Below are 230,968 nucleotides of genomic sequence, written 5' to 3'. Positions count from 1 at the left end.
CAAAGTATCAGCAACACTTTATAATTTTCCTTTTCATACAAATGAGTTTAGTGATACTTATTTAAGCGGTTGTGTGTTACTTAATATCAAGTAATAGGTAACTATTCATATCACATTCTTTGGTTCTTTCGGTTAAGTCACGTCTAAAGATAAAATAATAAATTAAATTAATAACCGAAAGAACCAAAGAATAATTCCTGCAGTCACGAAAGCTCCAAAATTAAGATTATTCATATAACAATAAACAAAACCTTTTGATCAGTAAACATTTTAAAAATATTATTTTTATTAGGTCCCATGGTGTAAAGTGTAATCCGCAACTCTTATCTCTCTGGCCTCTCTATGTGTTCTGAAGAGGAAAAAGAATTTGACAAGATGTCAACTTATTCTTATTTTAGACATTGTTGCAATTGTCCCGTTAAAGCCACAGTCGTATTATTAATGAACGTGTTGAGTTATTAGATATGTTTCCTTTAGCACCACTGCCAATGCAGTATCACCAAATAATTAGATTTTTTTCATTTGTAACGGTGGTGGTGGTGAAACACCTTACCTTATTTTTACATTTTGCAAACGCGATCTCTTTGATCCACAGTTGGTTTCTTCTGCGTTAGTTCGCGTCAACATGTGTGTCGTAGAACCCTCCTCCACCCGACACAGCCAATCAATAAATATGAATCGTACGTGGCCAAAAGGTGTCACTGCTTCAGCTGCACCACCGCTGCTGTTGTTGTTGTTGCTGCTGTTGTTGTTGTTGGAGAGTAATCTCACGACACGGACCTGTTTAACGACGTTTCGCTGGGAATCGCATTCAGTAGCGTGGGTTTGTTAACAGGAGCTCAGATATTCTTGCTTCTTTCGGTGAAGTCACGTAGAAGGGAAATAATAATATAATACAAATAATATAATACAAATAATATAATACAAATAAAACAACAAAATTCTCACGACGTTTCGATTGCAACACAAGCAATAATTATTTCCCTTCTACGTGACTTTACCGAAAGAACCAAGAATATGAATCCCTGCAGTCACGAAAGCTTTAAAAGGGAGCTCAGATCTTGAGTGAAAGCGTTACTAAATCCGGCTCTTCAACCCACAAAGGTACACTTCCGTAAATGTTTATGTCGTATTTTAGTTTTTATTTACCAAGATTAAAATATGTGCAGTAGATTTAGCATGCAAAATTCTTCATTTTTTTTCCGTCCAATACATTGTTTTTAACCAAATGATCGATCCAATATTTTTCATCTACGACGCTGAAATCTCTAAAACCAAACCACAGTTGAAAAACAAACTTTCCACATTTGCTAATTTTCATACACAGATGTGCCCTTTCCATAATAAACTATGGGTTGTTTGTGTGTGTGTGTGTTTTTACACTTGCCATGATCAGGCACAAAGGCCCAACACATCTCAGCCCTCAAGCAACAAACAGACACCGGCTAAACGCGTTACTTAAATTGAACAATGTTATGGGAAGCTGAGTAAAATAGACGATGGGAGAGTGCATGTCAAAACGGAGCGGTGTGAGGAGGGAAGAAGCAGAAAGGAAAGTGAGGTGACCTGCGGTGTTGTGAGTGGGTGAGTGAGTGAATGTGTTGATGCTGGGCGTGGTGCTGGCCACCCACCCCCTCGTGTGCCGTGCCGGCCTTCATAGGTGCTACTCGCTAACAGCACTTGCCCCAATAGTCTGTTCAGGCTATACGGGGGATCTTTGTCTTTGTTTGTTTGTGGCCTGCTGTGTTGGTGGTTGAACAGAGCGTGGATGAGACGAAACAGTCGGCTCTGGTATTTTGCACTGCATTAAATTCAACAACAGCTCACCCATGGATGGCTAAGGCGAGAAGCAACGGTGAGGGTGGGTTTCCTACAAACTCGCGCACCCATACAAAACGGATTCGACGGCTGACGGTCACGGTATAACGAGACTCTTAGCCGTGTTTAACTCATTTGTAGCCATGTGCTCAACCTTCAGCAATGCGAGCTCAACACCGATGCAGCTTCGAGAGCTGAGTGGAGTTCAAAAGAACTCACACACACGATACTCTTTGGTTCTTTCGGTAAAGTCACGTAGGTATAAAATAAATCACGACGTTTTGGGCGCAACACAAGCGTCCGTCATCAGGTGGGAAAGCTTGGTCTGCTGCTGACGCCTCAAATTAGTACCTGGTCCGGTGTGTAAAACACAACACCGCTTTCATTACTGCAGGCAAACAGTCTGCCTCAGCAGCAGACCATGCTTTTCCACCTGATGACGGACGCTTGTGTTGCGCCCGAAACGTCGTGATTTATTTTATTTTCTACCCACGCGACTTTACCGAAAGAACCAAAGAGTATGGATCCCTGCAGTCACGAAAGCTTCAAATCAACCCACACACACCTTTGTGAAAGACCCAACGCAGAAGATTTCCCTGGGGGGTTTTGTGATCTTCCACGAGGCTCGTGGTCCACCCTGAACAGCACCCACTGCATAAACCGTGGCAGTGGGATGCGGGTTCCGGATGCACAAATGAAAAGTTAAAAAGTTAAAAACTCTCCAGCAGTATCTTCTTGGTTCTTCTTGGTTCTCTCGGTAAAGTCACGTAGAAGGGAAATACCGAAAGAACCAAGAAGATGAATTCCTGCAGTCACAAAAGCTTTAAATCGAAATCTCCAGCAGTAATTCTAGATTTGAAGCTTTCGTGACTGCAAGGATTCATACTCTTAGGTTTTTTCGGTAAAGTCACGTAGGTAAAAATAATAATAATAAATGAAAATAAATCAATTAAATCACGACGTTTCGGAGGCAACACAAGCTTTCTTCATCAGGTGTAAAAAGGCGCAGCAAATTAACTTTAGCGAATAACTGGCCTTTCTCCAGCAATAGTGGTGGTGGTGCGACTGTGAGTTATCCAGAACAAACCGTACAGCGTATAACGACGCAATGCCCCGATCCACAAATACGAGCAAAGAGACATCGCAGCCGACAACGCTCCGCTAACCGCTCCTGGCGCGGTTATCTGTGGCTTGACCACCTTAATGTGAAAATCGTAGTCGTTTCTCTGCGTCGACATCAGCAGCCTGTGCGACACGAAGAAGATGAAGAAGAAGGCAGCATCAGACATAGAGGACCGGAGACGCCTCGGTGCACGGTAGCCAGGGGTCACGAGTGGGTGCAGAGACGCGGCTCCCGTCCCACAGAGGGCGCGTAAATGAATCGCGGAACGTATTATTACAAGATTTACAATTATATATAACAAGTAATAATGATTGGTAGCCCCTTGTCAATTCCATCGCATGATCGCGAGTAAATTGTGGCTAGGGAGGCCTTCATCCAGCAGTGGATTGACCACGGCCGATGTTGACAATGACATGTTCATCATAGTAGTAGGTTTTTACCCTTTTAAACTGGTACAAAACTGACACCTTTATTCAAGGCATCATGTTTGCAATAACCACAACACAAGTAGTCAAAAAAGCAAACAAAAAGAAGCAACTCTGATAATGATAATAATATGTACTGTCCTTGAAGTTGATTGGTCCACACCCGAGACGGCTTTCTTTACAGCCTAGTCCCCATTGGTAAAAGAGATCTCATAATGTTCATCATATTTTTATGGATCACTTTCTGACTAAACTTGACAGCGTTAATGCATTCGTCCGGGTCCGTCTGTGACCTGACGTCACGACACCTCTCCACGATCCGATATGAACCAGCTGTCGGTGTGAAGCTGTGTTGATCTGAACGTCACCTTGACTCAGTCGCCAATCTGCCCACACTGGCACTACCATCAGCTTCGAGCGGCGTTCTTCATGGCAAGGCCACCGTGGGCTGCTGATGGCCCCTGATGGCCTTTAGTGCGGCCCCTGGCTTGCAGGCAGCCGACACTACACAACAGATGTGAAAACACCCCCGCATCATCATCATAATCGTGCTGCTGTCAAAATCCAGCAATGGTTTTAAATGTGTGGCGGCTTTCCTCAAACTGATGATGTCTTGTCGGCGAAAAGTGCCCCTCTGTCCTTCTGAAAATTAGTGAAGAACACTGCCCCCTATACGGTCTGTTGAAAACACGCAGAACAAATATACGTAACGTTGTGGTTATAATAGGGTGATGGTTGTGGTTTTAATGTGGTGATTGTGGTTATATTGTCCTTTGTAATGTGGCCATGGATGTATTATGATGTTGTTATGGTTTTATTTCGGATGTTATTATAGTGTGGTTATAACGTGGTTGTTATGGTTATAATGTGGTGGTTGTGGTGATAATGTGGTTGTCGTTGTCATTATAATGGTCGAGTTATACAGTATTGCAGCTTCAATTGTGGTTGTAAAATAGTTCTACGGCTGTTGCTAATATTTATTGTACACGTGGTGTCGATGATGTTATCATTTACATTCTTATAGTAATAGGTTTTTACCCTTTCAACTGGTACAAAAACTGACACCTTTATACAAGACATCATGTTTGCAATAACCACAACACAAGCAGTCAAAATGCAAACAAAAAGAAACAACTCTGATGATGATAATGATATGCACTGTCCTTGAAGTTGATTGGTCCACACCCGAGACAGCTTTTCTTAGAGCCTAGTCTCCATTGGTGTTGGACCAGATGACGCCAAAAGGCGTACAACTCAAAGACAGGGCACTAAAAACCTATTACTATATTTTGCCACTGGCAAAGGAGGTCTCATAGTGTATTTACATTCTTGTTGATATGTCATGTCGATTGGGATATATTTTTGTTGATGTTTGTTGATATGAACAATACTCTTAATTGTTGCGGATGTTGATATGTCATTGTTGTTGATGTAATTGTTGGTAATGCGTCAAATTGTTGTTGGTGTTGCTGATACAATCATTGATGTTGATTGAAAGTAAGGCCACCGAGTGTCATCGGGAAATGAAAAGTAAGATATCAATTTGTTCAATAATTTATTTAACTTTATTTTGAGATATTCTGTCACGTAGAGTTTAGGTTAATCTCACGAAAAAATGACATTATTATTATTATTCACAGACGACAACTCAACCAAGAAGCGAGCTTTAAATCGGTGGTATTTGTCTTAAATATGCACGCTCACGCGAGTAAGCAGTGCAAGAGATTAAATTACATGAGCAATTTAAAACATCTACAGAGACGACCAAAGGAAAATAAACAAGACATAAAGGGAGAGGAACATTGCAAGCGTCAGCAAAGGAAAAAGATCAGAAGAAAAAGAACAGGAACCAGCAAGCACACATAGTCAGCATCTGCAGATTCCTGCAGTTGGAGGTGAGTCCACGTCTGCGTTCCTATCGATGGATCCTCCACACGTGCAGATTCCTGGATATGGAGGTGAGCCCAGGTCTCCCATCCTGCTGAACAGTCCTCCGCACTTGCAGATTCCTGCAGATGGAGGTGAACCCAGGTCTCCGTTCCTATCGAGGCATCCTCCGCATGTGCAGATCCCGACAGATGGACGCTGACCTCCACTCCTGCTGACCCCTGTGTAACCTCGGATTCCCTAATTCAACCCTCCAATCCAACCCCGGTTCATGACCTGCGCTGGCTGCTCGCACCTCCCCGATCACGCACAAACGCACACAATCACACACACAATCATAAAATCACAATCGCACACAATCGCACACAATCACACACAATCGCACACAATCACACACAATCATAAAATCACACACAATCGCACACAATCACGCACACAATCACACACGATCACACAAAAGGAAAGACAAAGATTCCCCGTATAGCCCTAACAGATTGGTGGGGAAAGTGCTATTAGCGAGCACCTATAAAGGCCGGCACGACGCACGAGGGGGTGGTTGACCAGCACCACGCCCGACCGCCTTTGTCTCCCTAGTGGCCTTGTTTACACACCGCACCAGGTACGCATTTGAGGTTGAGTCGACCTAGGGAAGGTCCAGCATCGGCTCAGATAATCGTCACTGGTGTTGGCCGTGAGCGGAATCGAACTCAGGTCGCCGGGTTCGCCGCGCAGCGTAGCGCTAACCACTGAGCCACCGTTCCCCACGCAATCACATAGTCACCATGCCCTTGCAGAGCAGTGCAACCCATATGAGACTAGGCTCGAAGGAAAGCTGTCTCGGGTGTGGACCAATCAACTTTAAGGACAGTGCACATTATCAGAGTTATGTTCTTTTGTTTGTATTATGACTGCAGGTATTGCGGTCTATGCAAACATGACTCCTTGTAAAAAGGTGTCAGTTTTGTTGCCAGATAGAAGGGTAAAGAACCAATTATCATAAATTTAGTTGATGTGTAATTTTACGTCCAGTAGGAATATAACACAACATAACCCAACAGCGTCGGTGTGGAGAACGTGACTAACACAATACAAACATTGACAATATTCCTCCTACCTGCAATTGACTCTTCAAATATTCACTTATTTATTTGCATATATAGGAGATCATTGAACGCATGGTAATTATTTATAGGTATTTTATGATCCTTCCTGGAGATGTGTTCATGATTAGGTTGTCCAGATACTATAATTTAACTTCATGGCGGTACCATAGTACCCCGGCTCTCGCATAATATCCGTGATGCAGTCATTTTTAGTCTGTAGATGGTCGGCGATGCGGCAATCGACTCATCTCGACGAGCTGGGCACGATGCACCGTCACGGTGCGTACGAGCGTTCAGGGTTTCAGCGCAATCGTCCTCGCTGCGTTTCGACATCGCGGAGTGTGGCACTGATTTCAGATTGATTGGTACCCCAGTCGCGGAGTTAAATACACGCCTGGAGAAAAATGTCCCAGAAATAAAATATTTAATTGCCTCTGCCATTTTGTTTTATTTGGAACCCCGGGGTACCGCCATGAGGATAAATTATTATATTGCAGAATCATGAGAAGTGCACATTATCAGAGTTATGTTTTTTGTTTGCATTATGACTGCAGGTATTGACTCCTTGTAAAAAAAAGGTGTCAGTTTTGTTGCCAGATAGAAGGGTTAAAAACCAATTATCATATTTTTACTGGCAAATGAGGTTCCAATGGTGTAAATGCTTACCCCGAGTTCTCATACTCTGATGGTGCATTGTCTTTGAGTTGTGCGCTTTTTGGCGTCATCTGGTCCAACCCATGTGAGACTAGGCTCTAAGGAAACCTGTCTCGGGTGTGGACCAATCACCTTCAAGGACAGTGCATACATTATCAGAGTTTATGTTTTTTGTTTGCATTATGACTGCAGGTATTGTGGTCTATGTAAACATGACTCCTTGTAAAAAAGGAGTCAGTTTTGTTGCCAGATAGAAGGGTAAAAAACCAATTATCATAGCAGTGGCTTGTGGGATGCCTTTATCCAGCAGTGCATTGAACGTGAATGATGATGATGACGACGATGATGACCAGATAATCACAAATATTGGCCATTTTCACTGCGTAGTGGAAATTAATGGATATTTCATTTACACTGCATGTGTTTGTGCCAATCTTCCTCCAGTTGTATCCTTACTGCAGAATGTCCCAGCCTTCTCTGGCCATAACTAACATATATACACACACACACACACAAACAAATAACTCCATAATTTATGTCGAGGAGCATACATTCTGTACGAACGTTGAGAATTACGAGGAGAGAGGTGGCTCGCTGGATCGGGTGTCAGTCCACTGAGCTGGCACTGAAATCCCTGGTTCGAGTCCAGACAGCTGTCGTTGATTGAGCCGTGGGCTTGATGATCTCAGACCCCCATCGGCAGTGGCTACGCAGAAACCGCGTCGCTTTAAATTTGCTTCCCCGCGCTTAATTTTTCGGTATGTTTCCCGCGACGCAGTGAACATTGCCTCTTCCGTCCGTAGAAGTGCACAACATGGCAGAAGCGTTGCGACTGTTCTCTTCGTCGCGTTTCTCCGCAAGATATCCGAATGGATCTCGCGCCGCCGATATAGCAATCGGGATAGAAACTTTTGGGAGAAAGGGGGTGGGGGGGGGCATAAGAAGCGAACGCTCGAGAAATTGCCGCGTCAGCAAAGTGTTTAACATTTCTCGCGGAGTCAAAATATTAATGGGGGAAAGAAATTGAGCATTTTTCGCGCAAGTAAGGGGCGCTTACGTAACGCGCGACAGTGAGTGTTCCTTCTGCGGCACTTGGAAAACTTTTGCGCGACTCAACCCAGCTGAGCTCACGTCGCCTTCCCTGTTAGCGCTCATCAGCGAGTCGCGGCCAGCTACGCAAGAGCCAAATAGCTACATCGTGGGCCAGTACAAAAATGTGAGAATCAGTTTTCCCTTTTTTTCTGGCATCAAACAGGTGTTAAGATGTTAAAACACCAAACTGAAACCTTTCACAAGGAATCATGTCTGCATTAACCACAATACTCGTGGTCAGAATGCAAACAAAAAACATACTCTGATAATATATGCATTGTCTTTTAAACTAAATGGCCCACACCAGAGACAGCTTTCTTTTGAGCCTCGTCTCAAAACGGTGTTAGACCAGAGGACGACCGCTTGTGTTGCGATCGAAACGTCGTGAGTTTTTTGGGTGTTTTATATTTTAAAAAATAGATATTATTTTTATTTTATTTTCTACCTACGTGACTTTACCAAAAGAACCATAGCATATCAAGTAGCTTTGTCCTTGAACTAGTTCTCAGCTGTGTTCTGTTGGCCGGCCTCTGACCAGGGCGGCTGTGCGTGCGTGAGGGAGTGGTGGCGCGTTGGTTAGCACACTGCGCTTGCGAAACTCTGGCCGCGTGGGTTCGATTCCCGTCTACGGCTAAAATTCCATCGTGCGCCATTCCAAACATTCCAGCCACCATATCGGTGCTCGCTAACATCACTTGCCCCAACAGTCTATGTAGACTATACGGGGAGAGACATGTGCCTTTGCGTGTCCGTGTCTGTGTGTGCTCGCTAACATCACTCGCTGTCTTGATTTTATCGCTAGGACTACCTCCGTTTAATCTAAACTCTAAAAGTATATCGATGGCCTCTTTAGTGCGGCGGCGCGAGCTTTTTGCTAAACAAACACATTAATTTAATGAATGAGTGAACTTACCGCATGTGATATCTTTGCCACTCTCTTGCCTGCGTGCTCACTCACAGCAACTTGCCCGAACCGTCCACAGCGCTATACGGGGGACCTTTGTCTTTGAGAGAGGGTGCGCGCGAGTGGGTAGGTGTGGGCGGATGGGGTTGGCTCATGGGCAGCTATGCCACAGATCAGTAGAATTGTAAACCACAGCAGAGCCCGCAAGACCTGGCCGAGCGCTACTGCCCTGCCGGATCGAGTGTCGTCCACGCGACACCTGTTCGGATAAAAATACTGCGGCCCTGACGGACAGAGGCAGCGGGGATTCGAGGGGCGACGGTGGTGGTGGGGTGGGGTGGGAGAGACGTGAGCGGAGGGTGGACATGGAGTGGTGGGGGACGGCACGGTTGGTGTGGTGGGGCATGGTGGGGGAGGGCACGGTGGGTGGGGGGGGGGCATGGTGAGGGGGGGCACGGTGGGGGGGCATGGTGAGGGGGGGGGGCACGGTGAGGGGGCATGGTGGGGGGGGCATGGTGAGGGGGGGGCATGGTGAGGGAGGGCGCATGGTGAGGGGGGGGGCATGGTGGGGGTGGTGGCCATGGTTGAGCATGTAGTGGGGGCTCGGGGTGCGGAGGCAGTGGGGCCCCGGGGCCCACCCCCGATGTGCGGCCGTGCTGTTGAGCTCGGGGCTTTTTATGCGAGAGGCGTGCGTCTCGCACAGGACCACGCACGTGGCGTGACGTGCGCGTGTGTGTGTCTGTGCGTCATCGCCACTAGGAAGACAAAGGCGGCCTGGCGTGGTGCTGGTCACTCAACTTCGAGCGTGCCTTTCCGGCCTTCATAGGTCCTCGCAAACAGAACTTGCCCCGACAGCCTGTGAAGGCTACACGGGGTATTTGTGTATGTGTGTATGCACGGGGAGCGGTCGTAAAACGTTTAGCGCGCTGCGTAACGAACCCGGCCACCCGAGTTTGATTCCCGCTCACGGCCAACAACCCAGTGACGATTATCTGAACCCGTTCGAGGCCTCCCCTAGGTCGACTCGGCCTCAAATTAGTACCTGAGTGCCGTGTGCAAACATCACCACTGGGGAGACAAAGGCGGCCGGGCGTGGTGCTGGCCACCCATCCACCCCCTCGTGTACCGCTCCGGCCTTCACAGCTGCTCGCCAACAGCACTTGCCCCAACAGTCTGTTAAGGCTATACGGGGGGGGGGGGGGTGGGGAATCTTTGTCTTTGTGTGCGTCGATTTGCTTGACGAGTTGATGAACCTGGCTCGGCATGGGATGGCGGGGACATTGCAAGGGGCTTGGCGTCTCACATCCTCCGCCCGCCGCTTGCCAAATAACTGATGGCTGCATAGTTGTGGGGGCTTTTTTAATATAGCTAAGAGATTCATGCCGGTGGCATCATTGTTGTTAGCGAGCGTGTGCACTCGAGGTTTGTGGCGTGGCCCAGATGCGATTGTTTCATAGGGTTAGCGTGGTTTAAGTGGGCGCGCCACGGTGGCCAGGAGATGTTAACTACCTCGCCTGCCTGGTATACAGGAGGTCGTATGGTTCAATCCCGACCCTGATGCCCGCTGTACATTTGGAGTATGCGTGTTTCCCTCTCATCATCACCACCACTGTGGCTAGGATATGTTAACTACCTCGCCTGGTATACAGGAGGTCGTGGGTTCGATCCCGACCCTGATGCCCGCTGTACATTTGGAGTTTGCGTGTCACTCTCTCATCAACACCACCACTGTGGCTAGGAAATGTTAACTACCTCGCCTGGTATACAGGAGGTCGTGGGTTCGATCCCGACCCTGATGTCTGCTGTATATTTTGAGCTTGTGTATCTCCCTCTCCCCGTGGTCGCGTGGATTTTTCTCCGGGTCCTCCGGTTTTTCCCTCCACGTTTAGAATCAACATCACGCGCCTAGAGAATTTGTCTGCGATACATTTCCACACGATAAGCCACTTCGTGAAGCTATCATGTGTGGCCAGGTCGCTTCTAAAAAAATAGTTATATAGCTCAGTGGGCCTTAACTGTTAAAATAAAAATAGTTGTAGTAGTTTTAAATAGTTTACATTTGAAAATTGAAGTGCTGGGAAGCCAGAATGAGTTTCCACACTGTGGGCAGTTGCGTTCATGCAAATTATCAACCAACATCACGCGTCAGTGAAGGTACGTACTCACAATGTCACGGTTCTACGTGTCGCTAAATTCTGCTATTAATCGTAGGCCATTTTTTTTTCCAAGCGTGCTGTCTGAAAGCGGATGTGATATTCCCCGCTACATCACTTGTGAGATTATTAAGACCTCTGCATTGTTGGCGATGTCATGAACCGCAGGCCAACATTTGAGAAATTTCCGGACATTGAATTCATTGACACCGAAACATTTTGCAGCCATTATGCAAATTCGGTGTTCAGGTATTCCTCGAAAAATAGTTTACCAATATGCACGGCATCTCAAATAAATAACGTGCGCAAGTGAACGAGTCAAATGTATTAACAATGCATGCTTCAGAACAATGGTTCTTAACCTCTACTGCAGCCTTGCAACCCCTTTGGTTCTCAATCGTAAAATGTTTTTATAATGTTAATTAATACATAGAGGGCTTGATGAAGCAAATTAGTTGTACTTACGTGCCCGTACTTAATGATTTATTTTATAAAATGATCTGGCCATGTCTCGCACCCCATGTTAAGAAGAACCACTTGTTTCGAACTTAATTCTCGGCAGACTCTACGACTTCCATAACAAAGACAGAGACCACCCGTATAGCCTTAACACACCTATTAGGGCAAGTGCTATTAGTGAGCGCCTACGATGGCCTAGTATGGCACACGAAGGAGTACTGGTGGCCAGCACCACACCCGGCCACCTTTTAACCCCCAGTTGCGATTTTACACACCGCACCAGGTGCTCATTCGAGACTGATGAGGCTGAGTCGACCTAGTGGAGGTCCAGGACTGGTTCACATATTCGTCGCTGGTGTTGGCCGTGAGCGGGAATGGAACTCGGGTGGCCAGGATTTCGTAGCGCAGCGCGGCCGCTAGCCGCGACAACTGCCGCTTCCGAAACGACTTCCATAACACACGCGCGCAAACACCTCATCGCTGCTGTTCCACGGCTTCACAATTTTTTTCACATCCCATCTCACATCTCCCAACAAAACTGGTTCACAGCAACCTCTTCCCATCGCCACCACCCACCCACTCACTCTCTCGCTCACCCCACCCCATCGCTCCATCCCCACTCCCTCCTCGCAACCCCCTTCCCGCCCACTCTTAGCACCCTTATCTCTCCACCCACCAACCGGGCCAGGATCTGAGAGAGAGGGGGAGAGAGGGAGAGAGAGATCGTAAGAGAGGGTTCGCTCGTGAAGCCAGCTGGTCTGGCTTGGATTCTGCTCTGGCGTGGGGCGGCGGTGACACAAGGTGAACGCAGCACACAGAAGCTACCTTGGCTCGGCGGATTTTCCCCCCTTGTGTCCGGCATCAGGGCTGGAGGGAGGGGAGGCTGCGACTGATAAAAGTGTGGGAGGAGGAGGAGGGAGGAGCGGCAAAATCGGAGTGGGGGGGGGACCGTGAACTTGAGCTTGCGGCACACGGGAGGGGAGGTGAGTCGAGTGCGAGCGGAGAGTGTGAGCACGCACACAGGCACACACACAGGCACACAGACAGGCACATAGACAGGCACACACAGGCACACACACAGGAACACAGACACAGGCACACAGACTCAGGCACACACACAGGCACACAGACACAGGCACACACACAGACAGGCACACACAGGCACACACAGGCACACAGACAGGCACACAGACACAGGCACACAGACTCAGGCACACACACAGGCACACACACAGGAACACAGACACAGGCACACACACAGACAGGCACACACACACAGGCACACACAGGCACACAGACAGGCACACACACACAGGCACACAGGCACACACACAGGCACACAGACGCACACACAGGCACACACACAGGCACAAATACCCCCGTATAGCTGTAAGAGGCTGTTGGGGCAAGTGCTGTTAGCGAGCATCTATGAAGGCCAGCACGGCACACGAGGGGGTGGGTGGCCAGAACCACGCCCGACCGCCTTTGTTTCCCGAGTGGCGATGTGTTTTTTTTTACAATTGGTTGAGTCGACCTAGGGGAGGCCCAGGAACGGTTCAGACAATCGTCACTAGGCATTGGCCGTGAGCGGGAATCAAACTCGGGTCGCCGGGTTCGTAGCGCAGCGCGCTAACCGCTACACCACCGCTCCCCGCACACACACACACACACGACCCGTAATGCACACACACGACAAACATCCCTCGTGTAGCCTACACAGGCTGTCGGGGGAAGGGGCAGTGGTAAGCGAGCAATAAGCGACGTGCACGTGCGCAGTGTCGGATCGAATGTGGGTTGACGGGCAAGATTTCCGTTTCTCAATCAAGCTGTAGGGTTCAATGGCTCCTTGACTGGCACACGCTCGCGTCTTATCTGTGTTACACGCACACGCGCTACGGATGTCAAAACTGGGTTGCGTTCTCTTTTCTTTTTTGTCGGACGGTTCTGAATCATTCGCCTGGGAGATGTTCAGTTTTCAGTTGGGTCTGCAGCGGCTTTTGGCGAGCCATCGAACAAAGACGGCCACTGCATCGCGCGCTGTCAGATGCGCTTCTGCGGCCGTCTGGAACGCTCTTCTTATCCGATATTAGGAAGCGACTGGAGCGATTGACTTAAAAATCTAGATTGAAAGCTCGTTTCTTTAGAAATGCTTTTTGTGTTTAGTTTGTTGTCTTTCCCTCGCACCTCCGATTAGCGCGGCTGGCTACGTACGATGCGAAAGAAGTTCCACATACGTACACGTGCATACACAACATGTAACAGTGTGTTCGGAGAGTCCGTACATAAACAAATACTTGTGCTGGAGGTGGCCCGAAATCATCTCGCGGGTCAGTAGCTGTGGAAAGTATTCTACGGGTAATGCCGAAATAGCAAATCTGAATCCTGACCCAAAAATTGTCGGGATTTTGACAATTAATGCGTTTTTAATTGCATCAGAATGTATGGAGAGAGAGAAAAAGCCCCCCGAAGTGGTCTGTTCGTCTCCCCGTGTGACATTACTGCGACACAATCGCAGCCGTTAAACCTCAGTGCACAGAGGCACTGAAGTTTAACAATGCTGGCGAGGAAGCGTGCGAGTAACAATTTGTCACGATACGCGCGTGCGGTAGCGTGGCATCTGTTGTCGGTGCCTATCGCGCTAAGCCACCTGAATTCAATTCCCGGATAACATCACAGTGGTCGGTGGGATCTCAACCGAGTCTGCACCCACCCCCTCTCTCTCTCTCAACCCCCTACCCAGACCCCACGTTTCATCAGCCTTCACCGACCAGCGTGGTGAAGTATGGCCAGACAGTCCCCCCATCACGTGACCGGCCTAGCAGTAGATTGACAAAGGGACTGTAGAGATTATTGTCGTCTTACACGTGTACGTTACATGTTTTGCTTTAGGCTTTGATCGGTATTCACTTTCACACGGGGCATGCTTATCACACGGCAGTGAATCAAGTCTCAACGCAACGGCATCTCAACACTCTCTCACCTGTGTCACCGTACAGTCAGACACGTTTTTCTAACTAGACTTTGTTTTGAATTTACCAGGTAAGGTCCACTGAGTTGTGTAGCTCTGTTTCAGAGGCGACCTGGCCACAAATGATAGCTAAGCGAGGTGGATTAATCCCGTGGGAAATCTGATACGATTAAAAAGCATGTGGAGGGGAAAACCCGGGGGAAATAAAATCCACGCGACCACGGGGAGAACATGCAAACTCCAAATATGGGTTCGATCCCGTCAGGATCGGGTATGCGAACTCACGACCCTCCTGTATGCTAGGCGAAGGTAGACAGACGCTGTCTTTCCGACAGACCTGTTCTTCACCTGAGGACGGCTGCTTGCGTTGTGGCCGAAACGTCGTGAGAATTATTTTATTATATTTATTTTTATTATTTTATTATTTCCCTTCTACGTGACTTTACCGAAAGAACCAAGAAGATGAGCAGGCGAAGGTGGTTAACGCTTCGCCATGGCGGTTGTGATCATCCAGAACAGAAACCGTGACACGTGGAACGATCAACTCGAGGTCCGATTCACAGACACGAGGTTGGAGGGAGGAATTATGACAGAGCAGCGACGCACCACTCCCGACGCAAGCACGTGGCTCATTGACCACCTCGTTGTAGCAGCTGCTGCAAGAAGATCAAAATAATATGATTATTTTCAATGCATTATTTTTATTTAAATGTTTTTTAATTTTTTTTCAATGTATTACTTTGTATTTACATTTTTATTTTATTATCTTTTATATTCTTTTCAATTTATAATTTTTATTTAAAAAATATTTTATTATTTTTATATTATAAAAAAAAATTTGTTATATTCTTTTTGTATCTACGTGACTTTTCCGAAAGAACCAAGAATATGAATTCCTGCAGTCACGAAAGTTTTCAATCAAAATTTCGCCCGGTTGTGCACACGCAGGATGTCAAGTTTATTGTCCTGTGGAATGTGTGGACAGGTATTGCTCGTTTTCTGTTTGGTCATTCCTCGTCAATGTCTCGACTCATCCTTCGCGTGACGCTCATTGAGTGCCGAGCGAGTCTGTGCTGATGGGAATAGCGAGAGGTGCTTTGAGCAATACATTTGGGCCAAACTGCCGCAAGGCATCACTGTGCGCAACGTGTGTTTAGATTTGTTTATGAATGTAGATGTCTAATGTAATCGTTTACTTCTATATACACATTCATGTGGACTCTCTGGTTAACACCTGTTGATGAAAGGCGGCAGGGAGTGATGCTGGATACCCACCCCTCGTGTGCTGTACCGGCCTTCATAGGTGCTTCGCTAGCAGCACTTGCCCCAATAGTCCGTTAAAGGCTATTTCGAGAATCTTTGTCTTTGGAGAGGTTGTGTAGCGATTAGTGCGCTGCGAACCCGGCGACCCAGTTCGATTCCTGCTCACGGCCAACACCAGTGACGATTATCTATACCGGTCTTGGGTTTCCTTCCCTAGCTTGACTCAAATGAGTACTTGGTGCGGTGTGTAAACATCGCCAATAGACAAACAAAGGCGGTCCGGCGTGGTGCTGGCCACCCACCCCCTCGTGTCCCGTGCCGGCCTTCATAGGTGCTCGCTAACGGCACTTGCCCCAACAGGTTGTTAAGGCTATACGGGTCACCTTTGTCTTTTCTTGTGTCTCGCTTGTGTTCAATGCGCTGTGCGACCCTAGTTCGATTGCTGCTCACGACCAAGATGAGCGGCGAATATTTGATCTCAGCCTTAATACGGGTCGCTGGTGCCGTGTGTGAACTTCAGCACCGGGGAGACAAAGGTGGCAGGACGTGGTGCTGGCCACCCACCCCTCTCTCGTGTGCCGTGACGTATGGGACACAGGCCACCCTCCCGCCGCTGTTGACATGCAGACCATTGGTACAAAGCGAGCGTCAGTGTCTTCGCCAGGTGGAGCAGTGCTGTACTTCTATGCTCCCGTGCCCGTAAATTTGAAAAAAATAGTGAACCTGGTAAGCCGATGTCTGCTGTGGTCTCGGCCCCTTCACCAAGCTGGCGGACTGACCACCAGCTACTAACTCCCTACACGGAGCGCACCACGACACGGACAGACCCTTCCATCTGCAGTAGTACTCGGCCCTGTGATGTCAATATGCAGTGCCGGATTATCCTAGTAGTAGAAAAAGTAGCTACATATTCCGGTTCAGTGATTCTGCACTTGCTCTATCACTATACTGCTTTCAACATTTAAGGTTAGCGATTTGTCATATCTGGCTGTATAGCAAATGAAAAATACAATTACTTTACTATACAAGTAAAAAATGTATGTGTTTTAATATTTACGTGTTTTTTTTATTTAGGGTCCTTTTATAACTTATGCTACAGGACCCGCACTAGCTTAATCCGGCACTGTCTATATGGCATTGCCATCGCTGGCTCAGGACCAATATCTATCTACCTACCAGATGCCCCAACATTGTTCAGCCCATCCACATTTGCTCAAATTTATTTTGCTGGTGACCTAAGACAGCGATGGTCTTACAATGCAATTCTGCAGGAACTGCACGATGTTTTTTTTTTAAATGCACAGCGCACCCCTATACAGGAGCACATGGGTTCGATTCCTGACCCTGGTGATGACGCCTGTTGTATATTTGGGGGTTTTGCGTGTTCTCTCTCCCCGTGCTAATCGAGTGAACTTTTCACCTGGTCCCTTCGGGGTTTTCTCCCCTCCCTTCACAGTTACAAACATGCCTTTTAGATGATTCGGCTGCGATGATAAATTCTCACACGTGATGATGATGATGATGATATCAGTCACTCCACTGTGGCGAGATGTTAACTACCTCGCCTGGTATGCAGGAACCCGAGGGGTCGATCCCGACCCTGTATATTTAGAGTTTGCGGTGTCTCTCTTCCCGCGGTCGCGTTGATTTTTCTCCTAGTCCTCCGGTCTTTCATTCCACGTTTAGAATCAACAACACGCGTTTAGAGTATTTGGCTGCTATAAATTTCCACGCGATAAGCCACTTCGTTGGGCTCAAATGTGTGATATCCAGGTCGCGTCTGAAAAATAAAAAAAAGTTTAATAGTTCAGGTTTGTTTTACTTCAATCAGCCATCATGCGCGGCCAGGTCGCCTCTGATTAAACAAAACAAAAACAGCTAACAGCTCTCAGTGGGCTTTACCTGGTAAACAACAACAACGTCTAGCATTGGACCCCCATGAATTTGCGCGTGCGTCTGTGCGTGAGAGCGAGTGAGTGAGTGAGATAAACAAGCAGCGTGCAGGGGGGGTGGTGGGTAGGAGGTAGGGGGAGGGAGGTCAGTGTCTCGCAAAGGCCGACACATGGGAATGAGTCATTGCGTGTGCGTCACTCCCGTGGGGGTGGCAGAGGGGGGGGGAGCTTTTTTTGTAGGGGGGCAAGAGTTGTCTGTAAGTTCAGGGGGCGCGCGTGCGTTCGTGTGCGTGTGCATGTTATTGGCTCACGGACGCACAGCCCTTAGCCAACCGCCTGTGAGAGCCTACACGGGGGACCTTTGCCTTTGCGGGTTGTATGCATGAACTACGTTGAACGTCTTTCCCAACGTACGTAGCCGACAGTGCTATGTAATCGGAGGTTGCGGTAAAGATGCTTCGCCCACTGCGCCTAAAAACCGGAGCCCGCCCGAGTTTGATTCCCCCACCGAGGCCAACAATTGGTTACGGGTCGTATTAATTCTAGATTTGAAGCTTTCGTGATTGCAAGGATTCATACTCTTTGTTTTTTTTCGGTAAAGTCACGTAGGTAAAACAATTAAATTAAATAAATTAAAACAACTACATTATTTTGCTGTGCCTTTTTACACCTGATGAGGGAGGCTTGTGTTGCCTCCGAAACGTCGTGATTTAAAAAATACGGGTCGTATTCTCTGAGCCAGGTTTCCAGGCCTCCGCTAGGTGGACTCAGCCATAAATTAGAATCTGGTGCTGTGTGTGTGAATACCAGCACTGGGTAAGACACGCTGTAGGTGGATAGTCCGGGCGTGGTGTTCTGGCCACGCTGATGCCCGCGTGCTTTGTGTTTTCGGCCCTTAATAGGTACTCGCTAACAGCGCCTTTTCACAACACTTACGGTTATAAAGGGGATCTTCGTGGTATTTTCCTGGGTGTTTGGGTAGCAGAGGCAGACTCGAAGCCGGTTTAAGTATCGTTGATCAGTGTTCACTGTATGTATGTTGAACTTCTTTTGCACCGCACGCAGCCAACCGTGCTTATCGGAGGTGAACACCGATCAGTGTTGACCGCTCAGTGTTCACCCCATCGATCCCGATTCAATAAGATCCCCAACCACCAGCGTTCACCACCAACCTTTCACTAACCAGCGTGGTAACGTGACGGCCACACAGGGGCCCAACAACTGAGTCGGCGCGTGTTGGAGATTGACGTCACCGTAGCCATCTAACAACTCGGCGATTCGCCTTCACGCATCGTAAACAAGATGACCAAAGCAGCTGCGCGTTTATGTAGAGCAATGGGGGGGTGGGTGGCCAACCTGCTCCAGACCCAGAGCCACAAAGCACCCACATGGTCTACAAACAGCCAAATGTATGTATATATATCATATTATTATATCAAACAACTTATCGTGCCACTTTAATTCAGTATCTCTTTGCTACGACGGTGATAGTGCTGCGTTCTTCGTTATGCCCCTTCGATGGAGCCGCTTGTGGGTGGATTCAAGAGCCGTGCGCGGCTCGGGAGAGACGCCAGTTGGCCATCGCTGATGTAGAAACTAAACTTGTCACTTTCAATCTTTTCGGGGTTTTTTTTTTCGCGCACACACACAAAGTATTCTTCAAAAATCCTGATATCCTGGGAGTCTGGTTTTCACAGATGCCGTAACTTCCTCCCGGGTTATCATCGCCAGCGGCTTCAATGAGAGGCTCGTAATCGGGGGACAAGTGGCACAGCTGCACCACGAGCAGCGCGGCAAGCAAGCTATGCGCCTGGCTTCTGTTGTTCATCGCCGTGGCTCCGACAAGCCGAGAATAAGGCGGCCAAAAGGGTTCCGTTGTCAATTCGGGGATGGTCCCATAGAGCCGCACCTCACGGCTCGCCCGGGTTCGCTCCATGGCAGGGCGATCAATCGAGAAAGTCTGCGGGTGGTGCCGGTCTACGGTGACCACAGGGCCCATGCCAACCGCGTTGCGCTCACTCATCAGGGACGTGGGTACCGGGTTCGGTGTCGGTCTACGGTGACCACAGGGCCCATGCCAACCGCGTTGAGTTCACTCATCAGGGACGTGGGTACCGGGTTCGGTGTCAGGCTACGGTGACCCCAGGGCCTATGCCAACCGCGTTGTGCCCACTCATAAGGGGCGTGGGTAAATGGGTTCGGTGTCGGGCTACGGGCCCCACTGGCCTCGTCTTGCGGGAGGTTCTTTGCGCGTGAGTCTCAGGACCTATATTTAGCCAGTGCGTGAGACTTCGGCACAAGACACTGCTCGGTCTGACCGGTGTCTCATCTGACAAGCAGCTCATCGCCAAACTGTCCGGTTCTCTTGGGTTTTTCGTGAGAAAGTGGAGCGACATTCCCACCCACCCACCCGTCGAGGCACGGGTGGGAAGGAATTCGCCCGCCTTCTATCCCATGGACAAGGTGATCCATTTATAGATCTCTTCTTCTCCCGTCCTGCCACTTTTACAGAGGACGCTGGAACCATGAACTTCAGGCAGCAGTAGCAGCAGTTGCCCTCCGCTTTTTGAGAACATCATTATATGATCATCATTAGATGATGATTTGATGGTGATGAGGGCGCCACGGTGGCGAGATGTTAACTACCTCGTCTAGTATACAGGATGGTCGTGGGTTCGATCCCTGGGATCGTGTGGATTTTTCTCTGGGTCATGCGGGTTTTCCCTCCATATTTAGAAACAAAATGCGTTTAGAGTATTTGGTTGCTTTAAATTTCCATGCAATAAGCCACTTCGTTGAGCTATCATTTGTGGCCAGGTCGCTTCTGAAAAAAGCTGTATAGCTCAGTGGGCCTTACCTGGTAAGATAACAATAAAAATGCGTTTAGTTTATTCTGGAAGGAACCACCTGGTTCCACCGGCCCACAGGGGATTATTGTGTCCGTCGTGCAGGGAGGGGCTGGGTGGGGAGAGAGGGGCTGGGTGGGGAGGGCTGGGTGGGAAGGGTGGGGAGGGGCTGGGTGGGGAGGGAGGGTGGGGAGGGGCTGGGTGGGGAGGGTGGGGCTGGGTGGGGGTGGGAGAGGTGGGGCTGGGTGGGGAGGGGCTGGTCACCCCGTGGTGCCCTTATAAAACTCAACGTTTAACCTACTCACGCCGGCTTGTGCCCGCCCTCACAGTCGGCCATATTTGCGGAATACACCACGCCGCCGTTGACCCTGGCCATTGACCGAGCAACCCAACGTTCCTACCAACTCCCTCCGCAGGAATGTGTTATATGTCATCCCGTCTGTGTCTGAAGTTTCTCATCATTCTTCTACAATCTTTTGACACCTCATCCTCCTCCACTCCATCAGCCCATTCCGTTTTCCTTGGCGGTCCTCTGTTAACTTCCACAGACGTTGCTATTGCTTTTATCTGGATTCCTCTTTGGTGGCATTTACCTCTTTTGATTTGAAGCTTTCGTGACTGCAGGAATCTTTGGTTCTTTCAGTAAAGTCACATCGATATCTACGTGACTTCACCGAAACAACCAAAGAGTATTTACTTCTGTGGTGGCATTTACCTATTTGGTGGCATTTACCCGATATGTCCCGTACCACAGCTTATTTTTTTACGTGATTCACGTGCAGTACTGGTATACCCACCTCTGAAATAATAGGGACACATTAATGGATCTGAAAAAATATCACTAAAATTTCAAATCCTTCCCTTTTTGTGTCATCCAACAATCTCACTCAACACACCAGTTGCATGCATTCGACCTCCCTGTTGCCGTCTAAGATACACAGACCATCGCTTCCACCGTACAGTATTACATCACCTACTTATGACAGAAATAAGAAATCAGTCGCGTATATATATGCACGTTGAACTTCTTTCGCGCCGTACGTAGCCAACCGTGCTAATCGGAGGTACAGGATGATTCATGTGGATGGATCACAGTCTATCCTTTTGAGGGGCTACGGGGTCTAATTTCATGAACGTGCCAATGTGGGGTCACGGGCTCTGAGATTTTCGCTGGCGAAATGAGGTTGCCGCTGCTCAGGCCGGGGAGAGCCGTTTGTGCCTCTCTCCCGGTAACAAAAAAAAATGTTGTCTCTCTCCTCGCGCCCGCCTCTCACCGGCGGAGTCTTGCGAGCGGCACACTTGGCAAAGACGTCTCTTCTCGTATGAAAGTCGCCTATGCTTTTATGTTGTTGTTGTTGCCCGGTGTTTGCTCATTAATTTCTTCCAATTGATTTCTGCTGTCCAAAACCATGTCACAGTAATCTCTAATCATCACAATAACCTCTATTTCCTAAAGCGCCTTTCATATTGAAGTATCTCAAAGCGCTGCACGTAAAAATACAACTACACTCACGAAGTAGAGATAAAATCCAGGCGAAATCGAAAGCTGGTAATAAGAATATCAATAACTACACCAACATTACCTCTCGGGCAGGCTCTCTGGAGCTCCCTCCTAGTGGAGACCCTCTCGCCAGCAGTGACGCGAGCGAGCAATTGCAGGGCTGTACCTTTACCGTGATCATCGGCAGGCCAAGCGAGGCCACGTGTGCGTGTGTGTGAGTGTGCAGCTTATTCGTATGCTGGAGCGGCAGTGTAGCGGTTAGCACGCTGCGTTACGAACCCGACCGCCCGGGTTCGATTCCCACCCATGGCCAATACCAGTGACGATTATTTGAACCGGTGCTGGGCCTCCGCTAGGTCGACTCAGCTTCAAATGTTTACCTGTTGCTGTATATAAACATCGCCACTAGGGAGACAAAGGCGGCCGGGCGTGGTGCTGGCCACCCACCCCCTCGTGTGCCGTTCTGGTCTTCATGGGTGCTCGCTAACAGCACTTGCCCCAACAGCCTGTTGAGGCTAGACGGGGGTATCTTTGTCTTTCTCTTTGCAGCTATGCGTGGGTTGCGTGTGGTGTGGTCTGCCTGTATCCGAGTGGGTTCGTTCGCAAGTGCTGTGAGAGCTGAATAATTGAAGGGACGGCAGGATGAGACGATGGTGACGTCATGGTCTCGTGGGTTTGACGGTGGGGGGGGGCGTTGAACGTACCCCCTATTTGCCCCCCTCCCCCCCATATAACGAATCCATATTGCGGGGGCGCAACTTTGACGAGATGTTATCTTCCTCCCAGGAGGTCGTGGGTTCAAACCCGGACCCTGACGATGCCTGCTGTATATTTGGAGTTGGGGTGTTCTCTCTCCACGTGATCGCGTGGATTTTTTCCCCGTGGTCCTCCGGTTTGTATTTTGCCCTGCACACTTAGAATCGACGCGTGCGTTCAGATTATTTGGCTGGGAATATAAATGCACACACTTGATGATGGTGATGATAATAATCGACTTCGATTAGCTATCATGTGTGGCCCGGTCGCCTTTGCAAAAAAAACCCCGAAGAACTCAGTGGTAAAATAAAATAGTTGAGTTAGAATGACATTTGCCACGTCGCACAACACGCGAAACCTACTCTCAGCTCGAGTGTAGGTGCCACGAGGTGCATCGTGGGAGGTTGAGGCCATCATCCAGCAATGGATTGATCATTCCTGGTGACATCTCACAGTAATGTCACGGCATACTTGCAGGCTTGCAGGTGGCAGTGATTTCCCTCCCCCCCCCCCCCCCCCCCCCCCCCGAGTAATCCCCTGCCATTTCCTACTGCATTTATTATGTAAACTAATGTACACGTATATGCATCATTTATGTGTGCATACAGTTTATTGTGTGCATATGCACGCACGCACGCCAAAAACAACCCTCCACAAATGCAAGTAAATGGTTTTGAAATGCATTTGAGTAAGGCTAGTTGTGGAAGTAATAATAGCTTACTGTGGACGTATGTGGCTGACTTTTCGCTGCGCGTATATTTATCTGTGTTTGTAAATACAGCACGTATGAAATGTAATACTTACGTACGATGCAGAACAACTTAGTTGGGAGATCAACTGGGCTCCAAGCTGTGAAGTCGTGAGGTCTTCAGCTCCAGATTTATCATCTTCAACATTATCACTGTCAGTATCATAGTTACCAACCTCACTGCCATCATCATCATCATCATTGCCAACATCAGCATTGCCATCGTCATCATCACTGTCATCACTATCATCATCATGGTCCCTCTGGGGTTGGTAAAATGAGTGCCAGCGTGTAAGTCCACACTTCGTGAGGAACTCAATTGCACTTTAAATATTTAATAGTGTCCGTCGCAGGAATGTGGACGTTTCAGCACTGGCTCAGCAACACCGGTGGAAATGTAACACCGACAGACGCACATTGGAGAACGCAGGATACTTTGATTTATCTTCATGTAAAAAAATCCGTGCACGATCAAGCAACATGTTGAACTTCTTTCACACCGTGAGAAGCCAACCATGCTCATCGGAGGCGCGGGGGAAGGACAAAGAACCATGTGACCCAATCACCCTGAACAGACTCAATCTCGCCGAACCTCGTAAGCTCAGCCGGATTTGACCTGATTCACATCTTTTGGGTCAGATCGTGTGTCGTTTCAGTTTCATGTATTAGGTGTAGCCCTGTGAGCCATGCAGCTCTTGACTCGGGTGCAACCGCAACAAACACAAGCATGAACAAGGAACATCTTAAAGTGATTACGCACAACAGAAATTTTCAGGAAAAAACAGCAAAGTCTTCCAGAAAAAGCACCGTACATTAACGTTGTGTGCAAAAATCCCAGTGGGATGCAACTCAAACAATAACAACCACAAGACAATGTAGATTAAAGTTATCAGTCTAACTCTGTACTACAACAAACGAACATGGCTAAACCAAAACGTTTTCGAAATCACCAAAATAAAGCTATAAAAACAATGTAACAGTGATCATAGGAACTGTGATTCAAATTTAACAATAAACGATATTCATAACAGGCTAGGTGCATGAGGAGAATGTCACGTGACAGACCCTGTAGGTGACATGAGTTGACTGCTGTGCCAGGCTAGGTGCACCAGAAAAATGTCACGTGACAGACCCAGCAGGTGACATGGGTTGACTGGCAGATGCACCACCTGTACCCCTACTGTATCACCATCACCACCACCATCACCATCATCACCACCATCACCACCATCATCACCACCATCACCACCATCACCGTCCCTCAAGCGATGATCTTGTGATGGTCGTAGAAAGGAAGCTGCGACCTGAACTCCTCGTATACCTTTATTCTAGATTTGAAGTTTTCGTGACTGCAAGGATCCATACTCTTTGGTTCTTTCGGTAAAGTCACGTAGGTAATAATAATAATAAAATAATTATAAGAAATGTTTAAATAATTTTTTATAAAAATAAAAATGTAATTTTTTATTTTATTTTAAATTAAAACATATATTTTTTTATTTTATTTTATTATTATTTTCACCTACGTGACTTCCTCGTATACCCTTCTCCACCCGACACAGGCGACTAATAAAGTTGTCACGTGACAGAAAAACGTGGCAAATTGTATTACTGAAGTCGCGGCAGCGCCGCTGTGTTGGACATCGATTCGCACACATTCCACAAGTGGGTACGTCCGGACGTGTCGCTGATAGTTGCAACCGGCATCATCAGGCAGTTTCCATAATCATAATATTGTTCGCAGCAGCCTACACGTGTCGGCTTGAGCCTGTTCACTGCTTTATACGGTACACTGCCTGGCGATAGCAGCTGCTGTCGGCTTGAGACCTGAGGTGGTCAAGAGATGACAGAACAACAGCGCATTCTTGAATGCCTTGTACGGGTGTTCTCCGGATACTCGAATTTTCTCCCGCATGAAAGCCAAACGGCGATTTACGGAAATTGGTCAAACATCCCCGATGCGGGAATCCTCTTGAAAAATATGGTCACAGCTCATTGAGGGCTCTTCGGGATAAATAATTGTCGTGGATAATATTACACTAGAATCCATTAATTCAACAACACATACTGTATACATTTTTATTTAAAGCTTTCGTGACTGCAGGGATTCATATTCTTGGTTCTTTCGGTAAATTCACGTAGAAGAGAAATAATAAAATAATATAAATAAAAAAAATAAAAAAAATATTATTATTTCCCTTCTACGTGACTTTACCGAAAGAACCAAGAATATACATACTGTACACACACACACACGCGTCCATAATTTATGCACAAATGATGGAAATATGTCAGCATTTGGGGTGCCATCGCACGCCGCAGCCATTGCCCCGCCTCGCTGTCCCACGCGGGGCACCCTCCGTGGGCATTAGTGTGGCTCAATGAGCCCCATGGGGCTTGTGGGTGGGGTGGGTGGGTGGTGGTGGTGGGGGGACTTAGCTCCCCTAGAGAACACCAAGAACCATCATCACCCACACTCCCACAGGCAGCGTGAGCTTGTGGGGGGGGGCACCACTCTGTTGCCATGATCACCCACCCGTTGAGAGTGCTGGGGGGGGGAGGGGGGTTGCAGCCACTTCTAATTGTGTCTCTTAGGAGTGAGGGCGGAGGGGAGGGGGGTGCAGAGTTGGGGGGTGGGGGGGACAAAAGGAGGGGGGGGGCGTCGTGCAATTGTTGGATGACGCTGCTGATCGTTATAAGTCATGATTCATCCACTGCTGGATGAAGGTCAGCAGTGGATTGATCACAAACTCTGTGATGTGAGCGTTGGAGCACGTGGGACGGTGGCGTGGGAGTGGCGTGGAGTGGAGTGTGTATTCGCTGCGATCTCACCGCGATCGTGCGCGTTGGTGGTGCGCGAGTGGAAGAATAGGAGAGAGACGTTCGGCCAATTGTTGTTGCGACTTGCTGAAAAAAATAGCTTTATAGCTCATCGGATTCATCCGGTATAAATATTCTGAATTCCATGAATGAGCGTTTGGCTTGATGCGCAAGGTGGGAGCCGGAGTAGCCAGATGAAACCCCAGCGCACACACACGAGCGGGTGACGCTGAACGATCTGTCAGTTCGCTGACAATTATAATTATTTTGGTAATACATACGATTTATAACGCGTGCACGTTTCACGAATCAGAACTCAGAGGTGTGGAGCCAGAGCTCAAAGCTGCTCGTAAGCGCAGCGTGAACAGATGAAAGACTAAACAGGTGAGAGTTTGGATAGGTGAGAGCCGGGGCAGGTGAGAGTCTGGATAGGTGTGAGCCGGGGCAGGTGAAAGTCTGGATAGGTGAGAGCCGGGGCAGGTGAGAGTCTGGATAGGTGAGAGCCTAAACGACTGAGTCCCTAAACAGTTGAGATCCTGGATAGGTGACATACTGAACAGGTGATAGCCTAAACAGGTGATCATCTGTACTCTTTGGTTCTTTCGGTAAAGTCACGTATGTAGAAAATAAAATAAATCACGACGTTTCGGGCGCAACACAAGCGTCCATCATCAGGTGGGAAAGCACGGTCTGCTGCTTGTGTTGCGCCCGAAACGTCGTGATTTATTTAATTTTATACTTACGTGACTTTACCGAAGATACCAAAGAGTATGGATTCCTGCAGTCACGAAAGCTTCAAATCAAGGTGATAATCTGGATAGGTGAGAGCCTGGACAATTGAGTGCCGTGAGCTGCTGCTTGAAGGTGGATGATGATGCTTGGACGCCACTCAGCCAGGACGGGTCCTGCTGAACATAAGACATGGAACGATGCATCCGTTCATTGGTTAAAATTCATTACCTATACCCCCAACGATACACGCACAGAATAGTGTGAGTAAGAATATATACGCTGAACGAAAATGTCCGTGGAGCAGTTGCCTGCAGAGTCGAAGAGTCGAGTTCGAGCACTGGCCACAGTTCACATAAGTGGCAAGTTGTCCCTCCTATCGCCTTCACCAGCCCACTCTCTGACTCGTGCGGTGAAGTATGAAGTATGGTCCATCCAACTTGTTAGACCGGCACGTCACGGGGAGGGCCCCTCGTGCGGCAGTGGATTGACAAAGGGCTGACAGTGACACTTAAAATTTCGATTTAAAGCTTTCGTGACTGCAGGGATTCATATTATTCTTGGTTCTTTTTTGTCTTCTCGACAGACCTGTTCTCCACCTGAGGTCGGCTGCTTGCGTTGTGGCCTAAACGTCGTGAGAATTATTTTATTATGTTTTATTATTTATTATTTTATTATTTCCATCCTACGTGACTTTACCGAAAGAACCAAGAAAATGACACTTAAAGTTATAGACATTTGACGTCGCGATGTAGACACCGGAAGCAAACTGCGACGTTAGACACCAATGCCAATGAGAAGACGACACAAATCAATGCTCAAATTGATAGGCGACGGCGGATTAAGATGCCGTGATTCGTCAAGTCGTTGTTGCGAATTGAATGATCACGCGCCACTGAACAATGGCCCATTTATTACGTGTACACGAGTGCATCACACACACATCACACAACAAAGATAAAGATCCCCCGTATAGCCTGAACAGACTGTAGGGGCAAGTGCTGTTAGCGAGCACCTATGAAGGCCGGAACAGTACACGAGGGGGTGGGTGGCCAGCACCACGCCCGACCGCCTTTGTCTCCCTAGTGGCGATGTTTACACACCGCACCAGGTACTCATTTAAGGCTGAGTCGACCTAGGGGAGGCCCAGGACCGGTTCAGATAATCGTCACTGGTGTTAGCCGTGAGCGGGAATCGAACCCGAGTCGCCAGGTTCATAGCGCAGCGCGCTAACCACTACACTACCGCTCCCCACACATCACACAACACACACACATACACACACATCACACACACATCACACGCGCACGTGTGTCGGGGTGCTAACCGTCGCAGTCGTTATCGTGAAACGGGAATGGGATTCATCACGAGGCTGTGCCACTTTGATCCCAGCGCGCCTTCGGAGAGCACGGGGACATTTAGAGGCCCTGGCAAACATTCGTGAAGTCATTTTTGGGGCGGGGGCGGGTTGGGGGTTGGAGAAATATATATTTTTTACCTCTTTGAAAAGGAGAATTCACCCCCCCCCACCACCACCACGACCACCACCACAACCACCACCTCCTCCCCACTGCCGCCCCCACCCAAAGACAACATTTGCGGTGGTGGTGGTGGAGTGGTGGTGCTCGTGTGCGCGTTCGTGCGCGCGTTCGCGTTCGCCGCCGTTTCCGCTCCGGCGGGCGCGGGCGGGTGGGTCGCTAGCTACAATTAAAAAGTTTTGTTGTTGATAATTGGTTTTTTAGCCTTCTATCTGGCAGCAAAACTGACACCTTTTTTTTACAAGGAGTCATGTTTGCATAGACCACAATACCTGCAGTCATAATGCAAACAAACACAACTCTTATTCTTAGGTTTTTTTCGGTAAAGTCACGTAGGTAAAACATTAAAAAAATAAAATAAAAATTATTTTACTTTTTTAATGTTTTACCTACGTGACTTTACCGAAAAAAACCTAAGAATATGAATCCTTGCAGTCACGAAAGCTTCAAATCTAGAATAAACACAACTCTGATAATGTATGCACTGTCCTTGAAGGTGATTGGTCCACACCCGAGACAGCTTTTCTTAGAGCCTAGTCTCACATGGTGTTGGACCAGATGACGCCAAAAGGCGCACAACTCAAAGACAATGCACCATCAGAGTATGAGAGCTCGGGGCAAGCATTTACACCATTGGAACCTCATTTGGCAGTAAAAAAATATGATAATTGTTTTTTTACCCTTCTATCTGGCAACAAAACTGACACCTTTTTTTTACAAGGAAAATAAGGTGTCAGTTTTGTTTTTACTGGCAAATGAGGTTCCAAAGTTTTGTTGTTGTTCTTGTTGTTGTTATTGTTGTTGTTCTCCCAATGCGCGTGCTCCTCCTCCTGTGTTGGCTGTGTTGGCTGTGTTGGCTGTTCGGCGCACGATGTCCGACGTTTCGCTGCACGCGCTGGCAGCGTCGTCGCGAACTAGGATGGCCGTCGGTTGTGTTAACGCTGCGCCTGTTGCTAAAACAAATTTAAAAACAAAACGAATTCGCGATGCCGCATCCAGTTCGCTGCACCCTTCGATACGCTGCCCAGAAAAGCGGTTGTCATTACGATGATGACGGTGATTTATTAAAATATGAAAAGCAAAGCTTCACCGAGTCCCAGGACTTTGTCAGTTTGGTGCTGTTTAGGATGCTCGGCACATTTGTTCACGAGCTTTCAGCCGAGGTTATGTTTTTATTCCGCATTGCACCGCGTGTTCGTTCGCCACGTTGTCAGCCCGATGCGAACTGAATGTCGAGTTCCGAACGAAGCTCCCCGTCACGTGGAGCGTTCGCGTCGGAGATTCCTCGCGAACGGCAACGCGGCAGGACCCGAACAGACATCAGCGAAGCCGTGCATCACAACGGCGAAACACGACGCAGTCTCATCGGTCATTTGGGGCCGTCCATAAATGACGTCACGCGATTTTGGACCATTTTTGACCCCTCTCCCCCTCGTCACACGGCGTCACAAAAAGTCAAACCCCCCCTCAAATATGACGTCACAAAGCTCTGCCCCCCCCCCTCAAAACCATATTTCCATTTTGAAAATAAAACATGCTTCAAATCGCTTTAAACTATTGTCATCGTAGTGCGTATTTAATGTGGCGCTGCACTCTGATGTTGTAGGAGTGTTGTTATAACAATTAGTGTTATAACAATTCTATATTTTATTTAAAGTTGCGCATTTTGATGTGACGTCACATTTCTCAACCCCCCCCCCCCCTCGTCACACATCGTCACAAATGTCTGACCCCCCCACCCCTAGGTGCGTGACGTCATTTATGGACTCCCCTTGTGAGTTGTGACTCACGTTGATTTTCGTTTGGTGGCGCCGTGGGTTTGTTACCATCGGCATTGGCGAGACAAATGTAAGTTAAACACGTCGGCTGGATGAATTGCCCGATGATGCTGGATGTAATTGCCAGCGACACGTCGTACTACTCAAAAACTGTAAATGTTGTGGATTCACTCTTCAACACACCGGTGGGCTAAAGTAGTGAAATATTTGTCTTTTTTATTCTTGGTTCTTTCGGTAAAGTCACGTAGAAGGGAGATAATAAAATAATATAAATATAAACAATACAAATTCTCACGACGTTTCGACTGCAACACAAGCAATCATCATCAGGTGTGAAATCCACAAGCAATCATCATCATGATGATTGCTTGTGTTGCAGTTGAAACGTCGTGAGAATTTTTATTATTTTATATATTTTTTATTTTATTATTTCCCTTCTACGTGACTTTACCGAAAGAACCAAGAATATAAATCCCTGCAGTCACAAAAGCTTTAAATCAAAATTTATTTGTCTTTTGTCAACGTGACACTTTTTTGCTGATTGGCCGTGTCGGGTGGTGGAGGGTTACGACACATTTATAAATAACGCGATCTAACCCAAAACGTTTTTTATGAACAAATGTAAGTTGTTAGCATTTGCCCCAACAGTCTATTCGGCTATGTGGATGTCTCCTGCCTCTGTGTGTGTGACAACACTAGCTTGTGCTTGCGTGGCTGAGCGTGTGGAAGGAGTTTAGAGTAAGTGGCGCGCAACGCAGGTTGGTACGGTGCGTTGTGTTGTGTATGCAAGATTTTGAGTTGTTGGCTAAAGCTCAGAAACTTGAATTCCACCCACCGAGATTCAATTCCTGGGCAAGTATTGTCATTGCGATCAGCATTTGGCAATTACAGAGTGACGCCCACAGCCACGGGTTTCCTAGGTTCGATTCTCAGCCACGGATAACACCAGTGCCAAGTGGTATCTGAACCTGCCCTGGGTCAGCTCTAGGTTGACTTAGCCTTCAATGACTAAGCCTTAGTCTTTAGTGTGAACATCATCTATGACACAAAGGGCTACTGACCGAAATGTCACCAATTTTAAATATGTTATAATATTTAATTGTATATATAATGTCTTTCTCTTTAGGGTAGTGTCACTGACGGATGCGTTCAGTATTTGCCATGTGTGCTGGCGCAACAGTGGCCACGCGGAAACACAAACGTTTGTTTACTGAAGAAACAAAGGTGGCCGGGCGTGGTGCTGCGTCCGCCGCCTCCTCCTCTCTTTGTGCGCCGCGCCGGCCTTAATAGGCGCTCGCTGACAGCACTTGCTCCGGTAGCTACTCCAGGCTGCAGGGTGGGGTGTGGGGGGAGCTTTGTCTCTATCTGTGAGTGTAGGATGTGTTTGCTCACGGGGGTTCCTGCTATTGTGTATGGGTTTTAGGAAGAGGCCTGGGAATGCTCCCCTCGGTGTCATTGTGTCTCCGTGTGTCTCTCTGCGTCTCTTGTTTCCCCTTGCCCACTTGTAAGTGCGCTCTGCCAGTGCGACGGTGATGTACGTACGCACGTTGAACTTCTTTCGCACCGTACGTGCTAATCGGAGGTATCGGGGAAGGACATGAAACTAAACACAAAAGGAGTTCGAAAGAAAATGAGATTTCAATTTAAGTGCATAGCTCCAGTGGCTTCCTAATATCGGAAAGAAGAGCATTCCAGACGGCCGCAGAAGCGCATCTGAAAGCGCAGTGGCTGGCTTTGTTCGATAGCTGAGCTAGAAGCCGTATGTATGTCGAACTTTTTTCGCACCATACGTAGCCAACCGCGCTAATCGGAGGTGCAGGGAAAGGACCACAAAACTAAACATCCCCAAAAATCAGTTCTAAAGAAATGAGTTTCCAATCTAGATTTAAAAAGCGCATAGCTTCGGTGGCTTCCTTTTTCTCAGCATAAATGAATAAGAAAAACGCCCCCTTCATGATCTACGCCTAAATAGACGCTCGCCAATCCGTTCGTGTTTGCAACAAAACCGATGCGGTGCCAACGGTCCTCCGGTCGAGATTGACTTCGACGCTCGCGGCACGGTGCCCCCTTCATAAGTGGCAGCGCGAGAAACGATCATTTGTGACGCCCGCAAAGTTACTTGAAGGTGATAATGGGGCCACATTACTTTTAGATGAATAGGGTGAGCACGGCTGTACAAGGCCATTTTAAAATCTTGATTGAAAACTCATTTCTTTAGAACAGTTTTTTGCGTGTTTAGTTTGTTATCCCAACCCCCCTCCCCCACCGCAACTATGAATAGGACGGTTGGCTACGTACGGTGAGAAAGAAGTTCAACACACATTTGGCTTTTGGCTGGCCATCGAACAAAGTCGGCGGTCACCTCATTGCGCGGCGCTTTCAGATGCGCTTCTGCGGCCGTCTGGAACGCTCTTCCTTCCGATGTTAGGAAGCCACTGGAGGCTATGCACTTTAAAATCTAGATTGAAAACTCATTGCTTTAGAACTTTTTATGTGTTTAGTTTGTTATCCCCCCCCCCCCACCGCACCTCTGATTAGCGCTTGGCTACGTAGGATGCGAAATAAGTTCAACGTACATACAAAGAAAAGACACACAATGCATAAATGAAACGGTAACAAAAATGAGACGAAAAATAAATCTCGAATCGAATTGTGACCCCACCCCAGAATCGCGACAGCTTAATCGCCAGGGTGGCGAATCGTTTAAATGTAAAATTAAACATCTTACTGACGTAATAATCGGGTTTTTTTCCCATTTTTTCTGGCAACAAAACTGAAACCTTTTTACAAGAATTAATGTCTGCATTAACCACAATAATTGTAGTCAAAATGCAAACAAAAAACACACTGATAATATAAAGCAATTGTTCTTGAAACTGATTGGTTCACACCAGAGACAGCTTTCTTTTTTTTTAGCCTCGTCTCAATTGGTGCTCGACCAGATGACGCCAAAAGGCGTACAGCTCAAAGACAATGCACTATCAAAGTGATGAGGGCTCGGCGTAAGCATCTTCATCATTAGACCTCCTTTGCCAGTACTTTGTTATATTTTGGTACTGGCAAATGAGGTCCAATGATGTAGATCTTACTGACGTATAATAGTAGTGGCCAACATCCACACACACCGTGAATTCATTCTCAATGGAAGGCCTCTGTGTTGTTGCGTCAACATTTTAGCCTTTTTCAAACCAATCCATAATGAAAATTAAAACAAGACTCACATTTAAAGTGTTTGTTTTGTTACTGTTTTGCCTTACCAACATGAGAGAGAGGCTCGATATTGAATCGAGAATATTAACTTCCATGGACATAGTTCACGTCACGGTGGAGTGATATTGTTATATATTGCCGTGAAGAATAAATACATTTGTTGTGCCATGCTTGTGCCGTTTACGATAGCCAGGTGCAACGATTCGTCGATTAAACTCGGCTCTTAAGCTCACAATGAACGCGTTGAATCGCTCGCTGAAGAGTCACGTGGTTGTAGGTCCGTATACGTCGTCCGTTTGGGTTCCCTTGACCCTCCGTGCTCGAGGTCAACTATCGTTCACCACATCGTAAACATAATAGAGTGGATTTCTTGGCTGGAATCGTGACCGCGCATGGGGCGAATCACTTTGGAGCACGTGGCGTGGGGTGGGGGTGGGAGGAGGGCGTGACGATTTACACCTCGATTAAATATCCGAAACAATACATATTATTACAAGATATTAATTTAATAATACAGGGTTTTTTAAAAGATGGACCCGATTATAAATCGCTAAATCTCTGCAACCACGAACCGCCCATGAATGAAACTCTTACCAATTGAAAGGGCGGGGCATAGAGTTTAAAATGATCACCGCTCGATACCTCTCCCAGCGCACAAACAGCCCCTAGCCTCAGTCATTCGCAAGACACACTGCCTCAACGTTGGATAGGTCGCACGGGACCCCAAGACTTGGCGCTACACTCATGGCCCCCAAGATCCCCAGACATCACACCCTGCGACTTTTTATTGTGGGGATATGTCAAAGACCGTGTTTTTGTGCCACCATTAGCGACTAATCTGGATGACCTCAAAAACAGAATCACGGCAGCGGTGACTTCAGTGGAAGAAGACACTTTGAGAGGCGTTTGGACAAATTCAATTATCGTCGAGATGTTGTCCGTACAGCAGGTGGAGGGCACAATAGAGCATTTATACAACTTTTTTTGTAATTGTAACATGTTGCCATCGTGAAATATACTGCTTTGAAATTGGGTCCATCTAGCCCCTTGTCAATCCATCGCAGAAACGCGAGTAAATCGTGGCTTACGGAGGCCTTCATCCAGCAGTGGATTGACCACGGCCGATGTTGACAATGACATGTTCAGCATTTTTTATGGATCACTTTCTGACTAAACTTGAAAGCGTTAATGCATTAGTACGGTCCGTCTGTGACCTGACGTCACGACACCTCTCCACGATCCGATATGAACCAGCTGTCGGTGTGAAGCTGTGTCGTTCTGAACGTCACCTTGACTCAGTCGCCAATCTGCCCACACTGCCACTACCATCAGCTTCGAGCGGCGTTCTTCATCGCAAGGCCACCGTGGGCTGCTGACGGGTCCTGATGGCCTTTAATGCGGCCCCTGGCTTGCAGGCAGCCAACAATACACAACAGATGTGAAAACACCCCCACATCATCATCATCATTGTGCTGCTGTCAAACCCAGCAATGGCTTTAGATGTGTGACAGCCCTCACACTGACGATGTCTTATCGGCGTAAGTGTCCCCCCCCCCCCTCTCTGAAAATGAGTGAAGAACACTGGACGGTGGCGAGGCGTTAACTACCTCGTCTGGTATGCAGGAGGTCATGGATTCGATCCCGATCCCAACGCCTGTATATTGGGAGTTTGCGTGTCTCTCTCCCCGTGGCAGCGTTGATTTTTATCCGGGTCCTCCGATTTTTTTCCCACTCCACATTAAGAAACACGCGTTTAGAGTATTTGGCTGCTATAAATTTCCACGTGATAAGCCACTTCGTTGAGCTATCATTTGTGGCCAGGTCGCTTCGGAAAACGAGCTATATAGTTCAGTGGGCCATACATGGTAAAATAAAATAAAAAGTTTTAAATAGTGTCCACCAACAAGGTAGCGATACCTTGTTTTTTAAATCCTTTATATTAAGTTCGCTTGCTTGCTTGCGTGCTTGCTTGCTTAGGACCGTGCAAATCTTTCGCTCGTTTTTTAACCCACTTCCCGTGATCCAATCGAGCTGACATTTTCCACACAGACTCGTTGTGTGTGACAATTAATTTTCGTGACATTTTTTTCCCAAAATTTTACACTGTTTAGGGAAAACTAATTAAATATTTAATTACCAATTGCTTAATACTGGCAGACAATCATCTGACCCATAGAGTGCAGCCATCTCAAGCCAGAGGACGAGAGAACTCTAGCCGCCACGCATATAAAGGATTTAGAGTGAAAAACTTAGTTTTTACGGGTTTACTTGTTAAAGATGGGGGCCATACAGACACTCAGAAAGGGGAGGAGGGGGGTGATGACCCGGTCAATGCTAAACAAACTTTAAAACAAATTCCAGACACTTAAACAGAATGAGTAATGATACAGTCTGCGTTTGTCTACAGTGTAATCTGCTCTTGCTCTCGCTCCCCTTTCCTGGACAAATGTGTAATTGTTATCATTATCACCACCACGATGTAAAGGCTGCGATGCCCCATCAATAAGTTGCACAAATGCTCGCGTTCTGTAAAGCCTCCAACTACTGCAGACGGTTCGTATATAAATCAGATGAAGCTTGCAAATGATGAGGACGCCTCCGCATGTCTGTGGGTGTGATCGGTTATGACAACGTATGTTTAATATTGTAGAAAGATTTGAGACATTCGAACAAAATATTTTTTGACTTGGCGAGATGTTAACTCACTCGTCTGGTATGCAGGAGGGCGTGGGTTCGATCCTAACCTCGTTGCATAATTGGAGCGTGCGTATCTTTCGCTGCTATAAAATTCTACGTGATAAGCCCACTTCGTTGAGATGTCATTTGTGGCCAAGTCGCTTCTGAAAAAGAGCTACAGAGGTCAGTGAACATTACCTGGTAAAAAAATGTTTTAAATAGTTTGGCATCGATTTGGTTCTTTCGGTAAAGTCACATAGAGAGATTGTGTTTTATTTAATTTTCTTTCATTTTTTTTACCGAAAGTAATAGTTTGGTAATTCTAGATTTGAAGCTTTCGTGACTGCAAGGATTCATACTCTTAGTTCTTTCGGTAAAGTCACGTAGGTAAAAAAATGAAATTAAAATTAATAAAAATAAAATAATAAAATCACGACGTTTCGGAGGCAACACAAGTCTCCGTCAATCAGGTGGGACCGTCACAGCCAGATTTGATGCAGCAAATCTTGCTGTGACGGTCCCACCCGAAACGTCGTGATTTTATTATTTTATTTTTATTAATGTTAATTTCATTTTTTTTACCTACGTGACTTTACCGAAAGAACCAGAGAGTAATAGTTTGGTAGTTTACATTTAGGTGGGATGCTTGGCCCTCTCCAGTCCTCCTGATGCTACTGGGCTGGATCCACTCCCATGTCTTCCACTCCCTCGAGCACTCCACCCCCCAACCACCCTCCCATCTCCCCATCCTCAGACAGGGCTTAGGAAGGAAGCTCGTGTGAGCAGGGTTGTCCTCGTGTCCTGGATACAACCAGGCCAAGTGACTTCCAGCCCCAGGCCTTGTGGCGCACAGGAAGTGGCACCGCGGCTCGGGTTCAAATGTCAAATGCACAACAGTGCTGCCTTCCTGTTGTTGTTGGGGGCGGGCAGGCGGGAGGGCAGCACTTGCCCCAACAAGTCTGTTAAGGCTATACGGGGTATCTTTGGCTTTGTTATGGGGAGCGGTGGTGCAGTGGTTAGCGCGCTGCGTTACGAACCCGGTACATTTCAGGGCCAACACCGGTGACGAATATTTGAACCAGTGCTGGGGCTCCCCAAGGTCGACTCAGCCTTAAATTAGACAAATGCGGCCGAGCGTGGGGCTGGCCCACGACCCCCCTCGATGGAGAGAGAGAAGCTTCATAGGTGCTGCTCGCTAACAGCACTTGCCGCAAAAAGTATGTTAAGACGATAGGGGGATCTTCTGTTTTGAAGGGAAGTGATGTACGTACGCAAAGAGTGCTCACACGTGGCAAATGAGAATTATGAAATTGAGTGCGTAGGGCACTTTGTTTTGCCCTTGTAGTGAGCACGATGGGTCTTGTTTTGAGATTTCGCTTAAACTAAAGTTCAAGTCACCTTTGGAGTTTTGGGTCAAAGATCACGACTCGGTTGTTTACAATTCTAATTGGTAAAATGTACTCAACTTGCATGAATTATATTTTTTTACGCATTAATTTTAGTTATTGTGGTCCTGAATGCATTATTAATGTGTGTATGTTGAACTTGTTTTGCACCGTACGTAGTCAACCGTGTTAATCGGAGTTGCGGGAAAAGCACAACAAACTAAACCCAAAACGCAGTTCTAAAGAAATGAGTTTTACATCGAGTACATCCCTGTATGCACGTAAACAAACATCTGGAGCGAGATATGTTTCTAAACAAGAGTGCTTTAAAATATCTATCCATCTTATTGATCTTGCGAAACAATTTTTTTTATGAAATTAACATCAGTAAATAAAAATGTAAAACAGGGGTTCTAGTAAAACGTAGTGCGCGTTTCGTTGTGCGTTCGTTCGTAAATTGGCCGTGTCCTTGTTTTCCTTATAACGGGCGCCGCGATGTTAACTACCTCGTCTGGTTTACAGGAGGTCGTGGGCACGATCCCGACCCTGACGACGCCTGCTGTATATTTGAAGTTTGCGCATCTCTCTGCCCGTGTTCGCGTCGATTTTTCTCAGGAATCTCCGGTTTTCCCTCCCAAATTTAGAATCAACATCACGCGTTTAGAGAATGTGGCCGCTGTAAAGTTTCACGTGATAAGCCACATGGTTGAGCTATAATTTGTCGCTTCTGTGGGCCTTACCTGGTAAAATAAAAAAAATAGTTTCGTTTATAATGAGACGCGGCTGAACAGTTCCTGTGTGCTCGTCGGATTGGTGGTGATGTCGTTACACAGAACCTTGAGGGCGAGGAGGAAGAGTGACAACACCGCCGCAGAGACAGAGAGAGAGCAATAGATACCAACACGAGCGGGAGAAGAAAATTGGAGCGTGCAAGCGAGAAGTTGGGGTGGGTGAGTGGGGGGGTCCGGTGGGTTGGGTTGGGGGTGCCGGGGGAGGGTGCAGGAGGGAGGAAGAGTTTGAGGCCGCCCTGGTGGAACATCTGAGTGAGCGAGACGATGGGGCGTAAGAAGATCCAAATCATGCGAATAGTGGACGAGAGGAACAGACAGGTACGTTTCACACACACGCACACACACACACGCACGCACGCGCGCGCACGTGTACATACGGCAATTGTTACAAAGACAAAGATCCCACCCCCCCCGGATAGCCTCAACAGACTGTTGTGGCAAGTGCTGTTGGCGAGCACCTACGAAGGCCGACGCGGCACACGAGTGGGTGGCCAGCACCACGCCCCCGGCCGCCTTTGTCTCCCCAATGGCGGTGTTGACACACCGCACCAGGTACTCGTTTGAGGCCGAGTCGACCTTGGGGAGGCCCAGGACCGATACAGATAAGCGTCACTCAGGTCGCCGGGCTCGTAGCGCAGCGCACTGCCGCTCCCCACGTGACGCACGGCGATTGTTACGCCCGCGCGTTCACCGGCAAGTTCTCCGTAGCCAATTCACACGCACGCGCACGCACGCGCGCGCTTCGTGGGGAGGTAGTTACCGTGTTCTCTGAACGATACGATGCACTTCATCCACCGACACCCGCTCTGTAATTTAACGTTGGGGGTTGTGCGTGTTTGTAGCGCTGGTAGTTGCGTGGTGTGCCCGTGATGCTGCCCACCGCCTGGCCCTGCCGGCCTTGCAAGGTGCCATTCGCTAACAGCACTTGCCCCAACAGTCTGTTGAGGATTATACGGGGGATCTTTGTCTTTGTGTGAGACCAGATTTGCAAAAAAACTTTATTGCCACCTTGGTACAAGTTTGCAGTGCGTCTTTTTCGGCGCGTCTTATAATCCGGACAATACGGTGATATGCGTGTACAAAGAGGATAACACAGACACACTGATCGTGTCTTTGTGGAGAAATGGCACAAACGATTTAAAATAATCCTTGATAATTGATTGTTAAACAAACTTTTTGTTTTACCCAAGTATATCCCAGTTGTACTTTCGGCGTCGAGTAATGAATGAAGAATTCCCACTTGGAACTTCCGCAGCGAGCAGTGGATCACCCTGTGTGAGAGAACAGCCCTGCAGCGTGATACTACAGCTAGGGTCCATTCATTTAGTACGTACGCATGGAGGGAGGAGGGGGGGGGTTAACCCAAATGCGTACGGTTGCGTATGGGGGGGGGGGGTCTACTGACATTGTACGCATAGGAAACGGGGGGGGGGGAGGTGAAGCCTCGATAATAATTTGTCTACATTGACCTTCAAATGAGCCACAGTTCAGTTTCTTCAGCTGTCAGACAAGTCCTGCCGGGAGAAGTGGGACTGTGGGCGAGGTTGTCACTCGTGTGTCACCGTGCCCCTGACTGCAGCTATCACGCAGCTCAGCAGTGAGTTTGACACGGTCTGGCGACCTGCCCCATGGATGATGATCCCACGTCCTGCCATCTGGCTCAAGGTTTTAGCTGCCGACATCAGTACTAACACTGCTCTGCACATTGGGCTACTGTCACAGCAGATGTTCAGTCGACGCACTTTATATAGAGACTCCTTCACCGAGTTTTACTTGTGTTTTAATATCACAATAGACGTGTTTTTGAATAACCAGTCAGGATTGGATAACACGGTCAAGTATAACTGTTTGTACAAAGCTGTGTGTAAAGCTCGGCCTGGCGTTTGAACCTCGTGGACACTTAGGCAAACTTGTTAAAGGTACGCAACTTAATATTTTAATGCAGCCGGCGGTGGACTATCTGTTTGCTTAAACACGTTAATAGTATTAATCCTTGATCCTTTCTACGTGGATTAAATATCGGCCGTTTTATAGGATTCGGGGGGGGGGGGTGTAAAAAGTACGCGTGCGTACAGGGAGGGGGGGAGGGGTCAAGTTTTGACAGAGTTTTGCGTACCTACTAAATGGATGGCCCCCTAGTGCACTCCCGTAGCGAGCAGTGCATCACCCTGTGTTAGAGGACACCCCTGCAGCGTGATACTACTACAGCTACTTCTGAACAGGGACGTGCGGTCAGGGGAGGCAGGGGAGGCACAGCCTCACCTGCCAAACTCCAATTAAAATAGCTGTTACGAAAAGTAAAAAATTATCAACGAAAAATAGAATTTTTTCCACTGATCTGTGTTATAAATGTCATTTCTGTACGATTCCAATAATTTTTATAGTCAAAATCGCCAAATTTGCGCAGCTCCGCTGCAAATACAGGGAGAGACGAGAGGTGAGGCAGCGACGAGCTCAGCCTCCCCTCTGATTGCGCAACACCTCAGTAACTGGATGGAGCGCGGGCAGTCAGCGCGTGCCTGTTACTATCTCAGTATGCCACCAATGTAATGTTTGTAGACCCCTTCATTTCATCTCCTCGCCTTCCATACTCCAGCTAACTTATTTCACGTATGTGTATAAAGATATTTAGGCTCGCTGGTCTCGTCATGAAACTGCAATGAAAAAGCACCAGGGGAGGCAGCTATCACATCTGCCTCACTGAGGGGGACGTGTCTAACACGCCCCCCTCAGTGAGGACACGCCCCCTCAGTGAAGATACGCCCCCCTCAGTGAGGACACGCCCCTCAGTGTGTGAATCTGGCTCTGGCACGAGCCAGTGCCTCCCCAGCCATTGACTTTACCGCACGTCACTTCAGTCGCCCACCTTATCCACACTCGGGGCACTGCGCCTATATGCCCTACAAAGCCCGTTCGTCGCATGCCGGACGGACTAAAAATGCTCAATCTCGGAGCTTAAATAACAAATTTAAGTGACAAAAAAAATGTCCCCTCTAAATTACATAATAAATAACAATGCCGTTAAGTATCCAGGAAAGCCTCACTGAAGCCAAAACACACATTTTTGTTGTTGCTTACAGGAGGGTGTCCTCCATTGGGGGGATGTTTGGCCAAATCAAATACCGGAGTGGTAGCGAGTGCCGGCGTGAAGAGCGTGGCCGAGTAACGCTGCAGTGGATAGAGCACGGCGCTATGAACTCGGCGGCCCGAGCGAGTGTCAGTTTGATTCACTGAGATCTCGGCCCGCGTTCTGTATAATCTCTCCCTCTCCGCACAGCCCGCAACGATGGATTGGACTTGGGGGGGGGGCCTTCTCCCTCCCTGAAATTTCGTGCACCATGGCCCGTGCCAACGCCGCCACAGCCTCGGTCTCCCCTGTCCAGCACTATTTCACCCTCCCACAGCACCCACCCACCCACCACCACCCCCTCTTCTCTTAACTCCATTCCCGGCATCGCTCAGGCAGCCTCGCTCCCGCGAGATGTACAGTGGCGCCTCTTGCCATGTTTACGGCCCCGTTGCTGCCCGCGACTCTCTCCCGTCGGTTTCGATGCGAATTCGTTGGACGTCGGCCAGTCCAGGTCGCTGTCGCGCACGAGACCCATTGTGGTCTCTTGACGTCTCACGTGGTCAAATAAATAAGTTGTTGAACTTGAACATTCACTGCTTGGATGAAAGCTTCGCCCAGACCGCTGTCACCACCCCTCGATATTGATATCCCCGCTAAGATGCAATCCCACCAAGTGCCGACACTTGAACCGATCTGATGATTATAATAATGATAATAATTGATGGTTCAAAACAATGTATTCTTATCATTTATAACTTGTGACGGTGATACCGGTTTGTCAGATGTCATTGGTTGTGCCGTCTTCTTGTTAGCCACGAATGTTGTTTTGTTTAACCAGCTGAGACCTCGGGAGACCAGGCTGAGTCTCGTTTACAAGAGCGACCAGGGTCACCCAGATGACAAAATCCAAACATAAATGAAGTTGGTAGAGCAATGAAGCCAAGATAAAGCAAAGCTACGAAATTCACGATGAGAGAAATCAACAATAATTGCCGCTCTTGTCAATTGCATTACCATCTATCACTAAGTTGTAAGCGATGATAACTGTAGTCACTATGATCATCAATAGCATCGCTATTAGCAGCATCTGAGACGGCTTCATCATTGTATATGTGTAGAACTTCACAACAGGTTCTTACCATTGCCGTCATCATCATCATCATCAGTTGCGTCTTCATCGTTATCGCCATCTGTAACTTTTCCGTTATCGTTGGCACCAACACCACTATCATTGCCAGAATTTGCAGCTCCCTCGATATCATCAGCTGCAGCAGCAGCATCATTATCAATATCATGAGGTGCATAAGAACTCATCAACAACAGCCGTTGAAGATTTATCAACATAATCGCTCGTTTTCACATCATCGTAAATGTTAGCATCATGATCAACAACAGCAGCAGCAGCATCAGCTGCAACTTCATCATCAGCTTCAATTACAGTGTATCAGCAGAACTCATCTTTTGACTGGCAAGTCATAGAAGCCTGTGGTTGGGCGGTGTTGTGGCAACACTTGTGCCTTACAGCACGAATTTGCCTGACTCGATTTCATATCCGTGTGGAGGTTGTTCTGCATGAGTTTCCTCCGGGATCCTCCGGTTTCCTCCCACAGCTAAAACATTTTTTTAAAAAACCCCACAAAAATCGAACTGGCATTGGCCAAACATTGGCCAAACATCCTCAACGCAAAAAAAAAGTTAAAAATATCCTGCAAATGTTTCTAATGGGACGACGCACAGCAGCAACATCGCCCCCGAGTACAAAACACTCGGCAGGACCCTTCTGGAAAAAAAAAGAGAGAGGCCGGAGATGCAGTGAAACTTTCCGGGGTAAACAAGCAGAAGAGTAATAATCATAACAAATAATAATAATCAGCAGCAGCAACAAATGACAATCCATCTCGACGAGGGCCCAGAACGGGCAGGCGATGCGTCTCTTCGCGGCTCCGGTGTCGTCTGCGAGAGGAGCCGTGCACAGATTCTTCTTTTGCATGCCTCCTAATGTAGATTCAGATCAACAACTTCAATTTCACGTCACTTCGTGCACGGCTGATGATGGTGGCGGTGATGATTCAAGCTGCAATGCTGCCCATGCATTGGGGAGGGGAGGGGTTGTGCCCCCCACAAATTGGTCGTCATCGATCCGACTAAGCTGCTAATTACAGGCACGGAATTAATTGAACGAATGAACGTGCAGCCGCAGCTGCAGCAGCATTCCATTCTCTCTCCACTGCTGTACCGCGGATCGGCACAAAATAAATAAAGGAGTGAATCGAACCACACACTCATACACGTGTAGTGACTGACTCTCAGAGACACTAAGAGTAGGAGGCACTGTTTATTAACGGCCTTAACAGTTCACACTTTAATAACTACGGTTCCCAGTCAGGGCAGCTGGCAGACTGCCTGACTGACGACGCCGAGATGGTGAAGACTCCAGCAGCAGCACAACGGGGATCCCCCTACTCCACACGACAGCCCCGAGCTCCCCTCCCGGGGCCTCTTTTATACCGTCAGCGTGGCCTGGCCCCGCCCCTGGCCACGCCCCCCTTCTGGAACCTACTCGGGGGTTCTCGATGTGACCCTTCCGTGACCTTTCCCCTACATCCCTCTCACGTGGCCTGCTGACAGTCAGGGCTGCTGTAGCTGCAGATCCCCTTCCCTGCCAGCAGCCAGCGCTATGCTGCTACGTGACCGATTCTATGTCACTACACACCTACAAAGACAAATATCCCCCACATAGCCAATACAGGTTGTTGGGGCAAATGCTGTTAGCGAGCACCTATGAAGGCCAACACGGTGCACAAGGGGATAGCGATGGCCAGCACCGCCTTTGGCACAGGCCGCAGCCGCCCATTCTCTCTCCGCTGCTGCTGTTGCTGCTGCGCCGCAGGTGACGTTCACGAAGCGCAAGTTCGGGCTGATGAAGAAGGCGTACGAGCTGAGCGTGCTGTGCGACTGCGAGATCGCGCTCATCATCTTCAACAGCTCGAGCAAGCTCTTCCAGTACGCGAGCACCGACATGGACAAGGTGCTGCTCAAGTACACCGAGTACAGCGAGCCGCACGAGAGCCGCACCAATTCCGACATCGTGGAGGTACGTGGCGGTCTGCCCGCCCGGTCCCACCCGGCCGACCCTGCCCGGCCGTCGAATTCTAAATGTTGTCGATTTTACTCTCCAACACACCGGCGTGCTGAACTGGTAACTAATTGGCATGTTTCACCAATTCGTTACTAATTGGCTGTGTCCGGTGGTAGCGAGTTTAAGGATACATTTATATTTATGTAGCTAACCAAAAAAAACTCTATTATGTGTGCGGGTTGTGTTTGTGGTGTTGGTCCGCTGATACAGCGAGCCGCACGAGGGCTCCATGGTGGCTAGGAGATGTTAACTACCTCGCCTGGCATACAGGGGGTTGTGGGTTCCATCCTGACGCCTGATGTATATTTGGAGTTTGCATATTTCTCTATCCCCGTGGTCGCGTGGATTTTTCTTCGGGTCCACTGGTTTTTCCTTCCACATTTAGAAACATGCGCTTCGAGTATTTGGCTGCGCTAAATGTCCACGTGATAAGCCACTTTGTTGAGCTACCGCTTGTGGCCAGGTCGCTTCTGACAAAGAGCTGCATGATTTAGCGGGCCTTACGTGGTAAAATAAAAATAACAGCGGAGTAATGGTGATCGAGACTGGAGGGGGTTACACGTGGCTAGTAGCCTCCCACAGCCACAGGCATCCTGGATGTGGTGTGCTGGGTGGGGAAATATTTTAACCGATCAGAATTACGTGTGCCGTGCCGTTTTAATGTTTTCGCTTAGATCGATAACCGGTTTATCGATTATCATTTATCAACCCGAGAGTGTGTGTGTGGGGGGGGGGGGGGGGCAGCAGTGTAGTGGTTAGCGCACACTGTGCTACGAACCTGGCCCGCCGAGTTCGATGTCCGTTCACCACCAATAATGGCCACGAATATTTGAACCGGTTCTTGGCCCTTCTCATCTGTTGACTCAGTCTTCCATTGAGCACCTGGCGCTGTGTCAAGAAAAATCGTCGGCACCTGCGGAGTCAAAGGTGGTGGTGGCCACCCATCCCCGTGTGCACTCTGTTGGGCCTTCATAGGTGTTCCCTAACAGCACTTGCCCCAACAGCCTGTACAAGCTATAAGGATGGGGGATATTTGCCTTTGTGCATGCATGTGCATGCGTGTGTAGTTCGATTCCTGCTCACGGGCCAACACCCAGTGATGATTATCTGAACCGGTTATGGGCGTCACCTAGGTGGACTCAGCCTCAAATGAGTACCTAGTGCGGTGTGTAAATATCGCAACTTGGGAAATAATTTCGGCCGGGCGTGGTGCTGGCCATCCGCCCGCTCGTGTTCCGTGCCGGCCTTCATAGGTGCTACTTGCTAAGAGCACTTGCCCCAACGGTCTGGTTAAGGCTATTCGGAGGATCTTTATCTTTTTGTTATCTTATGTGTGTGCACGCGTGTACATGTATGTGTGTCAGAGGGCATATATAGACAGCGCCACACAAAATGGGGGGGGGGGGGAAGTGGGGGGGCAAATGGGCCAATTTTCCGCCCCAGGATCATCCTGGGGGGTGGGCCCTTCATATATGCGTGTATGAATATATGTACGTTGAACTTCTTTCGCACCGTACGTAGCCAACCGTGCTGATCGGAGGTGCGGGGGAGGGGAAGGACAACAACGTGTGTGGATATTGTATATGTTTGTGGCAGTTTGTGCGCATATACATATGTGTGTGTGTGTGAGCATGCGTGCGTGTGTGGGGAGCGGTGGTGCAGCGGTTAGCGCACTGCGCTGTGAACCCGGCGTCCCCAGTTCGATTCCCGCTGACGGCCAACACCGGTGACGTATTAGCTGAACTGGTCATGGGCCTCCCCTAGGTTGGCTCAGCCTCAAATGAGTACCTGGTGCGATGTGTAACGTACCGGCCTTCATAGGTGCTCGGTTACAGCACTTTCCCCAACTGTCTATATGGGGTATCTGTATTTTTTTATCTTTGTGTGAGTTGTGTGTAGTGTAATGGAAATTGTATACTTTTGTGCCAGTCTGTGCGTTTATACATATGTCTACATACGTATATATGTGTGTGTGTGTATGTGTGTGTGTGCATGCGTGCGTGCGTGTGTGAGTTGTGTGTAGTTGGAATGTCCCTGCCAGGTTGTTCCCACAGCTGTCGGGAAAACGAGCCCCTTATTAGGAACGTGCTTGGCACACACACACACATGCACGCTCGCTCGCTCGCCCACGCGCACACATAACACTCATACGCACGTGCGTGCAGACACATTCACAATCAGAATCTTTATTTAGACTGCAGGAGAAATCCGATGAGCTGTGAAGCTCTCTTTTTTTCATCACAGATGTCTAGTTTGGGCGGGTCAGAACGTTACAACAACAAACAATACCAAAACCACGATAGGAATGCAAAGTTTATGGAAAAAAGGTAAGCAAGTCACTAAAAATAAATATAAATCAAAGTACAGTATGTACACGTCAGCTTTCGCGACCAATATCATCCATAATATCGTTTTTTTTTGGTTCGATCGCGTACATGTAAATGTGTCATTAAAGCCGCCACCGAGATTGTAAATATTGTGGATGTTGTGCTGTACTAGTGTAGTGGATTCACTGAGAGACACACACTAACTCAGGAGGCAACACATTTATTCTATGGACGACAACGGCATAACGACATAAACTGGGTCAGGACAGTCGTCACACTGCCTGACCCACTATGGCGAGCACGAAGACCGAAGACCCAGGAGAAGACGCAGCACTGGGTACTCCATTCCAGCAGACAGCCCTGACCCAGCCTCGGGACCTCCCTTCTATGCCCCTCAGCGTGGCCTGGCTCCGCCCTCGGCCATGCCCCCTTCTAGAACCTACCAGAAGGTTCTGGGCCATACCCCACGTGTCCCTTCTGTCACCTTTGGCCCACATCCTTACCCTGGCCTATCACATGCCCTTGCCAGCCATCCGGACTGCTACATTCTCAGATGCCCCGCTCTGCCAGCCACCAGCACTACGTCCCCTAGGGACCTGTTCCATGACATTGCATGCCCTTACTGGGAGAGAGTGCTACTACACTCCCAGTTCCCCTCTCTATCAGTAACTGGCGCTAGGCGCCGTAGTGACCCATTCTACGTCACTACATCACCCCCCCCCCCCCCTTATAAAACTCAACCGTTCCGGCTGACCTCCATACCTCAAATAACAGGATGATCTACCTCCAACAACAAATGGCAATAATAACGATAAAAACAATAACAACCGTCGTCGAAAAGCATACGTACACTTACAGAATAAGATTTTAAAAACAATTACAAAAATTTCGGCGAACATACAATAACCAACCCAACCCCCAGACAATGTACACCACCCAATACCCATCAGTGTGTCAACAACCCACGAGCACAGGAAGGACCCAGTCCAACCGGTAACACAATCTGACTCGTATATGCGACCCCCGACAGACGGCATTGGGATAAATAGGACGTTGGAGGTGGTTTATTTAAAATAGACGGATTTCAAACGGGTCCTCATCGCCGGACCCCTAGGTGGGGCAGGAACGGTTCCCCCGGGGATCCCGGGGAAGACTTGAAGATGGCCCAATGGGCGCAGCCCCTCCAGGGAAGAAGGAAAAGCAGGAGGAGAAGGAATGGATGCTGGCCACTCCGCTCTCCTCGGCTGGCTTCCGGTCGGTTCAACCGGTGGTTTCATGGGTGTTACGTGCCAGAATCCTGTGGACTCTGAGGAGCGGAGGTCGGTAGGGTTGAAGATGACACCATCGTGGAGAATTTCCCCTGGTCGGCGTGGCATCCCCTAGAGATGTGACCCGGCAGGCCGCAATTAAAACAGACGTCGGGAGCACTCCTTGGACGAAGAAGAGTCCCACCCCATTGTTCTCGCTCCCCTCACCGATCTGCATCGCCTTTCCCGCGAGAATCAACGTTGACCGATGCACAGACCTGGGAGGACTCTGTGCCTTCAGGCACCTCCGTATTCCCCGAAAGTCCTCTGGAAGCAGCCAGCCCAACTCGCCGCCACAAGTTAAAGTGTGCTTGAATGCATTGCGCAACCTTGAGTAAAGATAAGTCGTCCTCTTCCGTGGCGGGCATGAAAACATTCAATTCTTGGGCCAGGGTCAACATGCGCTCCAGCACCAAAGAGTCCAACCCTGCTTTCTCCGTCTTGGGGTAGGCGGCTTGCACCAGCGAAATCAACGCACTGCGGAAGGCAAGGGGCGAGGGAGCGTCTTCGCGTAGCTATACTTTTGCCGCTCATTGGATGGCGGGTCAAAGATAGCCGCCATCTGGGCGAAGGCGTGTGGCAGCGTCGCTCTGTCTTTCGGCGGGATGGCGTAAAATGCCGCCAAGGCGTCGTCGACCAAGGTGGTCGGGAGCGCCTGTAGCACCTCCACATCGGTCCATCCAGCCAGTTCGCAGGTGGTGGTAAAATGCCGCTGAAATGCCGCCCAATCACCCCCTGCGGCAGTAAATTTTCTCACAAACGATAGCCGCTTCTTAAGGGATGGCACTTCCCTGCGCGAGTTTTGTGGGAGATCCAATTTGGCGGGAGTCGTTCCGTGCCCAGCCAGCAAGATGGCGGCCGCCTGCGCGGGCTGGAGCTACCCCGTTTCCCACGCTCAGTAGTCAACAGCGGCGGGGCTGTCCGAACGTGGCTCTTGCACTCCGGCGTCTTCCTCCGGGTCCTCCATGTCCAACTCTGCAACCAACGCTGCTGCGGACAACAGGTCCGCGAGGCGGGCGCTGCGCATCCGGCGTGCTCGTCCTGACGACTGGTAGCGCGGAGACGTTGGTTTCCTCCTGCTGTTCTGCCAGGGAGAGCCGCCTCAGGAAAATTATCTGGGGTCGCAGTCCCCGGGGCTGTCTGGGGAATCACTTCCCCGCTTTCTTCTTTTCTCGTGAGCATCGCACACCACTAGAAGTTTCTTCTAATTATTTAAAGCACTTCTGACACCAGATATAGTGGATTAACGGAGAGACACACACTAACTCAGGAGGCAACATGTTTATTCTATGGACCACAACGGGATAACTATTTAAACCGGGTCAGGACAGTCGTCACACTGCCTGACCCACTATGGCGAGCACGAAGACCGAAGACCCAGGAGAAGACGCAGCACTGGGTACTCCATTCCAGCAGACAGCCCTGACCCAGCCTCGGGACCTCGCTTGTATGCCCCCCAACGTGGCCTGGCTCCGCCCTCGGCCACGCCCCCTTCTGGAACTTACCAGAAGGTTCTGGGCCATACCCCACGTGTCCCTTCTGTCACCTTTGGCCCACATCCTTACCCTGGCTTATCACGTGCCCTTGCCAGCCAATCGGGCTGCTACGTCCTCAGATGCCCCCTCTCTGCCGGCCACCGGCATTACGCCCCCTAGGGACCCGTTGCATGACATTGCTTGCCCTACTGGGAGAGAGTGCTACTACACTCCCAGTTCCCCTCTCTATCAGTAACTGGCGCTAGGCGCCGTAGTGACCCATTCTATGTCACTACACTAGCAACGAATTGGCATGTTCTGTTTACGTGACAAACCTTACTAATTAGCTGTGTCAGGTGGTGGCATGTTTAACGACACATTTATATTTATGCGATCTCAACGAAAAAAAAACCTATATTATAAAGTACATTATGTAAGTACAAATTGTGAAAGTATATCAATTCCTGGCGATTTTTCAACAAGAAAGTAGTGGTAACATGCACAGCCACATGACCAATCGGCTTATAAAATCCATACATGAGCGTATGCATACAGACAAGAAACGAACATCATTGTGTTCATTTCACGAATGCTTTACTTCGCAGAAACGGGAACGCACACACAGATACTCCTCTACGTACGAACGGGTTAGGTTCCAGAAGTCTGTTCGTAAGTCCAACTTTACTCCTGTCCATTCCAAACATGTTGTAGGGCATGTACCCTATATACGGGGAACGGCTTTAAAAAGTTGTATAATCTCCTGTAGATGTAGATGCCAATGGCTCTTCACGTTCTGTAGATGTAGATACCACCACCACCGCCATCTATTGCGCTGCGGTTGAACTTACGACTCTCGATCCGAACAGGCAACTGGACTTACGGACAGATTTTTTCGTTTCTCTGAAAGTACGTTGGGGAAACGTTGGCACGTGGTTGGAACCGTTGGATGCTCTTGTACTGGGTTCATCAGTGCACTCTGCCCGGCACCTTTGAAATCCTGGGTTCAAATCCAGGTTTTTATCCACCTGCACGGAGTGAGTTAATGGGGTCAACCCAACCACTGCCACCTGACTCCTCAAAATTTTCGGCGCACGGAGTTGCCATTTTAGAGTCTGCTATTTTATTATTATTGTTACTCCTAATTGCCCGGGATAGCCTCAATACTCTTTTTTTGCAGGAGGGTCGTGCCAAGTTTTCGCAGCAGGGGGCAACTGTTGCTCGCGAAGCATTTGTTTGTCACAAAAAATTTTGTCAAATTTTGCAAACTGGCACACAATGGCCGACTCGTATTGCCGTTACGCCACGGGATCTTTATCGTCCACTGTGAAGCGGACGGCGTGTGTTCTGTGTCTGTGTGTGCGTATGTACGCATACCCGTCAACCCCTCCATCAGTGTCTACCTTATTACAGACCAGTTCAGACCTTATTGGTCACCCCGTGCCCGTATAAATCTCAACATTCGTCCTGCAAAGTCCCATCACAAGGGAGAAACACAAACAAATTGACAAACATTCTTTTTTACCCTTATTGAAACGGCTGTACGCCGTATGGACCTGAAAACTCAATTTCCCTGCACACGAATACGGGGTAACCGTATGGGTTGACAGGGTATGTGTATGTGTGTATGTATGTGTAGGTATGTGTATGTGTGTATGTATGTGTATGTGTTAGTTGGGAGTGGTGGCGTGGCGGTTATCACGTTGTGCTACGAACCCGGCGACCAGATTTTGATTTCCACTGACGACCTTCACCTGTGACTATTATCTGAACCGGTCTTGGGCCTCCCGCAGGTCGACCCAGCCTCAATTGAGGAGCTGGTGCGGCGTATGAACATCACTGCTGGGGAGACAAAGGCGGCAGGGAGCAGTGTTGGCCACCCACCCCCTCGTGTGCCGTGCCAGCCTTCTTACGTGCTCACTAATAGCACTTGCCCTAACAGTCTGTTACAGGCTATACGGGGGATCTTTGTCTTTGCATGTGTGTGTATATTGAATTTCGTTCGCACCGTACGTAGCCAACCACACTAATCGGAGTCACATTTGAAAGAGAGTGGCCTTGGCCATTCGTCTGCCAGTAGGGGGGCGACGGACGCGATGCGTAATCCCAACTGAGTAGTTTGCGGGCAATTCTCGTCATCTGACGAAGTTTGGAAGGCACCTTGGACTGGCCCCTCACCAAAAGTCGCGACGTTAATCGGACTGACCGTTGCCGTTGTAATTAGAACGAGACTGGGTGACCCAATTGTCCTTTCAGCTTCTCGGCCGCACTCTTAAGCTGTTGGGTGCAGGTGAGTGGACCGCCCTTTGCCCGTGACGAGTAAGCCCTCATTGCCAGGGGAAGGCTAGAATAAGTGCCGAATAATATGTATATTTCCCTGTCCTCAAGTTTTAGTTGTTAATTCAAGTGGTGTTTGTTGGGAGCGGTGGAGAAGGAGCTGTTTGCATGCTGGGCGTGTGGCGAGTGAGATCCGAACCAGACCTAGGCTTCCCCCCTTCATCAACGGGCACTGACCATCGTGGTGAAGCGTGGTCAAGCTGCCCCCATGACTGACAGAGCATGGAGAGGCCTTCATCCAGCAGTGGATCGAAATAGGGCTTGTAAAGCGGTCGTCTATGCCATTTAAAGTTACTGGGAAAATCGTTGGACGCGAATGTAAACGTCCTTCCTAACAAATTTGCACCCCGCTCGGGACCAGAATGAAATAAATACGCGTCCTTTAAATTCTGATTAGTAAAAGCATTTGTGACTAAGTCAATAGGTTGTAATGCACAATGAGCGACACACGAAGAATTCCATCAAATCGTAATGATAATAAAAAAAACATTGCTAAATCAATGTGTTTGTCACCGTTAAATACAGGGCGACGCTACAACCACCGTGCACCAGTGGACTGCAGGAAAAACAAAAAGCTGCGTTCATAAAAGTCAGAATAACTCTGTTGTGGGAATTGAAAAACAAATATCTCGAGATGTGAAGTACATTACAGTTCTGCTAAGCCAGTGCACACTTTTACCCATAACGCACAATGAGTTTTTATGCATTGGACAGAGCCCCATCGTTGAGACTGGGCTCTTTGGCTAATAACATTTGACAACCCCACCCGACTCTGCCGAAGAGACCCAGAGAATTAAAAAAAATGTAATAAAAACTGTTCCAGCGTTTGCTTGCTTAAAAAAAACGCCGCGGGATAATGTCCGCGTGGAAAGCCAATGGACTCGAACATGTTTTTTTATTTAAACGTATGTTTGTTGAACTTCTTTCGCACCGTATGTGTAGACACAGTACAGGTGACCTGGGTCAATCACTGATGATTGATAAAGCAGACCCAGAGGGAGAGATCTGTCTCTCTCTGCGCGCGCGTGCGTGCGTGCGTGTGAGTGAGTGTGTGTGTCCCCATGTTGCGGGGAGCGGTGGTGTAGCGGTTAGCGCGCTGCGCTATGAACCTGGCGACCCGGGTTCGATCCCCGCTCACGGCCAACACCAGTGACGATTATCTGAACCGGTCCTGGGCCTCCCCTCGGTCGACTCAGCCTCAAATGAGTACCTGGTGTGGTGTGTAAACATCGCCACTGGGGAGACAAAGGCGGTCGGGCGTGGTGCTGGCCACCCACCCCCTCGTGTACCGTTCCGGCCTTCATAGGTGCTCGCTAACAGCACTTGCCCCTACAGTCTGTTAAGGCTATACGGGGGATCTTTGATCTTTGTGTCCCCATGTGGGTGCCCGTGTGTGTGTTGGTGTGTCCTGCCCCTCGCGCGCGTGCCCACACGATCCCATCTAAGGCAAGGGCTATGAGTGATGTCATGCGGCTGGCTGTCAGAGCCGCAACAGGTGTGGGTGGAGCAACAGGTGTCTATCCCAGCGATGTGCTGACTGGGGAGGCAGGGAGTGAGAGCTTTGAGAGATTGAGTGAGAGCGTGAGTGAGAGAGTGAGTGGTTGAGTCGGTGAGTGAGTGGGCTGAGAGTCTGAGTGAGACGGTGATAAGAAGTGAGTGTGGTGTGCGTGTGTGTATGTGAACGAGTGAGTGGTTGCGTGAGTGAGGAGCGGTGGCGCAGCAGTTAGCGCGTTGCACTACGACCTCAGCAACCCGAGTTCGATTCCCTCTCACGGCCAACACCGGTGACGATTATCTGAACCGGTCCTGGGCCTCTCCTATGTCGACATAGCCTTAAATTAGTACCTGGTGCGGTGTGTAATTAACGCCACAAGGAAGACAAAGGCGGTCGGGCGTGGTGTTGGCCACCCAACCCCTCATGTGCCGTGCCGGCCTTCATAGGTGCTCGCTAACAGCACTTGCCCCAACATTTTCTTATGGCTCGACAGAGGATGTTTGTCTTTGGTTGAGTGAGTGAGTTTTTGGCTTTGTGAGCGAGAGTATGGGTGAAAGTGGGGGTGGTGGAGGGGGCGGGGGTGGAGTGCATCCTGAGGGCTATTGCCCCCCCCCCCCATTTAGTGCGTTGGGGGGCAAACAACACACTTAAGTCCCCCTCTACAAATCTCTGTGGACGCTTGGGTGGAGGCCGATACTGACCAACACAGATCAGAAACATGAACGGAGAGAGTCAAGTACAGGTGGCAGATTTGAGGTTTTTAAGAAGAATTGTGGGGTGGGGGGGGGATAACTGGAAGAGACGCAGTCCAACATGGTGAAGTATGGGAATAGCTGCCCCTGACACACATCATCATCGTCATCGTCGTCATCGCGGTCCATGGGTAGATAGTCCCGTAGGTGGTCACTGCACACTTCGCCAGTTGTCTCCACTTCGCTGTCCGTCTTGCGTCAATACGCTGAAGCATCGGCGCGGCATCTTTCTGGCACCGACGTCTTAAATCGTCGTCAAGCCATCTTGTGTTCGGTCTTCCTCTCTTTCCGGTTCTTTCCATTTTTCCCAACAACACACTTTCACATTATGGGGACCTCATTTGCCAGTAAAAATATGATAATTGGTTTTTTACCCTTCTATCTGGCAACAAAACTGACACCTTTTTGCAAGGAGTCATGTTTGCATAGACCGCAATACCTGCAGTCATAATACAAACAAAAGAACATAACTCTGATAATGTGCACTGTCCTTGAAGTTGATTGGTCCACACCCGAGACAGCTTTCCTTCGAGCCTAGTCTCATATGGGTTGGACCAGATGACGCCAAAAGGCGCCTTTTGGCGTCATCTGGTCCAACCCATATGAGACTAGGCTCGAAGGAAAGCTGTCTCGGGTGTGGACCAATCAACTTCAAGGACAGTGCACATTATCAGAGTTATGTTCTTTTGTTTGTATTATGACTGCAGGTATTGCGGTCTATGCAAACATGACTCCTTGCAAAAAGGTGTCAGTTTTGTTGCCAGATAGAAGGGTAAAAAACCAATTATCACACTTTCACATGTTTCTGTTGTTGTTGTTGTTATCCATCCTACGCACGTGTCTGATCTTTAAAGGTGCATTGAAAATTGTTGATACTCCTACTGATATTCCTGCTGTTATGGAGTGACTCATGCTGCCAGCTATGGCTGCAAAGTTTAGTCGTACGTGTTATGTAGATCGTTTATTGTTAAATTTGAATCACAGTTCCTATGATCACTGTTACATTGTTTTTATGACTTTATTTTGGTGATTTCGAAAACGTTTTGGATTAGCCATATTTGTTTGTTGTTGTACAGAGCTACGTATGTATTTTTATTTTACTTTTATTAATTTTATTTTTTTACCTACGTGACTTTACCGAAAAAACCCAAGAATATAAATCCTTGCAGTCACGAAAGCTTCAAATCTAGAATGTACAGAGTTAGACTGATAACTTTAATCTAAATTGTCTTATGGTTGTTATTGTTTGACTTGCATCCCACTGGGATTTTTGCATATAGCATTGATATACGGTGCTTTTTCTGGAAGACTTTGCTGTTTTTTCCTGGATTTTTCTGTTTGCGCGTAGTCGCTTTAAGACGTTTCTTGTTCATGTTTTTGTTTGCTGCGGTTGCACCCGATTCAAGAGCCGAATGGCTCACAGAGCTATACCTAATGAATGAACTGAACTGTGTTTAAATAACTGCCCCTGACGCAACAGCCCACAGCCTTTCACGCTCATCGCCCGCTCCCAGCCAGAGTCCGCGTGTCCACCGTTGTCGCCAAACGCTCTTGCCCCTCTCCCTTCCCTGCTGCCTCAGGTGCTGAGCAAGAAGGAACACAAGGGAGGTGAGAGCGGCGGCGAGGGACAGGATGGCGACGGCCTCGACGGCGGATTCCTGCTCGCGCCGGGGACCCAGGATAAATACCGGCGCATCAACGAGGAGTTTGACAGCATGATGCGCAGCCAGAAGCTCGTGGTGAGCGCGATCCGCGGTCGCTCGGACGGTCCGAGGTCTCGGCGTCGTTGAGTAGGAGGACGACGACGACGACGATGGCGACCATATGTGGAGCAACCTTTCTGCGCGTGTGTATGTATGTTGAACTTATTTTGTACCGTACGATAGCCAACCGTGATGTGCGGGGGGAAGGACAACAAACCAAACACAAAAATCAGTTCTCAAGGGATGAGTTGTCAATCTAAATTTTAAAGTGCACAGCTCCAGTGGCGTCCTGATATTGGAAGGAAGAGCATTCCAGACGGCCGCAGAAGTGCGTCTGAAAGCGTGCGATGCAGTGACCGTGTTTGTTCAATGGCTCGCCAAAAGCCGTTTCGAGGATGACCGGAGTTTGCGTGATGGTTTATCTGATCTCGCGAAGGAGCATAAACCATCACGTGAACCTTCGCAGCAGCAGCGGCTTTATGGATAGCCATCGAACAAAGACGGTCACCGCATCGCCCGCTTTCAGATCCGCTTCTGTGTCCGTCTGGAACGCTCTTCCTTACGATATTAGGAAGCTACTGGAGCTTAGCACTTTTAAATCCAAATTGAAAACTCATTTCCTTACAGCTACTCTTTGTGTTTAGTTTGTTGTCCTTCCCCCGCACCTTCAAATAGCACGGTTGGCTACGTACAGTGCAAAATAAGTTCAACATGCATACGTGTAACAATAGAACAATAGGTTTTACCCTTTCTGGCAATAAAACTGGTGTCAAGATGTTACAACACCGAACAGAATCCTTTATTCAAGGAGTCCTGTCTGCATTAACCACACGCATACTTGTGGTGAACATGCAAACAAAAAAACATGCTCTGATAATATATGAAGCATTATCTTTGAAACTGATTGGTCCAATCAGTTTCAAAGACAGTGCTTATATTGCAAGTTGCATTTTGTGATTCCGTGAATTAATTTTGATCGCTGCGCAGCATTTCCGTGTGCGCTGAAGAAATACTAAAAATTTTCACGATTGTTCACGTGACAAAGTTACTAGCTTTGCTGTGTCGGGTGGAGGAGGGTGCACAGCACACATCGGCGTTTTACTCACGTGGCAATCTGACCCAATGTGCATGAATTAATTGACAGACTTGTCGTTGTGTCTCTTTCTCTCAGTCTCTGTGTCCATATTTAATGTTTCTTTCTGTCTCTGAGTGTATCGAAATAGCTTTTTGTGCTACTGCATGGTAAAGCTTCGATCTCTGCCGATGCCTGCCAGTGTATCTGATCTGCCCTCTCACTATCACGCTTTGTGTTTTGGTGCATCTATATTTGTAAATTCGTTCGTCTCCTCATCTCTCCATGTGTATTCGTGAGTCTTTTCTAGACTGCAGTATTTCAAAAAAAATGCTTTGCATGAATTTCGGTTCCTTTTAAAAAATAGGTCAAAGGTCACAGGATTTAGCAGAGCTCTTCATCAAGTCCCCGGTTTCTTCAGGTCGGAATGATCCTCAGGTCGACTCTGTGCGGTGAACATTACTTGGGCGAGTAACAGTGACTTGACAGTCAGGCTGACATACGAACTCGTGACATTTCTCGTCACGTCAATCACACTGTTTAGTCTCACCCTCTCTCTCCTTCTCTCTCCCCTTCTCGCTCCTCGTGCCTCTCTCCCCCTCTCCCTCCGTGCCTGTCCCCCCCCCCCCCGTGCCTCTCCCCCCGTGCCTCTCAAACCCGTGCCTGTCCCCCCGTGCCTCTCCCCCGTGCCTCTCAAACCCGTGCCTCCCCCCCTCCGTGCCTGTCCCCCCGTGCCCCCCCCCCGTGCCTCTCCCCTGTGCCTCTCCCCCCGTATCTCTCAAACCCGTACTTCCCCCCCCCCCCGTGCCTGTCCCCCCGTGCCCCTCTCCCCGTGCCTCTCAAACCCGTGCCTCTCTCCCCCTCTCCCTCCGTGCCTTCCCCCCCTCCCCCCGTGCCTGTCCCCCCGTGCCCCTCTCACCGTGCCCCTCTCCCCTTCTCTCTCCCCCTCTCCCCCCCCCCCGTGCCTGTCCCCCCGTGCCCCTCTCCCCCCGTGCCTGTCCCCCCGTGCCCCTCTCACCGTGCCCCTCTCCCCTTCTCTCTCCCCCTCTCCCCCCCCCCCCCGTGCCTGTCCCCCCGTGCCCCTCTCCCCCCGTGCCTGTCCCCCGTGCCTGTCCCCCCGTGCCCCTCTCCCCCCGTGCCTGTCCCCCCGTGCCTGTCCCCCCGTGCCCCTCTAACCGTGCCCCTCTCCCCTTCTCTCTCCCCCTCTCCCCCCCCCCGTGCCTGTCCCCCCGTGCCCCTCTCCCCCCGTGCCTGTCCCCCCGTGCCTGTCCCCCCGTGCCTGTCCCCCCGTGCCCCTCTAACCGTGCCCCTCTCCCCTTCTCTCTCCCCCTCTCTCCCCCCCGTGCCTATACCCCCGTGCCTCTCTCCCTCTCTCCCAGCCGGCCTCTGGCTTCCACCTGCCGATGTCTCTGTCGATGGGCGACCCCTCGGGGGTCTCGCTGCCATCCTTCTCCGTGGGGGGGCCCTCAGTGGTGGACTCGAGCCCCTGCGGGATGCTACCCCCTCCGCCCCCTCCCCTCCATCCCCAAATGCAGGGGGCGCTTCTACGTCTCACGGGGGGCTCGCCAGCTCCCCCGGCCCAGGGTAAGGCACGGACGACCCTCACTGAACACTTCCTTAAACGCTTTCTTAGCCGGAAGCATAAACATCGTCATCATCATCATCGGAGTAGTCTTCATGCTTTATTATTTCATCCGCGCCTCCCACGTAGTGCATCCTGATGTATCGGAACATGGGAGATACTTGAGTCCTTCAAGGATTGCAGACAAACAAATACAAAGTTCATAAAAAAAAATACAGGAGTGGTAAAGACAAGATAAGTAACATTAAAAAGCTAAAATGTGTTTTTTTGTTCACTTCATTTGAGTTATTTATACACCATCTGAAATTCATCTCTCTCTTATTTAGTCTCAAATTAATTAATTGCGAGTGGCATTCATAATATTTCAAGGTCATCTGGAAGCCTGTTCCACAACCTTGGTGCCAACATCTGCTGGACATACCACAGTTGGGGAAAGGCCTCCTGCCCCAATGTCTTCCACTCTTCACGATGTCCAGCCAGCTTCATCCAGTGCGCTTTTCTAAATCTTCTCACCTCGTCTCACCATCTCATGTTCTCTTTCTCTTTCCCTCCATCGGCAACCCGTTCCGTCGCTAATCTCTGCCCTCTGCTATTCGGTGTCCTGCCCAACTCCGTTCATTTATTTATTTTCAATTTGTTAATTTCATGTTTTCCGAATTTCAACTCCCAAATGTTAGCTTCTCATTTTGCCCCTCGTGAACACTTACTGGTCGATTAAAAAAAATCACTACGTACCTGAAAGCAAACACGAGCGTGATTGTGGAGAATGTATATATTATATAAATCCGCAGATAATGTCTCCTTCATAAGTCCGTCTCTCTGTTCCTGAAATCATCCACTCCCAGAAGACCGGGCGGCTCATGGGTTGTGTAACAAAAAATCTTAACATTCTTACGTGGTGAGATAGATATGAAGGAGACTTACTGCCTGCTTATTTTGTTGTTACCATTGAACACCGATGTTTAATACCAAGAATGCCTCACTGAGCCTCAGGACTCCATCTAAAGAGTCTTACAATGGGACATTTGGTTGCTTCCTCTTTTGAATATTTTCTGTTTTACCTCTGTGAGGAAACTGCCGTGGCCAGCGAGAACACTCGTGAATTTGAGCTCAGAGAGAAAAGACAATAATGGAGTTCCTCTGCTGAGTGAATTGACACTAACCACACAAATCGATCTTATATTCCCTAGCTGTTCTCCCATCCAGGTGCTGGTCAGAGTCAACCCAGCTTAGCTGTCAAGACGTGCCGAGGTCATCATTAAGGGTGGCTTGTACGTGGCACGCACGTAATACTAATAATGGCTTTTATTTACACCCAAAAGCCTCGCTGAGTCTCAACACTATTTTTCAGATGTTTGGCCAATTCCATTTAATGAGGCATTTTACTCCCGACGTAGTAAATTATCCGGAGAAAATCGACACTTACGAGGTGGTAATACTCCACGTTCCGCACAGATCGATTGTGCTGTAATCTCCTGACCACCTCACACCCGAAGCCAAAAGCTCCTGGTACTCCCATCTTCGTACTCCCATCCTGGTACTCCCACCCCAGTAATAATCAGACTGAAACCTGCTCAGCTTCCAATATCTGACAATTTCGGCTGCAATCAGGACAATATGGTCATAATTGCGTGATGACGTACTACGTGCTGCCGGGCTCGATGGTGGTGTCTCACTGAATATTTTCCATGGCACTGGTAGACGGAAGCAATCACGTTGCTCGTTTCCAGAACCAAAGCCAGAGGGTATACTGGATGTGGTGTGCCAGCTAGGAAATATTTTCCTGGTCTCTGGCCCAGACAGGCCGAAATGAATCCCTGTCCCATCTTTCCTCCCCTCCCCGCAGTCAACGGCTACTGCAGCCCAGCCCAAGTGTCACCCAGCCACCTGGGCTCACCGGGAGGGGGCAGTCTGGGGGGCAGCAGCACGGGGGTGCAGGGCCTGCTGGTGGGGGGGGGCTCCGGTGCGGGGGTGCTGGGCCGCGCTCCCCCCGGGCGCTCCCCGTCCTCGCCGGGCGCGCTCGGGGCGGACAGCTCGTCGCCGGGACTCGGCGTGGGGCTGTCCAACTCGGCGGGGCGATCGCTCGCTCAGGCCGGGAACAAGGGCGGCCTCATCCCGACGGCGCTGGTGAGGACCGCGGTGACTGTGATGGCCGTGGAGGTGCTTGTGGTGGTGTGGGGAGCGGTGGGTGTAGTAGTTAGCGACCTGCGCGACGGACCCGGCGGCCCGAGTTCGATTCCTGCTCACGGCCAACACCCAGTGAGGATTATCTGAATCGGTCCTGGGCCTCCCCTCGGTCGACTCAACCTCAAATGAGTACCTCGTGCGGTGTGTAGTAAACATCGCCACTGGGGAGACAAAGGCGCCCAGGCGTGGTGTTGGCCATGCACCCCCTCGTGTGCCGTGCCTGACTTCATAGGTTCTCGCTAACAGCACTTGCCCTAAAAGTCTGTTCAGGCTATACGGGCGATCTTTGTCTTTGGTGGTGGTGGCCAGCAACACGATGCATAGACTAATCCCCTTTCCTGCTCGTGCGTGCAGGAAGAGATTCCAACTCCCTGTTGTCGTGCTTCTTGACGAAGGGTTGAATAGTTGACGTGTTAGCTTCTGTCTGTAAGTCGTCCGGTCCCTAATGAGGGGGATAAAGTGGAGCAGCACTATAACCCTGATTAAATAAAAGCACATGATCCAATACAAAATTAAAACTTTTCGTAAAGTTGCGTTGCTGTTAGCGAGCGGTGAATGCGTTTTAAGACGACGTAAGCTATGCGTGATGGATTTCGTCCGATGGCAGTTCCGATCAGTACGCAACGATAACGACAACGCACACGGCGCCTGTCGTGGCCATTACAAGTTCAAGTTCATTTATTAGGTATAGCCCTGTGAGCCATTCGGCTCTTGAATCGGGTGCAACTGCAACAAAAAACAAAAACATGAACAAAAAAACATCTTAAAGTGAATATGTGACTGAGTGCAAACAGAAAATGCAAGAAAAGACAGCAAAATATTGCAGAAAAAAACACCGTACACCAACGCAGTGTGCAAAAATCCCAGTGGGATGCAAGTCAAACAACCAACAACAACCACAAGACAACTTAGATTAAGGCCATCAGTCTAACTCTGTACTACAACAAACAAACATGGCTAAATCAATACACTTTTCGAAATCACCTAAATAAAGCCATGAAACCAATGAAACAGTGATCATAGGAACTGTGACAGAATTTTCACAATAAATGGCATACAAAGCTCCCAGCAGTGGAGCGAAACGTTGGCTATCATCCCATAGCGACGTGCGGTACCGCCCAAACTCACATTCGGAGAGCGAGCTGGCACCGTTGGCAGCGTAAGGTGCTGAAAGACGTTCAACGTGCGTACACGCGTGGGGCCGATTGTGCGTGGCATCCACCGAGTCATTTTTCCGACTTCTCATTGTAAGCACAGTGGCGGATGAGCTTTCACTGTCGCCGTGGGATTCGTCCGCACAAACCGTGGCAGGAGCAGTTGCGGACGCTTGACGCACAAATGGAACATTTCTAAAACTCCCCGGTGTGCGACTGTGGTCACCACCCAGAAGGGAAAGTCACGTGACACGTAACGACTCAATGCCCGATTCACAATAACGATGTCGGAGGCGTCGTCGCAGCGATGCTGCACCGCTCCGCGACTCCTGACGCAATCGTCTGCCTCAACCACCTGAGTGTAAAATCACAGGTGTTGCTCGACAGCAGTGGTTCTTAACCTGGGGTGCACGCTGCACCCGCTGGGGGTGCGGCGAGATGCCCTTTCTGGGGGCACGTGTCGTGGCCAGATTTCTTTTCGAAGGTAAATAACACTGGTCAACAAAAAAAACATTTTTTTTCTGGCCTGGACTTTTGCAGCTGTTTTAGACTAATTTCAGGGCGCTTATTCCAAATCTGATCTCAGATTTTCTCTATCACATCATTTTTATGCTATCGGCATACCCCATTCTCATTGATTTTACCCGAAAATAACTCTGTCACTTATGATTGCAAGTTGTTGCCAGTCAGTGACTGCTTTAGTGCTAAAATACGGTGTTGTGTTTTTAGGATAGTGTGTTTATAATATCATTTTATGTAGATATCCACATTTATTTAATATTTTTCGTCTGCAGTTTTTATTAAAAATGCAATATTTGATATCTCAAAAACCTGATGTGATAGACAAAAACTGATGCCAGATTTGGAATCAGCACCCCAAAATTACCGTTGGAATACCTTATGCCAGAAAAAGTGTGTTGACCAGTGTAATCGAAAACACAAACGAAGCACGGGCACGTAACTACGACTACTTTGTTTCATCAAACCCTCTATGTATTTATTAGCTTTGAACGTTGTTTTACGATTGAGAACCAACGGGGTGCAAGGTTGCAGTAAAGGTGAGGAACCACTGCCCTAGAGCAATTTCACCCGTACGAAAAGTTTGTCGGTGTACGCGCCACACTCACCGGTTGCGTGTGGTCGGTGTTCATACTTACAGCTCGAGGAGCAAGATTTGGATCTGGTGAGTGGAATGGTCCCCGCTGTTTGGTTTGGTCCTCAGCTCGACATCGCTTCGTGTGCCACAAACAACTTAATCCGTGCTTGGACCTTTTGCGTGGATCTGTTTCTGCATGGGTTGGACTTCTGTGAAACTAAAACGAATGCATTAGAAGGGGTGTGTAGTGTGTAGTGTAAACAAAGGCTTAAAACTAAAACTAAACTATTTTTATTTCATTTTACCAGATAATCTCCACTGAGCTGTGTAACTCTTTTTCAGAAGCAACGTGGCCACAAATGATAGCTCAACGAAGTGGCTTATCGTATAGACATTTATAACAAGCCGAATACTCTCTTGTCATACGTAAATTCATAGCAGCCAAATACTCCACACGCATGCTTTTAAATGTGGAGGGAAAAACCGGAGGACCCGGAGAAAAACCCACGTGACCACGGGGAGAGAGACACCGCAATCTCCAAATATACACCAGGCGTTAGGGTCGGGACCGAACCCACGACCTCCTGCACACCAGGCCACCGTGGTGCCCCTTTAACAAATACGATGATACATTCGAGATGAAAACATGTGCACTAAGCTGATGACTTACAAGCGACTTGTAATGGAGAGACAAAGGCGGCCAGCCGTGCTTCATGCTGGCACCCCCCCCCCCCCCCGCTCATGTGGCGTGACGGCCTTCAAAGGTGCTATTCGCTAACAGCACTTGTCCCAACAGTCTGTTAAGGCTATACGGGAGGGGGGGGGGGTCTTTGTCTTTGTGCCCTACGGAAGCAGGGATTTCACTGTGCCTTTCTTAATTGCACTCTGGGTAATAGGTGGCTGATTGAGTGGCCACTGGTCAGGAAGCTGAGCCGGCACCTCTCCTCTCCCGGGTTCTGTTCCCACGTGAACAACGCATACATTGGCTGTGAGGTCCTTGGAGGGATGGGGGGGGGTGCAGCTGGGGCCTCGTGTGCGATGAGGTTCATAACCTCATCCAGTTTAACAAACACGATATGTCATGGTTTGGTATAGATCTGTCGTGCATGCTTATGTGGGTGTGTCGATACGTGCTGCATAGGTGTTCACTTCAAGCACTTGCCCCAGTCGTCCGTATGTCTATCGGGGAATCTTTGTCTCTGTATATGTCATATACTGGTAGTTTTTTTAATACATTTTTACCGAATACCGATTTTTGGAGCTAATCGGGATTGCGTCTCAACGAGTTTGAGAGAGAAAATAAAGGTCTTGACGCAACGTTTTGCTTGACTTAATCGGTATGCTGTAAAAACTGTTTATGCGGTAAAAGGGTTTTTAAAAAATCAGCAGACTACCGGTTCACTCGGTAGGGTTGGCAAGCACGCAGTGTGTGTGTGTTTGGAGCAGATGCAGAGTGGTGCATGACTTGTGCAACAAATCCCGTGACCTGGGTTTTTTTTTATTAGTATCCGAGTTTAATTCCAGCAAAGACGAAGTGCCAAGGGTTATCTGAAGCAGTTCTAGGTCTCCCCTAATTTGACTCAGCCTCAATTGAGTAGCGGGTGTGATGTGTAAACATACCTCCTCGGGAGACAAAGGTGGCAGGGCATGGTGCTGGTCACTCACCTACTCGTGTGCCGTGCCGGCATTCATAGGTGCTCGCTAACACTTGTACCAACCGTCGGTTATGTCTATACGGGGGATCTTCGTCTTTGTGTGTGTGCAGACTCGGAGACTTGGCGTTGCCCAGGCCAGTTCATCGCCTGGGTTCCACTGTGTGATGCCATCTTCTTACGGTGTGGGACACACACGTGCACGATCAACATTACGAGAATTATCGTTATGGTTATAGCCATTATCATCATGATGAGCAGCGTCACTGTCATCGTTATCATCGTTATCGTCAATAATTAGGATGGGCATCGTTATCATCACAATCAGTGGCAGCAGTTGCTGCACCGTCAATCGGTATCGTCATTGTCATCATCGTACTATTGTTATCGTCATCAGCATCCGCCGCACTTGCAGCAGCATTTTCAGTTTCACCATTAACACATTTCTGCGGAGGGAGCTGGTAGGAACGTTGGGTTGTTCGGTCAATGGCCAGGGTCAACGGCGGCGTGGTGTATTCCGTAAATATGGCCGACTGTGAGGGCGGGCACAAGCCGGCGTGAGTAGGTTAAACGTTGAGTTTTATAAGGGCACCACGGGGTGACCAGCCCCTCCCCACCCTCCCCTACAGCCCCTCCCCACCCAGCCCTCCCTGCACGACGGACGGACACAATAATCCCCTGTGGGCTGGTGGAACCAGTGGGTCCTACCAGTATCAGCAGCTGAAGCTAACCATCAGCAGCAGCAGCATTCTTCATCATAAGCTGCAGCTTCATCATAGTCACCACCTTCACAATCATCATTTTAGTCAGCATCAGCTGTTGCCATGCAGCCGTTTTGTGCCCAGAGGAATTGGTCCCAGCTCAGCACTGACGTCTGACCATGAGACACACACACGCACGCTTACAATGTCACGAGTCAATTGCATGTCAATTTTAGTATCACCAGAAGCCACATGCAAACTTCATGTTAAAATTGGCACTGTTTTAACACGGTCATACGAAAGATGATGATGTCCATCTTAATTTGATTATGAACAATTTATGTGTTATCCGTGGGTTTCGGTCGAATGTTAATGCATGAATCAATCGTAAATTATAATAAACACAAAATCGTCATTACTGTCGTTGTGGAGAATATAAGTAACAAAATGCATATCTAAATAAGTTCACCATAATTTATTTTAAGTGAGCCTGATGAGGTACTGAATGTAAAAAGTCGATCTAGAGTTGTTCTTGCGTTGAACCAAACCTGCTGATATTATGCACTCCCAGAAGGCCGTGTGGCTGGTGGGATGTGAGAAAAATACTTTTATATATTTTTTATGACAGATATGCCAAGGAGGTGAATGGCCTGCTTATTTGTTTTGTAATTATACATAGGACTGTAATGATGCTCTGCCCCATTCTAACTCGATAGTCACAATCCAGTGTTGGGATGCAGTTGAAAAATTTATATTTTGTTGTTGTTTAACATTTGTGAGTCATGTGAAGTAATTACACACGACATTCATGCATGAATGAAAAACACCCACTTTTTTAACCATGTATATAGCACTATTGTGGACAAGTGCATAATATATAAATACATTTATGTCTATACCTTCTCATAAAAAATATATATTTAAGTTCATCAGCCTATGGGTCTTCTGGATGTATGTTGTCCGGCAGAATTTGTTTAAGCAACCAAACTCTGGACTGGTTTCATTCTCCTGGTTATCGTCGGCGGGGTTGTGCCACGACTGGCCAAATTAATATTAAATGAGGATCGTAATAATATAAGTAAACGTGCGTCCGCGTGTGTTTGTGTTCATCTGGACAGATTTGGGATTGACTGGTGCTGAGCTGGCCACCCTGTCCAGCTTTGGCCCCATGTCGCCCTGGCAACGACAGGGAGGACCCCTTGGGCCCACGCTCGGAGCACTCACGTGAGTTCCTTGACTACGCAGGCATGGGAGAGGGGGCCACACGACAAAAAAAGCAGAGACAAAGATCCACCGTATAGCCTTTAACTGACTGTTGGGGCAAGTGCTGTTTGCGAAGGCTTATGAAGGCCGGAACGGCAAGTGAGGAGAGGGGCTTGCCAGCACCACGCCTGGCCCCCTTTATCTTGCTAGCGGTGAGTCTAAAGACTCGGCGAGGCTTTTCTGATGAACTAAACTAAATATAAAGGTGCAGGCTTGCAATTATATTCTTGGTTCCTTCGGTAAAGTCACGTCGAAGGGGAATAATTCAAAAATATAAATATAAAACAATACAAATGCTCACGACGTTTCGACTGCAACACTAGCAATCATCATCAGGTGTGAAATCTACAGCATTGAATTTCTTGAATTTTTTTTGAAAATTTTCTTGAAAATTTGCTGTGGATTTCACACCTGATGATGATTGCTTGTGTTGCAGTCGAAACGTCGTGAGAATTTTTATTTTTAATATTTCTATTATTTTATTATTTCCCTTCTACGTGACTTTACTGAAAGAACCGAGAATATGAATCCCTGCAGTCACGAAAGCTTTAAATCAAAATTTTGGCTTGCAATTGTTTACCCACGCCACTCCTGGCAGTCGGAACTCCACTCGTGGAAGCTCTCAAGAGCCCCTTCTAGAGGGGAATTTTGGCCTACTCTTCCACGCTGGCTCAACATCTTGAAAGAGTTTGGGGTACCCACACATGACCCTCACCACATGTGACCGGCTGATCGGTTGACTGTGGAGTACCTGCTAGTCTGGATGGACATCTCCGTGGACAGAGGCGGTGTGGATTTAAGAAACGCGCACCGTCCTTTCAGCTGCCATGCTGGGAGAGCGAGCCAACAGCCCCGTGTGCTAACCAGTGCACAACGGTAGTATCTGCCAAACAAAGGGCAATGACAATTATTATTAGTGATGAAGAGCCATACTCTTTTTGTTCTTTCGGTAAAGTCACGTAGGTAGAAAAATAAAATAATATATCACGACGTTTCGATCGCAACACAAGCGGTCGTCCTCAGGCGGAAAAAATAATAAGAAATAAAAATAATCCACTGCTGGATTATTTTTCAGCAGTGGATTATTTTTTCCGCCTGAGGATGACCGCTTGTGTTGCGATCGAGACGTCGTGATATTTTTTTTCTACCTATGTGACTTCACCGAAAGAACCAAGAGTATGGATTCCTGCAGTCACGAAAGCTTCAAATCAAGAATAAATAGCCAATAATCGCTTCTCCTCATGCGACTTCTCTCTAATTCCAGGGACCGGGCTTCGGGCATCGGAAGCTCCTACCTGCCTCACCCGCATCAGCAGCAGCATCAGCAGCAGCAACACCAGCAGCACCAGCAGCAGCAGCCACCACAACAACACCAGCTGCACAGAGTACAGGGAGGCACGCAGTCAGACCACTCTCCCGCCGACAGCCTGAGCAGCTCCGCCAGCTCGTACGACGACGGCACGAGCGACCGGGACGACGTCGCCACCTCAAGCGTCCGGTCCCTGGGCCACGCTTCGCACGGGGCCTCTCAGGGTTCCCTCTCTCCTACCTCGGCCAAGCGCCTACGGCTCGGCGAGCAACGGTGGATCACATGACGGAATTCAGCTGCCGCCACCCCCGTTTTTCCCTGCTGTCACCCCGTCCTCTCTCACTCCCCCCCCGCCGCTCAACAACCCCTGATCTTGAATTCTTGCTCTTTTTCTGCTGCGTCCCAATTGCGGCCACCCCACGCTGCTGCTGACACCATCCACACCCTGCAGGAACGAATGGGCCTCCGAGCGTTGTATGCACAGGGTGCTCATTTGGGTGACAGCTAAGAGATAACCTTGGTTTATGAAAAGGAAAATAATCGAATACTCGAAGCACAGCTTACTCTTGGCCACTTTTACAGTTAGCGTATTAAAGGAGCTTGAATTGTGGAATATTTTGAGGCCAGAGAACTATTATGTGGCCATATTTAATGATGTGCATGTCCACGCCGTGATTTTCTATTGAGGCACAATTTCGAGGCACCGCTAATTGGCGACAGACTCTGGCCCGGTAGTAAACTGCATTTCTGTGCTCCAGAATCTGTCGAACTTCCCCAAGCGCCGCTATTGGCGCGATTGATTACCCATTAAATTTCGATTTAAAGCTTTCGTGACTCCAGGAAATTCATCTTCTTGGTTCTATCGGTAAAGTCACGTAGAAGGGAAATAATAAAATAATACAAATAAAACATAATAAAATGTATTTTATGATGTTTTATGTATGTTTAATTTTTATTATTTCCCTTCTACGTGACTTTACCGAAAGAACCAAGAAGATGATCACCCATTGTCCTGGCTTGGGCCCGCGGCTCACCGCTCTCTCGATCGTACGAGTTGATCGTCGATTTTAACAGCATTGCCAACGGGAGAGGAATTTTCTTTTAATTCACGTCGGTCTCATTTATCTTAAACGCTTATTTTTTGCCGGCGGCTGTGCTTTGAGGCGCTTATTGGCTCGCGCAACGATGCGGTGATTGGAACCAAGTGGCCACCCTGTGCGTTGGCCCCGGCACAGGCATTTTGAGAACGTGGGGCTTGGCAAGGCGGAGTGGTGGTGTGTGCGCGCGACGCCTGGCGGTCTCGTTGGAAGGGCGCGTGCGGCGTGATAGATGTTTGCCTTTAGCCAGCTTTAGCTGAATTACGCCACAGAGAGCCAATGTAGGTTGACGATGACGATGATGATGATGTTGGTGATGGGGATGTTTGTGACGGTCCTTTTTGAAGAGCACAGCAATGTCGATGGTGAAGGTGATAATGTGGAATCTGGTGATGTTGGAGAGAGTGGATTACGGCGAACGTTGTGATGGTGACGATGGTCCAGCGGAATGCGGCGGAGATGGTGATGATGGAGGGGTCACTGAATAAAGTAAAGTGATGATGATGATAGTGGTTACCGGAGATGTTAATGGTAATACCGATGGTGGCAAAATGGATGGTGATTGATGATGATAAGGGCATTGAAGGTGATGATGGTGATAATGTCAGAGGTGACAGAGGTAGTGGTCATGATATAAGATGAAGGTGTTTATGGATGTGACTTGATGGTGATGGTGACAGTAATGATAACAGACACGGTGATAATGATAATGCAAACACTTTCTATGCCAAGTTGGAACTGTTGTTGACAAACATCAGCATTGAAGGTGTGAGTTTCACCAATGAAGTGAATTGCTTCCATTTCTGTAACAAACCTGCCATGCATTCTTCCCTCGCACACCTTTGAGGCCCCACTTATCCCTAATCAATTGCGATACAAGCTGGACTTGTACCACAAATATCTTGAAACCAACTTGGGATTTGACGGCGAGAGATTGAAATGAGTCAGAAAGTGTACAGAGCTATAAGAAACAAACAAAATACCTAATATAAAAGTGATAATTATTACAAATAATAATGACTCTTGCGGTAAACTGTTCACCCCGCAAAAGCATCATGCCTTTTTCTCTGAAGCTTGTTTTTAAATTAGCACGATAATTTAAGCGAATTAAATGAGAGGTTTAAAAAATAAAAAAACGAACGTGGAAGTTTATCGCTGACGAAGTATAAAAGCACTGATGTTTTATTTGTTCAAGATTTAATAAAATGTAGAGTTTGGCCAAATGTTAGTGGAGTTGGTGAGTGTGTCATTTTTGGGAGGGGAGGGGGTGACGATTTTTAATTAGAGTGTTGCATTTACTGTATTTGTACGCGTGTGTGTGTGTGCCCACGTTCGTATATCCGTTTTCTTACTGCGCTACGAACCTGGCAACCCGAGTTCGTATCCCGATCACGGCCAACATCGGTGACGAATATCTGCACCAGTCCTGGACTTCCCCTAGGTCGACTCAAACTCAAATGAGTACCTGGCACAGTGTGTAACAACATCCCCACTGGGTAGACGAAGGCGGTCGGGGGTGGTGCTGGCCACCCACCCCCTCGTGTACCGTGCCTGCCTTCATAGGTGGTCGCTAACAGCACTTGCCCCGACAGTTCAATGATAGGTCCTGGTGTGAAGGACATGGGCCCGCATCCACTCTTCTGTCACTAAATAGTCCAGCATATGTTTTTTTCTTGGACTCGACGTGCATTCATGATGTGTGGATGCACCGATGCAGGAACAATGTGTTGGTAATTACAAGCCCACGGTGTGCACAGAAGTCTAGCAGACTCCCACTGTCATTATTAAGCTGTTCCTCGCCGCTTGTTGATGAGGTGAGCCCACAGCAGCTGGGAGACTCAGCTTCCCACACCTCGCCTCCACGCTCCCACATCCCGCCCCCCATTATTTTGTTTAGAAGCAATGCCCACTCCCTGTTGTTTGTCAGTTTCCTGCCCAAAGTGGAGGACTATCCACCCGCCAAGGTGACTGGAGCCAGAACCAGTCAACCGGACCTCCTGCATTCCAACAGAGGTCCAAGGCGGTAGCGGTCCATCTCCCGACAGAGGAATTGCAGCCTCTCCTCTGGAGCGAGAGTTCGGACATTCCACGTGGCCAACCGCAGTAGTCTCCTGTTCCTGGAGGAACCCGAAGAGGTTGGTGGTGGTGGGGGGTTCAGTCTGGCGCCACCAAATGCAATTTGGCCAGAAGGTGCCATAAACGCCTACCCCCTTGGGGCCTCCAGAACGAGCTTAGTTGTACTCTTAGGTTTTTTCGGTAAAGTCACGTAGGTAAAACATTTAAATTAATAAAAGTAAAATAAAACAAATTACTTGATACAGCTGTCGTGGCTGTGACGGTTCCACCTGAAGACGGAGGCTTGTGTTGCCTCCGAAACGTCGTGAATTTTTTAATTTGTTTTATTTTACTTTAATTAATTTACATTTTTCACCTACGTGACTTTACTTTAAAAACCTAAGAGTATGAATCCTTGCAGTCACGAAAGCTTCAAATCTAGAGCTTAGTTGTGTCTTTCCACCGTGGCATTTTGTAGTAAAAGTGCCAAGCGCAGGGGTTACCAGCTCCTCACACACAAAAGCAAAGACAAAGATCCCCCATATAGCCATGACCAGACTGTTGGGCCCAGTGCTGTTAGCGAGCACCTATGAAGGCCGGAACGGCACACGAGGGGATGGGCGGCCAGCACCACGCCCGGCCGCCTTTGTCTTCCCAGTGGCGATATTTACACACCGCACCAGGTACTCAGTTTGAGGCTGAGTCGACCTAGAGCAATAGACCCAGGACCAGTTCAGATAATTATCGTCACTGGTGTTGGCCGTGAGTGGGAATACAACTCGGGTCGCGGTGTTCGTAGCGCAGCGTGGCGCTCACCGCTGCACTATCCGGTGCCTCGCACACAGGCACATCACAAAGACAATCACACACAATCACACAACCACAACAGCTCTTGAAGACCGGTGTAACCCTTCAGATGGGTGATACCACCGTTTCCAACAACGTTATCAATCTCTGTCTCATTTGTATTGCCAGTTGTATCTTCGTGTGTAATTGGCATCATCGTCAATTCTCATCACACACGATTCGATGTATGCATCTTGGGCGTTATGTGTTCGGTTACGAAGAATATGTTAAGTAATTGCCAAAGAACCGGCCTTGATTTTGCAAATCATCATCATCGCCTCTCCAGGATCAGTAAAATTAGAGCACCACCTAGTGGTGACTTTTGTCGTGACGGTAATACAGAAATCTTGTGCCTGTACGCTGCTGATGTTCATACCTGTCAACCCATGCGGTTTACCCCGTATTCTTGTGTAAGTAAATTTAATTTTCAGGTCCATACGGCGAAGAGACGTTTCAATAGGGGTAAAACTAATTTTGTCTATCTGTTTGTGTTTCTCCCTTGTGATGGGACTTTGTCGGATGAACGTTGAGATTTATCACGACACAGGGTGACCAATACGGTATGAATTGGTCTGTAATCAGGTAGGCACTGATGATAAGGGGTTCACAGGTATGTGATGAAGATGCAGCCGTACCCAGGGGGTCGTGCAAAACTTGAAGCTTCATAGCCGCATGCGGCTCTGTAATGGGCTGCTTCGTGACGCTTATTTATTAAAGATCCACACCGTCTTGTATTCACTGCACAGTGCTTAGCTGCTCTTGAAATATGGAAGTGTTTTTGGTTTTTGTTTCTGCCCAACAAGGAGACGAGGGGCCACAACAGAAATTCTAGATTTGAAGCTTTCGTGACTGCAAGGATTCATATTCTTAGGTTTTTTTCGGTAAAGTCACGTAGGTAAAAAATTTAAATTAATAAAAGTAAAATAAAAATAAAATACAAATTTATTTTTATTTTACTTTTATTAATTTTAATTGTTCTTAGGTTTTTTTCGGTAAAATTTTCTTAGGTTTTTTCGGTAAAGTCACGTAGGTAAAAATAAAAATTAATAAAAGTAAAATAAAAATAACAAAAATTTGTATTTTAATTTTACTTTTATTAATTTTAATTTTTTATCTACGTGACTTTACCGAAAAAACCTAAGAACACAACAGAAATGTTTCTTCTTGTTAGTTTGATTGCCCGAGCCCCCTGTGAGCCGTACAAAAGAAGGAGGAGAAGGAGAAAAGAAGAAAAACAAGTAAACCCGTAAAAACAAAGTTTTTCACTATAAATCCGTTATATGCGTGGCGGCTAGAGTCCTCTCGTCCTCTGGCTTGAGATGGCTGCCACCTATGGGTCAGATGATTGTCTGCCAGTATTAAGCAACTGATAATTAAATATTTAATTTGTTTTCCCTAAACAGTGTAAAATTTTGGAATTTTTTTTTCACGAACATTAATTGTCTCGCACAACGAGTTTGTGTGCACAATGTCAGCTCGATTGGATCACGGGAAGTGGGTTAAAAAACGACCGAAAGATTTGCACGGTCCTAAGCAAGCAAGCGAACTTAATATAAAGGATTTAAAAATATATTCGCCTGTGGAGGACGCGGGGATCGATCCCGCGACCTTTGGCATGGGAAGCGAGGGCGCTACCAACTGCGCTACTCCGCCACGGCCTGTGGAGGGGTTACGCTCTGGGCTCTTACACTGTGACGTTCAGCCAAAGCCATGAATGCGTTCTATTTGAATATATGTAAAATAAAAATGTTTTGCCTAAAAAGTGTAACATTTTGGGAATTTTTTTTTCACGAACAATAATTGTCTCGCACAACGAGTCTGTGTGCAAAATGTCAGCTCGATTGGATCACGGGAAGTGGGTTAAAAAACGACCGAAAGATTTGCACGGTCCTAAGCAAGCAAGCACGCAAGTGAACTTAATATAAAGGATTTAATGAGAAGAAGGAGACCCCCAAGAATCCTAAAGGGTCCCCTTAGCAACGGCGCGCCTGGCAACGGCCGTGACGCTTCACACTTCCCGTGATGCTTCACTTCCCGGTGGTCACGTGACCGCCGGGAAGTGAAGCCCGCGGACTTCCCGTTTCGTTGTCGTCACTCTCCGGCCGCTCCGTTTAAAAACTTAAAACTCAAAACAACGACGACGACGCTCATTTAGTTGTACGCGCGATAATTAGCAACGACGGCACACGACGTGGGGAACGAACGGATGCGAGCGAAGGCGCGAGACGAGGACGCGAACACGAGGACGCTGCGAGGAGACTTCGCCTCCCCCCTCGCGCGCGTCAGGGCGGCGTGCGAACGCGCGGCCGTGACCACAGCCTGCGGTGAGACACGGGGAGAGACGGGGGACACGGTGAGACACGGTGAGAGACAGGGGGACACGGGGAGAGACAGGGGGAGAGACACGGGGACACGGTGAGAGAGACGGGGGGAGAGACAGGGGGAGAGACAGGGGGACACGGTGAGAGACAGGGGGAGAGACACGGGGACACGGGGAGACAGGGGGAGAGACGGAGAGAGACAGAGGGACACGGTGAGAGACACGGTGAGAGACACGGGGAGAGACGGAGAGAGACAGAGGGACACGGTGAGAGACACGGTGAGAGACACGGGGAGAGACACGGGGAGAGACACGGGGGAGAGACACGGGGAGAGACACGGGGTGAGACAGAGGGACACGGTGAGAGACACGGTGAGAGACACGGTGAGAGACACGGGGAGAGACACGGGGAGAGACACGGGGAGAGACACGGGGAGAGACAGAGGGACACGGTGAGAGACACGGTGAGAGACACGGTGAGAGACACGGGGAGAGACGGAGAGAGACAGAGGGACACGGTGAGAAACACGGTGAGAGACACGGTGAGAGACACGGGGAGAGACAGGGGGAGAGACACGGGGAGAGACACGGGGAGAGACACGGGGGAGATCCAGAGGGACACGGTGAGAGACACGGGGAGAGACAGAGGGACACGGGGAGAGACACGGGGAGAGAGAGGGGGACACGGTGAGACACGGTGAGACACGGGGAGAGACAGGGGGAGAGACACGGTGAGACACGGTGAGACACGGGAAGAGACAGGGGAGAGACAGGGGGACACGGGGAGAGACACGGGGAGAGACAGGTGGACACGGGAAGAGACAGGTGGACACGGGGAGAGACAGGTGGACACGGGGAGAGACACGGGGATAGACAGGTGGACACGGGGAGAGACAGGTGGACACGGGGAGAGACAAGGGGAGAGACACGGGGACACAGGGAGAGATAGGGGGACACGGGGAGAAACAGGGGGGGCACGGGGAGAGACAAGGGGACACGGGGAGAGACACGGGGGACACGGGGAGAGACGGGGACACGGGGAGAGACACGGGGAGAGACAGGGGGACACGGGGAAAGATAAAGGGACACGGGGAGAGACCGAAAACAACGAAGCCTTATGCAAGGGACTGCTCGGACAGCATGCAAGACAAGAGCAGCTTGCAACAGAAGAGCATTCCGAGCGATTCCCTCCAAAGGAATATAATAGCGTGCCTGAGAGACGATCAAAAAGTAAACGTCACGCAACTCCGAATACGTCTGAAACTGCCAAAGAAGGAGGTGAACAAGGCCCTCTACACGATGGAAAACGAAGGGTTTCTACTACGGGAGAACGGTGAGGACTCGACGGCTCCACTGTGGTCGCTGGCCACCACCAACTTGCGTGAGCACGACCTCTCAAACTCGATAGCCATTGGAGCCTTCTCCTCGCCGGCCTCTTCTTGTCTAGCCCCCGCCAGCGCAACCCATGCGCGACCACACGAGCCTCTGCGTGGTTACGAATCGGATTGGAAAAGCCAGCTGGGCACAATTAAAATGGAACACGACGAAGAAGCCCCCCCAGAGTGTGGGGCCGTTCTCCTTCGAGATGGACTCTTCTCGCAGGAGGGCGCCGCAGGTCTTCGGGAAGAAGAGTCACGCATTCCACCCATAGGAACGGTGGCCACCTCCGGTGGCAGCAGGCCAGCGCAGCCGCTGCCAAAAACGGACGAGCCTGACTGCAGCGCCAACGTGTCGTCGGTCGATGGTGCCGGGCGCGTCGTCCGACCGGCATCCGATGTCCTCCACGCAAACTGCGCGTGGCCCGCCCTGGTGGCTGCACCTCGCTACGACGGCGGTGCCCGCAAACCTCTACCCCGGTTCCTCGCAGCGATGATTGTGGCAGGAAGGTCGGCGTCGGTGCAGCAGCCTCAAGGGAGAACGGAGGTGAGCGCCCGAGTGGGTTCTGTGTCTACATTGCTACCGTTTGTAGTTGTCGAGTCGCCGTCGCGTAGTTGTTGGAGCGGTGCGGAACGTTACAGATGTGTGTCCATTGCCACTAGGTGTATAATGATGCCTTCCTTTGTCGATTTTAATTTGGTTATTTTTGCTTCCTATGCACGTATTGAACCGTGTGTGTGAGAATCGATTATTCATGTGATTAATTTGCAAACTAGCTTTATTTTCCCGTGGCCATGCCTCATGGCACCTGGGTCTATGCCGTGACCTCCTGCCAGCAGCGAATCTTCAACACTTGACGTGGCCTCAAAGTGCACCGAGCCTAGCACAAGCACCGTGGTGACATCACTGCCAATTCGTGGCGAATGGCGGTTGTTATTGGTGACTGCTGGCGTACGCCTACTCACTTATGTATATAATCTAAATACAAATCGGTCATACAAACGTAAGCATGGTGATATCTGTGACGTCACAACGCACCACGTGCTGTTCACCATCCAACCCCAGACGATACTTATGGGTGGTATTTTAACCCTTTTCCCATTCCGAGATGCCTGCAAGTTGCAGGGTGGGTGTCTCCTTCACCTCCGAATCTCAGAACGCAGAAGCGTTTCAGCATTAATTTTCTTTAGAGGGATGCGGCGCCGCTGTTTTTAAAGACATTGTACTCACCGCACAGAACCATAGCGACACGACCCCACTCTATGATAGCTGGTGCCAATCTGTGCCAGAAGCCCCTCCCACATGGCAATTGTGGATGCCTCCGTACTGATAAAGTTAATTTTTTCAGTTTTTCTTCCGATCCGAATAAACCCTGCAGTACACGTGTGTAGTGAGTCCAACTGAGTCGCAGACGTTATTTTGGGAGCAACACTATTTATTCCGATTAACACGTAACACAACAAGATCTACACTCGTGTCTCCAATGCCCATCTAACCACGCTACGGCAGAACTAGACATCCCGGCCCGGACCACAAACGGGGTCCCGGACCGCGTGGCTAGAGGCTTCTTCTCCCCGATGTGGATCTTTGTAACACCAGCACACGAAGAACCCCGAGTTCCTCACGGAGCCCGCGTTATATGCTCCCGGGCGAGGGCTGGCTCCACCCTTCGCCCCGCCCACCTTCCAGGCCTCTCGAGCTCCTTCTTGAAGATTCCCGAGAGCTCATTTGGACCACGTGACCGCCCCACGGCCCCCGTCCACCGGTGGCCCCCCTCCAGTATTTTCCGGTCACGTGACAGCAGGTCAACACTGCTCGCGGTGCCTCGGCGCGAACCAGCGCTTACCCCAACCCCGCTAGAGTCGGTACTGCGTCCCATAACCCGGGCTGCCCATAATGACAACACATTACCGGCTATGGCTTCACAATCCCCGGCACCATACAGTGACAAGCACAGTCACTACATCACCCCCCCCCCCTTCGTAGCTTCCAACTGTCCTGGCTGCCAACTCTCCCCAAAGCAAGCAACCGACATATAAATAACAGAACAAACATCAAGTGTGCTCCAACAACATAAAGCAATAAATTACCCAACCCAACTATACAATATATACACCAAGACACAAAAAAACCGACCGATCGAACCAACAACTCCGGCGCACAAGATCCCCACAATCAACATCTCCCTCCCACAACGTGTGACAACGCCCGTGAGCTCGATGGCGAGCAAGATCGGCCAAATACTCGCCACGACTCACACGAGTGCGACAGCCCATGACGGTGTGGGAGGGTGCAATGCGCGGGATTACGCAAATTGAGTCTTTGAACGAGTCAGTGACGCCGGTCCTCCAAACGGGTTAGGCTCGTCCACCTTTGGAGGGCCGGGGGTGGGCAATTTATCGACCCGATGAAGCGGCTCCTCACGAAGAGCAGTAGGCCGGGGCGTCGGGTCCTTAGCCTTCCGAGGACGTGAGGCTTACACGAGCCGAACACGAGCACCCGCGTGCGAGGCATCAGTCGCGCGGCGCCTGGGGTCAGAACAGAAACACTCTCCTGAAGACCCGAGTCGGCAAACGAACTCCCCAGCTCGTCAGGCACACCCGACACTCGGCCCCTGCGATATTGAGATGAAACAAACTCACACGGGAGTGATGAATGGTTTCAGGCGAGAGGGGTGCACAAACCAGCTCCGCTTTCCATACCAAACCTGTACACACTGCGGCCGCACGACCCGAACGACATCAACCGGCCCTCTCCAAGGTTGCAGCAATTTAGGTGATGTGCCCACTGGCACCTGTAGGCAATGCAACCAGGCTCTGTCCCCCGGCGACCAATCGCACAGGGAAACGTGGGCACCTTTGAACCGCTTGTTGGCCAGCTGCCTGGCCCGAGAGTTAACAATGGCGGCTTCCCGCACTTCAGAGAGTTTACCCATCGTGAACCGAATCGTGTCCGAAATTTTGGACACCTTCGGGGCGGACGTGGGCTGCAACTGGACATCGATGGGAGGATCATACTCTCTCCCATACATCAAAAAGAAGGGAGAGTAGCCGGTGGATGTGTGAGGGGTCATCCTATAAGCGTCAAGAACCGCAGGGATATGCAAATCCCAATCGACCTGCGACTCGCTGTCCAAGTGACTCAACATGGAGGTCAGAGTCCAGTGTAGGCGCTCGACCATGCCATCCGTTTGCGGGTGGTACGGTGACGTGCGTACATTTTTTGTACCCAGCAGGTCGCAAACCTCCCGCAGCAGCTTGGATGAAATTATTTTCCCTGATCTGTTAAGAGGCACTCAGGAGCCCCCTTATCCAGGACATAGCCATTGAGGAACGCTTCGGTGATAGCTGATTTGGGAGCGGCCAAGCCATAGGCCAGCGTGAGAAATACTCAACGCCCAAGAGTAAGTATTTGTTGCCCCGCTCCGCAGCGGGAAACGTCCCGAGAACATCGAGGGCAACAATTTTATTTACCCGTGGCACCTGCATGGACTGCAGCGAAGGACAACAGGATCTTCCGCCGGGCACATTGCACGCAGCCTTTCAGTAGATCCTCAACGTCGGAGGCCATGGCCGGCCAATAAAAATCCATTTTAAGTGCGGCCAGCATCTTCTGCACTCCGAGGTGCAACAGCCGTTTATGCACCGCCCACACAACCTTGCCCAGCAGGGCGGTAGGGACAACAATAGCATAACGGCGCAATCCTCCATCCCAATACATGAGCAACCCTCCCCGCAGCACAAACGAGATAACATCTTGTGGTGCCGCACCATCGGCGGTCACCCTGACATGCCGGCGCAACTTAAGGAGGGACTAATCCTCTGCCTGTCGACGTCCCCATACCTCATAGTCTAGACCCAAAGTTGCATCACGCGCAAAGGGGGCGTCGCCCATCCCCCCCATCGCGCTCGCGGCAGACGCAACGAGAGGGTTGGGGGAGGTTGAGCCACACGGCCGACAACGACCCAAACCAGAAAAACACGCGCACTTTCTGGGCACTGGCAATCGCGATAAGGCATCTGCATTCGTATGACGAGAACCTTACAATACATGACATTGATAAAAAATCCTGCAGGATTTCAAGCCAGCGCGACAGTTGACCGGAGGGCTGGTCCACACGCAATACGTACTGGAGCGCCGCGTGATCTGAGCTCAATTGAAAGTGCCGCCCGTACAAATACGGCCGATATTGCTGCACAAACACGACAATGGGCAACAGCTCCCGGCGTGTAACGCATTACCGCTGTTCCGCCGGGGACAGCACCCTGCTGCCATACGTAACTACATGCTCCACGCCATTTACGACTTGGGATAACACGGCACCAGTGCCGGTATTACTGGCATCTGTGTCCAAAATGAATGGCAACGAAAGTCGGGATAACGCAGGGGAGGGGCGTTAACAAGCCCATCGCGAATGGAGCAGAACGCAGCCTCCTGCAACTCCCCCCAACTAAATTTGTGGCCCTTAGCCGTCAGGGCGTGGAGAGGTGTAGTTATGGACGTGAACCCCACAACAAATCGTCGATAATAAGAGGCGAAGCCGATAAAACTGTGCACCTCGCTAGCCGAGGTGGGGGTCGGCCATGTCCGAACGCAATTAGTTTTCTCGGGGTCCGTCGCGATACCCGATTTGCTGACTATGTGGCCCAAGTAACGAACAGATTTTTGGAGCAGATAACATTTTTGGGACTTGAAACTTCAAGTCGGCCGCGCGCATCTTAACGAAAACAGCCCCGGCAGAACTAGACACTGTTCGCTATCCCGGCCCGGACCACAAACGGGGTCCCGGACCGCGTGGCTAGAGGCTTCTTCTCCCCGACGTAGATCTTCGTAACACCAGCACACGAAGAACCCCGAGCTCCTCACGGAGCTCTCGTTATATGCTCCCGGGCTGGGGCTGGCTCCGCCCTCCACCCCGCCCACCTTCCAGGCCTATTGAGCTCCTTCTCGAAGATTCCCGAGAGCTCCTTTAGACCACGTGACCGCCCCACGGCCCCCGTCCACCGGTGGCCCCCCTCCAGTATCATCCGGTCACGTGACAGCTGGTCAACCAGAGTATCATGCCCCAAGGTATCCCTGGCTGGATGACGCTCCCTCTCGCTCCCTCACCGGGAGCCCGCACCGCACACTGCTTGGGGTGCCTCGGCGCTAACCAGCGCTCACCCCAACCCCACTAGGGTCGGTACTGCATCCCGTAACCCGGGCTGCCTGTAATGACAACACATTAACGGCCATGGCTTCACAAGCCCCCGCACCATACAGTGACAAGCACAGTCACTACACGTGTACGTCATCCGAACAGAATCGGAATAAAAACTGATGATGTACACTTACGTGTGTCATCGGAATGGGAAAGGGTTAAGGTTACATTTGGGGTAATGGAGCAATCGAAACTACTGAGCAAACTATAAACCCTGCATACGACAAAGTACACAGTGGATACAGTGCAGAGATCGGACGCACAGTGCACAAGCTCGATAGTATGGTTCAAAATTAGGACAAAATTTTACATACTTTACGCACGAGATGCCTTGAATGCACCACTCCGTGCCAGGATCTGAACGCTCGAGTCACTTTTGGGTCATGATTTTGGCTGCAACGATTCCCCAGATTGTCGCCGCTACGAGTGAGCGGAAATACTTAGGGGCCATCCATTTAGTAAGTATGCAAAAATCTGTCAAAACTTGACCCCTCCCCCTCCCTGTACGCACGCGTACTTTTTACCCCCCCCCCCCCCCCCCCGCGTACGTACGCTTGACGCACCCCCCCTCCCCAATCATATAGAACGGCCGATATTGAATCCACGCAGAAACGATCAAGGATTAATAATATTCACGTGTTTAAGCAAACAGATAGTCCACCGCCGGCTGCATTAAATAATTAAGTTGCGTACCTTGGCCACTGATGTTTGCTGAGCTGCGTGATAGCTGCAGTCGGGTACGGTGGCACACAAGTAACACCTCTCCCACAGTCCTACCTCTACCGGCAGTACATGTCTCACAGCTGAAGAAACCGAACTGTGGCTCATTTTAAGGCTAAGTAGACAAATTTCGAGGCTTCACCCCCCCCCCCCCCCAGTTTCCTATGCGTACATACATTGTCAGTAGACCCTCCATACGCAAGCGTACGCCGTGCGTACGTATTAAATGGATGGCCCTTTAGCTAATAGATATGCTAATGAGTGTGCGACTGTACACACTGTGGGCCCCGAGGAAAGCTTAAGGCATAACCGAGTGTGAGCACACCGGGGCTGTGCGGCTAATGAATATGTTGCTGTGAACACAGGGCTGTGGACCAATAGTGAGAAGTGGCTCGTGTATTTAAGCGAGTCTGAACACACAGGGACTGTGCGGCTGATGAATATGTTGCTGTGAATACAGGGCTGTGGACCAATAGTGAGAAGTGGCTCGTGTATTTAAGCGAGTCTGAACACACGGGGACTGTGCAGCTGATGAATATGTTGCTGTGAACACAGGGCTGTGGATCAATAGTGAGAAGGGGCTCGTGTATTTAAGCGATCGCGAGTACACGGGGACTGTGCGGCTAATGAATGTGTAGCTGTGAATTTAGCCAGAGCCAATAGTGAGGAGCGCATAATGCCTAAGTAAGTGTGAACACTTGGAGCTATATGGCTAAGAAAAATAATATCTATGAGCACAATGGGACAGACAGAAAGACTGGGGAGGCAGTATGTCAGCAGCCACAACCTCCGGAGGGTTTTACGCATTTTGTGACTGTGAGTACACGGGGGGATGTGTGGCTAATGCATATGTAGCTGTCAACGCCGTAAGCTGCGGCCAATAGGGAGGTGGAGCTTTACGCGCAAGCCAACACACGGCGCTGTGTGGATGCGTCGCGTGCAGGGCGTGGGTACTCAGCCCGTGCCGGTGGGCCCCCCATGGGGAGCCTGGACCCCGCTGAGCTCCGTGGTGACGGAGAAGACGCCCGTGAGCGAGCTCATGGAGCTGGCGAGCACCACGAGCCAGATATGCAGCTTCAAACTGCTGAGCAGCTCGGGGCCGCCGCACGACCCACGGTACCGTGTTTGTGTGGAGAGGTAGTAGTCCTGGCTACCCACCTCGTGTGCCATGCCGGCCTTCATCAGTGCTCGCTAACAGCACTTGCCCCAACGGGCTATTAATGCTATACGGGGGACCTTTGTTTTTTGTTGCGTTTCACTTGTGTTCAATGCGCTGTGCTATAAATCTGGTGACCCGAGGTCGATTGCTGCTCACGACCATGAAGAGCGGCGAATATTTAAATTGTTCCTGGGCCTCCTCTCAGTCGACTCGGCCTTAATACGAGTAGCTGGTGCAGTGCGTGAAATTCAGCGCCGGGGCCACAAAGGTAGCAGGACATGGTGCTGGCCACCCACCCATTTCATGTGCAAATAGCGGCCTTAATAGATGCTCGCAAACAGCACTTGCCACAACAGCCTCTGTACGCTATGTGGGGACCTAATCTCAGTAGACCTATTTTGTATTGCACCGCCTGTCGATCAGCCTTTTGTTACCTAAATTCCCTGCTAGAATTTCCATGCTGTCTTTGAGTATCTTTGTCCCTTTCTTTGAATGCCTTTTTTGAAGTCTGCATGTGTCAGTTTGACTGTCCTGTCTCTCAACTCCTTTCTGTGATTTTGACTCCCTTTTGTGTGTCTGCCCTTTCTAATTAGCTCTCTCTTCTCTCCGGTTCTCTGCCTGGTTTCCCAGTCTCACGTGCATGCCGTGGTATATATCCGACCTGTCCCTGATGTTTCCCTGCAGCTGTCTTTTACAGCTTTGTCTCTCAGACTCACTGTTTTATCATTCAGTAACTCTTTGTCTTCGCTCAGTATCTCTGCTCATCTCTCGGTCGTGCATTCTATAATCTACCCAGTCTCTTGAGTCTGGCGTTGCTGCCTTGTTTATCAATCTCCCAGTAGTTGTTTCTGCCAGGATAACTGTCTGTCACTGTCCTCTTTCCCAATACTTCAATCCCTGTCCTTGACTGTCCCGTCTATTTGTTTTTTGCATTTCTCTCCATCTCCATCGCTGTCTTTCATTTAACTGCCTTCCCCTCTCAGTAAGTATTCATTCTATCTCTATCCTTCACCCTAGTCTCAGTCCGTGTCTTCTACTCTTACAGTTTTGTCTCTGCCCTGACTCCGTCACTCCTTGTTCCTGTCTATCTCGGCCGTCCTCCTTGATCTCTCTCCTTGTCCGTCTCTTTCTCGCCCTCCATCCAATTCAGTGGCTAGCCCGGGCAAGAGTCCCATCTCCTGCAGCCCGGCTTCACTCCGTATGTACTCGCGTACCCGCTGGCATCCGTGCGCCCGTGTGTTCGTGCTCGCGTGTGTGCGTGCGGCCTCGTGGACGGACAACAGGAGGGCCTGCTCGTCTCTCTGTGGCGCAGGTTCCGAATGCAGGCGGTGCTGGGAGACGTTTCGTTCGGTGTCGCTGAGGCCTCCAGCAAAAAGCAGGTGAAGCAGATGGCCGCGCTAAACGCCCTGCAGGCCCTACACAAGGACAAGGTGAGGGCCGGGGTGATTGCACGGCACCCCCCCACCCACCCTTTTTCTGTTCGGCCGCAGCCCTGTTTAACCCAGTGTACGGCCGTTTAGAGGTGGGTGAAAAGAAATATGATACACGAGCGAGAAGTACACGGCGACTGTGCGGCTAATGAATATGTAGCTGTGAACACAGGGCGGTGGACCAATAGTGAGAAGGGGCTCGTGTATTTAAGCGATCGCGAGTACACGGGGACTCTGCGGCTAGCGAATATGTAGCTGTGAATTTAGCCACAGCCAATAGTGAGGAGCGCATAATGCGTAAGTAAGTGTGAACACTTGGAGCAATATGGCTCTGGAATATAATATCTATGAGCACGGTGGGACAGACAGAAAGACCTGGGAGGCAGTATGTCAGCAGCCACAACCTCGGGAGGGTTTTACGCATTTTGTGACTGTGGGTATACGGGGGGATGTGTCGCTAATGCATATGTAGCTTTCAACTCCGTGAGCTGCGGCCAATAGGGAGGTGGAGCTTACGCGCAAGTGAACACACGGGGCTGTGTGTATGCGTCGCGTGCAGGGCGTGGGGACTCAGCCCGTGCCGGCGGGCCCCCCATGGGGAGCCTTGGCCCCGCTGAACTCCGTGGTGACAGAGAAGACGCCCGTGAGCGAGCTCATGGAGCTGGCAAGCGCCACAAGCCAGCTGTGCACATTCAAACTACTGAGCAGCTCGGGGCCGGCGCACGACCCACGGTACCGCCCGGGGTTTCTGTTTGTGTGGACCGGTAGTGGTGCTGGCTACCCACCTCGTGTGCTATGCCGGCCTTCATAAGTGCTCGCTAACAGCACTTGCCCCCTTCTTCTTGGTTCTTTCGGTAAAGTCACGTAGAAGGGAAGTAATTAAATAATAAAAATAAAAATTAAACATAATAAAATAATAAATACAACCAGGTCCGTCGAGGCTACAGAGTCTGAAGGACTCTGTCGCCTCGACGGACCTGGTTTTCACCTGAGGACGGCTGCTTGCGTTGTGGCCGAAACGTCGTGAGAATTATTTTATTATGTTTAATTTTTATTATTTTGTTACTTCCCTTCTACGTGACTTTACCGAAAGAACCAAGAAGATGAATCCCTGCAGTCACGAAAGCTTTAAATCGAAGCACTTGCCCCATCAGGCTGTTAAGGCGATACGGGGGACCTTTGTCTTTTGTTGTGTCTCACTTGTGTTCAATGCGCTGTGCTATAAATCTGGTGACCCGAGGTCGATTGCTGCTCACGACCAAGAAGAGCGGCGAATATTTAAATTGTTCCTGGGCCACCTCTCAGTCGACTCGGCCTTAATATGAGTAGCTGTGTGGTGTGTGAATTTTAGCGCTGGGGAGACAAAGGTGGCAGGACGTAGTGCTGGCCACCCACCCCGCTCGTGTGCCAATAGCAGCCTTAATAAATGCTCGCAAACAGCACTTGCCACAACAGCCTCTGTACGCTATGTGGGGACCTAATCTCAGTAGACCTACTTTGTATTGCACTGCCTGACGATCAGCCTTTTGTTACCTAAATTCCCTGATAGAATTTCCATTCTGTCTTTGAGTATCTCTGTCCCTCTCTTTGAATGCCTTTTTTCCAAATCTGCATGTGTCAGTTTGACTGTCCTGTCTCTCAACTCATTTCTGTGATTTTGACTCCCTTTTGTGTGTCTGCCCTTTCTAATTAGTGAATTAGCTCTCTCTTCTCTCCGGTTCTCTGCCTGGTTTCCCAGTCTCACGTGCATGCCGTGGTATATCTCCGTCCTGTCCCTGATGTTTCCCTGCAGCTGTCTTTTACAGCTTCGTCTCTCAGACTCACTGTCTTGTCATTCAGTAATTCTTTGTCTTCGCTCAGTATCTCTGCCTCATCTCTCGGTTGTGCATTCTATAATCTACCCAGTCTCTTGAGTCTGTCGTTGCTGCCTTGTTTATCAATCTCCCAGTAGTTGTCTCTGCCAGGATAACTGCCTGCCACTGTCCTCTCTCCCAATACTTCAATCCCTGTCCTTGACTGTTCCATCTCTTTGTTTTCCTGCATTTCTCTCCATCTCCATCTCTGTCTTTCATTTAACTGCCTTCCCCTCTCAGTAAGTATTCCTTCTATCTCTATCCGTCACCCTAGTCTCAGTCCCTGTCTTCTACTCTTACAGTTTTGTCTCTGCCCTGACTCCGTCACTCCCTGTTCCTGTCTATCTCGGCCGTCCTCCTTGATCTCTCTCCCTGCCCGTCTCTTTCTCGCCCTCCATCATCCAATTCAGTGGCTAGCCCGGGCAAGAGTCCCATCTCCTGCAGCCTGGCTTCACTCCGTATGTTCTCGCGTACCCGCTGGCATCCGTGCGCCCGTGTGTTCGTGCTCACGTGCGTGCGTGCGGGCTCGTGGACAGACAACAGGAGGGCCTGCTCGTCTCTCTGTGGCGCAGGTTCCGCATGCAGGCGGTGCTGGGAGACGTTTCGTACCGTGCCGCTGAGGCCTCCAGCAAAAAGCAGGCGAAGCAGATTGCCGCCCTGAACGCCCTGCAGGCCCTACACAAGGACAAGGTGAGGGCCGGGGTGATTGCACGGCACCCCCCCACCCACCCCTTTTCTGTTCAACCGCAGCCCTGTTTAACCCAGTGTACGGCCGTTTAGAGGTGGGTGGAAAGACATATCATATACTAGCGGGAGGTACCCGGCATTGCCCGGGTCTTAAAAATATTCCAAAACTACTCCTAAAAATCTAACAGTAGTGCGTACTGACTGTGGTGGTACCTGTTATGATTACAGCAGTGCATACTGTGGTGGTACCTGCTATGATTATAGCAGTGCATACCGACTGTGGTGGTACCTGCTATGATTACAGCAGTGCATACTGACTGTGGTGGTACCTGCTATGATTACAGCAGTGCATACCGACTGTGGTGGTACCTGCTATCACTACAGTAGTACATGCTGACTCTATAGCAGTTTTTTTCGACTCCATAGCACAAAGTACTCACCTGACAGAGTGGTGTGGTGAGGCCTAGTCCCGTGCAGAGCCTCCGGCTTCGCCTAGATTGTCCAGCCGGCCCCCCCACCCCCAGCCACGATCTCCCCGGCCGCTCTGCAGTAATATCTACGGCCTATAGTGGTAGCATCTGGCGACTGTATATAGTAGTAACTGCACGCATCGATGTAGGGGGGACATCATACAGTGAAGATTAAAGCTCGGTATTTAGTGTATTTTTATAGCATTTTTAACGCGAAAGAAAATGTCCCCCTCACTCCCACCGAAGGCGTGTGACTTGGCATGGGCCATCCCCTCCACCAAAGGCGCGTGAGTTGATATGGCTGTGCACGCATAATAAATAAATAACTAAAGATATAGCACACAAAAATCGCACTATATCGATATTTCATGTCCTTTTATTCATATAAGTGTCCGCATGCATCTCTGGACTCATCCGTGTGTCTTTATGAATCACTGTACCTATGCGTACCTGTGTGCCCGTGTGCACCTTTGCGTGCACCCCTGTGTGCACCTGTACCTCTCTGCATCCCTCTTTACGTACTACGCGCATCTGCGCGCGCCCCCCCACCCCCCCCCCCCCAAGTGCCCCTCGCGGTGTCATGTGTGCGTCTCTGCCCTCCTGTGCATGTGTGCATGCCCTGTGTGTCCGCGTGCGTGTTTTTTTGCAGCGCCACTTGTGCGGCGGGGCCGAGGCGACGCTGCGATACCCTGTGAGCAATGATGCCGCGTGCACGTTGCCTGCCGGCGACGCCGCTTCCTCCACGTTCGCGAGCGACGCGGCGGGGGGCGCATCGGTGAGGGACATCCTCCTCATGACCAACAAGAACCCCGTGAGCACCCTCCTCGAGCTGGCCCAAGCCAAGGGCTTCGCCTGCGACTTCACCATGGTGGCGCAGTATGGACCTCCGCACGACCCCAGGTGCTGTTTGCGATGCGGGGTGGTAGCGTTCAGCGGTGGCGGCTGGGGCGGTTGTGCTGTGGTTGTTTTCGGCGCTGGGCCGTGTAACAAAAAAAGATCCAATGCTGAATTCGACTTTTGTGCCACCTGGTCTGTCAAATGAGCATTTCTGGGTGGTGCTTGCCTACCGCTGGCAGGGATAAGTCTATCCATAGGGAAACTATTGTTGACCTCCCCACAAAGTGGTATCCAGTTTATCGACCCCAAATGAATGATGGGCTGAGTCAACCCCCCAACCAGGATTGAACGCAGAACCTTTCCGCTTGCGAGCTGTTCGATCTACTGCTTACCCACCTGACACGTCTGTGCTCTCCGCCTTCACCAACCCACGACTACTAACGTGATGAACCACAGGCAGTCCCCAAGCTCTTGTGGGGAGGAAACTGAACGTAATAAAGCGGTCTGAGAAAGGCGAAACTCCCACGAGCATCGGACGTGCATTAGGCCTTACACGGTCGACCGTAAAAACGATAATAAAAGACAAGGCTCGAATTGTCGAACATGCGAAGGGCCTATGAAGTCGACCATAATTACACTGCAACGGAGTGGTGTGATCAATGAAATTGTAAAAGTTTGATTGCATGGCTTGAGGACCAGGATTGGTGTATTGTGCCACTTAGCCTTATGCTGATCCAGCATCAGGTCTCAAGGGAAAATAAAACGGATTTTTTTTGGGTTCTTTTCGTGTTGCTATTTTATTTTATTTACTGTGCAGTATTACAGTATGACATGCAAATGTACAATATTTCGTCTTGTTTGAGAGTTTAACAATGCCTCCCTTTTTTGTTGAACCGTAACACATTTGATAACATTGACTGTTATGTACAATTACATGCAATGCATTCGTGAGTTCCGAGATACGACCAAATCGACTTGCGAACGGGTCTCAGTAAAGAAACCCATTCGTAAGTCGGGGAGGGGGGCTTGCCCAACTTGTCAAATAACCATCACGAACCGCACGGCATTAGGGGATACCCACGGCCAGCATCGGTGTGACAAAAGGGCTGCACATGTCCATGTGCGTGACTGGCACCAGCCAATCCATCGCGCAATCACAGCTGGCTTTTCTAAATGCGTTGAGGTCGGACAAGGATCATGGATTACTGCGGTAGAGATTTGGCAGCGTCACCTGTGAAGGCAGACAGGGCCTGTTTATTTAACGGCTTTGTCGTTGGCTTTGTTTTCCTTCAATGTTATTTTTTTGGCTTTCGTAAAAAGAGAATGCATGCGTCATTGGAAAATGCTTTGCGCTACGCCGTGTTCCATCTCATCTCGGTGGCATGGTAACGGACAGAATTTTACAAGCAAACTTTAACGATGCTTTTGTTTACATGTACCTTACAAGTATAATCACACACGCGTGTGTTTTTATTATGATTAAATTGGACGTAAAATGTTTTTATTAGTATCTTTGTATTAGTACCTTCTTAATCCTCTTGTGATCGTTTGACTGTCACACTCCTCTACAGAGGCTAAAATAAATAACATTTCTAATTGAGCTGCACTTACAGTCTAATTGTGCAATTGACAACACCTTAAATTTTTACTTTAAACTTTCCTGACTGCAGGAATTCATATTTTTGTTTTTTTTGGTAAAGTCACGTAGATAAAAAATGTAAATAATAAAATAAATGTATAATAAAAAATTAAAGCAAAAAACTCACAACGTTTCGATCGCAAAACACAAGCGGTCTTCATTTTCTTTTCTATCTACGTGACTTTACCGAAAGAACCAAGAATATGACAACACCTTGCTTGTTCATAATGAGTCATTTAATCTCTAATGGCGCTGTATACGTTTGCATGGGTTAGTGTGTGGCGAGGGATGGTGTAGTGGTCAGCTCACTGTATTACAAACCCGGTGACCGAGTTCAACAAATGAGTACCTGGTGAGGTGTGTAAAAATCGCCACTCGGGAGACAAAGGCGGCCAGGCGTGGTGTTACCCACCCACCCCCTCCTGTGCCATGCCAGCCTTCATAGGTGCTACTCGCTAACAGCACTTGCCCCAACAGTCTGTTAAGGCTATACGGGAAATCTTTGTCTTCGTGCGCCACAGGTTCGTGATGCAGGCTAAAGTTGGAGGCTGCGTTTTCCCGCCCGTGACGAGCAACAGCAAAAAACAAGCGAAGACGGACGTCGCCGAGGCGGTGCTGAGGTCTCTGCTGACCGATGGGGCCTCCCTGGGCCTCTCTGACCCAATGGCGTCCGCACTGGTCTGTCCCCACGCGCGGATCGCGCCAGCTACATTGCGTTATTTGCCCTGTTTGTTCAGTCTCATTTGTCCTTCGTTCGCCTGATGTTACATTTGTTATGTGGTCTTAACCAAGTTCAAATAATCAGTTTCTACACGCATAACTGAATGCGTGTATCATCATCATTCGAATACATTTTAAGGGATTAATCAAAAACAGGTCCCTGCGGGGTGGGCTGGTAGGAACGAACAAATGAATGGATATAATAAAATGAAATGGCGGGGGTACGATACGAAGGGAGAGTTTGAGGCCTAGTACTAGGCTTTAGGCCTAGCTGTAGGCTTTAGGCCGCTGTAAGTTAATTTTTTATTTAAATGTTTTAATTAAAAACTATCTAAGGGAATTATAAAGGAATGTTACACTTATTTAGCCAGGAAAGCCTCACTGAGTCTAAAGGTTTTTGTAGGGTCCTGCCAAGTGTTTGCAGTAGGGGGCGATGTTGCTACACCTAATCGGACATCGGACGGACGGACGGACGATATAATCTATTGTAGGCTGGTTCACTTCGTTCCTACCAGTATAACTCATTGTTTACGTGCCTATTCATATCCCGAGATAGCTTGTCATTGTTTTGTCATTGTGGGAAAGATGCCATTTATTGCGTGATCCTGTCATCAACGTGCGCGCGAATGGCAGAACTACTCCGGCAAGCGCACCTTCGAAGACGAAATCGCGCTACTGAGCCACCAGGCGTTCAACAGCATGACAAGCGCATGCCAGCACCTCCTCACGGGTCGCAAGATCTTGGCGGCGATTGTGATGAAGGAAGGCAACGACGATCGCGGCAGAGTCGTCAGTTTCGGCACAGGTGGACCCTGCTGATTTTTTTTTTTACAATTTTCTTTACAATTTTTTTTTACAAATGTTTTTTTCTACAAATTTTTTTTTACCTGGTCAGGCCCTCTGAGCTATACAGCTCTTTTTTCAGAAGCGACCTGGCCACAAGTGATAGCCTAACGAAGTGGCTTATTGCGTGGGAATTTCTAGCAGCCAAATACTCTAATTGCGTGATGTTGATTTGAAATGTGGGAGGGAAAAACAGGGATGACCCGGAGAAAAATCCACATAACCACAGGGAGGGTGAACATGCAAACTCCAAATATGCGGACGTCAGGGTTGGGATCGAACCCACGACCTCCTGTATATCAGGCGAGGTAGTTAACATCTCGCCACCGTGATATACAGAGATTGGTCACTTAACGCAGGGGTTTGCATTCCTGAAAATTGCCACACAAAGCAAATTCGCATACAGCATGAAGAGTAATTTTCCCATAAGGAATAATGGTAAATGTGGGGGTGCCGTTCCAGCCCGTAATTTTTTCATTGTTTTTATTTGACGGTACAGTACACTGTTTTACTTGTTTAATTAACATTTTTTGGTATTTCTACAGTTTCTATAAATATTCTCTGCGTGACAAACCATTTATTTCAATATAAAGTGTGTGAGCGAGAGAGATTTGGCGAGTGAAAAAGCACAAGGGAGTGAGATGACACCACGCCAACAAAGATACCGAAACACAGAATGGGGAAGAGGGAGGCACGCCGTGTATCACAGCACGCATCAGCACTACAGTACCACTACGACAGTACCGTTACCAAATTTACTACGGTACCAGCCCACGCCGCTCAGAAGAGTAGTCGGTCACGCGCTGACCTCCTCGCGTTATAGCGGGCGCGGTACGCGTTGAGCAAAAAACTGCTTCACGTTGAACAGGGATTTGCTGTGCTGAGGAAGCACGCAGAGAGTTAAATTGTCATCGTATCAAGTTCTTGCCACAAATGAACCACACTATCTTGCTGATCTCATCAAGGAGAATGACCATCACGCGAACACCGGCTTTTTGGCTAGCATCACTGTGCTTTCAGATGCGCTTCAGCTCTTCTAATGTTAAGATGCCACTGGCGCTATGTACTTTTTAATTTAGATAAATAACGTATTTATTGCGAACTTTGCACATTGAAATCTAGTTTGAAAACTAATTCCTAGAGATTTTTTTTCGTGTTTAGTTTGTCTGTTCCCCGCACCTCCGATCAGCATGGTTTGCTACGTACGGTGCGAAAGAAGTTCAACAGCGTGACGCGTAGCGAAGGAGATAGGGAAGGAAAGCAGAATCATTTCGTGGGCCAGTGTGACTTAGATATATGGCTTTCTCAGTGACAGATGCCAAAGATCACAAAAGGTGGGAATCGTTTGTCGTGGACGTCAAGCCTTCGTTATAACGATGACACGAGATGGATAGATAACGCTCGACCATTGTTGCCTTTATCGACTTATAGGCTGTCTTACTCTGTTTATTCTAATTCCAACTGTAATGCTAACCTTCACGCTCACACTATTCATAGCCCTGGGGGTGAATGTTAACCCTCACATTAACCACCAGGGCTATTGGTGGTTAATGTGATTTTATGGCTTATTGAGATTCAGGGCTTCAATTTTATTCAAGAATGGGGGGGGGGGGGGGGTGGTGAACCACTACATTCTTACTCCGCACAATTTATAATGTGCAGTCTCTCGTTGTAACACAATAAGAATAATTTAGCTAACGCTGATCATCATCGTTATCATTTACTCTTCATTCCATGCCTCCCATGCAATAAATCTCATAACCTTCACCAGCGGCGGTGAGGTTCGCGACTCGCGACGACAGTACGATGTCGCGAGTGCAATGGGCGCCGGCGCGGTAAAGCCGAGCAGAAGCTTTGGCGCCGCCATCACTCTGACCGCCCCTCTGCTGTGGCACCACCCCCTCCACTCCCACTGCTCCCCCCCCACCGCCCCAGGGAACCGCTGCGTGAAGGGCGAGGAGCTGAGCCTGAGCGGGGAGACGGTGAACGACAGCCACGCCGAGGTCATCACGCGCCGCGGGTTTATGCGGTGAGACTTCCATCGCGCTGCGCTGCCAAGAGTTTTTTTTTGTGTTGGCAGAGCCAGGGCAAAATGCCGCACGTGGCCCGATCTGTGGGTCCCCTTGCATGGTCCCTGTATGTGGCCCCCTCTGAGGCTCTCCCCCCCCCCTCTCTCGACCTTTTCCAATGCCCCCACCCCTGGATTGAAGGTTCGTGATAAACTGCCCCATCATCCCCACCCTCCTGTCTGGGGCCCTGCTTCCGTGCACGAGCAGTTGGTCCAGAACTGCAGGAAAACAAAGCCACTGCGTGACCTTTTGTCCATAAGCGGTGGACAGACCGTGGCTCATGAGCCACATGCAGAAGGTCGACAGTTCATGCCTCGCTATGTAGCTACGGTGTTCTATGAATCCAAGTAAAAACATTTTTTCGACCCAAATATTGTTCGAAGGGGGTACATAGCCTCTAATTTTATCCTAATTATTGCTGTTCACGCAATTATTGAATTCAACAAAGCTTCATAATTGTGCCAAGCAGCATAGCTACAAGTTAAATACGTACCGACAAGATGCGACCTGGTTCCTTTTTCCGATTGTATCTTGACGCACGACGCACCGCGTCACTTCCTCCTCTTCCCCTTCCTGTCTCTGGAAGGTTCCTGTATCACCAGCTGCTGAGCTACGACCCCGCGGGGGCACAGCCCAGCGTGTTGGTCCCGGGCGAAGACGGGAAACTGCGCGTGCGGGCGGACGTTAGCTTCCACCTCTACATCAGGTAGGGCCCGGCTGCCACGCGCCACGGCGGCATGGGTGCAGAGCACGCCAGCGGATGAGCAACAATTAAAACATGAACATTTTAACATTGCCCTTCTGTAGGTGTGTATGTGTGTGTTTTGAACAAACTAACAATTCACAGGGCACTGTGCGTGGCTCGGAAACCGTGCTCGCTTTATCCATAACGTAGCACGAACGCGGTCTGGCAGTTTGACTGCTTACACTATTCCGTACCATGTTGCAGGACATGGTGTTTCACTTCCACCTTGTCGCCTTGTTCTGCCCTTTGTACTGCTGACTCATCATCTTTTTTCCCAAGTTCCAGATAACAATAATAACTTGTCATCTAGCAGCGGATTGACATGTAAGTTTCATAGCATTGTGTATTTAAGCTTTTGCGGTGGCAGAGAATAGAGCAGGCTTGAAGGGATGGAACCTATGAGGTCGCCACGGTGGCGAGATGTTAACTACCTCACCCGGTATACAGGAGGTTGTGGGTTCGATCCCAACCGTGACACCTGTTGTATATTTGGAGTGGGCATGGTCTCCCCATGGCCACGTACATTTTTCTCTGGATCTTCCCGTTTTGTTCCTTCAACATTTAGAATCAACACGCGTGTAATATTTGGCTGCTTTAAAATGTCCACGTGATAAGCCACTTCGCTTCTGAAAAAGAGCTAAATAGCTCAGTGGGCCTTACCCTGAAAAATAAAAAATAGTTTAGAATTGGCCGGCTGGCTATGTGCGACTCTCACATCCCCCCCCCCTCTCCTCCCCCACCGTCTCCCCACCCATCCCTTCATATTCCAGCACTGCACCTTGCGGGGACGGCGCGATATTTGACAAGACGTGCAGCGATGGGGTGGCCGGGGACCCACACATACACGCGCCCATCTTCGACAACAACAAGCAGGGCAAGCTGCGGACCAAGGTCGAGAACGGTGAGCGACTAAACCTGTAGTGTCGTGACCTCTTGCTTGAGTCGCTTAACATCTTGCCCTGAAGATGAAGCCAACAAAAGTTCAGGCTTGGCCAGAACGGAAAGGCTGGCCTGGTGCCCTGAAGCATTTGTGCATCATGGGATTTTGTCCTCTGTTAAAGTTTTCGGGTCCCATGTCCTACCCGTGGGACGGACAAACCTGCAGGGCTAGCTGGGCAGTCAGGATGGCTGGCAGTGGAATAAACAGGGCCTATAAGCAGTAGCATTTACTTTGGGGCTTATTGTAACATTCTAATTGGGGTTTGTATTATCATTAGAATGAAATGGAGAATTGGTAATAATGGTGGCGATGATGTTGATGATCGTGGCAGCGATGACAGTCGTGGTGGTGGTTGTGGTGATGATGAAAACGACGGTGGGCGGTAACATTGTTGGCACAGGCGAGGGCACCATCCCAGTGGAGTCGAGCGACATTGTGCCCACATGGGACGGGGTGCAGCGCGGCGAGCGTCTGCGCACGATGTCGTGCAGCGACAAGGTTCTGCGCTGGAACACGCTGGGCCTGCAGGGCGCGCTGCTCTCCCACTTCCTGCACCCAATCTACCTCTCCTCCGTCACTCTGGGTGAGGCAGGGAGGCTCTGCTGTAAAGAAGGGCCTTTGCGTGAAACGTCGTCACAGTGTTATTGACGAGTTTTAGGACTCTACTACTAAATGACAAATTTTTATTTTACCTGATCAAGCCCACGGAGCTTTTTTTCAGAGGGGACCTGGCCACACGTAATGCCAGCTCATCGAAGTGGCTGATATCATCACATGTAGGAATTTATAGTAGCAGCCAAATAATCTAAGCGCATGTTTCTAAGAGAATAATCCATGTGACTACCACGGAGAAAACATGCAAACTCCATATATACAGGTGTCGTCAGAGTCGGGATTGAACCCACGACCTCCTGCGTACCAGGCGAGAAAGATAACATCTCCCCACCACTGTATTCGATAAATCAATAGGCAGTTTCGGACTCCGTCAGGGAGAAGTGCGATAGATTTCGCTTTCCAACACAAAAGTCAATTACTGGAATGTTTCATTAGCATTTCAATTGGGTGTTTGAATGGACAATCAAAAGGACACAGCTTTGTCCATGAATGGACACAGCTTCATGCATGGTTCAAGCAGCGCCTGTTCAAATGCCCATTCCAATGCTAATAAGGATGCCAAGGCATCTACCCACATCTGCAGACATGTTTATAAAATCACGTTTTACCCCGCGGATGATAAATGAACATTTTCCACATCACTCAACATCCACAAACGATTTACGGATAATAGGAAGCTCTTCTACAATGTGGGATGGAACAATAGGCAGAAAATCATGGATAATAGGAGAATCGGTGCGTGTAAATTAAGAGTCATGATTAACTTACAATATCGCATCTTCGATTAGCACGGTTGGCTACGTATGGTGCGAAAGAAGTTCAACATACGTACATCTGTGCTCGGCATAAGAGTTTATAATTTGACAGTCGACCGGTTACATCTGGCAGGGTTCAAAAGTACGGCCAATCACCGTTGGACATGCTCACCAATTCTCATCGGTTGACGGTCACGGATGGGCGGTCGCCGTTGTGTGTCGCGCAGGCTACCTGTACAGCCACGGACACCTGGCGCGTGCCGTGTGCTGCCGCATGGAGAAGGAAGCTGCCACCTTCAACAGCGTGGCACCCGCAGGCTTCTCCCTGCACCACCCTCGGGTAACGCGTCACACCCGCCACTGCCCATCCCTCCCACTGCCCATCCCTCCCACTGCCCATCCCTCCCGCTGCCCATCCCTCCCACTACCCTGGGCTGCGGATTTGGAGTGACCTGCTACTAATGAATTAATTCTTAATCTATCCCTCTGTTTAAGTTGTTGCTCAAGACCAACCTCATCGCTGTTGCTTATGATTGGCTACCTCCCAGTTGCATTCTGTAAACCCTCGCATCATCTTTATCTCATATCTCTCTTGCCATACAAATGTTCTTGCCTTTACAAAACTTGTGTTCCCCCACCCACTCCTTTAGCGTTGTGGATTTTGATGACACTTGCTTTTTTGTCAGATGTTCGTTGTTTTGACAAGCGTCTGAATAATTGGGATTTCCCCAACGAGAGAACAAAGGGCTCACCCTGGAACGAAAAACAATGCGCACAGGAAGCACCTTTAGCGAGAAAGAACCCGAGAACAAAAACACGTCAAGATAATTCTCTCTTTATTCCAGAGCTTTGCGGGGGGGGGGGGGGGGTAGGTGGATCATGCAGATTTACATTGTGTGCCAAGAGGATCCCAAATGCCCTGGACTGTGACGTGGCCAGGTGCTGACAACAACACAGTGACCAGTCTGCGTGCAGCTTTGTGCATCAGCTTCCTACCCGCATGCAAAACGCTTCTTTAAAAATGTAATTGGCTCAACATCCCAGCACAATGCTCCTGCAAATAGTTATTGAGATTCAGTGAGACTTGGATATGAACGTAGCGATGATGCCCTTCATTCATCCAGGAAAGTCTCATTGATTCTTAAGACCTTTTCAGGAAGAACGGCAAAACTTAGCGCACTCATCACATCACAGACGATATTTCGGGCAATGGCCATTCTTCCCAGCACACACAGAGAGGCCAGAGTAAAATTCAAGCTGAATCTCCGATTATTTGTTGACAATACACTCAAAGCGCTGTACGGATAGACGTCAGAATGCATTGCCGTGCCCGTACAAAGAACATCTCCCTACTCGCACCACTCGAAGTCGTAAAGCAGTGGTTCTCAACCGGGGGTACGCGGCAATGTGGTTTCCTAAGAGTAACGACCAAGCATGAACAAATTATGTCATGCATCCAGATGTTTCATTGAATGCGTTTTTATTCGCTTGCAGTTACTAGCTAGTTAGGATACCTCACAAAATGTACAATTGGTCTAAATGTTTACGTTCATTATTCATGCATTTATTTTTCAAAACCATGTTGGGGTCAGGCAAGGAGGGTACTTGGTTGAAACAATATTCAGCAAGGGGTTAGAGTGGCCAAACAAAGGTTGAGAACTGCTGGCATAAAGGACTGCCCAATTGCCAACCAGCCATGCGTGCACAGGGGTTGACTGAGCTAGTCATTTCTCTGGTGGAATAAAGAAGTCAACAGTTGTTTTCTTATGGATTAACTCACCCCCATCATAAAAATGTGCAATTTCCACCACTGGCCTAGAGCTGTGAACAAGAGTGTAGTGCCGCCCCATGCTTATACGAGTGGGCAACCACGACAACTCGTGGCCACAATGGAATGAACAAATATCACGACGGGATCTAGCAGAAGGTGGTGGAAGTGATGGCAATGGATGATGGCAGCACCAACCGCGTTAGCGGTAGACGGCCTCTTGACTTGCGTGGAATAAACGACGATTGGCACTGTGCGAGACACCTGCATGCATACGTGCATGGACGCACGCGTCTGTGTGTGCGCGCGCGTGCGTGTACCGGCAGGTGGGGCGGGTGAGCGTGTACGACTCGGCCAGGCAGGTGGGCAAGACGAAGGAGACGAGCGCCAACTGGAGCCTCGGGGACGAGCGGCCGGAAATCCTGGATGGCACCAAGGGCAAGGCTCTGGACCAGTAAGGTGTCGCGTCGTGTGTCGGTCAGTCGGTCGTCATCGTCGAGTCATCCGACCGCCCGTCAGGAGCAGAGTTGGGAATCGCGAGACCCACCGACCGACTGCCACCCCTGGCGTCTGTTTCACAGCGGCCGATAAAGATTCCGTGACGTTATTCGAAAGAGAGTAAGCCGTTTTTGTGTGCCAGGATCACGGTCCAAATTGTCAAAATACCGAATTACCTAATTGGGTAAAACTATGTAGGAACATTGCCCCTTCCTGCAAGACTATGTAAATGTGAGCCTCGCTGATAGCCTTGCGGTATTAGAATGTGACGAACATGGAATGTACCAATTGGATTTATCCCACCGACTGATCTGGTGCTCGATGCATGTGCAGCCGTTTTTCAAATGCACCCCTGAACGAGGACCTTCCCACATCGTTTGAGTCGTGGGGGTTGTTTGACCATACTTCACCGTGCCCATCAGTGTGGGTTTGTGAAGGTGGGGAGCATAGAATTGCAGTACAGCAATGGATTTTGCTGCACCACCCTCTTGCCTGCCACGTAGCCCCGCAGCCGCCTATGACAACCTATTTGTGGATGGTTTTCGCCCATCCAGGCACTAGACAGGCTCAGTTCTGCGTAGCTATTATGTGTGTATGTTGAACTTCTTCCGCACCGTACGTACCCAACCGTGCTAATTGGAGGTGCAGGGGAAGTAAAATGGCCCACGGAAGTTGACTTCACAGAGCTACTTCTGTGATCCCTTGAAGTGACCTCTGGTCCACACAATTGAGGGCAGCACTTTCCCACCCATTCTGCACACAAGAGTCATGTTCATCGCATTACAATCAAACTTATATTCTTATTTTTCGATGTAAAGCTTTCGTGATTGCAGGGATTCATCTTCTTGGTTCTTTCGGTAAAGTCACGTAAAAGGGAAATAATAAAATAATTAAAATAAAACATGATGTTATTATAATGGTATTATGTTTTATTTTTATTATTTTATTATTTCCCTTCTATGTGACTTTACAGAAAGAACCAAGAAGATATTTCTTGGTTGTTCCATCTTTTTGTACGATCTCCTTTGCTCCACTAGCCTCAATATAACAATGTATTACTCTCCTATGTGTTTGTCGGTTGTACTGCATGTTGCTCGGCACCGATGTCTGAAGTTTCGCAGAACTGAAGTCAGTTCCCGAAAAATTCACTTCCATAAAAAAAAGTTCCCAGCATGTGAAGTGAAACGTCGGGATATCGTGCCGAACAAAACGCGGTAACGTGAAAACACATTGGAGAACTCCACAGCACAACCTCGAAGATCGATTGCATTGTTACAGCACATCGCGTGATTGCAGGGATTCATCTTCTTGGTTCTTTCGGTAAAGTCACGTAGAAGGGAAATAATAAAATAATAAAAATAAAACACAATAAAATAATATAATAATATGTGTTTTATTTTTATTATTTTATTACTTCCCTTCTACGTGACTTTACCGAAAGAACCAAGAAGATGATATTCTTATTTTTTGAGCCACAATTCTGCCGAATTAAGTGCAGAACGAAATTTTGTGTCACGGTTTTTTGTGCAATCAGTGGTGACAACTCACGACACTTTGAGAACCAGGTTAATCACGGACACCAGCCTGGATTGAAACTCGGGGTCCCAGTCATGCCAGCTCAGCGCTCTGACCTCTACAGTCACCCAATCACCTCCAATGTTGCGGATATTATTTATTTTTAAAAGTAATTCGCCGTGAACGTATCGTGGGGACCTACTTTTCCCAGGACCGGCGCATTGGTGGTGTCCCGCCTATCCAAGCGAGCGCTATCGAAGGCCTTCACCCTCACGTGGCGCAAGTTCAATCACCGGGAGCTGCCAGGGGGCGGCAGTTATGCCGAGGCCAAGATTGCTGCGGGCGACTTCCAGATGGCCAAGCAGCGGTTGTGGGAGAGCCTGGAGCGGCTCGGCTACGGAGAGTGGATCCCCAAACCGCAGGAAGAGGAGCAGTTCTCTATTAAGGAGTGACAGCGGAGCTGAAGGTGCCATCATCGTTTATTCCACGCAAGTCAAGAGGCCGTCCACCGCTAACGCGGTTGGTGCTGCCATCATCCATTGCCATCACTTCCACCACCTTCTGCTAGGTCCCGTCGTGATTGCACTAAAGACTGGGTAAAAAAAGCTGTTTAAAAGAAGGCGTATGCCAGAAACCACCACTTAAGATGTTGTTTCAATATCTGGTCATATTTGTTTATTCCGTTGTGGCCACGAGTTGTAGTGGTTGCCCACTCGTATAAGCATGGGGTGGCATTACACTCTAGCTCTAGGCCAGTGGTGGAAATTGCACATTTTTATGATGGGGGTGAGTTAATCCATAAGAAAACAACTGTTGACTTCTTTATTCCACCATAGAGGAATGACTAGCCCAGTCAATCCCCGATGAGGATTTGAACTAACAACTTTCAGTTTTACGAGCTGCATGCTCTGAAGTATAAATTACTTTTAAATTTCTCTAATTTTAGCTGATGGCGTTGTGATGTTGTCATCGCACAATTGTTTTGGTTTTTCTCATCGAGTGCCTGGAAGGTGAGTGGACAATGATGGTCACTGTGTATCTAATGGGTGCAATAATAGCTGTGGGGCCACGTTCATAAAGGGGCCAGATAAAGTGGTCCAAGATTCCCTGCCTTGGTGTGTGTGTGTCAGACATAGCGTGCTTTTGAATTTGAGTGTCATTTTTTTCTGCACAAGTTAAAAGCTTTATTAGAGTTAAGCGCTCCATTGCTGCCCACAATGATGTCGGCCGCTATCTCTAGGCCAGGAATGTAACAATTTCACGAGTCGCTTATTTGTCGTTAATGAATGTGTCGGGAGGTCATTGAGATCGGTTCGACTGCCGTAGTTTCTCACAGTTGCGCTGCATTGTACGGCGTACCATTTTCTACGGTGCCTGAAATTTTGTTCCAATGTTGCTTAGAGCATTTAGGAAATGTAATTCTGAAATTCAAACAACAACACGCAGTATAACACGAAAACATCCTGGAAAGCTCTGGGAATCACTATTTACGCTTACAATACATGTGTAGTGGTTTCCACAAAGGCACACACTTTAACTTGGAGGCAACACGTTTATTATAACACCCCAACAGGATTTCTACATAAACGTAGACTGGTTAACTAGACCACAACGGGGTAACTACATTACCGGGTCAGTCAGTAATACACTGCCTGACCCACGATGGCGAGTTTAAAAACCGAAGCCCTAAGACCGAGGACCGAGGATCAAAGAGACGTAGCACCGACGGGTTGATTCCAGAAGACAGCCGCGATTGCTCTCGGGACTTCCCTTTTATGCTCCCGAGCGTAGCCTCGCCCCGCCTTCGGCCACACCCCTTCTGGATCTTACCAGAAGGTTCTCGACCGAGCATCACGTGTCCCTCAAGCCACCCTTTTGGGCCCCCTCGCTACCCTGTCCCGGTCACGTGCCCTCTCGGGTTCACCCAGACTGTCACGTCTTTACTTGCCCTCTCTCTGACCGTCAGCAGAACCCTACCCTCCAGGGCCCGCTTCGATGTCGTACCCACTCTGGTGCCAGAGCGAGGCCCAAGATGCACCGTTCCACTCTTGTGACAGTAGCTGGCGCTATACGCCATAGTGACTCCATTTACGTCACTACACATGCATTGATTCAGCAGCGTGTGATTTTTTGTCACTGTAGATTTTACATGCAATACAGTGGACAAAAATTTAATTGACTTAGGAATTTAAGAGCAAGCCTTCATTCTTGACGGTTTATCAAATCGTTGAGTGAGGGAAAATATTACATATCTACAATAGGTACTTCTCAAACTATGTCAGTGACGATTAAACACAGAATATAAACATAACTGTTTTATATTTTTGCATACGAATAACATGCATTTTAGTCATCAGCCTATTGGCTTTCCAATCCAATATTATGCAGCAGCATTTGTTGAAGAGCAAAAAACTCGGGACCGTTTTGGAATTTCTGGGTCTCATCAGCATAGTGAGACTTTGCTAAACAAATCTGTGGCTTTGAAGCGACGAGCAGTTTTAACATTTCACCATTTAGAGACTCGGTGATGGACAAAGTGGAATTGAGGCCAAGCACTTATTTAGTAGTAGTGGGTGATGTCGCAATAGCATGTGGTCTGGCAGAGTCTTGTCAGGTCAGTGTCTGGAGACCCATAGTAAAGAGAAAAGTTTTAATATTCTATGGCAAGATTTTGTCGCTGGTTAAACATTCCGGATCGTTTGCCATTTTGGCCATTGTCGTCTCAGAGAAATATCGCATAATTTAGTACTACATTGTAACCTAGAGACGTTAATATGTGTGGAGTGTGTTATGAATAAGCCAATTTCAGGTAAGATGGTCATATATATACGAGGAGTTTAATTTAAATATGAGGGCTACCACAAAAATAATGCGTTATTATATTTAGTTTAAATGGTGTCTGGTTCAGAAGCAATGCTGTGATGTACCTATGATTGCAACTGTTGGTTACATGTGGTGTGAAAGTAGTTCAACATACATAAGTAAAGGTGGCAGCACTGAGGCATTGAATTGTTCCATGTCAGCATCCACCAGGAGTCTTCTTTAAAGTCTTACATTTAGAATTTCCTGTTGGGCCCACGAACATGTGCAGAGAGAGCTGTAAGGCAGGCACCAAGTGCCCCCCCCCCCCTCTCATCTAGCTGTTCTAGCCCACCTACCCACAATCCCTCAGCCGAGCAAGATCCAGCGAGGGCTGCAGCCTCCATAGGGACACTACTGACTGGGATACCCCCGGCATCTTAGGATGTCTCTTTTGTGAGGATGGTTTCTGCGAGTAGCCGTATAAGGTGAGGCCTCTTCAATTTTTTGGGTTGGAAGCTTTGGTACAACTGCTAAATTTAAGAATATAAAGAAGGGCTCTGTAAATGCTCACGGTGAATACAAAAAAATATTTTTGTTGTCGCAAGTTGCAAATCCTTATTTTGATTGGGCCATTGGGATTAACATGTATCCGAAGCAGGCAGGAAGTCGGCTTGTAACGATGAATGGATTCGTTGGTTGTAATCTATTTTTACACTTACAATACGTCGATTGATTTTTTGTTAATTCAAGAATGGATTACTTCCAATCGCACGCGATGTGCTGTAACAATGCAATCGATCTTCGAGGTTGTGCTGTGGAGTTCTCCAATGTGTTTTCACGTTACCGCGTTTTGTTCGGCACGATATCCCGACGTTTCACTTCACATGCTGGGAACTTTTTTTTATGGAAGTGAATTTTTCGGGAACTGACTTCAGTTCTGCGAAACTTCAGACATCGGTGCCGAGCAACACGGAAAACAACCCAAAAAACACATAGGAGAGTAATACGTTGTTATATTGAGGCTAATGGAGCAAAGGAAATGGTGCAAAAAAGATGGAACAACCAAGAAATAATTCAGACAAGATGGTAAGAACGTGATGAAGTTTTTTTAATCGTATAGGCACCCAGAATCATGACGATTCATAAAATTCCTTGGGTTCATCGTTCCTTGCCAAGAAAGCAGTAATTGACTTCTCAACAGCTGAAGATGCTATCTCGGATGGAGATTCAGTGTCACGCGGTGCTTTCATTATACAGAGTTGTGGTTTGACTCGAGCGCTGTACATAGATGACATTTATAACAGCCCATTGGCATCAGAAATCTCTTTTTTGGGAGGCAGGGAGAAATTTAGCTCTAGGGAATTTGATAACTGCTCTCTCCAAATTGATATCACTCTTAGAGGTAATTTTTAACAAATATCCCACTGCTACCATTGATGAGAATTTAGTGAGACTACCGAGATGACCATTACAGCATATTTTCACATTCCTATAGGCTACAGTTGCATGCCCTTACCACATAACATTGAATATAAATTCAAGTAATCGCTTTCAGAGTTACTCTTGAACAAAATTCATGTTGTAATCAGTGATCTAATGTACTGAGCATCATACATATCAGTACTGCATGCCTATCTGTATATGCATAGGTGAGAGCCTATTAAGATATTATGCATATGTCAAATACATATAATAATGATGATGATATGGGATTTTTTCTAAAACCAACAAACCTGTGTGTACCATTTCAAAAGCGGCAATTTAGCTTATTACATTTGCAGCACTATGTATATTAAATCATTTACAATTTTTACCCAGGAGGGCCTTACTGAGTCTGTAAAGGCTCCCTTTCAGGAGGGTCGTGTTTGAAACATACACTGGCTAAACAGAACGTTGTGTTACGTGACATGCAACTTTGCGTACACAAACAGATCCTACCAGTTCACCAGTGGGGTCGGTCATTTATATTTAGTCGCTATTCAACGCAAGTAATTTTTTAAATTATATTTTTACATACGTAATAAAATACTTCCACGACGATGCTTGTGCTTCTTTAATTAACGGTAGTACGGCACAGCTCCGCTCCCTCCCCCTCCGGGTGATTTCGCTCTTCTCAACATCGTAGACGAGGCGTCCCTCTCCGAGTTACCCCCACGGCTCACTCCACTCTCCCGGCCTCACCGCTGACTGACGGCGTGCCAGAAGGAGGGGAGAGCTTCGTTGGAGGATCCGCCACGTGGTCCGTGGCGAGGAGAGGATGAGCAGCGATGCGGTCCGGAACCCAGGCTTCCCACACCGACCACGAGTCCTCCCCTCCCTGTCCTCTAGCCACGCCCCCTCCCTCTTCTCTAGCCACGCAGGTGGTACGGCAACGACCCTGGTCCGTAAGCAGCTGTTTGGGAGCACCCTTATCCATAACATACCCGTTCAAAAACGCGTTGGCAATGGAAGCCGCCGACTGGTCTGGTAGCGGCCAAGCCATCAGCCAGCGAGAAAAATATTCGACACCCACCAAAAATAATTTGTTCCCTCTAGATGTGACCGGAAAGGGCCCTAAGACATCGAGTGCCACCAACTCGTTGATACGCGGCGGGTGACATTTCTGCTGCGGCAGTTTCCTCTGAGCACAAGCCGTACAAGATTGGATCCATTTGGAGACATCGGCCGTCATCCCCGGCCAATAGTAATCCCGTTGCAATGTCAACAGCGACTTCTGAACTCCACGGTATAACAATTTCTCCCCATGCAGCACACGAACCAACCCGCCAACGATCCAATGTATCCTCCCTCCACATCAAAAGGCCATCGTGAAAAGTCAACCGACCACCCTCGCCAGCAGGGAAAGTCACCTGCGCGCGCCCTGCCCGACGCCGAAGATCCCCTAAAGAGTCGTTAAGCAGTTGCTCGCACATCCATACAGCGTGAGGAAGCTGCAACTCGCTGTCAACTGGCACACCCGTGTCTAGAGGCTTATAAGCGGCGACAGCAGACATTGCCGTACATGCCTGTAAGGCAAGGGGTCCACAACGACTCGTCCCAGACAAACACGGGCAGCGAGGCAATTGTGGCAGTCGCAATAAAGCATCCGCGTTGGAATGGCGAGAGCCTTTACGGTAAACAACGCTGAAAGAGAATTCCTGCAAAATTTCTAGCCAACGAGAGAGTTGGCCAGCTGGCTGCTCGATTTTCAAAGTAGTATTGAAGAGCTGCATGATCGGTGGAGACAACAAACTCCCTGTCATAAAGGTGTGCTAAACGCAGTTTTGGGTTTTGATGAGTCGTCCAGGGGTAGCTGCCAAGGCCCTAAGACAGATCAAGAGTGGAAAAATACCGTGCGCCGGACAAGGCATTTAGAGAGTCATCCATACGCGGAAGTGGATATGCGTCGGCTACCGAAACTTTATTCAGCTTGCGGAAATCGACGCAAAATCTGAGCCTACCACCTTTTTGGACAAGCACAACGGGCGCGCCCCAGGGACTATTAGACGGGGAGATAATATCGGCGGCCAGCATGTCGTTGACCGTTGTACGCGTTCCTTCTCCACCGGGCTCAACCGGTGTGAGTTTGTCGAATAGGGCTGGACTCACCCATATCATTATTTCGTCCCTAACTAAAAATGTCCGAAAATTCGCATAGTAGAGCACGCAATCTACCCCGTTGGTCAGAGGACAAGGACGCATTCTCCCCACACAACGCGGCAACCAATCACTCATCCGGCACATGGCAGGGCTGAGCCGCTCCCACCAACCGCCGTGGCTCAACCTCGTCATGGTCTGAAAACACGGTGGTGGCATGAGCCAACACCGTACCAGCGGGAACTATCATAACGTCCGGCCCCCCGTTGAGTACCTGCAAGAACGGGACCTGCTCGGAGCGAATTATTGTCTGTGCACCAGAAAACGCCAGACCTCGAGTTGCGGTATTAGACGGGGTCAAAAGGATCCCAGCCTTCGGATCAACACACCCAAATCCCCTTACGATAGCACAATGGCACAAGCATCTGGGAACCCAGCGGAATCTCTACCTTGATATCAACGAGGGCCTGAACTGCAGCGCCCGGTGGCAAGCGCAGCAATGGGGACGGCAAAAAAGCAATTTGCGACCCGAAGGCATCTCCAAGCAACCCTGATCGACCAGGATCTTAACGGGCATATGTCGAAGGAAATCAGTACCCAACAAACAGGGCACAGATAACAACCTAGAGATCAAAACCGGTCCTGATACGGCAACATCACCAATAACAATGAGGGCATCCAACTGGCCAATGATGCCCATGCTGCCCCCATTAGCCGCAACACAAGCATCAACGATTTGAGTAACGGGAATTGACAACAATTGAAAAATTACATCCGTGTCCACCAAGATGCTCCCTGTATCGAACCGGGTACCGTCGAGGATCCCGCAGCCGCCGCCGCGACCACCCAACGCCCAATTTCTTCCATTGTGTGAGCGAATTGGGCCAATTCCGTGTAACCGAACCCGAATGGCCGGAATTAACAATCGAATCTAGCTGTGAGCGAACGGCACCATGACCTGAGATGCATGAGGTTGCAAAATGGGCCGTGTGTCTGATGTGTACCGACTCGCCTGCGGGTTTGGAGGATGAGCCATCAGAGGGGCAGCAGGAGCCGCAGCTGAAGATGGAGAACGAGGACGACTCCGGCATTCCCTCGCGAAGTGACCCAGCCGGCCGCATCGGTAGCAGGTGACGGCCGGCCTTTGTGACCCCCGATCATCACGGGGACGTGGTCCTACGGACCCCCGGCGACGAGCAGCATCACCCCGTTTCTGATCCCATCGATAAGCCGCAGCTGCTAGATCGCCGTCGGGAGACTCGTCCCCAGGCGGAATGCCGACAACCTTGGCCGGTGACCAGCCCTGTGGTTCCCCGTCATGACTAGGGTCACCCGTACACGCCGCCATCTGCGACCACCACTGCAGATTCTCGTGTGCATGAAGGCATTTAGCAGCCCATCGGGACGATTGCATCTCGTGGCTGCACGCAGATAGAACTACTCCCATGTCCCTTGCCAGCGCTAGCATACGGTCCATTACAAGCAGGTCGAGGGCCTCTTGTTTCACATCGGGGTAGGCAGCCATGGCCAACGCCATCAAATCACTATGGTAGGCAAGGGGAGATTCTGAACTACCTCGCTTACGCTGCATAAACTTCCTCCGTGTGTCTGAAGGTGGCTCATAGGCTTCCGCCATCTCGGCATACGCACTTTGCAACGTTGCTCTCTTTTCCGGAGGAATAGACCTGAAGACCGCCAGAGCGTCGTCATCTAACACGGTCGGTAGAGCGACCAGCGCCTCCTCCTCCTCCGTCCAGTGGACCGATTGGAACGCCGCCTCGAAACGCCAGGTGAAGGCGCTCCAGTCGCCACCAGCCGCAATGAAGTCTTTAACATGAGGAAGTCGATGGCTGCGATCGGCACTGCCCAGTACGGCAGCAGCAGCAGCTGCCGCACCCTCCACAGCACGCGGCCCGTCGGAAATGGCCGGCTCCGAACCCGCCCATCGCTGTACTGTCCAAGATGGCGGTGTCCAGCCGCACGGGCAGGTTTTTTTTCCATCAAATTTCCCCGCCTCTGTCCACCCACGACATTGAGAAGATCGGCAAGTCGCGTGCAGTGAGATGAAGTGTGGGTACGCCCACCTCTTTTCAATCCATCTGGTCAGTGTAGAAAAGCAGACCAAAATGCCCTCTCGCGTTCGCCCGAGTGGAGAGAACCCCTCCGCCAATGGTGGCCTGAGCAAGCAATTTCAGGGCTGCACCTGAACACTTGGGCAGGTATTTGAGCGGCTGCTCATGTCGCCCCATTGCTTATATTTACAGGTGCGTCATTCATGGTTGCTGTTGTCCTACCAGCAGCTGTAAGGACCAAGTCATAGTTGTGGAACCACATGGGCTCACTTACTGCTGGGTTGCGTTTTACAGTTTATTTTATATTTTATGAATTGTACGTATGTAGAATAGGTGTTCTTAGTTTATTTGTGACCACTTTTAATCGTTTTTTTTTGGATTGGCATATGCATATAATGTAGGTACTGCAGTGTACGTTTGGTTGTTTGTGTCTCATTTAGCACATGCTGGACAATTTACAAAGTGTGTATTTTTTTCACTATGTTTATGCATGTGTTTGCGGTTTTCCGGATGTGTTGAAAATATTAAATGTACCATAGACTCATGCAGGTAATAATTTACAGCTATTTGTTATTCTGCTGCTGGATGAAGGCCTCCAGATGTTAGTCATGGGGTTGTTTGAGTTTACTTCACCATGCCGGTCATTGCGGGTTTATGAAAAGGGAAGCCCAGGACCAGTTCAGATATTACTTGCCACTCGGCTTAGCTCAGGCTGGGCATCTGATGCAGTCTCCAACTTCATATTGCAGGGCGATAACCACTGTGGCGGTCACACGATTAACTAAAACTAAACTAATCTATGTAATAATCCCTGGCATAATTATTCTCTTCTATTTTATATTAAACACATTGCAGATGTCATTCTAAAAAAATATTAACCATGTATATGCGTAAGGTCATATTCCCATCTCGATATAATGGCCAATACACATGGCCCTAGTGATTCTCACACTGTTATTGGGCATGGAAATGTTACATTTCTACATTTTCACCATGAAGCTGGGGGTAAAAGCAGTGTTCCCCGAACTTGAATGGGGTTATTATACATTGGGTCCTTTAACCAGCTGATAATACATTTTGTATTTATATACTCTTGGTTCTTTCTGTAAAGTCACATAGGTAAAGAAATAATCGATAAAAATCACTCCCACTTTAGTATTAATTTTTTTGCTGTGGTGTTCACACCTGATGACGATTGATTGTGTTGCAATCGAAACGTCGTGATTTAATTTTTATTTATTTTTATCTTTTATTTATTATTTTCTTTACCTACGATACTTTACCGAAAAAACCATGAGTATGGATCCTTGCAGTCACGAAAACTTCAAATCTAGAATTTAGGATTTAGTTTTTTTTTCCAAAGGTGACCTGGATGGGTGTAGTTGGAGTTAACAATTTTTCTGTTGATATACCCGAAGTATACCATGGGCAACGTTGGGCCTACGTTCGCATGCGGTTAGAACCATTGGACCAACGTTCATGCAACGTTGGCCTAACGTTCCATGTTTACCGGGTTACTTTATGTATATGTCCAAGGATATGTGTAAAATGTGCACAGAGTTGTCTTACACTGATTGCTTTACCATTTTTGAATGAAGATGGCCTAAACTGGAACGGTACAAGCCATGTGTGGTCTATATCATGTGTTCTTAAACTTATGCAGAATTGCACTTGCAATCATCAGTTTGCGTTGACCAATGACTTAGAGCTATGTACAATATTAGATGAGCATGCATTGCGTAACTGATTCTATTTTTTAAATAAAGTGAACACATTACAGTAGTCCTGTCCTATGATTTGTTTTCAATGTTTTGGTGTAAACAGTGTTAGTTGGCTCTGGAAGTTCCACATTCCTATGACAATTTCCAGTTTAATAATATAATAATATTCTTGGTTCTTTCGGTAAAGTTACTTAGATAGAAAATAAATTAAAAATAATACATTGAATATAATTAAAGCAAAAAAAACACGACGTTTCGATCGCAACACAAATCGGTCTTCATCATCCGCCTGATGAAGACCGTTTGTGTTGCGATCGAAACGTCGTGGGTTTTTTGCTTTCATTATTTTCAATTGATTAATTTTAATTTCATTATTTTTATTTTCTATCTACGTGACTTCACCAAAAGAACCAAGAATATGAATTGCTGCAGTCACGAAAGTTTCAAGTCAATAATAGAATAATGTCAACTTAACCTGGAGAGAGCCTCACTGAGTCTTGGACTTTTTCAGCAGGATCCCACATTCTTGCTTTGTTTGACCAATTCCACCAAAGAGCGTTTGGCATGAAGGGGGAACTGGAGTACCTGAAAACAACCCACACATACCAATGGGTAACACTGAAAGCTCTGCACAGATATATTTAAGAATCCCTCGTTATACTCACCTACTGGCCACCTCACATCCCCAACTATAATACCTGATATTTCGAGGAAGTTTTCCATACAAATACTAACAATGTACATACGATTCAAATAGCATTTTTAATCGGGTATTGAACCCAATATATATGTGCTGTACGGCTGTCTATCTCCTGACACCTCGCAGACCTCAACATGGAATGCCTACAACACCTCGTATGCACTGGTGGTCATCCAAGCACTTACCCGGCTCGATCCTCTAGCCTCCAAGATCCAACGAGATTGGGCTCATTCAGGGTGATTTTGGTTGAAGGACGACTTCTAATTCGCTACAAAGTGGTGCAGCTTCAGGTGGATACCAGTTTACACACCCTTGAGATGATGGTGTGGTGGTGAAGGAGATACCCCTCCCCTGGTTGTGATTGGAGCTATAGATCTCATCACAGGTGTTTTAACAAAGGGCACCCTTGGTTGGAGCGGTAACACAATGGTTCACACACTGCACAATGAACCCAACGACCCGAGTTTGATTCCTGGCCACAGCTACCATCAGTGGTGAGTGATATCTGAACCAGAACTGGGGCACCTCCACCTTCAACATTACATAAACTGAAAAAATCGCAACTGGGAGCAGAATTTTCTATTTAAAACAGTGATTACACATTGGATAACCTTTGTGATTGGCAATAAGGAGAAGTATGAATATGGTGAACGAAATGGATTGGAACTGAAAAGTTCACAAAAAGCATGGAGAGACTTGCTTGGAATTACATCGAGACAAGTACGCACACACTGGATAATGATATTGAACCCGTTAAGAAAGAGTAAGTTGGCTCTGGAATTATATGATACGAATGGCAGTAAAGGAATAGAACGCATATGTATTCCGAGGAGATGGAGTTATGAAATCGTGCAGGTGGTAGATGGGTTATTATGTCACAAGATTGTGAGATGGCAGTGGATTTGAAATGCATTCATCCAGCAGTGGATTGACCATGGCTGGTGATGATAAGGCAGGCTGGTTCATCACACGTCCTTGATGCATGACGATGATGTGGAGAGGCGTTCAACAGTGGATAGAAAACGGTTGATGATGAAGTGAAATACTTAAATGAGGGTCACTTCCTGTTACTACCCAGCAGCAGCATTGCACGCTCCACTGACAACTCGGTCAGAAACCTCATGGGACAATTGAGTGGCTTTGCTAAGCTTTGGGAAATGAACGAGCAGGAGTTATAGGGAAGTCATGCAGGGGCGGTTTCTTCATTATGGCGATTGGGCGACGCACCACCAATGTCATTCAACCACAGAGTCACGCTAGCCGTCACTGTCAGCCTCTGGATATAGTCCAATCAGCGTCATGTCACGTTCTGTGGAGTACCGCCTCTTTTGGGGCGATTTCACTCCGGCTGAGAATCGCCCCGAGTGGCCCCATAGACTTACATTGAAAGATGTTTTTTTTCGAACGGGGGCGCTCCAATGCATTCTCTATGGCTTCTGGGAGGGCTCACCCTAACGTGCTTACGTCATCATACGTGCTTACGTCATCATACGTAAGCACGTTTCATCCAACAATATAATTTATCGCTACCTAGTGGAATCTTTAATAAAATAAACTTGAGTGGTTTGTTTTAATAGTGAGTATATAAACAAACAAGATGTATTGTAAGAGTCACTTTATTTTTCATTAATATTAAAGAAGTGAAGTTGCCTTTACATGCTTAAGCTGTTAATTTATCCATTACATGGGTGGACCTTATCCTTATCAATCATCCAGACATTTGCCCCCCCTGAGAGATTTTGCAGGAGCCGCCACTGAAGTCATGGTATATATTTTTGGTTTCTGTTTTTGTACAAATATTTTCATGATTCATAGAATTGGGTATACTATGCTTGGCCCAGGACCCAAGTTGCAGGTTTGTCCGGTAGTGGATCTTCACGCATCGAAGGGGTGGTGCGGATTGGTGGTCTCAAAGGGAGGTGATTATCCCCATCACCCTCCCAGAAAACATGCCAACGTTGAGTGGACGTTAGTACGTGGCTGAAATTTTTGGATCAACGTTAGCACAGCTTTGGTCCAACGTTCCATATTTGCTGGGCTTCCCCTTGATGCATGGCTGGGTTTGTCTGCCTGCCTTGGTTTGACCGCATGCGTAAGCCAAGGTCTAAATGAAAGTCAAAAGTGACTGCTGTCCCCCACATGTATGAAAATACATCTCTCCGACCCTATTGTGCACATAGTGTCAAAACAATCACAGACCAGATTTTCACCCAATCATAGACCTTCCCGGGCTTTAGTTGATTCAATATTAAGGGCAACTGCTTCTAAATTAATTTTATGTACAGCTAAGGGTTTAGGGTTATCTTTACAGTTTGTCATCAATGCACTGCTTCGGCCGTATGTGTCACGGGAAAATGTGACAGTCCCAAATTGAAAACGAAGAACGCGTGTGTGCATATCCAGGAGAGCCTCGTTGAGTCCCGAGCATTTTTTTAGTGGCGCCCCACCAAGCGTTCACAGTAGGTGGCGATGTTGCTGTGCATAATCTTTTTTGAGCGATTCCTAGGTAATTGCTCCATTGGGATTGACAACACATGCCCATTACACCCCAAGAACCCACATGCCCATTACACCCCAAGAACCCACATGCCCATTGAAACCTAAGAACCCACAAGCCCATTGAAGCCTAAGAACCCACATGCCAGTTGAAATCTAAGAACACACAAGCCAATTGAAACCTAAGTACCCACATGCCCATTGAAACCTAAGAACCCACAAGCCCATTGAAGCCTAAGAACCCACATGCCAATTGAAACCTAAGTACCCACATGCCCATTGAAACCTAAGAATCCACAGGCCTGTTGAAACCTAAGAACCCACATGCCCATTGAAACCTAAGAACCCACATGCCCATTGAAACCTAATAACCCTCATGCCCGTTTAAACCTAAGAACCCACGTGTCATTGAAACCTAAGAACCCACATGCCCATTGAAACCTAAGAACCCACATGCCCATTGAAACCTAAGTACCCACATGCCCATTGAAACCTAAGAACCCACATGCCCATTGAAACCTAAGAACCCACATGCCCATTGAAACCTAAGAACCCACATGCCCGTTGAAACCTAAGAACCCACACGCCCATTGAAACCTAAGAACCCACATGCCCATTGAAACCTAAGAACCCACACGCCCATTGAAACCTAAGAACCCACATGCCCGTTGAAACCCAAGAACCCACATGCCAGTTGAAGCCTAAGAACCCACAAGCCCATTGAAGCCTAAGAACCCACATGGCCATTGACACCTAAGAACCCACAAGCCCATTGAAGCCTAAGAACCCACATGTCCATTGAAACCTAAGAACCCACATGCCCATTGAAACCTAAGAACCCACATGCCCATTGAAACCTAAGAACCCACAAGCCCATTGAAACCTAAGAACCCACATGCCCGTTGAAACCTAAGAACCCACATGCCCATTGAAACCTAAGAACCCACATGCCCATTGAAACCTAAGAACCCACATGCCCATTGAAACCCAAGAACCCACATGCCCATTGAAACATAAGAACCCATATGCCCATTGAAACCTAAGAACCCACATGCCCATTGAAACCTAAGAACCCACATGCCCATTGAAACCTAGGAACCCACATGCCCATTGAAACCTAAGAACCCACATGCCCATCGAAACCTAAGAACCCACATGCCCATTGAAACCTAAGAACCCACATGCCCATTGAAACCTAAGAACCCTCACGCCCATTGAAACCTAAGAACACACATGCCCATTGAAACCTAAGAACCCACATGCCCATTGAAACCTAAGAACCCACATGCCAGTTGAAACCTAAGAACCCACATGCCAGTTGAAACCTAAGAACCCACATGCCCATTGAAACCTAAGAACCCACATGCCAGTTGAAACCTAAGAACCCACATGCCCATTGAAACCTAAGAACCCACATGCCCCTTGAAACCTAAGAACCCACATGCCAGTTGAAACCTAAGAATCCTCATGCCCATTGAAACCTAAGAACCCACATGCCAGTTGAAACCTAAGAACCCACATGCCCGTTGAAACTTAAGAACCCACATGCCAGTTGAAACCTAAGAACCCACATGCCAGTTGAAACCTAAGAACCCACATGCCAGTTGAAACCTAAGAACCCACATGCCCATTGAAACCTAAGAACCCACATGCCCATCGAAACCTAAGAACCCACATGCCCATTGAAACCTAAGAACCCACATGCCCATTGAAACCTAAGAACCCTCACGCCCATTGAAACCTAAGAACCCACATGCCCATTGAAACCTAAGAACCCACATGCCCATTGAAACATAAGAACCCACATGCCAGTTGAAACCTAAGAACCCACATGCCAGTTGAAACCTAAGAACCCACATGCCCATTGAAACCTAAGAACCCACATGCCAGTTGAAACCTAAGAACCCACATGCCCATTGAAACCTAAGAACCCACATGCCCCTTGAAACCTAAGAACCCACATGCCAGTTGAAACCTAAGAATCCTCATGCCCATTGAAACCTAAGAACCCACATGCCAGTTGAAACCTAAGAACCCACATGCCCGTTGAAACTTAAGAACCCACATGCCAGTTGAAACCTAAGAACCCACATGCCAGTTGAAACCTAAGAACCCACATGCCAGTTGAAACCTAAGAACCCACACGCCCGTTGAAATCTACCCACACGCCCGTTGAAACCTAAGAACCCACATGCCAGTTGAAATCTACCCACACGCCCGTTGAAACCTAAGAACCCACGTGCCCATTGAAACCCAAGAATCCTAAGCAAGCGCCCCCTCCCCTCCCCCCGCGCCACTTCACGAGCCCCCCCCCCTCACGTGACGTCACCCCCCATCGGCGACGTCACCCGCGGTGACGTCACGACGCGTCCGACATCTTCTCAGCGACGGCTCCTGGACGGGGCAGTTGCGATCCGTCCCGTCGCTTTGGCCTCTTCTTCTTCTTCCCCGAAGGCGGCTCGCGAGGACACGAACCATGTCGGACTTCGACAGTAACCCCTTCGCCGACCCAGAGGTCAACAGTCCGTTTCGGGTGCGTTCACGCGCTGTTTTGTTCGTGGTTTGACCGGAGGCTACGGCGGGCGATGGTGGGGGGGGGGGGTCAACGGTCTTGCCTAGTAGCCCTGCCGGGTTTGAGACTTCTCAGCCGGCATGGACAACTAGGCCAGAGGGCCCGTTTCCCCGGGGTAGTTACACAACGGGCGGCGAGCGAGATGACGCTTAATGACTTAATTATTGAACTAATTAGGTGCGCTAGAGGTGATTACAGTACACGGGTAACCGCCTTGAGTGGTTTTAGTTGAGCTGTGAGGATCGTGAAATTCGGTACGCGTAGTGATAGACGTAGGTGTGTGTGTTTGGGTTCTGTGTCACGCAGTCGGTGTTTATTTGGGATTTATGCCGGAACGCGTTGCTGTGCTTCGCTAATAGTCGTGGTGTTTATACATCAAGTGTGGCTTACGTGTTGTATACTGATACGGATGCTAAAGTGGTCTCTTTCAAGCTGTGTGCCGTGGAGTCTGTGAATGTTTAAATCCCACGGCCATCACAGGTCCACAACTAACACAGTGGCTTGTCGTTAACGGTCACGATAACAATGATGTTCGCGTTGGATTCATACTGTGAACTGCTGTGCCACGGAGTAAGTGGTGTTTATATAGTAGATATACCGACACATGCACGTACTGAAGTCTCTTGTGAACTAGTTGGCATTTGATGCGAGTTGTCGCACCGGCACATATATTATTGCCTCGTGTAAACCGAGCTTTAGGAGTTTAGTTTAAGCCACGCACAGCATGTGGTCTCCTCTTGCGAATGATATCAGCGGCGTTATTTATTGAAACCTGGGATTTAAAGGGATGCAGGTGAACGACTGGTTGTTAAATCTTAGAACCGTGGAATGCAGGAAGTGATGCTCATCTCGATTCGTGATCACGTTAGCAGAACGATCTGCTGCTGTGCACAATGCCATCGAGTCATCGATGTCTATGTAGAATCGTATTGACAGGTACACATTGTCTGATCTTCTCTAGTGAATGGTGTAACAGTCATTGATGTTTGACAGATGTCAGTTTGACAGCGTATCAACTGAGTCAAGTCCATTGAGCTCTACAGTTCTGTTTTAAGGGTGACGCGGCCGGCAGGTAACAGTAGCTGCAAAATATTCTTGGTTCTTTCGGTAAAGTCACGTAGAAGGGAAATAATAAAATAATAAAAATAAGACATAATAAAATACAATTCTCAGTAATTTGGAGAAAAATAAAACATAATAAAATAAAATTCTCACTAATTTTGAGAATTTAAATTTATTATGTTTTTATTTTATTATTTCTCTTCTACGTGACTTTACCGAAAGAACCAAGAAGATGAATCCCTGCAGTCACGAAAGCTTTAAATCGAAATTTTGCTGCAAAATGTCTGGGAATCTGTAGTGGCACTTGCAGAGAGCCATGTCCAAATTGTGGACTAACATCACAGAGGCACCCATGCTCTCCTATGGCCGCTTGCATAAAATGTTTAAATTATTTTCCTTCCCCGTCAGCTCAAGAGTGACAATAGGACCGGATGAACGCCTTGTATTCTTGTATTTTACTCGCTGGTACGGTTTGAGTTCACTTTGCAACCTTTTGGTCATTGATATGTTAACTTACATTCCTTTATAAAATTACTTCCTTGAGGTGTACTCTATTATGCAGCTGACGATTTGGGATTACCCTGACCCTGGTACACACTGACATGTTTTCTCTCGTGACTCATTAACATCAACTTTAGAACAGGTGAAGCACTTTGATAATATTGTTTCTTTCTTCACCTTGGATTAGTACTGACAGAGCTGCACAGTGCTCAGTTCTTCTGAATTCTATCACGGAAGTCATGAACAGCCTGGGAATTATGCATTTATAGCAATCTGGGTCTTCAAATTACAGGATCTGTGCTGAATAGCGCAGTCACTGGCAGTCGAACTCAAGCGCTCAATTAAACTGGCCCAGTAGCTCTCAGTGTTGCTGTTTTCTTTCTATATATATAAAAGGGAAATTTGTGAATGTTTGTGTGTTTGAAATGTTAGCATACTTCCCGACATGCAACACGCTTGAAATTTGGCATGTGGGTAGCTTCCAGACTGTACACAATGCAAAAATTATAAAAATAGACTTTTGTGTTTGGGGGGGGGGGCGGCACAATAATGAATATAATATATTGCACGGCAAGTGAGCGGTGACGTCACATCTTTGATGTCACCCGCATGCGGCAGCGTTACGCAGTGTGCCTGCTGACATCCCCCCCCACCCTCAGCGTAGGCCGTGTATTCCGCACAAATGCGCGGCACAGCTGTCTCGATTTTCGAAGTCAACGTGACTATTTTCAGCTCGCTCTTAAATATAAAGCCGAAAATATATCTGTTTGTGTGAAGCAGCACAAACTCTCGAACGCTGAGCTCTGACGTCATGAAATTTGGACAGCTGATTCTGTCTGGGATTTGTAATGGAACGCGACTATTTTCAGCTCGCCACGTCATTGCCTTCCCGAGTTGCCTAAATCGACCTTTTGCGTATAAGTGGGTTAAGCTTGAACTTCCTTTGGTGAAAAACATCCGATTTAGTTCAATTGATTTGTTTCGGCTTTTTTCTTTCTTGCAAGCATGAATTTTTTTCAGGGTTTTTCAGTGAAATATAAGGGAATGTGAAATTAATCCAAGGCAAGAATCCAAGTCCCGGACGAAGCCGGGTAGTAAATCTAGTAAAGTATAACGTTAACCGTTTTATTTTAGAGATACTGATGACTTTGGAGAGGCTATCATCAAGCAGTAGTTAGATCATGGATGATAATTCCTGTATGTGTATTGTTTTAATTGCTGATTGAATCACCGGGAATGCGTTTGATCTCACCAGATTTTGGAAGCTAAGCGGTATTTAGCCTGGTTAGTGCGTGTAACCATCAGTGTGTACTAGTTGTGGGGGAGAGGTAGTGTAGCAGTTAGCACTGCACTACGAACCTGACGCCCCGAGTACGATTCACTCTCAAGGCCAACAGTGACGATTATCTGAACCGGTCCTGGACCTTCCCTATGTCGACTAAGCCTCAAATGAGTAACTGATGCGGTGCGTAAAAATTAACCCATAAAAACAAAGTTTTTCACTATAAATCCTTGATATGCGTGGCATCGGTTTTATTTTATTATTCATTTCTGTTTTTCTTGAGTAAGAGTTTCATTTTTATCACATTGGTATTTTAAATTAAATATAAGGAAAGTCGTATAAAATTTTTTTCCTAAAAAGTAGAAAATTTTGGAAAAAAATTTCACGAAAATAAATTGTCACGCACAACGAGACTGTGTGCGAAATGTCAGCTCGATTGGATCACGGGAAGTGGGTTAAAAAACGACCGAAAGATTTGCACGGTTGTAAGCGCGCAAGCAGCAAGTGAACTTAATATAAAGGATTTAAAAACATCGCCACTCGGGAGACAAAGGCGCTCGGGCGTGCTGCTGGCCACCCACCCCCTCGTGTGCCGTTCGGACCTTCATAGGTACTCGCTAACAGCAATTTCCCCAACAGTCTGTTAAGGCTATACGGGGGTCTTTTTCAGTTCTAGTTGCTGTAGGATTGGTTTTAGTTTGTCTTAATCTTTCTGTGCGGAGTCTGGTGTGTTAGCCACATGCGTGGGGACTCCAGTTTACTCCCACATAACAATTGCTCATCAACAGAATTTGCCAAAAGTCCCATTGCATAAACCTCATGAAAAACTAAACTATAAAACTCAACTGCTTTATTAATATAAATACTTTAATTTTCACCACTGTGTTGGCACTCAAACAAGCAATGGGATGGATGGTTGCCATCGATGTTGGCAGCTCTGATGAGCCAGTGGTGGAAATTACCCTTCCTCGAAGTTTGAGGCAGCCTCTTAATAAACTGACCACTTTTGGCTTCCCACTAGTGGTGTCCGTTTTGTCGTCCTCCAGAGGGATGAATGATTATTACGATAATGTCGACCCCCCAGCTGACATTTAATCTGGCAACCTTACATTTATTATCAGTACCAACATCAGTGAACTGACTATGTAAAAAAAACTTGATTTGGTGCTTTCGTGACTGCAGGAATTACTCTTTGGTTCTTTCGGTAAAGTCACGTAGAAAGAGAAAATAATAAATTAAATACTAGCATACGACGTTTCGATTGCAACACAAGCAATCATCATCAGGTACAAATGAAAGAGAAAACAAACCTAGTAAATTTCGATTTAAAGCTTTCGTGACTGCAGGGATTAATCTTCTTGGTTCTTTCGGTAATTCTACGTGACTTTACCGAAAGAACCAAGAAGATGAAACCTCGTAAACTTAGAAATATAATGCAATACAACACAGATAGTCGGCTACCATAACAGTCACCACCAGGTAGGGTGTTGGGTAGGGTAGGGTGTTGACTGTTATGGTAGCTGATTATCTGTGTTGTATTGCATTATATTTCTAAGTTTACTAGGTTTGTTTTCTTTTTCATTTGTACCTGATGATGATTGCTTGTGTTGCAATCGAAACGTCGTATGCTATTATTTAATTTATTATTGTCTCTTTCTACGTGACTTTACCGAAAGAACCAAAGAGTAACCGACTATGTACAGTAGTTGAATGCTGTAGGAATTGTGGAGACTGCAGAGGTATAATTGTTTATCTGCTGACAGCATCTTTACAATGCGTACCAGATGAGCCAATTGTTAATACTTTCGTGCATTGAGGCATGCTAATCAGGCTGATAAAATCGTTATCTTTTGGAACTTGAAAATATGTACGTACATACATGAATATTAGAACTTAATTACCAAAATTAATAATATTTTTTGACAAACATTTCAGTGGAAGAAAACAATACAATCTTTAAAAAAAACTCATTGAAACCTAAAATGATTCTTAACATAATTTAGTTTTATTAATAAAATTGCCGAACCTCTTATTAACAGTGTTTTCACAGATCAGTGGAGTTACCCTATTCGTGGAAGGAGATGCATCCAGAAGAGGTCTCCACTGATGCTAAGTCGATTATATTGGTCACATTTAGTTTTGCCAATTTGTGGAGTCGCGTGACAAATTCAACCTGTTCCCATTTTCCACAATCTAAAGTAGTCTCTGCAGGCTCTAAAATTATCCGCTTATCTGCGGGGATCCCTGAAAGTGGTAGCAGCATCCTTTCATTAGCGTTCATCTGCTGGTGACCAAGCAGAGTTATTTCTTTTGGAAAAACCTGGCTAATAAGATCCACCTATCGCATGCATCCACCCCTTAAATATGTGTACGTGTGTCATTTGACCCCAGGACCCCGCCGTGACACAGGTGACGAGGCAGACCCAGCCCGCCCTCAACGACTACAACCCGTTTGGCGATGGCTCGAAGCCGGTGCGTGAGTTCTTGACACCCTTTGAGATCAGCAGCCTGCTGAGAAATACAATACCAATGCAATGTTAATGAAGCTGATGATGGCGGCGGTAGTAGAAGTGGATTGGGAGCTCTGTTCAATGTTTGAGAGTTTAGGCATTGTTTTGATGGGTAAGCAGGCAGTGTTAAGAGTGATGTATGAGGATGCGAAAGAGCAGGTGAGGATGTTATTGTTCATTGATATTGTAATGGTTTTGCGTTATGACTTTACTGCCTGGGTATGCATATTGTAAAACTCGTATTTATCAAACAATATTTTGTGTTTATTACAATCTTGGTTATATATGTCATTTAATGTATGCATTTTGCAGCACTTTTATAAATTATTAGAATGTTCTCTTAATCACTGTATTCGGTTTATTATAATACTATTAGACTGCATTTTTATGGTTGTATTATTGTTATTACTTTTATGCTGTAATATTAATATTTTATGTCAATAACTAAAAATGCATATATTTGCATGCCAGTACAAAAAGGCCAGTCACTGTGATTGTTCTCAACAGGGTCTTTAACTTCACTTTAAACAGACTGCATGCTTCACTAATTCATTAATCAACAACAACAAAATAACCTCGCACAATCTGTCCGTTTGAGCAGGGTTTGCTGCGCCACCACCTGTTGGAAACGTGATTGTGGCACGGTCCATTTGCAGGGCGCCTTGGTTGGAGCCACGCCTGCAGTGCTGCCCACCTCCCAACCGGCCGTCATGCAGCCCACGGAGGAGCCGCCACCCTACACAGCTCAGGGCTCTGGAGGTTACGGCACACAGGTATGACAACATCTTGGTTCTTTCGCTAAAGTCATCACGTAGAATGGAAATAATAAAATAATAAAATGTGTTCTTTGGGTCGCATCTTCCTTCAAGGAGGGTGTGCGAGCGAGTGAATGCCGGTGCGGAAACCTACACATCCACATGTAGTAGAGCATCCGCACGGTCTTCTGGAACTCCACCGGGATCTCGACGGGAATGTCCTGGTAGAAGCACGGTCCCACAGGACACTGCGTCGGCAGCGGGGGCCAGTTGTTCTTCTTTACTGTGGAACACGGCACAGAGCGGGGCAGCCAGCTCACAACGCTTCAAGGTTCATGGGCAGGCTGAGGCACTCGGGTTATTGCCAGAGGCGAGCGGGGAGGTGTCATATGGCCAGGAGATGCTACTGTTGCGTTATCCCAGGGGGTTGGCAACCAAAATAAGAAGAGCGATCCATCTTCTTGGTTCTTTTGGTAAAGTCACGTAGAAGGGAAGTAATAAAATAATAAAAATAAAACATAATAAAATAATTCTCACGACGTTTCGGCCACAACGCAAGCAGCCGTCCTCAGGTGAAGACCAGGTCTGTCGGGGAGACAGCGTCTGAATGAAAAAAGATGTGACAACACTGTATGACCTGGATGTTAAATGTAACAAGGAAGGGAAATCTTGTCTATTCGTTGATTCTGTAACTGTTTCATGCATGTGTTTCTCTTTGAATTTGTCGATTGATCCTCCCATGGTGCCTTGGACATCACTTAATCGTAGTGCACCTATAATGCACACAGCCTTGTTTTGGGCCACCAACTCAAGAGGCAGTAGTTGTAGCCACATTGTTCAAATGCTTTTATTTATCCGACAGGGTTAGCATTTACCTATTATGTAAGTTGGTCGTGAGTTCGTATCTGACGAACAGTTGAGGCTGCTTTAATGAAGAAAAATAATAATCAAGAGTTGCAGTCAAGGTAAGAGCTGGCCGCTGTCATCGTTAACGTTACTCAGCTGCCCTGCGTAAACATTAGTGCCCTGTGTAGTGGTGGTACACTTACAGGAAGCGATCGCCGTGGCCACAGAAAGCAAGGAGTGAAAGAAGTTTGTTCAGCCTCTTCATCAGTCGACTTGTAATGACTGATTCATGATTTAGAGGAGAGAGTGTCAGTAGTGGTACGGTGCGGTGACTGTGCCGGTACTTTGATGCCACAGGGACCTTCGGTATCGGCGGCGGCACAGGCGGATCTGCTGCGGAGGCAGGAGGAGCTGGAGAAGAAGGCGGCGGAGTTGGATCGACGCGAGCGTGAGATGCAGACACAGCCAGGAGCCGGTGAGCTGCCCGTCCCAGCAGCCCCCTTCCTGGCAGCTAGTGCAGCCACTCTAAAGGGGCGCCACGGTGGCGAGATGTTTACTGCCTCGCTTGGTATATAGGAGGTCGTGGGTTTGATCCCGACCCTGACGTCTGCTGTATATTTTGAGCTTGCCATGTTCTCCTCGTGGTGGGGTGGATTTTTCTCCGGGTCTTCTGATTTTTCCCTCTACATTTAGAAACATGCATTTAGAGTATTTGGCTGCTATACATTTTCACGTGATAATCCACTTTTATTGAGATATCATTTGCGGCGAGGTCGCTTCTGTAAAAGAGCTGTTATAGCTCAATGGGCCTTACCTGGTAAAATAAAAAATAGTTAAAATCGTTTATATTCTTGGTTTTTTCGGTAAAGTCACGTAGAAAGGAAATAATAGAATAATCAAAATAAAACAATAATCATTGTATTTTTTTTTAAAAAGAGTTCCACTGACACGCACTTTCACACTCCCATATCAACACAGCACTGTCTTTTCTGCAGGTATCCAGATCCCATTAATTTATAATCATTGTTAATTTTTTCTTATTTTATTATTTCCCTTATACGTGACTTTACCGAAAGAACCAAGAATATGAATCCCTTCAGTCATAAAAGCTTTAAATCGAAATTTAAATAGTTTAGTTTAAATATAACTGCACTGGCACACAGCTGTGCTCTCGTTGTTGCACGGATACAGTCGTACTGATACATTGGCATGCAGTGACAGTCACTGAACAAGAGTTCCCCTGACACATACACTCACACTCCTGTGTGGATACACAGGAATCCAGATCCCATTACTTTGACACCAATCTTAACCCTCTGATCTTGAAACCAAATGCATTCACCCATATACCCCTCACCAAATGCGTTCTATCCCAGGGTTTCTCAAACTCCCGTCCATGAAATCTGCTACAGTCCACATGTTTACTAGTCAATTAAAAATCATGATGTGCTCCATACACTTAATGATTTCTAAACGTCCCTCGTGATGTAGACAACACTGTGTATTAATTCTAGATTTGAAGCTTTCGTGACTGCAAGGAATCATATTCTTAGTTTTATTTCGGTAAAATCACGTAGGTAAAACATCAAAATTAATGAAAATAAAATAAAACAAAAAATCACGACGTTTCGGAGGCAACACAAGTCTCCGTCATCAGGTGGGACCGTCACAGCCGAATTAGCTGCATCAAGTGAGGCAATGATTCAAGATGTAATCCCTTATAAGCAAGTTGAAGGGGGGAGGAGAGGGGGGGGGGGGAGCTCATCAGAATGTTAGTACAACTCATCGGGAGGGGGGGGGGCGGGGCCAAAAAATTGAACGACGGCTTGGACGCGGTTGCTGCTGCACACGCCAACACAATGGACACTGTGTATATATATATACCCCAATGTAGGAGGGTCCTGCATTGGATGTTTGCTGTGTTGAAAGAAACTAGAGGACCCGGTGAGAGTCACACGTGCAAGGGGATAACACACGAGTCGGCAACCTGCGGTTCCGGAGCTTCATGCCGCTCTTTAAGGAACTGGCTCGTGACCCTTTTGATTCAGGACCACCACCGTCTCGTACCCACATGCATTGCGGCTATTGAAATATTGAGGGGTTTTTTTCACCGAATTCTAACACGATGGCTCTTCTTGTTATTTTGGTTGCCGACCCCCTGGGATAACGCAACAGTAGCATCTCCTGGTATTGACACCTCCCCGCTCGCCTCTGGCAATAACCCGAGTGCCTCAGCCTGCCCGTGAACCTTGAAGCGTTGTGAGCTGGCTGCCCCGCTCTGTGCCGTGTTCCACAGTAAAGAAGAACAACTGGCCCCCGCTGCCGACGCAGTGTCCTGTGGGGCCGTGCTTCTACCAGGACATTCCCGTCGAGATCCCGGTGGAGTTCCAGAAGACCGTGCGGATGCTCTACTACATGTGGATGTGTAGGTTTCCGCACCGGCATTCACTCGCTCGCACACCCTCCTTGAAGGAAGATGTGACCCAAAGAACACATTTTATAGTGACGTGCACGGCTATGTATTGTTTTACTCTCTAGAAATTAAGTGATTTGTCCAGATTTAGGGTCTCCTACCTCTCGGGACACTCTTGTGTGCTATGAAGAAGGGCCAATGCCTGGAACATTGGTTATTATATATTTTTACTTTTAAGGCCACAGTGTTATTGATGAATGTGTTGAGTTTTAGGGTCTCAAGATGGATTCAGGTAACAATAATTTGTTTAGTTTTTACTGTGTCCTTGCTGTTGTCTTATTTTTTTTATCACATTCTGTCTATTAACCGAAAGTAGCATTAGTATATTATTTGTATCATAAATAATGTATTCTGACATGCACGAGTCAAAGATTGTCTTGTGATTGAAAGAATACATTTTAATCGATATATTAATGCATTTCTATTCATTCCATGCCTACGTAGTCTGACTTGATCCTAAAGCTTAATGAAAAGGTGATTTTTTTTTACACAAATAGAACAATGTAGGTCAAACGTGACTGACAATACCATTGATTCAGGACAAATGATGAAAAAATTCTAAATTTTAAAATCAAATCTTGACAAGGTAGGGAGGGATGAATCGTGACATGCTTACTTGCCAGCTCTATTTTCCATTTAACAACGCGTCGATTCCGCAATAAAAAGTGATTCGTACGATAACCTGAATTCTGCATGTAAGAATCAATAATTATTGGTTAGTTCACATGAACCCAGCAGGCACAACAGACGAATTGTTAAAAAATATAATTGATTCTTGAATCGGTGGCCCGAAGCCCCCCCCCCCCATCCTGACAATTAAATTGTGGGTTGGGGTGAGAGGTGAATTGTTACGCTTCTAATATTAATCCAAAGGAGATTACCATGCATGGGGAAATGTCAAACCTGCAGCCTTTGGCGTCACTGGGACCGTTTAATACGTAGACTTTCACAAGCAATATCCATAATAAAGGTTTTTTTGTTGGGTTAAATCGCGTAAATGTGTCGTTAAACCCACCACCACTGGACACAGACAATTATTAAGGTTGTCATCGAAACGTTTGTCACGTCAACAGAACGTGACAAACCACACTAATTGACTGTCGGGTGGTGGTGGGTTTCACGACACATATATACGCGATTTAACCCAAAAACGTTTATTATGGATCACTTGGACCGAAAGCCCCAAAAGCTACACATTTAACGTTTATTAAAACAAGATATTTGTCTGTAACACTGTGGCGTTAAAAGGATAAAGGTGGATAATAGGTGACATTTCTGGCACATAGGCTCGCGAAGAAGGGCTATTGCCTGAAACGTCACCTATTATACATAACCGATTATATATTTTTTGTCTTTTTAAGGCAGTGTTATGGACGGATGTGAGGCGTTTTTTTTATTTGTGCTTGTGCACCATTGCCAACGCAGTATCACCAAATCTTTTGTTTAATTCCAAATGTCAGCATGTTTAGACCACAGCAGTGCGTGGATAGGCGTTTTGTGAACGACATGGTCATTGGACACACGGCAGTTTTCTTTCGAGTCCATCTCCCTACAAGGGAGAACCAAATCCTACCTGCGGTCAATATTAATCAGTGAAGTGGAGCAAATAAACTCCATTTCAGGGATTTCTGTATCCTTAAAGTAATTGGCTGCCAGTCTTCAGCTGCATGAGCACCATTGTCGTAAGTAACCAGTGACAGTTTACCCAAAGTACCGTTTTATTTTTTTAGTAATTGAATATTTAAGCTTCCGTGTAAGTAGTGGTTGGTCATTAACAAATTGGGGTGAAGTGGAGGCGTAGTTGTTGGTGCACTGTCCGATGAATCCGTTGACCCGAGTTTGATTCCCTGCCATAGCTGTCACTGGTTGCAAGTGATATCTGAATTTATCCTGGATATACCCTCTTCTTTGACACGCACTGGTCATTGTGGTGAAGTATGGTAAAACAACCCCCATAAGAAAGGAATCCTTCACCAGTGAATATGCAAACTGCTTATAAATTAAACTAAGCTACAAACTATTCTTGGTTCTTTCGGTAAAGTCACGTAGAAGGGAAATAATAAAATAATAAAAATATTAAACAATAACGTCGTGAGAATTTTTATTGTTTTATATTTTATTATTTCCCTTCTACGTGACTTTACCGAAAGAACCAAGAATATGAATCCCTGCAGTCACGAAAGCTTTAAATCGAAATTTAAGCTACAAACTATTAAAATATATCCAAAATTTTTAAATCCATTCGTAATTATCGTCATCATTACTCTGGGGTTGCTTAAAATGATTGCCACTTTCTGAAGCTGCACTGCTCATTGGTATCATCAAGATATAGAGAGTGTTCCCCATCATAGAAATGTGGAATAATCACTCGTGGTTCATACTTACAATTGAGATCATTGTTATTTGAGGACAGTTGGACTAGGCATGTAACGACATGTCAGGTTACCAATTATAGAATTGATTCGCGCACTCAATCCGCAAATTGATTTCTGTCTGTTTGATATTAGGTATTTACAATTCATGAACATTTATTTTCAGTGATATTTTCTTAAATTTATAAACGAGAAGCAATTCCATTGAAGATGGTCAATATGAGACAAGGAATTGATTATTGCAAATAATCACTGGCCAGAAGGGTGACAATTCATGAAATTGCTGCGGGAGGCACAATATTACGCGCCGAATACGCTCGCTGCAGTGCGATTATCATCGCTAGCTAATGAGTTATTTGGGCTACTCATTAAAGAACCCACAAACAACGCAAACGTATTGTGCGCGAGCTTGCATATCGTGGGCAAAGTTATTGTGTGGTTCTTACCCGCCTCTGCTGGACATCTACGAAAAATAGCTTTATTAGCTCATTGGATTCCTGCAGTTTGAATACATATTGTGATTCTGGTTCTGAAGTCCACGCAGTCACGCTGTTCCTGAACCTGCTGGGCTGCTTGGCGTGGTTCTGCGTGAACACGGCGCGTGGCATCGACTTTGGCATGGCCATCCTCTGGTTCCTGCTCTTCACGCCGTGCTCCTTTGTGTGCTGGTTCCGGCCGGTCTACAAGGCATTCAGGTCGGTACCTGCACCACGTTTTTTGGGGGGTGGTAAGCCTTCCTTAAGGGTCTCCAGATTCTCATTTTTTTAATATTATTGTTTCGTTTAATTCAGAATATCTTTTTTAGTGAGGGTCACGTAACTTTTTAAATCCTTTATATTAAGTTCACTTGCTTGCTTGCTTGCTTACGACCGTGCAAATCTTTCGGTCGTTTTTTAACCCACTTCCCGTGATCCAATCGAGCTGACATTTTGCACACAGACTCGTTGTGCGTCACAATGCATTTTCGTGAAAAAAAATTTCCAAAATTTTACACTGTTTAGGGAAATTTTTTTATATTTATTTACCAATTGCTTAATGCTGCCAGACAATCATCTGACCCATAGGTGGCAGGCATCTCAAGCCAGAGGACGAGAGGACTCTAGCCGCCACGCATATAAAGAATTTATAGTGAAAAACTTTGTTTTTACGGGTTAATTTTTTATTTTACTAGGTAAGGCTCACTGAGCTATGTAGCTCTTTTTCAGAAGTAACCTGTCCACAAATGGTAGCTCAACGAAGTGGCTTATCAAGTGTAACTTTATTGCAGCCAAAAACTCTAAACGCATGTTTATAAAAGTGGTTGTTTCAGTGATGTTTCTAAATGTGATTATCTGACCTAATTGGTGTCTCAAGACTCTCTTTCACCTGATATAACCAAATATATGAAATTGTCACGTGTACAAGTGTTTAAACACGCCAATTACCAATTTTTCTTCAGCTCACCGTATGTTGAATAATAATCACGACCATTTTATCAACCAATATCTTGGGTTTGCTTGAAATTATGCCAAGCCACTTGAGCATAAATATAAGAATGTCGGAATAAAATCCAGCAAATCATAATAGCTACGACAAGCCTACGAGTTGCATGACCCTAACTCTCATTCTTGCTGCTGGGCATTTGTTCCTTTGTGAACACATTTATTCGAGTCTGACAAGTCACCTGGCAAATGATTTGGCTTATGCTTCATGATCAATAAGGAACACATTGTACGTGCTGAGAAGTGGTCCAGTCGACGATTTTAACAATGTTTTGTTTCATATTCTTGGTTCTTTCGGTAAAGTCACGTAGAAGGGAGATAATAAAATAATATGAAACAATTACAATTCTCACGACGTTTCGACTGCAACACAAGCAATCATCTGTGGATTTCACACCTGATGATGATTGCTTGTGTTGCAGTCGAAACGTTGTGAGAATTTTTATTGTTTTATATTATTTTATTATTTCCCTTCTGCATGACTTTACCGAAAGAACCAAGAATATGAATCCCTGCAGTCACGAAAGCTTTAAATCAATATTTAATGTTTTGTTTGTTTTCTCCTCCCCTTCCAGGAGTGACAGCTCCTTCAATTTCTTCCTTTTCTTCTTCATCTTCTTCTGCCAGTTTGTGGTGCACGTGATGCAGTCCATCGGCATCCCGGGCTGGGGAAACTGGTACGTGCCTGTGTGGCTTTCTCCCTGTTCCCAGCGCCTGCCAAATTGTGGTGTTGCGCCGCCTAACGCCGGATGATTGAACTTCCTGGTGAATCCCAAAGTTCAGCGTCTGCTGTTAAAATTCATACGAAAGGAGGACGTACATTTAAAAAAAATTACTCCTATTTTGCTATTGCAATTTAAGGCTCCGTTTCCCACATTGACTGACGCAGGCTTTCATCTTAATTAATGACAAAGAACGGTTGAGCGGTAATGCAGTTGTTTGCTCACTGCACTGTGAACTCAACGACCTGAGCTCAATCTCTGGCCACATTGAACATCAGTGGTGAGTGAATATCGGAACCGGTCCTGGGCCAGGTGACCGCCTTAACCAACCCGCGCATGTTATCTTTAAACATGGATTGTTTGGTGCAGCGGTTCGTATGCGATGTGATGACCCCAGTAACCTGAATTAGATTCCTGGCCGCTACAAACATCAGTGGCGAATTATATATGAATCCATCCCTGAGCTGAACCCCTTTTACGAACCCATGCTGACCAGCATGGTGAAGTAGTGTGGTCAAGCAACTCCCGATGGTGGCATTGGGTGGCCTTCATACACCAGTGGATTGACAGGAGCTGTAAAAATGATAAAATACTGCAACGTGGTCATCATGATTTTCCATATGACGCACTTGTGACGCGCCTCTCATATGGCCCATGTGGTTCATATGCGACTGCTGTGTTAACCCGTGCTGTGGTTGTAACTTAGAGGGTACCACGCACACACCGTTGGGCTCACGCCCACACACTGTTGCACGTCGCCGTGTCATTCACAGCGGTTGGATCGCGTCTCTGGAGGCGCTGAACCACAGCATCGCTGTCGGCATCATCCTCATGTTGCTGGCCGCGTTCTTCACCGGGTCGGCTGTGCTCTCCGTGGTCATGCTCAAGAAGGTGGGCGCCCGTGCAGACAGCCCTATGGCTTGTAGGGATAATCATAAATTATCATAAATATTCCCTATATTTCCAGATGAAAGCTTCACCCAGTCAGAAGACTTCCAGGAGAGTCATACAATTGGATATTTGACCAATTCCTTGACAATATAGTACCACGTGTATTTATGTGTCGGCTCATTTCATCTGCATCTTAAGACGATGGTACAGACATAGTGGGCATCTATAATTGTCAGGCTGTCAGGGTGATTTAATTTCAGGCTCATAATAATAATAACTTAACATACATATTTGATGTTTGGTCTGCCAGCCTGTCCATCTGGTGGCTTGCGATTGGCTTTAATTGTTTGTCACACGTTACTGTCTGCAGTGTCCAAAAAAGCTGAAGGCAGTGGCGATGAGCTCCCCTAAAATATTTGGCGAGAATATAGTCCTGAAAACGGATTACGTTTTTGTGAATATTAACCAAATTATTCTCTTGATTTAAATGAGCACTTTGGCAATCTAAGCTAAACGTTTATTTCACTGCAGGACAGGATTATGATCTTGGCCCAGGTTCTGGCCCCAGTTGCGAAAGGCATGTATTGGCTGAGATTTAGCCCATGTCTTGAGCGGTCATATGGATGGGACCCGCTGTAAAAGCCAAACGTGAAATTGAGCATAAAGTGGTGAAGGGGAAAGCTGTTGTGAGTGTCGAGCCCAACTCCTCTGCTTATCAACTATCCATCTGGCACGAGCCTTACCCCTGACCATGACTCGCCATGCATGTCCCCCAGCCTTTACTACTCTTTGTTGAACTCTTTTCCACTATGATCGAATGCATTTATGCTTCAGCTTTGGCTGCCTGTCTGTATTAGGAGCTGGGGGGGAGGGGCGGTGCATGATAACTCTTGAAAAGATGATCTGGGAAACAAAACTTTAGGATAAAATATGGTATTGGTAATTTCGACCCAAAATTTATAAAACCCAATCCGTGGTCGTAGGGACCCCCCCCACCTTGTTGTCCCGAGCCTGGCTGGCCAAAATGCGTCGACCTCAACAGAGCTGCTGTCCAATTCCCGACGTCTCTACCATGGGCTGCTCTTTAATCCCCTGAGATGGAACATCTCGTTTGCCAAGGTGTTCGTGGTGACGATTGACACATGCGTAGCAAACAAACGATATTACACGCACGCTGCGCACTTTGCCCGCGAGCATTACCGTTATTGTTCGCGAATAGTCCACGCTTAATTTTTTCTTCTTTCGGCTTTGGCATTTTGCCCTCTGACGGTGTCTGTGTGCCCTGCCCCCCCGCCCCTGTCGCCCGTGCCGCAGGTGCACTCGCTGTACCGACAGACGGGCGCCAGCTTCGAGAAGGCGCAGCAGGAATTCGCTACGGGCGTCATGTCCAACCGAACGGTGCAGAACGCGGCCGCGACGGCGGCTACCAGCGCGGCAAGGAACACGTTCACCCCTAACTGAACGGGCACCTTGCAGGCGCCTCTCAATGCCTGTCCGTCTATCTGTCCCGTTCGTCAGTCCACCCATCACACAGCCATGCAGCCCATGCCACCCCCCCCCCCGCCTGCCCCGCGCTGTACTCCTTTACAACTACCCCCCTCTCTTCCGACGCTTCGCGGTGGACAAGTTTTTCACCGGTTTATAATGCTGCGTCGTGCGGTTTTAGAGCGCGGGTGTAAATACCACCCAGTTATTTCCCGAACGTGGTCATGCAGGGGATTGTGGGAGGATACCGGTGATGCACAAATGCCACGTGATTTCCGATACTTGGTGCACGATTCCCTGCACATTCTTTGCCGATGCCCCCTGTATAGCGTCTTTCTTTGGCATAATGTCTTGGTTTGAATGCCTTCATTGCCTCTTGCTAACAACCTGCAGCCACATTGAAGCCCTTTAAAATCCCCGTAAATTCGATGCAGGGGTGGCATGGCACTTATTGCGCCTTTTTATCCCGGAAATCCCAACTTGAATCCTATCCCACATTGATAGGACTTGAAATTATCAGTTTGGACCTCTCCTATGTCTGTTCAGCCTCAAATAAGTACACAATGTTGCAAGCACTTCTGCGAAATGAATACGCTTTTGAGTGTTACCAGACCACAAAGCAAACGCTGTCGAGCAGCATTTGTAACACATGGACGGAACCAGGTACGATGAATATTGGTGTAAATTTACATTTACGGTGGTCACTCCCAATTCTTGTTTTTGTCATTGTCTCTTCTTAACCCTTTCCCATTCCGATGACGTGCATGTACTGATGACGTGCATGTACGACATCAGTTCTTTTGCCGACTCCGTTCCGATGACGTTGGCGACGAGCACGTCATCGGACCGGATTCGGAAGTAAAAGGCCAACGCGGGAGGGCGTTGTGGCACAGTTTGGCGCCAGCTGTCCGTGCGGTTGTGCCGCTACAGTTCTCTGCGGTGAGTTATATTGTCTTTAAAAACAGCGGCGCTACGCCTCTCTAATTGAAATGAACGCTGACCGCTTGCACGTTCCGAGATTCAGTGGTGCAGATGTCTCTGAATGGGAAAGCGTTAATCCTGAGCAAGGTTAGACCGTCAGGTCACCCACATTCCAAAAATTGTCAACTTTTAGTGACTGTGGGGTTCCTTGCATCACTCAGCTGTGCATCACTTAACAGCTCAAGAAAGCAGTGTGGGTGGCCTGTCAGCAGGTGGCAGCCAGGTCTTCTAAAGTCTGCCGAGGTAAAAAAAATTCTCTTGTGTTTCAACAAAGGGAACATGAGGGCAAGCGTACGGTTGTTGTGCAAACTGCGTCCAGACTTGGGGTTGAGTGAACAAGACGTGGCAATGCGATATTTGTTTTCTGCATGTTGTGTTGTTTTTGTTTTTCTTCCTGTCATCGTCTTCCTATTACACCAATTCCCCCCGCGAAGTTGGCCGCAGCAGCAGTAGCAACTGATTCTGCGTTTTAATGTTTTGTGTCGATCTGTAAACACGTGCAATGGAGCGCGAGTGCCTGCGTCCGTGCGTGCGTAGCGTGATCCATACACAGCGCCCGCTGCATTGGCGAAGCCGCGTCGCATGGAGGCCGGCAACCTCAAGCCCTCTCGGTTTTCCGTAAAACTCCGAGTCACAGCCCCGGCCTTCTGATTAGAAGCTGCTTGCGTATTTTAGGGAATTATTCTGTGATTGCTTTCTCACTATTTGAAGTGTTTTTGTTTGTTTGTTTGTTTCTCTCTCCTGTTTTGATTACGTAAATATGTACGCGTATTTTAGAGGTTGTTTTTAACATTCTCTTGTGTATGGGACGCGTGTGTCCCGAAGAGTTTGTTTCGCGTGGTCACCCCGGCCAGAACGGCGGTGCAAGTGATCAGCAATTGGGAGGGGGGGTGGGGGGGAGAGGAAACGATGACGTTCGCGAAGTCATAGAATGTAACCCGGAATGTAATTTGCGTACTGCAATTCACTACCTTGCTTGTCTGCAGCAGTGTTAATGGATTGCGTAGCAGATTACTCTGGTTGCATCACGATTAATGATTGGTGATCGACGCCCTAGTCTCCAGTGTATTTAGTCATTGTTAACTGGTTTTGGTGTTATTAGCATTCTGTAATGGATTTACAATTTCAAATGTACTCTCTTGACCTCTGGCTACCTGTACCCATCTCGCAGTGCACTGTCCACGCTTGTTGGTATGATTACAGCGGTAGTTTGTTCCTTATTGCAATTATTTATACTGTTTTGAAGCTACTAAAAACTGTAAACACACTAAGGTTGATGTGGCTGTAGGAATTCATGGCGTCCCAAACTCAGAGCCATTCGTGATGAAGGCACGGAGACGAGAAAAGAAGCAAGAACTCATGAACGATGTCATTCCTGCCTTGTTTCAGATGAACCGTAGCGGTATTAACGAGTCTCGTGCAAAACCGAAACAAGGAAAGCCCTTTTTTTTTAAAGGACAGGACCCAATACAACTAATTTAAATTTAGAGCTGCTCACTCGTATCTGAACCACAACCGATCCACGAAAGTAAATAGTGTTAAAGTCAAGTAATTGATTTTATGTATGTATAGGCACACACACATATACGTGTTTAAGGTTATTAAATATGTCGGTAAGAGAGTAAAAATTACTATTGTACTTTAGTGAATTTATATTTCACCCAGCCCGTGCTACGAAAGTCGCCCAATTCCATTGATACCAGGGACGGGTGCTCACTCGTGTTGGTGCAGTGGTTGGGGGGGGGGGTGCATTGCGCTGCCGGGTCTTTGGACACGACACCACTGCCTCCTGTGCGCTTTAAACATCGCGGTAGCATGAAGCCACCCTGCAGGGCACGGCTCACGCCGAAACATGTCATCGCGTCGCCAAGCCGCGTCCCCAACAGCCGTGTCGTGACAGGCGGATCGATTGTTCTGCGTCAAGAATAAAATGTTGTTGCCCGGTTGTCAAATGACTTCTTGCCGTCGGTGTAATATTTTGGCCCTCCTCGGCTTCGTGGTTTTTCCAGAGAGTAGAGTGGGAGGTGGGGCCCCCCCGCATGATGTCACTTCCTCCTCTGTTCACAAGTGAATCCTGCACATGGGAAGCCATTCCAGAGAAGGTGGTCTTGTGGAAACGAGGCTTATGGCGTGCGTGTACGTCTTTGGACGGCATGCTCCGTGTTTCATCTCCCGTGCTGTTAATGCTGCCGGTCCACTGTGCTCTTGGTTTCTGCTTGAGAGTTTTTGCCCCGATGTTTTTCCGTCGGACTCGCTGCCGGTGGGGGAAAGCAATTTTAGAATGCCTAAGTTATTTTCCAAATTGAGGGATGTTAATGGGTTGCAACTCTATCATTAGGTGTGTTTTTCTTTTTGTTGTCTTTTTTCCCCCCCATTAGGTCCATGGTCGTTTACATTGCGTGAGGCACGAGATAGAGTTACATGGTGGACCGTTATAATGCGTGGGCGACTTGTAGCCATGAATGTCGCAACTTTGCAAAAATCTCGGCAGCGATCGAAGTGAGTGCAAATCTTAAATTTCAACAAAGCGCGTGCACAGCCGTTTGGCGGAACAAGCGCGTGCACGTTCAGACACTCGGCTGGGATACAGCATCCACTGCGCACGCCTTGTGGCCCAGGACCAAGGGAATTGGTTTTTGAAGGCCTAACCTGGGGCTGTTTTGCATTGTCCCGCTTGCTGTGTACGCACGGGGGTGGAGTTGTCCGCATGCAAATTGAGCGACAATTTAGCATCGCTAAAGCATCCTGACGTGGCCAAAGGCTCGATTGTGGGGGGGGGGCGGGGTGGATTCGGGTGGCCCATTCTCACCACTGCCTTTCCCTACGTGTTCCAACCTAGACGCCAGATTAGCCCCCCCCCACCTCCCAAACCATATAGTTTTCACGCGTACGCGTGCAAAATGACCTTTTGATTTAGTTCGCCTCCCAACTTCCTCCCCGTGGAATTTGAAAAGGCTGCGTGTTCAAGAATGCACTCTTAAATGTCTCACTGGAGGTGATGTCCTGTACTGTGATGTTTTTGCAAAAGTGGGCGACGTCATTGGATTAAAGCATAAAATGATTGATCCGAAGGCTGCGTGTGCGCACGTGATGCTCTTTTCTGTTTCTTCGTTCGTGTCTCCTGCCCAGTTCCTTTTGTCAACTCGCGCCGCCAATCGGGGCCGGTCTGTCCGTCTCCACCTCATCCACAGGATCGTGCTCCACCGCAGCACGAGGAGTTTACAGTTTTGCCGTTCATCTGCCAACGGGCCCCACAGTTTGCATAACCCCCAACGCTCTTGACGACGGCGGTATCCGTCGCATCGAGCCAGCTCGCGGCGCACATTAAAAAAAAACCCTTGGCCGCGTTCAATGCACACTCATCTCTTACACTGAGGCCACTTCAGCCTCAAAAAGGGCCCTCGTGCGTATTTTAAGAAAAGGATAAAGGGTAGCAGTGGCGTGACAACAATAATAATCATTACACTGGGTGGGGTGGGGTGGTTAGCAAACTACTATAATCATTGGCTACGCATGACATTACCCTCGAATGATATCTGAACCAGTTCTGGGCCATCAACACATCACACTGGCCAGCGTGGGGAAGTATCATCACACCCCCTTAACATGTATTTAAGAACGTGTATCTTGGAATTCCTGCCTCACTTGATACAGCAAATCTGGCTGTGACGATCCCACCTGATGACGGAGACTTGTGTTGCCTCCGAAACGTGATTTTTATTATTTTATTTTTATTAATTTCATTTTTTACCTACGTGACTTTACCGTAAAAACTTAGAGTATGATCACACAGCCCATACTCTGGTTCTTTCGGTAAAGTCACGTAGAACCAGAGAGTATGGATTCCTGCAGTCACAAAAGCTTCACATCAAGACCACACAGCCCATGTTGGGAATGATGTTGGAAGACCTTAATGCTGCACTAGATTGATTATGCCGCCGTTGATTATTTAGTGTTGACAGTATTTTCAGTCTTGGGTCATGTTACAACAGCGAAGACGGAAACGTGGGGCAAGGGGAACCTGGAACCGCTGGATTGCCGAGCAAGCCAAGACACTCGGGGTGTCTTGGCTTGAGCTGGGTGAGACATTCTACAGCCTTGTGGGACAACCGAGTGACAATCGGTGACGGCCAAGATAACAAATGCCTCCAGATGGGGAAAGTCATGGGGAGACAGACCGCTTGGGGTTTTATCGAAGTAAATAGTGTAACACGTCGGCTTTCGTGACCAATTCTGGCCGTCGCTTGGTGAGGCTGGTTGTGATTGCCGGCGAAACGTCATGGCAAAATGTAATTGTGGGTTTATTCTCCAACACACCGGTGTGCTGAACTAATAACGAATTGCCACGTTTTGTTTACGTGACAACCCCTACGAATTTGTTGTGGCGGGTTTAACGACACATTCACGCGATCCAACCCAACAAAACATGTCATGGAAAAGTAAATAATTTACGTCTCATCAACTCCTCGATCCCTACGTGTTGCTTCCACCTTCCTGTCCTATTGGGTACAGCGAAGAGGTTCATAAACTGCATCCTCCGCCTGGGTACGGTTTTCCAAATGTATTTCAGCCTTGGTCGATATGAATATTTTAGAGGCCTCTGCCAAGCCACCACTGGATGGAGGCATCTCCAAGCCTTGTCAGTGATGTGGGAGTGCTGCTCGACTATACTTCACCACACTGGTGCAAGTTGTTGAAGGGGCAATCCCCAGGACTAGTGCAGACATCGCTCTCAGCTGATCTTTGCCTTGGCCAGGAATATAAAATCATCACCCTCTGCACTCCGCAACTACGTTATCAATTACATAATAAAGTATTTCGATTTAAAGCTTTCATGACTGCAGGGATTCATCTTCTTGGTTCTTTCGGTAAAGTCACGTAGAAGGGAAGTCTGTCGCCTCGACGGACCTGGTTTTCACCTGAGGACGGCTGCTTGCGTTGTGGCCGAAACGTCGTGAGAATTATTTTATTGTGTTTTATTTTTATTATTTTATTACTTCCCTTCTACGTGACTTTACCGAAAGAACCAAGAAGATAATAAAGTATGTTATATAAAACATAATCATATTTAGGAATTGCCAACGTGTCACGGCTGTCGATTCATTGAAACGGGAACGGCAGCCTATCCCAGCGCAACGATTCGTTACTTCCCCTTTGTCACCGGCTACTTGCAATGCAAAAAAACAAAACCCCTCGTGGTTACCAAGGCTCTCTCAGTGCCCGGGTGTCCTCTCGTGCTGCCAGCATGATGCCAATGAGGTTCAAGGACTCTTTCTGGGTGAGTGTCGACACAGACCCCCCCTTCACTGACACTTGCCATCAGTTTGTCAAAGAGCAAAAAAAACATCTCTCGGGCATTAAAAAAATTGTTACGGATAAAAATTGAGACATTTCCCGTGAACCCATGCAAAGATAATTTAGAGGTAAGTGTCTCTCAGCCCGCATCTTGTCATAAGCGGTTGGCCTACATTAAACCCTTAGCTTATGTTTCATTATCAGTATTAGCCGTGTTCTGTCCACTGCTGGATGAAGGCCTCCCCGTGCCCTTCGCCGCCGGTGTTTGCGGATTGTGACATCGTAGGACCGTGAGAGATGGCGACGGCTTGGGAAGCTTTTCATTCAGCAGTGGATCGATCATGGCTGTTGCTGTTTGTGGGTTTTGCCAGCATCATTTTTGGTTTTATCCATAAGAGGGTTTTTTTTGGGTAAGATCGCGTAACTATAAATGTGTCGTTAAACCCGCCACCACCTGATACAGCCAATTAGTAAGGTTTGTCGCGTAACTAAAACGTGCCAGTTAGTTACTAGATCAGCACTCCGGAGTGTTGGAGATTAAACCCACAACATTTACAATTCGAGTTTCCGTGACGTTTCACCGGTAATTACGACAACCAGCATCATCAGGCGGCAGCCAGAATTGGGGAGACATCCTCATATTTTCGGTCTTATATTTACGCGATGTCACCCAAAATAATCCCTCTTATGGATAATATTGGTCGCGAAAGCCACCTCCTAATACTATGTGTTAAATATTGGCTTTAGTGACGGACATTTCCAAAAAGTTCCAGAAAAAAATGGGTTGTTGAAATGACAGAATCAGAATATGTGTTTATACTGGAGGAATCCGATGAGCTATGAAGCTTTTTTTCACAGATGTTCAGTATTTCCACAGATGTCACTTTGGGATTCAGCATGCTTTAAACTCTCCCACTGCAAACCTTCCTAGGCGTTGGTTTAAAAACTGAAACAGTCGTTTTAAAATGGTTTGACCCCCATCAGGCCCTCGAAATGTTTTTTCATTACCAGTTTTGTAAACCTAGACCTGACTACATATGCAGATACTTTCAACTCTCTTGCGAACATTTATAATTTACATCAATCCCTCATGGCTTGCTTAATATATTTCAATCACCTTCCTTATAGCAGAACTTATGGAGTTACAGTACTGCTATAATTTACAGTTGTCAATCCCCTGCTAGATGAAGCTCCGACCCGCATTTATAGCTACATCGTTTTTAATCTCCGTTTTTATACTGTTTTGTGTTTTTAGGAATTTTGTTCAGGTGTATTTAAGATGAAATACTGCAATTTTATGCTGTCCAAGTCTTCATTAGTAATGACAGCCCACGTTATATACCTGCTTCAAGTGAGACCCCAGTATTTACAGATATATAATGTAAACACAAGAGGAACTTCGCTTATATACTTGACTCGTGTTCCTAAAATACTGACGTGTTGCAGTGTAATTGCCGCACTTGCTGCACTCACCGCTACGAACATACGTATATTAGAGCAGTCTTAGAGAATATATATGCAGCACTGCACTGGTTGTAATATTGGTGCTCGTGGCGATGGCAGGGTAGTGGTTCGCACGCTGCGCTACGAACCAGGCGACCCGAGTTCGATTACCGCTCATGGCTAACACCAGTGACGATTATCTAAATTGGTCCTGGGCCTCCCCTAGGTCGACTCAGCTGCGAATGAGTACCTGGTGCGATGTGTACACATCGCCACTGGGGAAACAAAGGCGGCCGGGCGTGGTGTTGGCCAGCCACCCGCTCGTGTGCCGTGCCGGCTTTCATAGGTGCTCGCTAACAGCACTTGCCCCAACAGTCTGTTCAGGCTATACGGGGGATCTTTGTCTTTTGGGTGGTTGCAATGCTTGGTGCTGGCATCCGTAGTGCTGGTTGTACTTGAGGTCGTAAACCTGGTTCCGCTGTTGCTGGGAGTACTCATACTATTGCAATGACGACTTGACACACTTTCTTGAGATGGTTTATTTTATTGAAGACACGTTCACTTGAACAGGCGGAGAGCCCCACTGCAACAGCTCCGAGTCTCCCGCGCATCTCCCCCTTGTATACCGACACGAGGCCACGCCCCCATTCCCGAACCTTTTCGCTGGTTCTAGACGCTTGCTCCACCAGCAGACTCCACCGTCCTCTTCCGTCACCTGGCCACGCTCCTATTCTCGACCATTCCCGTAGCCACCAGTCCATTCGTACTGCAGGCTGACTCCCCTGTCATTACCTCCCGTGGCCACTAGTCCACTCACACCGTAGGCTGACTCCCCTGTCATTACCTCCCGTGGCCACTAGTCCACTCACACCGCAGGCTGACTCCCCTGTCATTACCTCCCGTGGCCACTAGTCCACTCACACCGTAGGCTGACTCCCCTGTCATTACCTCCCGTGGCCACTAGTCCACTCACACCGTAGGCTGCCTCCCCTGTCATTACTTCCCGTGGCCACTAGTCCACTAGCACCGCAGGCTCACTCCCCTGTCATTACCTCCCGAGGCCACTAGTCCACTCACACCGTAGGCTGACTCCCCTGTCATTACCTCCCGTGGCCACTAGACTACTCACACCGTAGGCTGACTCCCCTGTCATTACCTCCCGTGGCCACTAGTCCACTCACACCGTAGGTTGACTCCCCAGTCATTACCTCCCATGGCCACTAGTCCACTCACACCATAGGCTGACTCCCCTGTCATTACCTCCCGTGGCCACTAGTCCATTCTCACTGCAAGCTGACTCCTCTGTCATTACCTCCCGTTGCCACTCGTCCACTCACACCGTAGGCTGACTCCCCAGGTCATTACCTCCCGTGGCCACTAGTCCACTCACACTGCAGGCTGACTCCCCTGTCATTACCTCCCGTTGCCACTCGTCCACTCACACCGCAGGCTGACTCCCCTGTCATTACCTCCCGTTGCCACTCGTCCACTTACACCGTTGGCTGACTCCCCTGTCATTACCTCCCGTGGCCACTAGTCCACTCACACCGCAGGCTGACTCCCCTGTCATTACCTCCCGTTGCCACTCGTCCACTTACACCGTAGGCTGACTCCCCTGGCATTACCTCCCGTGGCCACTAGTCCACTCACACCGCAGGCTGACTCCCCTGTCGTTACCTCCCGTGGCCACTAGTCCACTCACACCGTAGGCTGACTCCCCTGTCGTTACCTCCCGTGGCCACTAGTCCACTCACACCGCAGGCTGACTCCCCTGTCATTACCTCCCGTGGCCACTAGTTCACTCACACCGTAGGCTAACTCCCCTGTCATTACCTCCCGTGGCCACTAGTCCACTAGCACCGCAGTCTGACTCCCCTGTCATTACCTCCTGTGGCCACTAGACTACTCACACCGTAGGCTGACTCCCCTGTCATTACCTCCCGTGGCCACTAGTCCACTCACACCGTAGACTGACTCCCCTGTCATTACCTCCCGTGGCCATTAGACTACTCACACCGTAGGCTGACTCCCCTGTCATTACCTTCCGTGGCCACTAGTCCACTCACACCGTAGGCTGACTCCCCTGTCATTACCTCCCGTGGCCACTAGTCCACTCACTGCAGGCTGACTCCTCTGTCATTACCTCCCGTGGCCACTAGTCCACTCGCACCATAGGTTTGACTCTCCTGTCATGACACTATCGCTGCCTGTGCTGCTGCTGCTGATGATGGTGCCTGACGCAGTGCGCCGACTTCACGAGCACCGTGGGTTATGATGTCCTCGTCGCCCGACTCACGGATGGCCGCAAAATGTGCAAAGACGTGGAGGATCTCATCAAAAGCAGGTGACGCAGAGAGGTGGCCGTTTATTTATTTATCTTTCAGTTTATTTATTAGGTATAGCCCTGTGAGCCATTCGGCTCTTGAATCGGGTGGGCTACCGAGTTCCCGGTTCGAATCGGTGGTGGGAAGTGTGGGCACTCGTGCAAAAAATGCAATTATTTGGCTGCTGTAATTTCGATTTAAAGCTTTCGTGACTGCAGGGATTCATCTTCTTAGTTCTTTCGGTAAAGTCACGTAGAAGGGAAGTAATAAAATAATAAAAATAAAACATAATAAAATAAAATAATTCTCACGACGTTTCGGCTACAACGCAAGCAGCCGTCTTCAGGTGAAGAATGAGACAATGCCAAGCTAGGAGCTTATATATAAGCTGCGTTGGAGGTGGAGGAAAGAGCGCCTTAACAAAAGAATGTGCATGTGAAGAGGAATTTAGCATATTCATGGCAAATGCGTAGGAGGTGGGCGGGGGGGTTTCAAAGTCATATTATGCCCATGCATTATGCAGGATCAACAGCACCAAGGGGGGGTGCAGGGATTAGCAGTAACAAAGGAAAGGAATGTTAATGATATGTAGCTGCAGTTACTCAACCACCACGTAGAAAACTAAAGTATAAACTACATAAAAAAAAACTAAAGTATAAATAGCATAGCACCATCAGTATACTTACTATACTCTACACTAAGCTGAGTTACTAACAGCAAGTAATACATTACAATTCTACGTCGTAAAAATTATATAATATGCTTCCATCTAAACTTTATTCTATTGCATCACACGAGCATATACCGTACTATATACTGCCAACATTAAATTATATACTGTATTGCTGTAAACCAACCTATATCTTATACATTTAATATAACACTATGTATTATTCTACCCACCCTAATGTGTGTCGAAATGGTTTATTACGTCCTTCCTTCAAATGATTGCTAAGCCAGAATCCATCTTCTCGGTTAAAATTGTCTCTGTGTTTGTATATGTGGATCGCCTCATGAACGAATCTCTCATGATAGCCAGATGGCTTGCAGAGAACCTCTGTCTTGGAGAAGTCAATATCATGTGAGCCCACTGAGTTGTAACAGTGATCTGCCACGGCTGAGGTGTTTGTCCTACCGTGTTTCAGGTCAGCTTTATGTTCACGGATGCGGTCCGAGACATGTCGTTTGGTTTCCCCAATGTAACTGCTACCACAGAGGAAACTTAGTTTGTAGACGCCAGGGTACTGTATGTCTGGAACCACATCTTTTACAGACGGTACCAGATCACGGATTTTATGTACTGTGTTGAATCGGACCTGGATCTTGTGTTTAATCAGGATTTTGGAGATCTTTTTTGTGACCCCAGCAATGTAGGGTAAGGTGATGGTCTTGAAAGGCTCCTCAACAGGATCCTTCTTGATGGTTGGAGTGATGGCTTTGCGGATTGTGTAGTCGGAGTAACCATTAACCTTAAGAGCTTGGCGTACGTGTTTCCTTTGTTACTGCTAATCCCTGCACCCCCCCTTGGTGCTGTTGATCCTGCATAATGCATGGGCATAATATGACTTTGAAACCCCCCCGCCCACCTCCTACGCATTTGCCATGAATATGCTAAATTCCTCTTCACATGCACATTCTTTTGTTAAGGCGCTCTTTCCTCCACCTCCAACGCAGCTTATATATAAGCTCCTAGCTTGGCATTGTCTCATTCTTCACCTGAAGACGGCTGCTTGCGTTGTAGCCGAAACGTCGTGAGAATTATTTTATTTTATTATGTTTTATTTTTATTATTTTATTACTTCCCTTCTACGTGACTTTACCGAAAGAACTAAGAAGATATTTGGCTGCTGTGAATGGCGAGATGTTAACCACATCGCCTGGTATACAGGAAATCGTGGTGTCGATCCCAACCCTGGCGCCTGTATGTTTAAAGTGTGCATGTCTCTCTCAACGTGGTGGCGTGGATTTTGTTCCGGGTCCTCCGGCTTTTCCCTCTACATTTTTGATCGACATGAGTTCAGAGTATTTGGCTGCTAAGAATTTCCACACGATGAGCCACTTCGTTGAGGTATCGCTTGTGGCCAGGTCGCTTCTGAAATAGAATAGCGCAGTGGGCTTTGCCCGGTAAAATAAAACAAAAGTTGACTCTTTATTTAATTGTAGTGAGTTGCATACCTTTATTGTACCTTGCACTCCCTATCGTTTTGTTGTATTGTTGTGAGCAAAGTTGTTGTCACGTTCTCACCCGCCCCGACTGGAACCCTGTGAGAAAGAGCTTCACAGATCATCGGGTTTCTCCACGGTTAATAAAGATTCGGATTCTCAAAATAAATGTGGCCTCCTGTCCAATTTCCACGTATGTCATAGACCAGAGCCAAGCTGCGCCTTTGTGGTCTCTGAAGTCTGATGCAGTTGTACCGCCTGCACACTCGATGGCCACATCGCTGAGTGGAACGTGGGTTTTAGCCTCCCGTGATTCAACTGCTCAGGTTTAGTGAGCTAACGGTCCTCAGCCCAGAATGTTTGATCATCAAAATGAGGGAGAGTGCAGCATTCCCTTGGTGTTTTAAAGAAGTTATTTAAAGGGATCTCAGTAGTAGTTCTGTGATGTCTTTCTCACGGGCCGTTCTCGCGCCCAGGGCAATGCGCAGCTCTGCGAGCATTCCGCATTCCGAAAGGAAACCTTCATCGCATGACGTGATGTCAGCAGCACAAATCGAATTAATGTCGCGAAAAAAAGTACAAAAATCTGTCAGTAAATTAACCGTTATGCACATGTGGTCATCAAAACGTGTGGTTGTTTACGTTGGGAAACCCGTTTCCATCAATTTTGTAAACTTAAATTCCAATTCATTTGCATTTGGTCGCAAATCCGGTTGCCGACAGAATACATAAGGTCGAACTCATCACAAAAAGTGCTTGCCACAAATGAACCACAACACCTTGTTCATCTCAAGGAACATAAACCATCTCACGCGAACTCCGATCATCCTCGCAGCGGATTTTGGCTCGCCATCGAACAAAGACGGTGGTTACCGCATCGCGCGCTTTCAGATCCGCTTCTGCGGCCGTCTGGAACGCTCTTCCTTTCTTCATTAGGAAGCCACTGGGGTTATGCACCCTTTAATCTAGTTTGAAAACTCATTTCTTTAAAACCGCTTTTTGTGTTTAGTGTGTTGTCTTTCCCCCCGCAACTACGATTAGCGCGGTTGGCTACGTACGGTGCGAAAAAAGTTCAACATGCATTCGTACAAGTCAACAATTCTCAAATATTCTTTAGTCCTATCATATTTGTGAGATTTCCACAACAGCAAAACGTACGCAAATTACCCATTTCTCCATTGGGCTTGCTTGCAGCAGTTTTTTTTTATCCAAATGCATTTACCTAAGAATCACTTCTGGTGGAAAACAAGAACCTCTCTGTACACCGGGAAGGAGGCCTCGTTGAGACGCCGGCTGATGAGTTGTCTCCCTTGTGTGTGCGCCCATCGACTGCCCGCCAGAGCAAACCTGGAGGATCGCTACGGAAAGGATCTCATTCATCTGGCCCGGAAAGCTGGTGGGCACACAGAGCTTAAGTGAGTGACCTCCTGGGACGAAATACGCACGTTGCGTGCCGTTTTACTCTTTTCGTTTTCATCAGAGCGTCGTGCACGTAAATTGCATCTCAGAATCGCCGAGGAACAGCAAACTCGCTAGAAAGCAGCCAGGCGGCGAGCCGTGTGTCAACGTTTGCCCAAGTTCTGCGGCCCTCTGTACATTAAGATGTTTTCAGCCATTTAATGCGGGGTTTATATACTCATTTAGTAGACTGCTGTGTGTATGTGTGCGTAGTTATTGCAGCAGCAATGAATTTGGTGGGAAATTTAGTAGGTCGGCGATGCTATGGAAATGTAGGGTGAGTTAATGCTGATTATGTTTTGTGTGTTTGCCGTGTCTTTTCCGTATCACAGTGCTCTGCGAAAGTCCTTTGACACCATGAAACAACGTGAGTATGAGTGTAGTGTTGGGTGAGTATGTGAATGAGCAAGTGAGTGAATGAGTGTGAGAGCGACTTGACTGAGCATGTGGTTGAGTGATCAAGCAAACATGCTGTTAAGTAAGTGGTTCATCAAGGGAGTGATTATGCAGGTGAGTGCATGAGTGAATGAGCGAGTGAGTGAGCAGGTCAGTGAGTGCGTAGATGAGTGTGATCGAGTGAGTGAATGAGTAAATCGTTGAGTCAGTGGGTTAGTGAGCAGAGGTCGCAAACGGGTTTTGATTCCTTACCCGTACCCCTACCCGGCTGCACCAGGGTCGCAATCGGGTACCCGTACCCTACCCGATACCCGGCTACCCGTACCCGGCCGGGTATCGGGTAGGGTATGGGTACCCGATTGCGACCTCTGGGATGAAGCCATGTTGCAGGCGCGGGTGGGTTGATTCTAGGAACTTGAATTGTGAGAAGAGACAAGACGTTGGAAAATGAGTGACAAACGGTTACTCACCAGTGACTCACGGCCTACCCGTACCCGGCCGCACCAGGGTCGCAAACGGGTACCCGTACCCGGCCGGGTACGGGTAGCCGGGTATCGGGTAGGGTACGGGTATCGGGTACCCGGTTGCGACCTCTGTTAGTGAGTGAGCAAATGGTTAAGTGTGAGTGGGTAAGTTAGTGAGTGAACAGCAAGTGAGTGGCTGAGTGATTGAGTGAGTGAGCGGCGAGTGAGCAAGTGCCGATATCAGGACGCCAATTGAACTTTCCACTTTTAAATCTGGATCGAAAACTCGTTTCTTTAGAGCTGCTTGCTGTGTTTAGTTTGTTGTCCTTCCCCCCGTATACCTCCGATTATCACGGTTGACTACGTACGGTGCGAAAGAAGTTCAGCATACATACAAGCGCGTTTGGCGAGTCGAATTGAGCAAACGTCACCCTTTTTAAATCCTTTATATTAAGTTCACTTGCTTGCTTGCTTGCGCGCTTACGACCGTGCAAATCTTTCGGTCGTTTTTTAACCCACTTGCCGTGATCCAATCGAGCTGACATTTTGCACACAGACTCGTTGTGCGTGACAGTTTATTTTCGTGAAAATTTTTTTCCATAACTTTACACTTTTTAGGAATTTTTTTAAATTATATTTAATTACCAATTGCTTAATGGTGGCAGGCAATCATCTGACCCATAGGTGGCATCCATCTCAAGCCAGAGGACGAGAGGACTCTAGCCACCACGCATAGTAAAGGATTTATAGTGAAAAACTTTGTTTTTACGGGTTAATTTATTGGTCAGTGTCCTTGCCAATGAAATGCCGGCGGTCTTGAGTCAGCAAACCTTGTGGCCTGCCGCCGCTTCTTATGAACAGAAAATAAAAAGAAGAGCCGGTCAAACACGACAGCCTCGACGAGGATTTGCAGAAGTGACCCTTTTCCTGTTGAGGAACCCGAGAGGGTCGCTTGCGCCCACGTTGTTTGGCGAAATCAAGTTCCTGGAAGGGGTAGAGGGCGGCGGGGGAGGGAGATTGCGTTGCGAAAGCGCGTTCGCTCTCCGGCCACTATCCGCTGAACAGACGCTGTGGTTCATCTTTTTGGTTCTTTCGGTAAAGTCACGTAGAAGGCAAGTAATAAAATAATAAAAATAAAACATAATAAAATAATTCTCACGACGTTTCGGCCACAACGCAAGCAGCCATCCTCAGGTGAAGACCAGGTCTGTCGGGGAGACAGCGTCTGAATGTTTCAGACGCTGTCTCTTCCCGACAGACCTGGTCTTCACCTGAGGACGGCTGCTTGCGTTGTGGCCGAGACGTCGTGAGAATTATTTTATTATGTTTTATTTTTATTATTTTATTACTTCCCTTCTACGTGACTTTACCGAAAGAACCAAGAAGATGAATCCCTGCAGTCACGAAAGCTTTCAATCGAGACGCTGTGGTCCTCTACGGCACGGCACATTTGCTCCTCCCGTGTGTGTGTGTTGCCAATGCGGTGGTGTGCACACTTTCGGGAAGTGGTCGCCCAGCAAAGTTGGGGTTGAGACAATGCAGCAGCAAGCCGTTCGTGCCACACTGTAACGGGGCAAAGAGTTGAGGCTTTCGTCCAAAAAAAAAAATGAAAAGGAACTACGCTAGAAGGAAGTCGTCAGCACTTAGACTGCCGGTCGCGTGCGTCGATGATGGTCGGAGTTTTGTGGAAGGAACTCGGGAGGTCGTCGTAGAATATAGCAGGAACGCGCCGCACACGTTATCGGGATGAGGAGGTTGCAGTGCCGGATTTATCCCAGTTACACGTGTAGCTACGGGCCTCGCACTTTCAAGGGCCCCGCGCTGAATGCTTTCAAGCTATCTATTCCGGTGCAGTGATTCTGCACTTGCTCTATTACTATAGTACTATACTGCCATCAACTTTTATGAACGACTGGGTGTTTAAGGTTAGCGATTTGTCGTATTATCTGTGGCTGTATAGCAAATGAAAATATACAATTACTTTAGCTGTGCTTGTGCTGCTCAGCAAAGGTGTTAAATAAATAAATATCAACTTGCCCTCCTGCCCCCTTCTTGCCAAAATCTGTCGCCCTCACCATGACCTCCACCCTCCTTCCCACCTCCACCCTCCTTCCCACCTCCACCCTCCCCACCTCCACCCTCCCCCACCTCCACCCTCCCCACCTCCACCCTCCCCACCTCCACCCTCCCACCTCACCCTCCCCACCTCCACCCGCCCCACCACCACCTCCACCCTCCCCACCACCACCCTCCCCACCTCCACCCTCCCCCACCTCCACCCTCCCCACCACCACCCTCCCCACCTCCACCCTCCCACCTTCACCCTCCCCACCTCCACCCGCCCCACCACCACCTCCACCCTCCCCACCTCCCCCCTCCCCACCACCATCCTCCCCACCACCACCCTCCCCACCACCACCCTCCCTCCCCACCTCCACCACCACCCTCCCCACCACGTGTTTGGCAGAGCTGGAGTGGCTGGGCTCAGCGCACATGCAGCTGGCGACCAGTCTGCGCGACGAGGCGCGCAGGCTGGAGGAGTTCCGCGAGAAGCAACGCGAGCAGCGCAAGAAGGTAGCGCACCTGGGCACAGGTAGCGCACCTGGGCACAGGTGACGCACCTGGGTACAGGTGGCGCGCCTGGGTACAGGTGGCGCGCGCGCGTGTGGGTGTAGTGGAGCGGTAGCGTAGTGGTTGGCGCTACGTCGCGCTACGAACTCGGCGACCCGAGTTCAATTCCCGCTCACGCGAACACCCAGTGACGATTAGCTGAACCGGTGCTGGGCCTCCCCTAGGTCGACTCAGCCTCAAATGAGTACCTGGTGCGGTGTGTGTAAACATCGCCACTGGGGAGATAAAGGCGGCCGGGCGTGGTGCTGGCCACCCACCTCTTCGTGTGCCGTGCCGGTTTTCATAGGTGCTCGCTAACAGCACTTGCCCCAATTGTCTGTCAAGGCTATACGGGGGATCTTTGTACTTGTATCTGAGTGTGTGTGTTGGAGTGAGAGTATCTGGGTGTGTGCGTTGGAGTGAGAGTGAGGCTCTGTTGGCTGGGTCACGTAGACCGCATGCCCAGTCACCACATGTCCAAGCAGCTTCTGTTTGGCAAGATAGAGGGGGCTAAACGGGCGCTAAAGAGGAAACGGGTCAACGTGGTACAGGAGGATGTGGAGCGGATAACTGGTGCCATCATTGTTGTGGCCTTCCAACGACAAAAGAGGTCGGAGGAGCGAAGCTCACAACAACGAGCGGTGCACCGGGTGGCTAAAACGTAGCACGTCGGCGCAGTGGGAAGCACAGGTAGTGGCATCTGCCAGTCGTCTCAGTCAACCCATAACACCTGGGTCTGTCTGTCCTGTACAGAAAACTTGGCCACACAAAGTCACCGAGGGAACTCGAAAAGGGCTCCCCCTTTACACCATTGGAACCTCATTTGCCAGTAGAAAAATATGATAATTGTTTTTTTACCCTTTAATCTGGTAACAAAACTGACACTTTTTTTTTTACAAGGAGTTATGTTTGCATAAACCACAATACCTGCAGTCATAATGCAAACAAAAAACATAACTCTGATAATGTATGTACTGTCCTTGAAGTTGATTGGTCCACACCCGAGACAGCTTTCCTTAGAGCCTAGTCTCACATGGTGTTGGACCAAATGACGTGCGCCTTTTGGCGTCATCTGGTCCAACACCTTTGTCGGCACTGAGTGCGTCGCGATGGACGACGATCTGTGCTCCCATTCCCACCTGACGGTTCTCCTGCAGGTGGAGTCTGCGATGGACAAACTGCACAAGCAACGGGCCACGCTGCACAAGAAGACCCTGGATGTAAGGAGCGCCGATTATAAAACCACGCAGACGAACCCCAAAATATATATATATATTTTTAGCAGGTTTTATTGTTTCTACTTCTCCAAATTGCCATCCAGGTTGTGCTACCGGCGTCACGTCACAAGACTAATCATCCATTCGGGGGCTCAGGGCTCAACTGCGGAACTCTCCGTGGTTTAAGAACGGCCCGAGGGACGTGGATAGCGTTCGTCACAAAGGGCGGTCGCACCGATATTGAAATTCTCGAAATGACGAAGCAGGCAATTCGCCTTCCCTCCCAATAATCTGTCCCTCCGCATAGAACATCGTCATTGTTTTACATGCCAACAGCCACCACGGCGTTCTGGGAGCGCATCATTTCAATCAGCATTGGTTTAACACCGGCTTTGACATTCAGTGTATCATCAGCACAGTTGTATATACGTATGCTGAACGTCTTTCGCACCGTACGTAGCCAACTGTGCGAATGGGAGGTGCGGGGGAAGGACAACAAACTAGACATAAGAAGCAGTTCTAAATAAATGGGTTTTGAATCTAAATCTCATCGTGCATAGCTCCAGTGGCTTCCGAATATCGGATAGAAAGAGCGTTCCAGACGGCCGCAGAAGCAGATCTGAAAGCGCCGGGCGATGCGGTGACAGCCGTCTTTGTTCGATGGCTCGCAGCCAAACGCCACCGCTGCTGTGAGGATGGGCGGAGTGTCGCGTGATGGGTTGATGTTCTTTGACGAGATCAGCGAGGTACTGTGGTTCATTTGTGGCGAGCACTTTGTGTGTGATGAGTGCGACCTCACAATGGTTTCGTTCGGTATGGGAAATGCTAAATTCCTCTTCATATGCAGATTATTTTGCCAAGGCGCTCTTCGCCCCCTCCATCCCAGCTTAAATAGTCGCTCCAAGCCTGGGGCTTGTCATTCAGACTCTGTCTCCTCGACAGACCTGTTCTCCACCTGAGGACGGCTGCTTGCGTTGTGGCCGAAACGTCGTGAGAATTATTTTATTATGTTTTATTTTATTATTTTATTATTTCCATTCTACGTGACTTTACCGAAAGAACCAAGAAGATGAATCCCTGCGGTCACGAAAGCTTTAAATCGAAATTTAACCGAACAACAGTTGGAAGTCGCGGTGGTGATCGTCGCCGTCTCCCGCGCGGACCCCGCAGGCGAAGCGCGGCTACGAGCAGCGGTGCCGCGAAGCGGACGAGGCGGAGAGCGCCGCGCACAACAAGAACGCCGCCTGCGCGACCCCGCGGCAGCAGGAGAAGGTGACCCCCACACTCACACTCACTCACTCAGACACTCTCACACACACTCACACTCACTCAGACACTCTCACTCACTCAGACACTCTCACTCACTCAGACACACTGAGACTCACTCACACTCACTCAGACACTCTCACTCACACTCACTCAGACACTCTCACTCACACTCACTCAGACACTCAGACACTCAGACACTCTCACTCACTCAGACACTCACTCAGACACTCACTCAGACACTCACTCACATACACTCACTCACTCAGACACTCTCACACACTCACTCAGACAAAGATAGACAAAGATCCCCCATATAGCCTGAACAGACTGTAGGGGCAAGTACTGTTAGCGAGCACCTATGAAGGCCGGAACGGTACACGAGGGGGTGGGTGGCCAGCACCACGCCCGACCGCCTTTGTCTCCCTAGTGGCGATGTTTACACACCGCACCAGGTACTCATTTAAGGCTGAGTCGACCTAGGGGAGGCCCAGGACCGGTTCAGATAATCGTCACTGGTGTTAGCCGTGAGCGGGAATCGAACCCGGGTCGCCAGGTTCATAGCGCAGCGCACTAACCACTACACTACCGCTCCCTCACTCAGACAGACACTCTCACACACACACTCAGACACTCTCACACTCACTCAGACACACTCACACTCAGACACTCACACTCTCACACACACTCTCACACTCACACACACTCACACTCACGCAGACACTCTCACACTCACTCAGACACTCACACTCTCACACACACTCTCACTCTCTCACACTCTCACTCAGACACTTTAACACACACACTCAGATACTCACACACTCTCTCACTCTCACACATACTCAGACACTCACACTATAAGATGGTTCTGGGCAGTGGCGGCTCCTGCAAAATCTCTCAGGGGGGGCAAATGTCTGGATGATTGATAAGGATAAGGTCCACCCATGCAATGGATAAATTAACAGCTTAAGCATGTAAAGGCAACTTCACTTCTTTAATATTAATGAAAAATAAAGTGACTCTTACAATACATCTTGTATGTTTCTATACTCACTATTAATACAATCCACTCAAGTTTCTTTAATTAAAGATTCCACTAGGTGGCCACAAATTATATTGTTGGATGAAACGTGCTTACGTATGATGACGTAAGCACGTTAGTGCGAGCCCTCCCGGAAGCCATAGAGAATGCATTGCAGCGCCCCCCGTTCGAAAAAAAACATCTTTGAATGTAAGTCTATGGGGCCACTCGGGGCGATTCTCAGCCGGAGTGAAATCGCCCAAAAAGAGGCGGTACTCCACAGAACGTGACATGACGCTGATTGGACTATATCCAGAGGCACAGTGACGGCTAGCGTGACTCTGTGGTTGAATGACATTGGTGGTGCGTCGCCCAATCGCCCTAATGAAGAAACCGCCCCTGGTTCTGGGGACACCAGGGCAGCCGGAATTCCCAGTGCCACGGTATCCGGCGGTATTGGGTGACCCGTGGTGGTGACGGTGGCTCTTTGGGGGCTCTTTGTGAAGAATGTCATGTTTTGGCAACCCCCGCTCCTCCCCCCGCCCTTTCAATTGCGCATTGAAGCTGTGAGGGTCAGCCCCGAAACGTCGCCAAATGTATATTATTTTCTTGGTGGGTTATATCACGTAAATAATATTAACGTGTCGCTAAACCACCACCAGCCGACACTTGATCAAAACGCGCCAATTATCTACTACTTCAGTAGTAGATAATTGGCGAGGCTGCAGTAAAGGTCAAAAACCACTGGATTAAGATGTTGTGTCGGCCAATGAGTGTCAACGTTGATCCTCACGGTTGTGTGTGTTATGCCAAGTGCCTTTGTGACTCTGCGTGTGATTTGTGGTTTCAGGTGAAGGCGAAGGGTCTTCAGACGCGGGAGGCAGCGCACGAGGCTGGTAATGCCCAGAGATGGCGCCCAAGTTGTTCAATCCGCGAGCGGTCCGCTTTCGACTTCACACCAATCAGTTGGCATCCACCAAAACGAATGCCTAGTGCTGCATGTAGCAGCAGCGAGTCTCACCTGGCACAGAACTTTCGCCTAATCCGATATGCAAAACGCTTTGTCTCATCCAATACACAGCGCTTGTCGAATTCAAGAGGTGACCCTTGACTCTTCTGACACAGAGCCCTCATCTTGTCCCATCACTGATCTCATCCGATGCAGAATTTTCATCTCATCTAATACGGAACCCTTGTCTCATGTGGAAAAAAAAACTTTCTTTGTTTGATCCAAACCAGAACTCTCGTCTTATCCATTACAGAAGCCGTGCTTCCAATGCCGGATTATCTTCGTAGCAAAAGTAGCTACATATGTAGCTACAGGCCCCGCACTTTCAAGGGCCCCGCGCTAAATGCTTTCAAGCTATCAATTCCGGTTCAGTGATTCTGCACTTGCTCTATTACAATAGTACTATACTGCCTTCAGCTTTTATGAACGACTGGGTGTTTAAGGTGAGCGATTTGTCGTATTATCTGGCTGTATAGCAAATAAAAAAATACAATTACTTTTCTATGCATGTTAAAAATGTGTGTTTTCATATTTATGTTTTTATTCAATTTAGGGCCCCTTTATAACATATGCGACAAGCCCCGCACTAGCTTAATCCGGCTCTGCTTGCTTCATGGGTAATTGGTGTTGGCCCAAATATCCAGGATCCACCTGACAGAGAGCCTTTGGAGTTTGACTTGCACGGGTAAATAATGTATGATTATTATTATATTACAGGATCCTTGACCCGTCCGATGCAGAACCCTCATCGCATCCGATTGCGTTTGTAGATAACAATGCTAATGCTGTACCACAGACAGGCAGTACCAGCAGCTTGTGGACAACCTGGAGGCCTTGCGGAGAGACTGGGAGAGTGAGCACGTGAACGCATGCGAGGTGAGTGGGCAAGGCCCCCACTCATGGCAGTGATCTTTATTGCAAGGCACGCGGGCCACTAACGGCCCCTTGGTGGCCGTTAGTTCGGCCCCTGACAATACACAGCAGATGTGAAAACACTCCCCCATCATCATCACCATCGTGCTGCTGTCAAACCCCCATTGGTTTCAAATGGTGTGGCAGCCCTCACACCGACGATGTCTTATCGGCAAAAGTGTCCCCTCCCCAGAGGTCGCAAACGGGTTTTGATTCCTTACCCGTACCCGTACCCGGCCGCACCAGGGTCGAAAACGGGTACCCGTACCCGACCGTACCGGTACCCTACCCGTACCCGGCCGGGTACGGGTAGCGTACGGGTATCGGATACCTGATTGCGACCTCTGGGATGAAGCCATGTTGCAGGCGTGGGTGGGTTGATTCTAGGAACTTGAATTGTGAGAAGAGACAAGACGTTGGGAAATGAGTGACAGTTACTCACCAGTGACTCACGGTCTACCCGTACCCGGCCGCACCAGGGTCGCAAACGGGTACCGGGTATCGGGTACCCGGTTGCGACCTCTGCCCCTCCCTCGCCCCGCCTCTGAAAAAGAGTGAAGAACACCGATCGACGGTCAATTTAGACCAATCGCTCGCTGCAACCACTCGCACGGGAACTCCCGTCTCTCGCGCCACTCACTCTCAAGAACAATTCCGCCTCTCCAGCCATTCACTCGCATCACTCACACAGTCACTCCAGCCATTCACAGTCATTGCAGTCACTCACTGCAGTCGTTTACAGTTGCGCACACAGCCACTCACATCAGCAGCTCTCTAATGCCGACTCTACTACTGCTGCCGCTGCTGCTGCATCCGCAGGGCTTTGAGCAGCAGGAGTTTCAGAGGGTCAATGTCCTGCGCAACTCCATGTGGATCCACACCAACCAGCTGTCCCAGCAGTGCGTGCAGGACGACGAGGTGAGTTGGCGTGAGCCCTCGTCAGTGACGTAGTAGCTGCGTCGTCAGTGACGTAGTAGCTACATTATCAGTGACGTAGTAGCTGCATCATCAGTGACGTAGTAGCTACATTATCAGTGACGTAGTAGCTGTGTCATCAGTGACGTAGTAACTACATTATCAGTGGTGTAGTGACTGCGTTTTTCTGGATTTTTTGTTGTTGTTATTCTGTCTCTCACTGTTCAAATAAACCTACCATTAAAATTATCGACTGATCATTTCTTTGTCAGTGGGCAAACGTACAAAATCAGCAGGGGATCAAATACTTTTTTTCCTTTACTGTATCCTCTTGTCCAATAACATCGTCGTTATGCTCACGGTCTCGAACATTTAACGCTGTCGGGGGGGGGCGCTCCGTCTACGCAAAATGCAGCCACGGTGGTTGTCAAGGGGGCCCCAACTCGTAGCTTTGGCCACAGGGGGTGTGGGGTGGGGGGCTTAAGGCACCCCTGCCCCCACACTAGTTACACCTAATTATCGTGAATCGTGAGAGGTGGATCGTCTCGTGTCTGACTAATTAGCGCAGTGGCAATAGCTCTCAAATAGTTGTTTCTCTCTCTCTCTCTCGCAGATTTACGAAGGCGTGAGAAAAGTCCTGGAGCAGTGTGACCTCCAGGCTGAGATCGACTATTTTGTCCAGCTCAAGCAGACGGGCTCCGATCGCCCGGGTAGCCCTACCATGCTCACATGCACACGCACGCACACACACGCGCACACACACGCACACACGCGCACACACGCGCGCATACACACACGCGCGCACACACACGCGCACACACACGCGCATACACACACGCGCGCATACACACACGCACGCACACACACGCACGCACACACGCACGCACACACACGCACACCTGTTAGCGAGCACCTTTAAAGGCCAGCATGGCACACGAGGGGGTGAGTGTCCAACACCACGCCCGGCCGCCTTCGTCTCCCCAGTGGCGATGTTTACACATTTGAGGCTGAGTCGACCTATGGGAGGCCCAGGACCGGTTCAGATAATCGCCACTAGTGTTGGCCATGAGCGGAAATCGAACCCGAGTCGCCGGGTTCATAGCGCAGCGCGCTAACCGCTACACCACCGCTCCCCACCAGATAAAGATCCCCCGTATAGCCTTAACAGACTGTAGGGGCAAGTGCTGTTAGCGAGCACCCTTCACAGCTGACTATGGACACCCTCGGTTGACCTGGTGGTCTCGACCCTCCGTTGACTTGAGAGAGTGGGAGGGGGGCCTTTGTTAGGTCACAGGCATAATGGGTGATGTCACAGTTTGACAAGGATGGGATTTTGGGGGGGGGGTGTGGGGGTTGGTGGGGGCTGGGTGGGGGCTGGGTGGGGGGCCTGGGTGGGGGGGTGGGGGCTGGGTGGGGGGGTGGGGACTGGGTGGGGGGGGCAAAATAGAGATGAGGCAGTTCGCTTCTCAGTGGGTTTTAACAAAAAAAATACACGCAAGGGAGGCGTGCAGGATGTGGCTTGTGAAAGTTTCAAAATTTTGACTTAAAACTTTCGTGACTGCTGGAATTCATATTCTTTTATTCTTTCGGCAAAGTCACGTAGATAGAAAAAAATTTGAATTAAAGAAATAAAATAATAATAAAAACCAAATAAACACTAATTTCGACTGTCGCCTGGTTCTTAATCGGAGTGAGTGTACTGGCAGTCTATAATGTAGACTGTAGCCTGGGATCTTAACATCGGTGAGCGTACTGGTAGTCTATAATGTAGACTGTAGCCTGGTTCTTAACAGCGGTGAGCGTACTGGTAGTCTATAATGTAGACTGTCGCCTGGTTCTTAATCTCGGTGAGCGTACTGGTAGTCTATAATGTAGACTGTAGCCTGGTTCTTAATCTCGGTGAGCGTACTGGTAGTCTATAATGTAGACTTTAGCCTGGTTCTTAACATCGGTGAGCGTACTGGTAGTCTATAATGTAGACTGTAGCCTGGTTCTTAACATCGGTGAGCGTACTGGTAGTCTATAATGTAGACTGTAGCCTGGTTCTTAACATCGGTGAGCGTACTGGTAGTATATAATGTAGACTTTAGCCTGGTTCTTAACATCGGTGAGCGTACTGGTAGTCTATAATGTAGACTGTAGCCTGGTTCTTAATCTCGGTGAGCGTACTGGTAGTCTATAATGTAGACTTTAGCCTGGTTCTTAACATCGGTGAGCGTACTGGTAGTCTATAATGTAGACTGTAGCCTGGTTCTTAACATTGGTGAGCGTACTGGTAGTATATAATGTAGACTGTAGCCTGGTTCTTAACATCGGTGAGCGTACTGGCAGTCTATAATGTAGACTGTAGCCTGGTTCTTAACATCGGTGAGCATATAATGTAAACTGTAGCCTGGTTAACCAGGTTACAGTCTACATTATAGACTGTCAGTACGCTCACCGAGATTAAGAACCAGGCTACAGTCTACATTACAGACTGCCAGTACACTCACAAAACTGAATAACCGGGCTACAGTTTACATTATAGACTGTCAGTACACTCACTCCGATTATGAAACAGGCTTAGGTCTACATTCGTGTTTTTTTTGTTTTAATTATTTTTATTGACTCTATTTTTTATTATTTTCTATCGACCTCACTTTACCGAAAGAACCACAGAATATCTCTCCCTCTACTCTTGGGGATCATCGATGAGTTCCTTTTTCTCGGCTGTTGGAACCTTTGGTGTTGACACTGAATAGTGAGGCTCTTAAAACGTGGTCCGGTGCGATGTCGGTCACTTGCAGTGACCACGGTTCTTATATTTATTCAGTCCCCTGGTTTTTAAAGTAAAAAAAACAATCAATGGAGAGTAAACATTCTAGATTTGAAGCTTTCGTGACTGCAAGGATTCATATTTTTAGGTTTTTCGGTAAAGTCACGTAGATAAAAAATCTAAATTAATAAAAGTTAAGTTAAATTAAAATCACGACGTTTCTATTCATAGTCTCAAGCCGCACCTTACTATAATAATAAAAAGTGGGCCATTCCTGGCCCTTTCCCCCCCTCAACCATTATATATACGGAGTGGTATCTCCTGTAATCTCGCATTTACTTGATACAGCTGTCGGGCTGTGACGGTTCCACCTGAAAACGGAAGCTTGTGTTCCCTCCGAAACGTCGTGATTTTTACTTTATTTTACTTTTATTAATTTAGATTTTTTTTTTACCTACGTGACTTTACCGAAAAACCTAAGAATAGGAGAGTAAACATTGAAAAAAAAAAGTCAACATTTAAAAATAAAAATAGTAAATGAAGATTAAACATTGAAAGTAAAAAAATAGGAAATAAAGAGCAAACATTTTAAATATAAAAATAGTAAATTTAGAGTAAATATTGATAGTTTAAAATAGTAGATAAAAAGTTACAAATTATCCCGAGTGTCCCAGCTCCTTGGCTCCAGCGCTAACATTGTACACTATGAAACATGTTTAACACACCGCTGTGTGTATACTTTAACAGCACGAGTGCGTATTAATAAGACGTCAGAAAACCAAAATAGACTAGAAACTAAAAATACAATTGGGACTCAAATAAACTTGGTACAGTTACTGCAGTTTGGATCTCGACAAAGTTCAGACATGCTGCTGCGAATAATTATAGCGACCCCCACTGGTTTCTCTCAAAAAGGCCACGTGTACATGTCCGATTAGCACGATTGGCTACATACGGCGCGCAATAAATTCAATGATTAACACATTCCTGCAGAGGGAGCTGGTAAGAACGTTGGGTTGCTCGGTCAATGGCCAGGGTCAATGGCGGCGTGGTGTATTCCGCAAATATGCCCGACTGTGAGAGCGGGCACAAGCCGGCGTGAGTAGGTTAAACGTTGAGTTTTATAAGGGCACCACGGGGTGACCAGCCCCTCCCCACCCAGCCCAGCCCCACCCCTCCCACCCCCCACCCAGCCCCACCCTCCCCACCCAGCCCCTCCCCACCCTCCTCACCCAGCCCCTCCCCACCCTCCCCACCCAGCCCCTCCCCACCCAGCCCCACCCTCCCCACCCAGCCCCTCCCCACCCTCCCCTCCCCACCCTCCCCTCCCCACCCAGCCCCTCCCTACCCACCCAGCCCCTCCCTGCACGACGGACGGACACAATAATCTCCTATGGGCTCGTGTAACCAGGAGGCTCCTACCAGTATACGTTCTTTGTGCTCTATAAATGGTCATATACGGACTGGATTATTCACTTTTATGCTCGCATTTTTCTCCGTGTACAATTGGATTGAAAGAGTGTCTCATGGCGAGCACATGTTAAGACACCGCAACGGAGATGCGTCGGCTCGCCAATCTTTTCCCACTGAAAACCAAACACGGACGCATTCCTCAGTTAGCGCTGGGTCCATCAAAACTGTGCAGTGCAATAACGTTCAACACGATACCGTACGAAAATCAATTCCTGCCAACCCCCAACCACGGATGCCAATTCTAGATTTGAAGCTTTCGTGACTGCAAGGATTCATACTCTTAGTTCTTTCGGTAAAGTCACGTAGGTAAAAAATAAAACAATAAAATCACAACGTTTCGAAGGAAACACAAGTCTCCGTCATCAGGTGGGACCGTCACAGCCAGATTTTCAGCTAATCTGGCTGATTTTCAGCAAATCTGGCTGTGACGGTCCCACCTGATGACGGAGACTTGTGTTGCCTCCGAAACGTCGTGATTTTATTGTTTTGTTTTTATTAATTGTAATTAAATGTTTTACCTACGTGACTTTGCCAAAAGAACTAAGAGCACGGATGCCAATTCCCGCACCCTCCAGGCCAAACCCCGAAAGTTTTCAACCCTCGAGGTCTTGAACAATGCATTGACCCTAGAGGTATATACATCAATGTGCCCTTCCTTGGCTGCCCATTACGACCAGAATTACCTTCAAGATCGCTTGCCTCTGCTACCGCGCCCTAAAATCCGGCTACCCACCGTAGCGAAGTTCCCTGCTGACGCCTTCAGTTGACCGTAGACACATTCGAAGTGCGTCGCAGAACCTCCTTGAAGCTCCCAGGACAAGGACTTTCGTTTGCTTCTCGTCGCAGCCCCCCTCCCCCCGTCATCTGGAACGTCATCCCCCTTCACGTCGGTAACGATCAATCGTTTTCTCCGTTCACAAACCATCGAAGAGGCGCATTTCTTCAACTCGACATTTAATCACCAAGTCTCCCTGACGCTGAGATCTGCTCCATGCCTCAGCAATGCGTCTTCGGTCCGCAACATTGCGCGCGTTATGAATTGTATTATTCGTTAGGCAGACAGTACAGAGTGTGTGGTAGTATAGGGGTAGCACATCCCTGAGTGGACCGTGCTGTATGAGTGTGCGCGTATATGTGTGTGTGTGGGGACCGGTAGCTTTGCAGTTAGCGACTGCGCTACGAATCCAGGGACCCCAGTGCGATTCCAGTTCACGGCCAACCCCAGTGACTATTATCTGAACCGGTCCTGGGCCTCCCCTAGGTCTACTCAGCCTCAAATGAGTACTTGGTGCGGTGTGTAAGCATTTCCACAGGGGAGACAAAGACGGCCGGGCGTGGTGCTGGCCACCCACCCACCTTGTGTGCCGTGCTTGCTTCAATAGGTGCTCGCTAACAGCACTTGCCCCCACAGTCTGTTAAGGCTACATGGAGTATCTTTGTCTTTGTGTGTGCGCAGCTCCCATCGTGTATGAGAACTATTACATGAAGATCAGGGATAACAGCATGTTCGCTCTGGACACGTGCAGTCAAGGCACCCCCAACGCGAAACGCAGGTCAGCTTCACCGCCGGCGTTCGCGTCGCAGGCAATCGCCGGACGTTTGTTTGTGTTTTGTGCGCGTCCACCGATCAGCTGTTCTAGATTTGAAGTTTTCGTGACTGCAAGGATACATACTCTTTGGTTCTTTCGGTAAAGTCACGTAGGTGAAAATAAATGTTTTTTTTTATAAAAATAAATTTTTTTTGAATAAAGTGAAAATAACTAAACTTAAATCATGACGTTTCGGGCGCAACACAAGCATCCGTCATCAGGAGTATGGATCAGCTGTTTGTACACGCTTTCATTTAACTCACTCTGTCTGTTGTCGTTTATGTATCCTCAAATCTTGCAACTCAATTTTAACCCACTTCCCAATGTCGTATCGACTGCAAACTTGGTATATTTATGTCATACTGATGACAATACTATATTATATCATAAAATAAAAAATTAAATATTCGTAAAAAAAATTTTCATATGTTATGTTTTGGCTTGGGTCTAATTGTCCACAATAAACTGACGTTGGCTGTAATTAATTGGCCACGGTCCCTTACGTTATGGCAAGCTTCGGGGCCACTTCCTGGAGTCGTGGAGTTCTTCCATTACTAGTACATTTCATAAAAGCGTGTTTAAATTTTTTTTTTACTTATTACAAAGACTCAACTCATCGTTGTCTAACTCTGCCTTCTCTCCTCACTCTGCCCCCCTGCCAGGCGCTCGCCTACCGCTCCCTTTTCATCTTCAGAATCTTTATTTATCCTGGAGAAATCTTATGAGCTATGAAGCTCTTTCTCACAGATGTCTAGTAGTTCTTATTCTATACTCTGTGGTTCTTTCGGTAAAGTCACGTAGGTATAAAATAAAATAAATCACGACGTTTCGGGCGCAACACAAGCGTCCGTCATCAGGTGTGTGTTGCGCCCGAAACGTCGTGATTTATTTTCTACCTACGTGACTTTACCGAAAGAACCAAAGAGTATGGATTCCTGCAGTCACGAAAGCTTCAAATCAGTTCTTATTCTACTCCCGTCCACGCACTCTGCTGCCTCTCTACTCTCATGCCAAAAGTGTTATCCTGGCTTCACAGAGTGATCGCTTCAATCCACGTATGGCGTGTAGTTATTGGAATAATGCGACAGAGGCACTGACTGACCTTTTGTAATATGAGCACTCAGTGTCATTGTGACATTGGCACGAGTGACACGGAGTGAACAGATTGGGACGTGGCCCAGTACGGCATGCAGACGTCGCAAACGGGTTTTGATTCCTTACCCGTACCCGGCGCGGGTGGGTTGATTCTAGGAACTTGAATTGTGAGAAGAGACAAGACGTTGGGAGATGAGTGACAAACAGTTACTCACCAGTGACTCACGGTCTACCCATACCCGTACCCGGCCGCACCAGGGTCGCAAACGGGTACCCGTACCCGGCTGGGTACGGGTAGCCGGGTATCGGGTAGGGTACGGGTATCGAGTACCCGGTTGCGACCTCTGACGGCATGTGACCAAATCACCGTGCCCGGTGACGGACCTTAGGGGCCGTCCATAAATGACGTCACGCACCTGTGGGGGGGGGAAGACATTTGTGACGATGTGTGACGGGGGGGGGGGGGGTGAGAAATGTGACGTCACGTAAAAATGTGCAACTTTAAATAAATATATCATTGTTATAACAACACTAATTGTTATAACAACACTCCTACAACACCAGAGTGCACCGCCACATTAAATATGCACTACAATGACAATAGTTTTAAGCGATATGAAGCATGTTTAATTTTCAAAATGGAAATATGGTTTTGTGGGGGGGGGGGGGGGGGCAGAGCTTTGTGACGTCATATTTGAGGGGGGGGGTCTGACTTTTTGTGACGCCGTGTGACGAGGCGGGGGGGGTCAAAAATCGTCAAAAATCGCGTGACGTCATTTATGAACGGCCCCTTAGAAGCTAAGCAGAATTGAAGCCCTGTTGGCACTTCGATGGGAGACTGCCCAGGAATACCAGCTGTTGGAAGCTTAGGCTCCAAAGTGGTCAGGTGACCGTCGTTCAGAACCATGAAACGATATTTGCGTGGCTTTGGGTGCGACTCCATCCTACGCTTGGGGTTTCTCTGGTCACTGTGGTTTCCTCCTAGATGCGAAACACTCAGCAATGTCATCAGTCCAACTTCCCTATGCAGGACCCTGCTGAAAATGGTTCTGAGAAATGCTGTGTAAGTTCTGTTGCATAGCTCCCCGTTGTGTTTCCCGTTAGTAGTCACCCTTCTGAACTGAGCTCATTTCAACTTGTTGGGAGGCTTCTACTAAAGAGGCTCCCCAGCACGCGCTAAACAAAGCACATCATGCTGAACACCCTGCGGTACAATCTAGATTTGAAGCTTTCGTGACTGCAGGAATCCATACTCTTTGGTTATTTCGGTAAAATCACGTAGGTAGAAAATAAAATAAATCACGACGTTTCGGGCGCAACACAAGCAATCATCATCATGTGGGAAAATCACAGCAAAAATTAATTTTTGTTGGCTGAAGTGAATTCTGAGACTCGGGCTTTCTTGGGTAAATTAAGGACAATATTGTTATTGTTACATTATCCCAGTGAGTGCTACTGCCGATTGACGCTGATGTGTTTGTGTGCTGCTATGTTTCCGCCACTGTTTGACGGATTTGCCAGGAACTCTCCTATTGCCATGAACTCTCCGAAAGAAAAACACAAGAGTACGCTCCATAAAGGTAGCGACTGAGCTTCCCTCTCTCTCTCCCTTCACTTAAAACGATGAAGCCCAAACAGGAAATGAAGTACAACTTCGAATATCGAATCACCTATCCGCCATAACCAATTAACCGCCTACACCAAGTGCAGTATTTGTGCATGGAGTAACTTTTGTTTTCTACACGTGTTCACAATGCTGACGTTGTCACGGAATGTATATTAATCTTGCGTACATTCATTTACTTCTAAAGGGCAGTAACGCACCTTCCTATGTTTAAAGGAGCTTGCACTCTGGTGTTGTCCACTGACATATTTGTGCATGATGGTTGTAACTGGCATTTCTTATAGACATTCACGTATTAAAACTTTTCACATATCCGGTTATACCTCTGGGCGCCATTTAGTTGAATAGGTGATGTTGCACTGTAGTGCAAATTTCGCACAAATCATTTATACCGGCTTGGTGGATAATGACAAAAAAAAACTGTGAATTGACGCATTGTTTTCCTGATTCAACAAATGCTGCTAGAAAACATTGCTTGAAGGCCCATTGGCAGACACATTTTTCTTTTAGGTGGAGAAACCGTTCGTGGCTATTCATTAACTTCCTGCATACAATATACTCTTGATCTCTTTTCCCATTGAGTGTGCCATCGACATCATCACGTCATGAGACATAGAAGCCATTCAGAATTCTCGCCGAGCAGTGCAATCCTGTGTGCCCGAGTACAGCTGTGAGAGGACCTTCTGAAAAACCCTCCGAGTGGCATTTCAAAAACTGTAATACATTCAAGGGTGGCCTTTCTCACACACAGCATTGGGAGGCCCTCGTTCAGCACTCTATTGACAAATGGGCTCGATGGGTGCATGTTCCTTCCCCCGCACCTCCGATCAGCGTGGCCGGCTACGTACGGTGCGAGAGAAGTTCTACATACATACATTATTTAGATGGCTTTGCATTTCAACACTATCCGTCAAAAGTGTCGTAACAATATTAAAATGTAATTAATTATCATTGTGATATTGTAATGCATTTATCAACTCAGATCCGTGACTGCCACATGACAACCAAACACGACGCCTTAATTTTCCAAGCAGAAATTTATCCAAATGTTATTGGCACGCCGAGTTTGAAGGCTCGGCTCTGGCTTGCGCCGCTCAGTTTCTTCCAAAGACGTGTGAGCGGCTCAGCCACGGCTTGGTTGAGGCTCACTGATGGAAATCATCAAACATGGCTGGGACCATGCTCAGATCCGGCTGACATTTAAGCGCGGCTTTGAGCCGGCTAACTTGAGTCAGAGCTAAGCCTGAGCCGAGTCGTGACTAAGATATGGGCCCAATTGTGCAGACCTAGGCTGTGTTCTTCAGGCTGTACACCGTGATATATATATAAGCATCGCCTGCCCTTGCCTCTGAGGGTGTACTTACATCGAGCCAGCTTCTACCATGTCCCGTGATAGTGGAGAGCAGTACTTCTCCCACCACGTGACCGATCGGTAATGGAAGTGACGCCGGTTTTTGTGACTTCACACACAGAGCACGTGGTGTACAGCTCCATAACTGACATAGCCGGGAGATGCGAGCCGGATGCCCAAGTCCACCGTGTTCTCTACACATTCGCGGGGCAGGTGAATACGCTCGTGATCTACTCGCACGAGGAGTCGATGGTGGCGAACACTTGTGCAGAAGATTTCGGGAAAAAAGGGGTATTCTGGGCATTGTGGGAAACCTGCAAGGGCTGCAAGGGCTTCCCCTTTGCGGCTCTTTGGCTGCCCCCTTACGGGCAACCGTTTTTGGAAGAAAAAATAATAATACCAAAACCTTCAATGTTAAACGTAATTTAACGCAAAGATAATAAGCAATTTATTACATATGAGAGGGAACGGGTCAGTATGGTATGTCTTTGTGACAACAAAATGTACGGTATTGTTAAAGGAGAACTAAGGGGGACAAAATACTAAATAGACACAATTTATTCCATCACCTATTTTGTTTAAGTCAGAATGTGTCGTCATCTGCTGTATACCTGCTGCTGTGTTTGTGTACGAGTAGCTCTGCGTGTGATGCGGCTCTCGAACTATTTTGGTCAAAGGCAGAAACCCCCAAAAATGGCTCCTCTTCTTTGAAAGGTTTCCAAGCCCCTGGTCTTGAAAAGGACATCATTGCGTAGTTAGCGACGATCTCTGCAGTGATGCTAGGTGTGTGTTTCACAAACCATGCTACCATTGATCTCGGCTCATAAGGCAACCTTGGGTATTGGCTCAACAGCCGGCAGTGAGGTTGTTTTTGTTGCCGTCGTGATTCATTGTTCAGTCGCCGAACGAAGATGGAACTCGTGCTTTCACACGATTAGCACGGGAGGCTACGTACGGTGCGAACGAAGGTTCAACATACGTACAGGACCGCGAGAAAGTTGTCATCTTCTTCCCCATGGCACAGGTGCACGAGAATAACGCCACCACCTACAATTATGATAAAATTATAAGAATTAACTGTTATTGTTGAGTTGCCTACGATCAAATCACCCCGCGTGTACATGGATAGTGCTTGGTACTTGCTCCGGCAGTACATTACTAAAATTGGAACGATACAGAGAAGATTAGCATGGCCCCTCCGCAAGGATGACACGCAAATTCGTGAAGCGTTCCATATTTAATTTTAAAAAAAGTATAGTGTTTGGTTGGTTGACTATCACTCGTAAAGCAGGTTTTATTGCCAATGTTGTGGGCATCAGTGTTATATTTCTATGCTATCGCACATATGCTCACCTCTTTCAGCAATCCACATTGAGCAGCATGGTGAAGTATGTTCAAATAAGCCCCATGACACGCAGAGCATTGGGAGGCCCTCATCCAGCAGTGTATTGACAAGAGGAATGGACATGTGCATGCACATTATTGAGATTTCATTGCTTTTAAAGGCTAAATACGAATTTTAATCATAATTATAATAATCTAAATTTCGATTTAAAGCTTTCGTGACTGCAGGGATTCATCTTTTTGGTTCTTTCGGTAAAGTCACGTAGAAAGGAAGTAATAAAATAATAAAAATAAAACATAATAAAATAATTCTCACGACGTTTCGGCCACAACGCAAGCAGCCGTCCTCAGGTGAAGACCAGGTCTGTCGGGGAGACAGCGTCTGAATGAAACACCACCACGCTTGGAGCGTATATTTAAGCTGGGTTGGGTTGGAAGGGGGGAAGGGCGCCTTGACAAAAGAATTTGCATATCAAGAGGAATTTAGCATATTTATGGGAAATGCAGGTATGTGATTAGTACTAATTAATTAATCTACAAAAATTATCACCATGTCTGCAATCCACGGGTCACCTCGCAGTTCAGAGGTAGGTCTGTGATATTTGCTTCAGTGGGCCATTCTCCAACAGCGAGAGCTGCACTGCTGTGCGTGTCTTAATGGACACTTTGTCTCATGATGCTGAAAAAATGACAAAACAATGGCCAAATGGACTACACCACCCATTCTCATTGACCAAAGGGGAAACACTGTTCCATGGTCTGTGTTTGTTTCCTACTGGGAACCATGGCCCCAGAGTAATAACGTATACATGCCCACGCCCTCCCTCTTGAATGCAGGAACCAGGGACATTGAGTGTGGTGGAGGGCGATCAGGTCCTGGTGCTGAGCGGTGGCGCCGATGCCGGGTGGGTGATGGCGGAGAAGTGCGGCCAAAGAGGGCACGTTCCTGCTTCCTACCTGGAGGCCATTTGACCAGGCATTCATCATCATCATCATCACGATCCATGGGCAGATCGCCCAGTAGGTGTCCATTTGTTTCCACTTTCCTCTTCGTTTTGTGCCAATCTGCTCAAGTGGTGCACGTATTGTTTTCATCAAGCCGTTCTCTGTTAGGTCTTCCTCTCTTTCCGGTTCCTTCCATTTTTCCGAACAACACACTTTCAATCTTCCTGTTGTTCATCCTATACGTGTCCAAATAGTGGCAGTTTCCTTCTTATCACTGCCTGCATCAGGTATTCTTCTGAGCAACCGTTTTTCTACTTCTACGTCGGTCACCCTTTGGGTCCAGTTTAGATGCAGTATACATCTAGAGCAATACATTTTGCATTGGATTCCTTTCGTCTTTTTTCTCCACGGCCGAAGTATCGGCACCATTTTGCCCAACCCTCCTCCATTTGCTCCAGTTGTGGAACTGGCTCAGGTATCCACTGGATTGTGAACTCCCGAGGTGGAGTTGACCTGGCATTACTCGAGACGTATACTTCATTTGCGCAACACCTACATTTGCTGCGTTGATATCCTGTATTTTATTTCCCTTTGTTTTTATATGATTTTTATTTGCTTGGCTTCTATGGCGCAACTTTAAAAAATTGTCAAGGTTACCCAGCAAATTACTCAATTTGGAGTACGTATACATAATAATTATTTGCTCACTACTCTGAAACTCAGCAGGACCCTCCTGAAAAAGAGACACGAGACGCAGCGGGGCTTTCCTGGGTAAACCAGTGTAATCATAACAAAACGCTCTTGTTGCTTTTTAAACCTTCGTAAGTGCCAGTCATTACACCCGTATCAGCTCGCCCTCAATTGATCGAATGGCAGTGTCAAAGCAAATACGGTTGAAAAGTCTGTGTTTATTAACGTCACAGAGAGCCATTTTATCTACCAACATATCAAGAATGACACCGTGCAGAACGAGAGAAGAGGGATTAATCGAGAATTTAAAATAAAATATGACCATGCAGAAATCAGTGGTGGATTCTAGCCAGAAATCAGTGATGGATCATTCCCAGAGAAAATAAAAACGCTATTTTATTGTCAAGAATGTCAATAATGTAGTGGCCATATTTAAATGCTTGAAATTGTGTGCCCTTCCACCCTGCTTAGGAATTTTTAGATCTGCCTCTTGCAGTAATATGCCTGCTGCTTCTGTAACCTGCCCATGGCTTCAGACAAACACGCACACACGCAGTTTCGGGGACGAAGAGATACACTCCCAAGATTCCAGGGCAGCAGAATAGTTGGTTAAGCTAAGGACACTGTCCGCAGCTGAAATTTGCAGGCTGACGGAAACTGGGCCACGTTCGAGAAATTAACAATATCGTTAGACTTCCATTTGTTATATTCGTGAAATGTATTTTTTATGATTTTGCATGCACGCAAGCCATCGCAGTAGCTTATCTTGTATTGCCTTGTTGCAATGTCTTGGATTTTGTTTTTTTTTAAATGTATGTACAGCACTTTACAACTACAGTTCAATAAATGTTTTGCTTCATTTTATGGCTTTGTACTGCAGTACACTTTCATAGGTTATGCCGTTTGTATGAACGCAAAGTTAAACGGTGTTTTAACCTGTATTTGGTGGAAATCCTTTAACCCTTCATCGCCAAAAATCACGTTGAAAATGAATCCCATGAATAAGAATAACACACGACATTACCCGATAAACTATTGACATATATTTAGAAAATATACACTCATGTGAAACAGCAAAATTAAATATTTACATAGCAGACAAGGTTACTAATAAATTGCACTCATGGACGTTTTCCCAGACAGTGGCTGCGTGATCAGACACATACAAATTTATTGAGGGGGGAAATACAGCACATTTATCTACAAATATTTTACACATTTTCCCATAACATTCAACCAAAAGCAAACTATTGATTGGAAAGGTAAAACGTGTCCCCTCTTAGCCCCCACCTCCCCTATTTCATAGTTTTACTTGCTCTCATGAACACTTTCTTACCATGTTAATCTTAAACTGTTACAATTTTGGTCACCAGCATCAAAATGATGACATGGAACAATTTTTTGTTACAATTTTTTATTTTACCAGGTAAGGCCCACTGAGTTACGTAGCTCTTTCTCAGAAGCGACCTGGCCACAAATGATAGCTCAACGAAGTGGCTTTATCATTTGGGAATTTATAGCAAATACTCGAAACGCGTGATTTTGATTCTGAATGTGGAGGGAATATCGGAGGATGTGCAGAAAAATCCATGCTATCACGGGGAGAGAGACACGAGACACTTAAATTATACAGGCGTGAGTGTCGAGATCGAACCCACGACCTCCTGCATACCAGGCGAGGTAGTTAGCATCTCACCATGGGGAGAGACACCGCACATTAAATTAGAAAGCAGGCGTCACGGTCACGATCGAACCCACGACCTCCTGCATACCAGGCGAGGTAGTTAGCATCTCACCATGGGGAGAGACACCGCACATTAAATTATACAACAGGCGTCAGGTCACGATCGAACCCACGACCTCCTGCATACCAGGCGAGGTAGTTAACATCTCACCATGGGGAGAGACACCGCACATTCAATTATACAACAGGCGTCAGGGTCACGATCGAACCCACGACCTCCTGCATACCAGGCGAGGTAGTTAACATCTCGCCACCATAGAGGTGCAGGGAGCATGATCTATGGTGGCGGCGAGAGTGGTGTCTGGAAGAGGAGTCCGGGTGGTTTTAGACAACCGAGAATGATCAATAATTAATGGGAGGCAGCAAATAATCACAACCAGCGTGCTTAAAGAACGGCGTTTTCAATAAATTCGGTTTGGCAGCTATAACGAAAGTAACACTCGGAAGAGTGTACTTACAGTCCGCAAAGAACCCGATGTTGCATGTTGACTGGGAAGCAAGGCATTTTGGAATTGCACCGAGACAATAAACACATTCCTGCGGAGGGAGCTGGTAGGAACGTTGGGTTGCTCGGTCAATGGCCTGCAGGGTCAACGGCGGTGTGGTGTATTCCGCAAATATGCCCGAATGTGAGGGCGGGCACAAGCCGGCGTGAGTAGGTTAAACGTTGAGTTTTATAAGGGCACCACGGGGTGACCAGCCCCTCCCCACCCAGCCCCACCCCTCCCACCCCCCACCCTGCCCCACCCTCCCCACCCAGCCCCTCCCCACCCAGCCCCTCCCCACCCTCCCCTCTCCACCCAGCCCCCCCACCCCCCACCCAGCCCCTCCCCACCCTCCCCTCCCCACCCAGCCCCCCCACCCCCCACCCAGTCCCTCCCCACCCTCCCCTCCCCACCCAGCCCCTCCCTGCACGACGGACACAATAGTCCCTTGTGGGCTGGTGTAACCAGGAGGTTCCTACCAGTATAACATTTGAGAACATTCTAGATTTGAAGCTTTCGTGACTGCAAGGATTCATACTCTTAGGTTTTTTCGGTAAAGTCACGTAGGTAAAAATAAAGTAAGTAATGAAAAATTATTTATTTATATTTTATTATTTTTATTGTTTATTTTTATTTTTACCTACGTGACTATACCGAAAAAACCTAAGAGTATTTGAGAACAATGCACGCGAGAAGGAACGCAGGGCACGTCACAAAAATGGATGGTGTTCCCGGGAGGGAGGCCCGATAATTATGGGAATATTCTTTGGGTCTTTCGGTAAAGTCACGTAGATTTAAACAAAATAAACTACGACGTTTCGATCGCGACACAAAGCGGTCGTTATCAGGAAAAAAAAATGATGACGACCGCTCGTGTTGCGATCGAAACGTCGTAGTTCTTTGTTATTTTCTTTGAAGCTGTCTACGTGGCTTTACCGAAAGACCCAACGAATATGAATTCCTGCAGTCACGAAAGCTTTAAGTCAAGAATTATGAGAACCGTAATCTTTTTTTAGGCTGGAGGAATCCGATTATCCATGAAGCACTTTTTAACAATTGAAAGAACACAGCAGTATTGTAACATCTACCACGGACACGAGATTAGAACATCCTGCACGAGAGTACTTACATCCACCAGATGTCATGTGCAAGCTGCTGTAATGGGTCGCTGGATCGCACACTGACGGCATGGAGTGGCATTCATCAAACGGTAGATTGAACATGGCATACATCACAAAAAAACTGCCGAGTATTTATGATACCCTGTAGCTGATACACTCTTCACTATGGGGTGAAGTAAAAACTGATCACTTTCATATGACGATGATTTGCTTGACGATTGCATACGGGAATGTTATACATTGATATTCTTTATGATTTTAAAAATTATATTACGGGTTTATCTTTGAGAAAGTATGCTGAATAAGAAGATGTTCTGAAGCTTTCGGTGCAGTTTATAACGTCGCAATGCCTTGTGGGTGTGACGAGCGGTCTCAATGGGGAGGGGTGGGGCAGGAGTGGGAGGGTGGGGTTGGGGTGAGGGGCGGGGTTGGGGGGGAGTTGAGATGAGGGGTGGGGTTTGTGGGGGGGGGGGTGGTGGTGGGTGGGGTCGGGATGAGGGGAGGGGTTGGGTAGAGGTTAGGGGGCGGGGTTAGTGGGGGTGGTGGTGGGCGGGGTTGGGGTGAGGGGAGGGGTTGGGGGGAGTGGAGGTAGGGGGGAGGGGTTGGGGGGAGTGGAGGTAGGGGGGAGGGGTTGGGGGGAGTGGAGGTAGGGGAGAGGGGTTGGGGTGAGGGGAGGGGTTAGGGGGCGGGGTTAGGGGGGGTGGTGGTGGGCGGGGTTGGGGTAAGGGGGAGGGGTTGGGGGGGGTAGAGGTTAGGGGGCGGGGTTAGGGGGGGATGGTGGTGGGCGGGGTTGGGGTGAGGGGAGGGGTTGGGGGGAGTGGAGGTAGAGGGGAGGGGTTGGGGGGAGTGGAGGTAGGGGGGAGGGGTTGGGGGGAGTGGAGGTAGGGGGAGGGGTTGGGGGGAGTGGAGGTAGGGGGAGGGGTTGGGGGGAGTGGAGGTAGAGGGGAGGGGTTGGGGGGAGTGGAGGTAGAGGGGAGGGGTTGGGGGGAGTGGAGGTAGGGGGGAGGGGTTGGGGGGAGTGGAGGTAGGGGGGAGGGGTTGGGGGGAGTGGAGGTAGGGGGGAGGGGTTGGGGTGAGGGGAGGGGTTAGGGGGCGGGGTTAGGGGGGGTGGTGGTGGGCGGGGTTGGGGTGAGGGGGAGGGGTTGGGGGGGGTAGAGGTTAGGGGGCGGGGTTAGGGGGGGATGGTGGTGGGCGGGGTTGGGGTGAGGGGAGGGGTTGGGGGGAGTGGAGGTAGAGGGGAGGGGTTGGGGGGAGTGGAGGTAGAGGGGAGGGGTTGGGGGTAGTGGAGGTAGGGGGAGGGGTGGGGCGGAGTGGGCGGGTGTGGTTGGGGTGAGGGGAGGGGTTGGGGGGGGTAGAGGTAAGGAGGCGGGGTTAGGGGGGGGGTGGTGGGCGGGGTTGGGGTGAGGGGAGGGGATGGGGGGGGTAGAGGTTAGGGGGCGGGGTTAGTGGGGGTGGTGGTGGGCGGGGTTGGGGTGAGGGGAGGGGTTGGGGGGAGTGGAGGTAGGGGGGAGGGGTTGGGGGGAGTGGAGGTAGGGGGAGGGGTGGGGCGGAGTGGGTGGGTGGGGTTGGGGTGAGGGGAGGGGTTGGGGGGGGTAGAGGTTAGGGGGCGGGGTTAGGGGGGGGGTCAGGTATAAAAGGGAGGCACTGTGGCCGCGTCGAGGAATGGGGGTGGGCTGGTATTTTGTTATTTCAATTATTGTTTGTTAATCGCTAAAGACCTACGTCTTCATTAAATAATGTCTCGGGCTCGGAGAGAACAAGATGAGGCAACGCTGTGGTAAGAATAGCGCGTTTTGTTAGATTATATTTGCAAGGTAGCATTGGAGAAGTTATTTTAAAAAGCCATGAAATACTGATGACCCCTTTCAGTTGTTAGATAACTTACTGAATGTACATTCAACCATTGTTGCTGAACATTGGAAGAAGGGGCCGAGATGAAGCTGCCACCAAGGGGCTTGACTAAAGCTTGCTTGCTTGGCCAAGCAAGAGTGGTTATATAATTCATAAATTGAGCAGAGATAAATTAAACTAAAAACTATTAAACTTTAACTTTTACCAGGTAAGGCCCACTTGAGCAATATAGCTGTTTTTTTTCAGAAGCGACCTGGCCGCAAGTGACAGCTCAACGAAGTGGAAATGTAAAGGATCCAAATACTCTGACATTTGAGAACAAAGCCTAAATTCATTTGTTATGATTAAGGACAATTGCTCAAAACTTCGCATATTATTTCCAGAATAAAGCCTTTTTTAAGGTCCATTCTCAGGTGATTTATTTTTTTCACAATACAGGTGATTTTTGTTGGGTTAGATCGTGTAAATATATAAATGTGTCGTTAAACCCGCCACCACCAAACAAGAGGGCTTCTCCACAAATCTGGCTTTCGCCTGATGAGGCTGGTTGTAATTACTGGCGAAACGTCGTACTCTGATTGTAAACGTTGTGGCTTGGCCACGACATTTGACCACAACATTTACCAGTGTGCTGTACTGTTAACAAGTTCTGTTTACGTGACAAATCTTACTAATTGGCTGTGTCGGGTGGTGGCGGGTTTAACGACACATTTACGCGATCTGACCCAAAAAAAAAAGATTATATTGGTTGCGAAAGCCTACGTGGTTTAAGTTATTTATTTTGTTTGCGCTCGTGCACCACACCCAACGCAGCAGAAGCATCGCCGTGTAAAGATTGTAATTCTGAAGTAAATCCTGGGTAATAAATGGTATATAATAAATGGTAATTCGTTAAATTTAGAAAATGGTTATTTAAGGCTGAGGGTGGTGGGGGGGCGTGGCTTGAAGCTTGAAAACGGGGCGTGTCTTCAATTTGGCGCCAAAACTGCCCTTCGTCCTGATTGGCTGGCGCCGTGACGTCACCGCGGGGTTTTATTAGACACGCCCCTCTTCGTTTCCAGCAGTGGCAAACGGTGTTCGGAGGCTTCAACACACACACACAAGAAATTGTGTAAACATTTTTGTTATTTTGATCAATTTTTTTTCTATAAACCGTGCGCCGCTTCTGCGAAGAGAAGAGCGAGTTTATCCTGCGGGGCTGCCGAAGGCGAGGGACGCGGCGCCCGTCTGGCGCGGGTGAGCGTAGTGTTGAGTGTGGCGAAGCGGCTCTCTTGTTTTGGGTTCGCCATGATAAAGCCTGTCCGCGTAGGCCGCGCTCCTCCTTCGCGGCTTCTTATTCATTCCACGTCGTTTACTTAGATCGCTGTTTAAAGTTGTATTTAATATCCCACGTCGGGGATTACAAGGTCTCGGGCTCGCTTCGGCGTGGCTGGTAGCAAAGGGGGGTAAAAACTCGTGTACGTGAGCGTCGTGATGGTGAGTAGTTGTGTACCTAAAAGCGAGCCGTGGGAGCACGGAAGCTGCTACGGTTTGTACTTAAACCCGACTTTGTTCACCTTCTCGTCTTGCCGACTAATCTAATGGTCACGTTTACTAAACGTGTCAACCTATGTGCTGTCGAGCACGGCAAATGTGAGCGAGCTTTACATCGAGGTTCGCGACCTAAAAAGGCCAGTTCCGTCGACCGGAGCGTTGTCGTTTTAAGTTAGAAAATTTATGTAAATTAAATAAAAGGGACTGAGGTTTCAGGATTCTATCTCTCATTCTGTAACTTGCTGTTTACAGCCGCCTTGCCTTCCAGGGGGGAGTTAGGCTTTGCTGTATGATCGCAGTCTCCTTTAAAGGGGTGGAGGGGGCGGGATAGACGAGTTTATTTGACTGCAATGCACGGGGGTGTGTTACAATTCACTTTGGCTGTACTTCGGGTACATTTCTTTCGTGTCTATGCGTCTCTCCGGGGTTAAGCAAACTACACCGACCAGTGTGGAGAAGTTGTAAACCCGAACGGCGTGCTGAGAGGGCCTTCATCCAGCAGTGCATTGACAAAGGGATGTATGTATGTATGTAGAACTTCTTTCGCACGGTACGTAGCCAACAGTGTTAATCGGAGGTGCGGGGAAGGACGACAAACTAAATGGCAAAGAGCCTTTATAGATGATGTTCCGAACTTATTTGAGGCACGAGTACATGTACGTACGAGGGCAGTTGATTTTTATGAAACGGTGACGTTAATTCAGTGTTCTTAGGTTTTTTCGGTAAAGTCACGTAGGTAAAACATCAAAATTAATAAAAAATAAAACAAAAATCACGACGTTTCGGAGGCAACACGTCGTGATTTTGGTTTTATTTTATTTTGTATTAATGTTGATGTTTTACCTACGTGACTTTACCGAAAAAACCTAAGAATATGAATCCTTGCAGTCACGAAAGCTTCAAATCTACAGTTAATTCAGTGTTTGTTCATGAAATCGACTTTTCAGCAGGATCCTGCATTGCGATATTTGACCGATTATTGAGTGCCATGTATAGGTGCAGTAGAGCCATTTTGTCTGGATTCTTAGCTACGGGGCAAGAAAGGCTGGCTTATGTTCACTTCCTATACCTGACCCCTAAACATAACCTTGCACGAAAAATAAAAGCGGCTTGAGTATATTTTTTAAAAAGCTCATGAATGTATGTGGTATTGAAATGTGCTCTATGGATACAAAGCTGCATGGACAGTAGTTGCCAGACTACCTCGGCTTATTTCTGCCTATTTGCGAGGACACTAGTCATGTGCATTTCCAAACGTCATTGTCGTCTGGTAATTTCCCATTGCTTTCGCCGGGACACGGCACTTTTGATTGGTTTTAAAAGGTTGGCTCTTCCATCTATAACGCCAGTCATTCTGACCGTCTACTTTGCATTGCCATTACCCCCGAAAACTCGATTTGTCTGGCCAACGTGCTGAGTTAACAATTTAATGCATCCACTTTCCGTGTTAAACTGCGCAATTGGTACACATGATTAATAGCTGCAGCTGTGACTGATTAAAAATACAGCACTGTATACTAGTTAAATCTCGCCATAGACGTATACACCTCCAAACAGACCGGTTCCAAGACATTTAGTGGCTTGCCTTTTCGTCTGTTTTTACAATTGGTAAGGCATTCTGTATACGTTTTCTTGTAGTACACCCCCACCCCTACAGTTACACTTTCCCAAGTGCTCTGTTGAGGACCGACTATAAATAGGACTGAAGAGTAACGCAGGGTGTTATACTTGTGCCTAAGCAAGTTTACAGTTTGTAAAACATCTAAAGGCCAACTTGTTTGGGGCATCGGAATACTTTTGAATAAAATTAATGTAAATTTTGATTTAAAGCTTTCGTGACTGCAGGGATTCATATTCTTGGTTCTTTCGTTAAAGTCACGTAGAAGGGAAATAATAAAATAATACAAATGTTAAACAATGAAATTATCACGACGTTTCGACTGCAACACAAGCAATCATCATCGTGTGTGAAAGCAGTCGAAACGTCGTGAGAATTTTATTGTTTTATATTTGTATTATTTTCTTATTTCCCTTCTACGTGACTTTACCGAAAGAACCAAGAATATAACAATGTACATTTAAATGATTAATTTTAAATTAACACCAATCTGCACATCGGTCTAACACTGCTGTATTTAATTATTTTCTAGAGTTTATACATTGCGCTGAAATGAATAGCTGACATTGTTCTATGTATACGTGAGCGTTTGATAAATATGTATGTTGAACTTCTTTTTCACCGTACGTAGCCAACCGTGCTAATCGGAGGGGCGGGGGAAGGACAATAAACTAAACACAAATAATATACGCACGTCCATCAAGTCTGAATTTATAGACTAAGTAAGACCGCATCTAGAAATGTACAAATATGGAGGTTTGCACGTAGGTATTAACGGGGAAACGGTTCACCAATTTTAAGTTTGTTTGCATTTAGCAAGCCATTTATCGCAGAATTATAGTCATTGCTGTAAAGATGAATGCCCCCGTTCCTACTAAGGAATGCTTCATGGTCAGTAATGAATCTCGTCATTTTATATTCTCTGTTAATGCGATGTCTGACTGTTAGGAGTTGCTGCTTGCACTATTGTATCGATAGAGTGAACCTTTTTTGTCCATCGACCAACGTTTGGGCTATCGCTCTTAATTTACTGCAAAAGGTGTTGTTTTGCAGTGTAGAATTGAAGCTGCTGTTTAGTGTATTTTATTGCATTGTGATTTCATGTCATGCAGGTTAGATATCTAGGCGCTTGCTTGGAAGCAAGTTGTCGTGAAAATGACCAATGTCCTCAAACTTTGCTCTCTTACCCTTATTGCGCTCACGTCTTTTTGCAGAGAAAGATGTGTGTGTGTGTATGTTGAACGTCTGTCGCACTCCGTAGCCAACCGTTCTAATCGGAGGTGTGGGGCAAGGTCAACATTGCAACAACATTACATTCCACAGTATACGAATTTGTCTCTAGGTACCTGTTAAAAGTGGCCCAGCGAATAATGTATTTCAATATAGGTACACCAAAACCTCGTCCATCATGGGTTTGACCATTAGCGCCAAATTTCTTGAGGTACAGTTAGCCGATTACGCCCCTGTGGCTCAACCGTTTAAGATTGACCACGAGTATGCATCGTAAATAAAGTATTGTAGATGTCGTGTAACTGCACTGCTCGCGATGATGCAGCCATGGAAGAGTGCACAGGCCGGCTTGTCCCAGGTCACGTGTTGTTCCCAGAGTCCAGTGAGGTTAGGTGGTCCGCGATTTTTCTTCCTTACATTATATATATTTCTCCCATTCTATACATTTTATTTTAAAAGTTCTACTGTATTTAACCAACGTAGTAAATATTAATATTTTACGTGTAAAATGCTTGTTTTATGTTTGGCTTAATGTAGGGTAACCAAGAAGGGGGTGTCGTGTTACAAACCGTGAACCAAACTCTATGTTCATTTGCATTTCAGTTTACGGATGGCGGATTTGTCGGTTGCGGCTGTTTTCAAGAACGTAACCACGATGGGTAAGGGTTTGGCGTAGTGTAACCCTCGTTAGAACTTCTCAAGGGATTATGATGCAGTGAGTGAAAAGTGCGGATACTGAACTCGGCTCATGAGCAGGTGATGTTAGAGCTGATGTTTTTATTTTATGTCAAGGTTATCCTTCACTTGAGTGCAGTAAAATAGAGGTTTTGACTTGCTTTGCCAAAGTTATGCTTTTCATTTAAAAATATATAATTCAATAATTATTATTTCTGATTATTTATCATCCTTTTAGTCCTGAAAAATTTTATTCCGTTATTTTTTACACTAACCATTCACCTCCCCTCTCTGTACTTGTGTATTATGCATCTTTCCAAGTCTGCAAATTGCCGGCACGGTTGCAAGGAGTAAAACGCAGCTTGAGACCACACAGTGGGATGGTCATTCGCCTGCAGGGCGGCTGAACATGGTTCGGTGCAGGCGAGTGCTCGATTGAATTGGAGTAAAGACACCTCACATGGCCGCACACGTCCATTCAAACAATGACGGCACGGTGATCCCTGCCTAAGCTTCTTCTGCCTGTGGAAAGGGCATGCTTTTCGACGTGAATAATTAGATTGCTCCTGCCAGCTCCCCGTCTATACTTCTTTTTTTTACTCCCTTGGGTGATTCCATGCTGATAGCTGGTGGAGATCGGGATGATAACGGTCTGATTTCTCAAACATGGCTTTGAATTTAAAATTTCATTTCAGAAATTCCATTCGCGGGGAAAAATAATATTTCCCAGTGTAACATTTATTGTGATTATGAAGACATTTAACTATCTATCGATAGAATAAAGCATGCTCTCTGCCATTTTGTATTCTCTTTTGGGTGAAGCTATGTTATAGTTGTATAATAATCTGTACTACTCATTGTGGCATTTGAATTCTTGGCAAAAAACATTTCAAATCATTAGTGTACCGTATAATCATATTGAGGTCTTGCTATGCATTGGTGATGTGTAATAGAACCGTAAACTGTCCACTTATATTCTGCTGTCCTTGGAAAGTTCACCAGGAAGCCGAATTAATGAATAGCATCAGTGTTATTTTCTTAGCCTGAGCGGCATTTGCCAGGGGAATGCGAGTTCTTGCCATAGTGATAGCTTATATGTAAATTCTAGTTCTCAACATTTTTAAGTGACAGATATATCCAACCATTTATTTACAATATAGTGCCGCGATAATGTGTCTCCATCATTGCATACTTTAAAAGGTCTTTTAACAAACTTCAAGAGGTACCTTAAGCTTCGAAGGTTTTTAAGATTTTCGTTAGACACATTTTTATTCTTTGGGTCTTTTGGTAAAGCCACGTAGATAGAAAAAATAACAAAAATAATTATCACGACGTTTCTATCGCAACACAATGATGAGGATTGCTTGTTGCGATCGAAACGTCGTGATATTGTTATTATTTTTTATTTTCTATCTACGTGGCTTTACCGAAACACCCAAATAATATGAATTCCTGTTTGATATATTTATATGCTGGTGATCTTACATGTGTTAATATACTTGATGATAATATAATTATTACATTTTTCATTAAGTGGCATAGGACCATGAATTTCTACAATGATAATATAACATCTGCAGCAGAATTCTGTTAAACCTGGAAGTGATTTCTTGATGCACTGGAATTAAATTTAAGAGCATCTTTTTTGAACTAGAAATGCATCCCAGAATTTTGGGTTATTGTTCCAGTTTTTACTGGATGTTTGTGTTTTTTTTTCTCATGCGTTTTCCAATTTTGCTTTGACTCCATAAGAGCTCAAAGCAGTGTTATTCTGTGTTAGAGAAGGGGCCTTCCTTGCAGGGTGATGTAATGGAACGTTTAAATTTCCTCTCTGTCCACACTGGTGCACTTTTCACGTGCTCCGTTTTAGAGATATCCCTTGCATGGAAATCCTCGTAGCTGGGATGTGCCACATTTTAAGTGAGAAACTGAACTTGATGGCTCGTGATGACATCATTTCGCTACACTTGAACCTGGTTTTAATCAGGGGAAAGTGAAAACCAGGTTAGAACCCAGGAGGATCTCTCAGCGGTGTCGGCTCGGTGCTCTCACACCATTAGCCTTATGAGCCAATCAGCAGTGTCCTTTGCAGCGGATTGGTCTTGGGCTTAGGCATTGCTGATGCGTGCTCATCTGCTTCCAGGTTGGTAGAATGAAGCGGCGCTTGGATGAACAAGAGAATGTGCCAGGTGGTGGTGGTGGTGGTGGGCAGCAGCAGCAGCACCAGCATCAGCAGCAGCCACAGCAGCAGCAGGGACCGCTGACACCACGCATTGGAGCTGGGGGAGAGGGTGTCTACCCTCGCCCTCAGCACCGGGCGCTAGCGCCCGCCCCGTCTGTGTACGATCAGATTTCGGAGAACATCCCACCAGCAAGCAACATCCACTATTCAACGACGCCGACATACCAGGTACCCACACGTGCGCACTGTTATGCCTTTGATGCTGATGCCAACTGCTTGGGTGCGATTATTAATGAGTTAAATGTCATTGTCCCCATACTGGGCACACAGGGCATTAGGCATTTAACGATGTGGCAATTTAAGATCGCTACTGTGCTCATGATCACCTGTAAGAATCGATTACTTGAAATTCATGTAAATGTGCTCCTGTTATGTTGGGCTTAATGGTTTAAATAAAACTACAAATTACACATGAGAATCCGTGAAAATAGGGTTGCATTAAGGGGGCAAAAATAATAGATCCTTGAAATTCATAGGTATCCCAAATGACCACTGCCAAATAGGCAGTACTCAACTGCGTTGTTGCCTGATGACTGTTTGAGGTCGTGCCTAATATGAGGCAGTACAGCAAGCAGGTTGCTGATTTGTGTGAAGTTTGTTATCTTTTATTGAATCCCATGTATGAACTAAATTAATAGTCCATATATCCCACACGGTCTCAGTCTGTAAGGGTCTTAAGACTCAGTCTTGTCTAAAGGTTTAATATTTAAGCAAGTGGAATGGCCACTGGCTTTGACCATTAGTTTGCCTTTTCAACCTTCGCATTGTTACACTGAACATGCCATACCCCAAAACTATTAATTCATTTCATATTTGGGAGTATTTTAAATTTTATTAACTGGCTCAAGTTTGAGAATTAAAAAAATATGTTTACGATAAAATGACATTTTCTCGCCTTGAGCCTAAGAACACAGTTTTATGGCATATTTTGGTCTGTGAAAAGTTTTTGAGATGTAAAAAAAAGACATTCTGTCATGGTCATACAGTAAAACCTTGGATTGCGAGCATAATTCGTTCCGGAAAGGTGTTTGTAATCCAAAGCACTCGTATATCAGTTGCGATCACGTGACGCTTGGCAGACAAAGCGTATACGTACTACTCGTATTGCAAGACCTCGCTCGTTTATCAAATTAATATTTATTTTAAAAATTTGCTCATCTTGCAAAACACTCGCAGACCGAGTTACTTGCCATCCAAGGTTTTACTGTATGTTTGTTTTAAAACGTCAAGTATTGAAATGGCATCAGTCTAAAACCCCTTGCCACTGTTTTAAGCAATGCTACATCATAACAGAGAACAATATCACGTGAAGTAAAATTCAGTGTCAATCCTTCAGGCCTGTAAAATATATTTATCTACATAATTTATAGCTCTTTGTCAATCCACTGCTGTATGAAGGCCTCCCCATGTAATTTCTGTCCTGGCGGTACTTTAACTTCTTCACCATGCTGGTCAGTGCAGACTGGTAAGGAGCCCAGGAATGGTGTGTTGCCACTCGTGTTAGCTATGGGCAGGAACCACACTGGTTGCCCCATGTTCATGGCAAAGTGCAGTAATCACTGCCAGCCTCTTATTAGATAAGAGCAATATTAAAACTACATTTCTATGTTAGGTTTAATAATGCTCTTTATGCACCTACAAAAGCTGAGTGTCAAACCTGTTCCCGGAGCACACTACGTTGCTATATTTGACCATTTTCATGAATCAGTGTTGGCATGTGGGGAGAAACTGGAGTACCCTGATAACGTAATCGGATTGCACTGCACTCAAGCTCCACACAAATAGATTCAAGAGTATTGCTGTACTGCCATCTCCTGGTCACAATTCAGTGCTCTTTACCCTCTGAGATCCGAAGTGTGCTTATTTGAGTCAAACCGTGGAAACTAAACATGGCTTATGTAAAAAAAAAATTGCATTGTTTACTCGCTACTTTTTTGGTTTATTGTAACTTTTCAGATTTCTATGTTTATTATCTGCATGCAGTCTGGTTGTGGAGTAAATATTATTACGGTAATATATTCATGCTTTGTTCCTAATATCGCTGGTGGTGTTGAGCAGCAATACGCCATGATGTTAATGCTATTTTTTGACTGCCAACAGGTTCCAACTGTGCCGCAGGGTTCACTCGGGCAATCCCCGGGTGTCCACGGGACACATCATCACTCCACCTCGCTACCCACCGCTCACCCCCAGCCCATCCCGCACACCTCTCATCCCCACACGCAGCCACAGCCACAAGGGCAGCAATTCCAGCGACTCAAGGTAGATGCACCACTGAGCCACTTAATTAGAGCTGCTGTTGTGTTGGTGGGTTGAAGTCGTCAAATGTGATTAGTTGTGTGTGGACGGTGCACTATAGCTTAAATTGGCAAACCTATTAGCGGGGCTAAAAATCTACTTCACAATTCACTTTTCCTTTTTGAAATGGAGTTCTGTATCCCAACGTGTCATTGTGATTTAAAGGATGAAGCATTTTATGTAAATGTCTTATTTTTGAAAAATTACTTAAACTGTGAGTTAAATAATACAAATATTCATGAATGGAGTTGTGACATTTAATTTAATCCTGCTTAATAAGGGTGCACTAAATTAACACGTATTGGATATTTAGTGCACTCTTATGTAATTCCTGTATAGTCTCCTTGTTAAACAGCAGATTTATATAATGTGCATACCGATTGTTATTTTATTGACTACAAGTTAATTCTATACACTTAGTCCAATGTATATGTACTTCTCGGCTGCATTATATGAATGCATGCATACCTTTTTTTTAAATCAACATCTTGTTACTGCCAGGTGGAGGATGCTTTGTCCTACCTGGACCAGGTGAAGCTACAATTTGGGAACCAGCCCCAAGTGTACAACGACTTCCTGGACATCATGAAAGAGTTCAAGTCCCAAAGGTGAGTCTTCACTCATGAGTGTCTCTCTCAGACTCTTAAGCGAAAGATGCTGCACACCCAGATCCACAATCGCATAGGAAACCTGGATTCACTCTTGATGGATTGTTTTCTGTTGAATATCCAAGACTTTGGTAGAGATGTAATGATTTGTTGATCCTAATATATTCTTATGCATTATTTTAAATTATTTCTGATTACTTAATGTGGTGTTAGTTAATGTTAACCCAACTGTGTTTTCTCAACACTAGATTCCGCATACCCGGTTTTTCAGAATTGTGGCATTTTATTGCAAACCCACTTTTTATTTGGCACAACAGTAACAACATTGAAAATAACTTCTAATTTTCATGGTGCATGCATCGAATATTTCAGTGACAATGGATTATTAATGATTTATGAATTTCATGAAAATGCCACCTTTAAGCTCATGGAATAAATGAGTGTGGGTAAATTAAAACTAATAGTAAAAAATATATAATTTGTAGATTGAATCGTAATAGATGACCATATCACCACAAAGGGCGATTCCTTAAGTCTAGCATTTACCTGCTTCCTATTTTGAGCTTATTAACAAATGGGTTCTCTGTGCATTGTGTGCTTATGCATGTATCACATTTTTGTTATTTACACACAGCATCGACACACCTGGCGTCATCAGCCGAGTCTCCAACCTCTTCAAGGGCCACCCGGACCTCATCATGGGCTTCAACACATTCTTGCCACCGGGCTACAAGATTGAGGTGCAGACGAACGACCTCATCAGTGTGACGACGCCCACGCAGTCTGCCCAGCCTGTGCAGCAGCCGCCACCGCCACCACAACAGCAGCAACAGCAACACAGCAACGTGCAGCCTCACCCACTGAGCAGCATCCCTCACCCGCAGCTCTCGCCAACTCAACCACCCACACCAAAACTTGGCAAGGTAATTCTGCAGCTGTATTGTCTGGTTGACCTAGGGCTTTGAAGCTAAAGGTTTTGGGCCCAGTTTGTTCTTGGATGGGTGTCCACATTTGGGTAAGATCACATCGCTGTGTGTTAACACGTTTGGCGAATAGGGGGTCAACCAATGTCCCATAATGTTTGTTTAAATTTTCTTTGAAGTGGGGCAGTGGTATGGAACATGTTTGTTACCGAGGGCTGTGTAGGATATTCAAATATCTTTTGGCGGGGCCACATTATAGTCTGAAGAATTTTCCAATTTACTGTTCCATGTTTGTTTTATTATAAAACAACTTCCTTTGTGACACCATCGCCCCCATACAGTTAAACATCCAGATTTTTCCCCATGTGCACATTCTCTCTCACCAGGCCGTGCCCAGCTCACCAGTTACGCCGTCAGGCCCCGCAGCTGCTGCGCTGGTCAGCTTCCCTACGCAGCATGCAGCCACGAGCCAAGCAAGCCAGGGCTCTGGTCCTGGTACTGGTGGTGGTAGTGGTGGCGGCGGCGGCGGAGGTAGGTACCGGAGGTGGAGGTGGCGGAGGTGGTGGTGCCGCTGGAGGACTGCATGGGACGCCGCAGCCGCAGCTTCACAGCACGCAGCCCGTGGAGTTCAACCATGCCATCAACTACGTAAACAAGATCAAGAATCGCTTCCAGGGCCAACCCGACATCTACAAGGCCTTCCTGGAGATCCTGCACACGTATCAGGTGTTTGGCAGTGGCAGTGGATGACTTTGGAGCTGACCATACGTGCTAACTTACACGTCTAGTGTGTGCTTGATGGTATGGAGATATTAATAAGAAGGCTAATTTACTCAGTCAAATTCTGGTTTCTTTACTTTTTTTTTTACTTTTATACACTTAACATTTCTCGTAAATCCCCTTTAGGGCTTTCTGGGTTGGTCTGCCTTTGCAATAGGGGAGGGAGTGGGGATTGGGCCTCCCAGCACCTACTTTATCAATGATGAAAGCAAGGGCTTTGAGTTTAATGGCTTAGCAATGTGTTACTGTTGCAAAACAATGTATTTTTAGCCCTGATGTGTTTTTGGGTTGTATTGCATTTTGTTTGGCACTGACATGTCCGCTGCTCATGCTGGAACCTCCTTCGGGAACTGAACCCAAAAACACATTGGGGGAGCTATAGAGCACAACCGTGAAACCTTTGGTAATTTGTAAAATTACAATTTGTATTTGTACGTGCAGGAAATTCCTATTTCCTCATCGGCAATGATCATTCCACTGCTGCACTCCATAACTCCTGCTTGACACACCCTGCCCATTGCAGAAAGAGCAGCGTAATATGAAGGAGTCTGGCGGGAATTACCTGCCGAAGCTGACGGAGCAGGAGGTGTATGCGGAGGTTGCGCGGCTCTTCAAGAATCAGGAGGACCTGCTGGCTGAGTTCGGCCAGTTCCTCCCAGATGCCAACGGCTCTCACGTAAGCCCTTTAGTGGTCGCTACGAACGAAATGCATTTGTTCTCCTGTCCTGACCACCTACATACAGGTAGTCCCCAACTTACGATGGTCCGACTTATGATATTTCGATCTTACGATGGCGATAGCGATATGACAAAATTGTTAAATATTTTACATTTCGCGCGGCAGGCAAACGCAGCAGCGTATGAGGTACGATACGGTACGTTGGGACGCTGCCGGGATGTACTGTACGCATCTCCCGCCTTGTGTGATGCCTCACTTTCACCAGCGGTCGGCGGAGTTAAGTTGTCTCGGTGTTCAATGCATGTTAAAAGCTTTTATAGCAGATAGGATTGTTTCCTGAAAAAACTTTCCATGAAATTGCAGTTCATATAGGTAGGCGAAGAATTTACCTTGTTTTTTACTTTAAATTTCACTGTGCAATACAATATTGTATTTAATAACTACATACAGTATATAGTTTATACAGTACGGTACTGTAAATTGCTCTGTTTTGCTAAATTATCATCATTCTTTAAGACTCCTGGGTAGGCTAGGCCATCTTTGACTTACGATATTTTCGACTTACGATGGGGTCGTCATAACGCATCTCCATCGTAAGTCGGGGACTACCTGTACATGCCAACTTGTTTTGCTCACGAGTACATCTGCTGTTTTATTGTAGTGGTTTATTTGTATGCTGGGGTCTGGCCATGCAGGTGTGAGGCTGTTGTTGGTTATTGATTTAAGTTGGCGTTAAATTTAGCAAAGTGCCATGTTAAATCGTGGGTTTGCATCACGGTTTGAATTGCTCGTGACCCATTGTATTAATACAGCCAAGGCTATGAGAGGCCTGAGGCGCAATAATGTACAGAGGGTCAAAGCAAATTTAGGTTTCTGTGGGTTCACGGTTGTTTCCTGATGCTGAGCCAGACTAAAAGGTGACTTTGTGATTTTTTCGGCTTAATTGTTAATCAGATATGTAATGATTTACCCTACCCACAATTCAATAAATTGTCGATCTGATCATGAATCAATTCAAGGTTTTGTTTTAACGACGCTGGTGAAGGTAGTGACTTGAGGTGGGTGTGGGTCACCAACCCATTACACCATATACATCTAATATAATCAAGGAGCATTGGAATTGATTAAAATCATAAATCTACGGAATATTGATGCCTGAAACTTAAAGCCAGTGTCAACAGAAGCGTAGCCATAGGAAACCGCACCAAATATATATACCTCCTTATCCTGAGCTTTCGTGTGGGCTGCCACAGGATTGTGTGTCAATGGTGCATGTGCATCCACGTTCACAGCTGCTAACGAAGACCTGCGAGAAGGTGGACTCGGTGCACAATGACCACGGCGCCACGGTCAAGAAGCCGCTGCTCAACATGGGCAGCAGCACCAAGCGGCTGAGCCAGAACGGCAGCCAGATTCGGCGGCTTAGCGGGCCTGGCACCACGCCGCCCGCCAAGGTGAGTAGATGGAGGACACCGTCCACTGGCCATGCACTCTGACACTGTTTCCCACTCATGTCAGCTCTGGGTCTGTTCGGTGATCGATGTTGTTTTTGTGCATATCCAGTCTACGAGCCTTGAGCGAAAATTATGCACGTGAAAAAATGCAAGAAGGTTTTCCACGCCTGATTGTGGGGTTGTTTGTCAGGGGTAGTTATTGTTTTGGCTTGGGTTTGTGCGTCGGACTACAGTCTGAATGTGAGTAACGTTGGGGATAGGCAGAGGTCTAGATGGATAGTGTGGTTAGGGTTTTGTTTGCTGGAGGGGTTAGAATTGGTGTTTGGACTTACATCTGGATATTGTTGATAGTTAAGGATTGGGCTGTCGGTCGTTGGAATCGTATCTGCAATATTGAATATGCAAGCTCTTGAAAAAAATCTCATGCTGCGATTTATTCTGTTTTCATACTGCGATTTATTTAACCCCCTAGGCTTTCGCGACCAATATTATTCATAACGGAGGTTTTTGGGTTAGATCGTGTAAAAATAGAAATGTCCGTTAAATGTTGTCCATTTACACTAACACACACCGGTGTGCTGTATTAGTAATTTCCACGTTCTGTTTACGCGACACACCTTACTAATTGGCTGTCGGGTGATGACGGGTTTAACGACACATTTTTACACCATCTAATAAAAGAAAACCTGTGCGATTTATTTGTTTGCTGCTTGATAATTTTATTTTTTTGTTTTTTTCTGTCCACTCAAGGCCTCAAAAACAAGCCCCTCGCCACGTTTTACATTGCAGAAGAAACTGAAGCCCAGCAGCTTTAAAGACACGTCCAGCGCTGACTCGAGCAAACACGGCAGCCTTGGGGAGTTCGCTTTCTTCGATAAGGTAGCGCCGTGCAATATGCGTACATTTTTTGGCAGGTGTGCAAAGGCAGGCAGGGTTTACATTTTTATATTTCCCTTAATTTTCTATGATTTTTCAAAGTGAAATGATTCGTGTCATGTGGCTTAATTGTGTGATACTTTATATCTGCACAGGTAAAATAATTATATCTTTCTGCTCTTCCACTGCATTTATCAAAGCTTGCAATCTTTTAATCAGTTGTGCTGTTGTCTTACCTATACAAGTCATTTTTTGTCTGTCTCCATCTGTGTACGCAACTTGTGACGGATTTAACTCGCAAACTGTGGGGTATACGTTTAAAAAAAGTACCCAGATACAGGCGATAAGCCCGGGGGTGAGCCAGCGCTTTTTGTATTTCCCATCCGTCAACTTTAAAGTAGTTAAATTAACAATTTAGTAATCTTATTATATTACCACGTTGAGCGCGCACCAAACCACGCATTTACGCATGCGCGAAACGCTGAGCCGTGGTTGCCCCTAGCAATGCAGATATGCAATCGGTGGGGGGAATTCTCATTTGCGTTACAAATGCAAAAAGAATACACACAATGCTGAGGTAATTTCTTCAGTGTGATGTCCTCTTCTCCCCCACCCCAATGTGTGCAGGTACTACTATAGAGTCGGTAGATGCTACTCCTATTGTCTGTAGATAACTACTAGAGCGGGCGGGGGGGCGGGGTAGTGGCCCAGCATGCCAAGGTGCCACCTCGGCCGGCTGGGCAATCGTAAGTGAGGCCGGGGGCTCTGCACAGGACTAGGCCTCACCACAGCACCTCTGTAAAGCTAGTAGTTACCTGCTATAGAGTCGGTAGATGCCACTATAGTCAGTATACTGCTACAGATTCGGTAGATATGACTATAGTCAACATATACTACTGTCGTGTCTTCAAAAATTACTCGCACTGACATGTTGTAACAATTCGCCTGCTTACATTTTATTTCACCTGTTCTCGTGCCAGTGGTAGGCACTCCTATAACTATCTGTACGGTCACATACACTGGACTTCTGCTCGCTCTGATCTATTCTGCACCTCACTTATCCTGCACACAGTAGCTCCGCACTCAGCGACTCTGCACACAGCAGCTTCGTACTCAGCGACACTGCATCTCAACCGCTGCCCTTGCCTACGCTCCCTCATACCCACTCACTCGTCTGTCCCGGGCGGGAGGGTTCAGCCAACACCCGCCAGGCGACGGCGTGAGGGTTGAGGTCCCGTTGACGGCTGGAGCGGCAGCGGCGAGATGTCTTCACTCTTGGTTCCCGGGCAACAATAACTCCCTCCACTTGCACACACTCCCCTTATATACCCCTCCTCATTCCGAGTCCTCAGGTGCTCCCCTGCTGCTGCGAGCCTGGTGCCAGTTGGCCCATTAATCCCTTATCATCACCCCCCATCTCCTGTCTCTTCGACGCCAACCTCAGGTCACAGTGTATAACCACCTGTTCGACCTCAGTTGCACCCACTTCTCCCCTTAACTCGCAAACTGTGGGGTATACGTTTAAAAAAAGTACCCAGATACAGGCGATAAGCCCGGGGGTGAGCCAGCGCTTTTTGTATTTCCCATCCGTCAACTTTAAAGTAGTTAAATTAACAATTTAGTAATCTTATTATATTACCACGTTGAGCGCGCACCAAACCACGCATTTACGCATGCGCGAAACGCTGAGCCGTGGTTGCCCCTAGCAATGCAGATATGCAATCGGTGGGGGGAATTCTCATTTGCGTTACAAATGCAAAAAGAATACACACAATGCTGAGGTAATTTCTTCAGTGTGATGTCCTCTTCTCCCCCACCCCAATGTGTGCAGGTACTACTATAGAGTCGGTAGATGCTACTCCTATTGTCTGTAGATAACTACTAGAGCGGGCGGGGGGGCGGGGTAGTGGCCCAGCATGCCAAGGTGCCACCTCGGCCGGCTGGGCAATCGTAAGTGAGGCCGGGGGCTCTGCACAGGACTAGGCCTCACCACAGCACCTCTGTAAAGCTAGTAGTTACCTGCTATAGAGTCGGTAGATGCCACTATAGTCAGTATACTGCTACAGATTCGGTAGATATGACTATAGTCAACATATACTACTGTCGTGTCTTCAAAAATTACTCGCACTGACATGTTGTAACAATTCGCCTGCTTACATTTTATTTCACCTGTTCTCGTGCCAGTGGTAGGCACTCCTATAACTATCTGTACGGTCACATACACTGGACTTCTGCTCGCTCTGATCTATTCTGCACCTCACTTATCCTGCACACAGTAGCTCCGCACTCAGCGACTCTGCACACAGCAGCTTCGTACTCAGCGACACTGCATCTCAACCGCTGCCCTTGCCTACGCTCCCTCATACCCACTCACTCGTCTGTCCCGGGCGGGAGGGTTCAGCCAACACCCGCCAGGCGACGGCGTGAGGGTTGAGGTCCCGTTGACGGCTGGAGCGGCAGCGGCGAGATGTCTTCACTCTTGGTTCCCGGGCAACAATAACTCCCTCCACTTGCACACACTCCCCTTATATACCCCTCCTCATTCCGAGTCCTCAGGTGCTCCCCTGCTGCTGCGAGCCTGGTGCCAGTTGGCCCATTAATCCCTTATCATCACCCCCCATCTCCTGTCTCTTCGACGCCAACCTCAGGTCACAGTGTATAACCACCTGTTCGACCTCAGTTGCACCCACTTCTCCCCTTAATTACTGGCGGTTTGGGTGCAAACTTCATGTTGCAATGCACACATCTGTTTGACCTCAGTTGCACCCGCTTAACAGTGCACACAGCGTATATGTCGCCTCTACATTACTATGGAGTTAGTAGTTACTACTATAGTCAGCAGATACTACTATTGAGTCAATATATACTACTATAGATTCAGTAGGTACTACTATAGTCATTAGATACTACTACAGAGTCTGTGCTACTGCCAATGACAGAGCCAGGATTTTCAGGTAGGGGGGCAACCCCTCCAGCAATGAAAAATTATAGGAGTTGTTAGTAAGTAAGGACTTGTCCCTTGATTTTTATTTGACGCGTGTGCGGCGATGGCGCAGCCATCGATCAAGGGTCGAATTCGAACCGCGTGTGTTTGGCATCGCGCTCGATGAAGGTGAATGCCTTCAGGGAAGTCGTGTGCTGTATACGCAACTGCGCACAATTCTGTGAGTCACTTATAACTGCTTTGCCATTCCTTATTGCCAATTATGGACTCAGACTATTGTGCTATCATCTCATTGAGTCCCTGGCACAGTAAAAATTTGCTACAGTGGCAGTGGGGGTCGCAAAATGCCGATTTATTATTAATAAACCCCAATGATCCAATCAAAATTAGGGATTTCGATCGGATCATTGGAGGGGCATGTGCGACCCCCCCCCACTGGCGCCAGTGGTTACTGCTAAAGTCTGTAGATACTACCGTTGAGTCGGTAGATATGACTGTAGGGTCAGTAGGTACTACTACGGTCAGTAATTACTACTCCAGTCAGTAGATACTACTGGGCTCAGTAGATACTACTGTACAGTCAGTAGATACAACTACAGAGTCAGCAGATTCTACTATAGACTAAATAGACCCTACTCACACTATTATTGTATGTAGGGTCTGTAGGTATATATGCCTATGTGGTGGGCAAAACTAATTTTTTGAAGGGGTGGGGGGGGGGTGTCGACAATTTCCGGAAACCTTTTTAGATCAACCATTTACCCCCTACACTCTTACTTTTTGGACTTATAATTTTGTTGACGGACAAATGGCACGCTGGGCTTTCACAATAGCTTAGTGTTTGTGTATGTATATGTTATGTTTTTAAGAGAAGACAAGTTTTTAAATATATTTTCCCCCCCGGGCAATGCCGGTTACTTCCTGCTAGTCTGCCATAAAATCATGGCAGATACATTTAACTTGAGTACCACAACACCAGCTTCCATATTTATGTAATTCAATGGACAGGTTAATATAATTATAAGATCACACCAACTTTTATGCATTAAAAAAATGTACCACAAACATAACAGTGAATGTGACCATAACCCAATTCTCAGGTTCCCTCCCGTTTCAATCCTGCATCAGCAAGATTGCCCTTGCTGTCATCAAGAGCCTCCATGGACTCGTCCCTTGCCTGTCTGTCTATTCTCATCTCATCTTCATTTAATTTGCCTTTCCTCTCTAGCAACCAAGGCTTCTTTCAAAACCCAAGTTAACCTCTGCTCAATGGGTGGTCGGTCAGTCCTACTCTACTGATGTCTGGAACAATCTCCCTCGAGCTCTCTGCACTGCTAGACCATTGCCCTTTTCAAGCCATGACTCGCTGAGGTGCCTTTCTGTCTCCTCTTGAAGAGCCTCTTTTCTCCACCTTTCACCTTAATAATCTAAGAGAAGCCTTTCTCTTGCTCCCAAAAAATAAGCATGCCCCCCCCCCCCGCAGTTTTACAACATCTTTAGATGCAGCTGCATTTTATTGCTATGGAAATCCAAATGCAGCTCCTTTAATATTTTGATTTAACGTTACCTGTGTCGTGTGTGTGTGTGCCTATTGTGTAGGTGCGGAAAGCACTGAAGAGCCACGAGGTATACGAGAATTTTCTGCGGTGCCTTGTCCTCTTCAACCAGGAGGTGGTGTCGCGCTCGGAGCTGGTGCAGCTGGTGTTTCCCTTCCTGGGGTACGCTTATGCTAGGACTGTAAGGACGCGTTAATTAATTGGTGAATGTAGATTGGTAAGGCTCACAATGCATTCCTAAAATGGTTTGAGGATTGATGGTTTCAAGTTTATGCAGATTATACGAATGTTACATGGACCATATTCTTGGTTCTTTCGGTAAAGTCACGTAGAATGGAAATAGTAAAAGAATAAAAATAAAACATAATAAAATTATTTTGTGTTTTATTTTTATTGTTTTATTATTTCCCTTCTACGTGACTTTACGGAAAGAACCAAGAATATGAATCCCTGCAGTCATGAAAGCTTTAAATCGAAATTTACATAGACCAATGGTGAACCAGAAATGATAAATTAGAGGAGAACATGAGAAACCATGGGTCTGAATTGGGATAATTAATTGAAACATGGAGGGTGAGGTGAGTCTTCACCTGTGATCTGCATCTCGTACCATTGTTACATTATAATTAGGAGTAAGGAGATGCCCCTTTCTGCTGTTAACACTGTCATGAGCAAGCCTTTTGTCTGGGAATTGGACAAGGCACATTACCAATGGGTTGCTTTTTAAACTTAAAATAAAGCAGTGCCTAGCTTTCTTTTGTGGTTAAGATTACCATGGTAGGCAGTGATCGTTAAATATGTTCGTGACATTTATTCATGGCATTGGTTATCCTACAAAGTAGGAAAAGGAATTCCCACTACTGTCTCAGCATTGCCAGTCAAGATGAGCGCTCCCCAATTCTTCTTCATGTGTGAAGATATTTGAGACTTGTTCAATAAAAATTAAGTTTATTGGTATATGGAATGTTATTTAGAGCTCCTGTTCAATAAATATGCCCATTGTTCTGTGCAATGTCTTGAAATGTGGTTACATTTTAGATGTTGCATAAATCCCAATTGGATTGCCAGTCTTGAGACTGGTGGATGTTCTACATTCCTATGGCAGGGAAAAGTATTCGCACATAGACAATTTTATTTCTCACCAAGTACTCTCTTTACTTACCCCAGAGTGATGTGATGATCGGCTGAGTTGATAATAACAACCATAATGTGAACCATGCAATACCACGTGTCTGCACACAACTCCCCCCCCCCAACAGCAAGTTCCCAGAGCTCTTCAGCTGGTTCAAGACATTTGTTGGCTACAAGGAGTTTTCCCACCCCGAGGCGTTGCCCAAGGACCGCTCGGCTGAGGGCATTGCCATGGAGATCGACTATGCCTCCTGCAAGCGTCTGGGCCCGAGCTACCGCGCTCTGCCCAAGAGTTATCAGCAGCCCAAGTGCAGTGGGCGCACGCCGCTGTGCCGCGAGGTGAGTGAAGCAGTGGGGACTTGGATGTGAGACGGGGGGTGGGATTTCTTGCCAGGACTCTTGCTGTGTTTTTCTTGGATATTTTTACTCTAGAGAGGCTGGGTTTTACCTCTTGGGAATTTACCATTGTTTTATTCGGTCTAAATGAAGACGGTCGGCCACAGTTTGCGGTGGCTAGGGCCATGTTAATACAGGAAATGGAATTATTTTTCTTAAGTTATCAACTCGTATGGTTGGGTTCTCTTGGGGTATTCCAGCTTTCTCCTACGTGCACAAGGTTCCTTTAAAAATGGAAACCTCTCAATATAGGGCTGCAAAATTTAGCCGATTCTACTCATGATTTCCTGGGGTAAATGTATGACAAATACGTTCCCTCAATTACTGGAGCCCTCACTGCCTGCACAATTTGACTGGTTAAAAACCAAGAACACCCCCCCTGTGATTAGTTAATATAATTTATAGCCAGTAAGCCCCATTCAGAAAATAATTATATGCGTTCCACACCAATCATAATCCAAGGGCTAAGAAACTTTGGGAAATTATACAAAAGAAGACGTTTGCAAATTCTAAGCATGGAAAAGTGTAATGCTATATACAGGGCACAAAAATACTTCTTTACATTTAAAACTGCAACTTAGAATAGGAGGCTGAAAAAGATAGCGTGACATGAAACTACTCTTAATCTTAAAACAAATGGAAAGGAAAAACTATAGTTACATTTGCATTATTAAATCTGACTCTTAAAAGCTTTCATTTCAATTATAATTGTTATGACGAGTGTAGCATAGCTTAATGGAGTTGCTCTGGTATAGAAGTTAAAGCTAATGTTAAGCTGCTGATGTTTTGTGCACAGGTTTTGAACGACACCTGGGTGTCTTTCCCATCGTGGTCGGAGGATTCCACATTTGTGAGCTCCAAGAAGACTCAGTACGAAGAGCACATTTACCGCTGCGAGGATGAACGATTTGAGGTACCGGTCTCTGACCTGGCTACTTCACTCTCCTACTGCCCCTCCTATTAGGTGTGTTCGTATGTTTTTAGAACCGTTTCAACAAATGCTTGTTCCTGAACTTTGGCATCTTAGGTTTGCCGCAACAGCATGTGGATGTTCCATTTTTTTTCTTGTCCCCTATTTTGTTACTCGGTTGCTGTTGCTTTGTGTTCCTGTTATCTGCAAAATTTGCATCAATTATAGCCTCCTTTTATCTTTCACTGGCTGACCATCCTTACCTCCCCCTGCCATCCCCCACACTACACCACGTCTCATCGTTTGCCTCCCCCACTGCCTCTGCCGTCAGCTGGACTACGTGCTAGAGACAAACCTGGCGACGATCCGCGTGCTGGAGAGCGTTCACAAGAAGCTGTCGCGCATGTCGGAGGAGGACAAGGCGCGCTTCCACCTCGACAGCTGCCTGGGGGGCACCTCGGAGGTCGTGCACCGCAAGGCCGTACAGCGCATCTATGGTGACAAAGCCAATGAGATCATCGACGGCCTCAAGAAGAACCCCGCTGTCGCCGTGCCCGTAGTCCTCAAGAGGTACAATTTTCAGCCAGTGTAGTGGACTAAACTGCACTTAGAATATGGCAAACTCAGTTATCTTGTTGATGCATTCTTAGTAGGAATGAAATGACTCGCCTGCCCCCCTCCCCCCCTGGTGATTTGATGGATTGCCATATTTTAGTTCAGCAGTTATTAACGAAAATTATCTTGTGCACTGTGCTGCACAAGTTTATTTATTCATAATAAAAAAGCCATAACTTTAAAAGTGGTACTTAAGTGATGCCACTACTGTGATGTATAAGTGAGAGGAATAATAAAATAATTCTTGCAAATATCCATTGATATCCGTTTGGCAAATCCAATGCTTGAGCCAGCAACTCGCTGTTCTTGATGTCCTTTAATGCAGCCAGGCTTGACACTGGCAATAAGAAAATAATGTGAATTGCACTAAGTAGCATTATCATTGTAGCATTGTAATGTTGGCTATTGCAGCATTTAAAGGATACGTCAGGCCCACCTGCTGATCTGCTCTCGCCCCCCCCCCCCTCCCATGCTGTTGCCAACAGGCTCAAGGCAAAGGATGAGGAGTGGCGCGAGGCGCAGCGTGGCTTCAACAAGATCTGGCGAGAGCAGAATGAGAAGTACTACCTCAAATCACTCGACCACCAGGGCATCAACTTCAAGCAGAACGACACCAAGGCCCTGCGCTCTAAGAGCCTCCTCAATGAGATTGAAACGATCTACGACGAGGTAAGGGAAGCTGGGGGAGACTTGCCTAGTGTTTATTTTAGTTGCTTGATCATGGATGGTGGTGGTGGTGGTGGAGATTGAGGTTAAATGTCTTGTCAATGTGCATGTAATGTTTTGCCAACCTACTCGATGCAATTCAATGTTACTATTCGGTGCCATGATGCAATTCACCAATTCCGTTTCTTTGTCTTTTTTTACACTAATATTTGTATTTTTATTTCGTATGTTGTCATATTTGTTCTGTCTCATTCCATTAAGCTACTGGTAACATCTGCAGGATGATTGGTATAAACTAAATATAAATTTTAAATGCATGATTGGTAGCATGTATCTTGAACTGAATTTAATTTCGATTGATTTAAAAGTATGCGTGCCTGGTGGGGTACCTCTTTTACATAGCAAGGCACAGTACTTGCTTTATATAATTTTGTAGTTTAAAATGCACAGCAGAGACCAAGGTTGTCCAAAATTGTGCCTAACCTCCTGTGCTGCTTTTCCCAACCCTGGCGCCGTGCGCTGCTCAGCACCAGGAGCAGGCGGCGGAGGGAAACGTGTCACCGGCGTCGGGCCCGCACCTCGAGTACGAATACGAGGACAAGCAGATCCTGGAGGACGCCGCCTCGCTCATCATCCACCACGTCAAGCGGCAGACTGGTATCCAGACGGAGGACAAGCACAAGATCAAGCAGCTAATCTACCACCTCGTGCCAGACCTGTTCTTCGGCTCGCGCGGTGAGCTCAGCGACATGGAGGAGTCGGCTGCGGGAGACGAAGATGCCGCCCCGACCGTGGCCTCCTCCACGGATTCGGCCGAGGGCAAGGCCAATGGGCCAGCAGATGGCAGCAGTCCCGGGAAGGGCAATAAGTCTGAGGGCAGCGGAGGGGGCAGCGTGACGGGCAAGAGCAAGCTGCTGTTCGCCACGACGCACGCGCATAAGCTGAAGGGGCTGGAGCATGTGTACAACCTGATGTTCGTCAACAACAACTGGTACATCTTCCTGCGGCTGCACCAGCTGCTGTGCTCGCGGCTCCTGCGGATCTACATGCAGGCGGAGCGGCAGATGGAGGAGGAGCGCATGGGATCGGAGCCCGCAGCCAAGAAGGACAAGAAGGAAAGCCCTGCCTACCAACTGCGACTCAAGCAGCCCAGTGCGTGTCGCCCCGGCAGACTTAACACACGAGATTACTCAAGAATATACAAGTGCTCTGGAAAAAATACTGCTGCAGTCAATAAATTTAGTTTTTGTGGCCCACTGGGCATGATCATAGTTTTTCTCAGCATGCCATAACCATGTATGAGAAAAAGCGGGTAGTTGGGATTGGTGTTCGGACAGCGTTATTATACATGGCGGCCAGCTCTTTGAGTGGAACGCCAAAGTGGCTCGCCAACATTTAATTACTTGCATTGCCACAACTTGTGATCTCTGTTCAAGTGGGCACAGGGTGAGAAACAGATAGGGTTCCTTTGTCATGGAAAATACATTAAGAAACAAGCTATGCTCTCACCAAGGCTATTTGACTTTTGAAGCTAAGAAATAAGGCAAAAACATAATAAATGTAACCATCTCTGATTTGCCTTTATTTGGCGATAGCGGTTAACAGTTGATTGAGGTTTACTTTTGTAGGTTGTCTGGTAACTTTACGGTAGTTGATTTACCATGGTCGATTAGTTGACTGGTCAGCTTTACCGGCTTACTTTGTGTGGTGATTGGCTGGCTGTAGCTATTACTAATATAATAAGCCAAGTATGTGTTTCTCCCGCACGTGACGTCACTCCACATGCTGCTCCCCTCCACAATAACCATTCGCGGGTGACGTCACTCCACATGGGCCCCCCCCTCATTAATAATCATGAGCTGAACAATCTTCGATTTCAGATTTAGTGCAATATACACCTGTCCTTTTACGGGCAAACAAGCTAGTTGATGAAGAATGTATCTGACTGCCGCTTACCTTGCTTCCCTGTGGACTGCAGGTGAGCTGGAAGTAGATGACTATTACCCGGCCTTCCTGGACATGGTGAAGAATTTGCTGGATGGCAACATGGAGTCATCCCACTATGAGGATACTCTGCGCGAGATGTTCACCATCCACGCCTACATCGGCTTCACCATGGACAAGCTCATCCAGAACATTGTCCGCCAGGTCTGCTGCCACCTTCGCCACACACAGCCACCTTGCCACCCATTGCATTACTATTGCAAGTGGCATAATTCAAGCAGTACAATGCGCTTTATTGCAAGTGCTGTAAATGTTATCGCTGTAACGGTTCGTTCACTTGCTCGCATGGTGCATTGGTTAAAGCATGCGTGCAAGAACCCCTATTCCTATTTGTGAAAATTGCACTTGTTTTGTGCATGTGAAGCCCGCAGGCACTATTTATTATACTTGCACCACAGAGGATAAAAAATTGTTAAGAAACTTATGAATATCGTTTTAGGCAAGTCATTTGAATCCTGGAGGTAAATCATTGCATTTCCTGTACCATAGCATATAGTTCGGTAGAATACACTTGTATTTCAGCACATACAATTCCACAAACAAGGCATTGTGACGTTTAGCTGCTGCCATTGCGATGATCAGTGCTAATCATGCCCTCTTTCCCCAGTCTTCATCGCTTCATTTCTAACCACACATTTGCCAACAGCTGCAGCACATCGTGACGGACGAGGTGTGCGTGCGGGTCATGGAGCTGTACCTGGGCGAGTCGCCGGCCGCTACCGGCGGCAGCTTGGCCACTCAGAGCAGCCGCTCGTCTCACGAGGCCGCCTACCAGAAAAAAGTGGAACAGCACATGTCCGATGAGAACTGCTTCAAGGTACGGCACTGCCCACCCACCCCCAACTCCTCGCCGATTGTACGAACCATCCAGTTGCTTGTCGGTTGCCAGCGTATTAACAATAAGTAATTGTTTGGTCAGATGGTTAAGCGGATAAATACTTCTTCTTGGTTCTTTCGGTAAATTCACGTAGAAGGAAAGTAATAAAATAACAAAATCTTCACCTGAGGACGGCTGCTTGCGTTGTGGCCGAAACGTCGTGAGAATTATTTTATTATGTTTTATTTTTGTTATTTTATTACTTCCCTTCTACGTGACTTTACCGAAAGAACCAAGAAGATGAATCCCTGCAGTCACGAAAGCTTTAAATCGAAATCGGACAAATACTGTCTCAAGTGCTGAGCAGCTACCTCTGAAATGCCCAGTGAATATGGGTTTCGCCACGTGTAATGAAACTGGCTTCTCAAGCGTAGTGAGTGAATGGCTTCAACTCGGTCACAATTCCTAGAAATCAGAAACCATTGATCTCCTTTTTGACCTCTTAGCTTTTTTTTTCCAGCATTGATAGTAAAACATTTAGTTTTGTCATGACATTAATTGCAAGGGCGTGTGATAAGAAAAAGTACTGTCGAAAAGATGTATTTTTGTAATGGTGTCTTGTGATGAGATGTCTGCCTGCTTTTAAATGCTTCTGGAAAGGTTTTATTGTTGAAGACCCATCGGCTGGACTAAAGCACAATTTGACATTGATTTGGGGCATTTTTTCCACTCTGCAGGTCATGTTCATCCAGAGCGAGGGTCGTGTGAAGCTCATGGTGGAACTGCTGGACACAGATGAGGACCACTCGGACGGCCCCGTTGAAGTAGAGGTACATGCACTGCTCTTGTTGTTACGACACCTTTCATCCTTTTGCCGTGGCTACCACCTCCGTGTAAATCAACGGCGTTGCATCTTGTCGATTTGTGCCTAGTGTTAATCTATACCGCCAGATGCTTTTCTGAATCGCATCGTCAGGTATTTTAAACAAGTTTTCTTAAACAAAAAAGCTGGAAACATTGGTCCAGAATGGCCTGTAAGCTGATGAAGTAAAACCTTTAATCTATTTTTCTTATTCAGATACATTCAATCCACGATGGCACAATTAGTTTTTGTTAACAATTATTGTATCCGTTATTCCGATTTTATAAGGGCCATTTTGTATGGCAATGTGAAATATCAAAAAGATATATATAATGGAAATGCCAGTTCCATCTCACCTTCAACCATTCCATTGCACAGCATCATTCTAGTTAAAGGGACACCCAGTGCCAGCTGTTCCTGCACAGCACAAGGTGGTCGCAGCACCGGCCTGCCGGCAGGGAGTGATTTTATCATGTAGAATTTACCAATTTATTTGTGAGCAATCAAATTTGGCAGATGTGTACGATTAGTTTCACAGTAGGCTCTCCTTTTCTAGCAGATTTTAATTAATAGATTTTCATTATGCTGCCACTAGGATCATTGTTGAATAGCACGCAGATTATTGCAGCGGTAGCATTAACGTGTTTTTATTTGTGGTGGGCGTGGGCAGCGTTGGTCGGACTACGTGGACCGCTACGTGAGCCCAGACTTCTCATCGCCTGAGCTAAGGGAACACCTGGCTCGCAAGCCTGTCTTCCTGCCCAGGTAAGCCGTCTAGAGTGCCATAAAATCCACATTGCTTTGTTCTATTTGCTGGTCTGGTCAACCAAGCATTGTTTGCCATAAGCTAATTTAACTCGTCCTATGGATCAGATTAATTAGTTGTACTCGTGTAAAAGCAAAAGGTTTATTTTTTTTATATAAATTATGTAGAACTTAAGAGGAATGGGAATATACATTTATTGAGTCCAGAATTTGTTTTACTAATTTGATTCATCATAAGATGCAGCTTGATTGTATGAAAGTAAGGCAAGGGCTGTCTCAAGAAAACAAACATTCAATTAAAACACAATCTTGCATTGCAGTATCTCATTTTTTAACATAACAGTGAAACCTTGCCCAAACTCTTTTTTTTCCTCCTCACCAAAAACATCCATACACGACAGTGCTACTTAGTGTCTTGGGCAACAAGTTCTGCATGAAGTGGCAGTGGGATTTTAATTGGCAACTCTTGCCCTGCAGGAACCTGCGTCGAGTGCGCAAGTGGCAGCGGGAGCTCGACTGCCAGGAGAAGGAGAGCCGCGAGGCGGCGAGCGGATCAAGCGGCGCCGGCAGCACCACTGGTGCCACGACCCCCAAACCTGGGGAGCCGGAGACCTTCAACAAGATCGAGTGCAACTTCAAACTCAACTCGTACAAGATGGTCTACGTGTTCAATTCGGAGGACTACCTTTACCGACGCACCGCCCTGCAGCGTGCCCAGCAGGTAACAACCACCCCTCCTCCATACTGCCGCTCTTCTTCCGTGACTACTTCCCGCGGGGTTCGGATTAACGGAAGTGTGATGCATAGATTGCCAGTGGTGCACAAGCACACTCCCTAATGAAACTGGTAAACTAAAACTAACTATTTTTATTTTACCATGTAAGGCCCACTGAATCTGTATAGCTCTTGTAGAAGCAACCTGGCCCACATATGGTAGCTCAACGAAGTGGCTTGTGTGGAATAAATAGGAGCCAAATAATCTAAATGCATGGTCCTAAATGTGGAGGGAAAAACCGGAGGACCCGGAGAAAAATCCTTGCAACCAAAGGGAGACATGCAAACTCCAAATATATACAGGCATCAAGGTCTGGATCGAACCCACGACATCCTGTATATACATATATCAGGTGAGGTAGTTAACATCTCGCCACTGGTGCTCGAGCAAGCACACTACATATGAAGGTGTTAATGGTACATGTGGTGAGGGTTTTTTTAATTTGTATAGTTGGGTTCTTTTGGAGTTCAATGTTTTTAAAGAATTATATTTATCCAAAGTGCAATACTTGGTTATTTATTGAGTGCTTAACTTTATGGCAAAGGAAACTAGGATGTATCTGGAAAAAATGTGTGCTTTTGAGGGGATAACTGTAAAATATCTGCACAAGCTCATGAACCCTCTTAAGTAGGAAAACCATTAGGACCCCCTTTCACGGAGGTGACTCATCAGGGTTGTGGGCTGCAAAACAAATTCTGCTGTTTTACCAGGTGTTACAGGTGATAGTTGTCCTATCACCTGGGCCCATTTTGCACAGTGCAGGATAATTGTATACATTTTTATTTGTGGAAAATAATATTTTAAGATTCATGGGTCTGTTTAACTTGACTCTAATCAACCCAGCAACATTTCAGTTGTCCACAACAAACTGATGGAATTTGGATAGGTAAATCGGTCCCAGAAATTCCGTAGGTTATTAAACAAGCTTATTAGATTTTCTTTTTATGTGAAGCCTTCGCTGCAATTATTATTATAAGAATACATATATTTTTTGTCATTTAAAAGTGATGGGTGTCTTTCTCTCGTTTGTATTAATTATGGCTAACAATCGCCATTGTGGACTGGCGTGTGGGATGCCACTCCACGGAGCTATTTTGCTCACCGTCACGCGCGCGGTTTGTTCCTGTCCGCAGTCGCACCAGCGCGTCTCGCGGCGCCTGCACCGGCGCTTCCACAGCTGGTGGGACGAGTGGAGCAAGGTGCACGTGACCTCGGAGATGGATGACGCCACCAACTCGTGGCTGCTTGGCCAGGGCCTGGAGGACATGAAGCCGTGCACCACCACGCGGCAGCTCGAGATCGTTCACCACATGCCGCTCAACAAATACCGTGTCAAGCCCATCAAGGATGCCGTCACCGACAAGCCGGCAGAGTAGGCTCAATGGCATCTACTGCATGACCATGAAATGTCGGGTCACAGCACCGGCACAAACCTTAGCAGCGACTCGTCCTGCATTCAAAGGTAGCTCTGGCTTTTTAAAACGTAGCCCGAAACCTGGCTGAAGCCGGGTGGGTCTCTTCTTTGGAATGGACTTAATTCAGTGCCCTTGCCAGGTGCTCCATGTCAGTTAGAGGCTACTTGAGGGAGGTCCTCGACCCTGTTGCTAATTTTTTTAGGCCTAGTTTTATCTAGGGGAGGGCCTCACTCAGGCATTTATATCTGGCTGAGCCGATTTGCTTTACTTGCTAGACAACGAGTATTCAGTGGAACTGTCATTGTACACAGAAATGTTGGACAGGTTTGCCTATGAAAATGTAAATTTTAGGTTTCTCTTTTCCTGCTTGGGTATTGTTCCATAGTCTTGAAAGTGTACAGCGCACGTCACACATGATTACCGCGTGCCAATCTGGACCTGTCCTTACGGAGGTTGTATGGTCAGATGCATTTTAAATCCACGTGTGGTTGAACTGTAAGATTTGTTGGATAGGTCTGAGCAGTGGTCAAGGGTGCTTGCTGACAGCACTTGCACCAACAGTCTGTTAAGGCTATAAGGGGGATCTTTTTCTTTGCAGTGGAAAAGGTGTCGATCTCGAGTACAGACGTTGTTCAAGTTGCCCAAGTCAGGCTATTGCTTTAGTATTATAGAATATTAAGGGACTGCATTTGCAGTAGGTGTACAATCACAAATCAAAAAACCCAACTTCCCACGTTCATCGTTAACACTGCCTTACAACATAAATATACGTAAGGGATATTTAATGGGTTCCTGGGATGATATGCTTAACTTTTGGGCAGCGGCCTTCAGTGTACTTTATACTCTTATGTTTCATAGTAAGGCAGCGTTAATGACCGATGTATTCAACTTTTTCGGTTTGTGCTTTGAGTATAGTTTGGCTTCATAGGTAACTTTAATAAAAAAGCATGCAGACTGTGCTACATATTTGGGTTTTTTGTTTCATCATTTTTATACTGCTCGATTAGTGAGGTACTGTATTTTAAAGTAATATGTACAACAGATGTAGAAATCTCATTTTTGCTAAAAGTTACATCTGTATTACAAAACCATGTTTTCGGTGACTGTTAGACCGTAATTGTATTTTCATTTAAAAATACAGAATTCATTCGTGCTTTTGTATCCTACATAATTGGAGCCGAAATAACAATTTGACTTTTGGTTCGTGATGCACAAGTTGTCATGGTGGTTTCACCGCATGGTTCTGTGTTTCATGCAGAACATCGAAGGGATGGATTTGAATCTCATCCCAGGGTAGAATGCTGACCTGAGGTGGCATACAGATTTCCCCGCTAGGTCCGTATTCTGACCCCAGTGGTCGGCTAGGCTGAGCCTTTGTCCAAACCAAGTCTCTCTAACATTGAGAAATAGGTGACGGGCACAGTGGATTATTAGGTGGAAGAGGGGGTGTTTGAGGACTCGCCCCCCGACCTGCCCCACACAATCCGAGGCAGGAGGTAATCCACTTAATATTAAGAATAAAAATGTGCCGTTCTTAATGTGTCCTTTTTACTCTTTAAAACAAACCCTATAGTAATTAAATACAAGTTACTGTAGATTACCTGAGTTAATCAGATGCTACGTCCCACCACCTCGGCCGAGGGAGGAAAATCCTGACATGTGAAGGATAAAGGTTCGTATAACAGTTTAGGTGTTTTTAAACATCTAAACATTTTTGTACTTTACTCAATACCCAATGGATATTGTGGAAGTCGTTTTTATCTTTTACAGAAAAGTGTGCACTTAAAGCCAGGGAGTTGCACCTGTATCCTTCACACGTCCCTAAAGAGCTCAAAGCTGTTCATTTTCCCCCCTCAAGCCTAAGCACTTAAAAAAAACCGGTGGATCTTAAGAAAATTAGCCACGGCTATAATCGCGCAGCCGGCCAGCACATCACTAATTGTGACCGATAATAAATATAGTTGCCCTTAAGTTTAACCCCAACTCGATGAGCCAAAGTAGAATTTGTACCACCTGAATTTCTTGGATGGCCATTTAAAAGTTTATTTTGATAACCCACACATTTTTTTAAAGGGTTTTCACTTCACTGTTATTGGCCATTACAATAAATTTTGTACGAAAAGGTTTGACTGGTGGTACCAAGTGAGGTCTAGTCTTGGCACAGACTTAGGTTTGCTGTTATTTCATCACCATTTTTTAAGTAACATTGTCATATCCTACGTGTTTAGTGGTACAGTTTGGTATGGCTTGTCAAGTGTTACTAGAATTTATAATTATATATATTTTTAAATTTTTGGTTTAAGGAGTCCGACAGATGCTCTTTTTGGGTGGCTCACACCCTTGCCAAAGAGCCTTTATATTTAAAATTTTATTTTTGATTTACAAACGGCGTTGAAAAGCATTACCCTGCCTGGTGTAAACTCGCTCTTTGTAAACCTGCTCTCCTGACTTCCTGCGTCGCTGGAAGTGTTTTTGTTTTTCATAAGACCACAACCTACCAGCGAGGGCTACAAGAAAAGTGTAAAGTGTGCTGTCTGGAGGCTGTGGCCTCTGCCGACATGTGCTAAGGGCCAGAGACTGTGTTTCGGCATGATGCATATAACTTAATTTCACTGCACATTTCCCAGATTGTAATGACGTCATTGTCCTGTTGTATTTTGTGATACGCAAGTGTAATAGTGATTTAAATAAAAGATACACTATGTTGTAATTGCCATTCTTTTGTCTGATTGATTTTTCTGAGTATTTTAGTTTTTTGCAATACGTTTCTTGCTCGTTGAGCGACATACCTGTTCCACGGATTATCCCGTTTATTCAGTTGTCCGGCTTTTCCAAGGGAGATCCTTTGTGCGTGAGCAGAGCAGCAACAAGTAAACCCGTAAAAACAAAGTTTTTCACTATAAATCCTTTATATGCGTGGCGGCTAGAGTCCTCTCGTCCTCTGGCTTGAGATGGCTGCCACCTATGGGTCAGATGATTGTCAGCCACCATTAAGCAATTGGTAATTAAATATTTAATTTGTTTTCCCTAAACAGTGTAAAATTTTGGAATTTTTTTTTCTCACGAAAATTAATTGTCACACAACGAGTCTGTGTGGAAAATGTCAGCTCGATTGGATCACGGGAAGTGGGTTAAAAAACGAGCGAAAGATTTGCACGGTCCTAAGCAAGCAAGCGAACTTAATATAAAGGATTTAAAAATATATTCGCCTGTGGAGGACGCGGGGATCGATCCCGCGACCTTTGGTATGGGAAGCGAGGGCGCTACCAACTGCGCTACTCTGCCACGGCCTGTGGAGGGGTTATGCTCTGGGCTCTTACACTGTGACGTTCAGCCAAAGCCATGAATGAGTTCTATTTGAATATATGTAAAATAAAAAATTTTTGCCTAAAAAGTGTAAAATTTTGGGAATTTTTTTTTCACGAACATTAATTGTCACGCACAACGAGTCTGTGGAAAATGTCAACTCGATTGGATCACGGGAAGTGGGTTAAAAAACGACCAAAAGATTTACACGGTCGTAAGCAAGCAAGCACGCAAGCAAGCGAACTTAATATAAAGGATTTAAAAAGGATGTTGAGTGGAGTTTGCCTGGTGCCAGGATGTAGAGTGGAGTTTGCCTGGTGCCAGGATGTAGAGTGGAGTTTGCCTGGTGCCAGGATGTAGAGTGGAGTTTGCCTGGTGCCAGGATGTAGAGTGGAGTTTGCCTGGTGCCAGGATGTAGAGTGGAGTTTGCCTGGTGCCAGGATGTAGAGTGGAGTTTGCCTGGTGCCAGGATGTAGAGTGGAGTTTGCCTGGTGCCAGGATGTAGAGTGGAGTTTGCCTGGTGCCAGGATGTAGAGTGGAGTTTGCCTGGTGCCAGGGTGTAGAGTGGAGTTTGCCTGGTGCCAGGGTGTAGAGTGGAGTTTGCCTGGTGCCAGGGTGTAGAGTGGAGTTTGCCTGGTGCCAGGGTGTAGAGTGGAGTTTGCCTGGTGCCAGGGTGTAGAGTGGAGTTTGCCTGGTGCCAGGATGTAGAGTGGAGTTTGCCTGGTGCCAGGATGTAGAGTGGAGTTTGCCTGGTGCCAGGATGTAGAGTGGAGTTTGCCTGGTGCCAGGGTGTAGAGTGGAGTTTGCCTGGTGCCAGGATGTAGAGTGGAGTTTGCCCGGTGCCAGGATGTAGAGTGGAGTTTGCCCGGTGCCAGGATGTAGTGTGGAGTTTGCCCGGTGCCAGGATGTAGAGTGGAGTTTGCCCGGTGCCAGGATGTAGAGTGGAGTTTGCCCGGTGCCAGGGTGTAGAGTGGAGTTTGCCTGGTGCCAGGGTGTAGAGTGGAGTTTGCCTGGTGCCAGGGTGTAGAGTGGAGTTTGCCTGGTGCCAGGGTGTAGAGTGGAGTTTGCCTGGTGCCAGGCTGTAGAGTGGAGTTTGCCTGGTGCCAGGATGTAGAGTGGAGTTTGCCTGGTGCCAGGATGTAGAGTGGAGTTTGCCTGGTGCCAGGATGTAGAGTGGAGTTTGCCTGGTGCCAGGATGTAGAGTGGAGTTTGCCTGGTGCCAGGATGTAGAGTGGAGTTTGCCTGGTGCCAGGATGTAGAGTGGAGTTTGCCTGGTGCCAGGATGTAGAGTGGAGTTTGCCTGGTGCCAGGATGTAGAGTGGAGTTTGCCTGGTGCCAGGATGTAGAGTGGAGTTTGCCTGGTGCCAGGATGTAGAGTGGAGTTTGCCTGGTGCCAGGATGTAGAGTGGAGTTTGCCTGGTGCCAGGATGTAGAGTGGAGTTTGCCTGGTGCCAGGATGTAGAGTGGAGTTTGCCTGGTGCCAGGATGTAGAGTGGAGTTTGCCTGGTGCCAGGATGTAGAGTGGAGTTTGCCTGGTGCCAGGATGTAGATTGGAGTTTGCCTGGTGCCAGGATGTAGAGTGGAGTTTGCCTGGTGCCAGGATGTAGAGTGGAGTTTGCCTGGTGCCAGGATGTAGAGTGGAGTTTGCCTGGTGCCAGGATGTAGAGTGGAGTTTGCCTGGTGCCAGGATGTAGAGTGGAGTTTGCCTGGTGCCAGGATGTAGAGTGGAGTTCGCCTGGTGCCAGGATGTAGAGTGGAGTTCGCCTGGTGCCAGGATGTAGAGTGGAGTTCGCCTGGTGCCAGGATGTAGAGTGGAGTTCGCCTGGTGCCAGGATGTAGAGTGGAGTTCGCCTGGTGCCAGGATGTAGAGTGGAGTTCGCCTGGTGCCAGGATGTAGAGTGGAGTTTGCCTGGTGCCAGGATGTTGAGTGGAGTTTGCCTGGTGCCATGATGTAGAGTGGAGTTTGCCTGGTGCCAGGATGTAGAGTGGAGTTTGCCTGGTGCCAGGATGTAGTGTGGAGTTTGCCTGGTGCCAGGATGTAGAGTGGAGTTTGCCTGGTGCCAGGATGTAGAGTGGCGTTTGCCTGGTGCCAGGATGTAGAGTGGAGTTTGCATGGTGCCAGGATGTAGAGTGGAGTTTGCATGGTGCCAGGATGTAGAGTGGAGTTTGCCTGGTGCCAGGATGTAGAGTGGAGTTTGCCTGGTGCCAGGATGTAGAGTGGAGTTTGACTGGTGCCAGGATGTAGAGTGGAGTTTGACTGGTGCCGGGATGTAGAGTGGAGTTTGTCTGGTGCCAGGATGTAGAGTGGAGTTTGTCTGGTGCCAGGATGTAGAGTGGAGTTTGTCTGGTGCCAGGATGTAGAGTGGAGTTTGTCTGGTGCCAGGATGTAGAGTGGAGTTTGTCTGGTGCCAGGATGTAGAGTGGAGTTTGTCTGGTGCCAGGATGTAGTGTGGAGTTTGTCTGGTGCCAGGATGTAGAGTGGAGTTTGTCTGGTGCCAGGATGTAGAGTGGAGTTTGTCTGGTGCCAGGATGTAGAGTGGAGTTTGTCTGGTGCCAGGATGTAGAGTGGAGTTTGTCTGGTGCCAGGATGTAGAGTGGAGTTTGTCTGGTGCCAGGATGTAGTGTGGAGTTTGTCTGGTGCCAGGATGTAGAGTGGAGTTTGTCTGGTGCCAGGATGTAGAGTGGAGTTTGTCTGGTGCCAGGATGTTGAGTGGAGTTTGTGTGGTTTATAGCAATACAGTATATAATTTAATGTTGGGGTTGTCTATGGCAGTATATAGTACGGTGTAGACTCGTGTGATGTAAGAGAATAAAGTTTAGATGGAAGCATATTATATTTTTTACGATGTAGAATTGTAATGTATTACTTACTGTTAGTAACTCAGCTTATTGTAGAGTATATTTAGTATACTGATGATACTATGTAGTTTATACTTTAGTTGTTTACGTGGTGGTTTTAGTTACTGCAGCTACATACTATTAACACTCCTTCCCTTTATTAATGCTACCCCTATCCCCTCATTTGGATGCTGCTAATCCTGCATAATGCACGGGCATAAGTAGTACTAATCACATACCTGCATTTCCCATATCCCCTCCCTTTGATGCTGCTAATCCTGCATAATGCACGGGCATAAGTAGTACTAATCACATATCTGCATTTCCCATATCCCCTCCTTTTGATACTGCTAATCCTGCATAATGCACGGGCATAAGTAGTACTAATCACATACCTGCATTTCCCATATCCCCTCCCTTTGATGCTGCTAATCCTGCATAATGCACGGGCATAAGTAGTACTAATCACATACCTGCATTTCCCATATCCCCTCCTTTTGATGCTGCTAATCCTGCATAATTCACGGGCATAAGTAGTACTAATCACATACCTGCATTTCCCATATCCCCTCCCTTTGATGCTGCTAATCCTGCATAATGCACGGGCATAAGTAGTACTAATCACATACCTGTATTTCCCATAAATATGCTAAATTCCTCTTGATATGCAAATTCTTTTGTCAAGGCGCCCTTTTCCCCCCTTCCAACCCAGATAAAATATACGCTCCAAGCATGGTGCTGTTTCATTCAGACGCTGTCTCCCTGACAGACCTGGTCTTCACCTGAGGACGGCTGCTTGCGTTGTGGCCGAAACGTCGTGAGAATTATTTTATGTTTTATTTTATTATTTTAATATTTCCATTCTACGTGACTTTACCTAAAAAACCAAGAAGACGCTTTATTCATATAGAATACTCTCAAATCGGGCGTTTAGGCTGTCGACGACACCGTCCTCCATAACCTCCTCGTCCCAGTCGTCTTGGTCGATGGCGATCTCATCAACAACCTGATCAAGTTCGTCATTGCCATCATCCTTGGACGGACGACAGGCAATAAGATCCTGCGCCGCTCCAGCCCAGTTAGACGGTACCTTCAGGCAGCCGGCCGTGATCCATGAGCGCAAGCACATGGACTTTATGAAGAGCGTCGTTGACAGCGACTGGTGAACGCATGTGAACTCCCGCCCGGCTCCGCTATTCGCACGTTCACAGGGAGTTGACGTAGCCGGCGCTCCCAAGTAGTCGCAGGCCATCTTGTAGTGGGCGGGGAGCAGCTCTTTGCGGAGAAACCACCACTGCATTACGTCAATGAAGGCGCTGGCGGTCGTGACGCCCATGCTCAGAAAACGATCGACTTCATCGCCGTCGTCTATGGAGTTGCCGACGTTGCTGAACAGGGTGCTGAACAGCGACCGCTCCTCCATATGGGCAGCAACTGCCGTTGGCGATGATCGTGAGCACGTCCGAGTAGCGGATTGTGGCCTTCAGTGTAGCTAGCTCGTCTTGGTCTGTTGTTTTCGGCAGCTGTGGATTCAAGTAGGATGTCACAATGGCGGGTTCCTGAACCAGTAGGTGGCGGTACCGCACCAGTTCGGCCTTCATCCCCGTCGCAGTCAAGGGCTCATCGATCGCTCTAAGGGAGGTTTCACCGTGATCGCAATGACGGACGAGGTGCTCCATCGTCACCGGCACGAGATCCAATGTCGAATTGTGGTCCGCCGACAACGAGGCCATGACCTGGCGCGGCATTCGCAGGAATGCTGTCACGCCCTCGATGTTTGCCCACTGCAGTTCAGATAAAGCACCGACACCGATCACATCCTGGAAGCGCGCCATGATAATGTCCAATGGGACACTCTCCTTGATGGCGTCGTCGCCCATGTCAAACGTCGAATGCCACCTGGTCGGCGAGTCCTGGTGCGTTGGCTCCTTGCTGGCGAGCTTGGCGATCTCAGCCTCGCGGCGGTACGACTGCCGGATGACCTTGCTGCACCTGATATTGACGAGCGCCTTGCGCAGTTCGGCATTTGTTGACTTGATCAGTTTTAGAACTTGGACGACACCGATCTGGACGGAATGATCCGCACATCGAATATGGTGGCAAGCCCGCAACTGCTCATATCCGGCGTCCACGTTGACCAGGGCGAACAACGTCTTGACAGCACCGTTCGCATCGGAGCCATTGTCGCTGGTGACAGCGAGCAGCTTGGTCGAGATATTGTGCCCGAGGCTTTGGAGGTGCTCAAACAGTGCGGCCCCAATGCGCTTGCCGACACTCCTTCCGGACTGCACATCGAGGATTGTCAGCAGCATGGATTTTGACGCACCAGATTTGCTGTCGATCCAGTGCACCGTGACCATCCAAAATCTCTTCAGGTTGCGGTTAGACCACCCGTCGATGGTGAGCGAGATGGCGACGTCCAGGTTGGAGAAGAACGCCCCGACGATGGGCAGCATGATGGCGTGATGCTCGACAATCCTGCAAATGATGGTGCGGGTCGATGGGCCCTCGTATCCCTGCGTCAATGTGTTGACCAAGGTCTTGAACTTGTCGCTGCCGGCGGCTAGCAAAGAGATTGCACCTTGGATAACAAAATCCACCACCGCGTTCTCAAACTTTACTAGGAGGCGATCCGGGATTGCTGGCCGGCTCAGCGTTTGCTGTATTAGGCGGCTCGCCGACGCCGACGTCCCGACCTCGCTGCCTGGGGCGAGCACGTTGTGTTTCTTGAGGTGGGCTTTCCACCCCGACGTGTTCATGTGGGTGGAAAACCACTTGCGGCAGTGCACGCACTGCCGCTTCTCTTGTTGTGCATGCGGATCACCCTCCATCCAATCGTGTGTGTGCTCCCACGGGAATGCATACCGCTGCCTCTTTCGATTGCTGTTCGCAGCAACCCCAAAAAAGCCATTGCTGGCATCCTCGTCCTCTAGTACCTCGACCTCAAGAACGTGGACCGTCTCCATGTGCTCCGCCATCACTTTAAAATGGAGGCCACGGACTGCGTCACTGCGCCACGGAACTTATAGCGGTAAACAAGGTACTGTATTTACTGGGTAATTATTCGCCCTACCCTTACCCTACCGGGTAATTCTTCTGAGCTACCTTTACCCTACTCTTTACCATACCCCTTGGCATGTCGAAACCTTTACCCTTTTACCCGGTAATAAAGGTAATTTACCTTACCTTGCCGAGGCCTACCAATCAGTGAGAGCAAATCAAACCTTTATACCTATGCGTATTAGTAAATATAACCCTATATACCAATCAGTGAGAGCAAATCAAACCTTTATACCTATGCGTATTAGTAAATATAACCCTATATACCAATCAGTGAGAGCAAATCAAACCTTTATACCTATGCGTATTAGTAAATATAACCCTATATACCAATCAGTGAGAGCAAATCAAACCTTTATACCTATGCGTATTAGTAAATATAACCCTATATACCAATCAGTGAGAGCAAATCAAACCTTTATACCTATGCGTATTAGTAAATATAACCCTATATACCAATCAGTGAGAGCAAATCAAACCTTTATACCTATGCGTATTAGTAAATATAACCCTATATACCAATCAGTGAGAGCAAATCAAACCTTTATACCTATGCGTATTAGTAAATATAACCCTATATACCAATCAGTGAGAGCAAATCAAACCTTTATACCTATGCGTATTAGTAAATATCTTACCTATATATATCAATCAGTGAGAGCAAATCAAACCTTAATGCCTTTCCGTACTAGTAAATAAGACCTTCGTCTTCATATTCTTTGGGTCTTTCAGGAAAGTCACGTCGATAGGTTCAAAGAAAATAACAAAAAAAAACTACGACATTCGATCAAACACAAGCGATGGTCATCAGGAGGAAAAATAAACCGTTGAAAAAAGAGGTGGTGAAAGCCGCTGAGGCAGACTGTTTTAAAGGTTTAAAGTCGGTGGAGCCCAAGGTTCATAAACGAAGTGGGCGGGGCTAGCGATGTTAATGTGATAAATTAGCATGTGAATGTAAGATCGGAGAGCGGCCTTTACGATGGCGCGGAGGTGGCTATGTAAATGTGAGAGATTAGCATGTTGATGGGAGATCGCAGAGCAGCAACGTCAAGCTAGGCGAGCCTAGGTGGCTGTGTTAGTGTGGGAAGTTTCACCTGTTAATGTAAAATCAGAGAGCCGAAAATAACAACTAGCATCGGAAGGTGGTAGGATGGGAACATCACAGCCAGTGATGACTTAAACTGTTTGATAACGTCCTTCCAATGATTGCTCAGCTTGTACCCATCTTCTCGATTGAAGCTGTATCTGTGTCAATAAATGTGGATGGCTTCATGAACGAATCTTTGTTGATAGCCAGTGAGTTTGCAAAATAACTTCGTCTTAGAGAAATCAATTTCGTGTGAGCCGACCGCATTAAAACAATGATCAGCCATGGCCGAGGTATTAGTCCTCCCGTGTTTCAGATCTGCCTTATGTTCATGAACACGGTCCGAGACATGTCGCTTAGTTTCCGCAATGTAACTACTGCCGCAGACACAGCTTAGTTTGTAGACACCGGGGTATTGCATGTCAGGGATCACATCCTTCACAGATGGGATCAGATCACGAATTTTATGTACTGTGTTAAATCGAACCTGGATCTTGTGTTTGCTCATGATTTTGGAGATATTTTTGGTGACCCCTGCTATGTATGGCAAGGTGATGGTTTTGATTCGGTCCTCAGATGGTTCTTTCCCAACGGTTGGGGTGATAGCTTTACGGATTGTGTAGTTTGAATATCCATTCATCTTGAGAGCTTGGTGTACGTGTTTCAGTTCACTGGCTCAGTGATGATGGTCGGAAATACATCGAGCTCTATGGTGTAGAGTTTTGATGAGGGAATTCTTCTGGGAAGGATGGTGGTGGGAGTCAGGTTTTAGAAATGCATCTGTATGGGTGGCTTTCCTGTGGAGACAGTGTCCCATTGAGTCATCTGGTCTCCTTTCGATTAAAACATCCAAGAATGGTAGCTTGCCATCCTTTTCTACCTCCATGGTGAATTTGATGGCTGGGTGTACGGAATTGATGTGATTGAGGAATTGGTTCAGAGCTGGTAGGCCATGTCGCAAGATGACGAACGTGTCATCTACGTACCTCTTCCACAAGGATGGACGTAGGATGGATGCCTGGATGGCATCTGTCTCAAATTTGTCCATGAAAACATTGGCTACAACTGGAGATAAGGGAGAACCCATTGGGGTACCTTCAACTTGTTTGTAGAAAGTTCCAAGTAAGTGTTGGTGAGGCAGTGTCTAACCAGGGCCGGTACATCAGCATTCACTTATTGTTAGACCAAGTCTTCAATGATTGCAATGGTGTCAGGCACAGGAACTTTGGTAAACAAAGAGACTACATCGAAATTAACGAGCAAATCACCTGGAGATAGTGAGATGTCTTGTATTAGAGATACCAAGTGAGCTGAGTTAAAAATGGTTGTAAGGTCTCAGACAGAAATCGGGCCAGTTTGTAGGTGGGTGAGTCAATGGTGGAAACGATCGGACGAAGGGGTGTACCCTCTTTATGGATTTTGGTAAGCCATACAATCTGGGTGGTCTAGCAGCAGAGGGTTTTAATGAAAACCGCTTGTTTGGTTCGATTAAAGATGTCGAATCAGTGATGATATTGTTGGTTTTCGTAACTAGGCTGTTGGTGGGATCTCTTTTATTTTTTATTAAATCCTTTATATTAAGTTCGTTTGCTTGCTTGCGTGCTTGCGTGCTTGCTTGCTTGCTTACGACCGTGCAAATCTTTCGGTCGTTTTTTAACCCACTTCCCGTGATCCAATCGAGCTGTTTAGGGAAAACAAATTAAATATTTAATTACCAATTGCTTAATACTGGCAGACAATCATCTGACCCATAGGTGGCAGCCATCTCAAGCCAGAGGACGAGAAGACTCTAGCCGCCACGCATATAAAAGATTTATAGTGAAAAACGTAGTTTTTACGGGTTAGTTTTTTTTAAATTCTTTATATTAAGTTCGCTTGCTTGCTTGCGTGCTTGCTTGCTTACGACCGTGCAAATCTTTCGGTCGTTTTTTGACCCACTCCCCGTGATCCAATCGAGCTGACATTTTGCACACATACTCGTTGTGCGAGACAATTAATGTTCGTGAAAAAATTTTTCTAAAATTTTACACTGTTTAGGGAAAACATATTAAATATTTAATTACCAATTGCTTAATACTGGCAGACAATCATCTGACCCATAGGTGGCAGCCATCTCAAGCCAGAGGACGAGAGGACTCTAGCCGCCACGCATATAAAGGATTTATAGTGAAACACTTTGTTTTTACGGGTTTACTTGTTGTATAACTACCATCATTAAGTCGGTCCTGAATTTTGTTACTGCATGTGCTTTTGTCCACGATGAACTGTGGCATTGCCCTTAATCGGCCGAGAAAATGACGATATCGTCTCTCTTTTTTTCATTGGGGGGAAAACTTCCTTTTCCGAAACAGCAAATACAATCCCGCGTACCAATCCGCGCTATGAAATATAACTGGGCAATGCCCTAAGCGCGCTGGGAAATGTAACGTCATCCGACCGCCGTCATGTCGGACGTGGAGGACGACTTCATGTGTGACGACGAGGAAGATTACGACTTGGTGAGTCGTGGCACGCGAGCTGGGGGCGAAAGAAGGCTAAGACGCGTGCGACTAACTAGTTAGTCGAAGCGACTAACGATCTCGAGGGTTTGTGTTCTTCAAAGCGAGAGAATTGTGACGATTTAATCTCATCGCGTGGAGGGCGACAAGGGGCCTTGCCTAGTGCGGCCTAGGCCATAGGCATGAATGTTCTTATTTTTAAAGCTTTCGTGACTGCAATGATTCATAGTGTTAGGTTTGTTCGGTAAAGTCACGTAGGTAAAAAATAAATACTAAAAATAAATAATAATAAAAAGAATAGGAATAATAAGAGAAATAAAATAATAAATCGGTGATTTCTTATTTTATTTCAATTATTATTTTTATAATTTTTATTATTTATGAATGTTCTTAGTTTAACGCGTTTGCAGCAGCAGCAGTAGTAGTAGTAAGTAGTTGGAGATTTTCGCGACTAATATCCTTCATAGAGTTGTTTTGTCACGATGTTATTACTGGCGAAATGTTGGTACTCAAGATTGTAACATGTTTGTGGATTTGCTCTCTAACAGCCAATGTTGTTGCTGTATTGGTAACGAATTGGCCACGTTCTGTTTACGTGACAAACCTCTCACTAATTGGCTGTGTCGGGTGGTGGTGGTGGTGGGTTTAACGACACAGTTATATATTGACGCAAAAAAACTCGTGGATAGAGGGTGTCACTTGGTTTGATGGGAGAGGTGGGGGGGGCGTTTCAAATGTGCGCTTAGTTGGCCCAATTAAATATCATTAATTACACGATGCGGGCAGTTGTTTGAGATCAATTAAAGTCGCGTTTGTGGAATTGTTTAGTTGGGCTTAAAAGGTTTAGTGGTTTAGTTTTTTTGGCGGTGGCAATGCGGGTTGCGCCGTTTGGCTCCCGATTCGCAATCGATAATCGATTACTTTTCAATGCTTTTATAAATAATAATAGTGTAATACCGTCATCTAATTGGGTGACGGAGAGAGAGCTTGACTCGCAGTGTTAGTAATCTCGAAAGCTAAGCAGGTATTGAGCCTGGATAGTGCTTGGGGGGCCGTCCATAAATGACGTCATGCACCTGGGGGGTGGGGGGGTCAGACATTTGTGACGGTGTGTGACGAGGGGGGGGGGGGGTGAGAAATGCACAACTTTAAATAAATATGGAATTGTTATAACAACACTAATTGTCATAAGAACACACCTACAACATCAGAGTGCAGCGCCACATTAAATACGCACTACAATGACAGTAGTGTAAAGCGATTTGAAATATGTTTTATTTTCAAAATGGAAATATGTTTTTGGGGGGGGGGGCAGAGCTTTGTGACGTCATATTTTAGGGGGGGGTCTGACTTTTTGTGACGCCGTGTGACGAGGGGGGGGGGGTCAAAAATCGTCCAAAATCGCGTGACGTCATTTATGGACGGCCCCTTAGCCGCACTTGAAGAGCATGGCCAAGTATGGTCAGATTACCCCCACGGCAAGACACGGTTTGCAGAGGAGGCCCTCATCCAGCAGTGGATTGACATAAGGGGCTGAACCTGTGGATGATAATGACAATGCCGATCTCAAAACCTCACGAGGATCTTGGCTTCGAGGTGTTTCCACTGTTGCATTATAAAATAAGTATTTTGTGTGTATGTATGTTGTACTTTTTATTTCGCACCGTACGTAGTCAACCGCGCTAATCGGAGGTGCGGTGGAAGGACAGCGAACTAAACGCAAAAAGTAGTTATAAAGACATGAGTTTTCAATCTAGATTTGAAAGTGGATAGCTCCAGTGACTTCCTAATGTATGTGAGAGACTGAGAGGAAAACCAAAGTTCCTTCTGAAACACACATTACAACTGAAAATACATCCAAACGCTGAACTCTATTGAAAAGTCTCGATACTTTGTGAGGCTTTTCTTGATGAATATGACATTCCAGTAATCGTAAGCATGGGGACACTTTCGTAATGATGTATTGCACCAAGTGTCACAGCTCTCCACATCCCCAAGGATCATAATTTTATTTACAGATGCAAGTCATGGCAATACAATTTATATACAATTTAACAGGTAAAGCTAAATTGAGTGTCAGGACTTGCAATGGCATGTTTGGCTAATTCCACGGCATGCTTGGTCAGAGCACATGGAAGCACCACACTCGAGACTGATGCGGTGTTGCAAATTCCTTGAAGTTGAAAGTTGCCAAAATTAACCTCAAAAGATCACTAAATGCCACTATGCCACTTTATAGACCTAAAGTTTAAACAAAAATTGCCAATGCACAATTTAACAAGTGTTAAACATAACAAGCTGATACAGAATTCCTAATCCATATCTGGAATAATGTCAGTGCACAATTTACCAAGTGTTAGTGTAAACTTATACAGGATGCTTAAACCATATCTGGAATTTATCGCACATTTGCATAACGTCATCATCCCAGAAAGTTTCTAAATTTGTCACTAAAACAAAATGATTTCACTAGGGATGCCCAAAAGGTTTGGTGACAAAATCGCTAAGTTGGCCACACTGTTATGATGTGTATCCCACTAGGAGTATTCGGAGGACAGCAACTCGGAACCAAACGTTGACCTAGAGAACCAGTACTACAACTCCAAGGCTCTCAAGGAGGATGATCCCCATGCGGCACTCGCCAGCTTCCAGAAGGTACGACAATTTTATTTATACCTCTAAAGTGTGACCACAGATAATGATCATTCTGCAGTGACAGGAAAATATCTGGTTCTTGGCTGTCTGTCATTTCAGTCGGAATGTACTTTTTGGTTCCAGCCTTGCTCCAATCCAGACCTCAGTTTATTGAGGTGGCTTTGGGGAGCATTGATTTGGCACCAATGATATTCCGGTTGAATTTAGGGTTTTTCCCGCCTGTGATGTTAAACCGGTTTCTCAAGTGTTGTACATTGATAGCATCAACACAATCACATACCATTGCAAGAATGAAGTAACTTTGCATTTGGTTTTAACTTCATTTTGTGCATTTCCAACTATGAGCAATAAAAAATGTTCAGTTTGCCATACAGTGAACACCGCTATAGCGGTGCATGTGATAAGATGGCATTTTAAGGGATCTCAATTATAGTACAAAAGCTCCATGATAGACTGGATTCCTCCAGTCTAAATAACGATTCTGATTCTCACATGTTTTCGTCTCATAACAACGTGCTGTCGATACCACAATTGGAATATATTTGAGAAAAAGGCAAAAAAAAAAGACTTGGGCAGCTGGTGCATGCGGTACCATGTGTATAGTCTTGGCTAAGCCAGGTTCCATTTGTAGAATATTCACCCTGGATCTTTTCTGCATTTCAGAAAAAAAATTAGATCCCCCTCGTGGTGTGCCAGTCATGATGTAGTAGGGCATGTGGTATGCTCTCCTCAACATCACTTCTTAATGTTAGCCTTACGTGTCCGCTAACAGCACGTGGTCTAGCAGTGTAAACACGTCTTTCATGGGAAACAAGTAACTTTTATTATGTGTGTCGTTGTGGTTGCTTAGGTGTTGGACCTGGAGGGAGAGAAGGGAGAGTGGGGATTCAAGGCTCTCAAACAAATGATCAAGATAAATTTCAAGCTGGTGAGTCTTGACAATATTTAAAACATACATTTTTCAGGTGGCTGGGTGGCTTGCCGTAATTATGCTAATACCAATAATTAACATGAACGTAAACATATTTGCCTCAGCCACAGACTGGCTGAGGTGCACAGATGGAATCATTGATCATCACAGAGTTATGATGTCATGCTGGACATGTTGCATAGGTGGATTTATGGTGACCATTTTGCATGGAGGTTGTCTTCCTGACGACTGATTCACTGGCGAAGTTGGAATTATGATATAATCTGTCGCAACCGCTCTTACGTTGTGTGAGATAACAACTTATGATCCGTTTTTCCTCCTGCTATGTAGGATATACTACATTTGTAGCCTGCTGGACAAATGACTTGTCTTAGGAGCATTTTCTGTACTCAAGCCCTAGCATGCTGACCTGGGCTCAGCCCAGTCACCAATGACTACACAAAAAACGCCACACTAAAGGAGGTTTTGCACTTAATTTGGTCGTCACGCGACGGACATTGCTGTTGGTGGCAGGGCCGGTGGGAAGGTGCTGCCCCCTACTGTGTGGATCAGAGGTCACTTGAAGGCATCTCAGAGGTAGCTCTGATATTTGCTTCTGTGGGCCACTCTCAACACGAAGGGTTGCACTGCTCCGTGATAGATTGGAATGGTTATTTTGTCTCGTGACATGATGCTGATATCACCATAGGGAATAACATTTGGTTGAAAGATTAAGCCTTTTTTTTTTAAGTACGTTTCATTTTAAAAATCAACGCGTTCTCTTCGGCACGGCTACCCCCCACCATCAGGGAAACTACGCTGAAATGATGAACAGATACAAGCAGTTGCTGACCTACATCAAGAGCGCCGTAACGCGCAACTACTCAGAGAAGTCTATTAACTCCATCCTGGACTACATCTCAACTTCCAAGCAGGTGAGAGATTCCAGGTTGTAGTGCATCACTATTGCAAATTTTTTTTCCACATACAACCCTGACTGTTAATGAGCTTGAGTGGTTGGTTGATCAACTTCTTGTGATTTGGCGAAGAATTCGCGTGCATAGGCTCTCGGTTCGAGCACAGCGGCTGCAATGGGTAATACTGCGGGTGTATTTTGTTATTTACCTTAAGATGCACCACACAGTCTGCTTGAAAGTGGTTGTTGAAAATCTCGTGACATTTTACGAATAGGAAGGAACCATTTTCTTTCTGTTCATGGTCAAAATGTATCAAGTTTAAAATTATTCAAATGACCAAATTGAAAACCACGTAGCAATCTCAACCCCGTATTGTGACACTATTGCTGATGATACTTGTCTTTGAAACACATCACCTTCATGATAACCTTGTGATATAAGAATGATCTGAAATCCAAATGTACTAATGATTTGATTTGCTTGATGAAGAGAAACTCATCGCCTCTGCAGATGGAGCTGCTCCAGGATTTTTATGAGACGACACTGGAGGCACTAAAGGATGCCAAGAATGACCGCCTCTGGTTCAAGACCAATACAAAGGTGACTACAGTCACGAGGCTTCTCTAATGAATGGAACCAGCAAGCTGTCACTCCTGTTACGTCCCCGTAATGGATTAATCCTGTAGCAAAATCGCAAACAATGTGCCCAATCTTGGCATATCTATGAAGCTAAGCAGATGTGAGCTTGGATAGAACTTTGATTGGTGACTGCCATGGACAAACAGGCTGTCACAGGGGTGCAGTGCAGAAAAATCCGTTGTTGTACTTTACTTCTATGCTTCCACGCCTGTGCTCCTAACCTTCAGCAACCCCCACTGACCAGCGTGACGTTTGTTAAAATGAACCGCATGCTATAAAGGAGGCCATCATCCAGCAATGGATTGGAAAATGGCTGTACATGTACAGCAATTATGATGCGCTGTTAAATAGTGTACAGCTCGCTACAGCCCTGGTACGTGGCTGATTGTTCAGCTGTGTCGTCAGTTATCAGTGAAACTAAAGCCACGGCTGTCTCCCCTCTTGTCTCTCTCAGCTGGGAAAGCTGTACTTTGACCGAGAGGAGTACGGAAAGCTGCAGAAGATCCTGCGGCAGCTGCACCAGTCCTGCCAGGTACACCAACACAGCACAGCAAAGCGTGCTTTTGCCCCTGCGTTAATATTTACAACCCAAAACACAAATAGATGTTATCTTATTGATATTAACCTATACAGAATGTAATGATTCATCAGTGTATTTTAAGTCCACATTGAATCGTACATGCAAGAATCGGTTATTTTCAGATCGTGCAAATGTATTCTTTATGCTAATGGTCAGAACCGATGAGACAAACACAGATTTTATAAATGAGACAATACAGATGAGACTTATAGGGTGGACATAACATAGCAGGTAGTACAGATGAGACGTTATAAACTAGACGGTGTAGACGGAACACTATAGCGCACAATTGAGACGGACAACAAAGAAGATGGACTCTATACATAGTGTCAACTAGGCAGTATAAGCTGGAGAGCAACAATTGATTCTGGAATTGAATAATGACTCGGTAGCCTGACAATTTATCGGGGAGATAATTTGAGACTTTCTTAGTACCAAGGATGTGTCTGGCTCTCATTTAGGATAAAAAAAATGCATTTAAAGTTTCGGTCTGGTGCATCATTCGAGAGTCTTAAGAATTGTTGGGTCAACATCGCTCAAAATGTCAATACAGCATCAATGCAAGGACCAGTAAAGAACACTATGATGTAGGTTGGATTGCCCTGTGTGCCAAACACCCACATGCAGAGCTCTGCGTTGGCCAGTAGGAGATCACAGGAGGTGTGTACGCATGGCATGTCACTTCATTGCATTGGCCGAACATGCTTTTCTATTTAACGCTGTATATTTTTATCACAGCTTTTGTGCAATGCTTCGATTAATTTGACCATTTGTTTTAATCAGGGTAAATCCATAATAGCAACACAACTTGTTACCATAAAATATTTCATATTGGATATTTTTTACGAGAGCTATTGTGACCTTCCACTAGATACAGATGGGCAGAACTGACGCATTAATGCTGTCAACCTCAGTTGAAAAGTGAAAAAAAAGGATTTGGCCGAACACGGTTGTGCAGTAAATTCTTGATGAGGCTCAGCTGAGCTGATGGTAAACGGCGGTCGATGTTGCGTGCCTGTGTTCAGACTGACGAGGGTGAGGATGACCTCAAGAAGGGTACGCAGTTGCTGGAGATCTACGCGCTAGAGATCCAGATGTACACGGCGCAGAAGAACAACAAGAAGCTGAAGGCGTTGTACGAGCAGTCGCTGCACATCAAGTCAGCCATCCCACACCCGCTCATCATGGGTGTCATTCGCGGTGAGCGACCGCCCCCTCCCCTGGGCCACTCGCGGTCATGGTGGCACAGTTCAGAAGTGGTCTCTGCAGGCCACATTAACGCACGGTTCCGAAGTGGGCTGTATTTATCTTCTTGGTTCTTTCGGTAAAGTCACGTAGAAGGGAAATAATAAAATAAAAAAAATAAAACAATAAAATAATTCTCACGACTTTTCGGCCACAACGCAAGCAGCCGTCTTCAGGTGAAGAACAGGTTTGTCGGAAAGACAGCTTCTGAATGAGCCATTCGTCGTGAGAATTATTTTATTATGTTTTATTTTTATTATTTTATTATTTCCCTTCTACGTGACTTTACCGAAAGAACCAAGAAGATGAATCCCTGCAGTCACGAAAGCTTTAAATCGAAATTTGGGCTGTATTTATCGCGTTAAGAGACACGTTGCCGAGGTGACCTGTCGCAATAACAGAGTTTAGCGGTTTGTTCTGTGGACCACATTAGCACAGTTCAGAATATCATTAAAAGCCACGTTAACATAGTTCCCAAGTCGGATTGACGTGTCATATTAAAACATATCTAGAGTATTTTTTTAGATTTGAAGCTTTCGTGACTGCAAGGATTCATATTCTTAGGTTTTTTCGATTAAGTCACGTAGGTAAAACATTGAAATTAATAAAAGTAAAATAAAATAAAAATCACGACGTTTCGGAGGCAACACAAGTCTCCGTCATCAGGTGGGACCGTCACAGCCAGATTTGATGCAGCAAATCTGGCTGTGACGGTCCCACCTGATGATTTGATGCAGCAAATCTGGCTGTGACGGTCCCACCTGATGATGGAGACTTGTGTTGCCTCCGAAACGTCGTGATTTTTATTTTATTTTACTTTTATTAATTTAAATGTTTTACCTACGTGACTTTACCGAAAAAACCTAAGAATATATCTAGAGTAGCCTGTCTGTTACAAAATAATACATCTCAGGTAAGCTCTTTCGTTAGAATGTTCTCGTGGTTTTGCGCGTTAATCGTTATGTGCTGCTCCTGGTGTTATTGGTCTGACTGGGGTGCATTTACAAATCCATGCTTCCACTCAGACATAGAATGATTCTCTCCTCCCTACAAGTTAATTCAAGGAGTCAATGCTATCTTGTCTGGTTTGTTGTCTTGTATGTATTGTCTGTCTCAATTAATTTAACCATTAACCCAAATGTAACATTTTCATATAATTTGCACGAGTCGTAAATAATCGATTCTCACACGCACGACACAATGTATACGTCACGAGCGTAATAATGTATATGAATCGAAGGATGGTTACATTTACTCTGAACTACCTTCGGGGTGAAACAGTCACTTACGGTATTATAATGAAGATGATGTTAATGATGTCGCTTGTGGTGGTGGTTGCGCTGTGCCCAATGTTGTGTGGAGTGCAGAGTGTGGAGGGAAGATGCACCTACGTGAGGGCGAGTTTGAGAAAGCGCATACGGACTTCTTTGAAGCCTTCAAGGTGCCACTTTATCCCCCCCCCCTATGCCACTTGGCCACCTGTCATGAAAAATTCATCCATAGGAAAATGCGCTGCACTTGGGTTGATTTTTCTTTATAGAGAGGCGATAGATTTGATGGCAGGTCTTTGAGAGTGTGTGGTGTCTCACTAGAAAAAATAAAAAAACCTGGTACTGACTTAATGGCATCAAGGATATTTTTTTGCTTTATAGTTATTGGAGTAGTTTATCAAAGTAACAGTTGCCTAACTGACCATGTTTCAGTGTATTTTTTTTTACATTACATGGCACTACACTTTTAATTATAATTGACGCAAAATATAATTGAAGGTTAAATTCTTCAAAAGTAACTCGGCATTCATGTTTGCGAATTCCACAGTCATGGCATTTCAGTGTGGGGTACAGAATCTGGTCATGAAAAGAAGACCAAGCATCATTAGGACTTTTGCACTGTGTCAAATACAATGAAATGTGCCTACATTGCTCTCGCCATGGAATCGCCAATGTTTATTTTTCAACGAGTGCTTTCAGTTCCTCGACCTGCAACACTTATTCCTTTTTCACACCCCCCTAGAACTACGACGAGTCTGGCAGCCCACGTCGAACCACCTGCCTGAAGTACCTGGTGCTCGCCAACATGCTCATGAAGTCAGGCATAAACCCCTTCGACTCGCAAGAGGTAAGCCCTCTCGTGCCTGCGGCAGTTGCATGTGCACCTCCGTGTTTACATGTGAACTACGAAGACCACGGGCCATGAGTGTTCACACGTGTTACTCTTGTCTCGCAGGCAAAGCCGTACAAGAATGACCCCGAGATTCTGGCCATGACCAACCTTGTGAGGTGAGTGGAAAGAGGTGGGGACCGGTCCTATGGCCTTGCCAATTTGTCCATCTCATTCACAAACTCAAGTGCATTTTACGTATCGATGCCAGTTGGGTAAAACAAAAAATCGATTAAGTTAAGCAATGATGATAAATTACCCTAATTTCTTAATGGACAGAATGCTAATTTAATTATATTTAGAACCATCACCTGAGAATGAAGCCTCATCTCATCTTTAAAAGAAACAATTATAGAGCCCTTATCCCATCTAATACAGAACCGTTGTTTCACCCTACAGGACCTTCATACGATACAGAACCTTTGTCTCATTACAAAACCCTCACCTCATCTGATTGCAAGCACATTTCTCATCCCGTACGGAACGTTATGGTGTCTACACTATGGGAACCTCATTTGCCAGTAAAAATATGATAATTGGTTTTTTACCCTTCTATCTGGCAACAAAACTGGCGTCATCTGGTCCAACCCATGTGAGACTAGGCTCTAAGCAAAGCTGTCTTGGGTGTGGACCAATCAACTTCAAGGACAGTGCACATTATCACAGTTATGTCTTTTGTTTGTATTATGACTGCAGGTATTGCGGTCTATGCAAACATGACTCCTTGTAAAAAGGTGTCAGTTTTGTTGCCAGATAGAAGGATAAAAAAATAATTATCAACGTTATGGTGGTTAAGTTAACTCTTGGCCCATTCTGCTGCTTAACTAAGGTCAGTTGTAACCCTGACGCGACGTGATAAAACGCCGAGAGTGGAAGCAGGCGGAACACATTATCCCTGCGGAGGTGTGGCGGTGGGTGGCTCAACACTGAGCGCGATGTTGTGTGGGCTGCGCCATCTCTTCCTCAGTGCGTACCAAAACAACGACATCAACGAGTTTGAGAAGATCCTCAAAACGAACCGTAGCAACATCATGGACGACCCCTTCATACGCGAGCACATTGAGGGTACGGTGTAAAGTGCTGGACTTGGAAGTGCCAGGCATGCATGCTGTAAACATTGTACTTGATCAGACTAAACCTTTCTGTTCTACTGAATAGATTTCAACCAGTGCACTTGATTGGGCTATAACAAGTCACTGGATTGATGACACCCATGCAATAGACTTGATTCACGTACGTCAGTTGACTGCAACAATGTACAAGACTAGATTAACAATACTCTGGACTGGATGAGACGGAACATACACTGGATGAGGCTACTATAAAGCACTGAGTCAGGACCAAATTAATTCACTAGGTTGGACTCTCACAATGTTCAACATCTTTGGCCATTGTTAACTGAACCTCGCTGGCCCTTTCCTAGCTTCTATCAGTTCCCATAGTTTGTAATTTAAAGCGGCACTATTTTAGGGGGGGGGGGAAATCACGAACATGACAGGGCATCGGTTCAGTGGCCTGCAAAATGTTGCGCAAGCATGTGCGGTGCTGGTCGAACCACCACTCTACCTTGTGCCGTGCCAGCCTAAGCGGATGCTGTAGTTGCTACCGCTGAAGTGCACCGAACTGGGACGTATCTATGGCAAGAATAATATCTCGGTGCCAGACGAGGGAAGAACTACACGTAAATCCATTGTAATTGAGCGGTGCATTATTACGCACATGACAAAAAACAGGAGTTGGTGGCAACCCTAGTGGACAACTGCTAAGTGAACCCTGCCTGTACATTCTCAGTGGGGCTCACGTGTGAATGTGCTATCGTTTTCGTCACACAGAGCTGCTGAGGAACATCCGCACGCAGGTGCTCATTAAGCTCATCATGCCGTACACGCGCATCCATATCCCCTTCATATCCAAGGTAAGCAAGCGACTGATCATAAAGCAGGGGTAGGGAACCTATTGTTTGTGACTTTATTTCATGTGGCTCGCATGCAAAGATATTTGAAAAACCAAGCTAGCAACACTGTTTACATTTAGAAACACTTGAGCACCAATTGGATTCATACTACTCGTGGATAATGTTGAAGTGTGCGGGATTGTGTTGCCAGTCAAATGTATTTGAAAATCTTATTTGGTCCTCAGTAATTCAGTAAGGAAATGATTCTCCACTATTGTCTTAAAGCCTTGTCTAAATGCTTACTTTAGGTGGGTTATAGGTTAAATTAAGGTCACCTCCAGACATTTTTTAAGAACAATACATTTTTGACATATCAAGTAATATGTGAAACCAGTTCTGGACCATCCCCTGATCAGAGTACTGACGTATACTCAAACAAACCCCAATAAGATAATTGTTTTTTTACCCTTTTATCTGGCAACAAAGCTGACACCTTTTTTACAAGGAGTCATGTTTGCATAGACCACAATACCTGCAGTCATACTGCAAACAAAACCCCAATAACCAACACGGTGTGGAAGGCCTTCATTGACCAGTGGTTTGAAGAAGGGCTGTAAATTATACATCATTATTTACTGTACTTAAAATATCACATTTTCTGTAGCATTAACGGTGGGAGGATGTAATTCAACAACGGAACCCATTAAAGCTGATGGATTTGTTAAGAACACATACATCACGAGTGATAGATTCTGAACGATGTTGTCTCTCCGCTTGGACTTGCAGGAACTGAATATTGACGTGAGTGACGTGGAGAGCCTCCTGGTGCAGTGCATCCTTGACAAGTGAGTGTTGCTCTCACCCACGTAGTTCTATCCCTGACCGCCACCGTCCAAATTTTCTCCTAAGGCAAGCTCCTAGAGCTAGTCAAAACCTCCTGCTGCTGTGAGCCATCAGGACCTCGTGTGAATTGGAGGCAAGCACTTGTACAGCATCTTGACACGTGGCCACATTAAGACGCTTAATTCTAATTCTACGCGCCGAGCGCGCGTGTACGAATGTGCGCGCGATGTTGATGGTTTGTGTGTTTGTGTATCTACACCCATATGTGCACTGACTGCGTTGCGCCTCTTCCACCCTCAGCACCATCAATGGCCGGATTGATCAGGTGAACCAGCTGCTGGAGCTTGACCACCAGAAGCGTGGCGGCGCTCGCTACGCTGCGCTGGACAAGTGGACCAACCAGCTCAGCTCGCTGCACCAGGCTATCGCCAGCAAGTTGGCATGACTGCCTGCCCACCCGCTTGCCCATATGTCCACTGGACCTATTTCCCCTGCAAGTTGATCCTGAGATTGATGGCCCCTGCTTGGAGCGACGAGTTGCATCGCTTTCCTCGCCCAGCCTCGTCGCAATGCCTTGTTTTCATGTCCCGTGCCTGACGCATGAACTTGGAAAGACATCAAAAGAGAACAGGTGCCACCATTGGGGGGGGCCCCTGTTGCTCTCCTTGCCCACGGTTTTGTCTTTCACATCCACCAATTGACTCTGGGACAAATTGATGCGTGCTTGTGGAGTTGCTGATGGTGTGAGATGCCGCGATGAGCTGGCTGGATGTCTGTTGATTGGTAGATGTGGAAAGCTGAGTCGTGGGTACGCCTTGGTGTCAATATTGATACAGAGAAAAGGCTCACATGCTGGGAAGACACTGAGTACTTGCCAACTTCTGAGAGACGGGGTATGACCATGCGTTGCAAATTACTGAAGACTCAACATCCCTTTAAACTCCAGTGTCTCTAACAATGCTTCTGCCCTGGTTGCATTAATAATTTGGCACGTCAAAGTAAAGGTGGCAAATATAATTATTTTAATGATTTTCAGCGGTATTGAGGTGATTTGTGTCCAAGCCACATAATTGCTTTAATTCGTTTTCCACGCAGATGATCGCATTATTGTGCGGGAACTCATGGCGATACATATATGGTATGAAATGTATAACATGTCGGTGTCCACATATGTAACAAAGCATTTAGCAAAGTACGGCAGTAATTTATAATGACCATTGACTTGTAAACTGTGAGTAGAGTGGTGGCATTGCATCAAACGCCGTGTTGGAATTACCAAAATGTATATGGGTGGCTCATGTCAGGATTCTTGAGAAGTTGGAGCATTTTGTTGGGCATGCATACCCCTCTTACCGCTGTTGTAGATAAAAGTGTTTTGTAAAGTTTGCGGTCGCCTTGTTTATGTTTTCACAAGTTGGATGGTGGGGTCGGCGTGTTAGTGGTGTGGTTCTTGACAACACATTTCGTCACGTTTGATTAGGGTTCCCACCTGGCCTGGTGTACCCAGGATAACATTTTTTTTTTAGATAGATATCCTGGGAATATCTACGTCTTTCTGGGTTAATAAAAGTCTTGGCTTTTGTCAGTTGGCTATAATACTCAAAGCAATGCATATGTAGTTCTTTACTCTTGAGTATTGTAAGATATATTGTTCCAATGGCACATCTCAATTTGTTTTGTATATCTCAGAAGTGGTAACCCTAAATCAGCGTGCAATATCTGGTGAGCACGTGACGGCCACCTTAACACCGTGTCCTGATTGGTGGAAAACTGCAGAGGTCCATGTGAGACTAAAGGCCTGGTAAGGGATTGGCTGCAGGCTGCTGCGTTTGCAGCAGAGTACATACTGTCGATGTTAGACTTGGACATTTGTTACTTAATGCCAGGCGGGAGCCCACTGAGGTGCAGATATTTTACTGTGGGGGCAGTCCTGGCAAAGATTATTTAATTGAGGCAGAAACCTATAGCCCTGACCTGAATGCAGACTTTGTTACCCAATAAATCACATTTGTTAACGAGCAGGATTCTGTTGGCTCACGTTTTTTTAAATTAATATCGATTCTTAAGTTCAAGGATACACTCATATAATATTTCATCTCCTGGCCACCTCACCACCCACGGTGGCGAGATGTTAACGCGACCGCGCCGTGTATGCAGGAGGTCGTGGATTTCATCTCAACCCTTGACGCCTGTTGTATATTTGGAGTGTGGATTTTTCTCCGGGTCCTCGGGTTTTTCCCCCTCCACATTTCGGATCAACTTTCGCTTAAAAGACCATTTGGCTGCCAGAAATGTCCACGTGACAAGCCACTAAGTTGAGCTATCATTTGTGGCCAGGCCACTTTTGAAAAGAGAGCTATGTAGCCTTACATGGTAAAATAAGTATAACCCGTAAAAACAAAGTTTTTC

General features: G+C 47.2%; 6 protein-coding genes, 1 long non-coding RNA gene and 1 other non-coding gene across 16 annotated transcripts; 7 read left to right on the top strand and 1 right to left on the bottom strand.

Moving 5' to 3' along the window:
• Nucleotides 1–12,281: 12,281 nt before the first annotated feature.
• LOC133354151 (myocyte-specific enhancer factor 2A-like) lies at nucleotides 12,282–70,462 on the top strand. Of its 4 annotated transcripts, XM_061570762.1 has the most exons (11): nucleotides 12,284–12,601; nucleotides 30,425–30,527; nucleotides 38,562–38,837; nucleotides 44,480–44,683; nucleotides 55,999–56,157; nucleotides 58,573–58,777; nucleotides 60,622–60,902; nucleotides 63,276–63,299; nucleotides 64,978–65,047; nucleotides 66,684–66,789; nucleotides 68,093–70,462. In XM_061570762.1, the coding sequence occupies exons 3-11, from the start codon at nucleotides 38,784–38,786 to the stop codon at nucleotides 68,421–68,423; spliced, it is 1,434 nt and encodes a 477-aa protein (XP_061426746.1). In that variant the 5' UTR covers nucleotides 12,284–12,601; nucleotides 30,425–30,527; nucleotides 38,562–38,783; the 3' UTR covers nucleotides 68,424–70,462. The 4 variants fall into 4 exon arrangements, with proteins under 4 accessions (XP_061426750.1, XP_061426746.1, XP_061426748.1 ...); XM_061570766.1 differs by lacking the exon at nucleotides 63,276–63,299 and having other exon boundaries at nucleotides 12,282–12,601; XM_061570764.1 differs by lacking the exon at nucleotides 30,425–30,527.
• LOC133354152 (uncharacterized) lies at nucleotides 63,800–82,024 on the bottom strand. Its single transcript, XR_009756542.1, has 4 exons — nucleotides 81,726–82,024; nucleotides 67,580–67,711; nucleotides 65,573–65,738; nucleotides 63,800–65,038 (listed from the first exon to the last, which is right to left on the bottom strand). It is a non-coding gene; the product is annotated as an uncharacterized LOC133354152 (long non-coding RNA).
• LOC133354150 (double-stranded RNA-specific adenosine deaminase-like) lies at nucleotides 75,401–110,527 on the top strand. The gene is made up of 15 exons (XM_061570761.1): nucleotides 75,401–76,378; nucleotides 82,696–82,868; nucleotides 84,224–84,341; nucleotides 84,901–85,073; nucleotides 86,767–86,884; nucleotides 88,001–88,251; nucleotides 90,349–90,505; nucleotides 91,181–91,352; nucleotides 93,326–93,419; nucleotides 94,046–94,165; nucleotides 94,975–95,105; nucleotides 95,545–95,727; nucleotides 96,742–96,854; nucleotides 98,609–98,736; nucleotides 100,507–110,527. Exons 1-15 carry the CDS (start codon nucleotides 75,596–75,598, stop codon nucleotides 100,745–100,747), a joined length of 2,955 nt encoding a protein of 984 aa, XP_061426745.1. The 5' UTR covers nucleotides 75,401–75,595; the 3' UTR covers nucleotides 100,748–110,527.
• Nucleotides 110,528–116,012: 5,485 nt separating this feature from the next.
• Nucleotides 116,013–136,667, top strand: LOC133354283 (secretory carrier-associated membrane protein 1-like). Of its 2 annotated transcripts, none has more exons than XM_061571012.1 (9): nucleotides 116,013–116,177; nucleotides 121,471–121,551; nucleotides 122,246–122,362; nucleotides 123,548–123,665; nucleotides 125,487–125,615; nucleotides 128,571–128,730; nucleotides 130,092–130,193; nucleotides 131,012–131,129; nucleotides 132,444–136,667. In XM_061571012.1, the coding sequence occupies exons 1-9, from the start codon at nucleotides 116,139–116,141 to the stop codon at nucleotides 132,588–132,590; spliced, it is 1,011 nt and encodes a 336-aa protein (XP_061426996.1). In that variant the 5' UTR covers nucleotides 116,013–116,138; the 3' UTR covers nucleotides 132,591–136,667. The 2 variants fall into 2 exon arrangements, with proteins under 2 accessions (XP_061426996.1, XP_061426994.1); XM_061571010.1 differs by having other exon boundaries at nucleotides 116,013–116,195.
• A 1,986-nt stretch (nucleotides 136,668–138,653) lies between these two features.
• Nucleotides 138,654–169,748, top strand: PSTPIP1 (proline-serine-threonine phosphatase interacting protein 1). Of its 3 annotated transcripts, XM_061570843.1 has the most exons (15): nucleotides 138,654–138,873; nucleotides 142,577–142,677; nucleotides 146,161–146,235; nucleotides 146,611–146,645; nucleotides 149,606–149,712; nucleotides 150,906–150,968; nucleotides 152,136–152,237; nucleotides 154,103–154,148; nucleotides 155,058–155,137; nucleotides 155,993–156,091; nucleotides 156,702–156,798; nucleotides 161,773–161,869; nucleotides 164,522–164,580; nucleotides 166,097–166,188; nucleotides 168,157–168,428. In XM_061570843.1, exons 1-15 carry the CDS (start codon nucleotides 138,769–138,771, stop codon nucleotides 168,289–168,291), a joined length of 1,293 nt encoding a protein of 430 aa, XP_061426827.1. In that variant the 5' UTR covers nucleotides 138,654–138,768; the 3' UTR covers nucleotides 168,292–168,428. The 3 variants fall into 3 exon arrangements, with proteins under 3 accessions (XP_061426827.1, XP_061426826.1, XP_061426828.1); XM_061570842.1 differs by lacking the exon at nucleotides 166,097–166,188 and having other exon boundaries at nucleotides 168,157–169,748; XM_061570844.1 differs by lacking the exons at nucleotides 142,577–142,677; nucleotides 166,097–166,188 and having other exon boundaries at nucleotides 168,157–169,748.
• Nucleotides 167,112–167,216, top strand: LOC133354309 (U6 spliceosomal RNA). The gene has a single exon (XR_009756568.1). It is a non-coding gene; the product is annotated as a U6 spliceosomal RNA (small nuclear RNA).
• A 5,460-nt stretch (nucleotides 169,749–175,208) lies between the features above and the next one.
• On the top strand, nucleotides 175,209–206,643 carry LOC133354290 (paired amphipathic helix protein Sin3a-like). The gene is given in 23 exon segments (XM_061571029.1): nucleotides 175,209–175,391; nucleotides 179,533–179,634; nucleotides 181,355–181,621; nucleotides 183,554–183,715; nucleotides 184,253–184,359; nucleotides 184,994–185,282; nucleotides 185,669–185,821; nucleotides 185,823–186,008; nucleotides 186,586–186,738; nucleotides 188,034–188,195; nucleotides 188,946–189,074; nucleotides 193,615–193,733; nucleotides 194,831–195,041; nucleotides 195,895–196,011; nucleotides 196,340–196,578; nucleotides 197,109–197,292; nucleotides 197,817–198,441; nucleotides 199,268–199,437; nucleotides 199,940–200,110; nucleotides 200,848–200,940; nucleotides 201,643–201,737; nucleotides 202,215–202,458; nucleotides 203,646–206,643. Coding segments are annotated over 21 exon segments (4,110 nt in total). The 5' UTR covers nucleotides 175,209–175,391; nucleotides 179,533–179,634; nucleotides 181,355–181,363; the 3' UTR covers nucleotides 203,889–206,643.
• A 9,960-nt stretch (nucleotides 206,644–216,603) lies between these two features.
• Nucleotides 216,604–230,578, top strand: COPS2 (COP9 signalosome subunit 2). 3 transcript variants are annotated; one of them, XM_061570683.1, is made up of 14 exons: nucleotides 216,604–216,716; nucleotides 219,258–219,371; nucleotides 220,222–220,299; nucleotides 221,091–221,216; nucleotides 221,709–221,798; nucleotides 222,292–222,369; nucleotides 223,443–223,617; nucleotides 225,030–225,103; nucleotides 225,676–225,780; nucleotides 225,889–225,941; nucleotides 226,790–226,887; nucleotides 227,655–227,737; nucleotides 228,503–228,561; nucleotides 228,860–230,578. In XM_061570683.1, the coding sequence occupies exons 1-14, from the start codon at nucleotides 216,663–216,665 to the stop codon at nucleotides 229,002–229,004; spliced, it is 1,332 nt and encodes a 443-aa protein (XP_061426667.1). In that variant the 5' UTR covers nucleotides 216,604–216,662; the 3' UTR covers nucleotides 229,005–230,578. The 3 variants fall into 3 exon arrangements, with proteins under 3 accessions (XP_061426667.1, XP_061426665.1, XP_061426666.1); XM_061570681.1 differs by having other exon boundaries at nucleotides 221,688–221,798; XM_061570682.1 differs by having other exon boundaries at nucleotides 216,634–216,716; nucleotides 219,261–219,371; nucleotides 221,688–221,798.
• The last annotated feature ends 390 nt before the right edge of the window (nucleotides 230,579–230,968 follow it).

The sequence above is a fragment of the Lethenteron reissneri genome, chromosome 46 (genome assembly GCF_015708825.2).
Source record: "Lethenteron reissneri isolate LAM-NWPU_2019-01 chromosome 46, ASM1570882v1, whole genome shotgun sequence".
NCBI lineage: Eukaryota > Metazoa > Chordata > Hyperoartia > Petromyzontiformes > Petromyzontidae > Lethenteron > Lethenteron reissneri.
This window is presented reverse-complemented; position numbering and strand designations above follow the sequence as displayed.

Coding starts and splice junctions, on each gene's coding strand:
- LOC133354151 (XM_061570764.1), top strand. CDS start 38,784: ATGGGGCGTAAGAAGATCCAAATCATGCGAATAGTGGACGAGAGGAAC. Junction 38,838..44,479: donor TGGACGAGAGGAACAGACAG/GTACGTTTCACA, acceptor GCTGCGCCGCAG/GTGACGTTCACGAAGCGCAA. Junction 56,158..58,572: donor TGCGCAGCCAGAAGCTCGTG/GTGAGCGCGATC, acceptor CCTCTCTCCCAG/CCGGCCTCTGGCTTCCACCT.
- LOC133354150 (XM_061570761.1), top strand. CDS start 75,596: ATGCAAGACAAGAGCAGCTTGCAACAGAAGAGCATTCCGAGCGATTCC. Junction 86,885..88,000: donor AGGCCCTACACAAGGACAAG/GTGAGGGCCGGG, acceptor GTTTTTTTGCAG/CGCCACTTGTGCGGCGGGGC. Junction 90,506..91,180: donor ACCCAATGGCGTCCGCACTG/GTCTGTCCCCAC, acceptor CGCGAATGGCAG/AACTACTCCGGCAAGCGCAC.
- LOC133354283 (XM_061571010.1), top strand. CDS start 116,139: ATGTCGGACTTCGACAGTAACCCCTTCGCCGACCCAGAGGTCAACAGT. Junction 128,731..130,091: donor CCGGTCTACAAGGCATTCAG/GTCGGTACCTGC, acceptor CTCCCCTTCCAG/GAGTGACAGCTCCTTCAATT. Junction 131,130..132,443: donor CCGTGGTCATGCTCAAGAAG/GTGGGCGCCCGT, acceptor CCCGTGCCGCAG/GTGCACTCGCTGTACCGACA.
- PSTPIP1 (XM_061570842.1), top strand. CDS start 138,769: ATGCAAAAAAACAAAACCCCTCGTGGTTACCAAGGCTCTCTCAGTGCC. Junction 138,874..142,576: donor GGTTCAAGGACTCTTTCTGG/GTGAGTGTCGAC, acceptor TGCCTGACGCAG/TGCGCCGACTTCACGAGCAC. Junction 152,238..154,102: donor CCCCGCGGCAGCAGGAGAAG/GTGACCCCCACA, acceptor TTGTGGTTTCAG/GTGAAGGCGAAGGGTCTTCA.
- COPS2 (XM_061570681.1), top strand. CDS start 216,663: ATGTCGGACGTGGAGGACGACTTCATGTGTGACGACGAGGAAGATTAC. Junction 225,104..225,675: donor ACTTCTTTGAAGCCTTCAAG/GTGCCACTTTAT, acceptor ACACCCCCCTAG/AACTACGACGAGTCTGGCAG. Junction 228,562..228,859: donor GTGCAGTGCATCCTTGACAA/GTGAGTGTTGCT, acceptor TTCCACCCTCAG/CACCATCAATGGCCGGATTG.